The sequence below is a fragment of the Neolamprologus multifasciatus genome, chromosome 16, assembly GCF_963576455.1.
Source record: "Neolamprologus multifasciatus chromosome 16, fNeoMul1.2, whole genome shotgun sequence".
Lineage (NCBI taxonomy): Eukaryota > Metazoa > Chordata > Actinopteri > Cichliformes > Cichlidae > Neolamprologus > Neolamprologus multifasciatus.
In genome coordinates this window covers 24,995,216-25,278,682 of record NC_140454.1, presented here as the reverse complement: position 1 = coordinate 25,278,682, position 283,467 = coordinate 24,995,216, and the positions used below count along the sequence as shown (strand labels likewise).

Sequence of the window (283,467 nt, the reverse complement as noted above, 5' to 3'; positions counted from 1 at the left end):
ACTGGTTTGATGTTCTGGGATTGTTGTGTCCTACTTTGGAGCTGGACCGTTATTAGCACTTGTTGATTTAAAGTAATACGGAGGTGTTTTAAAATCCCTTACCACACTCATAGGTATCTTTTTTTGAGGGCCTTAAAGAGTTCTTTTTTTTTTTTTTTTTTTTTTTGCATATATTTCACATATTTCAGTGCCAAAGAGAACCCCACACTAAACGTTAGAGGTTTAAATGTGACAAATCTCTCCTGACACCCATTAAAGGGAATTAACTGGCTCCTAATGAGGAGTGGGAAAATCCTTACTTGGAACACTTTTTAAAAAACCTTTATTTTCTTTTTATCTTGCTTTTAAACTGAAACCATAAACTGTCTGTGGGCACAGTTTCAAACAGAATCAACTATTTGTTTGAAAACAGCAAAATAAATAAAACTAAGTAAAGAAATACAGAACAGGAGCTGCTCGGCCATGGAAAACGATGGCATGAAGCTTCCAGCACAGAGCTTTTGTGCTGATGTTAATGTCAGAGGAGATTTGGAGCTTTTGTACACGATGCACCTCAGCTGTAACTTTATGTGGTGTGACACTTACGGGCTGACTTGCTGTGGTTCCTAAACGCTCCCACTTTGCAAAAATACCACTAATACCTCAGCTGATCATGGTATACCTCGGAAGGAAGACTTTCCATGAACTGACTTGTTGCAGCGGCGGCATCCTGTTACAGTACCACACTCAAATTCAGTGAGCTTTTTACAACGGCCCATTCTTTCGCAACTATATGTAAAGACAGACTACATTACTAGGTGTTTGGTTTTATATCCTTGTGGCAGTGAGACCGAAAGCCCCTGAATTCACAGATTAAAAAGTGAGGCTCAATACCTTTGTCCATGTAGTGTATATCAATTACTTATGTTATATTTAGACAATTTAAAATCCAGCTTTAATTTACTTGCAGTAATTCTAATCACAAATCACATCTACGAAACATCTTGTAGAGATGGTGAGAAGTGGGTGGAGGTATGAGGAAGATAGTGATGATGCTTACAGTGCTCCCAGGGGCTCTTGGCTTGCTGTGGAAGCCCTGGTAAGGAGGTATGGATAAACAAAGGTTAATTCTCTTAGACAGGCCGAGGAGAACAGCTAGGTGTGACAGCCCTCCTGTTCATTCACCAATGCGTTTGCTACCTAGAGGCAAAATCTTGCCTGTCTCGTCATAAAGGCTACTTGCTTAAACCTGGATAGACACTTGCTGCCCTGGAGTGAATGGAAATGCAGTGTTGAATTTTGCTGTGGAATTCAAACATTATTCCTCTATTATAAAGTCACCCATGAATGTAGCACAGTTAAACTGGTAAAATCACATCTACGTGATTGATGTATATGTTTAAAATGTAAAAGAAATTAAATAAAAGGAAAAAAAAAATCTTTTTAAATCCGATATTTAGTTTGTGTTCTGCTTTTTCTGAAACGTTTCATTGCGACCGCTTTCTGGATGTGCTGGCTGAGAGATACGATCATACGTGTGTTCCCAAGCAACTGAGCATAAACATGTAAAATCAAAGGCACCAATGACGCACTCCATGGCGGGGGGTGGTGTTCGTGAGTCATATCATAGTTTCCCGGCTTGTATTAAACATGAAAAGGAGGGTGACCATAACAAACACATCAGAGGAAATGGAAAAACCAACAGCAAGCTTTGGGGTGAAGGAAAAAGAAGTAGTGAAAATCTGCAGAGGGTCAACAAGCCAAACAAGAAAGGGCGACAAACAGAGGGCCGAGTATAAATTAATCCAAAAATAGCATCACTGTTAAGGACAGTTGGTTCTTTTAAATTTGTGTGTGGATGTTTTTTCTAAAGCATTAAAGAAGAAGAAGTATGAACAGCTAAGAAGGATCAGAAACAAATTGTTCCCTTAATCATGTTTGAGCGATCAGCTTCTAAACCTGGTGACTTAAGTCAGATTTCGAGTCACATCACCAGGAGTGATCTCTGTGTTGATGGTGATGTGCAGCACCAGAGCAGCAAACTGAATGCACAAGCAAAAAATTCTGACCCATGAATTCTGCATGTGTGCAGATGATGGTGAAATAGTTCTTTTTAGAGCCTACTGTACTCCTCTGTATACAGTACTTATATTACAGCAAAAATGAAAATAAATAAATAAACGGATCTCACTAAAACATGTGTTTTAACTATTCATGTTCCTAAATTTTATGCATGAATTTATTTGCTCATCGACTGATTCTGAAAATGTCTTGATGCATGCTCAAATCATCATTTGCGGATTAATGATCAAGGAACTGACCTCACAGCCCATTGTTCATTCAGTGGGCTTTCAGTCATTGTGTAATGTATTGTTTATAAGATCGGGGAAACCTGCAGTCAGCTGAGACTGAAGAAGTCACTTTGATGAGTGACAAAACACTTCTCCCACTGAAAACGTTACATCTAGATGAAGAGTCCAGAGTCAACCTTTTGGGATTCTGAAAACGTGGTCACAATGGCCTGAACTGAACTTGCTCTGAAATTAGATATTAGTCTCGCTTTTGGAATTTGTTTTATCCTTGTGCTGCTTTTACTTTCTTTCTTTTACATGAAGATGGACCACGATATCTGAAATAAAGTTTCTTTGTCTGAAAAAAAAGTTTCCAAAGAGACTCAGATTAGTCCGATGCTGATTTGACATGGAGGTGTGGTGTATTTGCTGGTTTGCATTGATATGACGATTTTGTCTTTGAAGCATGAACAATATATTGACAGGATTCCACTAGCACTTGGAGTAATTGTGCACACAGATGGCAGAAATAGTTCTGTGTACTGAAGGGATTTTTTAAAGTGTACTTTAAAAACGTACACTCTATGGGACAGAATCCATGTGTCTATCCACTATCTGTAAATCACACACAGTGCTTAAATGTTATCTTTTGTGTGTGTGATTGTCCTACATTCTCATTTGTTCCTGGAACTGTGCTAGCATATTAATCCTCTATCTGAAATCTGTCAATCTAAGTCAAGTCATCGCTATCGATCGATCGCTTTAGTTCAACGCGACTGCCACAAGTAACTATTATAACTATTAAGTAATGATAATCATCAAAATATATTCCTGTAGCAAATTGGTAATGGGCATCAGAGAAATTGTTGCAGAGAAATTTAATCTAAATGTAAAGAACCTTGGAGCCAAACCCCTAAAAGGAGTGTTTAGGGGCATCAGGGTAATAGGGCCACTCCTCTCATTCAACCCTCCAGGGTGGCAGGGGCAGGTCAAGGGCTCTGATTGTCAGTGTTTATTAATGGGCCCTGCAGAAGGGAGTGACAGCAGGGTGATCTCTGTGATGATGATGTCTTATTGCTTTCCATGAGCACCTCAGGTACATACATATTTATGATGTGCTGCCACCTAAACGCCAGCTAGAAATATCTGTTTAACACCCGGCCTATTCAGGTGCTTACCAAAGTATAGCCGGAACAAAACAATCCATTGGCACTAATAGTGCCTGTGCCACGTTAACTTTAACAAACCACGGAATGACTTTGCCCTTTCGTTTATATCTAAGGTAGCACAGAAATGCAATACTTCATCATCATCATGGTGCAGTTTGGAAAGAAAAGTGGAAAAACTGCTTTTTGTTACAAAACGAGAAAAACTCGTCGGCACTTCGTATTAATCAGATGGCTTTTTGACCACCAATTGAATTAATTCGAACTAATTTGTATGACAGATTGATTTGTGACACTACACATGTATGTATTAAATATTAACAGCTAGCACTTCCCCAGGGACAGATGTGATTTTAAAGGGCAGCTCATACACAGTCATTTAGTTGATTAATATGGCCTACTCATTTACAGCATACAGATTTGTTTTACTTACTTATTCATGTCTTCACAGAGTGCTACTCTCCTTGATCTTATGCTCGTACTTCATTGTTATTCATTCAGAGCGGCACGTTCAATAGTTCAGTGCTTTTTACTGTCCGGACTGTGACATTCATTTTCATCCCAAATCAGTGGAATAATAGTGTAATCAAAGTACTTCTTTACACGAAAGACACAAAGATGAAGCAAGACAAAAGTGAATCTAAGAGGACAATAGCTTTCTGGGTTTGCACCACATATAACTGGAAGAAAGATAGTGCATTAGTGAGTACAACATGCATGTTTTGCTGCATGATTTAGAAGGATTCTTGTTTTTGAGGCCCTCTGCTATACTGGGGGAAAAAGCTTGCATTTACTTTTCATGCAAGACCCTGAAGCTGAAAGAAGTAGTTCATTTGATTAGTCAGCAACAATTTTGGTTCTTGAATATTTGCTAGAATCATCTATAAACTGAAGCATCCAACCACTACGTGTTAAGACATCACACTGAAAGCTTGGAAACTGGAATGAGCATTTTTTTTGGTGTCTTTAATAGACCAAACAATTACCTAATTGAGAACATAATCATTGTACTAAGCCATAATGAAAATAGTAATTACTTGCAGCCCAAAATGCGTTTCAGACAAGAAGTGCGCAACTATAATTTTCTCTTTCAACTTACTGTCTACGACAGAAGTGTAGAACGAGTATCTGACCAATCTTAAAATATAATCTAGACCTGACAAACTGACAGAGCTGGAAGATACGTTTCTACAGCAGCCTGACAAACATCAGCTGTAATTTGATGGTGCTAATTAGATCAGCTCTCCTGCAAAGCACTGAGATCAGCTGGCTGTCACTGTTATCATATTCATGCTGACTGGTCAGATTATATTGGTGTTTATTTTTGTGATGGATAACAATATGAAAACAGAAGTTGTGGATGTTCTAGGTACCTGCAAAACTCTTCATCCTGGTTTATTTTAGGTTTAAGCACAAGTTTTCTTGATTTTTTTTTATCATTTAAAGTTTGCAATTTGCAAGACTGCAAACTTCAGTATTAGTTAGACTACAAATGAAAAAGACAACAAAGGCCAGGGTAGAATAGCTTTACATACAAGTAGAAAAAAAGGAGCCTGGCATTAAAGATGCCATGATCTGTTTTGGGTCTGGCTAATAGTACAATCTTGATAATTACTGGGAAAGAAATACCAAAGTAATGATGAAAAATGTTTATAGTAATTGAGTCTGTCCTATTTTGGTCAGCCCTCATCTGCAGCCTAGTCAGTCTCTCAGGCTGCTGCAACAGGATTACATAACTGACATATGTAAGTCCAAAACAGGGAAAACACATATATTCCTGGGAAAATACAAAAAAGCAACTGCAAGCAGAGTCCGAGAACAGTCAACTCAAGAAATGAAAATCCCCCCCACACCCTCTAGCAGATCATTACATGAGGGAACCTTTTAAGAAAACAAGCGCGTCCATGCTCACAGGTGTACACACGGGTGATCACACACACAAACTACACCCTTTTTGGCTCCTACCTCAATGCACACTGTGCTGTCGATCTTACGTGCTGCACAATAATGTTTAATATTTAGTATTTACTGTCATATTCCCATATATCATTGTGATGTGGTTTATTGTATTACTCTCGTTTTCTTCTGCTTGTTTTCTTTTTTCTTTCTCAACAGGTGATCCAGGTGATCGATATATGTATTTTTTTTTTTTTTTTTTTTTTTTTTTCTTCTGCTTATTCTGTTGGTTTTTGTTTTTTGCCCTTCTCCCCCGTCCCTCTTCTCAACTGTTTTTCTTCCCCTCTTTCTTTCTCCCTTTTCTTTCCCCCAGTCAAGTCTGTCCCGTATTCAGCAAGTGAAAATAAAATAAAGAATAAAAGGTGAATCAAATGGACCATTACGGCAAAGCTGGGATGGTCAATTTGGTAAAGAAAATCCGTTGGGCATCTTTCTTCGCCTTTAGACAATAATTCTGATGGCAAAAGAACCAAACGGGACAGGCAAAAAAAAAAAAAAAAAAAAAAAAAAAAAAAAAAAAGAAATGAAAATCACAAAGAGCAGCATCATCATGTTTAATTATAAATCAGTAAATCTAAGGCTTTCCTACCCATAAGGTCCTTTAACTAAATATTCATATCAGTCATTTGTTCAGTAAGCATGTTTGTTGTATTTGTACTGCAATGATCCATTTAAGCGCTTCTGAAGACAAGAGCACTTTCAATGCCTCTCCAGCCATCCAGGAGACAGGGAGAGTGGAGGTGACCTTAAAAATTAAAAGCCACATTTTTTTTTTACATTTTGTCTAAAAAGCTGCTTGGTTTTCAGGTAAGATGGAGTTAAACTGTGCCACTGTATAGAGTTACACTACAGTTGTTGGCTACTAATCCAGAAGCATGAGCCTGCTATAGGAATTAGTCCTAAAGCTATTTTTTTTGTTAGTCATATGTTGTTGTTTTTTTTTTTTTTAATTGTGATCTATGTCACATAACCATTGTAAGGTCACCTGTATTTGGAGCCGAGCATCTCTTGACCATTTAAAAGCATTGTAGCTGTTGCGTTGAGCTGCAGATGACTGACCATGCTGACTGTGGAGAAAATAACATTTTTTCGACGCTATCTTTAAACAAGACCTTTATTTTTACTTTAAAAATCTTTTGATATTATTTTTCGCATTTTTTTACGCCCACTGTTTCAGTTAGCAGTTGATGTAGATAACTCTCAGGTCAAATTGTTGTTGAAGTAAGTTCAGATTCAGAGAGGTATCTGTGCCACGATGGCCCACATATCATTTGGCATGAGATTGCATACGCTGGCGTGATGTTTGTAGCACAAAATCAAATGGGCTTTATCTTTCCTACCTCTCCTTTTAAACCAACAGAAAATATCTCTTCTCTGCAAATAAGTTGTAGGTTTTATCTAGTGTGCTGTGCACTGTGATTTGTGATGACAGGAGTTGAATATTATGCTGATACTGTATGGCACTGTAAATCCACCGCCTCATCTCTGCTCCTGCTGTCAAATGTATTCTGAAGTTGTATTTCAGCCATGTCCCCTCAGCACTGGGCTCACTGAATAGAGAAATAATGAGTGCTGTCTAGAGACAATGTCACTATTATTTTAGATCTCCCAAATCTCTCTCTCTCTGTCCATGTCCATTTTCTTGGAGGCTTCTCTTGCACCTCGTGTCTTCCCCACATCCTCACTACATCTTCGGCTCTGTCTCCGCAAAGTAAAGTCATACCACCCACTCCGAGTTGATTTACTTGACTCCCCTCCCATTTTGTAAGCTGCACTGTTAAGAGGCTGTCATTAGTTAATATGTGTGAAATGTCTAAAGGCGGTGTGGAAGAGGGGTTGCAGTCAGTCCATGTGATTAGAAACTAGCTGGCTTAATGACAAAGCTAAGAACATGCCTCAAAGACTGGATGCATCATGCCATCTGTTTGGGTGTCGTCCACATGTCTTTGCCACTGTCACACAGGATGTCGCATATTGAAGAAATCACAGTCAAATTAAAAAATAAATAAAGGATACTGCATGTGTAGGGCAGGGTGATATATTAGATTTTTGATACACATATACTGATATGTTTGAAAATCATATAAAGGATCAGATTATATTGTTTAAAACTGCATAGTTTCATGTGATGATGTGTTGCAACGGCAAATCCAAAAAGTTGGTAGACTGTGGAAAAGTAAAAACACAATGCAATGATTAGCAAATGTCATAAAAAGATATTTTATTCACAATAGAACAAAGAATGCATTGAAGTTAAAGTGACAATTTGCTATTTGGTGAAAAACACGAGCTGATTTTGATGGGAACAACAGGTCTGAAAAAAATTAATGTGACATTTAGTATCCCCATGCATCAGTATCTTTCAGAGGACAAATGCAATATGATATTTCATATCTTTAAACGGCACTTTTTATACAGTGACAATAGACCCACACTTGTAAAAATCCTAGATTTTTTTTCAAGTTTTAAGTCTTTTTCTGAATTAATTAAGTTGACCTTGAAGATCGTGGTGGATGTATGCCAAATTTTATTGGATTGTTAATGTGACCCCACTCTACATCCTTACAAAGTCGAGCTATCGTGTTTAGAAATAGAACAACATTTATGGAAGAGGTAATAAAGTACAAACAGAGTACGGGGAAAAAGAAAAGTAATAATCGAAAGAACAGGGGAAGCAAGGCAAAACTGGAGATCACGGAGTATGTAACCGGTGAACAGAACAGATACTTTGACAAAAGCAAGACGGGACTATTTATACACTCAGGGCTGACTGGACAGCAGATGGTTGTACTGCAAAGACAGATTAGATGGGTTAGCAACCTACGTTGACCTTAAAGCCAGAGTTTTGTGTGTCACAAAGGTGACTCAGTTTACTACGCTTAACCACCTTAGGTCAAGTCAGGTTAAAAACAGGATTTGAGCTTATCCAAGTCCTGGATCAAAGGACATCTGATCACAGATACTAGGATCTGTTTTTAAATAGCATATAAAGTCTTTTCATGATCAGCATCAGTAATAAATACGGATTCTTAGATGCAAATCCCTTGATTGTTTTTTTTTTTAAATCTCTGCTATAAACAGCTTTACAGAAATGTTAGTGTTCTATAACTATTAATACGTGATAATAAAACAGGACATGATTTTTATGTTTATGCTTCGATTATATAAATTATATTACGATCTTACACGCATCTAAATATTAATTTAATGTAACCGTAATTGCAATCTGTCAGATTCTTCTCTGTCTTAATGATAGAGATGTGATATTCATAGCTTTGTTAACACAATCAGCATTTTTGCAAGCTGTTCTTTCTAGTATCAAGTAGGCTAAACTTTATTAATATTGGTAGCTTTCTTCCAGTATAACAGAGCTATTGTTGCTCTTAGGCTATGCTGTATCTATTTATTCTTGGTGTGTCAACTATGCTGTGAATTTCTAAGCTGTGGGGCTAATAATGAGCTTATCTTATCTTCTTCTCCTGCTATATTCACACATAGCACTAATTTCTCTGCAGTGTCCATGTTGCTTTTCAGGCTGTATTAAATTTAACTTCTTTCTATTTTTTCACTCTGCTGCTGAAGTAAACTTATCCATGGTTGTGATTGGTCAGATGTTACCAACACCACTTTACATGAGAACACACTCGTAGCTAGAGTGGGAAAACCTTGGTTATATTATTGAGTATATAACCACTGACGTGTGACCACTTAGCCTGATTGCTGATCGTAGCGCAAGTGAGGACAGATAAAGGAAACATCTCCTGAGCATTTTGGATTTGATTCATAGTACAGGGCCCATGTGCTTTTGTGAAGGTTTTATTTTGCAAGTGGTTATTATGATGCTATTCACATACCCTTGCTGCTTCCCATGACCATTCACAGTATCCGAACAAAAAACACTATGTTGAAAAAAAAAAGTTGTGTATACCTCAAACTGCAAACAAGGTCAGTTTGTAGTGTTTCTATTATGAATCTTTAATTCCTGAACATTTCATGTTTGTAAAACTTTCCCAGCACTTAGATAATAGATTCCAGTTTAAAGTTTGAGTGGAAACATTGAGGCAGGGTCATCGGGGGAAACACTAATGCTGTTGTGCAGTGGGCCACGCAATGTGGATGCAAACCCAGAGGCTAGATTTTTTTTTTGGCTCTTGTACCAGGTTTACAATTTTATATTGAAGTGAGTGGGCACCATATACGAGTGCAATATCCAGCTCTGCTTAACATATCCTTATTGGAGAGATTGGGTTTTTGCAAAGACTTGTGGGAGCTAACCAGTCAGGGCTGACTGGGCTTTCTGCACAGCTGGAATTTAAGGAGAGAGAGAGAGGAGAGAGAGAGAATAAACAGCACAGTCTCAGAAACTGTAAGAGTTTTTGCTGAAATAGGCAGTGAAAAATTCTGTTTAATGAACTTGTAAGTTCAATATTTTCTGGGAACATTTTCTAACATTTTTACTACTAACATTTTCCCATTACTTTATTTTTTGTCAAACCTTCCATGCTCCAGGGTAAACGTTGTTTAAAAGGATAATATTGTTGATAATATTGTTTTGTTTTAAAAAAAAATATTGGTAGATATCAATGCTGCAAAGGCGGTGATAAGCTCCTATACTTTTGCTAAGGCTCATCCAGATCTGAAAAGGTTTCTATCAAACTGCCATGAACTGTTTAAAAAGTATAGGCTGAGTAGTAGGGCTGTGCGATATGACCAGAATCTCATATCCCGATATTAAGACATCTATCATCCGATAACGATATAAATCACAAAAATTTAACATTTTCTATAAATTCTGTGAATCTCGGGCAGCTCGACTTGCTTGAAGTGTTTCCAGCTGGGCGTCGCGTACCTGGAGTCGAGTGTTAACTGATGCATGAAACTATACATTTTTAGACATAAGTTGTAACAGCCGCCGTTTTTTTATGAGTATTTATTACACAGCGTGCTGCGGGGAAAAGCCTGTTCTAACGTTTGAGTCTAAGGTTTATCATTTTTTAGCACCTGACGACTCTTTTTTGCTTCTCATCCGCAAACACTCTGCATCTTTCACGTGATTCAGTTTATTATGAAAAGTCTCAAAAGGATCTTGAGCTTTATTGTGAAAGGTTAATGTGGAACAAGTGGACACGCGGTGGTTTTACCGTCGTTGTTGCTAACGACAACGCATAAAAACAAACGCTTGTCTGTCTGTAGTGTGGTTATATTAAATATAAGAGAAAGTGAGAACTTTAAGAAATTAATATAGCCACTACCAGTGTTGGGTAAGTTACTTTAAATTAGTAACTTAGTTACATTACTAGTTACTTCTATCAAAAGTAACTCAGTTACTTCAAGTTACTCGTTACTTTCAGAGTAACTAGTTACTAGGGAAAGTAACTTTGGTTTTACTCAGAATTCTCTTGTTAATGTGTTGCTTCCGTAACTGGATACCCAGCAAGATTGCCAGTCTTCTAGCTTGCTTACTTGCCACAAGTGCACTGTGCCACCTACCAATAGAAAGGAAAAAATAATGTGCACATTTCCACGAGAGAAATCCCACGCCTGATTCTATCCTAGCCTGCTTTTTACATCCAACACAAAAACTGCAGTCGTGGTGTTTTCAATTGTACTCAGAACTCGGAAATTCTGCCTTCTGAATAGGAAGATGTAGGTAACACCAGACTGCAGATGAGCTGCATACAGGGCTGGACTGGGACAAAAAAAATCGTCCCGGGCATTTTGACAAGAGACCGGCCCACCATTATAGGAAAAATCATAAAGCCTTTGAATGAAAATAAACACTGTTGTGACAGTGATGTACACTGTTCTGATGGTATATATGTATCAATCTATCAATCGTTTGTTGTAAGACTCAGATAATTATTTTTTTAAAAGTGAGACATTTTAAATGAGAATAAGAAAAGTATTTCCTTGTGCCCCCCTTTCCCTTTTAATGCCCTACATGGAACCCTGGCAACACTTTGCTAAACCCGCCCCTGCACAGTTACCAGCTGTCATCTCCTGGTTTCATCTTCATGTTTCCCTCTCACCACATATTCAAACCGATATCATGACCAGCAGGTTTACAGCTGTGGCTCCAGCAAACTTCAGCTGATACTTAATTAATATTAAATAAATTCTAACAACAGCTGATCAAGCTTAAACATGCTGCTGTTGTTTACCGTGACATCCGCTGGTTTCCTCTTTCTGGTGCAAAGTGGGCGATAAATAAACAAGAGAGAAAAGCCGATCAGCTGATCATTGATCAGTTTCATGATTGAAGTAGAAACAGGAGAGAGAGGGTGAGAGGATGAGAGAAGAAGAGGCAGCTGTGCAGCGTAAACACAGAATAACTCCAGCTTTGTGTCTTTTTCATTGTAGCTGAAGTCCGGGACAAACTGTGTTCCTTTTCAGCTCAATACAAAACGCGTGATATTTTCTCTGAATAAGAGACGATTCCGTTTTTTACAGGACGGTTGGCAACTCTAATAATTAACCTTATGAACAAAATAAAGTTCAACATCAGTAACATAGCACCCACCCAGCTGTATAGAAACTCCGTCATGCTAGCTAGCACGCAGTACGAAAAAGTCAGCATAATGAAAATAAACTCCACCTAAACTTGGTTCATATCTGACCCAGATGGACTGCAGGTTATAACTTCTTACCTGAAGTTCAGTTCACCTGACACTCTCGGACCAGCGGCCGCTTCGGGTCTCTCCTTTTGCCTCCCTTTTCCTTCATCCACCTGCTGGCCTCCACCACTTGCTAATGTTACAGAATCTGTGGAAGCTCCGCGATAGCCACCACACGAAGTAACGAATAACGAGCCTATCTAAATCCCAGTAACGAGTAACGCGTTCCTGGTTTTGGCATAATAACTAGTTACCGTGCACGTTACCACAATAATAACGTAGTTACTGTAACGCGTTACTTAATAACGCGTTAGTCCCAACACTGGCCACTACAGTGACCATCAAAATAATGAAAAAATATTGCCGTAAACAGTTTATTTTGCGACACCACGAAACAAACGATAGCGTAAAATGAAACGATAGATGTTTTTATATCGTCATCGGATATATATCGTTATATGAAAAGCCCTACTGAGTAGTACCACAATACTGCTTTGATTTAATCCATAAACCCTTTTAAATATACTATGGTTTATTGTGTGATTATGACTCTATCTATAGAGATTGTGTGAGTTTCCTGATATGGGATTTATCTCTTGAAACTGCATTTGTAACAGGGTCATAAATTACATTGTTATAATTACACAAAATGTGTTCTAAACCCCCAAACCGTTCCTTTTATACCTGACTTTTAGGACCTCCAAGCCTGTAGTTATGTTCATTATCAGTTAGAGCCCCTCCTCATTCTTTTCTTCTTCTTCTTTGGTGCAATTCTATAAATACAGTGTACCCCTTTTGTCTCTCCCCTTTTCTACAATTCCCCTGTGGGAGAGGTGGGTGTCATTTCTTTCCAACACCTTAAAACACACATATAATTCATATTTAGCCACCCTGATGTTTCTGATTGTGATTTTAGTTCAATTATTGTCATTATTAAGCCTGTTTTTGTTAGATGTTATAAGTGTGTAGTATGTGTGTATCATAAATGTGTTTTAGGCGCCATAAATGCTAGCATGAATATATACTCCTTGCTAGCTTGGAAGTTGTGGTGGGTTGAACTAACCCTCTTCCCCACTGTTTGTATTTGGTCGTAAGTGCTGGAGTGGGCAAATTATTTACTTGGAGGTCTTTCTTTCTTTTACCTTTTTTATCAGACACAACGCAGAATCACACCGGTTACACATTTGCATGTTAAAAAAAATAAATATATCAGGTCATATTTTTTATATGTCTTGCTGTTGGCTTAATAGCAACAGAAATGAGAAAGAATTGAAAAAAAGTAGCTCAAAGGCCACAACACAACTACCCAGCTGCCACCCCTTCCCCACAGTGTCTCTGTGATAGAATGCAATTTGTTAAATACGTTAACACTTCACTGAAGGATCCGATGAGGGAATTCATCATTCTGCCAGATGCTGAAGGAGCACCTGATTACTTCTCTGTGACTTGGAAAGGAGATATTATTTAGTCATGCATCCAGAAAATACTGTCAAATATTCTTCCACATGAGTACCATTTATCTTTCTCTTGTATTTGTTCTCAAATTTTTGATGACCATAGTTTTCAAGCATCTGTTCTACAAAATATTACTATCACATTTTGAACACGTTTGCTCGCAGTCTGAAGTAAGTAAAACAGCACATTTTAATCCCAAAATTCTCGTGTGTTGCTGTGAGCTGCGTGTTGCAGCCTCAAATGTTTTACTTGGCAGTGATGAAACATTTGCAGTCACTGAAATATCAGCTTTAACTCGTTATCCTTTCTGCTAAAAAAGAAGATTAATAAACATTGATAAAAGAAGATGTTGGTGTAGTTCTCTGTGCTTTTTTAAAAATTGAAATTACTATGCAAGCGCAATTTAGGTCTCACGTGTGTATGTCATGGTTATGATTAGGTCTATGAAATTAGGTGTTTATGAAATCAAGTGAATAAGCCCCTTTTCAGCTTTTTATCCTTGGAGCATTACTCTAATAGAACCTAAAAAAGCTTTTGTATCTTATCCTTTTTTATTATATTTTTAGATACACACTTAAGGTTTGAATTCAGTGGATTCAGTCATTCCGATCAGGCTTAAAAAATTAAGCATCTATGCATACAGACTGCTTCTACAAATATTTGCGAAAAAATGGGTCGCTCTCAGGAGGTCAGTGAACTCCTGCGTGGTACTGTGATGGGATACCACCTGACCTGGTGGCCTGGCTAAGCCCCTTAGGTTCAGTGAAAAAATCTCTTAAAGCTTTACCATACCAAGACATTTAGGACAATTTGATGCTTCCAACTTTGTGAAAACTGTTTGGGGATGGCCCCTTCCTATTTCAGCATAACTCTGCACCAATGCACAAAGCGAGGGTCCATAAAGACATGGATAAGCTAGTGTGGTTTGGAAGAACTTAACTGGCCTGCACAGTGTCCTGGTTTTAACCTGACAGAACATCTCTGGGGGGAATTAGAGCCGAGACTGTGAGCCAGGCCTTCTAGTCCAACATCAGTGTCTTATCCTGAGCTTCTGGAAGAATGCTGTAAAATGACCATAAACACACTCTTAAACCTTGTGGAAAGCCTTCCACCACAGTTGAAGCTACTGTAGCTGCAAAGGATTGGCTGACATCATAAACCCAAATGATTAAGAATATAATCTGAAGAGTAGCAGCTGAAGACAGACAAGGAATGCTTTTGGAAGTACAGAGTAATTTGCAACCATCTTTCCAAAAGTTTCAGTTAAACAACAAGTGGACCTTTTTACACAGTAATGAGCCTAACTACACAAGCAAATGCACCAAAAACGATTAAAGAGAAGAAAATGGTCAAGTCAAAGGGGACGTTTGATTCCCACTTGTGGGGGAATTTGAAACATACAAGAAAACACTGAAGAAATTTTACACAGAAAAGTCAAAAAAATTCAACAAGCCAATGTGAACAATTTCTACGAAAAGCTTTTTCTCCTATAAGTGTTACATCCATTGATATATTGACAATGTATTGAAAATTGTTGAAAAGGCATTTTTTTGTACATTGTTTCTGTTCATCATTTGTAAACACTTTCTAACAAGAATAAAGGTTTGGTTGACTAAATGTGTCAAAGTTAACAATTTCCACTCACTTTGTTCACATGACTACACATGCTAATGGAAGGACAACATGGAAATGCAAATATATGTCTACTGCAGAGGAGAGGTTAAAGGAGGTAGCATAGATCGTGTCAAGTCTATTGCTACAGTCATTTAAATTTATTTAATAAAGGTTATAAAGGATTTAGAAGGTGGAGGAAACCAAAGATCAGATGTGCTGTGGGGAAAGGAATAACTTAGGAAGTTGGATAATAATTTGTATTGTGAGCTCCAGTAAATGTGTTTTCTTTGCATACAAGCTGTAATCAGCTGACCTGTGCCTCTGCTGCTGCTCTGAGATTTACTGTCTCTGTGGATTATCCAGCTGAATTTAGCTAAACATACGCAGATGCTACTTGAGCCATCATGGCTGAAGTCTAGGCAGTGTTAATATCATATAAATGGTAGAATTTGGAATGCTGTTCGGGATCATTCAGGCCCACTTTAATCCCTGGTTATAAATAAGTCGCTATAATGTTGAATTTAACTATATAAATTGCAGGTTTTAGTTGTAAACATCACTGTTGCCTGTTTATAACTGGTCGACAATAAACACAGCTTCTAGTAAAAATGCAGTTCCTCAAGTGGCCACTTCAGACTGGCTCTAACAGCTAATTAATCCCCACAGTCACACACCCTGAGCACAAACATACAGCTACTAAGTATATTCTTCAAATTTGTTAGGCAGTAATTAGCCAGTAGCAAAACTATAGTCTATAGTTGTGCTTTTTTCAATGGACTGGCTCTTATATAGTGCTAGTGGAGCACTCAAAGATGCCTCATGCTTATCCCATTCTTCCATTCACCCAAGCTGCAGTGCTTTCTGTCTAACATTCACAGACATACTCTGATGGATGCATCACAGAACACTTCTGGTTCAGTCTCCAGTCAGGGATTGAACCACTAACTTTCCAAGCTACACCCTGTAAGAAAGCACGCATTCTAGCTATGGTCGGTCATGGCTCCAAAAAAACCCACCAAAAACGCATTGGCCAAAATGCTAACAGTGACATTTCATACATGGCTTAAAAAAATGGAAGACGTCGCAGTGACTATGTCAATATTTCATATGCAGTCTATTGTGTTAGATATGCAGAAATGCATAAGTACTTCAGTCTCTGTTGACACACTGTAAACACGCTCAGTGTCACACATTAACTCTTTTATGTGTCTGTCTCATTACTTGGGTAGATTTTATGACTGAAAGCATAAAAACGCTACAGAAAACAACTGATATGCGATCTTTTTTTGTAGGTTGATCTACATTCAGAATCAACATGTAATAATTTTGCATCATAAAACACACCCTCAGTCACACAGCACAGTTCACGATACACTGTATTAAAGTGACTTTGAGTGATATCATTCACAGGCACAAACAAAGGTAATTTAGTTCCTGCGTTATTTTGCTTGTTTTAGTGTAACCCAAGGCTATTTAGAATGGATCTATCCAAGTCCCCTAACTTAATCTGCCATTTATAGGCTGACATGTAGGGAGGGGGCGAGGACAGGCTTTGTGCTTCGTGATTGGACCAAAAAGTAACCAAGGAAACCATACTGCTTTAAGTGTTGTAAATTGGTTAAAATTAGTTTATCTGTAATGCGAGTTGCAAGATGGTTGAAGTAAACATGATCAATCAGGACTTGTGTCACAACTCAAACTGTCGAGACGCTAAGCTGTTGTTCCTCCAGTTGCTGAGGTAGGTGTGTGTTTTGAGAACATTTTAAGTAGCTAGAACGCGCCTCTGACTCCTGTATGGAAATTTGGAACATAATTAAAGAAAGCATTTCAAAGGTAGCCTCATAAATAATGCAAATTCTTTGTTAAATGTCCCTGACAGCCAATGCTGGCGCTGCAGAACGTGAACCTCGAGAAAGGCTGAGCTGGTCTATCTGGTCATCAGGTGCCTCCCTCGGAGTGCTATAAATTGACAGAAATGGGAGACAGCCAGAATAGATGAGATAGCTTTAAATTAACACTCCTTATTAATAAGATTCTTAATCTGACACCATGAGGCTCCAAATTGGTACATAAATAGTACAACACAAAACATATGGGGCTTTGTCAGAATCCTGTACAGTGGTTTTGTTTACCTGAACCAAATCCAAGCACAAGTTTGTTGCATCAAGTCAAATTAATGATGGTTTTAAGTATAACACTTATTTCTGTGTTTTTATATATTAGAATTAAATACATTGTGTCTAAATGAACACCACTAGCATTCAGATGGCTCCGATTTGTATTTTCATTTTTCTTTTCCGAGCTTCCTTTTTTCCCGCCTCTAAAAGCATCTTTGAAGTGGTTTTTCACTCATAAAATGCATATTGTTAAGAGGCCCACTTACTGATTGCATAATTACCTTGTGCCTTTCTCAATCAGAGACAGAGACGGTGAGCACAAGTTGAATGAAAGGAGACAGCAAGGATTTTACTGTACTGTCATTAACATAAATCGTCCTTAATGTACTAGCATGGTATCTGCACAATGTAAGGAAGGTAATTAGTTATTCTTCCTGCCTCCATTAAAACTTGGGTGTAACATATAAATTTGGTTGTGCTTTTTTAGTTTCACAGAAGCAAAATTACACGAAGAGATCATATATCGCTCTTGTTTGCCTTTTCAGTCAGTGACTGCTTAATTTCCAAAGCATTGGTGACACTGTACAAGCAAACTTAAGTCTGATTGCCTGCACAGAACAAACTATATCCTGATTGGCTTCAGCTTGATTGGCTCAATGATTAAAAAAAGAAAAAAAAATACACTCAGAGAATCACATTAATTATAAACTTTTGATTAATATGAACTTCGTTAATCAAGGAAACAATTCAGTGGTGTATTTTTCAAATTATTTTATTGCCCAGCTTTATCCATTCATCTTATTTTTCATGGGCTCACTGCTGAAACACACACACACACGAAGCGCACACACTGCTTTGCTCTACCCAAATTTAACTAGTAGCTCAAGTTAGGAAGACCACTTAAAGCCTGATATTTTAACCAGAGTGTGGTTCAGCCTTTCCGAGTGTTGGTTTAGCCCAGAGGTCCGTGACAGATGTGGGTGATGTCTCTGCCCCAGATCTCGAGGACTTTGTCCCCTTTGATATTCCTTGACTCCGGGGCTTGCATAAGCATGTTGAGAGAGAGAGAAGTCAAGGTCACTCCCACTCTGACGCCGAAAGCCTCATGAATATTATGATTAATCACAGTCTTTTGGCTCAAATTAATAACAAACAAAATTGCTGTGCACAGCCCATAGATTCAAGGCTAGCTTTTGAGGAAATGTTTATGTTTCCCTCCTCAGTAACTCCCAATCCCTTTTTAACAGACGCCTACCCAGCACTCCCCGATCACACTTCCTATTCAAAGCAAAATAAATAAATAAGAATGCACAAACTGTAATTGTAGTACTTCCCTTTGGTTGGGAACAATGTTAAATCTGCCACAACCAGTGAGATCTTAAAAGTTTTAAATATCTTGGAGTTAGCTGGAAATAAACAAATCCCTTCTACATCAGCTTAATTCTAGTCTTCCAGTCAAATGGTTCGACATCCCTCTTGTGTAGTCCTTTATCACCGGTCGCTGGCGTCTTTTTTTTCACGTGCTCACAAGGAAAAATAAAAAATCTGCAGCCTGATTGTTTGTACTGAAAAGTGTAATTTTGAGGTTTTAGTAATTTAAAAGCATCCCAAATAGCACACAAACAAATAATTACACAAAGCATTTGGTTAAAAAGGTTTTCTGTCTTTTGCTGTTGGTAATAAATAAATACAATAAATGACAATGCACCCTTCAATTATATATTATTATATATTATTCAGAAGCCTGCTATTTGTTGTTGGAAGCCTCGGCGATTATTTGAAGATATGTGGGCCATAATTTTATTATTTTTTCTATAATTTGATTTGATGTGATGCCTGATGAAAATGCACAAATGGTCACTGGATGTCAGTTTTTACTTAGACTGCTTAGACATCATCTAACATGCATGTATGACTGTGAAACAGAAGACTCGTTTTATTTCTGTATATCTCAGTGTTAAAAGACAAAATAAATGAATAAATAAAGCTAAATCAAATCTTAAAAGCCACTTCTGCAGCTTATGCATGTGAGCTTGCTTTCTTTTTCTATTTGAAGGTAACATGTTGTTATGTGATCATCATGTGGCCCCCTGTGCCGTGGCAGGCCATCCCTTTTTACCTGTCACTGCATTACTAGGGTGGAAACAGGTGTCTCATTTGATGTTTTCCAGGCTTTTCTTTTTTATTTTTTTTATTTATTTAGTTATTTTTTTGCCTTGATACTGCACATGGCCCTCTCACGGATTGAGTCAGTCCTCCCACAAGTGCTCTCTCCTGAGTGGGTGACAGCGCCGGGCATGTCAAAAAGCTTGATGGGCAGCAGACAAACACACATACAGGAGATGACATTTACTCAGAAGGTCACCATCAGAAATTGTGCAGATACTTCACATAGAGGCTGTCACCATATATATTTAATCTTTTTTATTCTTAGTCACGACCTTCATTTGTGTTAATTTTAAATGCTTTGTGTAGTTGTTACAATTTGATATGTATTTTTTTTATGTCTAAAACCCTAAAATTATGCTTCCCAAGTCTTGCTTGAATGCAGACATTTAACTCTAATCTAAGATTGTTTTTACGCCTTTCCCATAGCGCGGCAGAAGAAAATGGAATAGTTTGAAAAAAACCAAAAAAAACCCCCAAAAAAAACAACTTTATCACAAATGCTGACCTTTAATTACAAAACCTTTGCAGTGGGAGACCTCAGCTTTCACTGAAGTTGACATTTATAAATACCGAAATGTCCCAGTGAATTGCTTTTTGTTGAAGTCAGAGTATTGTTGAGGTAGATAGCATCAGTCCATTCGTCAAATACTGTAACTGCCGGTTCAAGGTGCTGGCAGGGTGTGTGCAGAGGACAATGTATAGCTGATCTGAACTGTCCACGTATGTAGAGGACAGACCTGTTAGCAAAGGGCCTCTCCTATCAGTCGCGGTAGCGATGAAAAGTCGAGATAAAGGCGGTACTCTACCCTGCTACTGTGGTTGTGTGCCCAGGACAAGAAATCAATACAGCTGATTTCAGAGACTGTTTTACAGTCAGGGCAGCTCTCAGCTTAAATGTTTGTTTTATTCAATGACACTTCTCTGCAAACCATTACCCACAGGGAACAGAGAACAAACGTGAAACAAATAAACTGGCGACCCATCTCAGCATTGTTTGCACTTACAAATGGAAACTGGATAGTGTGGAAATTTTCTTTACCCAATGTCATGGCAAAATCTATCACAGCTAAGATCCAAGCCATTACATTACAGCCTCTGAGGAAATATTACTTCTCGGACTGGCTTGTTTTATCCCCGATCTTTCTGTCCACCCATCATCGCAGGGATATGGCGGCATCTGTGGGGACATGCGCCTTCCAACACCTCTATCCTGGTGAAAGAGGATTTCCTGTCTGATACGTACCAAAGGTTATCTGGATCCCAGTCATGTTTCTGTATAACATGCACTGCCAAGCAAAAACAGGAAAGCATTTCTCCCCCCAAAACTCATTTCAGCTTTGCTTTTCATTATGACCACCATGAACATGCTGCACTTATGTGACCATAATTCTCTTTTCAGTGAGCACAACAAAACTCTGATGCATTTTGGTCTGAAATGAAAAAGAAACCTCTTGGTGATTCCAAGAAACCTTTAGGGTACCCTTTTAGCCACCCCTGCACAGCAAACACAGTATAGAGGAACATTAGCTGGAAAAAAAAAAGATAATAATTGCAAGCCTGCACAAACCGTCAGATTACTGCTTTCTCGCAACACACTACTTTCACAGATTTACTTCAGTGAAAGTGGAACGGGGATAAATACAAATTTGAATGGGATAATGTTTCCCTCTAAATACCAGTCTTATATTTTGCAGGACATCTGTGTGCTTTTGCACACAATACATATTATTTTGGGGAATTATTTGCTGCAATTTCTAAAGAAAAAGCTTTTGCTTCTAACAGTAGGCCTCAGTTGACAATTCAGTGTAAAAGAGGAAGAAAAAGAAAGAAAGAAAGGAGCGAATGGTGCCTGAGGCTGAGTAGAGCAGACAAGCAACAGCTTCACATCACTCACCTGGATTCAAAAAGGACAGAAATAGCACTAAAAGCACCCACTCTCACTTTGTAACTGTTCTTTTGTTTCCCTGTCTCTCGCGTTAGGCTACCTTCATGGCAGCCGAGCACCCTGTGTCTCATTTCCCAAAAGGCTATTCACCATCACATTATAGCCAGGGGTCATTTAAACTTTGAGGTACTCAGTGGAAATTTACAAAAAATGTAATCTTGCAGGTTCGCAGTTCAGTGAATTTATTACATATGTTCATTACAATCCTGAGAAAAACAAGGTCTGATTTTATTTTAATACCCTTTTGCACCTTCTATTCCTTTCTTTTTCTAATTTTTTTTAAATATAAAAGCCAAGAGTGTATAGAAAATACGCCATGGCTGCTCAGTGATTCAGACTTTTTATACCTTATTTTAATCTGATTAATTCTGGGTGTGTGCATAACTGATACCCCCAAATTGCCATTTAAGGATTCACTTTTCTCTATTTTTATTCACAAAATAAATGAGGACTAAAGAGAAACACTTTAAACTTCCCAGCTTCAAGCACGTTGTTGAAAATCATCTGGGAAAAACACAGCAAATTAATTGTGTCAGATGTTGTATTCATAGTCCCAATAGTGACCTTGAAACAGAAAATATTACTGATGCTGCCATAAATGTTTCTCCAGGCCTAGCAATTCTTATTCTTATCTAATAATATAAGGCCTGGATGGCTTGTACCAACATCTATATACCATAATCCTGCAGATGGCCACAAGACACCTCTTGGGACACGATGATAATCCCTTTCCAAGTCTACAAAAGCTTTAGAGTGAATGGGCCAACTCCTCTTGTAACCTTGCGAGGGGAAAGAGCAAGTCAACTGTTTTGCAGCCACTCGACAGTCTACATTTTTATTCTTGGATCTAACACCGAGCAGTTCATTGGATGACGTTTCTTGCCGAAGAGGACCATTTGAAGCCAAGGTCGACCTGTTTTGTTGTGCAGCTCCCACAAGTCTCTATGAAAACTCACAAAACCACCACACGTGTGGAGTCAGCGCACCTGTTTGTTGCTGTCTGAGCTTTCCACTTGGCTAACATCGTACTCCAGTGGCATTCGAATGTCTTTTCCTGCCAGACGTGCAACTACAGGTTGACTGCTTTGTGTTACTCGTTTGATCTGGATGTGTCTGCTGTTATGGGCACCAGGCAGTGTCTGGCATGTTGTTGCTTCTTGAGCGAGCTGTGCAGTCCATGGTTTGAGTAAGAGCTTTATGCAAAATACTAGAACTACTAAAGGCACTATCTACAAGTCTTGCAGTGATATGAAATCTGAAAAAAACATAAAAGGTAAATTAAAGTAAAAAATATCATCTGTACACATTGCTCGCTGCGGTACTTTATGTCTCACCCAAGTTTCAAGTTTCCCTGATTTGATCTGGATTCTGTGCTGCATCTTTTGCATTTCTAAAACCTGAAAAATAATCAGCCTTCTGACACATAAGAATTCAACCAACATAGTCAAATATCTGGTAATAACTTTGTTTTCATTCAGCCCCATACCTTCATCCGCTGAGACCTGAGTTTTTGTCAGGTAAGGACGATTATGAGCTGCTGAGAGCTTGGCGTTCTGTTAGTAGTGCAGCCAAGGCAATCACTTGTTGTGACAGGGACAAGGAAGCTCCCTCTTCTCGCAAGAGGCTGATTGATTGGGCAGTCAGGGAGAGGGAAATGTCCTTCACAATGGGCAATGAAGGACAGCAGGCCTAGGATACTCACTCTCCTCCAAAAACTTTACGTTTTACTGAACTAATTCTCACTGTTGACATCAAAGAACTACAGCTGATGTAGGAATGAACTCTACTGGAAATGCCTCTGTCAAACAAGATGGATACAAGTGGTCCAAAATCATAAAGTTGTGCTTCCTGCTTTGACTGCGCTCTTTTCATATTCATCAGTACTGCCCAAAAGTAAGGCCTTAGCATTGAAGTGTCAATCAGACAGGGAGCTCCAGAGCACCATTCACTGGATCAGCAAGATTATGTCAGTTCATATATCTTCTCCTTTTTATAATTTGTCATCTTCCCATTTAGCAAAATACATCGCTTTATAGATTACAGCACTGCCCTTATTTCCATGAGAAGGAGATGAAAGTCAAACAAGAATTTATATTCCACAAGCAAAATACATTTGGAATTACTTCAGGTAATCATGACAGTGCCATTATTAATAAACACTATTAATAATACTACATATCCCATCTTTGGAGGTTATTGCAGTGCCACTGGTGCTGTTTGCTAACCTGACTGATGCAAAGCCCCACATCAACTCAGAATACCCGTGTAAATGGTTTTCACACTACATGCCCTGATTAATTATAAAATTGGAAGTACATTACTTTTCATATTGGCTGTGTGGTATTACAGTATATTGTCCTGGTTTGTTTCAAGATGGTGATCACGTCTGCAATCCTCGGATTTTTTGGTCCAGTACAGTTACTGCCCTTTAAGGGAAGGACAGCAAACACCGTGACATGGAAAGACGATGTGACACTTTATGTGATGCATTTAGTGCTATTACTCATATTAAAAGGATAATCTCCTGCTGTGAGCATAGTTACAGCTGCTGTTGCAGCTGTGACAGATGAAACTGTGGCTGGAAGTTCAAATTTCTCCTGCTGCTGTGCTTCAGCCATGTTGCTAAGGAAATGTCCACACTATTTGAACTTGCGGTGCTTCTGTGACAGATGTTTTCCTAAAACACAGTGTATTTAACCCTCTGGCTTTGTTAAAAATCACTACCCTTTCAGCTTGTTCGTGGCCAAAAGTGGCCACCTACAGATTAGGTCTGTAATTTTTATTATTTTTATGTTTTTTTGCCATTTTTTTTGCATAAAGCTTTTAAGTAACTTCAGTTCTTTTCATAAATATAAAATTATTATTACTTTTTACATTTTTAACCCTTTAAACACCAGTTTGTTTGTCCACTGCACTAGCTGGAAGACAACCTCAAATCTCGCAATTTTATATAATTGCATTGCTACTGAAATTTCTTGTATTATTAATAGTAGAGTCTGGGGCATGTAATTGATCCACATCAACATTGATTATAATGCATTGTTATTTTTGTGCAGGGAGAGCAAAAACATAAAAACTTCCTCTCAGCTTGTTCGTGGCCAAAAATGGCCACCCCTTGTTTACGTTTACAAAATGCTATAAAATTCATATATATTAAGAAAAATTCCCACTTTTTTTGACATGATTTTTTAGATTAGTACCAGTGCTGTTCATGGAAATCAAAATTTCATTCAAATTCATAATTTTAACCCTTTAAATACCAGTTAGATCACATAATCCTAGGAACTCATAAATGGAAAAAATCACAAAACCCCAATTTTTTTCCAAATAAAACATGCCATCTGATTTACTTTCTAACCATGATGGAGGTTAGATGCATAGCAATAATTAACAGTATCAATGACTTTTATACATCTTTGTTTTTTTGTGCAGTGACAGAAAAACATAAAAACTTCCTCTCAGCTTGTTTGTGGCCAAAAATGGCCACCCCCTGTTTACATTTACAAAATGCTATAAAATTCATATATATTAAGAAAAATTTCCACTTTTTTTGACATGATTCTTTAGATTAGTACCAGTGCTGTTCATCAAGACCAAAATTTCATTCAAATTCATAATTTTAACCCTTTAAATACCAGTTAAATCAAATAATCCTAGGAACTCATAAATGGAAAAAAATCACAAAACCCCAATTTTTTTCCAAATAAAACATGCCATCTGATTTACTTTCTAACCATGATGGAGGTTAGATGCATAGCAATAATTAACAGTATCAATGACTTTTATACATCTTTATTTTTTTGTGCAGTGACAGAAAAACATAAAAACTTCCTCTCAGCTTGTTTGTGGCCAAAAATGGCCACCCCCTGTTTACATTTACAAAATGCTATAAAATTCATATATATTAAGAAAGATTTCCACTTTTTTTGACATGATTCTTTAGATTAGTACCAGTGCTGTTCATCAAGACCAAAATTTCATTCAAATTCATAATTTTAACCCTTTAAATACCAGTTAAATCAAATAATCCTAGGAACTCATAAATGGAAAAAAATCACAAAACCCCAATTTTTTTTCCAAATAAAACATGCCATCTGATTTACTTTCTAACCATGGTGGAGGTTAGATGTATAACAATAATTAAAAGTATCAATGAGTTTTATGCATCTTTGTTTTTTTGTGCAGTGACAGAAAAACATAAAAACTTCCAAAAATGGCCACCCCCTGTTTACATTTACAAAATGCTATAAAATTCATATATATTAAGAAAAATTTCCACTTTTTTTGACATGATTTTTTTAGATTAGTATCAGCGCTGTTCATCAAGACCAAAATTTCATTCAAATCCAGACTTTTAACCCTTTAAATCACAGTTAAATTACATAATTTTAATGATTTACAAAGGGATAAAAGCATAAAATCCCCATTTTTTTTCTAAATAATACATGCAAACTGATTTATTTTCTAACCATGATGGAGGTTAGATGCATAGCAATAATTAAAAGTATCAATGAGTTTTATGTATCTTTGGTTTTTTGTGCAGTGACAGAAAAACAAAAAAAATCCCTCTAATTTTGTTCGTGGCCAAAAATGGCCACCCATGTTTACGTTTTCAAAATACTATAAAATTCATATATATTAAAACATTTTTCTACTTTCATTGACTTGATGTTTTAGATTAGTATCAGCGCTGTTCATCAAGACCAAAATTTAATTCAAATCCAGACTTTTAACCCTTTAAATACCAGTTAAATTACATAATTTTAATGATTTACAAAGGGATAAAGGGATAAAGGGATAAAAGCATAAAATCCCCATTTTTTTTCTAAATAATACATGCAAACTGATTTATTTTCTAACCATGATGGAGGTTAGATGCATAGCAATAATTAAAAGTATCAATGAGTTTTATGTATCTTTGGTTTTTTGTGCTGTGACAGAAAAACAAAAAAACCCTCTCATTTTGTTCGTGGCCAAAAATGGCCACCCATGTTTACGTTTTCAAAATACTATAAAATTCATATATATTAAAACATTTTTCTACTTTCATTGACTTGATGTTTTAGATTAGTATCAGCGCTGTTCATCAAGACCAAAATTTAATTCAAATCCAGACTTTTAACCCTTTAAATACCAGTTAAATTACATAATTTTAATGATTTACAAAGGGATAAAGGGATAAAGGGATAAAAGCATAAAATCCCCATTTTTTTTCTAAATAATACATGCAAACTGATTTATTTTCTAACCATGATGGAGGTTAGATGCATAGCAATAATTAAAAGTATCAATGAGTTTTATGTATCTTTGGTTTTTTGTGCTGTGACAGAAAAACAAAAAAACCCTCTCATTTTGTTCGTGGCCAAAAATGGCCACCCATGTTTACGTTTTCAAAATACTATAAAATTCATATATATTAAAACATTTTTCTACTTTCATTGACTTGATTTTTTAAATTAGCACCAGTCCTAGTCATGAAAACCAAAATATAATTCAAATTTAGATATTATACGCTTTGAACTGGGTGTGATTCCCAATCAGCCAGAGTTCACACCCAGTTTCACACCTTGGCTCAGGCGATTAGAGGATCATCAGGGGGTCCCTTTGTCCCTCTGGGGGGGGGGGGGGGGACACTCCCACCTTCTTGCCATATTGCCAGAATAAATGGTCTGGAAGCTGTTAGGTTTACTTACAGCAGTAGCAACGTCTGCACCTGCATAAACTCCAGGACACGTTTACAAACAGTGTTTGTTGTTGTTTGCGCTGCAGCTGCAGGTTTGAACTCTGCAAAATGTCCTGTGATTGGGGTTTTTTTTGTTTTTGTTTTTGTTTCTAGAGTTAATATTTTGGGTATGGTCTCTTTTTATGAAAAATACAAGAGTAAAAGTGCTTTTCACATGTGCTTCAAAGCTAAGTTTGACTGGGAACCTCAAAGCTCAATATCCTGCATCCACAGGAATTCACTGCAGCCTATGTAATGTTTGATGCGTCATTATTTATTCCAGTCTATCTTGCAAATACATGTTTGTGCTGCAATGTCATGCACAAACACAAACTATCAGATCCTTAAGACCAAACCTATGTCAAAATTGTTTCATTATATTGGTCCATTGGAGTGTGGTAACCCATCAAACGCCCCTAGTGGAAACCAAGAATATTACATGAAATTGCTTGCTTGGCACAAAATGGGCCAAGGATGTCATATGGTGAAAAACATTAAAAACTACAATTTTCATGTGTTGAGTTTAGAATGAAAGCAATTTTACCTAAATATAGTAATATAGTACTGCCAGTAACAAGGAATCAAAAAAGGTGGTTATAATGGGTTTCAATTGGCCACAAGTGGCCACATTCAGTAAAATAGGAACAATGTGGTGTATAGTGAATATTATTGACATTATTAAGGAGCTGATGTTGAAAATTAAAAAAATTTAATAAAATACACACCTTTGGAAAGTTTCATTCCATTTGCATTAACAGAACAAAAATGGTTGAAAACCGAAAAGTGAAGTGGCCACCAGTGGCCAGGTTAGAAACCAGAGGGTTAATACAACGCTCAGCCACCACACCCACCTCTGTCCACACAACTATATATATATATATATATATATATATACATATACACACACACACACACACACGTACAACTGTTGCTTGAAGTCAAAGTTACGCCCTTTTAAAAAACATGTCACAGCCGTAATCGTAACAAGCACCGCATGGCAGTGGCCACAATCACTGACAGCTGTGTCATCCCATGTTTCCAGTCTGCATCTGTAGTGGTCAGTGAGTATCTGTAACAGCTCCTCTTCTTTTTGAATGCAGTGGTACAGACTTGCGCCCAAGCATGCAACCACAGCTGAGCGTACACTGACTCTCTGTAGTTTATATGTTACATGGTACTATAGTACAGCTCAGCCTTTCTCTGTTGATCAAAGTGCAAAAGTGTTGTGAGCTAGCACAAATCTTAGCGCTTATCTCACTGTGATCTGTAGGGGGCTCCATACAGTCATCCTTTATGACCATTAGGAATTGTGTTGCTTTTCTGAAAGCTCCAGGAAGAAATCTGCTATACTGTCGCGTGTATCTTTGCTACCATTACAGGATCTCTTCAAATCTGCTCAAAATGTTTTCATTTTTCTTCTTAGTGAAGATCGATATTTTTAAACATCACCAATGAGCAAAATACATGCGGCGTGGCATGTCTTAAACATTCAATTCTACCTCCTCTTTACATTCATCAGTTTCAGATCTTGTTAAATATTTGCACTGTGCACGGGCATACAGAACCAAGGCGCCGCAGCCATTACCAATGAGGTACACGCCGCTTTTAAATGTTAATTGGAATTTCTCACAAGTTCTCATTACACTTATTCTAAACGATGGGCTGTGAGCGCCACAGAAAGGGTTCCTATTTATCCTCAGAGAGATTTCAAAGGGTGATGTACAAATTTGTGGTATGAAAAAAAAAAAACAGGTGCTTTATTTTTGTGTTGTTGTTGTTGGGTTTTTTTTTTTGGGGGGGGGGGGGTTGCTGTTCTTTTGTGTATAAGATGGAGCTCGGCGAGAATAGATTGTTTTTGAGAAAAATCTTTATTCCACTCAGTGGAGTGTAAGTGGATTTACTACTACTTTTGTTTGGTTAACCATCACTTTGTCACAGGTTTGCTTATGGCTGCTTTTTACCGGAGATTCGACATAGTTCTTTAAAATAAATAAATAAATAAATTCAGTGTACCTTTGGCAAACATTTTTTGCAGAGGACTTCAAGAAGTAGAGTAAAAGTCCTCATTCATGTCTCTGATTTACCATTAAATATTAATTATTTTTATTATTGTTATCACAATCCACTTTCAAGGTCACGGTGGGGTTGGAGTCTATCCCAGCTATCACTAGACAGGTCACCTGTCTGCCACAGGGTCAACGCCCAGATGCAGGCAACCATCCGTGCTTCTGTTCACACTAGTTACATGCATGCATATTTTTGCCTGAAATGCCTATCCCTAGTTTAAAGTCCAAAGACTGGATTGGTCATGTTTGCTGCATCTTCTCATTAATTACAAACCTACATAAAATAATCGAATGAAGCAGTTTATAAACACGCTTGCAGAGCCATCTAATTCTAATATGTTGGATATTAATCTGGATCACCACCAAACTCTCCAGCAGCATAAATACTCAAAAACTTCACCTGAAAGAACGTCATCAGAAATGTACAGTACACAGTGTAGACCTGAATCAAAGTCTAGAACCCAAATAAACAGTGTTGTGGAAATGGAAACCATATGCCTTTAAAACCATAACATTCTGATGTAGTCCTTTTTTGTGGGTCAGGCATTCAGTGTATGTGTTGCATCAGTCACCCCTATATCCATTACGGTATAGCTGTTAGAACAGTATGACCTCTCCCCTGGCTCTGTTAGTGCTGTCATTAACAATATAGGTACCCTCATTATTTCCTCCAACCCACAGCACTGTGTATCACAACCAAAACCATGTTTGTGGTCACTTCATGTCTTACATACATTCATGCTTCTAGTGCACTGAATTAAATGCATAATTTGCTACTTTATAATAAAAGTGAATAACAAAAAAAATGTACTCAAAATGTAGATTTTCTTACAATACTATATCCACTATTTGACGGTTGTCTTACATTTCCTGACCAAGTAAACTATGTGCAACATTATTGAACAGTATGACTGAAATTTCAGCTATCAAGTAACTTAAGCACATGGATGGCCAGACCAGGAAAATAATCTGTGTGCAAATCCTTCCGAGGGTTGCCTCGTATCAAAGTCTTTGCAGAGAAGGAGATTACTCTGCCAGCCACCAGAGAATGAGGCCATGCACCCTCGTCATACAGCATGTAGTGTAATACCAACCGGGACAAAGTTAATACCCACCTCATGTTCAATTTTAATATGCCGTCCGTAGTGATAATTTGGCCGTATGCAGTTTATTTTGTGGATACTGCTTTGCACTTTGTGTATTTAGTTCTCTCAAATCACATTTCACAAAGACTTTCAAAAGGAAGTTCAAGTTTTGAGTATAAGAGGACTTTTCAGCAAGGTGAGGTGCCGAATACAGTTTGCTTGTGTGACACTTAGCAAAACCAGTTTGCATCATCTCCAAGAGTCATATATCAGCTCTGAAGGAGCTAGCTGAAAATCCATTGCCTGGGGGAGATCACCACAGCATCACCAAAGTCGGCAGCACAGAAACTGTCATACACTGACACCTCCTGTGATCTTACAGATATGGAGTGGAGACAGCTTTGATTGGACGCAGTGCCTACCAGGTAGTACAGTCAAACGTTCAGAGCATGCATATTTATAGGGCGCATATTCACATGCTTCTTATCAGGGTGTGGAGCGCACGGTAAGAATAATGAGGTTCATTACAGGAATCCACCCACTTCTCACTGCATGTATTGACCATGTCAGTACGCACTTTTTAAATCTTTAATAAGTAATTAGCCTGGCTGAAGTGGTGGAGTTGAAAATGCCTGAAATGGCAAACCACCAGCATCTTGCTGATGCCTTGTTGCCTTGGAAACATTGGATTGGAAGCGCCAAGCAGATAATGTTGGAAGGAGCATCAGCTCAGTGAGGAGAGCAGAAAAAAGTTAATTGGTTTTGAGATTCAACCATAGCTGACCAATAGCAGCTTTTGTAAACATAGCACGGAAACAGAAATATTGAAAAAAAAAAGTTTTATAATCTGAACTCTCTGGTAATGCGGATTGGGTAATGCCACAAACAGGAATATGCTGCCCTAGCCTGTGAAGGCTATTTGGACTGGGAGCTTAAGCTTGACACAATGTGCCTGTACAATGGGTAGATCTGAGGTCTTGGGGATCTGCGGAGGGAAGCGCAGCCATAACAGAAATCCCCACTACAAAGAGAAGAGGTGAAAAGGTAGTTATTTAACCAGATGCCCCACTCAGCAGAGAGAGGATTAAAATGCACTACTGCTTATCTGGCATAAAGACTTTGACTTTAAAACTGCAGGTTCCCTCAAAAACATGGTGTGAAGGTCAGCCTTTTATTAGATGCCTTTTGTGTGCTAATGAGAATGCAGAGGGATTTATGTGTCATTCCTCTCTTCTTCTACCCACTTCAAGCTTTAATGTAGAAAAGAAAGAATTACAAGGCTATGAACAAGTGCTTTTTTGTTTTCAGATATTTTTTAAAGTGGCTACTGATTGCACAGGAAAACATGCTGAAAGCCTGGATAACTGTCCAAGGTTCAAGTGAGCAGTTAAAAGCGTGCTATATAAATGTTCCAACTCCAACAAAGAAAAAAATCAGATACCTTGTTTTTAAAATCATATTTGTTTTATTATTTTGTTTCACTCAGTCTGAAACAAAAAACCTCACCAAATTGATTTTCAGCTGTATTTATCAAAGGGCCGATGCTGCTTGGATTTTACCTTGAACAGTGGTTTACACTTGCATCTGATTGCAGTGATTTTACATCTTTGACCCAAATATATCGATTTAAATGTATAAATGTAATACCTAATCATTAAAATATTACTAATTTCACTTTTTATCTCCGTGATGTCGATAAAAGTATCATCTACACCTTTTATATTTTGTTTCAACATCCACAATGATTACACTTTTAGTAAAATATTGGCTTGAAGCATGAACCTTGACCTTTTTCTTTACCAAACTTTAACCAAAGTGCTTTTTGACTTCTGTCATACAGTTATTCTAGAAATTATTTGGATATTCTTTTTTGTGTGTGAAAAAATTAACCAGTAACAAACACAATGTATAGCCTCAGCAGGTAAGAAGGTGGGGTAGTCTGTTCACATGGAAAAACGGAGCTATATTGATTAGTCAATTAATTAAAACACAACAATTTATGACGTCACCTCAGGAAAACTGTGATGGACATTTTCACTCAGTCTTGTCGATGTCTTATAGACCAAACGATCATCTGGAAAAAGAAAGGGTGAATCAATGACGAAAATAATTTTCAGTTGCTAATACAGCTCATGCTTTGAACTAATAAAGCTACTAAAACCCTGGTTCAGATGCGTGGATTGTTGCCTTTGAATTTCCTATGCTTTGTCTTACATGCTATATATCCCATAAGAATGAGGCGGTGCTCACAAAGCAAATGAATTAAATTACTTTGTTTTACTTTGCACTCTGATGGCGGTGTAAATTAACAACGAAATCACCAACAAAAGCCTCCACTAATGGTGACACTACTTATCAAGTACCTGCTGAACACAATCACTTCTTCGCCACTGAAGCGGTATGTTTTACACACCCCCTGTGGTGCTTGTTTTACAAAATTTAGTAGTTTGATGTGAACAAACTGAAAACAAATGCAAATTTTTGGTTTCTAATTAGCAATATATATGAATTCTCACTGAGACTGATGCAAAGCAACCTTTCCTCCTCTATACTAGCAGCATGCTGTCCTCCAACAGAGAGTCTCGCATCAGCAGCAGAGGAAGGAGGACAGAGGACAGGAGGGTGCCACCAACTGTTAGCCTGTCATTTTTAAATTGAATTTTTCAAAATCATCGACTGGGGCTTTGTGCACTCCTAAACTTTCCCATTGTTGCGACGGTTCACGGGGATGAGAGGAACCAAATGAAGCACACCGGAGGCAGAGTAAAATCCAAATGTTTAATCACCAAGCAATGGTCATACACAAGCAATCAGTCAGTGTGGCTGAACAATCCCCGCAAGGGGCAGACAAAAAGGTTAAGTGCCAAAAAAAAGGCTAAAGTAAAAAAAATAAAAATACTACAAACACAAAGCCCTAAAATACATCAGGAAAAATAGGAGAACACGAGGAATAACGGCTTGAAAACAGAGCACGTATTTGTACTCATGTTGAAGGCTGAGTACAAATATGATCTGCCAAGTGCAATTTGAAAAATGGCTACAAAAGTATACTGCTTAATTTAACATATATGGTATAGAAACAACTCGGGAAGGAAGAAACTGACAGTTATAATGACAGGAATAGATGACAAACAGGGACTTAAAAAAAAGGAAATAACTGAGCTGATGAAATGGTAGCAGTGTTGATTACAAATGTTTTTATCCTTAAAGATGGCACTCCTGAAAATAAACCACTAAGAGGCGATAGAGATAGATGGGCGTTACCTTTCTCTTAGAGCGAGCAACAAGCTAAACACACATGGCTTATTTTGGTTGTACTGCAGAGCTGCCTTAAGGGGTGCACATTTAGGAACTGAGTAAACATCTGATCACTTATTTTACACCGTTTAAATATAGATTTAGATTTTACAAATCCATAACGCTCTACAGAATCTGTTTTTCACCTTTTTTCTTCTTGCTGTAACACGGTATAGCCATTATTGGATCCATTGAGAACCAGTGAGAACAATGCAATAAAAAAAGCAGCCTTCTGCCTTTATAGCCCCGAGCTCTCAGGTCGTTGAAGGTAGCAAGCTCTTCTTGTTGGAGTTAAGTTTGACACTCAGCCATCTCACGTATCACCTACATTAGATATTCTGACAGGATATCTTATTATATCTTGTCATAATTTCAAGCGGTTGGGATAATGGTACTTTAATTAGTTAATCTAACAATCCTGTCACAGCCACACAACATGCATCAGGTCTAGCAGTATTCCAAATTACTCACCAAAATGCGAGCAACCACTATTACAATAATTTATTAACTGGTGCCTATTCATTTTCCAGTGCAATAGCCTGAACAATGTTTGTTCCTTATGCTTTATTATGCACTAAGAAGCTCTGATCCTCAGATTCTCCTTAATGTCCCCTTTTATATGAGATGAAGTTGGTTAATAAAACTTTTGTGCTTCTTTTTTGTGTGGCTTCCTCTGACTGGAAGGAATTGCCTTCAGATATCACCTCCTTGTTATCATTGTACATTTTTAAAAAAGGTTTTGTTTTGTTTTTTAATTCAATAACAAATTGCTTTTGTTATTAGTAAAAGCAACATTGTTGCTATTGCTTTTTATTCACTATTTAATTGTTCTGTGTATTTATTGTTTTGTCTCTGTAATGCTGTTTTTGGTATGTGATGTGTCTTTGTGTCTAAAGTTACTTTGTTTTTTATTATTTATATCATTATTTATATTGGTTTTTTTTTAATGTTATTGTTTATTTTTCATTTGTGAATATTAGTTTGGACCTGCTTTAAATGCATGAGGATGGTCTTTAAGCAATTTATTCTGCTATAATTGTATTTTTTTAAATAATGGCATATTTTAGAGCTAAAGCATTTGCAGTCACTGAACCCAGTAAAACTCTGTCCATATAAGGCCATTCATTGGCTCCTGTTTGCCCCATAGATGATGTTACAGGCTAGGCTTGTGTGTATGTACTGTACAGTAAGTCTCTGTTGCATTACGTCACTAACACTTATTTTGCCTGTAGCTTCATCTCCACAAGACACTGAATTTCTTCGAGATTTCATGGTTTCTGGGTGCTGCCTCTTGTGGGTACTGTCTTTAACATAGTGTAAGAAAAAGGGCAGGGCCAGAGTAAAACACAGAAAATGCAACCAATAGTCAGAGTATGTACGAGAGTTGCATTTCATTAGATGAAAGCATTTTCCTAAAAATATATGATTTTTTTTTTTTATTCTTTTCAGCTTCTTAGGACACTTCAAAGCCATCAAGTCCTTGGAGTGACATTAGTATTCTGCTCACATGTACAATGGGCTGTAAGCAATGGACATTGGATTAGAGGAGAGGTTTATGCTGAAAGTATGGCCATAGAGCACATTAATCTTTTATTTTCTGTCAATAATGTGACACGGCTAATGATGAGGGAACAATTAAGCTACAGTGAACACAACATGTTACACAGCGTGTAATGGTCCAACCTTTATATATAAGACCACATTATGTTTTGTGTGTGTGCATGTTAGTGTAATTTACAGACAACTGGACAACAGGCTTAAGGCTCATGTATTGTTTTGTTAGGGGCCTACAGAAAGCTCTAAATGCAAGGTACAAATAATATAATGTTTGAATATATTTGATGTCCACAAAAGGTTGTATCCTTCATGTAGAGGGGGGATGTTGCAAAGCACAATGAAGGAATTCAGGCTTTGAACATTGTGATGATATGTTGGACACATATGTCACACAAAACAATAAAACAAGACGTCCTTCATTAACAGGAAAGCTTATTCTAAAGCCGAGCACTTCAACACACAGAGTGCAAAGGGAAGGAGCTCTTGCCCCAATGCCAGTGATGGCATAATTCTCTGAATGAAAATCGGTGGAGTCTTGGCACAAGGCGGCCTTTTGTTTAAGCGTAATGTAAGCCCTTGAGCATAATCAGAGTCCCGTGGAACATTTCTTGCAGAGGACTGTGCTGAGTGGAAATCCACTTAATGTCTTCTTGTTTGCTGCTAAATAGCAGATTAACCCCAGAGGCTTCAACTACCCCACAGCTGGTGCACAGTATTGGAAGAAGGTGTCTAGGGACCCCTCTATCGCTAATCTTGGGTTTTTTTGTTTTTTGGGGGGGTGGAATCTAAATTGCAAGAAGGAGATTTCTTGTCACAAAAGGTCAACAAATTTCAGGTTATCAGAGGAAAACAGACAAAAGGGGAAGAGGATCAAAAGAAAGAGGGTTTATACCAATGATGAGGTTAATTTTATCAGATAATTTTGATTTTTCACAGCTTCACACTGACTGATTAAGAGCTTCAGTGTTTAATTAAATCAGATCCCAGTCTCTCAAATGCATAGTTTGACAATTTTAGGACTTACATGTTTTTCTGTCTTCCAGTATTAGGTAGCACTAAATGCTCTGTTTTACAGATAGTTTCCCCTTTCTAATCTTTGTGCTAAACTGAGATAACAAGCTGCTGTGCTTCATTTTAACTGCACACAACTGGATTGGTGTCTCTCAAAATGTGCAAGTTTTGTTTTTTTTTAGCTAGCAGTAACTTGCTTACAATTATAAATATACACATTTTACTAATCAGTCCATACGTCCATTATATTCTTCTTATCTGAAGTTGGGTCATACAGGTACCCCAGATGTCACTTCCAAGTTTCTCCTGCAGGATCCCAAAATGTTCTCAGACCAGGTGAGCTACATAATGTCTGCAGTGAGTTCTGGGTCTACCTCCTCGTCTTCTCCTAGTTTTCCATGTCTGGGAAAGCCTACAAAGGGAGGTATTCTAGCCAGATGCCTGAACCACCAGAGCTGGCTCCTTTTGAGGTGATGGAACAAAGGATCTAGTTTGATATCATTCAGGATGTCTGAGCTCAAATCTCTATGGCGTAGCTTAGCCACCTCAAGTAAAAAGCACAGATGCTATTCTGAGGCTCCTCAAACCAACACCTTCCTCACCCTGACAATGCTTTGAGATGTTGGCCATGAAGATCACAGACAGGATAGTAAATAAGGGGTAAGCCTGGTGCAGCCCAGTCAGTTAGATAGCAACCAATGAGACACGTGAAACGTGTGCAGGCGTGTTAGCTTTATGCTTATGTATATGTTCCCGCTGTGGGTTTTAAAGCTTTGTTTATTTTCCCTCTTTAAGGTTCAGTTTGTAGAGTGTTTTCCTGCTTAAACCCCCAAAGACTTCTTAATGTCTGAGATTTTTTTCCCCCCCCTATACAGCGTGGCCCTAGCGAGATTATAAAGCCAATAACATATTCAAAACCGCAGAACTCATTCCTTCTGCTCAACAGTTTCCATCCCCTTTCAAGTCCTTGCCACAGAAGGGGAGCTCATGCAGAAAGGATTTGCCCTATCCAAGTATTGTACCTGCTGTAAATGATAGATTTAGAGAGAGGGAGAAAAACTGCACAAAAAATAAAATAAAATAAAATAAAATAATAATCTCTTTGACGCAGGACACGACAAGTGAACAGACATAAAAAAGAAACCAAGCACACAGAAAATTGGATTTTCAAGAGTGCCTTGTCTCGCAAAAAATGACCAGTCAGAGGGTGTTAGTGAGGCAGACTGGCTTTCATTAGTGTAGTCATTTGGCATCACTGAACCATGAAGATGGTTAAGTGATATTATGTTAACCTCCTGTTTTACATCTAGAGTAGAGATTAAATGTAATTAGGTGGCTTTTGTACTTCCCACATAGTCTTCTGGGTAATTGATGATTGACTGACTGAAGTCCTTTAGTGACCGTCTGTGCTTTTGTTCTGATCACAGTCCTGCTGTATGCCGTTTTCACAATGATTGGCCGAGACCACAGACATCAGCTAGCTGGCTACGGCTTTGACTTTCACTGTGGCCACATCAAAAGCAAAATGGTGTGCCCCGTTTAGCAATTTCTGCTGTCTACGCCTTATTTTTAGCACAGGGTTGGCTGAAAAGATGTGAATAATGTTGAATTTCTCTAATATGCTGAAAACTCTCAAACACATACAGAGAAAAGTGCAGCCAAACACTGAAGCATTGTCCCTAGTTCAAGGATATGTTTGACACACTATTTCTGTTTTGAATTAGAATTGATCGATCTAATTCAAGTGGGAGTTTTACTAGACACATCAACTCTTACAGCGAGGAAGCATTTTTTAAAGCTTTACTCGGTCTGCACTGCAGTATTAAAGTGGTAACCTGAGGAGAAAGGCTAAATTGTCAAAAGTCGTTTAGCTGCTAGTCCCAAAGGTCAGTCAGTCTCCTTGCTAAAATGCTCCATTTTACATTATTTAAAAACATGTTTATAGCCTTGATAAAAAGCTGCAAAACCATCATTTCTGTCTTCATAATAGCTCCAGGGGGGTGAAACTTTTATAACTCATCCACCTGGATAATGGGCTTAGGGGTGGAGCTTCAGGTAGTTGTAGCCTCACAGGCCACACCTCCTCATTGTGTTTGTTGGTAACATGATAACAAATATTAGGGCTTGCTTTGTGGAACAAGCTGTCCCATAATTTTTTGAGTCTGTTTTGGTGAGTAAACCTCGAATAATTTATCGGTCCGTTTCTTAGCAGTGTTGTGTTGCAACTACACAGTTTATGCATGCAGCTTGCAAGCCAAGTATGCTGGAGATAACCGATAACTTTGCACTCTGTCTTTTCATCTAATATAGGAATGTAAAAAAAGATTAGTGTCCAAAACCAGTAATGGGTGGCATCACATCCATATTTTATAGAGTCTACTCTTTGCAGTTATGCAGATTAAGTCTATTTTGAGTGACAGGTGGGTGTTGGCTAGGCCACTAGCTGTCTGCTAGGTCACCTCAGGTAATTGGAGTCACTGAACTGGAGCTCTGGACCATGTTGTTGTTGGTTAATTGTCCATACAAAAAGTCTGAGCTTCCATTTTGGTGTCTGAAATTGTAGTTTTGTTTTAGAATCCTACTTGACAAGCAGCCATATAACTTTGGGATAGAGCTTGATAACAAGACTTGCTTGCTATAGTTGATTTGGCATTCCTGTCTACATGCATAACTACATACCTGAATTAATGAAATCCAAATATGCCTGCACAAACCAGTGGGTGAGGTGATGGTGCCCACATTCATTTTTTTTCCGTCTTGAGGACTAATGGAGGAGGAAATATGCCACGTGCAGAGACAGCTAGAGTACCTAGTCAGTTGTGAGAGGAGTGACGTAAATAGGTTGGTGAATTATACAGTCCCTTAATTAAATCTTAATGCTATAAAGCAATAATTTGCACAAGAGACTTTTAATCACACTTACATAATATAATCAGAGGTTTCTGTGGCCCATTTAATCTACAGGTGTCAGACTGGGAGCAGCTGCTATTTTAGGAGGGCCAGTTGAATTAACCCTAGGAGCTCTCAATAAGCAGCAATAATGTAATCATATAGCTTCATTTATGTCTTCAGCTCTGTAGAACAATTACAGTATATAATAAAAACAATAGGAAGAAAGGGTGTAAAGATTCTTCAAACTTTTTGTGACATTTTCAAAGAAACTGTTTCATGGCACCAAATTTAAGTCTGAGTTTAATTAATTTTTAGCTTGCATTTACAGACATGACTTCTTATTAAAGGAACTGAATCGCCAGCAAGTATTGCACCTAGATATAAAGTTTATAAGAGAAAAGCTTAGAAATAATGCATTCAAGTCAATGCTAACTCAAAGACCTTATACTGACTTTGTATTGCAGTTGTCCATCCACTCTGTGTTTGTGTCAGCGCACATTCTCTTGAGTGTAATTGCCTCATGCTCAAGTGTCTTTCTGGCTTATTAGCGGTAGATTGTGTTTCTCCGTAGCCTCAATTTATTGTAAGGAAAGTTTCAATGTTGACTAGTTTTAAGTGAGTCAGATGGTTTCCTGTTTGTAAAATAATCACGCTGTTGCACATTGACCCAAAAAGAAATGAATCTCATCCCCTTTGTTCTTTTTGTTTTTTTTTAAAAACTGTCCACTTACTGTAGAGCTTTGGACCCTCTGGTAGCCCGGGTGCCAAAAGTAACGAGAAGTAAACTCAGTGTGAACCAGAAGGCGTGAACAAATCAGACAGTCAGTGACTGAGTGTGATTCATTAAATTGTACTCTACGTTTGCTGGACGAGCTTGGAAAATGCCATGGAGAAGATTGTGAAGTAACTGTTAGAGGTGATGTTAACTGGCAAGCTGAGACTAAATATTTAAAAGCCTCTGATGCTTGTTATTGCACATATGAATACAAACCTGCTGAGAGAATGTGTCAGTTTCCTGTCGCTATTATTTACGCAGGGCATGCGGGAATTTTCCGGTATTCCAGCAGAAGTTAGTTTTAAATCATACCAGAGAATATTTGCAGTGCTATAGCGTAAGAGATTAATAATTTGTCAGTTATTATTTTCAGTAAACATCACTGCTTACATTTAGTGGTTACTTTTAAATCTCATCAATGGCTGTTTTAGATGCTTGTTTACCTGAGTTTTATGAGAGTTGTGGCCTTAACATGCTCATTGGTTGACCGGACTTTGGTTTATCCCGTGCATTCAAATCGGTCATTTCTCTACAATCCCTTACTTCTCCTTTTACTCGCACCGAAGATTAATTTTCAACCCGCTTTGGTCCATTATCTTGATTACGACCTTAGTTTGCACAGTTTTCTGGAACAGATTTCATACAACATATTTCTGTGGCTGCTGGCTAATATTTCCTCCTACTTTTCTTCCCTGCTGAATGATAAAGATGATAATCAGAGGAGCCTTGGGGCTATAGAGGCAGATGGACCCTCATCCCTCCCTCCTGCCCGCAGCTGGTCTGACCTCACCATCCCTTGAAAGCATGATACCTGTGAATACCCTGATTATGGCCAGGCCAGACTGCACAGGCCCACGACCCCTCGCTGTGCAGGTGAGTGTTGAGGCAGTAGAGTGGGCATGATTGACTCTCACTGCAAACCCTGTTGGAGAGCTGCGTTCCAACAGACAGACAGAGCGAGTGGGAGACGAGGGGGCAAAAGAGAGAGCACGCCCTGCATTCTCCGGCTAATTAAGTGTTATTATCCTGCACAACAGGAGGTACCTGTGAAATAATTGGCCACAGCCACAGCTAAATGTTCCAATCTGGAGGTGAATCCAAAAGTACAGCAAAAGGTCACATGCCATTATGCATTGTGCTGATCTTATTAGTGCAGCAGTCCATCAAAAGACCTACCATTAATTCATAGCGAAAATACCTCCTGGATTAAACTGTAGCGTCTTTCCTTGATTTAAAGCCAGCCTTGTTTAGATGAGAAAATCTTTTTTTTTTCTGACCTGCTAGTCAAAGAGAGAGTCCCCTTGAATTTTGTCTTTTTATGCCCACTTATCTCCTAATAGTTGTCTCTTTTGTAGTGCTAATGTCAATTTGAGAAAGGAAAAAAAAATAAAATAAAAAAAAAAAAATATATATATATATATATATATATATATATATATATATATATATGAAACGCCTATATGAATAGGCGTTTCCTCAAATAAAGGCAGTAGTCAATTAAAAGCCGAGTCTCTAATAATGCCTGGGTCATGGCTGACACAAACAAACAGTCAATCTTCTAATACAGGCTGGGAAAAATGTTTTTACCAGCAAATGTCTCACAATAAAAGCCCATTTAAGAATTAACGTTTCTTCTACTGAAATGCCTTTGATTTAAAACTGAAGTGCTGAAATGCACGTCTTCATAGAAAGACGAAGTCGTTGTGTATGATAAATACGTCTGTGTTCATAAATGCGTACAATTTGTCATAAATCAGGGCAACTCGTGATAGATCGGCTGTAAAACAGCTCTGCAGGAACTCTTGGTTCACTGTCTTACCCTGTCAATAATTTCTTGTTATCATCAATCACTTGAAGATATTTTCAGTGACATTCAGACTGAAACTTTCTATTTCTTCTGTCAGACTCTGTTGTGAACTCATTCATCAGCTCCTTCAAATCTTTGTATGGACTGTCTTTGGCAGTATTGCTCATAGTGGCCATAGCCATGCCAACAAGCTGGGTCGTTGTTTACGTAGCTGGTCTGGTCTGACGCTCGGTGCTGCTGTGTGAATGGAGAGAGGAGTCCCAGCTGACGTGGATTTATTCTCCCAGGAGCTGTTTTACAGAAAAATAAATTCAGTACAGCTTCATTGGACTGGGCTCCTACATGCACACCTCTCGCAGGGCTTCTGACTGACTGAGGAGACAAAGGTCACAAAAAAAAAAGATTCCAAAAAAATATATACACAAAATTAAATGAGTATATGCAAAAAGATACATAAAATACTACTACTAATAATAATGACAAAAGCAGACAATTAATGAGGATGGATTTTCTGTGGCATATACATTTTATTTTAATATACCATTTACACTCAACCATGCACGTCACAATACTCTTGCAATAGCGTGGGTTACTCTGGTGAAACGAGTAACGCCACGCTCCTTAGCTTCTAACGCCATTTTCTCATTTCATTGTTCACTGGAAACACGAGTAAATGTTGCCAACCACTTACACAGTTCTCCATCAAACAAAGTGTTGTTACCTTCTGCAGTTTAATTAAAATAAATAGGCAAATCTACCAAATTAGTGATGTACTATTTGATCAATTTACTCCTATGTCCACACATCGTTCTTTATAAGAATTTTGTGGGAATTTTATCAGTAAAAGCAAACACTAAACCAAGTAGCTGTACTTGTGCAGTATAGTCTTCTTTCATTATTAACATACAATCAAAATGCTGATTAATGACTTCTTTAAAGTGTACATTAAACATTCAAATGTAAATTATCTTGATTATCAGCCATAAAAGGCTGGATTTCAGTGCTGCTAAATTGAATATTAAGCTGAGCCTATCGGCCTGCAGCTGTTTATTTATCATGCTGGAATGACGACTTTCAGTCCGACTGCGTGGCTAAATCCTGTTGGAGTAAATGTCAGCAAGGCAGAACACACAAACTGAGCCAAACAGCTGAGCAAAATATTGAAATAAAATCCCTCCAGCTACTTTGCTTACTAATTATCCCAGATCAGCATCCATCACTATGCATCATTAGGTGGATACTACAAAAAAGAAATAAATAGAAATCACAGAGAATCTTCGGTTTGTCAGACTGTGTCAGTTTTTGCAGAATACATGAGCCGGAAGAAGCGACGTGACACCCGAGACTGAACTTAGCAGGGATTCCAGCTGTTTGTTTGTTTTTTTTTAATCGAGTGCTGTTTTTTTTCTTTTTTCTCCCCTGCATTTAGAAACTGCATGTGCTTCCGGGATATGTGCTAAGTTTCTTCCGTTCACATTAAATCTAATATGTTTTTGCTCATTTCACAATATAATTGTGCACCTTTTTAAAACTTCTGCTTTACTTTTGTCTGAACACGTTATCCTAGTGCAGCAAAAAGTACATTGTGTTTAGGTTCAGGGTGATAGACTGGACGGAGTCCTTGTATGAGCTGTAACTAGGGATGGGTATCATTAGGTTTTATCCGATACCGTACCAAACCGGTACTTTTGAAACGGGGGCCGGTGCTTAAACGGTGCTCAAAACCGGTGCTTAAAGAATGGAGAACACAAAATGGTCCAAAAACTCTCATGTTCAGCTGTTTTGTTTTTTTTGTAAAAAGATAACAATGTTAGCCTTTTCTGCAGCTATGGGGCATATATGGTATCACTCTTGGCTGGAAGCAGTGTTTTAAACAATGGAAAAAGACACAAACTTTGTCCAAAAACCTCTCATGTTTAACTGTTTTCCACTTTTTCTTTGGTCATTTTAGCCTTTTTGGCAGGGTGAAGGGAGTATCTGCCATCAAACAAGAAGGACAGCCGCATGTAACTACGACGGTGTTTGCTAGGTTCACCTTACATGCATTAATGTAATAACGTGGTTAGCCTACTCAACGTAATTACACACCGAACAACATTAAGCTACTCACTCAGAGAAGAACAGCTGCTGCTGCCATCATCATCCGTCATCATTTCTGCTACACTGGCAGGGCTAGGGGCAGGGACTTACTCTTCAGGTTCTTGGGGGATGTGCTAACTCCGGGTCCGATAACAGGCACCACACCCGCAGTAGATGTGCTCGGTGTGAGCTCTTGCAGCAAGCTATCAAATACGGCGCATTTCTCGGCTTTTTAAGAAAAACGCTATGCATCGCCAGGGTTTCATCGGATTTGAGGTGTACCTCCTTTGACAGTATCACAGTATCAGCTTAAAGCACTTGTTGCAGGCTGCTGAGTTTGCATATTTTGCTGTGAAGTACAGCCAGACGTTTTACCGCTTCGCCTTGGGCATTTTTAATCTTTAGCTCTGCTCTAAAAGAACGTACGTACCTGGGCCCGCCTACTATCCTCGGAAACGTAAAATGATTGGCTAGAATCTAAAGTGTATCACAGCTCAGGAAATAAAGCACCGAAATGTGCGCTGCTTTTCGGTCTGGTTACTACCGTTTATGTCAGATACCGGTACCCATCCCTAGCTGTAACTCTGAAAAAATGTCTGCCAACTGATGATTAAACTAGATACTACAGTGTCAACTCTTAATCTATTGCAGGAATACTTACTATTAATTATAATTTATAAGTTCAGGGTTATGGGAGGCGAATAAAGCGAATGCTATAACCATAATAAGGGTTTCAATTCATGAGGGGAAATGTGTCTTTTAAGAAAACAAGTAAGGCCCTTTCAATAAGAAACACTCCTATTTTACTGAAGTAACAATATAATTACACTGTCAGCAATGTTGCTAAGGTCTTTGAATGCATGAACATTGTGTTTTTGTCCACCCATTTGTTCTTACTGTGTGCTTTTGTTCTTTCTTTTTCAATTCTTTATTGGAAATCAATCTTTTATTCTTGGCAACAAGGCCGTACTTGTAATTTGTGTATACTGCATTCACTCCTTTACTGAGCTACACAGATGTATCTTCTTAAAGTAGGAATTTAAACTGGATTTGTTTAAAAAGAAATAATAACCCTAATGTGAGCTCTTAGAGGCATACTCTTTGATGGAGAAGTTCGATGGTCAGTGGGCTGCTGTGGTTATGTAACATGGCCTCAGTTTCTGATATAGCTCTATTTAACTACTTTGGGCTGTTGTGTGGGCGTGTGTGGTTCTTCTATCTCTCCTGTGTTTTCTCAGGTACTACTCTTCTTCCTGTGGGGTTGGTGGTTTGACCAAATCTGACTCGACTCAGTCAATAGCCTGGGGGGTACATATAGTTGAGGCACATGAGATGGCTAGGGCCAGTGTAGTACAGGGCAGCATGTTTGGGGCAAAGCATGACCCTCGTTTGACCAGCATTTTTAAAACTCTGCTGTCTTCTTTCATTTTCCGGAGTACTTTTAGATTTCTTTCCCTCATCCCACAGACTTTACGGGGGGTTTAACCCTCTCTAATGACCTTTAAGAGCAAAGGCCTTTGGTCAACACTTACGGACACTCTGTCAGGACATCTTGGCGTCAAGTTTTAGCTTAACCTTTAGCAAAAATTTTCAACATTGTGATGCCCCCCCCCCCCCCCCCCCCAAAAAAAAAAAAAAAAACAAACAAAAAACAAGAACAACAACAAAAAAAAAAAACTTAACAAAGTAGCTTTGGTTGTCTGATCTAACCAAATGGTTGGTAGACATACAGTCATGTCAATAAGCTAGCACACACTCATTCAGTTCTAAGGTTGTACATATACAGGACATAATACATTCTTAGATGAACAACACATGACATATTACAAATAGCTATTATTTAACAAAATCTTGGCCAAAATGTAGAAATGTGTGTAGAAGGAAAAGTTTTAAAGTCCACACCATGATTTAGGAGCTGACAGAACCACCTTTAGCAGCAATAACTTGAAGTACTTGTTTTCTGTATGACTTTATAATTGTTGGGGGAATGGGTTTGGCCCACAACAACATTGCTTCAGTGCGTTGAGGTTTGCAGGCATTTGTAAGGTCCCACCACAGAATTTCTACTGGGTTGAGATGTGGACTTTGACTGGCAAAATTTGGTTTTTGGTGAAAACCAAAATGTGCTACTGCGTATTTTAGGAAAACGTATCCACTCTGGTCTCATCTGTCCAAAGGACATTGTTCCAGAGGTCTTGTGGTTTGTTGAGATGCAACTTTGCAAACCTAAGCTGTGCTGCTGCTTTTAGAGAGAAGAGGTTGTCTCCTAGCAACCTATATATGTTCAGTCTTTTTATATTATTTTGTAATTGTACTGTCATGAGATTTTACATGAATATGCTAACTGAGTGTGTAGAGTCTGCGTCCCTTCATAGTTGCTTTTAGGGTTTCAGGCTCTGTAAACAACACTTCCATGGATAACGGAAACCTTTACTCAAGAATACATATTTTATGCCATTTTCCATAGTCATGTATCGGGATTCGCTCCTCCATGCCTGTAGTCCGTTATGCATGTCAGTTCAACAGTGGCTAAAATATAATCCATCCATGCTCAAAGTAAAAGTTTGCCTTTACAAAACAGAAAGTTCTTGCTCTGTAAACAACCAAGTATTGTTGAACTTTTACTTTTTGGAACAAAAAGGTCATAGGCCACTTTCACAGTTGTAAACACTCATGGGTGTTACTAATTTGATCAGTGATGGCTCTGTTCTGCCCAAGTATGCCAGTGACCTTGCATTAACAATAACAGAATCTAAAACTGGAGTAGCTAAATGGAATTCTTCCCACAATGATGTTATTAAAAGGGGATTTTTCTACTGTGACTTGTCAAAATAGCAATAGGAACAAATTACTGATGACAATTTAAGATGTCATTGGGGGAAAAAAACAAACAAACAAAGTAAACCCTCTTAGAGTATTGCCTTTTAAAAAGTATAAAGCCCCTGAATTGAGCAGTGTGCCAATGTATTCAGTTAAAAGCAAAACGATTCACCGTTAAGTTAAAATGTTCCCTAATGAGGAAAATAAGGAAATAAGATTTCAGAGTGAGACTCTTTGTTCCTGCTGTGAGCAAGTGTGACATGAATTAATGGGCAACTAGTAGCACAGTGTGTTGTTATTTCACAGAGTGCTTTGATGAACTGAAGGAGCCACGGCAATACTTTTAATACACAGGATTATTGCTTTCTTTATCTTTGCTCCGCAGAACAAAATAAGAATCGACTCACATTCATAACCTGCCCGAACAATATGGGGTGTTGTCAGATAGCTGAACATCATGCTGTGAATGGCCACATTTTGTTATTAACAAGCGACCTCGAGTAGTGTATTATTCAAACAAATAATACACAGTAACCTTCTCTAAAGTTAACACAGGGCTGATGCACAGACCAAATGGAGTAAAATGACCCATCTGTATTTGTAACAGCAAGTTTTGTTATTAGTGTGTTTTGCTTTTCGCCCCTTGTTGCCCTTGATATAACAGCGTCACCCCCACCAAGCTTTTTGTCAGCCAATTATTCACCTGATGCTAATGACCAGTTGCCGGCTGTACTGTCGCTCAGATATTGTGCCTGAAGACTGATATATTGATCAGGTGAGATTGATCAAGAGAGGGATGATACAGCAACATTACATGATTTATTTGGGTTCTAATGTCTTGCGTCAGAACTGCCCTCTGGGAATCGGCTGTCTAAGCCCAGTGTGCTTTCATCTTCTGTCTAAGTATCACACCCTCTTTATAGCCTACAGCTTCACCTTTTCCAAAAGCAAGAGGCAGACAAGGTAGTAGAGAGAAGAACTATTTGAATAAATCCCGGCACAGCTTGAAAGTTAACATATTATATTGTTGATGGAGGAATGTTTTTGCTTTCTGTCTCTCGTTTTATTGGAATAATTTGCATTCTGTGGATGGAAAAATTTAAAGCATTCAGATAAGCAGTTTTCCATTTCACAAAAACAGGCCTTAACCAAAACATGACAATCTAACCTGTCAAAATAACATTAGTATTCATCACTTGGGGAAACTAATTTGTGTTGGATTAGACATTCTGACTACATGCGGATGTTTTACTTAGTGTACTTATTCCATTTGTTTAGAAAATCTCAGAAACGTAATGAACACAAAATCAAACCGTCTCCAAGTGGCGAGCGATGGATTTGTTCAGGTTTCAGCGGGGCAGTGAATGAGGCTGCTCTGCAGAGCTGACAGTAAACAATTTCAGGTTTTCGCTCTGAAAAATATATAAACAAATAATTAGAAATGACCATATGATGCCTAAGGCTGTTTGAAGAGCAGCTGAAGCATTTTAGTCTGCGAGAGCTCCATCGGGGTACCACTAAAACCTCGCGCGGCTCGTTCACGACAGCGAGCGCGCTGTATGTACAAATTAGATATGCAATGATGCAACATTTATTTCCGAGATGGAAATATGACCAGTTTGATTTAACTTTGAATATTATTTCTTTTCAAAATACTTTGTGAGTTACTCAGTAGACCTATGACCTAAACAGCACTGAAATAGCATTTGGGAAAATGCACAGACTGTCCCTAAACCCACAAGCGCACAACATTTAATGAACATGAACAAATGTGTTAAATGCTAATACAAAAGGATGCAGAGGAAGTGGAGGGAAAGAGAGAAAGAGGTCACGGACATGCATGACTGGAAAGTGTAACGTGATTATAAAACAACTTCTGTGCCTGCCTGAACTACCAAAAGCTCTGTTATGCTTCCTTCAGTGGACAAACACCAGTTTATCACTATTATTCAATCAAATATATCATTAAATGAGCTTATTTTAAATATATATGATACTACTTTGCACCATCTGCCCTTTTTCCACTTGCAGTCTTTTTCCAATAATAGATATTTATGCCCTGGTTAATAAAATGTCAGATCCCTAATGAACGGGAAGTCTCCCAGTGGCGAGCAGAGAATTTGTTCAGGCTTCAGCGACCCAGTAGCTCAGGCTGTTCAACACAGGTGGCAGGCAAGCTCACGCTGTTGTTCTGAGGGGCTGGAGGGCAGGTGAGCTTCTGTCAGAGGAGAGGATGGGTCGGACCCGTGAAGCATGTGGCATGTTGTTGGTGCAGCTGATGGGAAGGGGAAAGGGTCGGTGGTACCTCCCAGGCTACCCATCCTGTCCCCCCATCCCATCTGTGCTGCGCTGACAAGATGTGCATAGAATAACAAGTCAGCATCTGGCCAGTAATGAGGTTCCCAGCTCAGCATCAAGATATCAGATGCTAACAGGTAGATGATTATAATTATTTAGACTCACTCAGTTTAGTCAAGACCATGTACTAATAAGCACACTTAAAGGCTGATCAAAGTGTGGTACAACCAAAAAGAAAAGGGAAGAAGCCACCGTTATCTTTTATTATAGTTATTCCTAAGCACTAGAAAAAGAAGCCATAATGTTTCATAATCCTACATGTGTTAATTAAAAAAGACAAAAAAACTTAAAGTACAAGATAAACATTCAAAGTCAGCCTGATTTAAAGACCAAATTAAAATCAAATGAGTTTTCAAATACGTTTTCTTTTTTTTTTAAAGTGCAGTGTTGGTGAGGCACTGATCTGTGCCGTAGTTGCTTTACACCAGTGTTTCCATGTCTGAGTGTACGGGCATGACCTCTTGGGCACGAGTGATGCAAATTTTATCCTCAGAGGGCAAACATGAGGCACCATGTTGTGGACTTGTCCATGAGAAACAATGCACCAGCTCCCCATGCGTCCTACAGACACATTCTAATTGAACTTGAAAATAATACAGCAGGAACAGCTACTCATCCACGGCAGCTGTCCGCGTCTGTGTTTGTAAGCGAGCATAATTCCAGCCTTGGCCTGGACCTTAGAACGGCGAGGGGCATCTGGTCGACAGACCTCAGTGATCTTATGGAAGTGTGCAAAGTTAAAAGATCAAAGAGGTGTGGGAGTGGGTGCTATCCCATTCAGTGACTTAAAAAATAAAACCAGTGAGCCAATGTGGAGAAGCTCATGTGAAATGAGCCTGTTAGGCACTGAGCGACAGCATTTTAGATCACTTATGGGTGAGAAAGCAGACTGACTGTGTAAAGCCTGTAGTGTCTGTGTTGGGGTAGTCAAGCTAAGATAGAATAAAAGGCTCAAGAACACTAAAAGCTTAACCTTTAAAAAAGATACGTTAAAAGAAACTGGCGCTTTCAAATGCAGTTATTTGTTTATCAAGTATCAGTGTTTTCACAAATCTCCTACAGTTTGTTTTTCTTTGTAAAACCAAGGCTTTTCAGAACCCTAGGGGTCAATGTCATCAGTTAGGATGGCGTAGAGGTTAGGGGGTCAAAACAACACATCTGTTAATTGAGATTAGGCATGTTTTGTACCATCCAGGTTGTGATGTCCTCCAGGCAGTCCAATAAGGCCTTCAGATAGGTCATGGCTTTACCTTCTCCAAAGCATATTAAAATGTGAGTCATCTGCACAGCAGTGGAACAAAATATTATATCGCTTAAAGACTATAACTGTAGGCAAGCACATATACAGCTTGTATTTGGACAATAACACATTTTATTTTGTAGTTTTGCCTCTGAAAGCTACAAACAATATAATTAAAGTTCTCAGAGGCTCAAAAGCAGACAAACCATCCATTCACACAGCAGTCTGTTTGAGAAACTAATATCATTTTAAATAGAATTATTGTTGTACACTGATGAAACTTATTTGCAGTCATTGACTGTCTAAAGAACCAGTGGATCTCATCTTACATGTCCTCCCTTCAGATGCTCTGCAAGACCCTTACTGCAGCCACCTTCAATTGCTGTTTGTTTGTTGGCTTGTTTTATCTTTAATACCTAAAAAGCATCCTCCTTTGGGTTGCGATCAGGTAACTCAATTGGTCATCAAACAATATCCAATGTTTTATGCCTTGAGAAGCTCTTAGGTTCCCTTGCGGTATGCTTTTGGGTCATTTGTAATGTGAAATGCCATCTGACCAGTTTTGCAGCATTTGGCTGTATCTGAGCAGAGAGTATAACCCTGTACAGAACACATCCTGATACTTCTATCAGCAGTCACGTCATCAATAAACACTACTGACCAAAGAATGTATTTTTTCAGAACTGTGCCGACTCAGAACAAGTAGTTTAGTATTCTTAGATATACACTGGTTATTTGTTGAGACGATTGATAAGGCTACACAGTCACTGTGGCCACCTGCTGCCTTTTTGCATTTCTGTTAGTGGATGCATTAAACACATGGGACATGGTAATTAGGAAGTTTGATAGCTGCTATGTAATTATGGTTCTAGTTTGGATAGAACCAGCGAGAGCTATACTTGGTATACATAAATTACTCAGATAAAATCTCCTGTTATTTTTTTAAGTTTCAAAAAGAATAGTAAAGTAAAAAACAAGCAAGCTCTATCTCCTCATTTTGCCACTGTGACTCAAGAAATCTGACACCATGAACTTTGAAAAGTGTGTGTTAGTGTGCTTTTCTTAACAGGCTGTTGGGAAGTAAGTTCATTTATTATTTACGATAAACTTCATATATTGTAGATGTTTCGCATCGCTGGTTTGTCAGTCAGAAAAGATTCAGCGGTGACATTTAGCTTTTGTTCCACTTGCTTATAGGAAAGAGGATTTCTTTCATTTTTTATGCTGGGGTCAGTCTAGAGAACTAACAAATGCACTTTAGAAGCAGGAGGCGGAGACTCGCCTCAGTTACCTGTTTTGCTGCCATGACCTTCAGTTATGAAGGTAGCTCCCTGCTATTTTGCAAGTCGATTACTTGGTGCCCTTTGACAAAGGCTGTCTTTTTTTTGTATGTACTGTTGAAATAAACTAATTTTACTTGTGTATTTACTGTTCTCCTGGGAACAGTTGTCAATCATTTAGAAGAAAGCTCTGTTGTATATTTAGTGCCAGGAATATGACAAGTTGGTACATTCAACTCAGTGGAAACACTATTTCAAATGACACTGTGGTTGAACTGAATGTTTAACTTCTTTCCCTTTTTGTGGGCACATAACTATTGAGGGTGTCTTTGAGCATTGTGTTGCATTGCCGCATAGAACAGCAATCTGTTTGTAGTTGAAGAGAAGTGATCCTCAGGGCTATAAAAAAATCACTGAACCCTGCTCCTTGCACTCATGTGCAAAGCATGGCAATTCCTCAGTCCACTGCACAAGCTTCCCATATTTTCCCTTCCCTTTGGGCAGTGTGTTCTTACATATACAGAAATATGAGTACCCATAAGGTCCTTCAGTAGATAGTACAACCTTAATAATGAGAGCTCTCATTAGGCAGTGAAACCTCTGACTTTCATCTACTATTATTACATGGTAGCAGAATTTGTGCTCGCAAAGGCTGAACTAAGCTACTGAACCACACCATGTCCAATCTCAGCATTAATGCAAGCTGATATGTTACCTAGCAAGCTAGACCAGTCATTTCAGCATTTTCAGAGATGAAAGGTACAGTAAAACTCAAGTGTTCTGAATTTGTAATGAAGTGGTGAGTAAATGGCTCCAAATTTTCTTTTGCAGATGCACAGAGAAATCAGCCTAAACCAAAATGAACAAATGAACAGAATTTCGAAGGATCACAATATGCTTTGCTCAGATAATTTTGCATCACTGTGCAAGCAGTCATGGCAAACCTAATCCTGCAATTTAAACAAAATCCACGGCCTTCCTCTTTTACGTTCTCTTAACTGGGAGGATGTTTTGCTTGATCTGCTTTGGGACTTTTGCTCAGTGTAAATATCAGTGGCTTGCAAAGCTGCTTGTGTTAACCACCTTAACTTTTTATAATAAAACAAGCATACAGACAGCAAGTTAAGCTAACACAGCCGTTATCTTGACCTGGAATTTATAGAAAATAATCAGTTGCAAAATGAATTAACCAAAGCAAAATTGGTGGTGGCACATTCTGGTAAGACTGTTTATGGCATGAAGCAAAACAAAAGCAACGTAAGAAAATCCTAATAAACGAAACACAACTATATACAGTTGTGGTCAAAAGTGTACATACACTTGTAAAGAATATAATATAATGGCTCTACCGAGCGTCCCGTTATTTCTAAAACTCTGATTTTTCCCTGATAGAGTGATTGGAACAAATACTACTTTGTCACAAAAAACATTCATGAAGTTTGGTTCTTTAATGACTTTATTATGGGTCAACAGAAAAAAGTGATCACATCTGCTGGGTCAGAAATATACATACAGCAGTGCTAATATTTGGTTACATGTCCCTTAGCCATTTCCACTGCAATTAGGCGCTTTTGGTAGCCATCCACAAGCTTCTGGCAAGCTTCTGGTTGAATCTTTGACCACTCCTCTTGACAGAATTGGTGCAGTTCAGTTAAATTTGATGGCTTTCTGACATGGACTTGTTTCTTCAGCATTGTCCACATGTTTTCAATGGGGTTTAAGTCAGGACTTTGGGAAGGCCATTCTAAAACCTTTATTCTAGCCTGATTTAGCCATTTCTTTACCACTTTTGATGTGTGTTTGGGGTCATTGTCCTGTTGGAACACCCAACTGCGCCCAAGACCCAACCTGTGTGCTGATGATTTTAGGTTATGTTGAAGAATGTGAAGGTAATCCTCCTTCTTCATTATCCCATTTACTCTCTGTAAAGCACCAGTTCCATTGGCAGCAAAACAGCCCCACAGCATAATACTCCCACCACCATGCTTGATTGTAGGCATGGTGTTCTTGGGGTCAAAGGCCTCACCTTTTCTCCTCCAAACATATTGCTGGGCATTGTGGCCAAAAAGCTCGATTTTTGTTTCGTCTGACCACAGAACTTTCCTCCAGAAGGTCTTATCTTTGTCCATGTGATCAGCAGCAAACTTCAGTCGAGCCTTAAGGTGCCGCTTTTGGAGCAGGGGCTTCCTTCTTGCACGGCAGCCTCTCAGTCCATGGAGATGCAAAACACGTTTGACTGTGGACAATGACACCTGTGTTCCAGCAGCTTCAAATTCTTGGCAGATCTGCTTTTTGGTGATTCTTGGTTGCCTCTTCACCCTCCTGACCAATTTTCTCTCAGCAGCAGGTGATAGCTTGCGTTTTCTTCCTGATCTTGGCAGTGACGAAACAGTGCCATGCACTTTATACTTACAAACAATTGTTTGCACTGTTGCTCTTGGGACATGCAGCTGCTTTGAAATGGCCCCAAGTGACTTTCCTGACTTGTTCAAGTCAATAATTCGCTTTTTCAGATCCATGCTGAGCTCCTTTGACTTTCCCATTGTGGCGTTTGTGGGCGTTTGTATCCAATGAGCCCTATTTAACTGGCCTGAGAGAAGTCACCAGCTGTCGTCACTCATAATCACTCACAAGCAGTTAAGAGGCCATGCTATGAAGCTCAGTTCACTGACAACTTTCTAAGTCACCAAAATTGCTAATTCATGTTGCTGTATGTATATTTCTGACCCAGCAGATGTGATCACTTTTTTCTGTTGACCCATAATAAAGTCATTAAAGAACCAAACTTCATGAATGTTTTTTGTGACAAAGTAGTATTTGTTCCAATCACTCTATCAGGGAAAAATCAGAGTTTTAGAAATAACGGGACGCTCGGTAGAGCCATTATATTATATTCTTTACAAGTGTATGTACACTTTTGACCACAACTGTATATATCTGTCCATATAAAGGACAAGTCATAGAATAAGATTAAATACTCTTTAATGCCTTCAGGGAAATTTATTCTCTGCTTTTACCTGTGTGAAGTAGGACTAATGGACAGCCACTGTGCGACACCTGGAGACCCAGGACTTTCTTTCTGTGAAGCATCAGTGCTGCTACAGCTGTCTAGAAGGCGGATGCAAAACAGAAGCACAACTCATGAGTCATAGTTATATTAGTAGGTCATGTCAAGCGGTGTCAAAAATAGTCTTCACACCGTCTGGAGATTGACTGAACTCTGTTTGCTATAATGGATCTGTCCTACCTCTTAAAAACACGGAGGGGCAATGATGGAAAAAAAATTTTTTTATTAGCTGCAACATGCCTCTTGTTCTATGAAGTATCATAACTGTTTAAAAAACACCTGTATAAATCTTTATATAAAAAAGTACAGCTGAACTTGTCTGCAGTACATACAGTTACTAATGTTAATTGTAATCCAGAGGCATTTTTTAATTTTCTGCACATTTCCAGTTTTCCACACCAGCATCACCACTGCAAAGCTCAGCATCTGTGTGCACTCCCTACACTGCAGCGGCATAGTTTTGAATTGAACCAACCCATCAAATAAACATTTCTAAGGCTCAAAACCTGACCAGTTGGCTAAATAAATATTACCAGTGCAGTGATGTGCAAACTATGTGAGGCACAAACATTTTCAGTATGATTTACGTTCAAACCAAGTTGATGGCACAAACCTTAAAACTATGGTTAAAAAAAACTTCCAAAATTTGTTTAATAAGTAGAGGAGGAGTAGATCTGCAGAGCTGATTTTGTGTTCTTGTCAATTAATTGTACTGTTTGCAGAGTTGCAGCTGGTGCTGCCTGTGTAATCAGCTGCATGATTGCTGTCAGTGGCATTTACCGTTGCTTCTCAACTTTCAGTATTTACACATAAAAATAAATAAATAGACATGACATCCATGACTTACCACATGAACATGACATTCCCGGGAAAACATAAAGAACCATTGTACCAGGAAGTCTACCAATGCACCGATGCATGATCAAATAGTGAGATTTGCTACAGCAGCAAGAAAAAAAAAAAAAACACTCCTCCATTTCCCCTCCATCTGCAAACATCATTACATTCATGTATAGAAGAAAAGCACACTCATTATTATTTATATTCCGTTTTCCACACAAACTGTTAAATGCTGATAACTGCTACCTTATTTTAAGTAGTTTTATGTATATATATTTTAAAAAATCCAGTTTAGTGCAGGTATGGGAAAGGGGGCAGAGCTTCTTTTTGTTTCTAGAGTAATGCAGCTCTACAGTGGTCACAGTCCTTTACTGCTGTGATGCTCTACATGCTTTCATTTTAGCAGTGCATGGGAAATTCATGATAAACCTGAAGAAAAATATTAATGTAACACAACAGATGCTGCAGATGTTGCAGCTTCCTTGAAATGGCTGTTGCTAGTCCCCCATTTTCAATGTTGTTATCCAGTTAAATGGCTGTTACCTCATTTTAAGGTGGCCATGTTGCACCCAGAGTTTTAAGGGGACAGGAGGAATAGCAATTTTATCAGTTTTACCTGCTAAACGTGAGCGTAAGATCTATTACAAATAGGATGGAAGGTCTTTACTTTGATATTACTGTATTCTGCCACGCATCGTGTAATAGCACTGTTTAATTTTTTTTAATATATACATCTATGCCTATTTTTTTTCCTATATCCAACGACTCTGCAGCCAAAAACTGAAAAACATGTTACAGAAAAATGAACTAGCAGACACATTTTTGAATCCAAGTTTTGTTTTGACCCACTGTTTGCTCAGTTATTTTCAGGCACCGCAAATAGGGCTGGGTATCGTCACTGATTTCTAGAATCGATTCAATTCCGATTCACAAGGTCCAGAATCGATTCGATCCACGATTCGATTTAATTCGATTCGATTCGATTCACTTCGATTTGAATATGGGAAATTTTGACAGTCAGAAATATTATAATTCAGATCAGTACATTTACATATTTTTGTATCTATAAAAAGGAAGCTGACACACGCAAGACTTTATCAAAGGTGTGAGCGTCACAGCAGATGCCTTTGTGCCAAAGTAGCTGAAGATAAAACACAGAAACACATGAAGGTGATTTTTCCTGGCCTGGGATTTTATAAAAATATTCTGCAGTACATCAAAAACGAAAGAAAACCATTAATCAACATATGAACATTACCTCTGAAGTTACAGCTGTTTTATTAGAGACATGGCTAAGCATTTTGCATTTTGCATAATTTTAAAAAGTTTAAATTTGTTCAGCATTGAACGGCAGAAATTAGGTTTTCTTTTCGAAAGTATATAAAACGGAAAGAAAAAAAAGTCGGCCGATAGCGCTGTAAACAACGGTAGACTTGTGCGTAACAAGCAAGCGAATAATGCAGAAAACCATACAGAGGGAGAGAGAGAGAGAGAGAGAGAGAGAGAGAGAGAGCTGTGCATCATGGTAGAAGCAAAACAGTAAAAGTAAGAGTGAATACATGACGATGTTTATGTGAAGTGTAATTTGGATCTTCTTTTGCTGCTGGTTCGGTCAATATTGTTTGGAGAGACATCAAACTAACAGCTTTACAATCAGCGCATAAAGGGCGTGAACACAAAGCGCGGACCAGATCAGAATCAGCGGGCTGTCGGCTTTCAGCCCCGACTGTGAGAAATTCGACATCTGATTCTGATCCGCGGGCTGCGCTGTGTGTTTAAGTCTTTGTGCAGAATCCGTGTTCCTGCTCTCATTTACTGTTTTAGCTGTTTGGTGGTTGTTGAAGTTTTGTGAGATTTCACCTGAGATTCTGGCATTTCGGGCAAAATAAATTTATATTAAAAAATCGATTCAGGATTTTAATGAATCGATTTTACGTAATCCAAGCCAGAATCGATTTTAATCGATAAATCGATTATAAAAACCCACCCCTAACCGCAAATATTTGGTTATGGCAGTAACATTATATCAGGAATAGACATAGGCACTGCCCCCAAAGAGCCAATCATCAGTCAAAACAGGAAATTTTAACCAGTCATGCTGCATTGACAACTACACTGAACAATAGAGGTTCATACCTGCATGCATAGTAGAAGTATTAGGGAGAAAAAGGTGGTTTATATGGGATTTTTCTAATGTTTGAGTAGATGTGGTTTTTATAGCACTACAACTAAAATAATGTCTCTCTCCCTATTCATTTACATTAAGGCTTCAAAGTAACCAGCTATTGTTGTGAGACTTGCTTGTGAAAGCGTTTTGTTAGGGTTTGTAAAAGATTGTGCTTTGGGTTAAGAGCCAGCCTTTGACAACATAACACGTTACGAAGCTCAGGTTTTTATACGTTTCTAGGATAATTCCAGCAACTTCTAGCAGCCCCCTACATAATCTCTGTTTCTTTCTGTTTATCAGTGATTAGAGTGAATGATAACACGTCTTTAGGGAGGTAGGTGCAGGAGGGCACCTAGTAGCCACTATCTATGTGAGTGATTACAAATGATGCGAGTCACTCAAAAGGATGATAACATCCAAAGCAGGTGGACTTGTCAAACTGTCTATATAACATCCTTTGAAATATAATTGTGCAGGTCTGCATTGACAATGGCTGTCATCACCACTGATCTTTTTGTGATTTTGCATGGGTCAGATATAAATGGGTTTTCAGGATGCACTTCTCTCATATTTTTATTTTTTTTGCTCACACAGTGATGAAGATGGCTCTTTGCACGAGCAGTGCTGTTTATCATAGCTTGTTTATGCACGTTGTGTTGAAAATACATTTTTTGTGAACAAGACTGAAACCGGTTGCTTTTAGTTGAAGCCCCCAAGGCTCAGAAACAGCGGAAATTTCCATCACAACATAATTATACTGAATAGAGTTCAATGTATAAAGCTCTACCCACAAAATAGACTGAAGAGGTAAAACTACAAAAACTATGACATTGATTTTTAATGAAAATGTTACATCAGTTCTAGAGATGAAAGACGTTGCGCATAATACAGAATATCCTTAAAACAGAGGCTTTAAAAAAGGTGAGTCCAGGTTAAAACCAGATGTCAGGTGGAAATGTAGTAAAAAAAAAAAAATCACAATGAGATGCTTTGGGAAGACAGACTTCAGTAACTTAACTCAAGTACCCTTCAGTGTATTTCCTCCCTAGATTGTAACAGTTCAATCTAAATTTCACCCTCATTGAGCAGAGATCTCTGATGTTTGCTCAAGAAAAACAGAACAAATATCAACCCGCTGTCTGCAGCCTCTACAATTCTACATCTTCAAATATGAATGATATAAAAAAAGAAGAAATACAATATTTTGTGGCATTTATGCAAATATGAAATTTCCCCTGCTGGCTCCACAGAGCAGGGTTTTCTGTTGACCACAGATACCTGGCCGTTTTGGTACTGAGGTAGGAGCATCCTCTGCTGCACCGGGTCTTCATTATTTGTTATCAACACATTAATATGTGTCAAATACAAATCACACACATGCAAGTCTAAGAGCTAGGCTGTTTGTGCTCTTCATCTGAATAGAAAATACATTACATGTCAAAAAAGTGCACAGGCATATCTTTTGGCTCCACATTGCAGTGCATAAAATGATTTTTATTTCATTCAGTTTTAGTGAGAGAAAAAATACTTGTGCCATAGGCATAAGCAGAATAGATCTATAATAACAATCGGCACCTGTGCTTTGTCTTCATTTCCTGACGAAAAGTAAATACAGGCGATTCACAATATCCATGATGCATCGACATTTAAAGAAACGACTGTATTATTAGGCGATCCAGTCAATGTAAGTCTTTTTAGCAGACAGTGCTTTTAACAAAGGTAATCAAGAGTAAAAAAAATACACTTTGCATTAACTGTCTGTCAGCTTAATGGAAAATCTAATGTTTTGTTCTTAAACCCTTTAAGACTAAACATTTTATAAGTGCTCTTGAAATTGTTACCACATGCTAGAGACAAACTACAGTTTCATGTATCCCAGTAGCAGAAGGCATAAAGTACTGCAATGTGAACACAGGCAGAAAGAGTAAGGTCCGCCTATATTTTACCATGTGCACTTCAGGTGACCTTACTCCTCAACCATTTTGGGCGAAGTAAAAAATGTCACGTGGTTGAAAAATGACAAAATAGGTTTATTAGGTCTGTATGAATCTTAATCTCGAATCTTGAGAAATAACATTTCCTTCCACTTGTATGCTGATGACACGCAGCTCTAGCTCCCATTAAAATTGACAGATGCATAAAACCCCTCCCATCTTACAATATTTCTACCCAATATTAAGAAATAGTTGTGCTATTTTTATCACCTGGCCTTCCTTGTAACAGGTATCAATAAATAGATCCATCCCATCCATCATTTTCTACCTATCCTTAGCAGGATCGTGGGAGGGCTGCAGCCTACCCCCCCCCCCCCCCCCCCCCCCCCCCCCCCCCCCCCCCCAGCTATAGGGGACATAAATCGATAAATAGACTTCTTAAAAAAGTGAACACATTAGACCAGTTTCATTGACTCAACGCTGGCTGGCCATTACTTTTGAAATTGATTTTAAGATTTTATTCATTACTTTTAAAGCCATTCACAGTCTGGCTCTGGCATCCATATTGGAACTGAAGTCCATTATTATTGTGCAGCCTGCGATCCTCAGAAACGTGTTAACTGTTCCCATTGCACACCTTAAAACAAAAGGTGACTGAATATTTCCTGTTAGGACTTCTTGTTTGTGGAATACTCCACCTTAATTCCAGCTCACACTCACTGTCATCTTGTAAATCGATGTTAAAGACTGATTTACATCGTAGGACTTTCTTATAAATGTTAATATAGACCCTATATCGTTTAGATTCTTAGCTTATGTCAATTTTGTTTTTTTGACTTTTAAATTTTAGGTCAATTTCAATTTACTCTTCACCTTTTTATACCTTTTTATACTTTACCTCTTCTAAGCCTATTGTTTATGTGTTTTTGAGAAACATGCTGGTTTTTTTAATAAGTCGTATTTAAATAAACTCAAATTATTATTATTAAAATCATTATTAAAATAATGAGAAAAGAAGAAGAATGCCCCGTCTATTAATACCCATTTAATATGTTGTTTGTCTTACACCACCAACAATGCCATATTCACAGCAACTTTTCTTACCTTTCTGATACTTGGTTTGAACTTCAGCAGATCCTCTTCACCATAGTTACGATCAAACAGTCATTTATGAGTCTGAACTTTCCCAAATGAATGAACTGAGTGAAATTTGCTGAAAACGTTCATGCTCTCAAGGAGATAAATACATCTGATTTGAAAGATCCCTTTAAAGTTTAATGAACACTGCAACCTCATGGGAAAGCTAGTGAGGCTTTAGAGTTTAGGTCTTGAAAAAGTACAGTACATCAGTGCGGTCACTCGCAGGGTGAAAGCTGTGTCTTTTTAACTTGAAAAGAACTGAACAGTCCCGCAGGTTTCACATTCAGCAGTCTAGATCAAAATAATGCAAATGTCTTCACTTTTCTTTTAGTTTCTCCCTTAATTTACACACCGTGTGTGCATTTTATGCATCCTCATATTTGGATACTTTCAATTTAAAAATTCTTTTCAGTCCATCATTGACTAAACTTTTAATTTTCTGCTTTTCCCCCACAGCTTTCTGGGAATACAAGACCATCAGCTCACACAGATGGGTACTGTTTGGTTTAGTTTAACCAAGTCTTTAAGTCTTATCCAGTGTAAATTTTGAGCTTGTAGATTGCCTGTAGTTTAGCTTTAACCTCCTAAGACCCAAACTCTTTCATGACCTGCATTTTCAATTTCTCTTTGCTATTTGGGCTGATTGGGACCTGATGAATGTAAAAACAAAGAATTACCAGATTATTTTTTTCTCCTAATTTTTGTTTCTGAGAAAAATGAGAGCCACATATGAGTATTTTGGTCTAGACATCCTAAAATGTGATGTCCACATATGTGGATGCCAGGTCCTAGGAGGTTAAGGCGGTGAAAGTTGAGGTTCAAACCACAATTTAGCAATAATCGATCTTGAATGGTAAAAAAAAACTTTACAACGACCATAGCTTCACATTTGGCGCAGGTTTAGGCTTTGCAGATGTGTCAAGGAGAATTTTCCATAGGTAAATGTTACTTGATTTCTCAACCAAACCTTACAGCTCCTACAGTGTATCTACACATTTGTAGTGTAAGCAAAGTGCTACTTGTGTGGTGAAATCTACAACCAGACATTAATTAAAACCTAAAGCAAAAGCAGTCTTTTGTTGTGCATCTCAAACAGTATTTTGTCATAAACCGTTTAGCTTGTTTGCATCCATCTATTAAATTACTGCCATCTAGTAGGAAGTGTTGGCTGTTCTCCCTGGAAGCAAGATGAATTCTCTTTGACTCTGACCATGACCATGTCCCGTTTACACAGGCTTGAGCTTTTCAAGCAAAGTAGCATAGACAGCATAAAAGTGAGCATAGCTACCGCGAAAAAAAAATGATGTGATGAGAAGAGTTCAGTGTGAATGTGAAACCACTTGTGCATTGGCTTGTCAATGAGCATACCAGAGATAATTATTCTGTATGACCAGGGTTTACCAAATTGACCACTTTTCCCCTCATTAGTCAGAATCCTTTTTCTGCAGAATAAATGCTTTCATCATTTATGTAAAGTTTGCCAGTAATATACTTTAACGTCGAGTGAAATGCTCTAAACGGTTCTAAAGACATTCGTCCATCACTCGTCAGTGTCAGTTAATAGTAAGCACTTTGATGATACACACAAAGAAGGCTTTCCATGAGGTTTAGGAGAATGTTGATGGGAATTTTTGTCCATTCCTTCAGAATGGTCAGACACTGATGATAGGTGAGAAGGCCTGACTTGCAGTTGTGGTTCTAACTTATCCCACATATTGTATCAGTTTGGGTTGAGGTCAGGACTCTGTGCAGGCCAGTCAAGTTCTTCCACACTAAACATGCTTGTTGGAGATGGAGAAATGTTTTTTGTCACTCCAGGGAACACATTTCCATTGCTCTGGAGTCCAGTAGTGGCATGCTTTATACCATTGCATTTTACGCTTTGCATTGTGCTTGGTGATGTAAGACTTGGATGCAGTTGCTCGGCCATGGAAACCCATTCCACGAAGCTTCCTATGCTCTGTTCTCTGCTTGTCTTTATATAAAACTCAGCCCATTTTACTTCATGTTGATATACATAATACACAAAGAATGGAAGCCATGGTTTTTCCTGAGTGGACCTGAGATACACAGGGTGAGTATAGACAAGAAAAGGATGTAGCCATGTAGCACACAAGTGAGTCAGGAATAAGAAAACTTTGTCATTTCATCTGTTGTGGATTTGTTCTGTTCATTTGCAAAAGTGAACCGCACGACAGGAAATTGCAAAGAACAACTCTGTAATACCGTTTTGATGATTGTGAAAATTGCGTATCAAACAATGCAGTCGTTTTTGAGTCCATCACTGATTGTTGCGGTAAATGCTCTCCAACACCTAATTCGTTGTATTCCTGATTTGGATCCTTAGCTGGCCACCTACCACGGTACTTGGAATAGAGAGTCTGAAGCAAATATAAAAACATATTTTAAGTGCAAAAGTTTTCAGTGTAATGCCAGATGTTGTTTCTTTAAACATTTGTAGTTTTCATATACAAATACAATCAGTTAATTGGTTTTTTTTTCTTTGGTTATCATTGGAATGACTGCCCAAAACCATCTTCTTAAAACTGTAGTTGATGATTTGGACATTTCTCACTCTGTTACTCAGTTGACATCAAAGCAAACACTGAGTACAGAGACATCCAATAGATGGAGCTTTTTGGACAAAATGATAAAGCTGTCAGCCTTTTCTCTAAGGGAAGGCATCGTGTATCCACATCTTACAGCTCTGCAAACTGCTTTCATTTCTCAATAAACAGACCAAAAAGAGTGATTTTCAACAACCATTTTGAAGCATTTTCTGTCTCAACTGTACCTTGTATTTGAAAAAAGAGAAAAAGCACTTTGTGTATGACTTGACCATGATGCCCTACAAAAAGCCCCCGCTGATGTTGTTGCAAAATGAGACATTATTCATAGTGTCAAAAATAGCTTGAAGGTCAGTGACATTTAATCCATTGTATCTCATTTTTAGGGCATCAGACACAAAGCAGGCCTGGGGTTTGGAGTGTAATTGACTCTGACAAACATCACGACAAATGTAATGCCATCTACTCCTTGAATGGCTTTCATGTGCCAGATGTGTCTGCATGTTTTTTATTCACATTTGGTATTTAGTCATGGCGTGGACTGTGAGCCTTCATTCCCTCTGTGAGACAGTAAATAACCCCAGCATCCTCTGGGAGTGACTACATAAAACACTCTGTGGTTAGAAGGGCTCTGTGCCTGCCAGAGGCATAGCTAAACCGTGGATGCTTAACTTGTATCAAGTAAAAGCAATATCCTACATATATCTGTTTATCTAGCCAAAAAACACAACACCAATAAACAGTTGCAATAAAAACAGATGTCTAAAGATCTGAAATGACAAAACAAGACACAGAGAGAGAAAATGGCAAAATTGGGAAATTCTTCTCTTTTTTTCAGTGTCTTAAGAGGAACATTGTTTTTATAAGCAGCCAAACAGATCAGACAATTTTACTTTGATTATTTCTAGAATCTTATGTCAAAAATGATTCTTCTGTTGGTTTTCGCATTTTATGTGAATCACAAGACATCTTTAAGCTGATTAAGAAAATGCAGAGCATTTTTCTTTTTTTTTAAGTCCCCTTATTTGCTCCTTTTGGTCTCTGGTGCTCTTTCAGACTTGACTTGGCACGTGTGTTTAGAGCGGTTGAATTCACTTTTAAATATGCCTTTTCTCTAGAGGTCCCAGCCCCTTGTGATGTGACCCGCATGACTAATTCCATTTAAAGGGGAATAACATGCATTAGGGCTCTCACTTTTCTGCCTTCCATTTGCATAATTTTGTTTGGCAACTTGGAAAAGGGCCATTAACAGCACTGAGACACACACTGTAAAGGGTAGGGACGGAGGCAGATCGATACTCGATTTCAACGTCTTATGCAGCATCGGGGTCCCGATCAGGATGCATTCACTAATTCAAATTCGTGCTGGAGTCTTGTGATGCTACTATTAGTTCCTGATAAGGAAACACCGTTGTACTGCCTCGCTTAATCTCTGACAGACACATTCGCTCGATCGATAGTCTTTTACTTTTTTGTTGCAAAGACAAGATTGATTGCCAGGGGTTAGCTCGTGCTCAATTCCACTGCTTGCACCGCTCATTATTGTTTCAATTAGGCATTCTCTAGAGACCTTATTCAGTGTGGCATGAAAATGTCGTGACCCTCTGCAATTCACATCAAACACCAGATGTTTGCCAGGAGAACCTCTGACACCAACTTTATTCAGGTTGAGAAGTGAAAGCACCATCCAAGCAAGTGGATTAAGCAGGAGGTGGTCTGTCAGTGGGGAAGCATGGGGATGACCGGGGGAAGTTGCGACTCGCGCCAGTGAGGAGGAAATAATGACAATGTTACCTCCTCGTGAATTATTAAGTGCCCTGTTCTTATTTTAGCCCGACTCAAAATGCTGCATTTTCATCTGTGGGTCTGAGGCTGTGTGCAGGGGTATTTTTTTTATTTATTTATTTATTTTGACAGCTGTATTACTGCTGATAAGCGAGACTGTGTGAGCTGATCAAGTAGTGAGACAAGCGTTCAGAGCAGTAGCAGCACAGCAGCAGCAGCGCTGTAGTCACTAGGAGCCGTGGCAGCAGAAGCAGCAGCAGCACTATCAGTCACAGCACAGGCAGCAGCGACAGCAGCAGCAACAAACTCTCTCCCGTCTTTTTCTTTTTGGAGTTGTTTCCTGCACAGACGACAAAAGGCGAGGAAGTGGGAGAGAAGTGATCCAGGGCTTATAGCTGTCATCAAAAACAAAACCAAAACGCAGACCTGGCTGCCCCCATGCCTATCGAATTTGTTTGCAAAATCAAATTTGCAGAGGAGGATGAGAAGCAGAAAAGCAAGCAGGATGGGGACAAGGAGAGCCTGATCGAGGAGAGCTGCGCGCCTCCGGCCAAGGACCTGGCCGGGTTTGCTAACTCCTGCTCCCTTCATGGGATTAACCACATCTTTGTCTCTGGTCGCCTGGGCATCCGGCAGACTCTCTGGGCTCTTGCCTTTTTGACTTCACTGGCACTCTTTCTGTACCAAGCAGCTAAGTGTGCCATCTCTTACCTGGAGCACCCTCACGTCACAGCTCTGAATGAAGAGGCGACCCCCGAGATGGTTTTCCCCGCTGTGACCATCTGCAACATAAACCGCTTTCGCTTCTCAGCGCTCACCGATGCTGACATCTACCACCTGGCTAACTTGACAGGTCTGCCCCCCAAAAACAGGGACGGGCACAAACCCACTGATTTAATGTATCCTGCTCCTGACATGCAGGACATTTTCAACAGGACAGGACATCAGTTAGAAGAGATGCTCATGAGCTGCAATTTTAGTGGACAGAACTGCTCAGCCGAGGACTTCACTGTGGTGAGTGTAAAAGTTTCTCAAAGTTTTGTGTTTTGCTCGCTCTTACAAAGTGACACCACTCAGTTGTGATTTATTGGCTTCAGAAAAAACTTTTATTGTTGTTGTTGTTGTTCCTGCAAAAACAACCTTGTTAAACAAGTATTTGAAACATTAAAGGGGCCACAAGTGTGTAAGTGAACAATATCCTTGTTCACACAAAACTACCTGTAAGGATGAAAGCGGTAGGATCACGTTAAGACGAGCGGTTTAAATTCTCTTTGTGTTTCTACTCATCTCCTGGGGCCATGTGGTTCCCACGGTACAGTTCTGCATGCAAGATTCATGTCTTTTGTTCAGTCATCGAGCTGTATCTCTTCTCACTAAGTTCTAAGCAGCAACAGTGTTTCTCTTCAGCCGTGCCTCCACTAGAATCTATTATGTCAAAGAACAAAGGCTGCTCCCAAAGAAGAAAAACAGAGAGCTGTTGTATGTGGTTGTGTACTTTTCCAAGGCAAACTGTGCTTTAGTGCTGCCTCCAACCCTACTAGCTGAGAGTGCATGGCAACAAAATTGCCATCAAAAATAGCCGAGTCTCTTCTTCCTCTTTTCCATCCCTCCCTGTCGCTTCCACTCTCTCTTCCTGACATTGCAGAGCAGCTGCCTGCCTCTCTCTCGCTCTCCCTCTCGCTGGGCTCTTGTACCTTTCAGGAGGGAAGGAAGGAGTAATGCTTCTTCAACGTTGTATTTCAATCTCGCTGCTGTTAAGATTAAATATTTAAAGACTGACATACATGATTTTTGCATTAGCCAGATTGACTAAAAGGAATGAAACAATTTCCATGAGAGGGAAAGTGTGTGTGTGTCTGTGTGTGTGTGTGTGTGTGTGTGTGTGAGAGAGAGAGAGAGAGAGAGAGATGGAAAGAGAGAAAGGATCAGGTGAAAGAGGGAGAGTTTGTGCCTGTGTTCTGTGCACTATTTATTAAAGGCACTGTCCTTGCAGGAGATGGATTTCCCCATCTCTCCTGCAGGAATAGGAATATGCAATTGCTTTAGTGATGATAAAGTGGGGGTGTCAAGTCTTAATAGGGTATGTTGAACATTGATATGCTCACCTTTCTGAGACCTGAAGATTCTGTCTTATCACAGAGATGGCACTACATTATGTCTGATGTGCCAAATTACGCTGAAGAAATAATGACGTCTCTCTGCTTCTCATTTGATTTCTCCGACACTCTAGCACGGTATTTATTTTTTCTTTATTTTGTTGGTAAGGCAGCCTCTTACATATACACATAAAATTACCTGTGACATGAGTGTGGATTCCCCTCCAGAAAATGTTCTCAGTTGTTCTGTCAAGCAAAAGAAAATGTTGTGCTCCTCAGGGTACCCAAAAAGTTTTGCAGTATTCAGTCTGAAGCAGCATCGCGACTCTAAAAGTTTGTAACGTGCTTCTGGCACGTTTGACGGCAATATCCTCTGACACTTTGACACTCACTCCTCTCCGAGTACATTAATTAGCAGACAATTCTGACATCCAGGAAATGTCTGTTCCATGTCGATGAAACGTCCTGTAGCTCTCTTTGGACACTGGGTGACTTCATCACAGATTAGGATCCTGTTGGAAGTTCCCTAAGCTGCTGTTTCCTCTCTGTCAACTATGTGATCTGCATTTTCAGGGGCTGTCAGTTAGATTTGTTACAGACTACTTGCTGCCGCCACGCATGAAAAATCACTTACTTTGAGTCCTGGTGGGAATCTGCACTGGGAGTTGTGGGATCAGACTGGTGAGCAGAACGCAAAACAGGACAATGCCAGTGGAGCTCATTTACATGCATGGGTGCCTCTGTTTTTGTATGTGCATGTGTATATTTCTAACTAGAAATTGCGTGCAGCAAGAAGCCCATTATTACAGGTGATGTGCTATTAATCACATGCAAGCATGTTCAAAAAAAAACAAGAGTCCTGCACAAACCGGTCATTATTCTTCCTCTCTTAGGGCCCTGCTTCAGGATCAAAATGTATTTTCTTTTGATTGATCATTCTGGGAGCTCCAGATGTTATATTTTGATAAAAGCGTCATGGATGCGGGACTCTTGGGAAAATTGTATGATGAAATATAATTGTGACATTTTCTGACATTTGAGCTTTTCTATAACCAGACCGTGTTCTGTGTACTAGACCTCCGGTTTCCAGTTTTCCTTTTATTTTTCTTTCAGAATCGTTACTATATCTTTTAAGTTTTTTTTAATTTAAATTACTATAAAATCCCAAATCTAAATAGCCATGCATGGTAAATTTAGTGACTGAAATGGTTTCTGCAAAAACACTAAAATCTCAAAAATATATCAATATTTTTCTCTCTTTTTTTAAGTTTGTTTTTTTCAGAAATCATGACTTGCCCTCTGTGCATTCACTGATGAAAGAGTCAAATAAATATGAGTCTCAAGGCCAGGAAAAAAAAAAGGTCTGGCTGCTCTAATTCATGGCAGAAAAATACATAACCACGTAGCAGAGAAATTTGTTTTCCTCTTTCCAGCATCGTGGACCGGAGTGATTATTTGACGTAGGTAATAAGGCCATTCTTTATAATTAAAGATTACATTATTGACTTGGATTAATCACAGAAGATAAAGCTGATTCAACAAGCCATGAATAAATAGATTAATATTTTTCTTCCAGTCTAACTCTGAATAATTGTTCATCTATTGTGTGGTGCTGTCGCACAGATGAGCAGCGAGCCCTTTGGCTTTTTTTAAACAGAGCTCTGAATTGGTTTGCTCTGACTCTCAGCTGTGTTTGCTGCTGCATTATCAGATTTTGCTCTCAGCAAGGACAGATCCCTTCTGCATATATTCATGGAGATAACTAAACAGCTATAGGGTGGCATGCGAGGTGATCTATAAAAACCTGGGTTAACGGGGACAACACTGAAGAGCTCTCCGCCTGCAATTTGTCATTTCACTGACTGAAGCCTCCATTGTGTGTTTTATAGATAATTGAATGTGTAATGGTGTAAGCCACAGATGATTTTCACCCCCTTCCCCCGTCATATCCTTCATAGTAGAGCAAAATCCGAAGCCGCATTAATGTAAATCAATATAATGTAGAAAATGGCACAAATGAGACATAATTGGGAGTTGATCTCAATAACTGTACTGCTCCTGTGTTGGTCATGAGAGAAAGGGGGGAGGCAATGAAAAATTATAGTGAGAGCGTAAATAGGGAAGCGAATTTAAGTCTCGATGGTAACAAGCTACAGAACTGGCATACACCTAGACTTAGAGTTTTATATGTAGCTGGCGTGGATTCACATAGAGCCGACTTTCAAAACAAGTTTTTACATTTTTCTGATATGCTGAAGCCATGCACAGTTTCCACAATCTCCTACTTGGGCCTGATGTGTAAAATGTGTCTCCTGGGCCCTTGCATGAGTGTGACATTCCATGTTACAACAAGAAATACATCCCCGACCTTTGGCGTTGTCTTTGAGCCCCGCAAAAACTCAGTTACAGGATTTCATTCTCACTTATATATACATGTGTGTTCCTGTCTAGCTATCTTTGTGAGGACCGAAATCTCCATTCTACTATACTTGTGAGAACCAACAGTCACTTGTGAGGACGCACTCACCGGTCCTCACAAATTTGAAGCCATTTAAAGGCCTTTTTTAGGCTCAAAATGTGGTTTTAGTGTCAGGGTTACAATTAGGTTATGGTTAGGTTTAGGGTAAGGGGCTAGGGAAACCATTATGTCAATGAAGGTCCTCACTAAGATAGCTGAACGGGCTTGTGTGTGTGTGTTTGCGCGTGTGTGAAAATCTGTGTATATGTGCAGATAACTGTGGGAGTGACATCCGCTTTCCTAGTGGCTCCAAAGTGTAACCACACACACACACACACACACACACACACACACACACACACACACACACACACACACACTCTTCTCCCCCAGCCTGCCGCCTTCCCTCCTGGTGGAGAGCGAGGAGTGTGGGAGCGTGAAAGTGACTGGCTATCTGGACTGGCTTCGTCTTCAACAGCCTGTCAATTAGCCATCTACAGTTCCACTGCTGTGGGAGTCCCTGCAGCTTAACATGCTGTCTGATATCGGATTCAGCCCTAGAGGCCAGCGGTGAGCGTTATTACATCCTCCACCACCCATAAACAAACAACTCTTTTCTTGTCTTTTTTAAATCATCTTTTACTCTTCTTGCAACAAAAAACTGATTGCATATCTTTTCGAGGCTAAAGGGAGGACTGCTGCTTTTGCAACCCAATTCAGTGCCACTGCACTCCTTTCCCACCTTCTCCTCCTCTTCCTCCTCCACCTCCTCCGGTGTATCAGAGGAAGATGAATTACAGTGCATTTGGTCTGTTGCTCCTCCTGATATGCATCACCACTGTCTAATCAGATTAAACCCACCTGTGACCAGCCAATGGATAACACCAATATGCAAACTGTTTATATTTGGGAAGATTTACCTTTTCCATCGCTCCTTGAGCTGGTTTTAAAACCTCTAACTGTGCCTGTTTAGAGCGCTCGGCGTGATGAGGAGAATCGGCTCAGGGATGGCGGTGGCTTTTAACTCGACGATAAAGGCTTCCGATGTTGTGGTACAGCTAAACCCCCTTTCTCTAACCCCTGGGAGTCTTTTACTCACACAGACATTTGTCTCTTTCTGACAAGTCATAACACTGAGCTGTTGGTAGTGTTAATGTGGCTGCACACAACACACACGTGCATACAAGCACCCACACACAAACATGTGTACCAAAGGGTGTATAGTGTAGATGGAATACTTCCCCACACAAACACACACAGGTCTCATCACAGATTGAGAGAGTTGGCTTGCAAGATTGATCATGACTCCTGACTGGGTGCCCCTCCCTCTCTAGAGGATCAATACATCCTTCAGTCAGATTGCTTCCCTGCCCTTCCTACTCCAAGCCTGGTGTGACTAATTATCTTGTGCTTGTGTTTTGGGCCCAGTCTCAGCTGCATTTGTTAATGCTGCCAGAGTTAGTGAAGAATCTGATCTTTGGAACAAGATATCTGTTTGTTTTAGCAAATATCCAACCCAAATCAATCAATATACACTGTCTACCTTTCCCCTAAAGGGCGCTGAAATTATCGAGCAATATAAGATGACTCACGGCTAGAGCTGAGCTGAGATGAGGAGGAAAGAGCATTTTGATAAAGCAATATAAAATTTACAGACATCTCTAAAAGCCAAAATGCATATTTTTCATACAGCTATAGGACTTTTTTCCCCCCTACAAACAGGTCTTAAAACGGGTATCGCTCCTCAGGCTCCACCAGATTAAATGGAAGTCTTTTTCTTGAAAAATAAACCATGTGTTTACACGTTGTGCAGGTGATGGAGCATCTAAGCAACATCTTTTTCTGTCCACCCAATTTCCATATCGCAGATGTTCTCCATAATAGCAGGTGTGATATTTTCAAGTTGGGTATGTCCACATGACCAATTTAAAAAGTTTCTCTTGCAGCTCCTCTGCAATATGAACACGGTTTGCACCATAGATTTTTGAAAAAATGCCACAATTTGTGTAGTTTTTCCTCAGTACAGTGGTTTTAAATCAGTTATTTAAGATGTGATTCAAATGCAGACTTTCACTCTTGGGTTGATTTTGTGGTATGCTTTGGGTCTGTCAGATTAGTTTTATAGAATTTGGCTGAACATGACAAGAGAGTATGCTGCTTCTGTCAGCAGTCAATAAACACTAGTGGCCCAATTAAACTGGAAGCCATACATACTGACGCCATAACACAACCTCTACCATGTTTGACAGTGAGGTATGCGTTAGACCATAACACTGCCTTTCCTTCTCCATACTTTTTAAATTTATTTATTTATTTGATTGATTGATTGATTGAATCTTTATTTTGAACATGTTAAAAAGTACAACAACATAGAATTAAAAGAGACAAATAAACAAAGCAAAACAAAAAGAAAACGAGCAACCACAACTACAAATAACTTTCATGTTCAAAAAGGAGCAGGAAGAAGCATAAGCTTATTTAATCCCACCCCTTTTCCACAATCTAGTAATCAATAGACTACAGAAATACCTCCTTGCAATTACATTATATGTCATGTGTATGACATATAATGTATGTGTATGTCATGTGTATTTTTTTATTCTTTTATGTATGTATGTATGTATGTATGTGTATATATATCTATATATATATATGTGTGTATGTGTGTATGTATATGTATGTGTGTATGTGTGTATGTATGTGTGTATGTGTGTATGTATATGTATGTGTGTATGTGTGTATGTATATGTATGTATATGTATATATGTATGTGTATATGTATATATATATGTATATATATGTATATGTATATATATGTATATGTATATGCATGTATATGTATATGCATGTATATGTATATGCATATATATGTATGTATATGTATATATGTATATATATGTGTATATGTATATATATGTATATATGTATATATGTATATGCATATATATGTATGTATATGTATATATGTGTATATGTATATATGTATATATGTATGTATACACATTTTCAATAACCCCATTAACACCTCAAAGGATACACAACCTACAAATATATATATGCCCATACCAACATACCCGTGCACCCGCACACACATGAAAATATTAGACAAGAACACCCTATCAAATCTCTACCTCTTCCCTGTACCCTGTAAAAACCATCTCCTTAAACCGCTTTTTAAACTGCGCCATGCTCGGACATTGCTTTATATCTTTACTTAGTCTGTTCCACAGCTTCACTCCACACACAGAGATGCAAAAACTTTTTAATGTTACGAGGATGTTTTAAATTTAATTCCCCCCTCATATTGTATCCCCGTTCCCTTTTAGAAAACATTTTTAGAATATTGTCAGGAAGCAGGTTATTTATTGCTTTATATATAATTTGTGCAGTGAGAAAATGAACCAAATCTGTGAATTTAATTTTAAATCGGCTAGAAGTTGATTCTGATTTCACCCGCTCAAAGAATTTTTCCCCTGAAATGTCCAGGCTGTTTTTAGATGTTTTCTGACATCATCTATTCTGGTCTTTGTGTTCTTCAGCGTAACTAGTAGTTTGCACCTTGTTGTAAACCTGCTGTATTTAAATCATGTAGACCTTGACACCTACCTCCTTAAGAGTGTCCTGGACTTGACTAGATGTTGTAGTAAAGGTTTTTTTTCTTAACCTTGGAAACAATTCTGTGATCATTCACTTTAGTTGCAGTATATGGTCCTTCAGGTTTGGTTTTGCAGACCTAGTTAGTGCATTACTTGCTTTAAGAATTTACAGACTGCTGATCTGAACAAGGTTTGTTTTTGGGGTTTTTTTTGTTTTTTGGTTTTTTTTAGGTCATTTTAACGTCATTCTCATTAAAATGACTTTAACGCCATAACCGCATTAACACGGCAAATCTCTGTTAGCCAGTTAGCATGGATTGCCCAGTGGGGCTGCACGGTGTCAACGTGTTAGCGCAATTAGCTCGTTAATGGATTAGCGCCGTGTGTTCTGTGCTAACTCGCTAACTGGGGTTTTCCCCGTTAATGGGGGTATGGCATTAACGTAATTTTAACGAGATTAACGCTGACAGCACTAGTTGTTTGTTTGTTTGGTTTTTTTTTTTCCAGCCTAATAATGCTTCCTTTATTTGCATCAACATCGCTTTTTGGAGATTCAGCTACCAAAAGTTCAACACTTAAACTCCCGCTCTTTGTATACTTATTCTTGTTGTGGGATAATGTGAGTACAGGCCTCGCCAAAAATTTCCAATTACTTTAGAGACTCTGAAAATGTTGACTGTGTATAAAAGTAGCTCTAATTCCTAAACAGTTGACGCAATACTTTTGTTGAAGCCCTCGAATTAAATCTGGGAGTCTGCACTTGAATTGCATCTTGACTGATTGTTGTAGTGTACAGAGGTAAAATTACAAACATTGTGTCACTGTCCATACCCATAGACTTACCCGTACAGCTTAACCACAGCACTACCCTCAGTACTGCTGCTGCTGTTCCTCTGGGTCCCTCATTAAGCAGTGATTTTGGAAAAAGTTAATCAGTTATTTAAGTATGCATTTTCTTCACGAAAGTTTAATGAAGTATTTTTGCATGTGTCATAATAAGGCTTTTTAAAATACTTTGCAGTAATGATGAATGACATTCACTGTGAAGATAAGTATGATTATAAAAGTCTTTGGCCGAGACACTTTAAATCTACACTTGTCTTCCTAGCTGCCAATGTGAGCCTTTTATTTTGTCATGTTTCCTGGGCTCTGAATACATTAGTGGAAATTCCTCTGAAAAATTAACCAAGCTTGCTTTTAGGCCACCACATAATGGGTTGGTGCTTCTTCATCCCCTCCTAAGATTTAATTACTTTGAGAGAGATAGCACATGCAGGTAGACAAAAAAACAGAGACACCTTACAAAGTAATTCTGTTTTATACACTGGCGTTATTTTAATCAGTAGAAAGTAACGTAGAGTTTTGAAAAAGAAAACATTGGTTTTATGAAAACTGCAATGCTACAGTGGTGGTAAAATAAACAAGACAAAAGTGTATTGGTTATCTCTATGTTCTTTTAAAGCCTCATCCTAACAACATTGGGAAAAAAATGTTTCATAGGACTGATATTACTTGAGATCATGGGCTTGAGCTACCAAATTAAAGGTTTCAAAGAATTTATTTTTGTGGGATAATTTTAGTATGGACCAAAATTTGTATTTAACATAAGACCATGCCTTCTGGCAGCCATTTGTGGATTGTAATTTAAACTGAAAGACTAACATAACATCTTTTAAATGCATCCCCACTCCCCTAGTAATGAGGTCATAAAAGATTTTAGGAGGGGAAATACAAGACAGAAAACAGCTGTAGTGATTTTCTGTATAGTATACCATTGATGTCTAGCAGAATGCAATTCAGTTTTTACTGAAAACTATTCAAAGTTTCCATTTCACTGTCAAATGATTGTGCATAGATATGGCAAACCTACTTTTTAATATAATTTAATAACTGTTTTACTATTTGAAGCCATCCTGACTTCAAAATGAAGTAAAATGGATGTATTTTCAAAATAAAACTTCATTGAAACAAGGGAGGAAAACTAAAAAGTGAATTAGATGAAATCTTTGAATACTAAATGAAAACTGCGGCTGTTTATGAGGCTGTCGTTGCATTGCTACTTCTACTGTTAGGTGGTCTCGATGTGTGCAGTCCCATTCCGTCTGATATTTTAAGTAGACAGAAGTGCAGAAATCGTGGCCAGCGTTACTTGGATGAAAATGTCAGTCGGCTACAATTCAGCTGATGGAAATCGCACGCAGCACAAATGTCATACCGAATATTTACCCCTGGCACAGTCTGAACATGAGGGCCTTGTCTGTCCGCTTGGCTGGACACTTGGCCCTTATTCTGAATTATGTCTAATGTCACACACTTGGCTTTGTCCCTTGCTGCTTTTTAGAGTTTACGTCCACATATGCAATGTTTTCTCAACAAGCATGCTTATTAATATCCTTTTGCTTTCTTTTTTATTCTACACTCAGTTTCCCTCATTACTGTTTCCTACAGTTAATGCAAACAAGGTTAGAAGTCTAGTACATAAACGCTAAGGTGTTATGAAAGGTGTGATATTTTGTCAGAATCTGTGAGTTTGTTTAGTGCACCACCTGAGCAGCCCTTCCTGTATAATGGTTTTTGGCATACCTTGTTGTTTCCTCTCAGGAGACACGAGCAATGATTAGTCAAACGGCTTCAGGACCGGCTTTCCAGCAAAAGCATTAAATGCATTTTTTAACCTCAGTTTAATATCGGTTCCTTACATTGTATATTGCTTAATAATGTACGCCCTGTCTATAGAACAGTATGCTCTGATAGAAAATGCTGAATTATTCAAGCTAATGCTTTCCTAATGTCAATAGCTCCTGGTGGCCATCTTTGAGGCCATTTGCTGTGGAGGGACCCTTGTTAAGTCTTTATGCAGTTTTATAGGCTACAGCTTGGAGGGAAGGATTAAAAAATTTCCACCAATATCACCTTGTTCAAGAGCAACTGCACTGCTGTAGACACAGCTTAGACAGCTAGAACAGAGCCACTCAATTCATAATATCCAGAAATGAGAAGAATTCATCTGTACCCTCGTTGTCCAGTCGGCTACAGAGCCGAGTGGGAATTATATGACTGCAAATATGTTCTATGAAGTGAACCAATGCACAGTATGTATAAACAACACATTTAAACCAACTAAATTTATTTCTGGATGAATATGATCAAATAAAACACCATAATTGCTCTTCAGATCCTCACAAGCTCATCTTTTATGAACCAATCAGTCAACTTCTGTGCTCACAACCTTCGGATGTAGCACTATAGAACCATATTTGCTGAATATCATAAAGGAAAAGCTGTTGGTTTTGCTGACAACTCACTGTTGACAGGTCTGCACTGTAGCCGGCTGAGCTGGCGTTACCTTCACACACTGACAGGAGAAGCTTTTTCACAGTTCCTGGAAGTCCTTATTCAAAACTTTTAAGAGGAGATGAAAGAAGGATATGTTTTTAAAAATTTAACTGTGAGATTTTCAACACAGTTCAGCTGTCACTAACACTTGGGAACTCAAGCTGGTTCCTAGCTGCTCAACCGTAATATATGTAAGGCCATGATCGATGTTGTTTACATTGTTTATGTATGCTGTAACAGAAAAGATACATCTTTTATCACTTTGTTTTCTTTGCCTTTATCCAGTTGTTTATAATGCATGCACCAGCATACTGACAGTATCTTAATCAAACAACACCCAAGATTTCTATGGTTTTAAAGGAATTGGCTTCAGCTAATTAGAGCAGTACAGTGTTTGTATTTTCATTGGGTACATTTTGTAAAGATAGTTATGTGTCCTTATTTATATATAAAATTACAGTTACTGTTGCAGTGGTTGATGCCTGTTTTAAACATGGAAGAAGTTTCAAATAATGAGGGCTGGTAGTCAAAAACCATTCTCTAAAAACACTTCTTTTATATCTATTAGCAGTTATATATGTGTATGAAATCAAAGCAAGGGGACGTCCTTAATATGGTCAATTCAGGCACCGGCTATTAACTTGTAATGACACTTAAATTACAATTAAATTGCAAGTTTCAATGTAAAAACAAGGCATTGGCCAAAGGCCAATTTAATGTAAAAGAAATTGTGAATGCAAAGGGCAAAAATACAGTCATTCAAACATTTTCTCCACTTGTAGTACATGCTGCACATTAGTATGTACCTTGAGCATCCCCTTCTTTTTCCCTCAGTGCAGAAAAAGCAGCCGTCACCCAGCCAGGATTTCTTCTTAAACACAATACTTTCACGCCCCTGTTTTGGTAATATGACGACATCAAATCTTTCACCTGATGTTGGCAGGTTTATCATCTGGGTCTGTCCTCTGCTGACAAAACACTTGACCTTCAGGTGTGGCGAAATGTCATCTGATTTAGCACGGCCAGTTTGAATGGCCACCACTCGTTTTGTCATCCAAGCGTTGCTTTTTGGATTGCAAGTGTTAGAGCAAATGCATTACGGTGAAATAAGCCTGTTTAAAAAGGAGAGAGTCACGCCAATGGGGATTTCTAGCATCATTTCAACGTAGCATTTAAAAAGCTGTTACTGTATATTTATGCATCTGCTTCCATGTAATTTTAAAGAAGGTGATAATGGATATTCAATTCACATTGTCTGGTAGCTTTGATGATTTGTAAGTCAAGTAAATGTTGAAACATCTCGACCTCTTTTTTTTTTTTTTTTCTTTCCCCCAGCACGACAGAGATACTAGATTTATGCACTACAAATCTTTGAAGTGGCGTTCAGGCGGAAACTCGTGATTTTATCCAAAATGACAGAGGGGGAAGCCATGATGCACTCAGGTCTTGAAACATTGAAGATGATATTGTGGATGGCGTGTTTTCTAAATATAAATGAAACATCGCTGCCTGTGCTCGTCCCTTTTTTCTTAATTTATGCTTCTCCTTCAGTTGGCACAGTAGTAGCTTTTTGTCCAGTATAATGTCTGTCAAGCTGCTTTTACCGACATTTTCATCTCGCCATCACCAAGTCACTCTTAGGCGTGTTTGCTTAAACAAGCATATAACTGTCGTCATGTTATCCGATGGTGTTGTCAAGATTAATTCTCTGTTTTCTTAATGCATGCTAATGAGAAAGTTGTGTGCATTTGATTGTCAATAAAGTGAAATACGGCTCTGCTCCCTAAATGCTGGCTCCGTTCAATATCCTATTAAAGTTGAATCACAGATAACTTGGCGCGCATCAGGAAAGCAATCTGAAATTTGTGCTGACATTGATCCAGCAGGAAGGAGACCTATTGCTCCGATTAACACTGCTGCCCCAGGAGAGGAGTCCCTTGGCCATTAATAGCCCTCTGTCCTAGATTTTACTTAGACCATATAAAATGCTTTTATTTATGAGACAAATACTGCAAAGCATTATGGATGTAGAAGACGAGTACCAACCTTTTTGGCTATCCCTGGGAGCTCTGCGTTTCATTTCCAGGTAATACTTTAGCCCATATTATTTTTCTCATCTGTTAGCATGACATCTTTGCTGATTGTACAATGTTTTAAAGATTACTCTGGAACACACATATAAATCTTAACCATGCTGTTATTGTAGCATTGGGAGTCATGTGTATTCTGAAAAATCTGTTGTGCTACCATGCGTGTCTGGTGTCGGTATGTTGCTGTTGTTCCTACAAAATCATATTAATGTTGCTTCAGCACCTGACCAGCTTCAAAACTTGGGTGTGTGTCCCATTTGAAACCAAAATCAGAGATGGAATTCATGTTTTAGACTTGGTGAACTTCTTATTTTCTGTTTAAAAAAATATTTTCATTTTTCAGACGCATGTTAGTTATGCATAGCTACAAAAAACTACTTAACTTTTTATGAAATGGTTTGTGTTTAGAGAGATCCACAGTGTTTTTGACTTGGCCTTCTGGCACAAAGCCCTGAAGGCTTTGCGTGTGTAGTCTTTTTTTTCTACCAGGTTTCAAAGCTACAACAAAAGCATGGCTGATCAGTTGTAGTGATGATACTGGGGCAGCACTGATTACAACATTGCAGGGAGAACACCAACGCAGGGATGAGCTGACATTTGGTGTAGCCTTATCCTCATAGTCAGAGTACGAGGCTGACCTCAACATAAAGGAAAAACAGAATAGCAACCATCGTGGGACTAGGAAAAGAGTTGATTGGGGGGTTTTGCATGTAGTGACCAATTCCAGGGAGTTTTTGCAACCAACTGGTAGACAATAGGCAAAGAGACAACTCTAGGGGAACATTTGCTCAAGTTGCCTGATGGGAGGCAATGTGTCACCAGACGATCACGACCCAAATCAAAGTCACTCTCAAACAGACTGGTGAAGGTATGCAAATAACAGCAATCTGTCAGTGTTTATAAATGAGATGACAAATGTGTTTTCGTAGGTGTGAATCATTCTGTGCTGACGAGCATCACTCATCTGTGATGCGCCTCTTTGTAATACGGGACTACACTCAGCTGCTTGCCAACTTGTTGTAGTTTGGTTATATGGAAAAGGGATACTGCCTTAATGTGACTTTCTGTGTAGACAACAACATATTTGTTTTATTTATCACAAATAATGACCATATTACCAAAAATAGATTGTATGTAGTTGTCTAATTGACTCAGTCACTCACCATCGTGACAGATCAGAGTTGCTTTAAAGAAATCATCTGAATAGTTGGAGACCCGGTCCCCGTGTTCAACGCAACCATTTCAAAGACAACAAGAGTGCAGGTTTATTGCACACGGTTGCAGAACATGTAGCAATACCATTTTGCAGTTTGCTAACATTCATATAAAGGAAAAAAAGGGGAAATCTGTGTCCAGAAGGGAAAAAAAGGAAAAATTCATACATGGAGTAATAGATTAAACTGAGTGAATACTGCTCAGTAATGAGTCCTGTGGACGGTGAGGTCATTTTATACCCTCATGGTCGAAAGCCCATCTACTGTACATATGAAAATAATATAATCAGCAGAAACAAAACCTTGGAAGGAAAAAAAACAAACATTGTAGCTCTATTTTGGGTTTGACAAAACACAGCTAGTTTTTTCCTTTTGGTCAAAAACAGAAAAAGTAATTCATTTTTGGGAACTTTTATTTGTGTGTTTTGAAATTGATTACATTATAAACAAATCTGATAATGCATAAACTCTTTTTTTGTCTCTATTTTTTATTATGCTTCAGAAATGTGGAATTGAAGGTGTGGTTAAAAAGGAGGCTGAGCATTTGCAGACCAGGATTTCTTTAATTCTCAAGTAGATTTATTTTTCACGTTTAATCATCTCAGATCCAACTAATGGATGTCTCGACAAATTTTAAATGGTTCACGAGAACATCTGTAAAATGCCACGCACCCTTTCTAAGTGTGCCAATTATTTGAATACCAGATGTCTGCGTGCGGCTGTAGTCTAATGCCAACTCAGGGGAGACTGCGATAATTACACCCACTCATAATGTGATTGTCTGATCTTACGACGCGACGAAATACATGTAACATGCATCATGGCAGAAAAAGACAAATGGCTTATTCATTAGGCAAACCCCAGGAGCTTGGAGAAAGAAAATGACACATCTTTGTTGTCTTTCTTCTTTCTTTAACTGTGATCTCATCTGTTTAATTATAAACACTGTGATAAGGGCAGCATCTTGGAATAAATATGACCAGTAATGAACTATGGCATCGCTGTTTATGCATGTCCTTGACATTCACTTGGAGAGGGGTAGGAGGGGGTAACAGCATCCTTCTAAACAAATCTTAAAAGTCCACTGGAAGGGATAAATGTCAGTGGACCTCACTGAGAAATCGCCGTGCTTTTTTCTTCTTGTTTGACCTTCACTTTGTCTACTCTAAAGAGAATTAGCAGGATATTAATAAATAATTGGTATGTGGTATATGAAAGTGATCCCCAGAGACAGATTGAATATGTCTTCCATAAAAGCATGCCCTTAAACTGACAATTAATTAGTGCGTTTAGGTAATGATAAATAATTAATTAGTATGACATTGAGGGACTTCTGGGACAGCGCGACAACTAGATAAATTACCAAGCTCCAAGATCGGCTAAATAAGCCTAAGACGTGAGCCCACACCACATCCATTGTGTATTTGAATATCAGTGTAATCTAATTGGTGTCATCATATCTCTCTTGGCAAGTGTTTCGCCTAAGGATACTATTTGGCTGCTTCAGTGGAAGTGTGCTGTGAACAGATCAATAGATGTAGTGGGCATGATTATGTTACGATTATACACTGGAGAGAGTGAGAGAGAGAGAGAGGTGATTTGAAGAGAGGTACCACACCTCTTGGCACAGTTCCTTCCGCTGAAAAAGCTCAGTGGGAAACAGAGTGGTCAGCGAGCTTGGCTGCAGCCCTGCTTTAGGACCAGCTGGCTGGAGAGCAGAATTAGAGCCTCCCCCCTTGTTTCCACCTGCCGTATGCTGCTCAAGTGTTCCAAATCAAGCCATTATTTGCTTCATTTCCTTGCTGTCTGACTCAGCTTGCAAGTAAGTCAGCTGCCCACCCCGTGGCATGACATGTGACTATTCTGAAAGATAAGTCTAAAAGAAATCTAAAGGCAACACAGAGCACACTTATTTAACTACAAACAACAGGAAAAACAGCAGGATGACGTGTGTTCTTTAAAGTCTGGGTAATAAATGTAATTCATGGTTGTCATGCCTCGAAAAAAGTATCTCAGCCTAATTCTAATGATTTAAAAAACTGCTATAAACTAGTTGGTGTTCAAAATGCTGCTTTGAGGCCACTGATCGACAGGTTGCAATCAGCCCAAATGAACAGCACTAACCTGTAAACCTGGGCTTATTTAAACCAGACGTACACTATAAATGTACACTGTACAATATTTGCAAATGTTTTCGAGTGTGGGACATGCAGAACCCTGTATAATTAACTGCTGATGATGTCACTGGAAGATTTCTTTATATTTAACATTAAATGCATGAATTCTTATCAAAACACAGTTACTGAACCTAAAGAGCCACCGTGGACCTTGTTCCCTATGATACTAACTTCATGACTCCATAATGTAGTGGTTTACAGATTCATCTAGCTAGATAAAAAAAACAAACAAACAAACAAAAAAACCCTGGTCGATCTTGGAAAGAGACACAAATTGGAGTTCCATCAGGAAGTTCAGCTGACACAAAAATCTGCCAAATTAAAGCTGTGGAACATTGTTATGACCTCTTGTGGATAAGGGAGCAGCTAAAAGTAGCTTTTAACCCATATGTAACAATAAGGCGTCTTAGACTCATTAGCAGATGTGTAGTTTGGATGACAGCAGATGATGGCGGGATATCAGGATGTCGTTCAGTTTGTCCTGTTATCAAGCAGCAGTGGATTATTGGTGTATTATTAAATGGTGATGCTGGTGGAGATTTTTAACTCTCCATTAATGGAGATTTTCACAAAATCAGTGATTCTTTGTCTCATTTTTGGGAAATTCAATTCAGTACATTAAGTTGATGAAAATTCTAGCATCATGAGAAAATGCATTTGCAGTAAGAAGGCAAAGCTAGCAAGCGAAACTATGTGTTACTGTATAGCACCAGTAGGTGTAGTAAGCAAGGACCAACCTCCAGAGCTGCAAAAACAAAGTCAATGTGAAAGTAGCAAAAACTGCAGTGGCTAGGTGCCAGATGAAGCTACGCAAAAAGGAAAGTCAGCTCCGTAGACTTCTATGTAAATATGTGCAACTTTATAGCTTAATGCATTTTTACAGCCTGGTAAAAATATAGTTTTAGCCTCTGTTGATAGTTTTCCCCTTTTATAACATCTCTACTTGGGCTATTTCTTTTTAAATAAATCATCCACCTAATGGATTTATTTAATTGACTAGTCACTGGAGCAGGTTTCATTTTTATGTTCAATTTTGAAGCATTTTTAATTGATTTCCAGACTATGTGGCTTTCTGTGTGGTACAGCCCACCCAGGTTTGTGCTGCAGATTTGATTCAGTTCAGTTTTATTTATGCAGCGCCAAATCACAACAACAGCTGACTCAAGGTGCATTATATTGTAAGGTAAAGACCCTAAAATAATGCAATTAAAACAGAGAAAACCCCAACAATCAAATGGCAAGTGCACTGGCAACAGTGGGAAGGAAAAACTCCCTTTTAACAGGAAGAAACCTCCAGCAGAACCAGTCTCAGGGAGGGGCAGCCGTCTGTCCAACTGGTTGTGAGTGAGGGGAGGGAGACGGAAGAAAGACAATCTGTGAAAGAGAACTAAATGGAGAACTTATTATTGTTATTTTTGTTGTTATTATTATTGTATTATTATGGTTTGATGCTACAGTTCAGTAAAGTTGAAAGCCCATCAATTCCTTTCACACAAACCTTAAAGTTCTTTTTTTAATGGGACCACAACAGAGTCTGTTTTCACTCCTACGTCTCTGAATAATTGAAATCAGCACTCCTAAAAGCTACGGTGTAGAAAAATAAACCAGACCTGATCCTCACAGAGGTTGTGATGATCCTCGGAAGAGGTCACCTTTAACTGTGGCTCTTTCTCATGGCCAAACTCTGTTCTGATCTCACCAGACATCGCCTTTGTACAGAGTAGATGCCACTGAATAAATAAAACCCTCACTCTTTGAAACGAGAGTGTAAGATTCCCGGATTAGCATCTCATTAGACGGAACTTGCACTTGCACTACGTGGACAAAGAAGTGAGAAAAAGAGACTGTTTGTGCCAGTGTCTTTGCAAAAGATCAAATTTTTATGTCGAGCTTGTTAGAGGCTTGATCTCCTGTTCTGTTATACTAGGTGCATTATTTCAAAAATGCTCTGGGAGAGTTGTTGGCTCGGGGTACGAACAATTTCACAAAAGGAAAATTCACCCTTGTCATTCTTTAAAAGTGCAAGATTATTGCTTAAACCCAATCAGCTAAGAAGACAGTGCAATCTAGTTGATACTTGCGCTGAAAAACTTAGTGACAGTTTGCTTCTGAGATAAATTGGCCCCGGCAAAAGTGTCTCCTGCTGGTGGCCAGTCTGTGTTATCTGTGCCATGAACATGCAATTTCTCCTTGATTGTACTCCCCACGGATAAGTAAACACATTCAGCAGAGCAGTAAACTACAAAGGACAAGCATTCAAAAGACAGTAGTAATAATCTGGCTGAAGAGACAAATTCAAACCCTAATTCACAGAGATTCAGAAGATTTCAGGTACTCGGATTGTCAGCCGGCAGTAAACGCAGTTTTTGGGACGAATCATTTATTAAGATAAAACTTGCTGTCAGTTTGTTCTTCCTGCGTGGCTGCAGATTATGAAGCAAAGAACTTTTATATCGTTCTGATTTCCTAGATGTCTCTGAGAGATGTACTATACCTGACAGATATGAATGAAATATGAAATGCCTTGGCAGCCCCGACTATCCCAAACAGCACCTCAGTTTTGCAGTACAAACAGCACTTTGCAGTTTTACATGGCCGGGCTAATGTTGCAGACTTGCATGGAACAAAGTGCAAGAAGAAGGTTAATGCTAGCATATAAGTCCCAGGTGTGCCGTGCAGCAGATTTAACTGGAGGGGTTTTGTCACATATGGATTGTGAAACATGTATTTTCATATCAGAGGGGAAACGATTGCTACGGCTCTCTGTGCTGCAGCGCGTATTTAGATTGAAATGGCAACGGCATGTTTACCTCTGGCTGTTGATAGAGCCATAATCTCTTTCAAACTGTGAGGACTGTTCCTCGTTAGTGTGCAACAGTATCATAAAAATCTTTATGTCACCACGAGCAGCACAAGAATCATACTTTGAATTTCACTGAAGTTAAACTGCCTTCTCTTGTCATCCTGTAGGCAGTCTGAAATTAACTTTTTTGCTCACTTCCAAAGGCTGTAAACTAAAAGAATTACCTGCCAAGAATACCACCTCTTATCAGGCAAAATAATTATATTTTTTTTTCATCAAAGTACATCACCCTGTAACTTCTTTGCCTTTTTGAAGCGCAGATTTAATACACACTCACATAATCACTTGTTTCCTCACTTATTTTCCCATAATAATTTAATGTGTCAGACCTGCCACAAACGGTAATCAGTGGGATAGTGTTGAGCGAGAGATGACATTAATTTAATAATATGACATTTGTACTCGATGGTTCACTGAACAGTAGGCTTTCAGTTGTTTTGATTTACTAAAATATGCCACGAGTTGATTTCGCAGAGAGAAATATTAAACCTCCCCTCCTGCTGACGGGTTGGAAAGGGTTTTGTTTGAGCACACAGTGAACAGTCCATTAAAGATTTTTGAAGCTGATACAAAAGGGCAAATGTGGCAAGGAAAAAAAAAAACCCAGAATTACACAAAACACTGGAACAGCAGTGTGCACACTACTGTGTCTACCATGCAAAAGACATATGTGGTGTTTTAAAAATCTGTGCCATTTCATTTGCCTTGTAGATGTTCAGGATACGTTGGCTATTACTTTGTCTCTTCTGTTTGGTTTCTTTGGGCTGGAACAAAGGTTCAAAATAAGTTGTTTTTCACCAAAGACAGTTTTAGCAAATTTCCCTGCATCATGGTTAGTGCTGTGATGCAGGGACTGTTCCTAGGAGCCCGTTCAAGGTTGTTTTCAGGGGAGAAAAAAGTACCTACAGCAGCGTAAGTGCTCCTAAACAGCCCTGAAATTTTTCTGAGCAGGACTTTGTGCTGTATTGTTTTTTTAAAAAATACAACCCAAAAAACAGTAGCATAACAGAAACAAGATGAAAAACAGCAGACTGCTGGTCTCTCAAATGACTGCCATCAAAAACACAAAATTTGTCATGCACACGGATGCCAAGGTTTTATTTCATTCATTGTATCAAAGCAGGAGCAATTCAGAAGCTGAGAGTTTAGTCCGGAAAGGGTCTTTTATTTAGAAAATTGACCACATTCTCCATGCCTCCTCTCGACTTCCTCCTCTCCTCGTCTGCTTTGTACAGTCTGACCCATCTCCTATCAAAAATAGATTAATAGACTCGCCGTGTACTTTTAGCGACACAGAGCAGAGAGCTCCTTCTGAGGCACTTCCAGGACACGCTGTGGCACTTCTGGTGGAAAAGTATTGTCTTGAGTGGGAGCAGTAAGCCGTGTAGCAGTAGTTTTACGTCCCCCCCATTTTCACAATTATTTTGGTCTCAAATTAGAAATCCTGCACTGTTTTGGGATGTCCTAACTTGGTGTCATGGCAGAACCTATTCGAATTATTCCACCTCACCTCTGGAACGCAGTGGATTCTTCATTGCCATGGAAACAGAAAGCCTGAAAGGTCCGTAAATGTTCTGGCCACTGTCGTCCTTGAGTTGTGTCCATTTTTTGGGGTCATAGCGACATATTACAGACCACATGAGCTAGACAGGAAGATACGCAGACTGCAGGTAACTCTTTTATTTGATAGTTTTGGTCACTAATCACCTCGCTTTGTTAGGACCTGCAGGAAAAGCAGAAAACACAGTTTGTTCTGGTGACTGACAGCGAGCCTGCACTCTATGGCTTCATTAATCTTCTGTGGTATTCGAGGAAGAATGGCAAACATACTAGAGCTTACATCAGTGACATGAAAACCACAACTTGCATCCTGTGTCATGTCAGCTTATTTGTAACTGGGGCGTCTTGACATCAGCCAAATTATTTTTGTGCTTTAAAGTTGAACATTAGCAGCGTCAGGTCGGAATAATTTCATCTGAATCATTGTCTATAACAATTGTTTTTTTAAGCATTTTAAAATAATCAGTTGTCTTTCTAAAAATTTGTCTTTTATCTTTTTGATCAATATAGCTGAATGTTGCCTTTTCATGTCCTCTTTCACTAGCAGCAAGCAACCAGTTACCAATTTTAGTTTAATCTTTTTTGTTTTTGTTTTCATATCTGATAAATACTGCAGGATCATCATGGAAATACTGGAGATTATACTTGGAATAAGCATCTCTTAATAACTGCTCTATTTTTCTGCTGTTTTGTATCCTTACCTAGAACTGTCTATAATGCTACTAAGTCTTCATTTAAAGCCTCTTGAGATGCACTTATTTTATGAAAAAAACAAAAACATAGTTGCGTAAAGGCGTCATTGAAATTGTGCATCTGTAAGATTTCCTGAAAATGCAAGAAAGCTCTGAAGAAGAAGAATTACAGTGTAAAACTAGTAATAATTATCATCTCAGGTAGGAATCAAGAACGCTTTCAGCCTCTTACTTGTAACTATTTCACCCATTTTATCAGCTAATATTTGTGCCATCAGAGATGTAGAGATGATAATGAAGTTCTCCGCTTGTTTATGTGGTTAGTATTACTCGGGATCATGCTAGCTGGAAAATGTATTATTGTCATAATTCAAAAGGAAAGAGAAGGGCCATGATCATATGATGGAAAAGTGGTGGGAGGCGCTATCATCCTCTCTCGAGGCCAGTCATGTAATTTCTTTTTTAGATTCACAGGCACAGTGAAACATTATCAAAGGGGACGGAACTGAAACCAAAAGGCTCCAGTTGCCGAGCAAAACCAGGCGGTGGAAAAGCAGAAGTTTAAACGTTGCGGTTTTGTATGGACTGAATAATAGAAAGCCACTCGGAGTCATTGCTTTGCTTTGATGTAACTAGCAGACAGTGCATGGAGGCAACGAAGAACAAAGAGTGAGAACAGAGACATTCAAATGCTGCTGTTCTTTTTACCAAGCGGTAATAGATACACCAGTTAGAGCTTTTAGGGTCATGATTAGCCATAATTGGCTACAAAAAAAAATTTAGACATTTTTGAATTTGTGTTTCCAAAAAGATAAAGGAAAAAAAAAACAGTGCAACAGCATGGAGGTTTTAAATGAGCTGAAAGAAATGTCGCTGTCTGTGTTTCTGATATTGCTTTCTTTTATGCAGGAGTTGCACATGAACACAAGCTTTAAACATTTATTATTATATAGTAGAATTGTGTAAAGAGTCCGTGTGTGTGTGTGTGTGTGTGTGTGTGTGTGTATATATATATATATATATATATATATATATATATAAAATATAATCTTCAAACCTCACTTTAGTGGGATCAATGTAGCAGGTGAGATTTAAACAATCTTAAAGCTGCTACATCCGCCTGTGAAATATTGATAAGTGTGTCTGGGAACTGCTACTCCAACAGTCTCCCCATGCTGGAAAGTTAAGATCATTTGATCACCCACCTCAGAGACATCCCCGGCAGTGATTTACTCCCTGTATTTTATTTTATATTTTATCCGGCCGATCATCTATCTTGGCCTGGCACACGGAGCTCGGATTTGCCCTCTGTATTCTGTCTTCCAGATTACACCAGGTTCAGCAGCCTGTCTGCCGCCCACTGCTCAGCTGAAGCCTTCTGTGGGACTTGTGGCACATGGCTTGGTGCCGATGATCCTGAGATGTTGCTTGAGGTTTAATCCCCGGCACTGTGAGAAATGAGGTTCTCTCGCCTCTCCTCCTTGCTCCTGCAACTTTGATCAAGCTCTAATGTGATTAGGCAGTGACCCTGACATGACTGGCCCAGCAACTTGTAAAAGAAGTGTGGAGAGAAGGGGAGAGGGGGCTGGGAGAGCATATGATATGACCAGTAAACCAGGAGAAGAAAGGAATTATTCTGAAGGTGTCTTTTCTCTGTTGCTGCTCTGCCTTGTGGGTAATAAAGGTTTCATGTATTCATTTTACCCCGGCAAAAATTGCGATCTATAATGACCTGACATTTCTTTTTTAAAACTAGCCAAGAGGCTCATGATTTGAATGTTAACAGGGCTTTACTTGACGTAAGGTGCAGTCTACTGGGAGGAAGCTTCTTTTGAATTCTACACAATCCGGCCCCCTGTCAGACGAGTCGTCATGGACACTGATGTAAATCTCCCGCTTTCTGTATGACAGAGCAAAACATTTGCGTTCACTTCTTGTCACGAAGCGTAAATAACACACTATAACATATTTCAGCTACTCGCATAAGATTGGCCTTCGCTACACCCCTTACAGACATGTCTTGTTCCGAATCATGCACTGAGCCTGTTTACTGTGTCGTGTACTGGACTGCTCCCATATGTGCCGAACATTATTCTTGCCGTCAACTCGCTGATGATGTGTGGGGTGAAATGCAGTGCCTTAACTTCAGAGGCCAAATGTGTCAAGTCTCGATATATTAACTTCACTCTAATGGACTTTATCAGCCATAGTGCAGAAAGTCATGGAGATTAGAGTGAGAGGGAGTGGATGCTTGATTATTTTTGCATTCTGTTTGGTTCCCTGCACCATGTCAGCAGCTGCATGCGGATAGTTAAAATGCCTCTTGGAAACAGTTGAATGCAGCATTACCTGCAATTCATCTGCTGATACAGAGCTGGGCCACAACCCAGATTGACTAAAACTGAGTTTGAAACCTGATACAATTTTGTGTATATTTTATTACAACTATGGGAAATATGTCAAGCAATTTATTGCAATGTGAGTTTCTAGAGTTCTTATGAGCTTAAAAGTCAACATTTGGTATGATTACCTTTATTCTTCAACAAAGCCTGAACTCTCTGAGCAGCTTTCTTGTAATTTCTTTTAATGGTCTTCAGGAATAGTTCTCTGGGCTTCTTGAAGGACATTCAAAAAGCTCTTCTTTCGATGTTTGCTGCCTTTTGTTCTGATGCTCCCGCACTGCTTGAATAACGTCGCGATCCGAGCTCTGGGGAGGCCAATCCAGGACTAATAGTGTTCCTCTGTGTGTTTTTTCTGTTCAGGTATGCTTTTACTGCATTGGCTTGTGTTTGTAATCATTGCCATGCTGAAAGATGAAGCCACTCAGATGTTTTCTAGATGATATTGCTTAGTGGATCAAAATCTGCCGCATTCGTAATTTCTTAAATTTTGGAAACTAAACTGAACTAAAACAAAACTATTTAAATATACAAAACTATAAGAACTCGACACCCCCTCAACCTTTACATGCAATGGGATCACTGTGTTTTTCACTCTCAGTGTGCGTATACAAATGACTGTGTTCGAGAACTGTATTAATATTAAAGTCAAGGTAATATATTCTACATGTACACTTTTCCTCAATATGTATTTCAGTCAGACAGCCTAGCTTGCACCTATGTATTGTGCATTTCTTGCTTTCTTTGGCAACTCCAAAGGGACAATGTCAAAGAAGAGACCGAATGTGAAAGATGTCCTGTACAATTGGCAGTGAGATGGAAAAAGATGCAGCACCACCAGGGATCCTTCGCCATTAGTCTAGAATGAGAGAGCTGGTGTAGAATGGAAATAGGCTGATTTACAGCCACGATGGTGCTTTAGATCAAGAAAAAATGTGTCAGATAACTCCCACTGGTGATTGCATTCAGTGTCTAATTTTGACCAGGCATAAAACAGTAAACAGTATTTGTTCAACAATTAAATATGGACGCAAACCTGGCAAAGACCCATTTACTGAAATACATAATGTGGCATGTTTGGATTTAGTGCATTTATAATCTAACAGTGGTGTCTAAATTAATGCACAAATATAAATTATAATCATAATGTGATGTGTATTTGTGTGTGCATGTGTAAACAGAAAGAGTAACAGGTGACTTGTAGGACTCTGTTTCCTATGCATCAAACTAACTGTAATAGTTTTATTTTGACAACGGTACATTTTCATGTTATGTATGTTATTGAACCTGTGACTATAATAAACAAGAGCAGTCAGAGAGCACAAGTCCTCCCGAAGGGCAATGACTTTACTAAAACTTTGATGTTTTAAGCTGGTTTTTATTAAAACATGCTGACTTCAGCCTCTTTTTATTATAGTATGATGACATAGATATTGTGGCATCATTGTGAGATTGTTTGGCATTATATTGAATATATATATACAGTGGGGCAAAAAAGTATTTAGTCAGCCACCGATTGTGCAAGTTCCCCCACTTAAAATGATGACAGAGGTCAGTAATTTGCACCAGAGGTACACTTCAACTGTGAGAGACAGAATGTTAAAAAAAAAATCCATGAATTCACATGGTAGGATTTGTAAAGAATTTATTCGTAAATCAGGGTGGAAAATAAGTATTTGGTCAATAACAAAAATACAACTCAATACTTTGTAACATAACCTTTGTTGGCAATAACAGAGGTCAAACGTTTACTATAGGTCTTTACCAGGTTTGCACACACAGTAGCTGGTATTTTGGCCCATTCCTCCATGCAGATCTTCTCAAGAGCAGTGATGTTTTGGGGCTGTCGCCGAGCAACACGGACTTTCAACTCCCGCCACAGATTTTCTATGGGGTTGAGGTCTGGAGACTGGCTAGGCCACTCCAGGACTTTCAAATGCTTCTTACGGAGCCACTCCTTTGTTGCCCGGGCGGTGTGTTTTGGATCATTGTCATGTTGGAAGACCCAGCCTCGTTTCATCTTCAAAGTTCTCACTGATGGAAGGAGGTTTTGGCTCAAAATCTCACGATACTTGGCCCCATTCATTCTGTCCTTAACACGGATCAGTCGTCCTGTCCCCTTGGCAGAAAAACAGCCCCATAGCATGATGTTTCCACCCCCATGCTTCACAGTAGGTATGGTGTTCTTGGGATGCAACTCAGTATTCTTCTTCCTCCAAACACGACGAGTTGAGTTTATACCAAAAAGTTCTACTTTGGTTTCATCTGACCACATGACATTCTCCCAATCCTCTGCTGTATCATCCATGTGCTCTCTGGCAAACTTCAGACGGGCCTGGACATGCACTGGCTTCAGCAGCGGAACACGTCTGGCACTGCGGGATTTGATTCCCTGCCGTTGTAGTGTGTTACTGATGGTGACCTTTGTTACTTTGGTCCCAGCTCTCTGCAGGTCATTCACCAGGTCCCCCCGTGTGGTTCTGGGATCTTTGCTCACCGTTCTCATGATCATTTTGACCCCACGGGATGAGATCTTGCGTGGAGCCCCAGATCGAGGGAGATTATCAGTGGTCTTGTATGTCTTCCATTTTCTGATGATTGCTCCCACAGTTGATTTTTTCACACCAAGCTGCTTGCCTATTGTAGATTCACTCTTCCCAGTCTGGTGCAGGTCTACAATTCTTTTCCTGGTGTCCTTCGAAAGCTCTTTGGTCTTGGCCATGGCGGAGTTTGGAGTCTGACTGGTTGAGGCTGTGGACAGGTGTCTTTTATACAGATGATGAGGTCAAACAGGTGCCATTCATACAGGTAACGAGTGGGGGACAGAAAAGCTTCTTACAGAAGACGTTACAGGTCTGTGAGAGCCAGGGATTTTCCTTGTTTGAGGTGACCAAATACTTATTTTCCACCCTGATTTACGAATAAATTCTTTACAAATCCTACCATGTGAATTCATGGATTTTTTTTTCACATTCTGTCTCTCACAGTTGAAGTGTACCTCTGGTGCAAATTACTGACCTCTGTCATCATTTTAAGTGGGGGAACTTGCACAATCGGTGGCTGACTAAATACTTTTTTGCCCCACTGTATATAGAAAAAAATAGAAAAAATAAAAAAGGTGTATATCTTATACATCTGCATGTCTTTTTATACTAAATGGTTTCTTCGTATTTATTTTTCAAGGCCAACTTTTGACCTTGTGGGCTGACGATGAAGGTCAAAGTCAAACACTTAGTCACCTTAGGTACTCGTGTCTCCCAAGTCCTAGTAATATTGCTGTGGAGTTTGATGACTTTCCATAAAAATTGTGGGTAATATAAGGGCTTTACTGATTTTCACATTTGTGTGACCTTGACTTTGACCCAATTTTCAACTAAATTAAATCAGCTGAAGCTGTTATTGGTATCTTCAATCACACAAAATTAGAAAACGATATCCTGAAAATTCTGGATGCTAGACTGCTAACAAACAGACTGACAAACAACAAATTGAAATGATTATATACTCCCTTCAGGGGGAGAATAAAAGCATGAGAGAATGAATAGACCTGCAAATTTACATATGCAGACACATATAGATACGTACGTTAAGAGATCAAGAGTTTTCCTTTTGGGACTGAAAACAGATCAGGAAGGGAAAATTAGTCACAAACATCAACATTGCGAATTTTCAACTGAGCGACTTTTGTGCCCGTGCAGATTAAAAGAACCAAAACAATACATATAAAAGTGGTATTTGAATGTTTAGCTGGCACCGGGAAAGTTATTTGCTTTATAAATGTCATTATAAACCAAAGGTTGATTGGCTAGCGAATAATGACACATCTGCATTTAGACTGGTTCCCGTTTCTCTTTACCTCTCAGTATGAAATCTGTGGAAATGAAGGCTCGACTGTGCCACTGAATCAGGAAGATGGTGGTATTTTTGTGTTCTGTTTTAGCTCATGGCAGCTTTCTAGAAGCTCGCAAAAGAAATGAGTCCCTTAGGGAGAGGGGATAAAAACCAAAAATTAAAAAGGATCACCATTCAGTTGATAAATGGAGCTTAAAGCCATTATTCTATCAGATCAAACCTATTGATAACAGCAGAAGGTGGAAGGGACCTGGTCTTTGTAACACAGGTTGTGTGATCCTCATGTAAGTTGGGATCAAATGTAAGTTTAAAAAACGTTGATTTTATGCACACATCTGGGGTGAAGTGGACAGTTTAGCATAATATTGATTTTAGCTGGCATCATGTCAATCTAACCTTACCACATTTTTTTTTTTACATTTTATATATATATATGTGTGTGATTTATGTGCAGAACCTTTTACTCCACTTTGGCATCCAGCAAAACGACATGCATCAGTAGAGCAAAAATCTTCCTGAAAAACGAGTTTCGATTTTGACAAAAGCCTGGAAAACGCTCTTCTCTGCTTCATTAGGACTTATCATGCTTCCACATAGCACTCGTCAGGCACTGGGAGTCCAAAATCACTGTGTGCCTCACTGCATCCCAAGTCCCACCTCGTTCAGAGGCGTAATTTGATACTCTGTGGAGCTAGACAGGAACATAAACTAACAGAGATGCCAATGTGATGGCCTTTCCTAGATAAAGTGACAAATGCATCATTTGAGCGAGGTTCATTAATTTGGCTGGTCTATCTTAAGATTGTTTCTGCTCAGTAAATGCAAGATCATGGCTCGAGTCATTTATAATGAATTAAGCGCATCCTGCTCCAGCGTTTCGGTTGTGCACTTTGCACAGTTTACTTGTCAATTGTTGGATTAATCAAGCTGTTTTGAATGGATGAATGCTTATGTGGCTTATAGAGAGTGAAACTTTTCCAGAAGGAGAGAGAGATACTTTTGCTAAAATACAGGTTGAATAATGTGTCATCTATCTTTCTTTTTTTTTTAAGTTTAGAAAGTAGAGCTAAAAATTTGGGACATTTCTTTAGGTGAGAAATTCAGTGTTCATGACAATCGACAAGTATGCTGTTTAAAATCTCTGCAGGCCTGAGTGAATAGATGTGGACAGGAACAATTATGGTGATACTTGTGCTGTTCTGCTAGTAGATGCTAAGCGAAACTTCAGGTAAACACAAAATATTCATACATCATCTCCTCTAAAGCAATTCTAGCAAATGAATGTGGACCTGTCTGTGGAAGGTAATCTTCAGGAACATGCTCCACTTTTTAAGACTACTGAAACCACTGATTCTAGCCTGGGTGTGACATCATAACTCAAGCTTCCTAAACCTGTTTTCACACATGAACTCCTGGCAGTGTTGGGAGAATCAGGAAGTGTAGAGAGACTCATTCTCACTACTGGAAATACATTGTTGGGTTTTGGAGGGAGAGCTACCTGGAGACCAGAGGCGGCATTCCCACAAGCCCTCTGTGAACACACCACACTATTGTTGCATGAGCACAAATCTGGCATCACACAGATTTTGGACTTAGAAAGCTGCCAGGTTAAACATCCATTAATGTCAATCTAACTGCATTAGATTTCATATGCACCTACAGTGGGTAATGTTTAGAGTAATTCAGGGCGGTGTGCATGCGTGAAAATGGGAGTCAAAAGTTAATGATAGACAGGAGCTAAAGTGAGCAACAGCTAATTGCTGGTCTGGTGCTTAAAGAACCGCTGGAATTTAATTTCAAAGACAAGTGCATCACTTTGCCTTCAGCTAGGCCAGACACCGTGTGTAAAACTTTAAAACCAGATAATTCTCAGAGGGACTGAATGTTTTTCAATCGAATGATTCTCAGAACAGTATCCTTGGAAAGTAAAACAATGTGTATCGTGTTTGAGTGTTCAGAGCAGACTGAGTTTCTGAGGCAAACTGTGGCATTTGGGCAGACCGGCAGGCTTCTGTTCTTTTTCCTTCGCTCAATATCTTTGTCTCATGTCTTGTTGCCCTTGCTGAAACTCACTGTGCAACCATATGGCAGTCTGAAAACTTAATTGTGGTATCACTGCATGTTATTAAAAAACAAAGTTGTGGTGCATTTGTTTGAGTAAAGAACATTGTGGATTTTGGCTTCTCAAATGAATTTGCAGTCCTGATATGTAAGCCTTGGATTGCATTGGCTCTTACACTTTGTTCACGTTGTGTTGTTCATTTCTTTACACTGCACACACTTTATTTTCCATGTTGGAGCTCTGAGCTGAAAAATGATATACATGGCAGCTTTCCTTTTCTACCCAGAATAGAAAACTCGTTTACATCCCACACAGAGTGGGCCAGACATTTCACCTTCTCCTGTGTTGGCCTTTTGTTACTCCTATTCTCCAGCATTACACGCGCACACACAAAAAAAATATATACCTGCTTTAGCTGCATCGTGGGCCAGTATATAAACAGAGACCTCAAAGTAGTCCTAAGTCAGTGTCCTCCCCAAGGGAAGTCAATCAAAGCCTCCCAGCAGTGAGCCATTTCTCCAAGCCTAGCTGATCATTTTCCCTCTAATATCCTCGATCCCAGCAGCTCAGAGGCTGATCAGTGTTGTTGAAAACAGAAAACTGTCCATTCTGTCTGGGAGCAGGGGGTGAAGTGAAAAACACACTGAATTGATGACTTTGTAAATGGAAGCTGGGGTAGACTTTGTGAGACCCATATGCCCCCCCCGCACCTCAAAACACGTCTCCCGTCGCCCTCATCACAAACAAATTAGCAATTCAGAGCGTGGCCCTGGGGTTGCCAAGTGTTTATGTGGATGCCTAGTGTGATGAAGCCTCACATTTGTTTTCTGTCACTGACCTGTCACTCACTTGGCTATTAGACCCAAAAGCTACACTGATTTTAACCTTAAATAGTTAGAAAGACATTGGTAGTGACCAAAGAGGGGAGGACGGAAAGATAGAAGTGAGAGGAGAAATGTTTACCAACCCACTCCACTCCCCCTAATCATCCCGTCACACACAAACAAAGCAGGCGTTATATCATCAAGGCTTTCAGGGAGAAAATGCCCTTCACAAACTGGTGAGCTGGCACACTTTCACACTAAATTATATGGTGTGAGACTTGCAGCCTGTTTTGTTTTTGTCTTATTATTATTATTATTATTGTTATATGGGATCAATATTTCTAATTAACACATCTAAAGAAGACTGAAGTACTTGTCAGGGTCTTTTTTAGATTATGGTTTCCAGTGAGTGGATCAGTTAGCTCTTTGAAGTGCCATTTCACCTTGTGCATCGTAGTCTTTTAAAAGGCTGCTTAACTTTGCATTAACTTTACCGTAGTCGAATATGTGGCCCAGCCCCGACGCACGCACCTCACATTGTGTAGTGTTGATTAGCTACATGAAAGTGGAATTTAATGCTGTACATCAATCTGATGCAAATACCACCTACAGGTGTTAAATGAGATTCAGTGTGAGGAATGCTATCAAGGTATCGGCTTGTGTTATGCAGGAGGTTATTTTATGCATGCCATACCGTCGGTTTACAGTGTCTGCTCAATGTATGTTGGTTTTTAGCCAGTAGTATAAATTCAAATGAGAGGTTTAAGCTTACGTGACAGTTGCCTCCTTCCTCTTTAATTTTTGTCTGTCCACACACAGATTTTTATTAGTGCGCTTTTTCGACCTGATGGAAAGGCATCCGTGTGTACAATTAAAACAGGACAGCTACAGCGACAATTATACAAAATTATACACAAACAACATTATTTTGCCTGCACAGAGAAGATGAAATACAACAAAATAGCCTATAAAAGATGGAGAAAATACATGAAGACCATAACTAATTAATAATTGTTCTAGGTCCTGACATGGGAGGAGACATATAATTAAAGCAGGAAAATAAAATCAAATTTTGTAACATCGGTCTTAAAAAGAGGCTTTATGGCATATTATTAGTATTTAAACAGTGTGGCCTCACTGTGTGTGACTTGTATGAATCCAAAAAAAAGTTTCTTTTCCTAGATTACAATCTTTAGGAGACTTTTTTCAAAAGCTAGTATAACTCTGGCTGCTGATTGCCGGGCCCACCTACTTGAACTGAGCTGTTTCTGATGACGGCAGCACAGCTGCAGCTCTGTATGCCCTGAAGTTTTTTTTTTGCACACATAATACAATGTACTATCCAAACAATATTGTAAGCGCCTGGTTACTACTCCCAGCACAACAGTGTAGTAATATCGTCCAACAAGGAAAAAAATAAATAAATGGGAAATGTGTTTTCACAAGTATTTTGTATTAATGTTATGAAAAGAGCCAACAAACCAAACTCAAACACATAAACCTGCAAGGCTGTGTGTTATTTACTTATTTATTTTTCAGCTCAGTTTCTTGAGATGTTTTTAAATGCATGCATAGAATGAATATGTAGTGTAAGTGCCAGTAAGAGAGGGGGAGTGCAATTTATTTAAAAAAGAAAATTCAACATTTTGCTGCGGCGTCGCTAGTAATGACACTAAAAATGGCGGTTTCGGTCTCTTTTAAGACCTCTGCAAAGGGTGGTCTCCTGTATTCTCACTCACGCCTCCACTCGAGCAGCCAACCTCTCACAGGACTGGAAATGGAGACATCCCTCATTGTAGCAGACCATATTGATTTCCAGGCCACCCGAGGAGCAAGGAAACGTGAAATAAAGCAAATTAGGAGAAGTGATTGTTTACATCCATGATTTCTTGCTAGCGGTTTTCTTCATCCTCGCCCTTCTTCCATGTTTTGCCATTTGTCATGTATTACTTACACATTTCCATCTCCACCTTGCAGTGGAAATGCGTCAAACGAACGACGGGCCTGCATACTCTGCCGAGCGAGAGAAAATGCGTGTGTGCACGAGATATAAGAAAACGATTGCTCCACAGGGCTTTTGACCTGCATTAACAGCATATTTAGGCAGGATATGTGTGCAGCATCCGAGGCTTTAAACACGTTTTATCACATGATAAAATCTGCTGATGTGCTGAATTAGTTCTCAGAACTCTTACTCATTCAGCATATGACATTAGCAGATATTTACATTTCTTTTATTTCATTTATTTATTTTGTGTTTATTTGATTTTTGTCTCATGTCCTCTAACACTTTTTCCCCCAAAAAATGCTGAAAACAGGAGAAAAAAAATGAAAACACATAAATGGGCTTTTTAAAAACACAACTTTTTAATTGTGCAGCTTAGTTATTAAATGTTTCACCAGCTGGCCAACTGTTTTCAGCTTCCAGAAACATCACACGAGAGAGCAGTAAGAATTAACCAAAGCCGTTAAGTTAAAGCAATAAAGCCAAAATAATTAGCTGAAAGAAGCTAAAGCTCTGTAGGAACGCCTGTAGAAATAATAGGTGGGCAAACAGGGAGACAGATGCGTGATTTCTCATGAACAGTGGGACCTTGAGCTGTGTGTGCTGCTTAAACAAACTCTGGGGGAAGAAGGGGTGAACAGTGGGTAGCTCAGAGGCGGCTGTAGGCTGCACAATTAGAAACAGTGCTGGTGGGTTTTTTCTGCAGTTTTTTTTTTCTATTGGCTTAAATCGATCTTTTTAAATTTTGTCACCGAGACTCGTAGGTGGGCCCAGCTTGCTTGTAGCAATCTCTGGCTTAGCTTACGCATTAATTTGATCAGTTTACAAAACATTGATTATATTTTTCGCCTTTCTTTGACCACTTTAGTTGCTGTTTTCTTAAATCATTACCTGCTGTCTACCACGCTTGCATCACCAGTTGTTAGTTAAAGGTTTGCACTCATTTATTCACATTATAATAACAGAGCAATCCTTTTGCTTGTGTTCTGCTGCTAAGTTATTGTCTGATAAATAGAAGGCATTGCTGCTGAATTATTATCATATTAGACACCTTTAAGATTGTGTTCCTTTTAACATTCACTTGTATATTAATGGGATTCAGTATTTGTGGATCGTGATAAAACGGAGTGCTGCTTGCTGCAGAAAGAGCCTAATCAACATGTTGTTTCCTACCTCATTTTTATCCACCAGCTCCATATAGGATGACAGCTCATTGTGGCTGCACAGTCTTATTAAATTCAATAGCAGTCATATCAGCTCAGGGTTTATATATGTGGTGTTTGTCCATCGCTGACCCTAATTATTTAAATGTAGCATTAATCCTCAGAATCCGGGGGATTGTGAAGCTGAAATGGGGTCAGCCAGAGGTTAATGATGGTCAGAATTACCTGGGTGGTTCTCTGCACAGTCTTCTAAAAATCCTGAATTTAATGTGGCTGCTGTGTGATTACACCCCGCAGACTCGCTTTTGACCGCTTTGTGTATGTCTCGTTTGTGTCCCTATTGTGTTTGTGTGGCCATTTTTAACCTTTACTTTGTTTAAATATCAGTTGTATTTTTAGGCCCACTTCCAGATTGTTCTTTCTGTGTTTGCCAGATGTTGTCAGCCAAACAAATAGCCCGTTTAATAGTATAGATCTCTGTGGGCAAAGTGTCAAGGTTTGACTGTTTTTGATTTCTTTGAAAGCGTTGTGAGTGTCTGGTGTTTCAGTACGCTATTGCCTAATCAATAAGAACTTGGGTGGCCACTTACATGTTCTACATGAAGCCATTCACTCGGCTACAGTTCTTTGAAAACAAAGCACCAAACGAATTGAATGAATTTTGGTAGGAAGAAAAAAACAGCTGCGATCCTGCAGGTGAAAAACTGTGAATATTAATTCAATATGCCTTGAAAGCCCTTTGATGTGATTTTGATGTGAGTTTTTCTTCAGGCCGTACTTCACTCTGCACGATTAGCAAGTGTTACTGGAAGGTGAGCAAGTCTATCAAGTGCTCCTTATGCAAGGTTTTTATAAATAATACAAATAACGGTATAAAAGACCTTCCAGGTGTTTTTCCATAGTCTGCTATCAGATAAAGTGGTTGTTTGCCTTTTGTTCATTCAGTATTAGTCTCTCGGTGGTGGCGAGATGTGCCTGTGTGTTGGTCAGATTACCACGAGACATAATGATGATGATAATAGGGAAGTTTTTATTACTTTGTGATGCATTTTAATATTCCCAGGCCGTGCTGGCTTAAAAGACTCCGCTAATTAATATAGACCAGATCGAGACTGCAGTGCAGCCATTTCTTACTGAAAGCAGCAATTTCCTGGACTTGATGTGTGCAGCACACTTCACTATAACCTATGGAAATGTAACCTGCAGTAGTTAGTTAGTAGTTTAGTGAAAGACTGCATCCTGCATTCATTTCTTCATCCCGTGTATATTTGCCAGAATCAAGCTTTGGCTCGTCTTTTAAACTCTCAGTCTAAAGTCGTACCGCGGCTTGGATGCTATCAGGTGCTGCGTGAAACCAAATTTCAATTGGAATATCATTACCCTTCATGTTTGTTTTTCTACTCATCTTGCATGTTCTTTTTGGCAGTTTCACCTGCACTCCTGAGTGTTGACCTGATTTAAAACACTGTACAAAAACAATAATTACGTGGCTCAAATATGCAAACAGAAGTCTGGATTCTGGGCTCATTATGGCAATACTTTAAAAAAAAAAGTCCCAAAATTGCTGCATTTTGAATTAAATTAATTTAATTCATTTTTTAATCTCCTACATAGTGACATTTTCATAAAGCTCAATACATTAGCTCACTGCACTCACCACTCCATGCTCAGAATGGCTGAAGCAGCCCGAAGCCTCACCTGTTTGTGATCCTAATAAGGCGATCTGGCAGCCTGACAAAAAAGGGCTCTAACTTAATTAATAACATGTCATAGCGTAGCTGGCATACATGTTGTATTAAGCACCCTACAGCTCCAATCAAGTCTAACATGACAGCGCTGGTTACCCGTGACTTGGCATAAGCAGTATCTAAGGAAGAGTGCATGGGACCCAGGGGTGCACTTGATTTGGTCATCAACATAATGAGGTAATTTTAAACAGATTGCCGCTGAGACAGATAATAGGCACATCATCAATGTGCCAGCCTGACCTTTGCTAACAAACCATAAAACTGTCTTACTCTGGCTTAATATTCATGTTCTCAGTTAAGCCTTCAGACCAAGTGATGAAGCTTCAACGCGGCTTTTCCTTCTTTGATCTCTACCTAACGAATATGGTGATACTAATTAGTATGTTCTACCCAGCGATCGTACTTTATTATTTTGCTTTTTTTCCACAGTGAATTACGTTAAAAGTGTAATCTTTGATTTTTATGGAAACTCATAAAACTGAAATGAAACGCTGACATTCCCAAATTGCTTTTCACGATCCAATGCCAAAACAAGCTTGTGTTTTTAGGACTTTTTTAGCAGCTGAACTTATGTTTCCAATCTGCATTCTGGAAGTTTTTCTTTTTCTTTTTTTAAAGTTGCACAAACCTATTGATGCTTTAAATAATAACTGCACACTGTGCAAATTTTTGATGATAACAGCCTTGCAATTGAGTTATGTTTGTGTTCTTCAATGATAGTGGCTGTTAAAATAATATGTTAAAGACCTTTTATTACCATATTATCCCAATCTGGTCGTTAAGTCTGACGTCACTAACCGTGTCTGGGCCTAAACTCCGCTGTAGGTCCATATATCAAACAATCACTATGGCATTACTGAGAGTTGAAAAACTGTCTAAAGTCTTTCATCTTTAATAAAATGATCAGCGTTCTGCTCTACCAGGTGTAGGGTTGCCAACCGTCCCTTAAAAAACGGAATCGTCCCGTATTTAGAAACAAAAGTACACGTCCCGTATTGAGCTAATAAGGGACGCACTTTGTCCCGTAATACAGTGAGAATCAAAAGTAGTCTATAAGTTTTAATGTAATTAACGCTTTGTTTGAAACCATAATTCCCAGCCCCGCCCCTGCTTTGTGACCAATGAGCTGACAGCACACTTATGACAATTCGAGTATGACAATTCAGATTACCGCTCATCTCATTGGTTGAGGAAAGGTCGCTTGCGGAGAAAATACCGGAAGACAACAGATGACCACAACAAAAAGCATGGCCAACAGGGAAATAAACGCCGACACTGCGGTGCAAGTCTCAGACGACAGTACACCTGAAGCTGGGCAAACACTGCGATTTTCAAACTGCACGATTGGCTCGCATGGGTTATAAGTTCGTAGGTCACGATGCAGGTCTCACACTATACCGCCCGATGCTCTGATGCGACCTGAGTCACACTGTGCCTCCATAAAATGAAGGTTATAACAGAAAATCTGTCGCTCGCTCTCCCTCTCTGTCTTTCACTCACACAGACACACACCGCCATCAACATTGCTAAATTACTAATGACAAACATGATCAGGCAGCTGTGATTGAGCAGCAATGTAAATCCAACTATTTTCACGGTTGTTGTGGTCGTGATAATTTGGTGATGCCACATCGAAAAGGCTCGGATGAGCTTTCCAAAGTTCTACAAGTTGTGCCTCCATCGCTTGTGTCCAGATCACACGCTGCACAGCCGTGCTCCGTCTTTTTCACCGACGTTTACGTGTTTGCGCGTGAGCAGTGTGAGCGGCTGCGGTGACACCCTCACGAGCGATTGATGATCGGGAGCTGGTCGTGAGGTGTTAATCGCTTCTCGTTACCCCACGTATACTACACTATGCACGATGAAGGCCAAAATCGGGCCGATCACGACTCAAAAATCGGCTCAAAATGGGCCAAAAATCGCACAGTGTGAGCCAGGCATTAGACCAGCAATGTTTGTGCCTCTCAGAGAAAGAAAAAAAGACTGCAAAAGTGCAGGGAAGAATGGGAAAAGGAAAACACCTGGCTGGAAAAGTTCACGATAACACCTATAAAGCGCACTGCACTGTGTGCGGGCGCACTTTTTCCATAGGCATGCTTCTAATGGTGGGCACATGAAGAACATGAGGGGCGTGAAAGCTCGGGGAACCCTTAACCAATTTTTGTCTACCAGGCCACGGCAGAACCAGATATGGTAAACACTGGTTTGTTTGTTTTTAAACCCTCTGGTTAAGGTTAAAATGAGCATGTGCAGTGAATATCAGCGCTACGTGGCCAGAAGTGTGATAATATAATTTATTTTGTGTAATAAACAACTGCAAGGATAGATGATTACAACAAATAGATGAGTAATACATAAAAGTAATACATAGATGAATAATGATGATGAGTTATGATGCGTAATCATGGGAACAAGTGGGTTTACAAACGGGAGCAAAAGCTGAAATAATGCCTCTGCTGAAGCCAATTGCACTAAATGCACTAAATGTGCACTGTTACAAGAATATTTTTCTTTCTATTATTTTCTATTAATTTATATAATTTTAAGTTAAGCAGGACAGAGTTCTTTTAAAGAAAGATTTACTTTTATTATCAAAAGTTAAGCATGACAGGCTTCTGTTTAAGAAAGAGACCTGTTTTATTGTGTTAATGTTGTCATTTTGAGCTAAAAATAAATGGCTAAATGATTTTTGTTTCCCATGTGTTGATATCACAAAGGATACGCATCTACTTAAATCAAATTCAAGTCAAATGGTTAAAAAAAATAATTTCACACACAAAAAAAGAGCTAAAAAATTCACCACACTGGGAAGGGTGAAGACAACTGGGTCGCCCGGCCCTGGCCACGAGGTGTCCCTTATTTATTTCTCAGGGAGTTGGCAACCCTAACCAGGTGTAACAATTGAGTTTAACATCCAGGCATCCATGAAAATGGAATTTATGACATTTAACGGAGTTAGAAGTTAGCAGGAAGTTAGCTCGCTAGCTTCTATCTAAATACAATATAGCATGTCCTGACTGCGGGGTTTTGGAAACAAATTAAAACGTACAGCTCTGTTATCACTTCCAACATAAATGAAGACAGAAAACTAAACAGCAGTGACGTTTGTAGGGTTACTGAAGTTTGGCTAGCTGGTATATAATGATGTGCTACGTGACCACTAGCGACACAGCTATGTTAGCATAATATAAACAAGCTAACTTTTTTCCACTCGATAAAAGTTAACGTGAGTATTCTTGGTGGTCAGGAACAAATGTAATCGCATGGCAGGATGCTGTAAAAGGACCAAACTTCAGCCAGGAGAACAACTGAGATAATCCAGCCACAATACGAGGTTAGTCATTCATATACTGCTGCACTGGCTGGGCTGTAGTTACATCCTAAGGTTTTAAAAACTGAGCTTAAATAAATGATTAGCGGTAATAAAAATAAAAGCCGAGGGAGGTCAACAGTGATCACTGACTGTTTTAGGAGCTTTTTGAGATTAAATAGAAGAGAATATGAAACATTAAACATGTTAACAACACAAAAGCCATATTAAACGCAGACTACTTTAGGCCCGGAAGTAGGATTCATCACATCATCACTTAACGACCGGATTGATGCTTTAAATAACAACTGCACACTGTGCAGATTTTTTTTCAGAGATCAACTCCAGCTACTGAGAAGGAGAACAGGCTCATACAGCCTTCCATGTGAGTAAAACTTTGTTTTTCAACACAAATTGAATGCAGCGCAGAAAGCTGAAGGAAAATTTCATTGAAATCTGTCCAATATGTGACAAAGGTATTTGAGTCCACAGAGAATTCCTGGTTCAATACACCATATGAATTTCAAAATACCATTTTTTTTTTTTAAAGGTTCGTTTTATCCGACAATAAAATGTGTTTGTGAGTCTTTTAATAAAGGTCACTGTTTCGTGATTGTTTGAAATGATTACATGTTCAGCGGCGGGAAGGATCCGGCTTCAGTCGAAGCCGCAGCACATTAAACGCTGGAGCTAGCGGTGTGTGAGCCTGTTATTTACTTTGTACAAATTGACAACCTCAAATAGAAACTCTGCTCTGACTGATGTTCTCATCTCACCGTCCTGCTCAGTGAAAGATGCACATTCTATCTCTGGTCAGTGAAAAATTGTGAGTGTTTTTGCGTAGATATGTTAACTCTCAGCAGGGCTCCGACTGATCTGGTGCAGCTGGAGACTTTCATTTTGAGCACACATGCGATTCTGTGTGTTTTATTTTTTACCTGCTGCTGCCTGGTTTTCTGTTTTAGGAAGCAAAATGTCACACAGAGACAACGTGGCACTATTTGGGACGGACGAAGCGCAGGTTGAAACCACTCTGCCAATGAAGCAGCTCTTTGTGGCATTTTGACTGTGTGCGTAATTGCAGCTTTGACTTGAGACTTTTGAGAACAATAATCAGCCCATCATCTTGTAAGAAAATGTCAAATGCAGAGCAAAAGAAATACAAATGGACTAAAGAACAAATGTAATAATAGAGCATAATAGTCCCCATGCATCATGGCTTGTTATGATGCCTGTTATCAACATCCATGGCATTAGTCATCATAGACAAATGCTCACAATAGCTGGCAACAGACATTACAGAGATGGAAGCCGCCAGTGTGATGAAGAATGTGTTGTCCATATTTCTCTTGCATCCAGAGCCTTGAATGATTTGTTACACTTTCTGTGACCAATTAAATCCGTTTGCATGTAAAAGCTGTGACATGTTTATGGCTTCCTCTTTATAAATCTATTGTGGCGTGTGTTTGACATGCTAAAATCTCATTCGATTGGCATGTTTTTCATAGAAGCAGTGAATTATCTTGTGTTTTTTTGTTTTTTTTATCACTTACATATATTGGACAAAGAAAAAAAGTTTTATGACGGGAACTAAATGTGTTTTCTTTAGATTAATGTCTCCCCTACCTCTCAGTTATTGTCGACAGTACAGTAGATCACATCACTGGGAGAGGCACTGCAGATTAAAAATGTCAATTTCAGACGTCACCCTCTGCTCTGTGATATACAGCCCAGGATTGGAAACGCACACAGGAATTTGAGCAAGGATTCTTCACTCGGGTGTCACGGAGAAAACACCTGCTGGAGCCACATTCACTTGAGCACACATAGGACGTGACTGTCTTGACTCCTCGTGACACGACTATACACTCTAATCTCCGTCAGGGTTCACCCGGCGTGCTACGCGCTTCAGCCTGAATAATGTTTCTCCATCCTCTGCCTCCTAAGCCACGCTGGCCTTTGACTTGTTTACACAGATTAAAGATGTGATGTTGAAACATGTGCTGGCTCAAACAGCGGCTCTGCCGAGGCGTAACAAATGTCAGCATGATGAAGGTGAGGACTCTAATGCTGTATTATCTCTGCTGCATTGGGAAGCAGGTGTGATGAATGTCCAGCAGAGACAGACGCACATTTCTACCTGTCTCCACCTGTCTGCCGAGGGGGAGGGGGGGAAATCTATTTAGCCGTTGGGGGAGGGGGTGTCAGGCAATCCAATCTGAAGATGTTTGCTGGTTGACGGGGTGGAAGTGGTGAGCGGACATGGCACGGTTTGGCCCTGGGAGATTTCTGTCTGACACGGCCAGGGAGGATGGACAGGAGAGGGTCGAGAACAAAATAGGAAGGTCAGCACAGGACAGGCAGGTGTCACCTGATGTATTGTGGGTTAACAGCTTCCGAGTAATGTTGCCATCGGCTCAGACCACAACAGAGACATCAGTGAAACAAAGCTGAATTCCTCTGAATGCCTCTGATGTTACGGGACTGATTCTAGGAAATCCTGTCGTACTAATTTTCTGTTCGGCCGATCGATGTCCAGGCTGCAACGCAAGAAAACAACACAACAAATGATGGCAGTAATTTACCGATTCATCTGGCTATTATTAAATAATCTTTTTTAAGCCATATGGATAGACATTTAAAAAAACAACCCTTTGCTTCTGAGAGTAAATGTTTCTGTTTCTGTCACTTGTCAGTCTCAATGTAGCATCAGTTTTGTGAGCTTGTATTTAAGGTTTGATTACATTTATTGGGTCATTGGCGCAATGCTTAACAGTGAAAACGACATCTTGCCGGGACTGAAAACAGCCGATGTTTATTATGTCCATGCTGGTATGGTGGGAGGGGCTTATATAGGGATTGAGGAGCTGCAAGAAGACTCTGAGCTTGTTTTTAGCTAGGGGCCACCAAAGAGGCATCTTGCTCACCCAATAAAGGAAGTGACCACCAGCAATGTGGCAACCAGAGACCACTGAAAGTTAATGACATTTGGTGACCTCAAGCGACTTTGGGTGAAATATCCACTGGCAGCACAAAGCGCGCAGGTCCCGAGTTAAACTTTTCACAGCTTTGAAACGGGCGATAGCAGCAGCCGAACACAGCGCAGGATGCATCTGATATATGACTGTTGGTTTTCAACCCGAGTAACCATAAAATATAGAACAGGAGAAACACTTAACCCCTTAATGCCTAGCGTGTCATAGTTTTTGAAACATTATCAGTGTGATTTTTTTTTTTTTTTTTAATTATTTTTTATTTTAGCAATACATAGTAAAAAATGTTGGACTTGGCAAATATGATAGAAACTAAAAAGCCATAAATGTATTTTTAATTATTAATTACTATTATATATGTTAACATTTTACATGTTTTGGTAATTGTTTCATGGTTCAGGGTTAACAGTAACACTGAGTCATGTTATTTATTGCTGATTTATACTGATGATAGTTTAGGATCATTCACAAAAGCAGTGATCTCAGATAGAGGAGATGAACCTGCCGGTTCTCAGCCTGCCGCTAATCACAGGGCTTCATCTTGTTTAAGTTCCCCACCTGTTATTTCCAGGTGGTCTTTACTTTCAGTTCTGATGTTTTTTTACGTTGTATGTTGCTTATATTGCTTCTCTCTGCACCTTTAAGTGTAGCATTTGCAGCTGATATTTTCTGACCACTAAAGTCGTAGTGGTCTAACATAAGGAACATGGTGGGCAAGTTTGGTTTATGGCTTCAGCTGATGACAAGAAACTTTAAGCACTTGCTAATAGCATGCTGTAAAACCACAACTTGCCATGTTTACACTTAGATGAAGTGGGGTGAGTTTGCTATTTTGGGATAGAGCTGTTCACAGGGTTTGCTTAGAGCAACAAAAGTGGTAGATTACCACTTTTGTCTACTATCTTTGATCTTCTCTCTGGGTTTTACCCTCCTGACCTCTACAAGTATTTGTGACGCTTTGAAAATGCCTTTGGTCCAAACTGCCAAGGGTCATGCTTCAAATGGCAGCTGGAGGCAGGTTATATCGGGGCTTCTGAACGAGTGATAAATGCTGTTGTTTTTCTCTTAAGGATAATAAAATGAATAATAACTTTCCATCAGTGGAATAATAAATGATGAATCCCATCGTGTATCGGTATACAGCTAATGTTTTACTCTCACTGAAAAGACATCAATCACTATGGCTGCATGAGTCAAGTCAGTCAACAACATTTTCTCAGCCTCTTCAGATTCAGATAATGAATCGCGGAGCTTTATCAGCAGTCAGTGGTGGTGAAGCTTCTGTTGTATCAGATCATACTGGTGTCTTATTCCTGTGGGGGAAAAAAAACAAGCTCTGGTTTCAACATGTTAAATAATTATAAAGTTGCACACTGACCTTTTCTCTGACCCTTTCTTTAAAGGCTGTTCTGCTGACAGGCTCTAATTAACATTAGCCTCCAGAATCTGACTGATGTCTTCTGGGAAGCGGAGAACAATCCTGGCCAGGCTGTAGTCCTGTAAAACACAGCAAAAGGCCATCAGTTCATCTGTTCATCCCCCACCACTCCTCCTCATCGCTTCCCACTCCCCCTCCTCCTTCTCATCTCCCACTCAAGTGAAAGAAACAGCTGGAAAGATGCTCGTAGACGCTGCCATTAGAGACGCTTTCTATGTGTTGCGTTGCATTTAATCTTTTCACTCAGTTATGTAGCTGACTGGCAGCTCAAAACATGCTGATCATTTTGATGATTTTACAGCCTGACAAGCAGTAAATGTGTAAAATGTGACATGATGCTCACTGGGACTTACGACCTTTTGGACACTGGACGTCTTAGAAATGTCTTGTCAGTTTGGAAAGTAGATTTTGGCACCTGTTGCTCTCTTAAAGCCCCAGGCTGCCAACAGTCTGAGAGCCCAAATGTTCCAGACACTTCAGTCTTTTAAAGATGTTTATTTAACTCACCACAAGCAGTACAAGTCAGCTTGTGAAAACAGTGCTATGACATATTTTATGGAAGCTTGTTTCTGCCACTGAAGAGAAAAAAATGCCATCCATAACTTGAAATTTCAAGTTAATAAGTCAGAATTTCGAGTTAACTCTGCCAATTAGGAATCTCTGTGAAGGTACTTTATTTCCTTGTTACCCGAAAGCAGAAGGCAGAAGACATCAGCTCCCAGTGCGACAGCTGCCGGCCATGATTTAAAACTGCTGAGCACGTTCAGCGTGGTTTTACAAATGATGGCATCCTTGTAACTAGGTGGATCGTGTGGCATTATCTGGACAACAGCAATTTGTTCATGTTCACTGTACATTGGTATCTCACTGATGCCATCTCTACCTGATTTTGCGTGCTCCTGTTCCTGTGCAGTCTGCTTCTGGGTAACAAGGATGACGTCATTCACGTTGATTCCTGATTGTAGTTAGAAAGTAACTAAAATTTCAAGATATGCATGGCAATTTTATTATTGTTTTTTTCCAATGGCAGAAAAAAGCTTCCATCCTTTCCTGAATCTAAAGGTTGAAAACATGACTATTGTATAATGACGTAATAGTGATGTCATCAGGGTCCATTGAGGCTTGGATTTGAATTTGTCAACAGAAATCTTCTCTTACCTTGAGGCGTAGGAACAAAATGGAGATGCGTTAAGGCAATGATTTTAAAATCTGCATTCCACTTTCTGGCGGAGGAATTCCAAATAGCTTAATGCACCTTTTTTATGTCTTGTATCGAGAGTTGTGTGTAGTGTGCTGATGGGAAATGAAGCAGTATTACGCAACACACTCAGTATTTGTCCCTCTCCGGGCCCTGCTGCTAGCAGAGCAGGAGCTCAATTAAAGCTCAAACAGTGAGAAATTGTTTAAAGTTAATGTTTTCTTTATACATTTTTTTTTTAGCATTTTGTGTATAATGAATACCCAGAAGTGTAGCCAAAACTAGCAGAACCAGAAATCAATGAATGCCCTCCACTCCTTATTCTCCCTGTGAAGTTTTTTATCCTTCCTCTCAGAAGCACCTGAATCAGCGGCACATTGCTGGAACGTGGCCCCTTTCAACTTTTCGTCCTGATATTACCAGTCTTATGACAGTTGAGGCAGACATCACATAAGTGCTGTTTGTGTGCTGTATTTACTCGGGCATCAGTTAACCCTTGCTCGTGCCGCACTCTCTATATCGATTTGTTTTTTCTTCTCAGCTCTGAAGCTGTCGGCTAAATCATCGTCTCACTTTAAACACATTTACCTCTCCAAAAATGATTTTCTGGCTTTTTCCCTTTTTTTGCGTTCTATTTATCCAGCAAGAATTGCCTCTCTGAGTGTGTTTTCTAATCTGTGACTGGTTCAGATTTTTCAGTCAAGGTCAAACCACTTCTGCTCCTGAAATCTCAAAGCTTACAGTTTCCCCTCATTCTCCATGATAAATTCAGGTAGCATGAGAATACGTAGTGAAAACGATTCCCCATTCCTTCTGCGATTCGTGTAGTGCCGACAAGTACTCCCCACGCACCTCCCATTTTTCACTGAAAAAAATCAATCGGCTGCATCTAGGGGCTCGTTTTCATCATCACTTCATTGACTTTCTCCCCAGCTAAATTTTCTTTACAACTACCTAGTGATACTGCTGGAGGCCAGGGAGATCATAGCACGTCTTAATGAGCTTGTGTGTGCAAGCATTGCTTTTTCCTTTAGCCTTGTTAGCTGACATTTAGTGAAGGTGCTCATGTTGCTGACAAAAGCATTCCCAGTAATGCTCTTGGAAAGTGAGGCACGTATAGCTCTTTGTTTGATCTTGACAGCTCAGAGCCATGATCATCACACAAGCGGTCAGAGGAGCAAACCAGGTGAGACGAAAGCACCATGCTAGGATTTTTTGTTGATTTAGCAGTTTTGTGGTTTACATTAACAGGACATATTTCTGCTGAAAAAGATAAAGCTGCAAAAAGTGTTGTATTTAAAACTTTCACGAAAAAGCTACAGAAAGTGTTGATTTTCCCCATGCCGTGCCCCAGCATGATCTGGTATTGATCGTACGCATCTCTGAAGCTCTACTTAAGTCTCACAGGTGTTTAGTAGACTGAGATCTGGTGACTGTGAAGGCCACAGCATATGACTAACACCATTATCATCCTCATCAAATCTTTCAGCGACCTGTGTGCCCCGTGGATGGGGGCACTGACATCCTAGACGAGGCCCCTGCTATCAGAATAGAAATTTTTTCATCATAGAGTAAAGGTGATCACTCAGAACAACTCTGTATTGATTTGCAGTGACCCTTTCACTCGAAGGGGACGAATGCCAGCAAAATGTCTCCCCACAGCATAAAAGCGCCACAGGACTTCTTAATGTAGGGGTCAAGGGTCAAGGTTTTTCTTGGGTTATAATTGATGTAGTTGGGCCAATAAATATTTGGCACATTTACATTTAATCGTTATTATTTTGCATCCTGTTTAGTTTGTTCGGGGACGTTTCAGGCCTGAAAATCATTAGAAATGTTTCCTGAAATCTTTTCAAAGGCCTCATATACCTCATGTACAGTACTGTAAAAACTGTTTGAGTTGCCCCTCATTTCTTTATATGAAACTGTAAAAAATCAGAAACACGTGCAGCAAGTTATGGTTTATAAGGTAAAAACTGTTTGCTTGAATGTATTGAATGTTAAGCTTGAAAGTTAGTTTTTAGTAGGGTCTCCTTTAGGCTCCACACAGCCTGAACTCTCTTCTCCAGGCTTCCTGAAGGACATTTAAAGCTCTTCTTTGGATATTGGCTGCCTTTATACTAAAAGGCTGGCATAGTAATAAAATATTACTATGCCAGTCAAACTGTGTTATCCTTTGCATGTTTCTTTTCTTTTATTTCTTCTTTTTTTTGTATATTTAAGTAAAGAAATTGGGGGGAGGGGGGTGACAGGGTACTTGTAACGAATTACCAAAAATTTGTTGTGCTTATTTTTTTTGTATTTTTAACCAAAAATTACAAATTTGGATTACTAATACCCAGTAATGAGTCAGTCCTATACTACTAAAATAATTTTATAACCTTTGGTCCAGAATAGCCCTGTTTTGTCTTGCAATCACGATAATTGCGAGAAATAGCAATGTTTGACTGTATTTTTTGTATTTGCAAAATTTGTGTATTGTTAACTGAGCCGTGAAAGTGAAGAATTTCCCTTTTTGAGTACATATATATATTATTTTGGGAAGCTGCTGTGGTTTTCTAACAATCCCCCATTTCAAGTCAGCTCCATCCTTATAGCTGTGCAGTTCTTCCGTGCTTTTCAGTGCTGACCTTACTCCCAGCATGTGTGATGTGATCCAACATGACATCGAGTATGTCTCCTCGACCATCGAACGGCTCTTAGTGCTGTGTGCCAGAAGAGGCCCAGCTCTCCGGTTCCCTCCGCTGTCCTACAGGGAACCAACCGATCGTCTCTTCTTTTCAAATGGAGCTTAGGTTTTTCACTGTCGCAGCAAGAGTGTCCCTACAGAGCTGCTACTCAGCTACTCAGGTATGTGGAAAGGTGTGAATGAATGTCACTGTGGGAAACAAACACATGTTTCACCCCTCCACCCCCACCGCCCCTCCCAAAAGCACTCAAATGACTGTGCACAGTTGCTTATGCAGCTTTACCTGTCAGGTTTAGTAGTGGAGCTTATGTTCAGTTTCTTTCTCTGTTGTTTCTACAGCATTATTTCACCACACCCCACACATTTCAGTGGAATTATTTACCTGAAACCTGATTTGTTCTAGACATACATACAAAATATAGTTCTTCTTGGTCTTACCTTTCACAATAAAAGCCCCAGAATTTTACTGTGTGAATGTCATACTTTTGGGGTTCTAAAGAGAACTCTTACTAATATATTTAGAAGTATGTCAAAACAATTTAGGATTTATCTATATTTTTATCATTGTTTATAGTAGTTTTATAGCTAGTAGTTGCTGTGACTGTGACTGTAATTTTTAAAAATATATTAATTATATGATTATTTAAATTATTTCAAAAACATAATGTAGAAATGTATACAATAGGATTTTTCTGACCTTTTGCTTCATGACAGAAATTCCAGCCTCTTCTGAACAAATGAATGTATATTGATATAGTCCTTTTCTACTCTGACTCAAAGCACTTTTCACAAGAATCAGTCACACATTCAATCAGATCTTTATTCAACACCTTTTAGCGATTTCTAACTTTGATGCACACACTTCTGGATGCATTTAGGAGTTCAGTATCTTTCCCAAGGACATGCAGACTGGAAGAGTCAGAGATTGAGCCGACCTTCCCATGGGTGGGTGACCCAGTCTGCCTCTGGAGTCACAGCCATCCCCTAAAAATGGCCCTGATGCATTTATCAACATAAAGTCTGGCTTTGATTCACAAAAACAAATACATACACCAACACAAAGAGAGATAGGTCTGCTGCAACAGCAGAAAACAACTATAGTAGAGGATGATGGGGGAAAAAACACATATAAACAAATGAGCAAAAATATATAGCCTACATGTCTATAGACCACCACTTATCTAGCTGAGGGGTGCAGCTGCCACAGAGGCATTGTACACCATGGACAGGTCATTGGTCTATTGCAATTTAAGTGTCACTAATTAACATATCAATATTAAATTATTACAGGTTTGCAGTATTTGATTTAACAGTGACAGTAACGGGCTCTTCTTCTTTTTTGTTCTTAATCGAGATGGAACAACAGGTTAAAGGTGCATTAATGGCACCTACTGTAGCATTTGTAGTGCCTAATATACTACAAGATATGGGTAAAAACAAGGGGAAATATTTTTTCAAAGAAATAAATTACATTTATTGGCTTTTTTGTAATGTGTAGTATGACTCCTATAAGAAGGGAGCACTGAAGGTCACCATGACACAGTATGCTTACTCATGTCTAAAAGCACTGGTATCTATCCTAAGCAGACTGATTATTGCCTCACCCACGGGATGTGAACTGTGTTAATGGAAATCAATGATATCAGTGGCATTTCAAATGTGACTTGATGAGATGTCGGAAGTTACTGGGAGAAACCCATTGATCACGTGAATATTGCTGGCACTGTATAATGTTTTGCAAAGGCAGGAGCTTGGTGACCTTTAGGCCACCTTCATCCAAACACCATTAAAGTCAAGTCCCAGCTTTAAATATTACCATAGGGAATTCCAACCAAGAGACATGGAGGACCAGTGCCCCGGGTTAATAACAGGTAAATAACCATCGGGAAGGAGGAAAAACATTAGGCGAGAATCCCTAAAATGTTAGTCTATGATAGTACTAGTTAAAATACAGATCCCAAATTGACGTTATGTGGGTGTTGGATGTGTTTTAGATGGTCCCCCATGAGATTCACTGTGAGAAATGTTCTTTGCCGAAGGAAAGGTAGAGAGAAAATGCATTTCTGCTTCTTTGCTCCATGATACACAGTTCAAAGGTGAGCTGCCAGCCTCCTCATCCCACTTTCTCATTATTTTAGAACAAACAACATTCTTGCTATGTCAAAACACAAAAATAAAACATCTTATCTCTTGCTTCCTTCACGTTTGTGCCATATAAAATCAATAATCTGCATGCATGCGATGCAAACACTCGTTTGGTCTTTCTTGACAAATAAATGACACAGAATCAGCCGAGACCAAGCTCAGGCTTAATGCCTATTTCCACCTATTTATTTTTCAAATATACATTTCCTAAAGGCACCATTTCTATTTGTATTCTCAAGCAGAAGTATTATAAGAGGATGCAGCGAGTCTCATACATATAACCGCAATGTTTTGCTTTGCTTAGATAAAACCTTAAGTTATTTAAATGTAAATACAGTGATGTCTTGTTATATTTGCAGTCATTCATAATTATTGAATACAGCTCTTATCAGTAGATTACTGTGAAGGAGATAACTCCTGATAAGAACAAAAAACAAAAAGGGGCATTAATGCATTTCATTAGCTTAATGTGCGTTTTGCTTGACCGCATGCTGAAAGCATGTCAGTGTGACTCTTCAGTCCTCTCTCATTGACAGGCCATGAAAGAGTGAACGTCAGGCTTCTTGAGACCACTTTGATAGAAAAAATTATGTAGTGGCTTCATGTTCTTTAGATATTCTTTGTCATTAAATGAGGACATTGTTCCACTGGACAAAGAGAATGAAGTCAAACAGAAACAGCGGAAAGAACAGAAAGCCACCCATTTGCAAGACAGACAGTTTCTGCAGCTCCCAGCAACTCTCTGTGGACTCTGCCTCTGACAGTCAGGGATAAGTGGCCATTAAAATCCCATGATCACTTAATACACCTGTCATTAGCCATCAACTGTGCATTAACACTGCAAGCCGGGACTTACTACAGAGGAAGAAATAGTCTTGCCTCAATTAAAAAAAAAAAAATCATCCCAAATTTGTCGGCATGTCTGTATAATAGTGTGCACTGTTAAGTGCGCTCAGTAAAGTTAATTGATTTATCTGCAAAGTGACTATAGAAGTGATTATGTAATTCAACTTAGATTATTTAATTCAAGTTATTTTTTTATTTTTACTTTATAATATGCGAACACAAAACAGTTTTTATTACAAAGAGGGTGCTGAAAAATGGTTTAGCACTCTAAAAGCAAATCTCTTCACTGCTACATCATGCATTTCTTTAGATTGCACTGCTGGTTGTTAGTGGTCATTTTGAATTCATCTAATCTGCACTTTACCAAGAAAGACATTAAGAATTTTGGGTTGCAGGAGATGCACTTCATTAATGAAACAGAAAGGATGAAGGGGAAATGGCTTGCTGCCTAACAAAATAAGGTCCAACAACTCATCCTCCACAAATTGCTAAAATTACTACTTTTGTTCTTGTTCTCCTACTATTGCTCCTTTTAAGGCAGACCTTCCCAAAGTGTGGGGCCCACCCCCTAGGGGGGGCGCAGAGACATTGCAGGGGGGGCGCGATGTGAAAAGGGAAAAAAACAAACAAGGCTTGGACACTGCTAGCACGGGGCGCCCACACAAACACAAAGCAGGAGATGAAGCATGGCTGAATATGTTTCCAAACCAACTTCATTCTAAGCCAAAGACTAGAAAATATGGTGAAGCATATCTTCCCTTTGCTTTCACCTGCACAAGTGCCAAGGTAGGTCTCCCCTGCATAATTGCTTTTCCCTTCGTGGGGAACATGTGCTGGGCTCTCCAAATCACGGACAAACAACATCCCACATTCTTGATTTTTAGTTCACAAACACTTGTTGTAATGACTAACTACTCCTGACATTTTGGAGATGTTAGCTCTTTATACAGTAAAGTTACAGCGGAATACAAATAACATCAGGCTGATCCTGCCACGATTTGTTCCCCGGTTCAAATCACGGACAAACAGGATCCCACAGCTGTTTATGTTTTTAAACCCATTTTGCACAGAGAGGCATTTTTGAAAAATGTATTGATAGCAATGTTGAATATTATTACACAGGAAAAAAACAACTACATGTAAAATAATCACACCGTGATGCCTCTGCCTTTCTAAATGGAGGGACAGTAACTGCGTGTGTATATGTAAGCGTGTAAAACCTGAAGATAGTCAGATTAACAGTATTTTGTCTCTATCTGCCATTCTGCAATTCATCTCACGTAAACAATAACGTGGCGCAAAGCGTGACGTGAAAAAAGTCACATACCGTTGACGTTGTGTGACGAACTCTGTATTCCTCGTCCACACGTAAAAAATGAGTTTTAAAAGAAATCTCAGTTTTCGGGGATTCGAAACACCATTTACGTGTGGACGAAACAGCTGCGTTTTCAAAAATACCCGTGTAGGTGCGGACGTAGCGTAATAGTAGTTTATTTCATTGCTACCTGTAATTTATTGCAGATTACTTGTATTTGCTTAATTGTTTACAAAATGTTTGAGGTGTGAAATAAACCGCAATGGAGCAAAATATGGGTGTGTGGGGTTGGAGGATGTGTTTGTGTGTGCATGCGTGTGCGCCCGGGGGGGGGGGCGAACATTTTTCATGTAAAACAAAGTGGGGCCCAGCAAAAAAAGTTTGGGAACCACTGTTTTAAGGCAACCGATCATGCAGTGGGGATGTGCAGGGTAACCAAGAACAGGCAGACGGTTGTAATGTTCTGTATTAATGTCAATTAATACCCATCTAATACCCATCACAGAGGACTTCTTGTCTTTTGTGCAGCCACCATGACATTTTTTCTCCCTATGCAGATTTCAGCAGAATGAGGAGCTCTTTGGAGTTGAATTTCACATGAAATGTAATTCAGAATAAAGTTCAGTTGTATGCAAATGCAATCTTTTGGAGACAAGTTTGAATAAACATTAAGAAATAGAATTGGGCGATCGAACTGGTAGAATATCAGACACAAGCTACCACTGGTTTCAATGTCCCATGATGTGAACACCCTATTCGTCCTTCTCAGTTTCCCTCCTATGATGCATCGCAGCTGTGTAAATACTTTTATCTCTGTTGCATTAGAGTATCTGAATGGCCTGTGTTTTAATTTTTCTGCAGTCTTTGCCTTAAAGTGTTTTTAATCTTTCCAGCTTTCTTCTTCTTGTTTTTGGAGATGACTCTGTGCTCAGAACTCAGTTCTCTTGATTCTGGCATTTAGATAACACAGACAAGTCATCAGTGTAAACAAAACCGGTACCGGCTTCAGCTTTCCCAAATCCCAGACATTTTGATGCACAACTTCTGTTTTAATTGCAGTTTCGTCTGTAAGCACAGTTTCTGCCAAAACAATGTTTTCTACCATTTTACAGGGGGAAAAAAAACAGCAACAAAGCCGGGACCAAGGCCAGTCAATGAAATGTTATCATTAATAGAGTCATTAAAAGAATAGCAAGCTGTCTACGTATTAATGGATTTTCTGGTAATTGTTTTTGTTGCCTGAGGCCTTGGACGTAGATTTGTTTTGTTGGTCTGTTTGTTTCTTTCAGTATCATAGCTAAGGGTCGCCCATTTTCTGCATGGATATACCATTTGAAAAGGGTAAGTGCCAGGCCATTTTAATTAGGTCCAAATGTCCAAAACAGGACTTTTTTTCTGCCAATATTTCCTGCAGATAGAAGAAGATAGAAGTCACAAATTGAGTCTCAAAATTGGACTGTGTCAGAAGCTGCCCATTTAACCACCTTCTCTACCTTCTATTAAGTCATATCACTGGTAACAAGAAAAATGATTGCAGAAATGAGTTGTACAATATCATAATATTCACCTTAAATTGACAAGAAAAAAACAGAAAATACTTTTCTCAATCACAACAAATGGCATGACAGAAATATTCTGGCATTAGTCTTGCAATGCTCATACAAGCATCAGAAAATTGTGAAGAAATTTTAATGGTTAGTGCTAAGAAGTCTTTGAAGCCCTGTTGGCAAAGGATTCGCATCACCAGGAGACTTGAAGTGATTTGGAAACCGTCACAGTTTGTGTCCTGCACTCACAAGCGAGAACCCAGTTGAATTTATTTACATCTACGGTCGCCTGCCACAGACCTAAAATCATTATAAATAGACCGCAAGATAATAAGTTGAGCCAGTTGAAACACCCTGTGCTACAATGGATCTTATCCATCTCATCATCTTTTGAGATTTGAGATTCTGAGATGGATCTGCACACTCCTGAATTTGCACCCAAAATGCTGTCCAAACTTTCATTTATAAATGCCAACGCAGCCCCCATAGCTCATGTTGGAAAGACACAGGAAAAAAGCTGTTGTGGGATTTTTACTAACAAGTTGCGTAGATGGCAGAGTCACACGAGATTACAGACGACATGCACATTTATTACTAATTGCCAGAGATCCCAATCGAGTAGGTCTTTGGAATGCAAAAGAAAAAACAAAGAAAGAAACTCAACAGTTTAGTTTTCCCACAAATTAATTATCTATGAGCTGAATGTAAAGAGCTGCAGGGTTACTTGTTGGTAATTTTTTCCAAACAGGCAAACAATATAAGGTCACTCTCAATTTGCAGCCATCCAGGATCCTGTTATTATTTGGAGCCCTCCAGAAAAGTCTGCTGAAGCCGAAATGGTGGTTTTTAGGTCAAGTGGAAACTATCGTCAAAAGATTTTGAGATCTGAGTTCCTTTCACTCTTCCTGAAGGCAGGTCAGTTGTTTCGTGATGTTTTGTTGTGGAGATGAGCTTGCGGCAGACCTGAAGTAGTAGCTGAGATTAATTGTGGTGAGATGCTTTTGGTCAAACATGAATATCCATGTTTGAGTTAGCTAAAATACAAGCCCATGTGGGATATTTTTGGTTGCTTTGCTGCCTGAGGGTAGCTGACAGCTGTTTGGTTTGCCAGCAGTGCTGTCAGATAACAGGCCAGCGAGTTCCAATGTTTCTTCGACGACTTTTCCCCTTATTGCAGTTTCACCAAATAAATGTGAAAACGAGGCTTGTCGGCGCTCAGTCCCACAGGAGCAGAACTGGCGGCATCGGGCTCTCTGTGGTCGTCATAAAGCCGCACGACAGGGAGGGTGGGAGGTACGGCGTGTGCTTGTGGTAGCGCTGGCTCTTAATGTTGCTGCAGTTAGCTCGTGCTCCCTCTCCCCCTTCACCCCAGCAAATCCCCACCACCTAGCACTGAGTGATGTCAGACAGTCAGGAATGCTGGATGCTGAAGGAGAGCGCAACGGCAGCAGGCAGCAGAGATAAGGTCCCCCATACCTTCACAGATTAAACAGCAGGATTAACCTCTCTACTCCACCACTGCCACCACGGTGTCTTTCACCCCCTTATCTACCCCCCACCTCCTCCTTTTCTCCTCCAACATTTGCCACCATACATTTGTACAGTTGTCATGATGTGGGAAATTGCTTTTTAACCCTATGTGGCTTCGCTCTGTCCTTGCCAATTGAAACATAAGAAAACGGAGCAGACCTTGCCAGGGAAAAAAAACATTACTGTTTTGCCCCAAAAAGGCTTTCTGGTCTCGTCCCAAGCCAGACATGAAATAGTATGTCTGCAGGAATATGGAGAAAAGGAAGAATCTGCTGAAAATGTCGAATATTACAGCAATTTTGTCAATTCCTGTCAGCGTCTTTTCTTTGAGCCAGACTTAACAACTTGAAGATTCAATTGCTTTTGAGTTATCATGTTCAAAGGAGTAAGGAAAGCACCAATAAATAGTCCAACAGATAATGTCCTCAGCAGTGGCACCCTGAAGCCACACTACAGAAACGATTTGCAGATATGTATTTCATGCTCCAGTGTTCAGGGCTCCAGCCACACTTCTCACAAAACATGTCCAGTTCTCAAACTTTACGGTTATTGGATAGCAATCAGAAAGTGTATATGTTTAACGAGTCCACTAAAATGGAATGGTGTATATTTACATAAAGTGTACGGCGCAGTATTGCTTCACCCAATATCAATTCAGAAGACAGTGCATCTCAACTATCCTTGCCCACGGCTTTTTCTCCAGTTATATAAAAACTACATTTGAAATACTAATAGTTTTGTTATTCTTACACAAGAGTTATTGTGTTTTCTAATCTAATCCATTTTCTTTGTTTGTCCCAGGTTAGCCTGTGGGTTCCAAGTTGAGCTATTCAAAGGGAAATGAGATAGTTGGTATGCTCTGCGTTTTTCCTGGACATTTTGTCATGATAATGAATGCATGTTTACTCAAAATATAAAAGAATGCTCATAACTCGATATGTTAACAGTTTTTGTGCCTTTAGCCTTTTGTTCGGCTGCCAATGACTATCATCGGTCATATCAGATCTTCTTTTTGGTTTGGGCTCAGAACGATGGAGGAAATGTAGATCCCCAGCTCTCCAAACCAGGCAATTAGCATAGCATCCCCCTGTGTTAGGTACCTGCGATAAGAGGGCTAGTGACCAAGTGAGCTATGACATTCCATTGATCCAGAAAATTGCTGCGGAGCCAGCCTTGAAATTAGTTTAAATTGCTGAATCAAAAAATGTTATCCTGGGTTCTGGCAAGGCCAGCGTAAACCTCATGCCTCTAATCCCCAGACTGATGTGAAAAGTTGTCAGGGATCGTGTCACCCACCACCACGATTGATGGGGGACTTTGGATTACGCATGACAGAGAGAGACACATGCAAGCAACTGGGATTTGACTTGGATGGCACTTATGGCTACCAGGGTCGTGACTTGGTTCCAAATCTGCAGGCTTTGGGAATTTCCAGTGTGATCCAACACTGGCTTTGTGCTTTTCAATTCAATTACACGCCATCTCTTTACTCTGTGACAATGTCAGATTGCAAGCTCTCTTAAATGCAAGTTGAGTCATAAATCTAAGCTTTGACGCTTGGTTCAAGGATTGGTGGGGGGATAATTTACCATCAGTCAGGTGCCTCATTTTATCCTCTTCGGATACTCTTAAAATAGCAACAAACAGCCACATTGGAGTTGCAGACTGATGGAAGGAGGGCGCAGGCAGGAATATGTCAACTCTAAACAGCTTTAATGTGGAATAACTTCTGGTAAGAGGATCACTGAAGCAAACACAGAAGTGGATTAAAGTCAAATATATTCTGTAAGTATAATCACAAGTCAGTTAAAAGCAGGGTGTTACCCAGAATAGTAGCGTTGTGAATTGTAGGTGACACTTAAAGTAAATAGACAATGATTGCTCACAATGGCAAACACAGCAGCATGTTAAACTTAGAGCGAAGTAGTGATTTGAACTTTAAGAACTCACTTGCGCTCCGGTTAGCGTATCATATGTTTTACGCAGTAATTAAACAGGGAGTAGACAGTCTTCTAAAACAATCTGAGCTCACTGCTTGGCTGCAGTGTGCTGCTGCCGCCGCTCAGGTGTGCTTCAACTGCTCACTAATAAACGGCTGAAATGTGATTTTAACACCACTGCACAGCAGCCTGCCACAGTCAGATGCAGCAGATGCTGTTTTAATCAGTTCGTACAGGGAAAAACGTGGAGCTGTACAGTCGGCGCTTCCTCCACCTGACATCGCTACACTTGGCGTGTCTTCTTCCCTTCTTTGCCACAATTGGCTTGTTGTGTATTGACTTTCACTGTTAAAGAAATTCACCCATCTTCACCACTTAGTTTTGAAAATGTCAACCACCAAAGAAGAAGGCATTTTTATGTGCCAGTTTGACAGGGCAATCTTTGCACCACCCGTGTTTGTTTGTTTTTAGGTTTGTTTATCACATACCACAATGTCAGCAAATATAAAACTGGTCTCTGTTTCACTTTCTCTTTTTGACTTATGTGAAAAAAAGTTCTGCTCTAAGTGGGTGAAGCCTTAAGTATCGTACATAATCCCTTTTGCTTCTGACAGGAATAAGAAACTTGCTCTAAAGACCACTCAACAGAGTTTTAAGTTAGTGTGTGAAAATCCAGCAGGATAAGAGAATGCCCCACTGGATACTCCCGGATTAGTATATCTATTGATTTGTGTCATCATGAGGAACACAGAGTATATTACAAGCACATTAGAAGACAGTATCTCCCCACATTAAAATGTGAAGCAAAGGGAACGAGGCAGGGGCACTTCAAACGGCTGCTTAGAAGCTTACTGATTTGCTGAGTGTTTCTTCCCAACAGGTATGTATTAATGTGCTCTCATTAGAACTCAAAGCCACAAAAGAAAAGAAAAGCTATTCTTTACTTGGAACAGCTGGGGACTTCTTTGCTTTCATTATAAAGCTCTAGATAAAAAAAAAAAAAAAAACTCTTCTAAGTTAAAAAAAATAAAATAAAAAAGAATGTAGGATGATGAAGAAAGTGCTATTGCAGCAGCCATTGCTCTACCTGAGCAATCGTCAGTGATTTGTGTGCTTACAATCTCCCACTGAGCAGTGAAAAACTATAAGGCCTGACAGTGTGTTGACTCTGCAATGTGTTAAACCCGTCATGCATGTCACATCAGTACAGAGGCTGATGTGGTGCAAATATAGCCAACTATAGCAAAGTCAGTATGTGATGGTTGGCTATAAAGCTAAACAATGTGTGTGCTTATCCAAGCTGCAGCTTAAAACTTTTTATTTTCATTCAGTTTAAGCCACTTTTATTCAAATGGCTCCAGTTGACAACAATAGCTCACTGTAAGGAAGCACTTGGCAACAGTGGGAAGGAAGAACTCCCTGTTAACAGGAAGAAACCTGTGTGCTCAGCGAGGGGTAGACATCTGCCGCAGCTACTTCCGGGCCTAAAGTAGTCTGCGTTTAATATGGCTTTTGTGTTGTTAACATGTTTAATGTTATGTATTTTCTTCTATTTAATCTCAAAAAGCTCCTAAAACCGTCAGTGATCACTGTTGACCTCCCTCAGCTTTTATTACCTCTAATCATTTATTTAAGCTCAGTTTTTAAAACCTTAGGATGTAACTACAGCCCAGCCCATGCAGCAGTATATGAATGACTAACCTCGTATTGTGGATGGATTATCTCAGTTGTTCTCCTGGCTGAAGTTTGGTCCTTTTACAGCATCCTGCCATGCGATTACATTTGTTCCTGACCACCGAGAACACTCACGTTAACTTTTATCAAGTGGGAAAAAAGTTAGCTTGTTTATATTATGCTAACATAGCTGTGTCGCTAGCGGTCATGTAGCACATCATTATTAGGGCTGGGTATCGTCACTGATTTCTAGAATCGATTCAATTCCGATTCACAAGGTCCCGAATCAATTCGATCCACAATTCGATTTGATTCGATTTGAATCTGGGAAATTTTGACAGTCAGATATATTATAATTCAGATCAGTACATTTACATATTTTTGTATCTATAAAAAGGAAGCTGACACATGCAAGATTTTATCAAAGGTGTGAGCGTCACAGCAGATGCCTTTGCGTCAAAGTAGCTGAAGATAAAACACAGAAAAACATGAAGGCGATTTTCCTGGCCTGGGATTTTATAAAAATATTCTGCAGTACATCAAAAACAAAAGAAAACCATTAATGAACACATGAACATCACTTCTGAAGTTACTGCGGTTTTATTAGAGACAGGGCTAAGCGTTTTGCCTTTTGCATAATTTTAAAAAGTTTAAATTTGTTCAGTATTGAACGGCAGAAATTAGGTTTTCTTTTCGGAAGTATATAAAACGAAAAAGAAAAAAAACGTCGGCCGACAGCGCTGTAAACAACGATAGACTTGTGCGTAACAAGCAAGCATGTAGAAAACAGTACAGAGAGAGAGAGAGCTGTGCATCATGGTCGAAGCAAAACAGTAAAAGTAAGAGTGAATACGTGACGATGTTTATGTGAAGCGTAGTTTGGATCTTCTTTTGCTGCTGGTTCGGTCAATATTATTTGGAGAGACATCAAACTAACAGCTTTAGAATCGGCGCATAAAGGGCGTGAACACAAAGCGCGGACTCGCCGACAGATCAGAATCAGCGAGCTGTCGGCTTTCAGCCCCGACTGTGAGAAAGGCGACATCTAACTGATTCTGATCCGCGGGTCGCGCTGTGTGTTTAAGTCTTTGTGCAGAATCCGTGTTCCTGCTCTCATTTACTGTCTTAGCTGTTTGGTGGTTGTTGAAATTTTGTGAGATTTCACCTGAGATTCTGGCATTTCAGGCAAAATAAATTAATATTAAAAAATCGATTCAGGAATTTAATGAATCGATTTTACGTAATCCAAGCCAGAATCGATTTTAATCGATAAATCGATTATAATCGATAAATCGATTATAAAAACCCACCCCTAATCATTATATACCAGCTAGCCAAACTTCAGTAACCCTACAAAGGTCACTGCTGTTTAGTTTTTTGTCTTCATTTATGTTGGAAGTGATAACAGAGCTGTACATTTTAATTTGTTTCCAAAACCCTGCAGTCAGGACATGCTATATTGTGTTTAGATAGAAGCTAGCGAGCTAACTTCCTGCTAACTTCTAACTCCGTTAAATGTCATAAATTCCATTTTCATGGATGCCTGGATGTTAAACTCAATTGTTACACCTGGTAGAGCAGAACGCTGATCATTTTGTTAAAGATGAAAGACTAGACAGTTTTTCAACTCTCAGCAATGCCATAGTGATCGTTTGATATATGGACCTGCAGCGGAGGTTAGGCCCAGACACGGCTAGTGACATCAGACTTAACGACCGGATTGGGATAATATGGTAATAAAAGGTCTTTAACATATTATTTTAACAGCCACTATCATTGAAGAACACAAACATAACTCAATTGCAAGGCTGTTATCATAATGCATATTGTGCACTAATACATACCGCAGGGAGTATCCCGCTGGGTTGTTGTATTTGTATGTAATTTGTAACATGAAAATTGCTAACCATAAATAAACATCATTCAAGCAGACCAGCCCAGATGCTAATGTAGATTAATGCAAGAGTTTTGGCTGAGGTAGTGGATGCAAACACTAAATTGTTTTTGCACAGTCCTGCATTTTTTGTTCTGGAGGAAAAGGTTTAAAAGTGCAGTTTAGAGTCTCAGTCGTTTGAAGAACAGCGTCTTTGACTAGAAATCTAAAAGGCTGAATAGTCATAATGACGAGAAGAGTACATGACCTTCTGGGTTATTTTCAGAGGATGGAGAACGGATGCAGTGCATCGCTCACCTCCGTCATGACGGACATCATCTAGTTAAAGCCTGTGAATCACAGACTAATTTAAAGTCTTTGTCAAGACACTTGATCAGAGCTACTCATCAGCTGCTGCTTTGTCAGGCGGATTTTGGCCTTAGCACTGACGTGTACACTTTTCTAAATGAGCACCTGAACCTTCTTGCATGACAGTGTTGTTGATGTGATTGAACGACAAGGACAATAAATCCTTTTAGGTCAATGGTTTTACAAGCAAAGGTCAGACACTGAAGAGGAGATGTAAGGACGTAAATTTTAGGTGGTTCTTATTGGTTGCTGCTGTCATGAAGATGTAAGAGCTGAACTCATATTTGAGTGACATTGAGGAGACGTGTATTATGGACAGGGTGAGGAGGACTGAGAGCAGCAGCTGCAGGCTTCCCATCACACTGCAGTAACAGATTATGGATGTGTCCTCAGACTGTGAGCTGAAAATGAAACAGAAAAGATACTGTAACAGCGTGAGGACCCTAATGAACCCTTATCCTTTGGATCTAACTTGACGTGTGAACGAACGGCAGAGCAACTGACTCTGTATCGAAGCATCAGTGTTAAAGCTTTTAAGGAAAAATAATCTAAGATGTCTTATCAGAAAAGGAAAAAAATGTCTGCGGATTTTTTTTCTTGTTGCTTATTATATTGATTGCAGCTTTACTGACATTATCAGCAATGTAAAATGAAAGCGATATTAAAGTAAGCACCTTGGAAGGCCCAAAACAAAGCTTCCACAGGACACCAGTATGAATACCAGATTAACCGGAGAGCACTTATGTGACTAACCTTGAATGTCTTTGAGCTGGTTTTCTTATTGGCTTGAAAAGATTTTAACAAATTCTCAAAGTGAAACCTTGAAGGGGAAAATAAAAGCTCCACCCTTTTCTGTTTTGTTTTGTGTTTTTTACTTTCAGCTGTCTGTTCATAGCCTGACCCTCTGGGAAATAGACTCATAATACACATCCATCTCCACATATTGATCAGGATTATAATACTCTGAACATTCAACTATGAAAATCTTAACAATACCACTGCTCACTATAACCAAGTTGAGGGAACTCAAGGCCACCAGACTAAGGCTACTTATTACTTTAAAGTTCATTATGAAAATACACACCTGTTCCTTCAGCTTTACATTATTAGCACTTGGAAAATGTGCTTGAAAACATTGTAACTAGTACAATTTCAACAAGAAAACAGCACATTGAACACTGGAAATTTGAAACTAGTCATGAAACTTGTTTTTTGTTTGTTTGTTTGTTTGTTTTAATTGCATTTCTTTAGTTGATCTAACTCAGACTTAATGGATTGGATTGCATTTATATAGCGCTTTTCGAGACCCTCAAAGCGCTTTACAATTCCACCATTCATTCACTCTCACATTCACACAATTGGATGTTAATTCAGTATAACTATTTATGGGTTTGCGTAAATAGAGGTTTATAAATCATTTTCGTTAACCTTCCACACACACACATTAACACGTAGGAGAAAACAATTGAATTATCTCACAAAACGAGGCCTGTTTATACTACATAGTATATAACTAATATGGAATGCCTCCGAGTTAACACATTTGACCTGGCAGTTGATCAGAAAGTTGTGTGAATAATGAAGTGAGCTGGGAATATTTGCTTTCTGCAGCCAAAACAGAATAAACTGTAAATTACAAAACATTATGCAAATAAATGAGATAATTTTTCTATGCTTGGATATTTCGGCATGAAAATGCATGAAAACCGCTACTGAAACAATACTTGTGAATTTTCAATGAATACATACATCAGCCACAACATTAAAACTGCTGACACATGAAATGAACAGGCTTGATTATATAGTTACAAAGAAGTATTCTGGTGGGAAACTTCGTGTCCTGTCATCCATTTGGATGTTACTTTAACTTAATATTTAATTTAATACCATCTCAAACCAAATGCAGAGCCGCATGGAGCGACATCCCCCGCAGAACGCTCCACAATGTCCCAGAGAACATGACAAAGAGTCAATCTGATTGAGCATCTTCAGGATTTAATGGAAGAAACCTGATGCTGCACACGCAGGGGATCCCAATAGAACATTCCCAGAGGTCTCATATCCATAATTTGAAGGGATCAGTCCTCTTTTGGTGGTTTTGAAGGAATTATTAAGGGTGATTGGTGGACTGCAGGTAAGATTTCCAAAAGACATTATTAAGAATGTAGCTGATCATTATGAAACTATTGTTTACAAATAACACAAAGACTTAATAAACAAAGTGAATAATAGTATATTTGATTTATTTTGTGGGATTTAAGGCGGTTATTTTTTTTTTTTCATATCACCTCTGTTTTAAAAAATGAAACCTACTTTTTGCATGAATAAAAGACTAAAAGAGTTCAGAAATTGCACTCCGGTGCTTGTCCCATGCAGAGCTTAGAAGAAGACCAAGTGAGGACTGTGCATATAGGCAGATTATTTCATGCTAAGGTCAGTCATAATGACAATAGGAAAAAAAGCATACCTTTTAGTTTCATTCAGCCAAGCTGCTCCATCGTTAAATAGTTGCTGTGCGAGGACCTCCTGGGAAATTAAAAACATATTGTGCCACAATTTCCCTGTGACTCAGAACATCCCTCGGGAGAGAACTTTTAAAATTTCTAATAAAGGAGACTTCAAATTACAGAGAGGGGACCTGGCATTAATTAAACTGGGGATTTCAGTAGGGTCAACCTCTCATATTTATCTGTTTATATCCATGGTTTGGTGCTCTGTGAAGACTGTTTGGTGTATTGAGGTCACAGCTCATGGGTAAAACAAACATGTGGATGTTGTCACATGTGATACAGGGATTATTTATGTGTTACAATAAGCTAAGACCACGAGGTTGTAAAAATAAACTGTGCGTCGAACAGAAACATGTGATGAAGTTTGCTTTTCTGTGAGCCACGCTCCATTCGCTTTGTAAAATTTCTGCTGTGTGGGCCATAATTGTCAGACTGTAATGTCATCAACTCATCTGTCCAGGTAACCTTTTAGGAAGGTGTGCAGTGAGAGTCGTTTTGATTAGGCTTGCAGCATGCATCGCTCTGAATCTGTCTTTATTTCTGCTGCATCGATGATCCCTCATCAGCTACCTGCGCTTTCACAAAACTAAAAGCAACATTTCTTTGTGTCCTTCTGCGGAATATTTGCAGACTAAACTTGTGGCTGTTGTTGTTTCCAGCCTTGACCTAACTGGTTGAATTTCTGGCTGTCTGGCAATATGCGAGGAATATAAGATGTTGTTTTTCTCTGTGTGTTGTGGGTCCGTCTGAAGCAGAGCTGTGGTCGTGCATGAATGATATTCTACTTAAGTGTTTTAAGAATGCCTTCAGGTTTTTTGTCCCATAGCCGTTTAAACACAGCCATGTCAGACAGATTGCTCAAGTCTGATGATGTAAAATGAAGTAAAGCCAAACTGATGGAGATGGGTGGTGACGTTTATGGTTCCACATGATTTAGGTGATTTACTTTCCCGAGGACTAAATTTCTTCGAAAGCACTAAAACTAAAGGCCGAGGCTGAGAAATTATTTGTCAGTAATTATGACCTTCAGAGGTTAAATCCTAGCACGTAGCAAATCCCTGACCTTTCCTGTAACAATGAACATCTCTCAACTTAAGAGTTTCAGTGCTCCCTGAATGAAGTGTTTATATTCAACATTGATGCCAGAGAGAGCATTGATACTGGGCGTTTCAGGGGAGGAAAAAGCCTGATTTACATTCAGTGACATTTTTAGAGCATTTCTAATCAGTATTTTCATATTTACAATGGAACAAATAAATGTCTGTAAAGTGAAAGATGGCATTTGTGGTGACAAATCCTGGGAGCATTACAGGCGGACTCTGTCGGCTCCGTTTGGTTCTTTTATCTCTCTATTTTTATTTAATTCCCAACAACTTGACTTTTGGTTCATTCTCATCGCTCCCATCAGTGCCTCCTTGTTTTCAGCCACAGCAGGCAACAGAAAATGATATAATATGATCTATAATAACAAGTGACCTGCTAAAGGGACGGATACTTCCCTCGGGAGCTAGCAAATAGCAAAGCTGAGCTGAATGAGGGTTAATATTGCCCTTAATTAAACAAAACAATATCAAAAAGTGCTCCATTTCTGCAAATCCAGTTGCTGTTCTTTCAGTTTTCTGAACCCTTTCATCCAGCTACAATCTGACCACAACCCACTGCCTACACTGTTACCACTGCTCTCACATTACATTGCAAATAGATTCATAATAGAAAGAGAAAAGAGCTTTTAGTGCAGCAGCTCAGTGCATGAATGTAAACACACTTGACAGACGCATCAATAGCTGTATCAGAAGCTACTAGCTATCGGCCTCAGCCTTTGTAAAGAACCGTACAGCTTACTCAGGATCTTTTAAGAACTGTTTTTGAAACAAGAACACCTTTTATGTTGCTGTAAAGAGTGTGCTGCATCAAAATCCTCCTTGTGATTTCTTTGGCTGCTCAACGATTGTTATTGTCAGCCATAGTTTGTATGTTAAACACCGATTTGTGTTCAAATACTCACCAAGTTTAGTGAAATTTAAGAGTGCAATGCAAATTGGAAACCCTGAATACTCGCCTTCAATTAAAAGTTGTGCCTTTTGAAACATGTTACCTGCTAAAGATTTATTTTGAAGGCGAATGGTCTCCCTTTTCTGTCTGTACTACAGTTTCATTATTACTCTGAGAATAGTTGGCAAGTGTTTGCGGACAAGTCGGCATCTTCCATGTAAACTACAGGCAATCACAGCCATCTGCTAACAACCAAAGCAATTGCAAGGCGGTTTTCGGTGCTGTATAAAGAGTATATCTTTATGACCAGTTTTACCTTACGACTTGCAGAAAATCCAGCAAATGGGAAATACACATCTTTCCCTAGAAATTCCCTCTGAATTTCAAAATAAGAAATAAGAAATTAAAGCTTGTTGTGGTGCCCCCAAGTGACCAAAGCAATAATCTTTTTTTTTTTTTTTTTTTTACTGTTGCTGCTATTATTGCTACTTGTATTTGTCTGTGATTAAATACATACATTTGTTAATAATGTTGTTAACTAGGTAATTTAATCTGTTCTTTAACTAGTGCCTCCAGTCTTTTATTTCCTGTATTAGCTTCGTAATGTTGCTGTTTATACTGAGTCTGGTTTTACTGATGTTCTAGTGTACTGGAAACAAACTATGTACTATGAATTCTAAAACTCTTTAATTAGTGCACCTTAAACTTCACATTAGCTGACTGGCTAAATAATCGATGGATACAAACTGACTCAAAACACTGTCTCCTGGGGGGTAATTAGCTGTAAATGTTGAGATTACACAAGCATGTATTTGCAGACACACTAAAAACAAAACTATGTTAGAAGTCTGTGTCAGCACAGAACCTGAGAAGAAGGATGTGGCTACACGTGCTTCAGTTCTGGTACAAACCATGGTTGCATGACTTTAATTACATTGTCTGTTTGGCAGAGCTGTGGCACATCAATCTTATCTGCTCAGCTGCAAGCAACAATCCCAGATCTCAACAAAAACCTCTCAGCTGACACAGGGCCTGAAGAAGTACAGCAAACATTGTAATCCTCCTTAGTTTGAATGATTTTAGCATCTCACCTTGCCTTAAGATCTGTCATATTAGGCATGCTGAAACAACAACAAATGTTGGAAACCGTCCCCCCCCCCCCCCCCCCCCCCCCGTCTAATCATAAATCATAGAGTAGTAAGGAAAACTGGAACAAGCTGATGATCGATAGTAGCACTAACACGATGACTGATGCAGAGGACATGAATGAATCTTAACAGCCTTACTGTGTACAGTTGTTATCATTTCATTATTTGATTTTTGAATTCTATGGGCATCGTGTTCATCACTGCAGAATAATAAAGTGGCAATTGTCTGTTAATCAATATTGCAATGAAAATGTCTTGTATCCCTTGTGAGCCTATTTGTTGTGTTTAGCATTTCAGATTAGGTTTTAACAATGTTTGATCAAGCTTAATTGAAGATAAGGCCAACTTTATCTCCCCTTCAACAAACAGCAGGGTAGAGCCAAGTAGGAGTGATGGATGGCTCCTCCTACCTTCTCTTGTTGTTTGTTTCATCCCTCGCTGTGTTTAAAAATGACCCTTCAAAATGGTACCAAGGGTGGAAACTAGTGTTCTCGGCTGCACCGAAGGAGGACATGCTTGCTTGGGTAATCCTTAACCATGGCTTTTACAAGGGCCTTTCTTGGCACCACGGCGCACTCCTTCAAACATCAATATCAGCTGCGCGCTATCCCCTTTGGGTAGGTTCAGTTGATGGCTTTCCGTCTTTGTATGACGGCTTTCTGGCAGAGATGGAAGCGCCATGGGAGTGGACTGACATTGATTTCTTCATCCCAATGCACACGCTGATGTATTGACTGCCATGCTGATCAGTTAGAGACATTCTGTTTCTGTTTGGCGGAGCTGAAAGATGAGAACAGAATTGTATCAAACTATGCCACCATTCGAAGGCCATATTAATTTCTTTTTTACTGTAGCACTCTGATCTTTTCTGTTTCTTTCATGAGGAAAAATTCGACTTTATTCTGTGTTTGTCTGTGAAATGCTGTCGGAGTCGGTTTAGAAAAGAAGCTTTGACTTACTCTTCGAGCTATGGCACCCAGTGTGATTATGTTGAGGGTGTCAGGCGCAAACAGTAAGGCCCGATTCTCTCTGTTGCACTTTCTGTCATTCAATTAAAATCTGCTGCTCGTGTTTAAAATTTCTATAGAGTCTCTGAAGAGGGAAAAAAGGTATCTAGAGAGGGGTGGGCCTTCCCTCTTTTGTCACAGTGAAGAGCCTGTGATTCATTTCAATTTGTAATCATAATTTAGTCATCTCACTGGAGCAGTTTCTCACTAATGATGTAGTCATGCACAACACAGAATTCACAGAATTCAAGATGTTAAGGCTTCTGATGTGTTCAGAGGTATATTTTGCAGCCTGTTGTCACAGTGCAGCTAAAATAAACATGCTCCGTTTCTGACATCTGTCAGAGTGAATTATAGATCTCCAGAAGAGTTGCAAAAGTCACAATTCTTCTTCTTGGTGTACGGCTTTGTTGTTTGTTATAAAAAAAGAGGTTTTCAGTGTGCCTGACTTGCATCAAACTGATAACACATACTCTGGAGGCAGAATACGAGAGCAAAGCGCACTGCAGCTGCTTCCCCACCTTCAGGTAATGAAGCTGATTGTGTGCATGTGTGTTTGGTGGAAGAGTGCAAATGACCTTCTAGCAAGATAAATAATTCTGCACGCTTGTTGACCTAATATAAAAATGTAAAAGCTGAATTAATTGCATCTTAAATTCAAATAGCTGGTAATTTTCCAAATCCATCGCTTGCTAGATATGATGGATATGTAAAATGCTTACAGTGCGTCACCTCAGTCCTGCCACTGAAAGTGATTGTCACTGGAAGCATTCGGGATGGCTTTGTGTCTGTTAAGTCCAATGAAATTGCTCTGAGTTGTATTAATGGAACTCAGTCACAATTTGAGCAGCTAGGGACAAGGTCAAAGTCGAGCCCACCACCTTTGAAATTGATTTGACACCGATTCATCCGTGTGGAGCAAATGTGTGTTAAAAAATGCATGCCTCTTGATATTTTTGTATTATAAATGTTGAAGCCACATTCACCTGTGACATAGGGGAAAAATATATCAGTCTCCTCTCTCTGAGTTTGCAATTTAGCAGGCATACCTCAATTTTCACTGGAAATGATAAATGTTTTTCATGACTAATATACAGGTTTTCATTACGGATGAAAAGTAATTTTCAGTCTTTCACCCAGCACAGTCCAAGTGACTAAATAAATAAGTATAAACACCAAAAGGATTGTTTGGGGCGATCGTGGCTCAAGAGTTGGGAGTTCGCCTTGTAATCGGAAGGTTGCCGGTTCGAGCCCCGGCTCGGACAGTCTCGGTCGTTGTGTCCTTGGGCAAGACACTTCACCCGTTGCCTACTGGTGGTGGTCAGAGGGCCCGGTGGCGCCAGTGTCCGGCAGCCTCGCCTCTGTCAGTGCGCCCCAGGGTGGCTGTGGCTACAATGTAGCTTGCCAGTGTGTGAATGGGTGGATGACTGGATATGTAAAGCGCTTTGGGGTCCTTAGGGACTAGTAAAGCGCTATATAAATACAGGCCATTTACCTGAACAATGAAATGGATCGTTTCGGATCTTCGGCCGCGTAGTGAAGCCAGCGTAACAAATGGCCAAAGGTCAGTGTGATTTTTCTTTTTTGTCTCTGAGTGTCTGAATCACAAGAGTCTTTCAAAACATTCTTTGCCCTCCATAAACATGAAACAATAAATCTGAGTAAAAAGCAACTGAGATATATATTATCAGAGTTTTAGATTGCATTACATTTAGAGTTTTACATTGTACTCATGTAACAACATTACATGTAAAAATTTACATGTAATGTTCAATTTCCTTTTAGTGTGTATCGTGTGTGTTTTCTGTGTGTGCTGGCTGATTAAACGTGTGAAGAATTGTGCAGGTCATAATAAATTGCATATCCGTAGCTGTCATATATGCACAAATAGACTAATCATGTTTTCACTGTTTATGAGTGTTAGGGGTTTTGTTTACCAAGCTATAGAATGAATCACTGAGATTCATTGAGCAACAAGAATGTCAAAATCAAATTTCATAGCCATCCATCTCTTAGCTGAAAAAGAACTCCTAACTAAAAGTTGAAAATGCCAGGGGATCCCTTTAGAAACTTTGGTTAAACTTTGTTCTGTTGTTATTCTAGTGAATTATGTTGTTTATGATCATTATTATTCTTATTATTATCATCCTATTCAAAGGCACAGAAGCTTGCTAACAACGTTTAGCCTGTTGGTGACTTTAACAAAATTCCACTGCAGATAAATACTTGGATAACTATTAAATTATGTAAACTGAGAACGTAACATTGCATTTACAGGTCACTAGGCAACGTGATGACATCATGCATATAATGCATAAGTCAGCTTTTGTGGATATAAATAGGACGTTACTATCATGAAATTAAAACGATATGATGCTTCCACAAAGATGGTCTAGATGCATAAAGGCAAGAAGTAGGTGGTTGCTCAGCAACCTGATGATGTCATAACATCTGATGTAGATAGGTACCCCCAGGGGTCAATGATATATCTGTGTGCCAAGTTTTGTTGCTCAACCTCTGACAGTGTAGGAGGAGTTGGCGGACAAAGAAACAAACACACGGAGAGAGATTTGGTGTTTTATAGTGAGATTATAGTGATTATTATTAATGGTATTTCTAGTAGTAGTAGTAAGTGTAGTAGTAGTGATGATGGTGGCAGTGGTAGTAATATAGTTGTATGTCTTGTGGATGCGTTTATTTGGTTTTAATTGTACTCTCAGCAATATTTAAAATGGGAGAATACTCTCATCCCTTTGTTTTTAAGTTCTAAAATGCTAAATAAAACATTGAGTGTATGAATGCATAAAATCTGCCTCTGGGGACCAAAACTCAGGGAAAGAGTTTGGGTTTGGAATGGCTCATTCATAGGTGCGAGCTGGAAACATTCATTTTTATTTCTTAATGCATGCAGTGCAGATATTACAACATATTTAAGTCATATTTAATTCCTGTTTTTACGCTTAGTAAGAGGAATTTGCTTTCTTCGTAAAAACATTTGCACTTGTTTGACTCATTGTGAACTCCTAAACAGGGGGTTTCGATTTTCCCACCCAATGCTGTGGTATAAAAACTAGAAACACTTTAATGGAAGACTCAGTGGATCTGATCTAGGAGATTCTCTGAGAGTCGTAATTATCTATAGACACCTAATTGATATTCCAGCACGGATGAAACTTTTACTGACATGACTGGGTTAATTTCATCTTTTAAATGCATGGGATGTTTTAAAAAAATTTAACCGGAAAGTTGAACATTTTCAGTAATTGTTTGATGTTACAGTCAGAGTAAGAGTAGGAGTGTCTTTGTCTTTCTCCCAGACTTGGTCAAGTTGTGGCTTTCCTGGTTCCAAATGTTTACTGTCAGAAAAGTCTGTTTATGTGCACATATTTAAACTCCAAGAATAGAAATCTTAAAATGTTTTGGCAGCTCACTGGTTGTTATTTTTTAGCTATAACATGCTCATAGCCAGTCCAGTCTGTGCATTTTAATCAGCGTTCCGACATGGTGGGAAACTAAACTTCCCTGCTCACACTGTACAAGTCAAGACACCATGTGGAGCTCCTTCCGAACATAATCAGAAACTGTAGCCTTCTGAACCTTGACTCTAAAACTGAATTACATACAGAACTGAGAATTCCCGTTCGAGACCGCGGCCATCTGTCCACTTTGTGTGTCGAATGTTGCATATCTGTTGGTCTTTGTTCTAATTTAAAAACTGAGTAATGTGTTTCAGTAATGCACCACATAATTGCAGCGATCACCTCAACCTCCACCGTTGCTTGGCCGGGTGGCACAGACTTACTCTGAGGCTTTGGCTGTAAATAACAACAAACAACTTCAGTGTGAATAAACTCCCTGGAAATCAAATGCACATTGACAGTCAGGGCTTTAACCACAGGAAGCCTTCCAATATTCTGAGGCCCTATCACAAGCAAGTTCTTTAACTGACAGTCAGAGCCCAGGCAGCAGGCCTGGGATTGTCACGACTGTGGGATATACAGAGCCCAACATCAGCTCTTTCTAATCCACGCTGAGCTTGGTGGTCCCTTAAGCAGGATATCAGGAGAGCCTGTTAAGTTCACAGAAAATTAAAAACGCAAACGTGAGGCAGCCGTGGCATCAACCTTTTAAAGGTGTCAGGAGCAAAGTAAATTAGCCTGTTAGCAAGATGTGAAATTGATTTTATGAAAAAAAAAAAGATCCATTTCAAAGTGATTAGTGTATAAAAAAAGTGGAAAGTTTATGGAATATTCCATAAAATTGCAACTATTTGCATTTTTTTAAAAAACCCAAAAAACTGTGACTACAGGTTTGTCCTTGACGTTTGGGAACCTCAGATGCTTCCTGGAAGGCATCCTGTGGTCCCTTGATTCCCATTTGGCATAACTGGACTCCCCATGCCAAACATCTGGGCAGGTGGCAGCCAGCCACTCTGCTAATAGCAAGCCAGATATCTTGCCTGTCTTTGATGTGCAGACAGGGATTACTGTGGTTCTCAGCACTCACATTTAATAACCTGGTTTAAAAAAAAAACATCAAATCATCTGTAATCTTTATCGACCTCCATTGACAAACAAAACGTGTCACAGCAGCAATGATAAATCAGCCCGAGGCACGGACGTGATAGTGAGGCAAGCGAACTAACCGATCAAAGATCGAACACAAATGTCAAAACAGAAGCGATGGAAACTGAAATAATCACACTGCGGAGTAATGTTATTTCTGAACGTGTTTAATATTCAGGAGTGAAATGTGTCGTTGGTGCTCATTTGTACTTCAGTGCTGCTCTGTGTGTGCATGTGGGTGGGTGGGTGGTTAAATGTGCCTGTGGAGTTTTTATTCCAGAACAGAATAAGTAGCAGAAAGTGAGTTTATAATGCCAAAATTGTCACCACCTCAATTGTAATCATTAATTCGCTGAAATTAATCATCAACTCTAGCAGTGCCCTGCAGGTCCACTGTGCAGAAATATGGTCCTTTTGTCATGTAAAAAAAAAAAGAAAAGGAAAGGAAAAAAATTTGACTTTTACTTTGATCAGATGCAGTCAAGGACAGAATCCATGGTCCAAGGTTTTCAATTCCTCTTTGATCTGCCTGCCCTTTGTTCCATTGCTGCATTATCTCCTTCCTTAACTCAGCCATTTGAGAGGCCAAATTAAACCGGGTGTGTTTAGGTGTGCAGTTTAAAACTCTGTGTCTGCCAAACTTCCTTGGGCTCCGGCTTTAGAGCCAGCTTAGTCTAATGGACTGTGAGATCTGCTTTTGACTCAGAACAAGCTCTTTCGCCCGAGCGAAAACACTAATCAGACTTGTTTACTTGAATGATTTATGTAGCATGAAAAACTTGAATTCCCATGCTCATAAATGTTACACGGTTGAAAAGGCAAATATTGTTTCACTGTTGCGCACACAAAAGGAGAAGGTTTAGATAAGTGAGGCAGTAAGTAGTAGAAGTGACTAAGTGCACTTATTGCACCATCTTGTGAATGAAGCAAGTGTTGCATGTCATTAAAGGTTCGACAATAATAGGCTTGTCACACTGGTGGAGGGAAAAAAGATCTCATGCATAAGCCACGTTTCATAAAACATGTGCAATCACAAATATTTGTATATGCTCATATAGTTGCTCAGTTATGAATAACTTGTCACAAACTGACAAGAGCTAGCAGCTGATATTTATTTGCATTGGCATCACTCTCGTATCCCCAAAGGGACACCGTATATTAAATTGATGATTCACGTCAAGAGATAGTAGATCCTGCTTCTCCTTTCCGGAAGTTTCATCAACCCCAACATGTGGCTTCAATCCAGTAGATATCATTTCCCCCGAGTCGCCGGGAAAGAAAAACAACCAAGCAGGTGTCTTGGTTATGATGAATACTAAATAAAAGGTAGGCCAGGGAACTGTGCTGGCGTTTCTTCAGTGGCAATTGGGTGGGAGTGTTTGTGCTCTGGAGTGGGTGCCAGAGTCTGAGAGAAGCAGAGTGGCGTGAGATTGAGCGCTTCGGAAATTAAATCATGTGTTAATGACAGAGTTACCTAATTAAACCTGAATATTGAAATGACTGCAGAAAAACAAAGTCGACAGTTAGACAAATGCCTAAGGCGGGACTCTGTGTCGGTGCAGTGCTCAGGGCAGGCTTCTCCTCGGCTTTATCAATTTATAACACACAGGAACGACTGATCCGAGCTGTGGGCAATATGAGGTGAAGTGGAAAAGTAAAGCACACTCGGCTCATGTATAGTGGGCAGTATGGTCCTTTTCCATCTCGAGAGCACCATTACACTTCACGTTCAGTATGACTATGCTCTACTCTATTCTGAGCTGTGCCCTCGAGCTTTGCTGTGAAATATAAAGCCTAGAATTTGTAATTCTCCAGAGATCAAAAAATAAACACATTGCTTAAGCAGAGGTGCGGTTAAGGTGTGACGAGGAAGACACTAGGTGACTCGGACGACTTTTGCAGGATACCTCGAACTTGCCAAGTTCCTAGGAGCTTAAACATGTTGTGACTTAAATGGCATCAATTAGGCTGACTCATTTTAACGTTGATACATTTCAAATGGTGATAATTATTCCCAGGACAGTACAATTAATAGGTCCTATTTGACTTTTAAGGACAAGAATTACCTGTTTTTGTAGGACCCAGGCACAAACTCTAGCTGCAGGAAATGATTCATAATTACGTGTAAAGACTGATTAGGGACCTGCCTCACTGTGGTGATCCAGATGAATTATCTCCCATTATGACAGTACTTTCTAATCACATTTATAAAACAAGGTCTTTATGGGTCCATGGCTGTGATGTTAGGGCAGACTGTACTCACAGGAAGCTTTCATGTCTCTGAGTGCTGGATGTTGTGGACTGCTCTGTTTGCGAGTTGCTGTATTGTGCTGGAGAGCCTGTCCATTTTCAACCGCTTTTTCAAGAGCATCCCTCACCGCTCCATTAGCTGAGTATGCTTGGATATGTGGAGAATTGCAGAGTGGGGTGAGTGGAGGGGTGGGGGGGGGGGGGGAGGTGGCTGAATGCATAGCTCCGGCTTAGGTGCTCAACTAATTTTTGATGCTCTCTCAGAGGCAACCAGAAAGAGGAGGGCAGCAAAGAAAGAGAAGAGATTAGTCAGAACTCCTACACTAATAACTGAAACAAGCCCCGCAGGTTTGCATCACAGTTCATCATTTTAATCTATGTTCTTTAGTCAGAGTGAAGGGCAAAAGATGCAGGCAAACTACTTAAAATGATCAAGTAAGATCATTAGTTTATAACGTAAACCTGCCTCGGTGTTTGCGAACACAGCGTGTAATCTGAAATCCCGCAAATTCCTTTTATCAAACATTCATTTGCATTTCTTTACAGAACTTGTCACATTTATAAAACATGCTATTCTACCCAACCACGGAGTAAGCCCAACCATGATGACTGAGCAGTGTTTACCTCACTTGAATGGCTGTATTAAACTACCATTGAGATCTCAGCACTCAGTTGTGTAATGAAGGTTGGAATTGATACACAATAACTGTAATGTGTTGAATTGCAAGCGAGCGCGGTGTCTCTGGTGGCGCGTTTACAGACCGACATTGAGATGGAGGTTAATGATGCAAAACTTGTGCGTTTCACATACCACAGCACTGTTTGGGCTTCATGTCTGAGCTCTGCCTGTGTGTAGTCAAGCTGTGATTCCCTCATATATAACTGAAAGGGGGGTTATGATGGGGCCAGATTTGTATTTACCCCCAATGGTTGAATGTAGAGATCTTAAAGCGCTGACCCTCGATAAAAGTAATCCGTCTGACATTTGATTGAGGATTATATATGAATTATACAGCTTAACCACGGCGCATGAGAAGAAGAAAGGTCTAGCAGTGAGTTCTTATCACTCCATGTCAGTTTTTCCACAAATCACTATCATTTTTCTTTCCTAATCTTGAGCTAAAATATGTTTACAATTTCTGCAACCTTGATGTTAGCTTTGCTCGCGGCTTCTGAAGTCTCTTTTAGGCTTTGCCGCAGTCATGAGAAGGTACTCCCATCACATGGGCTGCATTTCTAAAGGAAATTGTTTGTTGGGTTTTGGATTAATTAGAAAATACAGTGAGATAAAACTTGATGTCCATGTCAGTGCCATGTGTTGAAATTGCAATAACTGACAAGGAATCATATTAAAACATGTTTTTCCTTAACATATACAGTATTGTGCATGTGTGTTTCTTTATATGTTTCCAGGAAACTAAGAAAATAGGTGCTGCAAATTACTGAGAAAAACATGTGGAAATGCAGTTTATAATGTTTCTGCAATTCTAGCAAGCTTGAAAGTGAGTATTGGTATGATCATCTTTATTCATCAACACATCATTAACTCTCTTTGCTTTTCCTGTAATTTCTTTAAGTAGTTCTCAGGAATAGTTCTCCAGGCTTGTTGAAGGACATTCAAAGCTCTCGGTAGCCTTTTGTTTTGTTTTCTTTCCCACAGTGATCAATAATGCTGAGGTCCAAGCTCTGTGGAGGCCAGTCCACGACTGACAGTGCTCCATTGTGGGGTTTTTTTTTATCCTGGTATCTTTTTGTATGGTAGGGTCTTTAATACCTTGCAATATAAAGTGCATTTAACCCTTTAAAGCCGGTCGGAGCAGGCACACTCTGTTTTGCTAACTATTTTAAAATCCCGGTAGCACTGCAACCACGTGAGCTAGCGCAATAATTTTTTTTGCATATGAAACCGGAGGAGTTGTACTTACATCTTATGCCATCAGCTTGTCCTAGGTCACGGTTTCCTTCCACATATAGCTTTGCAAAAACTGCATAAAAAGCACTTGCAGCAACAAAAACATAATATTCCAGAAACACGCTTTGCCGATCCGATCAGTTGTTCATAACACTTCCTAGTCCATCAGTGTGAACTATCGCATGTCCGCCATGACCTGTCCGAAACCGGAAGTGACGTCATTTTCGCAGAAATGTAGTTTTTTACCATCAAGGCCTCATGAGCCTATACTGGTGTTTTTAAAAGTTATGTTTGACTTTATGACTTTCTGTGTCGTTTCTGGGATGCTTAGGACTCATATTGCACTGCTGGAAATAGTTTATTTTGATGCATATGCTGCTTTTTTGCAAATTTGCACAATAATATCTATTTTCTTTTTTCCTGCAGTGTATAAAAATTGGTGTATTTCAAAAATAAAACTATGAAGACTCTCAAAATAAATTTCCTGTGGTGGGAAACTGTTTTGTGCAACTTTTTTGTATTTACAGTTTTGAGGGATAAGCCTCTTAAATTTCTCTAACTCGAAATATATGTTAAAAAACAAAAACGATTTAAAAAAATTTTGTAGTTTATTGCACTTTTTTGCAATTTATGTAATTACTATGCACTTAATGCATGCATATTATTAAAATTTAGGCTGTAATGGTTGTATTGATGTATAGCAACTTGAAATGCTCCCAAAAATGACACTACAACATGTAAAAATATAATATAAGCTCTGTCGAACTTGGTTCTATGGTAGGTCTTAAAGGGTTAAGCAACTGCTGTAGTGATTTGGTGCTATAGAGATAAAAATTGAATTGAATTATTGCTTATGCAGTGCATTTGAACCTGTGCCAATCCAGATGCTATTGGGTGGTGGATTAAAATCTGTCTGTTGACTCTTATTGTTGTACGTCTGTCTTAACCTCATCTGTAGATCCTAATGATGATGATGAAACATTTCTAATTGTCAGTCCAGTTCTTGTGTAACTCAGTCTTTTCTCCCCGTTTCCCTTCCTTAAGTTTGCATTCATGACAGTCACCCTTCCACTGCGATCATTTCAGGCTTTGGTGAACAATAGATGGATCAACTGAAGGGCCAGATGTGTTTCTCGGGTCCTGTGTCAGGTCTTCTGCATTTTATGTCTGTTTCTTAAGGACGTGGCTTTCAGATAGTGTTCATGTGTTGTGGACAGTATTTAGGCCTGCTACTTGTTCCATTGTCTTGTTCAGTTTCCTGTTTTTGTGATATTTTTTTTTAACTATTTATTTGTTTTTATGGCAGGGTCTTAGTAACAACGTACCTAAAGATAAGAAAGAACCGATTTTTAAATTCTAAGTTGTTTGTTGTCTGTTGACAAAATACTGGTTTATCCATTGGCAGAGCTGCCTTTTTTATATTTGAATGATTCACACGTCCGTGTTGAGTGACTTAACGAAAAAATAAAAAGATTCCTTTGAAAATAGTCACAGAGGAGGACCTGGGTGAAAATGAGCGAAAAAGCAAACAATTTCCAAAGAAAAACTTTGAAAGATCTTTGGAGAGCCTCAAAAGCTATTGCTCAAGAGCAGTTAAAAATGACAAGTCTGCCTCTTTGGAAGCAAACTACACTTTTGCACGGTATTGTTATTGCTCTCGTAACTGGCTGAACTATAGTGAAAAGTCTTTTGGGGCAATCATGCTGAACTCAGGGAAATTGTACAACTGCATCAAGAAGTATTTGGAAGAGCAAACCAGTGCTCCAGAGCATCTCGTTGCATTTTAGTGTGGTGACGAATTTCAGCGGGCTGTAGTTTTGTCTGTTATTGAATTAACCCAACACCAGAAAAGATCAAGACAACAGATTTTTCTTCCACTTTTCTTACCTGTGAATTGCTTCCCTTTTCTCCCTTTTGGGGGGAAAAATACAGAAAGCATACCAAAAAAAATCTTTTGTGTCACATAAGTGTTTTTTTTCCCGAGCAGTGAAAGACGGCAGGTGAAGGGTAGAGCTGAAAACTGCTTATACAAGTGATAAAGCTGTGGAGATAATCTCTTTTTCTCTACCTCTGAGTCGTTTAAAAGTAGATCACATACAATTTAAAGATATGTCACTACCCTTTACTGTTCTTTTCCATGCAGTCTGGTGGTGAGGGCTCCGTCTGTAGTGAGAGTGGGAGACGAAAGCAGTTACTTCATAGAGAAAAGTTTTGTGTAGGAAGTCCAAAAGGAACAAATGGGATGCTGCAAAAATGTGGTAGCTGGCTTTGTGCCCTGCACTTAAAGGCTATGTTCACTCTGTAAATTGTGTTTTATTTTTTTGAAGACTCATTCCTCACATTCTTCTTTGCTCTTCTGTGTTCAGGAGCCTTGAGAATAAGACATTGCATTTTTAGTCTGCCTTCTGAAGGCTGTTTACAACAACAGCTTTAAAAGAGCTGAGTGGTCGCCACAAAGGCTTTTTAAAATGGCTACGTGACTATAGCCTTTGACCATTAAAACACATCGCAGCGTTTGTGAGAAGGTGATAAAATGTGAACCGTTTGTTGTTGTTGTGCTGCACCAACATGTAACTTGTGTTGGTTGAAATAAATGTTGTTTTTCATCCTCTCATTTTGTAATTAGACTGAAAATCATTGAAATAGGATTTCATATTCAGCTTAAACTGAAATTATTCTTGATCCCTTAGTCCCTTCTGTTTTACAGGTTGACAAACAGATTAAACATATAACATTTTAAGCTGTAGATAGAAGTTTACATACACTCATTATATAGAAAGAAGCTCAGATTTATACATAGAAACCCCACTAAACCTTGGTTGAATGTCTTTTAGCAAGTTGCATCTCAACCAGAGACTTTTCGTAGCCATTAACAACCTTCTAGTATTTTTCTGGTTGGATATTAGAATGCTTTTTCAGTATAATCCATTCAAATTGGTTGATTTTTGTGGCACAGATCCAGTTTTTAAGTGTAGTCCACAAGTTTTCAGTATTTCAATATGGACCAGTACCAATGAGAACCAGAGCATGATGCTATCACCGCAATGCTTGACTATTTGGTTTCAAAGCCTGAACTTTACTCCTCCAAAAACACCTCTTGTCATTGTGGCCAAATAGCTCAGTTTCTTTCTCATCTGACCATAAAATCTTTCTTCAGAGGTAATTTGGTTTGTCCATGTTGGCAAACGTGGACAAATCTGAGTCAGTCTCGAAGGTTTTGGAGCTGGTGGCTTTTTCTTGGTTGACACTTCCTCAGCTCGATGTAAAACTCTGTTCTCTGTGGACAGTGACACTGGTGTTCCAACAGTTTCCACTTCATGGCAGGCTTGAGCCTTGGTTGTTACGGAATATCATAATCAATTTCCTCTCATCTGAGGGTGACACTTAGGGTCTTGACAAAGTGATGACACAGCTGAATAACTTATACTTACATCTAACAGACCTTCTCAACTTCTCCTTGGATTTTTACAGAGTTCCTTAGACTCGCATTGTTCTGAGAATTGATCAATCAAATGAGTGCAGTCAAACAAATCCTTTGATGCCAAATACTTGCCAAATACTGGCAAAGAGAAACTCCTAATTGTAGTGAATCGTGATAACTAATGAGAATTTAACGTTTAATTGAGTGTACGTGTATATTTGAGCCTATATGGATTTTAAAAAATCCTATTTTTTTCCATTATAGATGTATTCTGTATAATTATTCCACCCTAGAAAAACAACAGTTCAAAGAAATCCTTAGCCCCAAATTACTGTGATGTTCATACACACGATATATTTAAATGTCTGATCACAATTTTATAACTATAGATGAAAATACATGAAAATAGACACTGAATATACACTAAATAGCTGGATGAAAGAGAGGGACTTTTGCAGTGAACTGGCATATACCATTTTTCCTGAAAAAACATTTTGAAATATCATGTAAATATTCAGTTTATGCCACACTGTGATCCAAGTCTTTCTGCTGCGAAGTTGTAATGGTGCCATTAAATCAAGGATCGCTCTGTCTCAACCTTAAGCCTTCATGTGCCAGCCTTAATGGTTTTCAACTGCCAATCAGCGCTCTGGCATATTCTACCACCCTGCGTAAATGAATTCAAATCCTCCTTCCTCGTACTCAGAGAGCCACCCGATGACACGCAGCCTGCCTGGAAATGGATGTCCTCTGGAGAAGCACTGAAGTGACTCCTGTGGGTTATTTAAAAGGAAAAGTTGGGACTGTCAGATCACAGTCATAAAGAGGGCGTTTAAGGGTTTAGCCCACCAGGGCTTATGAATTACATGGTAAGGGGTTGGTCTCTTAATGCATTTAGCATGGAGAGACGGACACAGAAACAAGGCACTCTAGGCGGAAGAAAAACACTTGCAAAAGACACATAATGAATTGACATTTAAAGCAGATGCATTATAATTGGTGAGATACAGAATAAGCAAATGACATGATGATGGGAATCTTTCCAAACTATGTTGCAACTTCATCTTAATGCATTTGTACTTTTAGTGCTTAATCTATTCAAGTTGAGACAACTTTTTTTATTTAAGTTGCCAAGAGAAACAGATTTGTGTCAAAGCCTTTATGGTGTGAACATAAGACAAACTATCCTAGAGAGAAAAGAAAACACAAAATCCACCTTTAACAGAAAACATCCCTCCTGTACTGGATGGACAATAGATGTTACATATATAGCCAGAGATAGTCAATTCAGAGAGTAAATATAGGGATAGGACGCCTTATTCTTCCTGCTGTCTTTGTACTATGGATGTGTTCTCGTGCACACAGCAGGCTCCACTTAATAGCTTTATTAAATTTTGCACAGAGACCCAGAAATGAGCCATTACTAATGTTCTGTGATGCTTTTCATGTCCAGGTTTGTGACCTCAATAAACACACTGCAACATGTATGGATAATTTCATTTATTTACTTTTGATCACAAACGTGGGATGAAGTCATTAAAACATGTATTTTTCAAGTACATTAGGTGGCTCCACTAAATGTCTTAACTTTATGCTTAAAGTTTGCTTAAGTATGAGGTTTTTGTGCCTCAAGGAAGAATAGAGCTCGCTTTACTCGGTTGGTAATTCATCTCTGAATAGTCCAACTACTATACAAAGAAACAAGTTTAGGTTTCTCACAGACATAACTGACAGGATAATGCAGAAACTGAGCACATGTTTTGATCAATTTTTCATTACCATCTAAAACACTGTCACATAAGGTGATGTTGTTTTAGATATTTTGAACAATGCTGCATTGAGTGCTGCAAAATTTAGCTCTTGAGCTACTCAGAGGAATACAACGCTTCTTTTCATCTGGTTTGTAACTACAATGCCGCTGCACTGTTTCAGCTTGTCAACAGCAGTGCCAGGTCCCCACTTGGGATTTGCCCAAGTCAGTCCTGTTACCTTTACTAAATTTGGTGCAAGATTTAACAAGAGAAAAATGCTCCATCAATCACGTTGTGGATGTAGGAAGAGGAGATAGAGAAGGGAGGGAGAGGGGATAGGTGGAAACTGAGAAATAAACCAGTGGAAGCTCTGCCAACATCCATTTCCTGGGTGAGATGATGGGAAAACTTTCTCATATTCTCTGGGGGATATCATTTGTGAACACACGGCGTACTCCAGAGCCTGAAGTTTTAGAGCGTAACCCAGGCACTTGGTCTGGGTGTTTTGAGCATTTCTGAAGTGAAATCCTCCTTTGCCTCTGTTGCTTGCTCCATCAGATAAAGACTGCCAGTCGAGGCTTAAGTGTGTCAATGAACCCAGGTGGGGGCGGGGAATCAATGATAAGTGCAGCTTACCTCCTCAGCCGCACCACACCAGCCAAACAGAGATTAAACCATTTCAGCCTAATAGCACATGTCAGTCAAAAGTCACACTTGAATACTTGAACCGTCTCTCCCACGGGCCTCCGCCCACACTTTGCCACGTCCCATTATCTAATCGCACCAGCTGAGAAGATGCTGCAATTTACAAAATGCATATTGGCTGTTAGAACTAACAGAAAAACCGTTTATACCACAACAGAGCGCGAGCTGAGATCTGTAATTGTCCAAAAATTGTCTGACTCCTCAACCAAGATGCACTTTGAAGGTAACTATTTGAAATTCATTCAAAAAAGCACACACACAGACACTCAGTGCAAACTAGCATGTACAAAGAGCCAGATCAAAGGCCCCGAGGCCTATTACTGCATAAAATATAGCTGTCCGTCTAAACAGCTTTTGTAAACAGTACTCATTTCTTGCTCTAATCACTGTTGTGGACATTGCAAAATTGCCAACTGTTCCAGCGAATTACTTGACTGAACCCCACAACCATGGCTTTGATTTGTTGTTCAACCATCTCAAATGTGGGTACACCCTGTGGTCTGTAAATGAGAGCTTGTGTTGTTCCGCCAGTGTCCCTTATTTAGACATCACAGCACTCATTAGGTGGATCAAGCTGATATCAAAGTCAGATCACAGGCATTCGATGTTTTTGTGCATGCAGGGACCGTCACTGTCTCTTTAATGATATGTCTGCTGTCTGCTCAGCTCAATTGTTATTTCACTGTCATTTCTCCAGTGACTTGTCTGTTGACCTCTCCTGCCATGTGATTTCCTAAGCTTGAATACTTTCATCACTGTCCTCTTTTATTTGATGTTTGGACAAAACGAATCCAACAGATTATTTTTCGGCACTCTGAGTGAGGAAAAAATGGGTGTTTTTCAGCGGGGAAAGCTGTAGTCTGAGAATTTTTTTTAGGGATCTGCATACGCAGCAAAGCTCATATTACAAGTGCTGTTTGAATCCGTCATTATTTCTTCATGAAACATTGAGTTCACACAAGTAGACAGAGACAGACCTCTCATTTTTAGCTTGTGGTCTCCAGTTTTACTGGATGAAATGACAGCTGTGGTGAACATTTTCATCAGCTGCAGCGAGCTGGTTAATTTAAGAGCAGCTGCATGAGTTGGTAGGAAATACTGCTTTTAAATATTTCTAGCTGGCTTATTTAGAAAAAAAAGGTCACTCTAAAGGATTCTCCCGTTATTTGTTGCATACACGAATAACAGGTTTAGTGCAAACCAACCAAAGACTGTATATAAAGATGGATGTAGCCAAACTTTATGTTAGCGAGTGGTTTGAAGCCTTGAGTTTCCATCTGAATCTTTTAAAACCAAAAGATGTCATTAACGGAAAAACTGAAATACCAGTTGAATGTATTTTTGTACAACTGAGTGCTGAACAAGTGAGGCGTAGATCTAAATGAGAACCCAAAGACACTGAATGCTCGTAAGGTAACGGTTTATATGCCACAAGGTTGCCAAATCCTTAAGCATACCTTTCTTTACTCTAAATGAGACTTAAAAGTATATAATGATGAACCAAATTAAATTTAAAAAAAAAAGATGTATTAAAGTCATAAATGAAAATCTGATGAGTCCACCTCCTTCTAGCTATTAAAAAATGCAACTTTGAGCTACTTCTACACTGGCTTCAGTTGTAATAAGTAGCTTATTAACCCTTTATATGTCATGCTTTCACTGTATGGTAATTCTTAAAGAGCACTTTATATAGCATGTCTCAGTCACCCATTCATACAAGCTCTCTTTTTACACCTAAGAACTTCACATACATTCACACTCAGATGAGCACATTTGAAGCACCTCAAAGTTCAGTATCTTGCCCAAGGATACTTTGGCATGCGGAGCAGTAAAGTCAATTTTTCATTTTTGACTCAGGCCAGGAGTTAATATCTATATTAAATTTTCAACCACAGATCTATTTAGACTGTGGTTCAGATTTTTGAAGAAAAACTTTTACGAACACACATTCTCATTATGCCTAACATATGAAAATATAACATTTAAATATATTTTATTGCAAGTGAAACTGGGAGGAACTGTTGGGATTTATTATATAACTTTTAAAACCATTTAACACTGTCCTCACTGCTATACTTAAAAATCTGTATACCTACCATCTATAATTATCAATATTAATTCAACATTTATTAACACATAGAACACGTAGAACACACTATCCCATGTAGTTTAATCTCCCTTAACTCAGAATAAATTGATTATTATTGTTGTATTATTTATAGTTTTCTGTTGCATTGTGGGTGCTTCTGCTTGCACATGTAGGTGAAAATGTTATGTCATGTTCTTGTATTTCTATAGCACTTTTCTAGCCTTACTAACCACTCAAAGCACTTTTAAATAGAAGTCACACTTTAACCATACATTCATACAGCTATACACTTGAAGCACTTTATCTGCCTCACATCCACGGTCAATTTGGAAGCACCAGTTAACCTAACATGCATGTCTATGGACTGTGTGAGTAAGCCAGACTGCCCAGCAGACATCTACACACACACGCAGGCATGACATGTACAATTTCACAGTTTCAAAATTCCCTAAAACTAATCGTTTTCCTTGATTTGACCTACACTGGTGGATCTAAAATCCCTCTGAATGGATACAACATCAGTTTAAAAAGATCAGTGTGAAGTTTTACAATATTTAATTTTGTGTATTTTGGGCCACTTGATGAAATGCCATTGAGATTTGACATTCAGAATACAGTTGGGCAAAAAAGTATTTAGTCAGCCACCGATTGTGCAAGTTCCCCCACTTAAAATGATGACAGAGGGGCGGTCTGCTTCTCCCCACCGCAGGGAAAAGGGTAACACAACCTGGGTCTGGGTGCAGTTCCCCCCTCCAGGGGCAAGGGTACCTAGACCCGGTTCGTAGAGTACGCTTGGGGAGTGTGATTGTGTGTACAGCGTCTCTTTATGTCTGTCTCCACGTTGGTTGAGTGTGGAGTAAGTGCATATGAGAGCATGAGGGTGGGAATGGATGTTTGTATCTGTGTGTGCCTGTATGTCTGTGTCTATATGTCAGGTTGGGTATCAGATGCCACCTCTCTGAGGACAGCTCAGGCCCTCCAAGGTTTGGAGGCCTATCTCCCCCCACCACTTCCCCTGCCGGGGGCGGACTCCCTCAGACATCGGTGCGTTGGTGGTTCTTTGTGTCCGGGGGTGGGCGTCCGGGTACACACCGGCTCACTCCTTGGCGGCTGCTTATCGGGGCCTGGAGCCTGGGGCTCGCTTGGGCCACTTCGGAGGTGGGGTGCCCCCGGCCTCTCGGCCTGGGGCTCGGTCACTCAGGCACAGCTGGCTGCCGGCGGAGCTCACGGGCACGTCACTGCAGCCCCCCCTGGCTTCTGCTCCGTGGCTGCTGGGTGACCCCTCATCTGGGACTCTCCTCAGCTCTTTCTGGGACGGTGGCACGGCTGCCCCTCTGTTGGTCTTCCTTGGTCTCTTGTGTTCTGGGGGCCTCTGGATGTCTGGAGTTTTGATCTCCTCCATACCTGCTTCATGCCCTGGAGGATGGGGCAGTGGCCCCCCACACCCTCTAGCAGATCATTACATGAGGGAACCTTTTAAGAAAACAAGCGCGTCCATGCTCACAGGTGTACACACGGGTGATCACACACACAAACTACACCCTTTTTGACTCCTACCTCAATGCACACTGTGCTGTCGATCTTACGTGCTGCACAATAATGTTTAATATTTAGTATTTACTGTCATATTCCCATATATCATTGTGATGTGGTTTATTGTATTACTCTCGTTTTCTTCTGCTTGTTTTCTTTTTTCTTTCTCAACAGGTGATCCAGGTGATCGATATATGTATTTTTTTTTTTTTTTTTTTTCTGCTTATTCTGTTGGTTTTTGTTTTTTGCCCTTCTCCCCCGTCCCTCTTCTCAACTGTTTTTCTTTCCCTCTTTCTTTCTCCCTTTTCTTTCCCCCAGTCAAGTCTGTCCCGTATTCAGCAAGTGAAAATAAAATAAAGAATAAAAGGTGAATCAAATGGACCATTACGGCAAAGCTGGGATGGTCAATTTGGTAAAGAAAATCCGTTGGGCATCTTTCTTCGCCTTTAGACAATAATTCTGATGGCAAAAGAGCCAAACGGGACAGGCAAAAAAAAAAAAAAAAAAAAGAAAAAAAGAAAATGATGACAGAGGTCAGTAATTTGCACCAGAGGTACACTTCAACTGTGAGAGACAGAATGTGAAAAAAAATCTATGAATTCACATGGTAGGATTTGTAAAGAATTTATTCGTAAATCAGTGTGGAAAATAAGTATTTGGTCACCTCAAACAAGGAAAATCCCTGGCTCTCACAGACCTGTAACGTCTTCTGTAAGAAGCTTTTCTGTCCCCCACTCATTACCTGTATGAATGGCACCTGTTTGACCTCATCATCTGTATAAAAGACACCTGTCCACAGCCTCAACCAGTCAGACTCCAAACTCCGCCATGGCCAAGACCAAAGAGCTTTTGAAGGACACCAGGAAAAGAATTGTAGACCTGCACCAGACTGGGAAGAGTGAATCTACAATAGGCAAGCAGCTTGGTGTGAAAAAATCAACTGTGGGAGCAATCATCAGAAAATGGAAGACATACAAGACCACTGATAATCTCCCTCGATCTGGGGCTCCACGCAAGATCTCATCCCGTGGGGTCAAAATGATCATGAGAACGGTGAGCAAAGATCCCAGAACCACACGGGGGGACCTGGTGAATGACCTGCAGAGAGCTGGGACCAAAGTAACAAAGGTCACCATCAGTAACACACTACAACGGCAGGGAATCAAATCCCGCAGTGCCAGACGTGTTCCGCTGCTGAAGCCAGTGCATGTCCAGGCCCGTCTGAAGTTTGCCAGAGAGCACATGGATGATACAGCAGAGGATTGGGAGAATGTCATGTGGTCAGATGAAACCAAAGTAGAACTTTTTGGTATAAACTCAACTCGTCGTGTTTGGAGGAAGAAGAATACTGAGTTGCATCCCAAGAACACCATACCTACTGTGAAGCATGGGGGTGGAAACATCATGCTATGGGGCTGTTTTTCTGCCAAGGGGACAGGACGACTGATCCGTGTTAAGGACAGAGTGAATGGGGCCAAGTATCGTGAGATTTTGAGCCAAAACCTCCTTCCATCAGTGAGAACTTTGAAGATGAAACGAGGCTGGGTCTTCCAACATGACAGTGATCCAAAACACACCGCCCGGGCAACAAAGGAGTGGCTCCGTAAGAAGCATTTGAAAGTCCTGGAGTGGCCTAGCCAGTCTCCAGACCTCAACCCCATAGAAAATCTGTGGCGGGAGTTGAAAGTCCATGTTGCTCGGCGACAGCCCCAAAACATCACTGCTCTTGAGAAGATCTGCATGGAGGAATGGGCCAAAATACCAGCTACTGTGTGTGCAAACCTGGTAAAGACCTATAGTAAACGTTTGACCTCTGTTATTGCCAACAAAGGTTATGTTACAAAGTATTGAGTTGTATTTTTGTTATTGACCAAATACTTATTTTCCACCCTGATTTACGAATAAATTCTTTACAAATCCTACCATGTGAATTCATGGATTTTTTTTTCACATTCTGTCTCTCACAGTTGAAGTGTACCTCTGGTGCAAATTACTGACCTCTGTCATCATTTTAAGTGGGGGAACTTGCACAATCGGTGGCTGACTAAATACTTTTTTGCCCCACTGTATATGTACGTATGGTTGAGTGAAAAGGTGCGATCAGACTGAATGTACCAAATATCACAAGTATCACTACCTTGGGTAGGATTTGTCTTGGTTTTACCATTTTTTATTTATACAGATAAATGTTCTGTATCTTTTTTTTTTTCTTTTTTTTTTGCCTTGGAAACAGCAATAATTAGCCATCCTCAGCTCTCTTGACAGTTTCTCTCTGGCTATCGAACTAGAGCTTGACATCCTCTAGTTGAACGTGTGAAGAAATCCAAAGCTGGACACCTGCCATACCTGGTGATAGGGTTTAATTGTATCATCATTGTTCAGATGAAGGACTCAGCTTTTCAAGCAATAAACTGCCTTTAGAATCAAACCTTGTGTCTGTGAAAGACTTACAATCCTGGATATTGGGGGAGCTGCTACGGGACCATTTTCTTTGCATATGGATCACGGATTGTGCCTTTAAAACTGGCTTCAGATGACAGTTAAATGACTGGTAAGAATGATATTTTCCACAGTGCAGCAGTTTAGATGAGAGGTATAAACAAAGAGATGATGTGTTCCCTACTGAGACAGCTCCCCTGATAGGTGGTGGTGTGATATCTTACTTAAAGCAGTCTCTCTCTTATTGTCTTTTGTTTTCTTTTGAAGAGAGATTAAAGAATCTCTTATGCCATTTGATATTTCAGTGGGATGGTGCTACTACTGAGCAGCATTGTGCAGGCTTCGTGTGGTGGGTGTTGGAAATTGATTCAAATACTGCTTATCAAAATCCGCGAGGGACTGAGCCGTTCAATGCATCCAGAGGTTTGTGGGTAATATACAGCGACTTGTCCAGGCAGAGATGCGGCTTGTTTATTTTTTGCTCCATATCTATGATTTCATTTCAGTGCGCTTGTATGAGCGCGTCACATGCGGCATCTGGACTTTGTCACGCTTATGGTGATGTTCATGATATCAATCTGTCCTCTCCCAGGTGTACACCAGATATGGGAAATGCTACACTTTTAATGGCAACAAGACTACATCCAGGAAAACCAAGCAGGGTGGAATGGGAAATGGGCTGGAGATCATGTTGGATATTCAGCAGGATGAGTATCTGCCAATCTGGAGAGAGACAAGTAAGCTTCAGAACTATTTGTCTATTGTAATCCTATCCTGTGCAATGCTGTGACATACCCTCTGCTGCAGTTTAAATCAATAACCGCCTGCATCTATTTGTCTTGGTCATGTACTGTAAATAATGCATTTCCTGATTGTTTTGCTCCACCTGCAAATGTGATTTGTAAAAGGGACTTCCTAAACACAGTACACTTCCTTTGATTTGTGTATGCATTGTACTTGTCACATAAAATTAATCCCTACGGGCCTATTTTTTAAACATGACTGATAAATGATTTGCGGTTAACATCAAACTGAGCCCTAGCTGTCAGATGAGGCAGCCATCTGAAATTCCCTTGTATTTTCTCTTTGCAACGATCCGTGCTCCGTTTCATCCTGATGAGAAGATGAGACATCCCTGGAGGCCGGCATCCGTGTTCAGATCCACAGTCAGGACGAGCCTCCTTACATCCACCAGCTGGGCTTCGGTGTCTCTCCGGGCTTCCAGACCTTTGTTTCCTGTCAGGAGCAGAGGGTAGGTCATCTTCATCTTAGCGCACCATCCCTGCCCCCGCTGACCCGCTACCACCACCCACCACCAGATTACTGTTCTCCCAGCAACCCCGGTGGCTCAGACTGAGTCTAATAAATCTTTGTGTGCTTAGCTGACCTACCTGCCCCAGCCCTGGGGGAACTGCCGCTCCACCAGCAAAGAGAAGTTCCCAGGATACGACACATACAGCATCAGTGCCTGTCGCCTGCTCTGCGAGACCAACGAGGTCCTACGAGTGTGCAACTGCAGAATGGTGCACATGCCCGGTAAGATCAGCCCCTACATTATCTTTACACAGAGCGGCACATGTTTCAGGGGGAAAGAGGATTGTGTGCATCATTTCAAATGGACACACAATAGTAATTCATTCCCTGACATGTTGTATAAGGTGCCAAACTGTGAACCGTAATGACTAAATGTATGATTGCAACTTAAAATAGTAATTCAAGGTCGTGAAATGGCAAACAACAACAATATGCGGAGGAAAAAATACTAATCAGAGTTGGTATTTTCAAGTATTTCCTTTTGTTTTTAAAATTGTTCGCCTTGTTGACCTGCTGTAATTGAAAAGCCAGTCTGCCCAGTATTTGCCTGAGATTTGATGAACCATTGTGCAAAATAAGTCATAATTTTTGGCCCACTTGAATCACTCCAGCATAGATATAATTTGGACTGCCACATGCCTGACCTTGATGCTTGATATCTGGAGTGGTATGCTCTTCTCTGCTGCCAGCACTTTGGCTACAGGCACATCAGACTAAATTCTCAATGAGGTTTGGATACTTTTGCTCATCCATCTCCATCTGTCCTGGAATTGTTCTGTTGTCCTCCCACAGACATTATTAATTATTATGATTGATTATTATTACTGGTATTGGTCCTGTTTGGTTTCTACTGGTAGGTTGCTTACAAACTGCCCTTAGTACTGCTGCTTGTATTGAATTATTTGGTTATTTACTTACATCATGACATATTGCCTAAGGAGCACATATCTAATATTAAACTCGGTCTTGACTTTAATGAAGCACAAATTAAAATAAAGCTCTGTTATTTTTGTGTATAATTTTGTCTCTCTTTTTTTTTAGCAACATTAAAGAAAAGAGAAAAAGTTCCTGAATGTGTATGTCACTCAGAAATAGCTGAAATTAGAACTACTGTTAGTGTTTTAAGCCAATAACAAGAGTCTAAAGCCAAGTTAAGTTATCTGCATAACTACATAGTTCCATAGTGCAATTTTCTTTGCTTCTTTGCAATTTTCTTTTCTCTGTTAAGCACCCCTATACATCAATTGCAGACAGCTTCTGATGAATGGGATTGATAGGAAGTGGCCAAAGTTAGCAGTTCACCTTGTAAGTAGTTGTTTCACACAACACTTTGGCACTGGAGGGAAAGCAGACCATGAATGGATGTACAAAACCTACAAATTTTTGAGACATAATGTAAAAATAGGTCTATCAGAAAAACGAGAACACTGGTTAGTAATATGTCACCATTTGAGCAGTTTTCCCCCCAGTGTGAGGATATGTCATAGAGTTGAGTACCAGAAACACAAAATGAGCTCTCTGGACTTCTTCAGAGTGTGCGTCATCATGGCTAAAGAGCAGGAAGTCACAGAGCTGAGTCACTGGATGCTGGCTGTTTGATGTGTCTAGCAAGTAGGCCTGCTGGGAGTGGTCACATTTAAAGTTAAGACAAGAAACTTATCATGTATTCTTTTTCATTTCCACTTTTGCATTGAGTGCAGCTGACATTCAGAAACCGATTAAATAAACAAGTATGAGACAGCTGATTTGAGGCCGATCTGATTCATCACATTTTTTGACAGAGCGATGCTGTGGTTATCAGCCTACACATTTACATAGCAGTCACACATTTTAATCTTGGATTTGCAGACTGAAATGGCAAGACCAAAGCGGTGGTCTGATCTCGGAGAGATTGCGTGCCTTAAAGGAACTTGCTATGTCATGATTTGGGAGGAACCCGGTTATAATTGTTCCAGAAACATTTGCATTTGCATTTGCATACACTCTGTACTCTGAAAACCCAGCAGATGAGAAATCCACAGAAAAAAAAAAAGTGCCTACAGAAAACTGTAATATACTTGGATAAGACTGTCAGGAAACAGCTTTTTCAATTATTTATTGGATGCAATATTCTCCTGTTGGAATAGTAAGCATAGAGGCTGTGTTAGGACACTTGCAGGGTCTTTTTTTCATTTGTTTTTTGGGTTTTTTTCTATTCAGAATTTTCAGTAGGATTTCAATCAGGTCTTTTTAAAACTTTAAACCTTAAACACTATGAGTTTCCCAGCTCCCGAGGCATTAAAATAACCCCCAAATCAAAACATTTCCACTACCATGCTTCACAGCTGGTATGAGGTTCTGACCTCTTTTGGTCTGTGCTAAAAACGTCTGCTGTCTCTGCGGCCAAGCAGCTCTATCTTTGAATCGTTTCTCTGCCACACAGGCCTGTTATTTGCTTATATGTTCATTGACAAAAGCCTTTTCCTGGCAGGTTTAATTTGTGGAATATGCGGTTGTAGACGCATGCACTGACACTAGCAGCTGCAAGAGCTCCCTTTAATGAGGTTTTGCAGTTCTTAGACAGTCCTGGATAAATCGTTTGAAATCTCCACAGTTTGGTGCACATTGGAATTTCAAATGCTGCACTCAGCAGCATTTTTTTTCCAAAGGCCTCGGAGAGCTCTTTAGATCTTGGCATGATGACACTACACACATCATTGGCAAAGACAACACCAGGCTGCCAGTGTCAGAGGTTTAAATAAGACAGGTTGTACCTGTCACTCTCTGAGGTGTATCTAATCTTTGGCACCAAATCTGGAGCCCCTAATTTCTGCTGTAATAAATGCAGTATGTGCTTAATTTTCTCACGTGGCTATTTTATTAATTTTAATAAATAATTAAAATGGGAATTAATATGCATTATATCGCCCTTTGTAATGTTAAATGTTTGGCCATCCAAATATGTAAAAAAGCAAAGAATATCCACATGAAGTCTACTTTTTTTTAACTGCCAGAATAGCCCATATATGCAATTTAATGAATGACAACAGCAAAAGGGGAGCCAGAAAAGGGAAATCTTTAAATCAGTGAACAGGAAGGACAGAGCAGAGGTGGTTAGAAAAACCAGCAGAATCACATTGCTTTCTGTGGTGATGTATCACATCAGATATGATATTTATTATGTCAGAAATAATAAATGTGGAAGCTTTTCCAGGCCGTTTGCTCTCAGAAGAGGCAGATGAGAGCTTTGCAAAGGTAGCGGCTAGCTCGCATTAGTTCACTGCACTTATCAATAATGTATAACATTTATTGTTGCATATTAAATTTAATTCTGGGGTTGCTGGTTCAAAACTCATAAGGGAAGCTGAGGCGGTCCAGTGAACACACCCTGCTGTATCACTGGAAAAAATAAACAAACATGGCCACCACCTGTTGCATTTTGAGGTGGTCAAGTCGTGGCCAATTTTAAACCTCACGACTTTTGAACTGTGAACCGTAGAAGCAAAATTGTGTTTTGCTTGGATCTGTGTTAATATTTTAGTCTTTCAGTCTACTTCTATATTTAGAGGACCTCCCAAAAACGCTATTAAGTTGTTCTTGATGTGACGACAGGACTGCTTTTGCTTTCAAAGTCAGAACGTCTGAAAAAATAAAATACACAAGGCAGTTAAAAGGATAATGTTTAATAATGAATAATATTTAATGACGTTTTTTGATATTTCTGCTCCTGGAAAAGAGAGGCATACCTGTGAAAGTGTGTAAAAACACACTCCTCAGATCATCAGATGTAATTTTGCTTCCTGTTAATGAACATTTCTTAGCGTCTGGGAAGGAGAATTCCACAAAACATTAACCCCATGAACATTTCACAGACAGACACAAACACCTCTGCTAATTAATTGTGCTGCTGATGAATACCTGTCATTAATGGCCTGGGCAGCATGTTTTTCTGCCAGGAAGTGACTCATTGATTGGTTTTTAAAGACTTTCTAAATATGCCTCGCGGGTGGAGCCAGCATGCTCCATTTCTCAGTGCAATCAAGGACAGACTTCCAAGATGGCCCAGACTCCGTGGATGGAAGTCATCCTTTGTGTGCCTGCCTTCATTTGGAGATGAATGATAAGCTGTGGAGTGTTGTTTACAGCCACGCTTCCTCATTGCAGCAGACACGGGTCACTGATCATTTTGTTTCTGATTGATCAGACTCATTTTCTGTTCTCCTTTGCAGGAACCGCAGATATCTGCCCTCCCAGTAAAATCAACTGTGTTGACAAAGCGCTTGGTAAGAAACAATCTCCCTTCATTTCTTTTCTTATTATAATAGACTCCCCCGAAGGGAAATGGAAACACAATCACTAAATATGATAAGGATTTTTTCCCCTGTATTACAAATACCTGGAGGTAGACTGGGTTTTAAAATGACTTTTCCTCATTGTGATTTAGTCACTTTAGAGCTTGATGACTGTTCTGCTTCCATTGTTGAACTCTTAATATGAAAACCCCTTCATTCCTGCATATCTGGACCCCTCAGCCTTGCCCCTGCAGCAGATACTGAACCTTGATTTCAAAGTAAAAGAGTATTCCAGTAAAAGAAAGACTTTTTTTTTTATTGCCATAGTGGACATAAGTACAATTATCATGTATCAGCCAAATAAGCCAGAAATTTAATTAAGTCTCTCTCACCGAACTCATACCCAGCTTAAAACATGGCTGAATGAAATTGTAGATATAGCTCGCAAGAATGGACCATATTCATGGGGGTCATATTCCTGAATCAGACAGTACTAATAGATTCAGCCCCCATGAAAGGTAATACATTAAGATGTCATTTATATATTTATATTATAAAGATGTTTTGTTCCCACATCAGACAAATGATGTATGCCACCATGCTCCTGCATACAAATAACCTAATTGTTTGAGTTATAAAATTCATAAATCATCAAATTATAATTACCGCTTTCAGTGCCTCCCGTACCCGTTTTTGTCTGGACTGAATGCATTTACAATTTAAAGAGACAGGCTGGGAAAAGCTATTTACTCTCCTGCATGCACTGTGATGCTTTAAAGTCAGGACTATAAAAACATATTTGCCAGTGTGTGAGCATTTCATACCTGCATGTTAATTAGGCCTAATGTAGCCCTTCTTCACCATTTATTCTCTAAGTGGATATTTCCACAGGATTACTGGAACACCATTACTATAGTCATGTCTCTTAGGTAATTTGATTAGACTAACAGATAGTTTTGTTAAGATGTTTAGACAATGAGTCATGTGAAAATGGCCAGCTGCCATCTTCTCTTGGCAAAATTAATTTTAAGTGGACTGAGGTGATTATAAGAATCAAAACTTGAAATTCTGTTTCGGTAAACATGGACACTGCATCCTGCTTAGCTTTAAACATGTAGCTCTGATAGCACGGGGGTGCTTTAGCGCCTGTGGAGTTGGCAGCTTAAGCATTTGGAAAGGTACCGTCAATACTGAAAGGTAAATAAGACTTTAAAGCAACATGTGCTCCCAATCAGATGATTTCTTGCACCTTTCAGCGAGACAATGTTAAACTGGATACAGCATTTATTATAATAGGATGGTAAACGTGACTTTGTGTCAACTTTATAGAGACATGTTGCTTCAATCAAATTTAGAACGAGCTAATATTTCATTTGAAATGGTCCATTTTCTCTATTTAAACATCTCAAATGTCTTCTGTGTTCTACTGTGAATAAAATATAGGTTTATGAGATTTTCAAATCATTGTGTTCTGTTTTTATTTACATTTTATGCAGTGTCCCAACTTTTGGGGGGTTATGTTGTAAAAGCTATGATGTCTTTTGTCTGTCTTCCCACAAACAAAAGACATCTGTGTTAGGATAAATGATTATAAAATAAATCACACCGTGCTTTGTTTTATTCACATGTTAAAACGCAGCTTCTAAATTTCTCTGACTGGTCAGTAAGACTAATAAAGTGCAATGTTATTGCGAGTCTGAGCAGTCTGACAACACGCCTAAAATTCAGAGTGTGACTAAAACAGTGTGTAAACACAATGGCAGAATCGTGCTAATATTTTTTTTCCATCAGATTTAGAAATCCATGCATATGCAGCATCCACATTTAATAATCTCGGCTATTGTGGATTTTTATGCACATGCACGAGCCTCATTTCCACTCCTATCTTTATCCATGGAGAGGGTGTGGGCACGCCCTTATTTCCTCATTGTATACAAATTTGCACCTGAAATTATTAGATGTTTGAATTAAGCCAGCAGCTAATAGGGAGCTCACATGTACCAGCGTGAAACTGAGGCGCTCACCGGAGGAGAGGAAATGGAAATCTCAGTTCTGGAATCACAGACACACGACCAGGGAAAGGGACAAAAAAGGAAGGAAAAAAGCGAGCAAGAACAAATGTATGGATGCTCTTAGCTCTGTAAATTCAGAGTAAAAGGACCCTGGCAGAGGGCGAGGAGAAGGACGTGCACACTTGTAGCTGTTATATATAATAATATCTATAAAATACTAGATCCATTTATAATAATAATGAAACAAAATACATTTGATTTTTTTTTTTTAAAAAGAACGCTAGATAAAATCTGTGGGTTTTTTATACTACAGTGTGAGCTTTTTATGCACATTCTTCCAGTTTACACATCAGCACTTCAATGGATGCCTTTTGTACATGCATCTTTTTTACATCCAGCCTCAATAAAACATTATGTACGATCTGGGCTTTTCACAGTGACATCACTGGAATGAATTGTACTAATGGATTTTTTTTTCTCCCACATAGCTGGTAGTTTTCAGTATTTACTTACACAAAAAGGCAAAAAGTTAATTGAATTAACTGTAACTTTGTATCAGTGTTTACAAACCACCAACAAGCTTCCTTCTGTCACACCAACTGTCTGCAGCTTCTCTGTTGTCTTCCTCTTTTCCTCCTCCTCTTGCTCCATCTTCAGCATCCTTTGTCCATTATATCCACTAGCTCTCCTCTGCACATGCTCAAACCATCTCAGCCTTGCCTCTCTAACAGTGTCTCCAAAGTTTTCAACCTGAGTTGTCCCTCTGATTTACTTATTGCTAGTTCTGTCTCTACTGGAAATGTAAAACATTAGAATTCAACAAACTACTGAAAACAATGCTGTAGTTAAACTACTAATTTAATTATATGTAGCTTCTAGCACGTCCTGTACAGTTGGGAGAAATATTAGCAAAGAGAAGTTTGCATGGCACGAGATTAATATGATTAAACGATGCTTAGTGGTGGCACAATGTGTTGCTCTACCCAGTAAAGCATAAAAACAAGCCTATTCATCCATATCAGCCAGTATATACAAGTATATGTTGTACTGCATTAGCACACAAGTGCGCTTAGTCTTACTGAGTGTAACAATTTGACTCTGGCAAAACAAAACTGCACAAATGAAGCAAATAGTGATTTATAAAGCAAGAACAAAGCTGTACATAATGATAGTTACCACCTGGTATCTGTGTTGCGGATCTCTTTTCTGAGGTGAAGTGAAACTGACCCAGTCTGTGTCTATTAAACAGCACCGCTGCCATTTTGTGTTGCAGCACAGCTACAGAAGAATAGCGGGGACATCTGTCCATGTGAGACGCCCTGTAATCTCACCCGCTACGGTAAAGAGCTCTCCATGGTCAAAATCCCCAGCAAGGGCTCAGCTCGCTATCTCTCCAGGAAATACGACAAGTCGGAGGACTACATCAGGTACGGCAGGGAACCTTCAGCAGGACCTAACACACTTATGAGCAGTGATGTGGTGCTCAGTGCTACTGCCATAAACAATGACCTCCAGGCTGCAATCACTGACAGACCCACGCCCATAAAAATAAACAAAACCCAATTATATTTTGTACAGTATTAGAAAACTGCTCGTCATGCAGTGGTGTGTAGATGTAGGAGCGTCTTCCTTTTTATTTAATCTGACAATGTGAAATATTGATTGTAGTATAAGATTCTAGGTTTGTTGCTGGTATTGCTGCTGTCTGTATGTTAAAGACTAAAGGTGACCTCGGCTGCTTTTTGGTTTTTCTCTCATGTACAGCTATGATTTTAAAAGAAAGAAAGAAGGAAAGAAGACCCTCTGTCAGTTCTTTTACATATCAGGACATAATAAAAATCATCTGGTTCTTAACTGGCCTTAAAATTAGATAAATAACACTCATATGAACAACATCATATGAACAACATCACTTTGGATATCTGGATATTATATTATTATTATTATTATTATTTTGATAATATCCTGATGTATAAAATCTTTGAATTGACAAATCTTAAATATATACATTTTCCAAAAATGTATGTATTGTTACAAATGTTACAGTTTTTTTAAACATGGCTAGAGTTTGAAGCAATGACGTCAGTGCATTTGCCTGTAATCACTCACATTCAGACAGTTACTTTGGAGTCTTTATGATGTCAATAAGAGCCAATGTCCATAAAACAGACATCCCAGGCCCTCTGCTCTGCCTGTGAGACCAGCCGCTGTCCCAGCCTTTAGTTTTGGAAGGGCAGCCAATCGATCAAATCAAAACACGGAGCTGTGAATAAACATGTTTAGTCTCTGTTCTGCAGTATCTTATATAGATCATTTTCTAATATTTAAATTATAAGTAATTCATTGCAGTTCCTCTCAGTGCCTAATTGTTGGGGATGTGTAGAAAGTAAACATGGCTAAACGAATGCGCGTATGATGCCTCACTACATTTAATATTACCAGCTTTTCTAAATCCGCAGACATCGGGGACGTGGCAGTGACTAAGCATGCCGTCAGCGCACGTTCAGCTCGTCTCAGTTAAACCCTGTAACACCTCATTATCTCGCAAGCGCTGGTTAGATCTGCGTAAAGCGCTGAAGGCCTGGCAGTTAACAGTGAGCATAAAGATGACTTGATTTTTTTCTTCTTTTTCTTAAACGATGTTATATTTCTACCAGTGAATTTCACTGTTCTCTATGGTATTCACACTGTTTTTCCAGAGACAACTTCCTGGTCTTGGATATCTTCTTCGAAGCTCTGAACTATGAAACGATTGAGCAGAAGAAGGCATACGATGTTGCAGGTTTATTGGGTAAGTAATTTCTGTCTCTTTTTTCCTCTATTTTCAGAATATGAAATGCTCTCGCTGGAGCCGAGTGAAAGCTGTTTTTATTGCAGCGCTGCTTAGTTTTCATTATCATTAGCAGAAAATGGGAGCAGATTGGGTATTGTGTCCGCTGGGCCTCTCCTTCACTACTTAAGTCCTTTCTTTTCAGGTGACATTGGTGGACAGATGGGTTTATTCATCGGAGCCAGCATCCTGACAGTCTTAGAAATACTGGATTATATCTATGAGGTACAATGTGCATGCAAGTCCGCACATATCAGCCAATCACAATATGAAACCAGACCTGCGCTAGCTGCGGTATAATTAGCGATAATTAACAGTTATTGTCCCGCTGGTTTTCAGAAACCAACCAACAGTCACTATTTATAAAACACATTAGTGCTTCATTGTTGCCTCTAATTGTCATCCTTTGTTTTAATTTCCAAATGTAACCACTGAGCATGTCAGTATGTTCTTCTGAGACAAAATCACCTGAAATTTTAAGGAGAGGCCTTGCAGTGCGAATCTTATCACTTATTATGCATGTGAGAAGTTTTATTTGATTCCCAGGCAGGAGAAACTAATATCCGCTCAGGTCGGTGCTGAGGACATGGTACTAACGCTGATCATGAAATGAACTCCTGCCTCATCTGTATCCCCTTTAAGCTTCACACCCAGCTGCCTGCTGACTGCCAAACATGTATGAATAAAGCAAAATCAGAGGCAGGGATTGTAATGCAGACGTCATGTCAGATGAACCCTTCACACCGCTGCGTGTCTTGTCTCATTCCTTCATCTCTTCACTTTCACCCTGCCTGCCGCTGTGGTCTCGGCGAAACCAGGTGATCAAGCACCGGCTACAGCGTCTGCTGAGGCCGCAGAAAGAGGAGAAGAAGAACAAGCAGCAGGCCAGCACTGTTGCAACAGTGGGTCTAGAGGAAATGAAAGCAAAGGTACAGCACATGGTGCAATGTAACAAATGATGCTTACAGTGGTTTCATGCCGAGTGTACAACTTCCCCTGCAGCACTGTAACTGCATTAGAAAACAACAAAAGAGTGAGTAAAGGAGAAGCAAATTAATATTTTTCCCCCCCACTCCTAAAACAATAAAGAGTGTAATGTTCCTAATTAGTCCTAACCACTGCGCAAAGCACATCCTCCCCCAGAGTTCATATTAGCTCTTGCACAACTTTATTTGGAAGTTGCTAATTTCTGTGTGAACAATGGGCTTCTTATCCGACTATGACTGTGTCTTACGTCCACGCTGAATGCCATGACAAACTGTGTCAGACGTTGACTAATATCGTATTTCGTTGTTGAGGTCAGTGGTACAAGCGGTTGTGAAACGGTTATAAATACAAGCAAAAATGCCACCGCATTAAAATCCATTAACAACTTACAGAAAATGAATCAACGCTGGCCTGGTGGAGATATTAGCCATCTATCTTACATACAGCTCTGAAAGTACTTTAAATTGGAGCTATTATGTTTTCCTTTCCTTTTTCAGTAATATTTATACTGTTACAGCAAGAGATGCTGATGTTAATCATGCACCACTAATCCCTGTGATCCATAACCTTAGGCTTCAGTCGGCTCTTAACACCCAGTTCCTGACAGATTTTACTCCTCAGCTGTAAAAGGATGATGGGGTATTGTCAGCACCATGCCAGGCGGACAGGCGGTAGGGCAGCCTGGACTCCCACGTTTGTGAATGTGATAACTCCAGAACGAGGCAACGTATGATTTTGATACCATACGTGCATCTACTATAAATCTCGGGCGAGTGCAAGTTTCAGTAACTTTGAAATTAAGATCAAGGTCAGAGATCAACTTTTCTGAAAATCAACCAGGATTTACACCATAGATGCATCTACTAGGAGGCTGAGAGTAGCACTGGCAACCACCTGTACTTTTTTACCCTACTTTTAGAGCTTTATCACTTCAGTGAGAGGGGATATTCCTAATATGGTCATCTCAGGGACACAGCTCTGGCTGTTCAAACCTCATGGTTGCGATGGGCAGCACATAAGAAGAAAGTTGGGTTAAAGAGAAGGTGGCCTTTAAAGAAAGAAGAGGTAAAACAGCTTGTTTCAGGCAGAGGATGATGTGAATGACTGCATCAAGGCCCCAGTATAAAGTATAGCAAAAAAAATTATGGAGGTGGAAATGAGCATAATAAAACCCCCTTAACCTAAAGCTTTCCTTATGTGATGAGAAAGGCTAATCGCAGGAGACAAAAAAATATACCCAAAGCAGGAAGAAGTTCAAGGACATTTTTGACAACATCAGGCAGGTATGCTACAGTGACTGACATGTGCAGCTAAAACAAAACGACTAAGAAAAACTAACAAGAATGAAACAAGAAGGTGGGTAAGCATGGCACCGTACATCAGACACAAGAGAATCTTATGATCTGACTAGCAGCAAGTATTTCCCAGGGATAAGGGGCTTTTCCTTTAAATCAAAATGACTTATATTTAATGATAAATATACTTACTTTGCTTTGCTTTCAACAGGAGCCCAATGACATGCCACGGAGTCACCCAGAGGGGGCCTATGCTAACACGATTCTCCCCAACCACCACGTCCCTCATCCTCACCCTCACCCCCATCCTCATCCTCACCACCACCATGCCGGACACCACGGGGTGTTTGAGGACTTCGCTTGCTAAAGCCAACCATTGTTTCCTGTCTTGGTGACAACAGAAGATAAGAGCTGTCTGTGTTGAGACCAATAACAGACCCTTGGCATTTCCGTCACTCCTTTGCTGTCACCAGTGAAAAGCTACAGCCAAAGTCAAACACCAAACTTGTGCTGCTAACAAACCACTTGTACGTACAGTATGTAGGCACAAAACGGACACGGCTTTTTCTCCTTTCTTTTTTTTTTTTGCTCTATCTCTCTGTCTCTGGATGGGATCCCACTCAACATCGCCCCGCTTCATGTTGTGATTCAAGACACTTTGTGATTTCAGGACCAATTTTTTGGTACATGATCACTACGAGGGAACAAGAGGAGGACTGCATGTCACCTTGATCCAGTTTATATTCCAAAAAAAAGAAAGAAATAAGAAAAAAAAAAAGATTTATTTATTCAGCTAACATCTCAGATTTTTTTTCCCGTCTGTATCCTTCCATGTATGTCTCTTGAAACTGTTTCTCTTACTTCGAGGAGAACACAGTGTACCATATCAAGTCATCTACACAATATATTATGTAATTATTTAAAGAGATACTATTATATGTTCTATATTGTATACAAGATGACAATAATTCAGTAAGCATACCTTATTCACCATCCAAAGTATGAAGGGAACTATTTAGGCTGAAATATATGACCTTGGCTTAGAAGATCTAGCAGCATCTTTCCACATGATACACTTTGTCTGGTTTGTGGTTAAGGTGTTAGAGAGTAGCATTGTACCTGTACATAAAGTCCAACGTAAAAATGAGAAAGTTCTAAAGGTTCTGTTTCGATGGTTGTTGTTTATTTTTAGTTAATATATATCTTATGTACTATTAATTTTAGTTATTTATACATTTTAGAGACAATTTTTATAAGAAAATATAGCGATCACGATTGTAGCAATTACTGTACACTTACAATCTGCAGATACGATAGACTGCCAGACATCGATACTTTCGTCCAGGTAACAAGAATGGACTGAATGCATTGTGACTATTATATCCATCATTTCCTTTAAGATGTCTGAGACAACAAACATGCTTTGCTTACGGATGAGGATTGGGTTATGTTTTCACATATGACATGGTTGCGCTTTAAGTATTCCTCCTATTTGACTCATTTCTGCCCACCATCCACTCTTCATCTTGGTTAGCATCCTTACTTAAAGCTGACATAAGCAATAAGAGAATTTTTTACACATTTTTTTTTGCAAACTCATCTCCTTCAGAACTACTGTAAAAGTACAGCAGCTATTTACAGTGGGGACCCAGCGTTTCTGTGTGTGTGTTTGTTTATGTGTTTGCATGCGCACTTTAACATTTTGCACACATGACTGAGCACATTAGACTGACACAGCTCAGATGAGCTGATCCATGAAAAAAGGAGGGATTACAATCAAAGAGCTGGAAGAGTATTACTGCAGCGGGAAGGTTTTATCAGCTGAAGCCACCTCTGGAGATGCAGATGTGGCAGCAACGTAAACAGGTACTGTGGCAGAGCCGGATATATATTCTTATTGGTTTATGTAAAAAAAGGACAGAGGACAACACAAATTTTTAAGAGCACAAGTAAGCAAAGGGAAATATAAACTGATTCACTGATTCACAACTAGTTTTTTTTTTTTTCCACTGCAGGAACTTACCAGACTTCCCTTAGCCACTTAGAAATGCATATTTGATTTAAGGCTCTTTCTTGCACCATTCTTTTCAAATAAGAAACTGGAACTTACAACAGCATAGTCTATGTTTTATCGTATAACCTAAAGTAGATTATTGTTTATGATAGCAGAGATGGGATGGACAACCTTTGAAACATTGCCGATATGGATTTTTGTTTCAGGGAACTAGTAGGACCAACTCAACCAGAATGGGGTCCTGTGCTGTCATCCACATCATAGTCAGTCGTTTCATCTGTTTGGCCATGTGTCTGTGCTCGAGTGTGATTTTGAACAGAAATATCCAGTTCTTTCTTGAAATATTTGTAGTAGTAAGATGGCAGATGCTGCTCACACTTTTTTATCTTGTGACAAAGAAATCTGTGTTTCGTTTACTTTAGCAAATCCTGAAGGCTGGAATTTGCTTTTAGTTCATTATAATAAGAGAAGAAAACAACCGGGGGGATTAGATTGTTGTTTTGCTTAAGTTCCTGCAGTAGAGTAGTGGGGGCTGTACATGAGGTTACCCAAGTAGCCGGTAAAGACTAGCTGTGAGCTCCTCATTATTTTCTTTTTCAAATTACTTGCATTCTGTTACACCCAAAAGAGAGAATTATTCAGGACTGATACAAGGTTTTGTATGCTTTGCTAGTACAAACCTCTAAGAAATTTTAGAAAGGTCAGCGTATATGCTAATCCAGATCAGTGACATGGGACTGCATGTTTTATATCACAAGCACCTTTAATCTTGAGTGAGGTTTTTGCAGATGTGTGCTCTCAAGCTGTAGTTTGGACTTACATGTGTCAAAATAGGTATCATGCAGTGTGCTGGTGCAGAGTGTGAACCAAATTCGTTCCTGCACAGAAGGTGGCAGACACTCCAGTGTCTGAGAAATGCAGGAATACCTTACACGATACAGAATTTCATGTTAACAAATGACAACATCATTTTTTCCCGTTAATTTGATAGGTGTATTCTGTTGCTGCAATATTACCATACATCACTTTGGCTCACAGTGAGATTCCAGTCTCCATCTGCCAAATTCCCTCCTCCTTTCAAGTAATCATGGGCTATACATGGCTGTTTAATATTCATAATCATGTGTCACTTTGACATTTTCAAAAGGTTCCCAATCTGAGTCTCTGATGGCATCCTGTACAGGCTATGCATAACAATCTTCTCCTCTGTCATCAATAATTGTAGCTATCCTCAGAGAAGTCACACAGGGGTTGGTGTGTTGAGATGAATACAGGGCTGCTTTATTGCTGTAGAATTTTATTTAAACGGAAAAGCTTAAAGTGGATGTGGAAAGGCTTTTTTAATCCTGAAGACGGTGTGGTTAGGTTCACTGCAAAACACAACTTCAGATAATTCTGCATTCATCGACAAACACAGATAACTTTACAGCAGCAGCAGCCTGTGTGAAGTGCCACATGACCACACGGTGGGCGGCAGGTCTGTGCTGTAGCAGACGGGACAACTTCCCTTCTTAACAACATGTAGCTCACATTCCTGGGATTCCTACTCCGAGCTCCCTTTACATAGGGGACCTACCTATGTTTTTAAAAGCTTAAACTACCAATCAGCCTGTATGTGCTTGCTACATTACCCATAAAAATTAATGTAATCTCACTAGCCACAGATGTTAGGTTTTGAATATCTGCCATTCTCCTGCTCGTTTTATTTTATTTTTTTCAGCTGAGGCCTCGGAGAAAAATATAAGTGCAGGGTGATGCAAGGAGCTGGCAGGAATTCAAAAGGAGAAATTTCATCCTATATCTGACAGAAATGGAAATGGACTATCCCTGCAGTGACAAGGAACGCTTACATTTTGTATATAAGTGTGATCTTGTGATTATTTCTTCTGTTAGAACACATTTTATAAATGTTAAATATGGTAAATACAATGACTATTAAAGTTTAGATAAAAACCAGTGCCTCTTAAATCCCATTTCACTGTGTGCCATCTTTTTATTCCCCTACAAACCACACCGTTGAATAGCAATTCAGACTCTGGTCATTTTTATTTCCTTTTGAATGACCTTTAAGGTTGCATAAAGACATCTCGAAGGCTAGCTCCTAGAAGATGAGAGTAGGATTAATGATAGAGATGGTAAAAAATGTGTAATTCTGCTTGTTAAAAGGTAAATTGTTTTGTTTTTTGTTTTTGATGGTTTAATTTTTAAATTTTTTTTACTGCTTTCTGGAGGACTTAAAACAACCTTGTCCTCACACGACAGGAGAAAGTCCTGGGATTGAACATAAAATAAAGTACAAAATAATGGCTTACAATTAACTCACAGCTGCTCTGTAGTTATGCGGTTTTACAGCATGCCTCGGGGCAGTACATATAGACCCTTGAAATAACTAAAGCTGTAATTAAGGTTGCGACGTTTTCCCTGTTTTTACCCAACCCAGACATCAGGAATACCCAAGGTCTAACGTGGGCAGCAATGTTGCTGAGAAAACGCCGCTTATTTCTGTGAGATTAAAACCATCTTCTTCGTATTAGAAATGTGATTTCTACACGTTCAATCCTCTGCTTGTAGCGGCCAGTAGCCATTACTGGTCTGGGACCTGCGCTGCTGACAGCAAACGCGTTCTTCTGCTGACACCTAAAGGACAAAAAGGATTCTGTTCCTGCATTGCCAACAATGTTATATCACAGCAATCCAGACAACAAAAGGACAAAATGTCATATTTAAACATCCTTTATTTAAAAAACAAAAAACAAAATTACAATTCACAGCTTATTGATAATTACAGCACATATTTGGATGTGATGAACTTTTTAAATTGAAACGTATTGCTTTGGTTTTACAAGTACCCACGTGCACTGAACACTGTAAACCAACAGGTTCAATCAGCAATGGAAAATTTTAAAGAAAAAAAAATGTTTTATTTTAAATAATTTGCTTGATCCAAAGTGAATTTAGTTTCTGTTTGAAAGCACAAGGACAAAGCAGATACTTGATTCTGTCACAAAATAATAAAATAGAAACTGCAGTGTAGATAAAGCTTAAAAAAAAAAAAAAAAGTTTAAAAATAGAGTGTCTATAAAATATTTATAGATGCACAGAAAATGTCATGGAAGCCTCTGTTAGTGCTGAAGTGTTTAGAAGATGCATAATTTGGGAGATATGACAGATTGAATAAATTATGAACAAAATACTTAAGAGACTGCGCTCGGCAATGACGGATGCGATAATTAATCTGCCCGCTCCTTTAGTTTTGGGCTTCTCGCATCTGCAGAAGGCAAAGACGACGCAGATCACCACAATAACTTCATATTGTAATCTCAGCACTTTCAGCAATCTTTCACAGTGTTTTTTTTTTGGGGGAAGATTATATTTTCAATTATGCACATTATTAGCATCGTACTCTTCAAAGGATTAAGACAAACATTCATACAAGCTGGTGCACCGTAATGGTAAAAAGAAAGACTCATCTTGAAAAAAGACGCGTCAGGGAAAAGAAAAAAAAATGTTCACATGGCAGACAATACAGAAAACACCTTTCAGGACCACCAAAGTGGATGTAGTGTTTCCAACATATACATCAAATCCAATTACAGTTAAATAACAGGACTTGCCTTGATTTTATGTATTTCCAAGTAAACCGGATGATGAAAAGTGTCTAGTGTCAGAGAAAATACATTAAAAGGTCTTGTCATAAGAAATTACAGTGTATTTACTTCGTATCAAACAGAAAGAATGAGTCACGTACAGTATTTTGATATACACACTGCTTTCAAATGAAAAGTCCTCCATCAGACATATTCAGCTGTGTTATCTGTAATATTGCACATTATAATATACTCAACGACATTATGGTGTCCAGTACCGCTACCTCCACCAGAAAAGACCCCCATTGGGCAGCGTTACAACTGGGAGAAAGCAGCCATTTGTGTAACTGAGCACACCGCATGGGAGGACAATGATACCAACCAGTGACTTACAATATCTTAACAACACAGTTGAAATTCTTTTAAAAAAAGCAAAACAAAAACAGTTTCTTTTGGAGTTCTCAGACTGCCTACACCTGGTGAAATGTCTTCATACATTCTTTATTTCAGCTGTTACTAAACTAATTCGATTCTAATTTAAAAAGTACCGTACATTTCAAAAGGGACTCGCTACAAGCATTTAATAATGAGCCCTCGCCCTCATCTACTGCCTCATGCAAGCAAGTTTTCTTGGAAAACTTACAAGTAGACAACCTCTGAATAACTTAAAAACACAATGCTGGCCTACATAAAAATAAAGGTTTGTATCTATTATATAAAAGTTCCAGCAGCAATTTCTCAGAAGCTCCATTCCCTGCTTTGAGGCACATGTACAGCCTGTGGATAGCTGGTGGTCTGACATTTCTGCGATAACCACCGCTGTATCAGGCTTCATGCACAGTGAAAGGTAACACCTCCCATTTATCCAAAGCGTTATTGATTTTATTCATAAATCTAAAAAAATATATAGATGTACAATACCTCGTGGAGTCATTTTTGTCAAGGCACATATGCAAAGATGCACTTTTGATATTTACTGATTTGAGTATTTACCAAAGAGCAACACTTCAGTGCCCCCTTGTGAAGGGACACATAGGTTACCAGTAAAAAAAAATTATAAACAGCTCCGCTTTAAAATACCTTTGATATCGACATTAAATTAAAGGACATTCCCACTGAAAAAGCAACAACATACTAAAAGTTTTTGCAACTTGTTTTGGTTCGTTTAGTCGAGCAGCTGCAGCCAGTACATCAGCTCAATCATGCCTGTTGTATTCAAAATAGTCAAAAGCACAAGTGTTACATCCAAGTGTTGTGAACCAAAATCAAGGTTATAAATCCCACTGAATGCATTGGACGTCTGAATCATAACAATCAAGTCAATACTGCAAAGTTTCTGCCCCCTAGTGGTCAAAGCCTGCTTGACGCAATCATTAAAACTATATGAAAAGGTTTCATTGGGAGTGTACTGCATTTATATATCCAAACTGCCCTTAATGCACACAGGAAGACAGAGACAATCACTTGTGTTACCTGACCTGGTGACTAAAAGTCACCTACACCCCTAAGCAGGAGTTGTACTTGGTAAAAAGTTTAAGCGATGGGTGGTGGCACAACGGTTGCCCTCTTCACCCTAAATTCAAGCCTCAAGACTTTTTTAGCGAACGTGCAGGAGCACAGGTTTCACTGCTATTTTTAAGTGCTGTTTCCGTGCTCTTGCTCAAAAAGCAGCATGGCAAGTTGGGAGCGAGAACCGATGCTCTCCAAGTTGCTCTGAACACATCTGTGATAGATGTCCTCACTGAGTCTTGGGTTGCAGACTTCATAACGGTATTGCTGGCGTAACGCTGGCTCTATTGCCCTGAATACGTGCAGACCTGAATACTTTACGAACATTTCGTAGATATCCATGTTCTCTAGAATCTCCTCATTTTCTTGGACGTCCGCCACCATCCGACTGCGCGTCGTCATGTAGTCCGAGTTGTAGAAGCACGTTTCATCAAACGACCTGCGGTCAAAAAGGCCCGCGTCCTTGACCAGATCAAGTGTGTCTGGATGTGGCTGGTTGTGATAAGCCACGTCGGGGTTGTACTCCTGAAAATGAATGGGGAAGAATACTTGCCAATTGTTTATGGCATTCATGCGACAGCGATTCAGAAACTCCGAATTGATGTTTGTGTTGACTTCAGCCAGGAAGAAGAGCGTGTCGACGGGGTGCTTCTTTGAGATGATGTCCATGAATTTGATCTGGGATGGCGTTTCCGTCTTAACACTGATCCACGGGATTTTCACTGCAGGATATTTGCGTTCATAAACGGTTATCTGAGATTTCACGCTGGCAAATATATCATTCTGGCTAACTTGTTGGGCCTCCACTGGGTCATAAATAAACAAGAAGGTTAGGATTGCATTTTCGCTGGTCTCAAAGGCATTCGAGGCAAAGACTTCAAGAAAGTGATCGACGTAGCTCCGGTCCTGCAGAGTAAGCGGTATAATAATGTGGACCCTTGTAGCTTCAGTGACATATGGCATGGGAATGATCTCTATCTGGCTCAAAGGTCGCACCAGATGAACCCTCTTTGTGATGGAGCGGCTGTGACCTTTCTGATTAACAGCCTCCAGCTGAAGGTCTAAGGTGTACTCCATCCCCCTAATGGGGTCAAAGCGTCTGTAGCCATTAATCAGTTGCTGCTTCTTTAAGTGTATAGTGGGCATGTACTTCTTGTTCAGCTCTCCTATGGCGGTGTCAATGACATCCGCCACGTCCATGCGGTCAATGCCGCGCAACTCGCACTTGGGTGAGTCATCGATGCACGAATAAATCTCCTCCTCTGTGAAGTATTCCCATTTCAGAACTTCAAACCGAGACTTTGGTTCAAAAGGAGGATTGATCCCCACTGGCCACTGGGCGCTTCGGTTCCCCTCAAAAGCAACAACACTCACATTCTTTATTTCTGCCTGTGGAAACACAATAAGTGTTAAAATAGACACATTTAACCCAGCTCGTACTACACTGAAATTGTGGTATTTTGTGCCAACAATAGAGGCGAGCAGGCAGGTTTTTATTTGTGACTGATCCATGGGTGATTTGCGACACTTGAAAATCAGCTTACCTGCATCTTAGCAATCTCATCATAAGTCTTCTGGAGTTCAATCTCAGTGAAGAATCTGTGCAGGCGGTACATCTGCTCCGGGTCAGACACTGGATGGACGGTCAGGGCTTTCTTAAACTCTTCACTCTGTTCTTTGCTTGGATCTGAGTTTTTTGCCAACTCGTAATGGTGGTAGTGAAGTCCCTGAAAGGAATCACACAGGTCCTTTCATGAGGTGCGACGACACAAACACGCCTATTGTTATTCCAAGCTGTCAGCTGTTATGCAGCGCTGCTTTCATTCAAACAAACATTACATGCCATCCAGGCAGCATCTTGTTCTCGTCTCTGCTGCAAGGCTGACCATAATTGCACAGTGAACTGTAGACAGATTCTTCTTTTTTTTTTTTTGTTTAAATAAAACAAGACGGTTTATAACTGGAGATATTTACAGTTAGACTTTTGGTCATTTTTAGGGATGTGTTTATTTTGGGCACTCTTAACAGTGTCTCTCACTTTAGTAACAGGCTTGAAGGGAAAAAAAAAAAAGGAGGAAACTAACAGAAGTGACTGACACAGGCGGCAGAATCCCACTTACAGACATGGTCACTTAAGCCGAAAACAAAGTAACCACCTAAGGAGCTTGAGTGATTAAAAAAAGTGAACCCAATCTGATCAAGCTATTAAAAGAACAAAGAACAGAGACAATGCTTAACTGAGCAGTGAAGCAATTCTGTTGGAAATGTTTTCCAACTTACGCCCTGTAGTTGAAGACTTAGTGAAGCCTAATTGTCATCAGTGTTCTCTTTCTTAACAGAAAACAAAAAAATGCCTGGGTCTGTGTTCAAGCTATTTTCTTCAGCCATTTGAGGCCTTTTAGCTTGCCTCCGTTTCTCCCCCTTATCTTGGGGGTGTGGGAGTGTGAAGGGACTCTGGTGGAGCTATTCTGGCTCGGGGCACTTAAGATAGCCAAGTTACTCACTCTCAGCTATGGTACAAGATGGTTTCCTGCTTTGGGGGAAGGCCAAGTAAGGGTAAATAGAAGCTAAAAAGATTTTTACATGTATGGAAAATAATACAAACAAAACATAAACTTTAGTATGGGTGAAGCAGACTGCCTGAATGACACAACCAATTGCCTAAAGGGTGGAGACAGAGCTTGTTTGACCTTAAATGTTAATGACATTACAGGAGCAGAGCATGTTGACCCACAGGGGATTTTCACGCCATTGAATCTAAGCTGAACTGTGAGCTGTGCTTTCTTTGCCTGTTTGCTTATTCCACAGTGCTGCTGGAGATGCAAAAAATGCAAGGCTAAAGGGTATTAGCAAACCACTCTGTAACACAAATACCATCTCTGTACTTGCATGGTAATTACAGTTTTATATAGCTGGCTGTCCGTCAGCTTTAAGTGCTTTCCCAGAGGCAAAGCATGATTTGTACTGTGAGGGCTAAACTAAAAAAAAACTAAAAAGTTTTTTAAAATAACTGCTATGACCGATCACATGGCTGTTCTGAATGAAAGACTTTGTGCAAGTCTTCTTTGTGGTTTGATACACAAAAAAAATCACTATTAAAAAAAAGGTGTTTGGTCTTTCAAAGACTGTATAAAAGTTTCTGTGTCCCAAACGTAGATTTAAGTGCTTTAAACCTGCATTACTTCTGAAAGCCAGCAGGCAGCGACTTTTCTGGCTGTCAGTATGTCCTATTGCATAGAAGTCTATGGGGTCATAGGATTCTAAATCCACTTCTCAACCTACCTCATATTCGCCAACGCAGTTTATGCTGGTGTAATCAATGATGCATCGTCCAAGCCACTCATCAGGCCGGGCGCTCAGGATGTCGTTCCTACAATTTTCCAGGAAGGGCTGGAGTCGTAGCAGCAAGCTACGTGACAGGAGGTACCCAAACCCTCCATAGCAGTACCTCCCTTCCATCGCCCCACCTATGAACTCCTCAGGCCTGCCCATGTAAAGTTCTCGATCCATACTCAAGTGCTCCACCAGGGCTTTGATCCGGTCGGCTTCAGTGTAGGCGTCATCTTGGACAAAGTAGAACCAGTTGTATTCATTGATGTAATGGTCGAAAATGTATTTGATGGTCTGGAACATGTTCCATATCAGCCTCTCGTCTCCATGAGAAACCACAAACATGCCGTGAGGGATTTTGCGGCTGCGCGAGCCAGTAAAGAAGATCACAGCGTCCAGATGATGGCTGATGGTTCGATTCACAGCTACACCTAAGGTGTTAATGGTGTTTTTGGAGGTCATGACCCCGACGAACAGACGCTCCCGCATCCCCAACTCCGTGCTGATATACTTGGCCCTGAAAGAGATGTCAAACAGTGACTGAGTGGATGCTGCTTTGAATGAAAACTGCCAACAAAAGAACTAATGATCTAAATAGATCTTATATCATAATATATTATTTCGCATATGTAAAGTACTGTGTAAGGTGTGTAATGACTCTTTGGGAATCACCTTGTTGTTCTTTTTTTAAATAAATTCAACTAAACAGATTTGGTGTCTAAAGATATAATTTAAAATTGGTTATGCGCCAAGTTGTCTGTTATGTGCAGGCACAAGACTGGTTTTGGTGTCTTTTATTCTTGAATGAATGAATGAATGCCATAGGTCAGGGTCAAGTGGCTTAACAAACAAAAATAACATTGCTCTGAAAAAAGCTCAAGTACAAAGATCAGATTGAATGTGAATTAACGAGCAGTCAATGTTCAAATGAAACATTTGAAAGACCTTCAGAACGCCTGGAGAACTATTGCTCAAAATCACTTTAAAAAAAATGTCAAGAATGTCGGACTTCTTTGAAGTAAAGCAAACTATTGAGGTGTGGCTCAAAAACTGTTGTAGAGTCTTGTAATTTATTGTTCAGCTCATTAAACATCTAGAAATTATTAAATCATTACAGAAAACAAGGACTAAACAGACATGATGTAGTGACCTATAGTGGTGGCTTGTAAGTCTCACACTGGACTCCCCGATGACTTTACAACATTTCTGACTAATTTTTTTTTTTTTTGCTTCCCCTTTCAAATCTGCAAGAAGATACTCTAAACATCAGTGTCCATTCAGGCTTTCGCAATATTTCCATCTTAACATAAAACACCAAAACAGAGTTTGTCGATTAGATGATTTAAATATCTTGACACACAAGTAACAACTAATGTTCTTCGGAAAAGTAAACATGTAAGAACTTGCATTGTGTTTCATCATTTTACCACAACGCCAAACTGATTTTCATTTCCTTGTTATGCTCCACATAGCATTAATAATGGCCTGTTATTAGAGTTGCAACTGTTGGTCAATAGATCACTCAAGACAGTGGAACAAATTTTAAACAACATTTTTCCCCCAAGAGAATTCGCAGCTGTTCTCTTCACATGTGTGGTCCCACATTAAATATTTGCATTTTGAACTCTCGGTTGGACAAACAGTATATGTGAGAACATCTACATGAGCTCTGGATATCTGTAGAGTGACCTGGGTCTGTACCGTAAAGCGAGTTCAAAATCCCCAGGGTATCTTTCTGTTATCTGGACTAATTTAACATAACACTGGTGATTGAGACAAGCAGTCACACAAAGCTGGTTATCAACTCACTAAGTTAACCCAGAGTTTCCTAATCTAGATATCAGCGTGTTCACATGAAAAAGGGGGTTTTGGCAACATCTGACCTGTCACACTGATTATTTTACAGGAAGCTGATTTCGCAAAGAAAGAGTAAACTATGATATTAGGAAAATATGAATAGCTTACACAGATATAATGGAATGAACAGCTGCTGCAGTGTGAGAGGAAAAGGACCGTGCAGTAGTTTAGTGTTATAAGTGATACATGATTTCTTTAAATGTTTTGGTCCGTGAGACTGGAAGAGAGATACTATATTAACAAAGTTAAGCCTGTTTAAAGACAGAAAGAAAAGCTGGCAAAAATACAAGTTGTGTGAGTTAACAGACTATATCATTAAGGATGAGGTATAAATGAGTATTCCATTAAATTAATGTTTAAATTTGCATAGAACAGTTTTGGTTTTTATTCTTTCAGCTCCAGCTTGATGATGGATAACAGTAAAGAATTGATACAAAAAAACTAATTTCAAATGTAGGTTTTGTCTAAATGCAATTGATAGAGAGTCCACAAGTACAAACAGGTTTCCTGATTTTTATATTCATGTTTGCAGAACAACAAAACTGTTGTAAAATCGTTTGCACCCAACAGAGAAAACATAACAAGGACAACTAGACGTAGATGTTTTCTTACTGACTCTTCGGGAAAACAAAGTCAAACTGAAGCCATTAAAAAAAACTTTATGACTTTATACCCTCCTGCTATCAAGGTTAGATATCTTCCAAGAAGGCTGGCACTATTTTCAGAAAACCTGATTGGTCAGGAGGTGGCGACTTTGTACTTGCTGATCTTTAATGTGCAAGGTTCACAGCTTAAGTTACCATAGCGATGAACCTTGGTAAAAAGTGAACCAACTTAATAGTACAGAAAAACCTGGGTTAACACCAAAGTTACCTTGATAAGTCAAAATCCTGCTTGGTAGTACAGTCCTCAGGAGTCTCACACCCGACTCTACATTATAAGACAGTGGTTCACATCTTAATTGGCTCAAGTTTACAAAAGTTAGGATGCAACTGAAAACTGAGGATTACCAGACGGAACAGAGTCTGTAATAACAATGGCTATAAAAGACAGTATCAACCTGATCTGGGAAAGCCTACTTCCTTTAGCCCCACATTTAGCTTCATTGGGATTAGGGTTAGGCATAATTCATAAGAACAATTATAAGATGCACCACCCTTTACTGAACAAACCAACGTTTGGCATAAGCTGCCTCAGAAACCTCGGCAATTGCACGTTTGCATCTGTAGCCTCAGCAGAACTTCTTCATGAGGAAAGACCCTTTCTTGGAATTGGACTGAAATTCAGCCACTGTGGATGCAGAGGCCAGCACTTAAATAAGGTCTTTACTCAGAGAGGGAAAAAATGCAAGTTTGGAGGCATACTGTAGCACAGAAAAAAAAACTAGCTCTACTCTGGTCAGGGTTCCACTGGAAAACAGCAGAGGAAGTGGTGCAGACTTCACGTTGTGTCCAAATTTCTGTGGATATGTGATCTGGTAGAAGGAAACAGGCTCTGAATCAGCTGTGACTACCACTATTAGCTTTAATGATGAGGATACTCAATTATAATCGTATAGCTACATGAGAATTAGTGACTGAATGTGTCTTTGAATGCAATTTTCTCAACTCCCTCACTAATTAACACTCTTTGCAAACTCCTGTAATCACATTTCTCCATTGAAGTAACTGTTAAACCTGCAATTTCAGCAGCTTTTCTGCCTCTTAATCATGTTTGGCTGCATCTACAGATGTGCACGTCTCTTGTGAGGCATCTTGTCCTCACTTTACTTGAGCCTGTAAACTTGCGCCAACCAAACCTAGATCTTTGTCTTCACTTATGGGACACAGGAACAATGGTGTACACAGAAAGTAGGACACCTGGCCACACTACCCGCGCAGGCGTTATGATGTGAAGTCACACAATGAGTGATTTCAACACCATCATCATAATCATGACCATCAGAGACCAGTCATCATTTAGAGGGGATGCTCTACACAGCGGCCTGCTGTGCTGTAGTGTATAGCAACGTGACCTGGATTGAGTATCAGCCACATGCTGTCAGGCTGTGCTCTCCAGTCAAAGCGAACCAACAAACACAAGTTACCTGAAAACTTTCTTTGGGGCGCTCGGCTGGATCTGTTTGTACGGGACTATTCTTGGTTGAAAATCCTCTTCGGACGTCACCTCGTTGACAGCAGAAATAGAGTTGGGCTTTCGGGCTCCTTTGAGCAGTCCATCCTTACCTAAAGACACAGCCTCTCCTTCCTTACTGTCCGGAGAACACGCGTCTTCCGACCAGCTCACGCTCAGTAAACTCAGCGTGAAGCCTAAAGAAATACCGATCACCACCGGGCCGAGCGACCGCAGCACAGAAATTAACAACGAAAATCTCATCTTGAGTGTCGGATCTCTCTGTCCGGCAGTCCCGCTTCGGTCGCTTTCAAGGCGTCCAAACAGGCCTCTGGACTGGGACAGCTCGACTCTACATCGAAGTGGAGCATCCAGAGACAACTTGAGGAAAAGATGCAGCTTCTTCCTTTAATTTTACGCAGGACTCTTACGTGTCAGTCTAGCTCATGCTTGGCTCCGCCCCCTCCTGCTTGGCGTGTCACAGGCGGGACTACTTGCACATTTATGTGTGTGTGGGTGCTGAGCGGGGCGGAGGGATATTGGCCAATCGTATTTATCGAATCGTGTTTTGGGACACGGATTTCCCCCGCTTGTTTTAGTGTCTCTGAACACAGTTTTAATCTCCGTGCCCATGAGTGCCAAATAGATATTTTCCACTTCTAAATAATGACACCCACTCCTGATATCCGATTACGAGTTCGCCTTGGGAAGGTGGGAACGACGCCTCCTCATTGGCTACATATTAAACACCAAATAAACTAAATTAAATTAAAGTTTAGGATTAAAGCTACTATTTTTATTTTTAAGAACTGGGTATCCTTTTAGTGGTTGCCAGGGTGACCCTTCTCCAGGTAAAGACTCTAGATAACCTGCTACAGGGGCTGCAGACAGGAAACATGCTGAAATAGGGCCATTTGTGTTCAGGTGCACGTACAGATTTTATTTTTTGGGGGGGGAGGCTAGATCACCTTTCATGGCCTTACACATCCAGCATGACATGATGAGTTACGACTGACGACAGGTAAGACACAGGTGAGGGAGAGCTGAAACACAGCCAGGGTCCTGTCTACCTGGACCAGGTGATGGCCTCTTTTCACAAGCTCAAATTAAAGAACTTCAGCAGCTGCTGTCATCGTTTCACTGTCCCCCTCCCTTCCCTTCCTTTTTCAAATTTAGCTTACACCGAAGTAACAAACAGGTAAACTTAATAGCTGAAATTAAGGGCATAAGAATGAGAAAACAATGATTGTTATTATTTTATTCAATCTGATTAATGATTAGATATTATTACAATAAAGAACAGTTAACCTTGCTGTGTTAATAGATACAGTTTTACAGTTTTCTGACCTTTTTACTTTTTCAGCATAACTTTGCTAATGTAATTCATATAGTGTTCCAATTTTATATCTGAAAACGCCTTAAGTATTTGTGGCACATATCCTGGAAAGATTTCTCTGAGATTTTGGTTCATGTTGACACGATAGCATCAGCTGCACGATGATGCCAATCTTTACCACATTCCAGTGGTGCTCTGCTGGATTGTGATCTGGTGACTGTGGAGGCCATTTGAGCACAGCAAAACTCATTGTCATGTTCAAGAAACCAGCGTGAGCTTTCTCCTTCTGGATGGCAATGCTCGGTTGGTGACACTGGGTGGAAAGTGTGACAAAATATATATTAATTATTATTATTATTATTAACGTTAATAAAAACAACATGGTTGTTTCAGGTTGTTTACGCAGAGTTACTACCTAACTATCTGAATGCTTTAGCAGAAATCAAGACTCATCAAATAAACAAACAACATGTTTCCAGTCTTATTTTGTCCAATTTTGTTGAAACCGTGTGAACTGTAGCTTCACTTTCCTGTTCTTATCAGACAGGAGTGTCACCCGATGTGGTCTTCTGCTGCTGGAGCCCATCTGCTTCAAGGTTTGACCTGTTATAGTTTCAGAGATGAGTGATTATTCACGTTGCTGTTGCCATCCTGTCAGCTCAAAGCAGTTTGTACATTCTCTCCTGATGTCTGGAATCAACAGGTATTCTCACACATTGGACTGGCGCTCACTGGATATTTTCTCTTCCTTTGGACCATTCTCTGTAACCTCTGGAGATGTTTGTGTTTGAAAATCCCTGCAGATCAACAGCTTCTGTTATAATCAGACCAGCTTGTCTGACTCCAACAACAAGTCTGCATCCAAAGTCACTTGAATTGCCTTTTGTTCCTCATTCTGATGCTCAGTTTGAGCTTCAGCAGGTCCACAAAATGCATGTAATTGGCTGATTAGATATTTGAGTAAAGCAGAAAGTAACCTTAGAATATATATAATAAGCTAAAATGTAACACTTACAAGAGGCATTTTTTTGCATCTAATAATAATATAATAATATGATAATAATACTGAAGTATACCTTTATTATACTGATGTACCTTTATTTTCTAGAAGTCGTCATGCAAAACTTAGTTGTATAGAGAATTTTTGCAATGTAATATTTTTCCACTTCAAAGGACATAAACTTCCTCCACCGCTGTTTACACGACATGCAACTTCATGCCTTTCCCTCCAAACACAGGAACACCTTCATTAGCACACTGATACCACCCAGGTGTATCACTACATGCCACTGCAGGCCCTTTTTTCTTCTCAATACAAGCTGCACACTAACCACTCATTAACTGTTGGACACCAACAAGGATTTTCAACCTCAAAATCAGGCGTTAAATCCTCATTTTATATCAGATGCTACAGATATGGGCTCACCTTTAAAGCTGTAACAGTGAAAAACATTACCAGCTGTATCTTAAGTTTCTCTCTGCCGCTGCCCCATGTGCATTTTATTAACAATTTCCGCTCATCCACCTGGTTCTGCTATTCTCTGTTGGCTTCTGTGCTCCTCGTCCAGATGTCGGACGCTCCGTGCTTTGTGGTCTGTGCAGTCCACCCTTCAGCTGCCTCCTGATTTCACCCTCCTCACTGAGACTTCCATTCTCTCCTCCTCTGACATCTGCTGATCAATTTTTAATGGGGGAGTTTAAAAGAGATTAAAAGCCTGACATGATTCAATATGGTCTGTGTATCACTGCTTGCACAGAAGCATGCAATGCTTTCTTTGTGTGTTATCATCTCTTGGAGTCATAGCTGTGGGCATGCGTTGTTTGAACAGACATTAGTAGGTAAAGACAGACCAAAAACCCAGGTATTCCTTTAAAAAGTGAGACTTGTTTGATTATATAAGGCCTGATTTCAGTGACTGAATCTTGTGTCTTTACCTCGTGTCATTACTCTTTTTTTCTGTCGTCACAGCTGTTTGTATCTTTTCTGATCCACACATTTGATTTGGCAAAGATTTTACGCTGCATACTGTTCTTTTTCTTTATCTGGGCTTGGGACCAGAACTAGGAAAACATTCACTCATGAGTCCCGCGTGGGTGTGTTGATAATCTACTCAAAGTAAAATACATAAATTTAAAGTCTCCTCTTTCAGTGTACTACATGCTTTACATCTTCTGTGATTTTTCAGGTTACATCTCCTGTTCATTCATTTAAATACCAAACAGAGCTCTGCTGATTTGGGCCCCCTGGTGGTAGCAAATATTCTCATCACTTCAGTTATATGGAATCTACTGTAGATCATAAGAGTAAATCAGTGGTTATAGAAGACATTATATCACAGCATTTAGCCATTGGTACTAGTCTGATTCTTTTTAGACAATCATTGTAGCCCACCGAGTAAATGAAGGGTGATAGGAGCATTTTTTTGTGTTAGATTTCTTGGCATAAAGTTAAGAAAAAACATTACACAATACTGATGATGTTAACTACTGTCTGGTTAAGTGAAAGTTACATCATATTCTAGGGAGGAATGGCATATTGTTTGGCATCAGCAGTGACTGGAACAGAACATTTGATCACTGATGTAAGCACGTATATCATACTTTTTTTTCCATGCTCAAACTGAAGTGCTTTGTCGTTGAGAATTAAGATTGTGTGCTCATTCCTGAGAATCTTCATTACTCAAGGTTTTAATAATCAGTTCACAGTCCGTACACAATAACGCTGACCTTCCTCACCGTCACAATAACTCCCTCAGCTGTGGAAGTAGCAGATATTGTCATGGCACAGCTGCCCGTGTTTAAAGTACCCAGCTTTATTAGATGAGTCATCTCATGGCCCAGAATGGAGGCTACATGATTACATTAGTTACAACTACATTGGAAAGTGAGCCAGTCTGAAATATAGAAGCGCCAGGTTTGAGGTTATTGTGTCACCAGTCAAAACTGAGTCTCCAAAGCAGTATCTCACTCACAAATCCAGCTTGTCCTTGAACATTTTTGTTATTAATTTCAAATCTGCGTATATGAAGAGCTTAGAAATCACTGATATAGAGTATAAAGAACACACTGAATACTTTCGGCTGCAAGATTGAGATTTTTTTATGGTTAGCAAAGCCTTTCACACAGACGATATTGTCTCATTTACTCAAACACAGTTTAGGTGAATGGTACAGAATATTAAATGATAAAAATCTATCCATCCGTCCATCGCACGATCTGATATCATCGTGTTGGTGTTGTTTCTGGATTAACAAAACTAATGTTAGTCCAGGTTTAACATTGCAAGTGACCTATCACATAGTAGTTATGTCATAGTTTTTCAACGTAGAAACACCATCATACGACACACCCAATTATATGTTGGATATCACTCTATCCATTTTCTTCTGCTTGTCTGTGTCCAGGTTAGGAGGCTGCAATTTAACCAGAGATGCCCAGACTGCCCTCTCCCTGTCCACCTCCCCAATCTCCTTTGGGGTGAAACTGAGGTGTTTCCAAGCAGCTGAAGGATATAATCTCCCCTACATGTATGCCCCGGGGTCTCCTCTTGGTAGGACATGCCTGGAACACCTCACTTAGGAGGTAATTGAATCCCATCAACTGGTTCTTTTGATGTGGAGGAGTAGCAGGTCTGTTCTTAATCCCTCCTGAGTAACCAAATTCCTCACGCTTTCTTTAAGGGAGAGGCCAGGTACGATTTAGAAGAAGCTCATTTCTGCGGTTTGTGTCTCTGATCCCTCTGTTAGTACCCAGAGTTTAGCATCATAATCCTCCACCTGTCTGTTTGCTGTTTTGTGTTTTTCCCTTTGTCCAAAGTCTACATAGGGCTGGGCAGGTGAAGGTCTGCTTACAGGTGGAGTCCTTGTTTCCCACGCTTGGTCATCACACATGCTGCTCATCAAGGCTCATTTTCACCCAGTATTTAAATCAGCTCTAACATCCACTCTCATCCAGCTTGTCTTTTATGTCAGTGCGGTAATCAGGCCCTTAACTTCCTCATGTTCATTTAAGCGTTCCTGTTTCTACATTTCTCTGTTTTCCAGTGTTCCCCATCACACTGAAGGGTGGTTCCTTCTCCAGAATAACCCACCTGAGCTGGTCAAGCTGGTTTTCCCCTTCATCTGAGATCTCATCAACTCACCTGCCCATCCTCCTACAACTGTTCTTAGGATTCAATCAGACCAGTAGTCTCCCATTAAAAATCCTCCTCCGATTAACCAAGTTAGCAATCATTCTAATCAACACACCTTTAAAACAATTCTCTGGAACATTTCTGTGGAGCCTGTGTCTGGTTTAACTCGCTTCTTTTCTCTCAGTGATACCTGTCCCCGCAAACCGAACTGTCCCCTGGAATCCACCTCCCTTCATAATTGCTTCAAATTCAAATTTTATTTATCACAGACACAGTGATACACAGTACGACATGCATTGAAATGCTTATTGCTGTGCAATTCCCGACCAGACACAAGAATAAAACTAAAATTTAGAATAAAGTATGAAATTCAAGTTAAAAATCAAAATGAAAAAAAATTTAAAGTCAGGATGATTGTTGAAGATGTTGGAGCTCAGGGTTGCTTTCCCACAAGGCTTTTTTTTTTTTCATCCAGAAGAGTCAACTCCTGCTGGCCATTTAAATAAATGCTACATTGGCTTAACTTTACAGACCCTGAAGCTATGTCCAACTTTTATACTCTCTGTAAGGACTTAAAAAAAATAAAAAAAAAAATTAAAAATTCACTTAACAGGTGACAGAATAATGTCTACATATTTACAGTGTCTGGTTACAGCAAAAAGCACTGGCTATTCATTTTTCTCATATATGCCCCACTCAACCATGTGTTTAACATATATGTTACATATGTTAAACAAGATTTTTCTGGGCTCTTTTTGTATTCTCGAAAGTTTTGAACAAAATTATAGGCTTTCAACCAGCAGTATATATTAAAATAATTAATGTTCTCTGGAGATTGTGAAATACATTTATTGTTTTGCCTGTATGTGGCTGTTTCAGTTGTCTTAAAATATATCTATGTCAATCGTTTATTTTGTGGAAAAGATGTTTTCCTATATCACATACAAAAAAATAATCACTGATAAACTTCAATCAACAACGGGAACCCCCTTTGTGTTTGCAACCCAGTTTTCCCACATTCCTGATGAGTCTGTGAACGCTCCACTTAGGAGTCCTCCTAGCTGCCTGAAGAAAAAAAAGCCGTAAATGTGACTCGGCAGCACAGCTGCTGTCCTTCAAAGCTGGACTTATTCCCCACATGCTAAGTTTCTGCTTGCTTCGGTCTGCCCTGATCTTTAATACTGCTTTAGGGTAAAGTGAATCAGTCAGGTGTTTTTTTTAAACGCAGGTCGACTATAATGGAGTGTCGCGTGTTGTCCATTCAGAGTCACGTTGTCAGGGGATACGTTGGGAACAAGTCGGCAACATTCCCGCTGCAGGTAAGAAGAACCGGATCTAACGTTCAGGTGGTAGTTTCAAACAACCCTCTGTAGTCCAAAGAGAGAGAGACTGGGAGGGAAACAGCATCTAACTTGTAACGAAAACGTAGAAAATCTAGCACCGGTCCACAGCGACACTTCCTGATTTATGAGATTTTGTAACATTTTCTGAGAAACATCAAAGGCCCTTTTCCCATTTCCACCCTTTAATCCCACTAAACGAATCTAAACCTAAAAATACAACAACAAATGCTGTTTAATATTAGTTAAACTGGAGCTGAAATATTCCAGCATGATTCTCATTGTTACTAATATACCACTCATTGTCAGTGATTACATCACATTATAGCGTCCCAATTTTCATTGATATTTGAAAATAAATAATTTTTTGTTATTTAATAGAAAAATGAATACATAGGAATTATTTGAAATCAAAGTCTTTCTTAACAAAACTGATCAGAAGAAACAGATAATCTTCTTCACGTTCACTGGTTAATGTCTGTGTTTGCCACTTACAATGGTGCATCATTAAAATGATCAGAATTCCCTGGTAACTTATTTAATTGTGGTTGCGTGGTATCATCTTTCATTATAATCCACTTTATTGTTCTTCTTATCAAACAAGTTTGATAACTGGAGTCGACAGTCCACAGAAGGAGCTATTTAGAAACTAAATTATGCAAAAGTTCTTGTCAAACATGCGGTTTTGTGAAATGGAAAAACTGTTGAAGCTGTCAGAAAGGGGGGGGGGGGGGGGGGGGGGGGGGGGGCTGAAACTTTGAAACTCTGAATGTTGACTAGTTCTCACAGTGGTTCACCTTCAGCGTGCTGTTCCCGCAGTGCAGTGTGATTCATTTAGACAGAGTGCAATAAGGAGCCCATTGTTCTCTGTTTTAACAGCTGCTTCATGTCTCTCTTCCCAGGTGCTGGGCTTTGAAGTGGACTCCATCAACTCGGTGCAGTTCTCCAATCACACAGGTTGGCTGAGTGATTTTAATGGAACAGCAAAGTGCTTTTCATTCATTATCATAAAGTCGATTGACTCCCTTTTCTACTTGTGTAACAACTCAGCCTTTTTATGCTGGTTGGTTGGACCATTAACTTTTGTCACTGCTGCTATATTACATGGATCGGATATGGAAATCATTTATTGAAAGCTTTTGTAAGGACGGAAAAACAATCGTCCGTTCTCATCCAGTTAGGTCGCTTGCATCCAGTTTGCCATAGTTGGTTAAAATATAACGGCTTAAGTTTAACAGAGTAGATGGATTTAAGCACATTTTAGGGGCATTTAAGGATACATGCAACTTTTTTTGGTTGGTCAAAAGATTAAAAGAAGACTTCTTTGCATGCATGCATTGGGACTATTTTGCTAGCTGTACAGGGGAGTTATCTCTGCCTGTGTACTTTGGCTTGTTAGTATTGCTATATGCGACTCAGTGAAAGATAGTCACTGTGACCATCAGCCACATTTAGAGGGGGAGAACTAGAGAAGAACATTTGGCAAGTAAACGTCCGTTAAATCATCTCAACCGAAAAACCATCCAAAGCGCTATCTTCGCAAAGCTACCTCCTAATTCCAAACAAGGGAATGGCTCAGTCACACGAGTGAAAATAGAACAGCAACTTCCTTGCATCCAGTTTTAATTTTGTTCACCAGTAGTTTTAGCCAGCAAGCTTTTTTTTTTCCTTAAAAAAACAAGACGATGTATAAGTAAAAACTAAGGCACGAGGACAAAAGCACGTATTTTTTGGCTAAGTCCACACACAAATCTTTTTTACACACACACAAATTCTTTTTACACATACAGATCCTGATTTACAAGTACAAAATATTTATGACCACAATTTGAGCCCATACTATGGGCTCAAATACAAGGACATCCACAATTTGATCTGCTCCCGACAAACAGCATTGCAAGGGGGGGGGGGTTCAACTACCGTATTTACCACACTAAATGGCGCACTTAAAATCCTTTAATTTTTTTCAAAAATTGACAGTGCGCTTTATAATCCAGTGTGCCTAATGTATGAATTCTGGTTGTGCTTACTGATCTAGAACCAATTTTGTGGTACACGGTGCTCAAAAATCTGTCAAAAAATGTTTTAGTACGATTTTGGTAAGCTATGAAGCCGCACCGCTTGATGGATTGGCGGAGCATTGCGGCTACCATAGTCAGGAGCCTCGTGGAGTAATCTGGGTCCAAAACTCTGTCATCTTTAGGTCCCAAAGTCAAACGAATACTGCGGCATCACTGAGAATTAAAAACTGTCAAAATTATTTCATCTTTAATAAAATGATCAGCATTGCTGCTTTACCAGGTGTAACAATTGAGTTTAACATCCAGGCACCCATGAAAACAGAATTTATTAAATTTAACGGAGTTAGAAGTTAGCAGGAAGTTAGCTCGCTAGTTTCCACCTAAACATGATATACCATGTTCTGACTGAGGGATTTCTGGAAAAATTAAAACGTACAGCTCGGCTATCACTTCCAACTTAAATGATGACAGAAAACTAAACAGCAGTGACATTTGTAGGGTTACTGAAGTTGAACTAGCTGGTATACTATGATATGCAACGTGATTGCTAGCAACACAGCTATGTTAGCATAACATAAAGAAAAGAATGAGTTGAGTAAAGTTTGACTTATCTGACTGTTTTGTTTTGCTTTTTGCACCTTATGGTCCGAAAAATACGGTAACCTTCATGCTTCCTGGTCGTCATAAAGTGCCACAAAACATCAACGCTTAGGAGGAAGAGAAGTGCTGACATGTGGGATTAGATTTAGGATACTGTAAGTTTATACTTTTTAGGTGACTAAGAAACTAAACTAAAAGAATTTAGATAAATTGCCAAACCTAATCGATGTTTTAGTCTAAAGATTAACTAAAACAAAACCAAAATTTGCTGATAAAACGAACACTCCTTGCATCTGCAAAAGTAAAATCTGTGTCTGCCCCTTGATTGTAATGAATTTTTATACATTATGTAACTGATTGTAACTTTGGGTGACTAAGTGGGAATTGCACAGGTTTCCTGACGGGAGGCAACCTTTCTGCAAACAGTTGAAGTCTGACTTGGAGTGACTGCAGTCACTCTCAGAGAGATTGTTGAAGGGCTGCAAATATTTGCTGTAACATTTATAAATGCCGATAAATTGTCAGCATGTTGCCAGCAGTCTGAATAACTCTTTGTCAATGACCACAACTTTAGGGGACTCGATTCAACTGGCTGTCAACTATTTGTATTCTGGTTAAATTACTATAGGACAGGAATTTTATGTCCATGCAGTCCAGACAGTGGACACAGGGTATCGCTATACAAACTTTAAAGATGTTATATTTAGATGGCAGAAATAGATTTAGGGTAGAAGGGGATTAAAGTACCTGCAGACTGTTTAGCATTATCTAGAAGATCATTGTAAAGATGACCATATCGATGTTGATTATCATACAGATATCTCCAGTCCAGAGACCAAATGGACACTGTTCAATGCCCTAAAAGGATCCCCAAAGTAACAGCTAAGAGCTTAAAGGAATCACGGCGGCTGGTTAGCACAGCAGGCATTACAAAGGAGAGACACAGCACTCTGAGTCCTGAATAGACGTTTGTGGAGAATTTCACAAAGGCAAAGACGACGGTTGCTTCACTCCTCTCGCCAAAGAGGCTTGATTGACAGTCCTAACAGGGAACATGTTGGTGAATGCAGACTGTAGAGATTCACAGCAGTTTTAACGGCTGGCATATCTTTTACTTATTGTTTTTCTTGGATTACTGTATCCATCATGTAAATAAACATGGTGCTTCTCAGTCTGGTTTTGCACTCAACAACAAGCCGTTTGTGAAGCTATAATGTTGTGCAACTTACAGTGTGCACAGGTGAAACTTTTCAACCTTATTTTGGGACAAAAACAGAAAACCTTTAAAATGTCTTCTGTCTCTCCCACTGTTCAGTTAGAGAGCAGGTTCAAAATAACTGCCCACAGGCCTCACTTCTACCAGGACTCTCCCAGAAAGCTAATCATTGTATTGGCTTAATATCTGGTAGCCCCAGTCTGTATCCCTTATATATTAAATGAGAAATATGTTCTGCTAATATCATTTGCAGTATTGTGGAAATGTCTTGAGGCATACTCTCTTTTCTTTATATTTTGCTTCGAAGGAGCCGGACTTTCTTGTCATTTTTTGACAAATAGGTTTGAGCAGCAGTTCTTTAAAGTTTCTTAAGATTTTTTAAAAAAGTTTTTCAAAGGGCACTGGCTGTTTTTTCACTTATGTTCATTCTTTGTACCTGACCATTTTCAGACCGTTTTGTCTGTTCAGCCATTTAATAAACAGATAAAGAGATGAACATATTAATTCAATTTTTTTAGCGCTAATTCACATCAACAGTCTCATCAAGTCACTTTATATCGTAACACCAACAATCAGACAACCCCGTATGAGCAAGCACTTGGTGACAGTGGGAAGGAAAAACTCCTTTTCAACAGGAAAAGTATGTCCTTAAAAATCTGAGAACTTGCAGGTCTTGGAAAAACAAAAAAGCTGAACAGTATCTGAAAGCCGTGGCCTTAAAAAATAAAAAAAAATCCCAGCAAAAACCTGACACAGGACCCGAGAGATTCATCTGGACCTTTAGTTGATCCGTGTACTCTTCACCGAAGCCTCGCCAGAAATGGTCTCAATGGAATGGTCGCTTGCCAAATTACCCAATAACTAGACTGAAGATCAGTGGCAATGAGTCTTATGGTGTGATGAATGAAAATTCAAAACAAAAGGCAGTAAACATCCAAAGAAGAGCTTTGAATGTCCTTCAAGACACTTGGAAGTCTATTCCTGAAGACTACTTAAATTACAAAAAAGTTGCCTAAGAGCGTTCAAACTGTGATTGACTGATTTTCAAGCTCGTTAGAATTGTACAGACTCTGTTTTTTGCCTTCTATATTGTATTTCCATGGATGTTTGCACATTTTAATACCCACTTCTCATTTTCCTTACCCCTAATTTCTTTATATTTTGTATCTCGAGATACTGTCTAAAGATCAGGATGTATTGTTGTTCAAATAGTATCTGTGGAGTCTTCAAAGACTCCTCTAAGCAGCTGGATGAAATAAAAAATCAATTTGGAAAAAAAAAAAAAAAATTTGATTGACAGATTATAATGTTTTTTACTTGTTTGACCCCAAAGCAAAAATGTGAGCATTCCTGCTGCTATGGTAGAAATCTCAGCAATGGAAAGTAAATGGACTGATTCTTATTGAGCACTTTTCTACCGGAGCACTCAAAGCACTTTATATGACATGGCTGACTCATACACTTAAGTGTTTTTTGTGAAACACTGGCACTCTGGTGGATGCATCAGACCAACTTGGGGTTCGGTATCTTGCCCAAGGACACTTTGGCATGCAGACTGAAGCAGCCAATGATCAAACCTTTAACCCTCCAATTAGTGGATGACCCACTTTTACTCCTGAGCCACAGGCTTCCCAAGTCAATGTTTACTTGCTTGCAATCGCTACTGATCTTGGAGATTACTTCAAGTGAGTGATTCTCAAGCAACTGGTGTGGGTTTGTTTTTTTTCCAACCACTGTCTTTTCATTTACCTTTTAAAAAAATCTATTTGTGAATACATGCATGTTCTCACAAGTATATTGTGCAATAGTCACACAATTAGACAGTGAAAATGTCATTAAGAAAAAAATACGGCAGTTACACTAGTGGGCTCAAGGCTAGAGTTGCCACATTATTTTTTTAAGTCAGCACTGCAGGACAAACACTTAGCTGTTAAGAAAGCAACAAAACCTGTCACAATTTTTTGCTGCCTAAGATGTACTGAACCAGGAGTAGCCATAAAGTCACAAGCGGTGCAGACTTCAGCAGATTACAATGAAAGCTATCACAAAGAAAAGCAAATGCTGGAAAAGGGCAGGAAACCAGCTACTTGTAACACAAGTGGTGGAAGCCGATGCTCAGAGAGGTTATGCAAGTTAATTTTCAATTATGCATGAAGGGAAAACGATGAGGGATAAAGCAAGTTAAACAGGGCACATGTGACTTTCCACATGAATCATGTGGCTCAGGAGGAGACGGAAGACAGTTTGGACAGATATTAGACGTGTTACATGATACATGAGTCTATGATGACAGTTGCATCGTATCGCAACAAGCCAGGGTAGTTGCAAAACCTGTAACCTACATGACTTTTATTTTTTTGGGGTTTTTGTTGTTTTTTTTGTTGTTGAAATTTCTCAAGGTTTCAGTTTACACCTCAGCATTAGTAAATTACCCCATACAGATATAACCTTTGCCCCACATTTAGTTTGTTGGCATTTCTCCCCCCTAATCAACACACCTGCTGAGATGATGGGATTATTAGTTGGGGGTTCATGTGTTGAAGTATGCAAAGAATGCGCTTTTCTCTGCAGGAGCAGGAGACCTACACAGAAATCACTTGAACCAATACAAATGGGAAGCTGATGAGTTTTGAACATTCATCTTATTTCCGGTATGTTCAAAGATTAAAATTCTGAAATGTTCCACTTTCAGTGGAAGCGCCCCCAACCACAGCACAAGCTGCTGCTTTGCTGTGAGCTTTCTGTTAAGTCCTCTCTGCAGTAGGCTAACTCGCTGGCTCGTGTTCAAGTTTGGGCTCTGTGTGAGCTCTTATATTTTTTCCTCTGGTATACAGGAGTGTTTGTGTGTCCATTCTGTGTGCAGTCATTTGTAGTCAGAACAGCTTTTTTGGGTTTATTCTAGTTTAATGGTGAAAGAGGGACAAAGAAAGGCGAGCTGGCAGCCAGGATACAAGCTTTCCATTCAGTAGCTGCGGAGGCCCTGCTAAGTACAAAGGGGAGAGGGACCTCAGCAGAGGGAATTAGGTCGATGGAAAAACAGAGAAAGGATGGCAATGTCTGCTAAGTTGATTTATACACAGTAGGGCTAATGCAATATATGAGCCCTTCTGTTAGGTTAAGTAGTGCAAATGTGTGTCCTTCCTCATTTATCCTCAAAAGGTCTAAAATCATGGTTTTAGACTTTGACACAAAACATCCTTGAAATAAGAGAGTTAACCAAATCAGATCAGATTTAGCAATGGAAAAATTTCATCAGTTTTATTTATTTATTTTTATCTCTTCCCAGGCTATGGCCACTGGAAGGGGCAAGTACTGACAGCAGAAGAACTGAATGTGCTCTATGAGGGTATTAAGCTCAACAATGTGAACCATTATGACTACATCCTCACAGGTGAGTTTAAGGAGTGTCTCCTTTCAGTATTATTCATACAAAAATCTTAAGTTTATTGTGGGCGGCATTGATCTGATAAGGCTGGGTGGGACATTAGGTTACAGCACACCTGATGGAGGTAGGCTTTATCACTGAGGGGTCAGAGAGGGTGCTGTACCAGGAGCCTCCTTGTGATCGCTTTGGTTGCTAGAAGATTGCCATGGTCACTCACTGTTTGCATGGACAAATGCTGTCTTGTCTGCAAATACTTCCCATTTGCACTCAGTCATAGTGAAAACTACAGACAAGTAGTGACATCCAAGCAAGCTATTAGCAACTACAGCAGTCTACTAGCGATCAAAGCAATCAAAGTACCTTTTTGGTGCAACAGCACATACCTTTTTGTGACCAATTTTGCACGAGCAACCTCCAGCAATCACTTGTCCCTAGTGCCTGGCAGTCACCAGGAAGAGGTAGATTCTGTTGAGGTGAATATCAGGAAAAATTTGTTGTTGTCTGTGTGACCGAGGAAGCTCAGAAACGTGTGTGTGCGTGCGTGCGTGCGTGCGTGCGTGCGTGCGTGCGTGCGTGCGTGCGTGTGTGTGTCAGTGTGTGTGTGTGTGTCAATGCTGCAGTTGAGGTTAACCCAAAATTTCTTCCCAAAGGATACAGCAGGGACATCTCCTTCCTGGAGACGGTGGTTGATATCATTAAGGAGCTGAAGAAGGCCAATCCCAGCTTGGTGTACGGTGAGTGTCAGATTGGATTTTCCATTTTAAAAAGTGAACTTTTTTTTAAGCCTCATTTTTTAAATTTCTTCTTTCCAGTTTGTGATCCTGTTATGGGAGACCAGGGTGCTATGGTAAGCAGTTATCCACACACATCCAGCTGCTGATAGTTTAACGAACAGTGTCATGTTCTTTTTGTGCTCTTGAATTACAGTGTAGGATTTGTTTAGTCATTTTGGACTGTATAACAATTTCCATTTGTTACTCGTAAACAGGTTGGGAAATCAGATTTATGTATTCTGTTGTTGTTGTTGCTTCAGTATGTTCCAGAGAACTTGCTGCCAGTCTACAAGAACAAAGTAGTGCCTTTGGCTGACATCCTGACTCCCAACCAATTTGAAGCAGAGTTAGTGCATTTTAAACAATTTTTACATCAAAGAATAAAACAATAATGATCTTTTTTTTTTTCTTTTTTTTTTTTACAGCTTAAAAACACACTGTAAAAACAAATTAAAAGATGCAAAATGGCAAGCATTGTTGCTTTTTTGTGACTTTTTTTTTCATAGGCTCTTAACTGGGAGGAAGATTAACACTGAGGAAGATGCTATTGAGGTGAATATCAGAAACATTTTGTTTGGCTGTGTTGAGATTTAATTTGTGGCATCACGAATGACAAAGTTTGAGAAAATGGGATTTTTATCTGTTCTGCAGGTGATGGACCTGCTTCATAAAATGGGTCCAGAGACCGTGGTCCTCACTAGTACAGACCTTCCATCGAAACAAGGGGACCAGTTCCTGGTGGCTCTTGGAAGCCAAAAAATAAGTAAAGCATCAGGCTGACTTTGTCAAAATGGCTATAAACTGTGGGGATGCAGTCCTCGTGTAGGATCAACAGAGTAACCTATAAAATTAGGATAACGGCTCTGTTTGTCCTCGTCACTGCAGAGAAACCAGATGGGACCAACACAGATCAGAAAATCTGCATGGACATCCCCAAAGTCGATGCTGTATTTGTGGGAACAGGAGACCTTTTTGCTGCCATGATGTTAGCCTGGACTCATCAACACCCCAATGACCTGAAGGTCAGCAACACATAAGTGTTTTCAGTCAAATGCAGATAATATATGAATCATAGCTAAACTAATCTTCCTTTTTAACAGACTGCCTGTGAGAAGACTGTTTCTGTCATGCACCATGTCATTAAGAGGACCATTACTTATGCCAATGGTAGGGTTTGTGCGTGTATCCAGTGATTTCAGTGTGTCATCAGGTTTTTTGACTTTGTCTTCAAGTTGTTTACTGGGGCACTTTTTGCTTGTGTTGTTTATATTTAGTAAAAGCTTTTTATATTTTGAAACAAATAGCTTTGTGACTGTGTATAACCTATCCTTTGAGTTCTTGGTTGTTTAGTTCACCACAGGGCAAAAACCTGTTTGTTTGTTTGTTTCCCTTTAACGTCTCTCTCGTTTTCAGAAATGGTTGGCCCCGGGAAAAGGCCTACCCCTGCACAACTGGAGCTGAGGATGGTTCAGAGCAAAGCAGACATCGAGAATCCTGCCATTGTAGTGGAAGCCAAGGTTTTACAAAAGTCTTCACAGTGAAGACTGTAATGTTCTCTGTGAACTTTTCACTTTAAGCTGGTAGAAATCTGGGCAGTCCGCCAGACAAACATAGGATTTTCACATCAAAGACTGTCACGTGTCTCTGCCTTACAGAATCATTGGGGGGGGGGGGGGGGGGGGGCTTACTACTGTTTTTAATTTGTTCGTGAGCGGTCAGCAGGATTTCTGTTTGTGATCTGCTCACAGACACTGAAATAACTGCCATAAGTGTCTGTTCTGTGGCTAGCGAAGGCAACATCTGCCATTGATTCAGAACAAAAACAACACAGCCGGTTATGAACCCTTTTCAGACACGGGATGCGAAACATTACTGGCTTCATCAGCCTCTCGGCTGATTGCATTGTGGCATTCTGGCATGGGTTAATTTTAAGTTAATGTCACTAACAATTGAATTCAGACATACTCGGGACTGTGACAGACACAGCTACGCTACAAACACGATATTTGTGGGTCTGGTGAGAAGGCTTCACGCTGCCCCTCTTAGACATGAAAGAGATCTCTCTTCTGGCATAGCAAAAATGCATCGTGTGGGAATGTTTTAATCTCATTGCAAATTTAAAATGGTTGATTAAAATGGCTGCTTTTTATGTCGTCCTCTGGTGAGTTGAGAGACCCACTGAGATGCACGAGAGGCATGCACAGTTCTGGTCTAACAGACCTGTCCATTAATGTGACTGCAAACATTCATAACTATGCCAAGTTCAAAGCAATTTGTAAAGGTAACTGCTGCAAAGCACTCTGTATTGTACTGATTAGACCTTCAGAATTATACAGAGAAACCCAATGACTTTCTTTGATCAACTGGCAATATTGAGGAGAAAAAGTCTGTTTTAATAGCTTTGCCCTCACCCCAAATTTCTTCATATAAGTAAAAAGTGCAACAAGTGACAACAACCAATATTAAAATAGGCAAAATGCAGGAAGCTGTAGAAATGGAATGGATAATGGGATACAGATTTGTGTTTAGCCATGAAGCGATTGCAGCAGATTAATCGAAAGTCGTGCATGTCTGAAAGGGGCTCGTGTTTATATTAAAGAATCATTTCAAGATAGTGAAAATAATTTATTAAGCTGAACAGAAAACGCACAAAACCAGTGTTACATGCATGGCCATTCGTCTACTTGTTTTGAGACTAGAACATCAGTAGACTATCTGTGATAACATTAAAACACGCTGGGTTAATCCACTATAAAATTATTTTTAACTGTTAAGAATGCATGCAATGTGCTCAAGACAAGTGTTGCCACCTTATAGATCGAGTGGATAAGTGCTGAAATGTGTTTCAGTAGGTTGTAGTCTTGTTCTCATTTTATTCCAACTCTGCTATTTTAGAAAACTTGCGACTTTAACGATAATCGTAATAGCTGATGTCAAAAATGTTCTTTTAATCAATTTTCCTAAAAATGACATTTGTCACGTCCTTTTTTTAAATTACGCAATGCTTTCTTGCAGGTGTGTAACATGGTAGATTCATGTCTTAAGCATCTCAAATTGAGGTATTTGCACAGATGATCTTTAATATATTTACTAATGGTCACTGTTTTCTTTTATGACTGTTGTCATATCTCTAGAGGAGTGTCTATGAGAGACCACGTTATACTGTAGCCTTAACAAGGTTAGGAAAGCAAAACAGTGGTTGTGAATGTTTTTGTGTGCTTATATCTGATTCTCGCACATAATGTTAGAAAGTCAAGTGCCAAACCTTGAGCTGCTGCTCTGTTATAGAGCAATGCATAAACAATTAAAATAATAATAATCTTTTTATTGAAATTGTGCCTCATTTGTGTTCATTTATTTTTTTGTCTGTTGGGTTTCAAGATAAGTGTTCTAAGAGAACTGAGATCTGGTTACTGTAAAGTGAGCTCCATGTCGTGTTCAAGAAACCAGTTTGAAATTATTTGATTTGTAACATGCAGCCAGAAGATGGTCACAAAGGACTGGACATGCTCAGCAACAACACTCAGGTAGGCTGTGGTGTTTAAACGATGCTGAAGTACACCACCACCCTCAGACTAAGCAGTTGATAGAATCTGTGTTCCAGGATGCCAGGATCTGTGCCAGGATCTGTGTTTTCATCTTGTTTTTGACAAATTTTGACCATCTGAATGTTGAAAATCAAGACTTGTCGTAACAGGCAACTTTTTTTCTAGTCTCGTCCAGTTTTAATGAGCCTGTGTGAACTGGCTGACAGGAGAGGTGTGGTCTTCTGCTGCTGTAGCCCTTCTGCTTTAAAGTTTGACATGTTCTACATTATTTTGTTGTAGTGAGTAGTTATTTGACTTACTGTTGACTTCCTATCAGCTCGAAGCAGTCTGGCCATTCTCCTTATCAACAAAGCATTGTAGTATAGCTCAGGGAACAACCACTCATTTTTCAGACCATTCTCTATGAACTCTGGAGATGGTTGTTTCGGTAAATCTCAGCAGATCGGTGTATTCTGAAACACTTAGACCAGCCCATCCGGAACCAACAACTGTGCTATGCTCAAAATCACTTAAAACACCTTTCTTCCCCTTCTGATGCCGAGTTTGAACTTCAGCAGGTCGTCTTGATCATTTCAACATGGCTAAATGCATTAAGCAGGTGGCATTTGAATGGCCGATTTCTTATTAATGTTAATGACCAATTAAACAGACGTACCCGATGAAGTGTCCAGTGAGTGTAGTTTTTCTCTGTTAAGTCTAAGTAAAGGAGGATACTGGAGCCATTGTGGAGAGGTAATTGCTCACCAGCTTAAATCAGGTACCACAGTTGAACTGGATCTTATCCATGTGCTCCAATGAGAACACATTTTAATATGAAAAGAAATAAGGGAATATGAAAGGAAGAACAAAGACAAAGACGTCAGCACGTCCTGGCAGGTGCTTACTATATTGTGTGATTAGGGCTGGGTGACAGGGCTGTGTTTTGTCACTAATCCACAGTATGAATAGCCAGCATTAGCCCAGATAACCAGACAGGCCAACATGTCTGTAACCCGATCACAGCAACAAAGAAAACGAGTTCTTATTCGGGGCCAGTATACACTAGAGAAATGAGAAAGTACAGACTAAAGCTGGCTAAAATAAGCTGTGATAACCATATTTGGGAAGCTGGCATAAATGCAACAGAAGGCAGCTTGTAGATGAATTTGATTCATTTTATCAATGCAACAAGGACTCTGGTGCATGTGTTTATTAAGCTTGTCCTGACAAAGGCCCCACAGTTAAAACTAATGCTGAAGCTATGACTGTAAAATACTTAACAGCTATGAGCACACTTACACTGAAATTAATCTGAAAAATTAAAAATAAGAAAATAATATTGACTATTCCAGATATGACTGTGAGACCGAAGGTTTAGATTCCCACAGAAGTGCGGAGTAGCTGCAGGTATGGGTATGCACCAGCAGAGGGCTAAAGAGGCTTAAAGTTAATCGAGCATGCACACTTGCTGAGGAAATGAAAAAAGACAGTGACATGACACTGCAAAGCGGGAATCTGTACGTGAATAAAATTGCTGAAATAGAAGCTTCATGTAGTATTTTGCATGCAAGGCCAAGAAAATGGTAGAATTTTAGATAAAAGAAGGCGTAGAAAAGCTTGATATGGGACAAAATTGTAAAGTCGACTAAAATGTACTGAGAGTATATGGCTAATATGTAATAATGTAGACAGTTAGTAATAGTAGTCATGTTAAAAAAATCCAACTAGTTTAAAAACAGTGACTTTCTTTTATTTTCGATGTTACAGTATGATATCATTTTTTTTAAACTGAAGATTCAGATTTTCTTCCTGAAACAGAGAATTTAAGGGGGTAAAAACCTAAATTTGATTGGACAAGAAATCGCTGCACTAGTCTGCTGCGCTGTATGGAGTAAACATATCTTTGCAAATGGTAGCAGAAAAATCAATAAAAACAGACATTATAGGCCTTTATCTGCTCTTACCTGTAATTAAACTTGCAGCAGCGGCGGGAGTGCGCTGCTGTACGTCTGTGCATGTTTTTATGTATTTTTGTGCATCTCTGTGAAAATGAATGAGGGGCTGGACCGGATGTAGGACAGGCCACCTTCAGATGGGTTTGGAGGAAATGTGGGGCTTTAACCGACAAACAATAGAGCTCCTGCAAATCCTATTGCCTCAGGTCATTTTTATTGCGTCTCTGGAAACCGACGGAGTAGGGCAACGTTTGTTGACAGGCTCATTTTACGCCCCCAGAAGGCCACAAAGCGGCGAAAAAGTGTAACTAAACCCACCGAGTCCCCAGCGAATAATCTTCAGGTAAGGCTGACACTGACATTGGCTGCTAACGGGAATTGGCTAACTAGCTTAAGATAATAACGGGTACCTATTAACAAAGGATGGGGAAAAAGTTGGCAGTGATTAGCAGCTAAAGAGTCAATCTAATAGACGCCATCCTGTCGCCAGAAAACATTTTTAAGCCTCGCTGTGTGGATGTTGCTTATATAGCATGCTAGCTTGTACCGTTAGCACCTGTCTTCCCTGGGCTGCTTGGCTCATTTAGTCGAACCAGTGTTCACACATTTACTATCTCTATTGGCAGTAGCTAAGACGGTTGGGGTGGCTTTTTCTTTAATGTCTTCTTCTGAGGGAATTGTGTGTGTGTGTGCCTGCAACTTTGACTTCACAGAGCAGTTAGCTTAACGGCCGCAGCCGAGCCATGTGTGACAAAAGATAACCCGTGTCAGTGGTGGGATTGAAGGGACCTGCTGGCTAGTCTCTCAGCATCTATCAGCCCAGGCATGCCCCATCTGGTGCATACAGACATCTTAAGCATTTGCATTCAGATACAGTAGGTAGGGCTGCAACACTTTGACACTAAGGTATGATACGCTAGAGTTCATGGTAAACTATGACTGGGTTCATTTTTCGTAGTTAAATGTTGCTGTACTGCACCCCCGCTCTGTCACGCTTTACGTCGTATGCGCCAGCTGGCTCCGAGTTGACCTGCGTACAGATCTCGTACGACTCTTGAGGTTACTAAAGTTCATTGAAGTCTGCGGCTGTTTTAACCCGTGCTAACTTTATTCTTGAACCTCACTTTTAACCAGCTGGACGAGCAGTGCGTGACAGGCAAGTAACTCCCAGCATTTTTATACCAGAACGGGGATTTTTTTTTTTTTTTTTTTTTTTTTTTAAATTAAACCAGTGTTGATAATGTGACTGTTTGTGCAAGAGACAGCTTGGTCTCATACTACTAAGAGTAAAACCAGAAGGGAAAAAGGGAAGTCCGTTAATAAAGCTTCACTTTTTTATATTAAATATTGAATGGTAAAGTGTGCACGCACTGCTTCACACTGCCATATAGGGCCACTTGTTGGTGTTTATGCATGCCTTTAATTGACCTTGAGAGGGGGATATGTAGACTGGATCACTGCTGCTATTCATTATTTAGTAATTTTACAAGGTCAATGAATCCTGTATAAGTCTTGAGCTGCCATTTATGTTTTTAAAGAGCAATAGTGCTCCAGGTCTTCAAGTTTTTCTTTGGACATTGACTGCTCCCCCCCCCCCCCCCCACACACACACACACACACACTCACACTCACACTCATTCTCAGTCCAGTCCTTGTACCTGATGATTTTCAGAAGAATGATATTTTTTGTTTTTGCTTTATAAGTCCTTTAACACTGACACAAATCATTTACAAATTAAAAAAAAAAAAAAAAGGAACCTAAGGCTGGGGAAGAACCAGTGTTGTTTATTCTACTAAGTTGTTTTGTATAACAATTTTAAGTAGTATCTTTAGGCACTTTGTTACTAGAACAAGTTACACTTGTTTAGTTGATTCTACAAAAAGTGTCAAAAATAATTGTTTGACAGGCTTACATGGACCTACAACTTTCAACCAACAAGTGGATTCCAAAACGGCTATTAACTGAAAACATTCATAAAGAAGTTTACAGAAGATGTGTCAGGATAAAAAAAAAACAGACAGCAGATGAATAGGTCTGAAGGTCATGTCGTTAAAAAAAAAAGAAAAAAAAGAGACAAACAAAACAGGGACATGAGCTGAGCCATCTACTTTTCATTGAAGCTTTATCCTGAAATGATTTTAGGGAAAGGGTGTTGTCAATATGTAAAGAGGAGTTAATGAGAGAGATGCAACAATAAGTGTCTGTAGACATGTGTAAAACACAGCGGAGGCTCTGTCGTGGTTTAGGGCTCCATGTCAGCCAGTTGTGTTGGAAATCTTGCCAAAATAGATGGCGTTATGAATGCAGAGAAGTCCCATCAGGTCTTTGATCCACCATGCAGTATCACATGGAAAGCATTTGATAATCCACAATTTAATTTGTCAGCATGACCAATGATCCCAAACACGCTGACAATGCAGTAAAAGTGTATCTTCTACAAGCACCAGTGTCGTGTTATAGAAATTTTAAAAGAATCACTAGTTCTGCACTAAAATGTAATGGATTTTCTTCCTTTTTAATGGAGGCAATGGTGCTTTTTGTTTAGATGGTGCAGGAGGTGAATGCCAGACTCAATTTGATTTCAGTGGGGAAAAAGGTGGATTTTAAAAAAGGGTAAAAACACTAGTTCCTAGGATTTAAGACAATGGTACAAAGAAACAAAAGGGAGAAATTCATGAATCCTACCAAAGATAACGACAGTCAGTCAATAAAAGAAGGCTGGGGTAGCTAGGTAAAATATAGCTCTGCCCACTGCTACAGTCAATGCTCAAAAAAACCCAGCACGATATCTCCACATCAGAGCTGTTGGACATCAGATCGGACTTTGTGCTAGCGAGCACAATCGTTATCGTTATCGGACGATAGATGTCTTATATCGGGATATGAGATTTTGGTCATATCGCACAGCCCTATACCTAAAGGCATCGTTGACGTATATATGCTATTAATAATTGAACCAGCTGTTGGTCCAAAGTGCTGTGATTTGCTCGTTTACAAGTCGTAACCTATTGATCTCCTTTATCTAGTAATCAAGCATAGTATTGTCCTATTGGACTTTGAGACATGTGTTAAGACTTTATCTAAGCAGTGTCATCGGGGTGAACAATGTCAAACTTTTGTAGCATTCATTACCTGCATTCAGATTCAGCCTAGTGCATTCATACTCAAACTGTCTAAGAATTTCACATAACTCTCCCTGCTCTTACTAGTTGACCCTCTTTTTGTTAACCTTTGTAGTTTTATACAGAACAGTGAGGGGAGTAGCAGCATAATATTCCCACCTTTAAACAGTCTTGTGTTGAAGGACCTAATGTTTAAATGATCCAAGGCTCTTTACATCAGCCAGCTTTTCACCTAACCTCAGTGATAAACCTTTATCTAGAAGCTTTGCATAAAATGGTTGACTAGATTTCCATAATGCTTGCTGTGATTATTGTAATACTGACACCATGCAAAGGTGAGATTGCTTTATTTTCATAGTTTTAAATGGTCCCAGATGGCTACACAGCCAATACACGTTAGTAGGATCATAGTTTTTCTTTTTTATTTCTTTTTTCCACACATAAACAAACCAGTATAAATATGCTAATATGATCATGAGCTCAGCCGGCAGGTTCACATTTGGAGCCACATTTTTGGCAAATACAGCAGGTTGAGTTCACCTTTAAATCTTCCTTGCTGTATTATTTTTATCATTATTCGAGCATATGCTCTTTCCTGTGCGTGCATGATCATAATTAAAGAAACGAAATGCACTTTAAGTGTTCTTTTAGCTGCCAAGAATTACATTTGTCACTTGTGTAGTAAGTGTTGTGGCTTTAAAACACACTCAGTAGTGCTGTGCAGGGATTTAGAGCTCTTCATGCTTTGAAATATGAATGACCTTCATTGTCCAGCTATCAACATGTATTTTTATCTCCGTTGGTATTTGGCTTTAACACCCGGTGGTAAGACCCTAGAACTGTACTGTAACGTCAACCTACTCGCTTCAGCTATCACTTGACAGCTTATTTATGCCTCTGTCTGCTAGTTTGTCCGGTCCACATTAACATTAACTGTGTGCAAGTATCCGAAGCCTTTGGTTACTTGCCCGCTAGCCCTGTGTGCTATCTTTGTGTGGGTGAGTAATGGCGATCTCTAGTAAATCCTTTCCTTACCCAAGGTACTGTCAAGGAAAGAGGATGCCCACATGGCATATACTATCTCTATATTCAGGTTAGAGTTGCATATGAAATTAATGGGCAACCAGCTTTGACAGGTGGACAGACTTGCCATTGTGTAGACAGAATTGACTAAATGTTTTATTTTATATGAGTGCAGTTTACAGAGGTGTTTCATGCTAAGTCTCAGAAAGGATTGTCCATGATATCATTATTTTCACATGACTTGTGATCAACAGGTTTTTAGCTATTAAGCATGTCGCGATGTTAACTGCATCCATCTTTGAAAACTGTCTGTTGTCACTACCAGCTTGTTACTGTTAACCGATTCAATAGCCTGAGATTGGTTGTTAAGTTATTGCTGATGTTTCACTGTTTGAAACAACATAAGCAATAGGTGATTATGTGCATTTGTTTGGGGGGGGGGGGGGGGGGGTTAATTTCAGTTAATTTCAGTTAATCAAGCTTAAATATATATTGATTTGTTTTAACAAAATCACCAAAAAATACCAGAAAATTCATAGACGTCTGTTAAGTAAGGTAAATCAGACTCGTTGACAAATTGTGGTAACACATATAGCCATCCTCTAAAGGGTCCATCTTTTGCCAGTAAAAAAACAATAAGAAAACACGACTAGATATCACATGAAGAGATTTTTCAAGGATATTGCTGATCATTTCTTTGAACCCATCACTTTCATGATGCAAGATGTTAGTAACAAGCAGTTTATGGCAAGGTGAATCACAATACAGTAAATTATGATTTGTTACTTTAGCGTAACAATGCTATTCTCTTTACTTCACTATGGTTGGGCAGAGGCTACGCCTCCTCTTTGTTAATGTTAATTGAATGTGACATATCCAGGGTACCCATAGCCTGCTAATCAGCACTAATCTGATACACTGGATTAGAGGATGGGAATGCTTGTAAGACACTGCAAACAGTATGTGTGACTCCTTCCTTTCTGAAGTGAGCTGTCTGTCTTCCTAGACCTCCTTCTGATATTATTTAGCCGAATCTGATAACAATTCATTGAGGTGTTTACTTTATGCTGATTTAAATGAAGATTTATGCTTTTTAATAACTCTTGAGTTCATGGGCGAGTTCATTGGTCCCTGGTAAACTCTTGTGCTGATTAGGTAGTTCCTCCTACAGGTTCTTGGGATCTGACTGTGTTCTCGCTGTCATCATCATAATCTCCCTCTTCCCTTCTGTGGGATTATTATGGCGACAAAGCAGGGCAGCTTGTGACTATCCTCTGCTATCTGCAGGCCTTTTCTTTGTTTTGTTTTTAGTATATATTTTTTCTGGCTGTGAACTGGTGGAATACCAGAAGCCAAAATGCTGAACCAGAGTGCTGTCATGATCTTCACTGGGATCTGTGGGGCAATGGTGTTCATGGCAATGGCCTACTATGTCTACTGGTAAGTTGAATGTGAGACAAGTGTTATGTCCTGTTTTCTCAGCATATTAAGACGTTAATATGCTGCAATGGTACAACTTAATATGCATCCTACCATTTTTAGGTATATTTTCATGACCGCCAAAAAGGTTTTGGCCTTCCACCAAAGGAATATTGTTAGCAAATGTGGGGCTTTTTTTCCCTTAAGCTTAAAATGTTTATCAGATAGCCAAAAAATAACAGGCTGTGCACAGACGTCTGTCAGGTCAGATCACTTGTGGTTACTTCACCCACCAAATGCAAATTTAGTGCCAGGAAAAACCCAGGTGTTTGCTAGAGACTAGTAGCTGTTGAAGTCCAGCCTAGGCATCATTCGGCTGTTCCCTGCTGTAAGTGGAGCACATACATTTGAAAGCCAAAGTAAGTTTTTATAATTAAAATGCTTTGATAGAGGAGCAGTTCCTGCCAAGATGTGGTTGAACTTTTCCATAATTTAACTAGTGTCTCTAAATGCACATTTCTCATTTTAAAGACTTATAGCAAGCAGCTGGTATTTGCTGGTATAGAAGTTATATTCAGGTAATGTAGAGCAGCAGCAGCTGTCCAGCCTTAAGCAGCTTTAACACAGTCAGCAGTACTAATCTTTCCTCCAGGTTGTGTGGGCTTACAGGTGGGCCCATCACCTTCAGGGAGCTGGACATCCACCAGCTGTTTTTCCTCTGTTTTTCTGGATGTCTTGTATGACAGACCAACTTCAATTTCCAGAGTATTTCTATGTTAGTATGTTTGGTTTTTGCACAAAAATGTTTTGTTTGACTTAAATCTATGTTGGTGTTTTAAGCTCAGTATTGTTGAGATTCTCATCCTATTGAGGGAAAGGGTGAATGTGAGCATTAACCCTTTAAGACCTACCATAGAACCAAGGCCACCAGAGCTTGCTTTATATTTTTACATGTTGTAGTGCCATTTTTGGGAGCATTTCAAGTTGCTATACATCAGTACAACTGCTATAGCCCAAATTTTAATAATTTTTATGCATTAAGTCCATATTAACTACATAAATTGCAAAAAAGTGCAATAAACAACAAAAAAATTGAAAATCGTTTTAGTTTTTTTTTTTTTTTTTTTTTTTTTACATATATTTCTACTTGAAGAAATTTAAGAGGGTTGTCCCTCAAACCTTTAAATACAAAAAAGTTGCAAGAAATAGTTTACAACAACAGGAAATTTATTTTGAGTGTCTTCATAGTTAAATTTTTGAGATACACCAATTGTCAGAAATTGGCACCAATTTATATACTACAGAAAAAACAAAAAACAATCCTATAATGCAAATTTGAAAAAGAAAACGGCATGTGGATCAAAATAAACTATTTCCAGCAGTGCAATTTGAGTTCTAAGCATCCTAGCAACTATTCAGAAAAGCATAAGTCAAACATGACTTATAAAAACACCAGTATAGGCTTTTAAGGCCTACAAGTAAAAAGCTACATATTCCACGAAAATGACATCACTTCCGGTTTCGGGTAATGGCGGACATGCGCTCATTCGCGCTGACGTCTATTTCAATGTGGGAAGTGTTACGAACAGCTGATCGGATCAGCAAAGTGTGTCTCTGGAATATTATGTTTTTGTTACTGCAAGCGCTTTTTATGCAATTTTTGCAAAGCTATATGTGGAAGGAAACCGTGACCTAGGACAAGCTGATGGCATAAGATGTAAGTACAACTCCTCCGGTTTCATATGCAAAAAAAAATTATTGCGCTAGCTTACGTGGTTCCGGTTCTACAGGGATTTAAAAATAGTTACGCAAAACGGAGCGTGCCGGCTCCGACTGGCTTTAAAGAGTTAAAGCAGTAGTCTTAACACTGAGCTACTTACCTAAATAGCTGACATCGAACACTGATCCAATCAGGCACTTGGCCGGTTCACCTGACAGAATGAGTTGCCTTGCCATGGTTTTATTGCAGTACCAATACATTACAGTAGCCTACAGAAAAAAGTCCAAATGGAGTGAACATGTATGTTGTAGAGGACTCGTAGTCATCCTGTCTGTAATGCCTGATTTAGACTTCAGGCCTTTATAGAACCTACGATGTAACCTATGTGGCTGATGTTAATTACCTTGTGGCGGTGTCTCGGTGTTTAATATCCAGTGCTAGCTATGATAGATAAATAAATAAATGTGACTTTCTCTCTTTCAAATGTATTTGTCTCAAATCATTCCATTTCTTTATACATTGTTTCACATCCGTTCCAGTACTTTTAGCAATCTCCCTCCAAGAATCATGCTGGACTTTGTGGTCTTATATTGATGCTATGATTATTATACTGTATATAGAGACATTTTCACTGATTAATGTAAATCTGCAGTGCAAAAATAGCTAGAAATGTACAGAATGAATTGGTGGTTCCGCTCACAATAGTGAGCTGTGTTGATCTAACTTGTAGTTACATTTCCAGTGAGGTGCATGTCATCTGTAGATTTCTCACTGAATACAGCCTTAGAAGACCAGGTTTCTTACCACAGAACACTGTATGATCATGGTGTTGTTTGAAAAAGAACTTTCACTGCACAAAGATGTTTGAAAAAAATGTAGAAACCATTTACTGTGTCAACAGTACATGTCTTGTTTACTGGCATGTTTCAAGTCATCTCCTTAACATATTTGTAGAAGGTAAGTAAGATTTTTAGTGATGATCAAGGCTATACAAGTTTATAATAGTTAATGCAGTTTAAAAAAGTCTCCCTTAAACCATCTTTGAACATTTAACTGGAACAAAATTAAAATAACACAATAGAAAAACACTTAGTGGCTACCAATGTTAAAACCAATTAATTGGCTCCATAAAAATGTTAAATAAAAACTGTATGCAAGTGAATTCTCAAGTAAATGTGTAAATTATACAGTTTCACATGTTTAGCTTTAAAAAGATCTGCTTATGAGAAAAAGTTAGGAAGTTTCCTTTTCTTTTTTTCGTTTTTTTGGCCAGTTAATTCTTAAATGTGCTGTGTGCCTTTTGATTGCTGGTGTGTAAAATTGAGTTTGTCCTGTGAATCATGGCCGAGAGTTGGAGTTGAGTGAAAGTTTGAGGTGACTCAGTTTGATTCCAGCGCTGCACGGGGAACATCTGCTGTGTGTGGAGTAAAACTGGGACAAAGTTCACGATGTGTGTAGAAGTAACTCGCCTGAGCTAACGTGCATACACACTCATAGTCGCTGCAGGTTGCCAATGCAAATTAAGGTTGGGGAACTTCTCCATCGGCAGCTTGTGGCCAAACATTACAACCAGCTGCTATCAGTGTGCAAAGTTAAATCTTCCAAGAAAAGGTTAAGGCGTTTAGCTGTAAAAACATTAACAAAAGTCTCACTGATTTGGCTTGTAAACTTTTTTTTTTTTTTTAAAACATGGACTCACTATTTTACATAAACACTGTGCTTTCATTTGTTCAGTTATAAAATTAGCAGTTAGAAGGCAAGGCAAGGCAAGTTTATTTGTATAGCACAATTCAACAACAAGGTGATTCAAAGTGCTTTACAGAGACATTAGAAACAAAAACAAATAAAAAGCATGATTTAAAATTGATTAAAACAAGCAAACTAACTAATTAACAAACAAACAAACAAACAAACAAAACAGTATATAAAATCAAAACAGATAAAATCAGAACAGTAGATAAAATCAGTAATTAAAATGTGAGTTTTGAAATTTAAGCCTAAGTGTGGATTTGGTGCTTTATTCAAATGCAGCTGAGAACAGGTGAGTCTTCAACCTGGATTTAAATAAACTGAGTGTTTCAGCTGATCGGAGGCTTTCTGGGAGTTTGTTCCAGATATAAGGAGCATAAAAGCTGAATGCGGCTTCTCCGTGTCTGGTTCTGACTCTGGGAACTGATAAAAGACCGGATCCAGATGACCTGAGGGATCTGGAAGGATCATACTGGGTCAGGAGGTCACTGATGTATTTTGGTCCTAAACCATTCAGAGCTTTATAGACCAGCATCAGAACTTTAAAGTCTATCCTCTGACGGACAGGCAGCCAGTGTAAAGACCTCAGAGCTGGACTGATGTGGTCCACTTTTTTGGTCTTAGTGAGGACTCGAGCAGCAGAGTTCTGAATGAGCTGTAGTTGTCTGACTGATTTTTTTTAGGTAGACCTGTAAAGATGCTGTTACAGTAATCAAGCCTACTAAAGATGAATGCATGGACTAGTTTTTCCAGGTCCTGTTGGGACATCAGATCTTTTATCCTTGATATATTCTTGAGGTGATAGTAAGCTGATTTTGTTATTGTCTTGATGTGTTTTTCTAAGTTTAGGTCTGCATCCATCACTACACCCAAATTTCTCGCCTGGTAGAAGTTAAAACAGAGAAATAAAAATAATCGTATAAAAATCCTCTTTTGTGCTTTTAATTTGACTGACAGTCACAGGTAAGGTATAAACTTAAAGCTTGAATTGCAGTTTATCAGTAAGCCTATTATAGACTACTTGTGTAGTTGCTATTAATGCTTCGTGGCGACTTATTCTGGACTTCCTCATTAACCACAGTGTTTCTTAACCCATCTCAGCCATAAGACAAATATGCAGTATTTAACTTCACCCTCCCTATCATGCTGTATGCATGACCAAAGATCACATCTGTAACATAATGCAGAGTTAGTGCATGCTTGGTCCAGAGATTTGTAAACACGTTTATGTTGATGGTCTGACGGGACTGAACCAAACTTCTGCAGGTGTGCATTTAAGATTTAATTTTCTTTACACCCAGACTGCTAAATTGATATATATGGTTGCAGTGTGTGAGAGAGTGAGTGCACCAGATAAGACTTGTTGCCTATACACTGTAATCTAGGTTTGTGTCCGCACACATACACACTAGGTGTGTATGAAAAACTGTTTGGATTGCTCTTCACTGTGATGGTCGTTGAAGAAGTCTGTTGCAGTCTTGGAAAAGGGCTAATGCAGTAGATTGGGTTACTTCATAATTTTGCCTCTTTTATTACAGTTGTATAATTTGTTGTAATTGATAAAGTACTCAATTTAGAAGTTTGTTAGCCCTCTTAACTGATTCACACGTTGTCTTCAGTCTACGTTATTTGTGAAGGATGGGTACTGGATCCGATATTACGTATCGGTATCGGTCCGATAAAATGTAAATTACTGGATCGGATATCGGAGAGAAATAAAAAATATAATCCAATCCACTAAATATCAAAAAAGCACCTCACAAAACTTGCGACATGGCGTAACTCAGCTCATAACCATAGCACATAGGAGCAGTGTATTTGGAGCCTCGCTACCAAACCAGCATTTAATCTCTGAGGAAGTTATCCCAGAGAGAAGTAAAGCAAGTGTGTAAGTTCATCTCTGAATGTTTGTAAAGCATTCCCACGTTAAGCTTAACAACCGATATATGGAGCGACTGCCTCTCTCTCTCTCTCTCTCTCTCTCTCTCTCCTGCTGCTACTTCAATCATGAAACTGCTTAATGATCAGCTGATCGGCTTTTCTGTTGCGAGTCCGTCTGTCTTCTTTGTTTTTGGCCCACTTTGCACCAGAAAGAGGAAACCAGCGGCTGAATAACAGCAGCACATTTAAGCTTGATAAGCTGTTGTTAGAATTTATTTAATATTACTTTCTACACCAGGATCTTTTTCTATGTAGCTGACGGCTGGTAACTGTGCAGGGACGGATCTAGCAAAGTTTAGCCAGGGAGGCCAACAGGGCATTAACAGGGAAAAGGGGGGCACAAAGACATACTTTTCTTTCTTATTCTCATTTAAAATGTCGAGCTTTTAATAAATAATTATCTGAATCTTACACCCAAAGTTTTAATCTTATGTAAAATATATAGAAGTCCATTAGTGTATATAGTAATTGTTAAGTCTAATATACCCTATAAGCTATACTACTTTTTCCTTTGGGTAAGATACCATCTATTTAATTATTCTTGAAAAATAATTTATTTCTGTGCATTTTTTTATTTTTTTTATTTTTTTTTTACGCTGCATCAAAGGAAAGTTGATTAAGTCGATTAAGCATCATGAGGTGGAGGGTGGTTCCCTATTTATTTATTTTTTGCTGGGAGTTTGCAACCCTATTAGTTAGGTTTCTTAATATTTCTGCTAAGTACTCTTTAAAATACCAGAATAGGTAGGATGGAGTAGGTTTAACTTTATTAGATTGATCAGTATTGCTGAACTATGAAATATTTTGGGTGCAGTGTATTTTTTACATACAGGTATAACAAAATAGCTTTAGTGTTGTTGTTTATTTAAACTTGAGTATGAACTTATACAAAATGCAGCAAGATATTAAAAATAAACAGTTTTATTGATTAAAGAAACACTATATCGGATTCATATCGGTATCAGCAGATATCCAAATTTATGATATTGGTATCGGACATAAAAAAGTGGTATTGTGCCATCTCTACTGGTTACACATGCTGTGTATATTTGATGGGAACAAGAAACAAGTCGTTTCGGATAACATGTTGAAGATTGTGGTTGAAGCCTGTTGTCATTTGGACGCTCACCAAGCACACAGTGTTTGCTTGTCCCTTGTTCAGCAGGCAGGCAGACAGTACACAGCTTCCCTTTTTGCTTGTTTTCTGACACAGTTATGTTAGTTTATGCAACTGAATACTCATGTGGATGTTGCTGGCACAAATAGTTATGTTTGTGAAAAAAAAAACAACTTTAGTTTTCATAATGAGAAGAGTTTTACTTTTACTTCTGCTGAATTAATTCCTTCAAGTTCACTACTTGATTCCTGATTAACTTCAGTTATACACTGGAATTATTTATTCAATTATTTTCCATTGTATCTTTAGAAAGTTTTGTTAGTTTTATTTGGTTCTATATGTTTACATTTAATTTAACTTGCCTTATATGAGGTAGCACTGGAGGTAGAGGATTGCAAGGTTGGTAGTTTGATCCCTGCTCCAGTCTGCATGCCAAATATCCTTGTGCAAGATACTAACCCGAAGTTGCTCTCAGAGTGTGACTGTGTGAATGTTAGAAAGCACAAAAGTGCTTGTGTGACTAGGTGAATGAGGCAAGTGCTCAGAGTAGAAAAGCGTTATTTAAGAGAACAACATCTGGTAGCACACAGATTAATGTATTTACATCTTCTGTGAATAATACTGAGTTCAATTCATTTTCATCAACTGGTTATCTGTATTCATAAAGACTTGCATACAGCAGCTCAGAGCTAACTATCGTGCCCTAACCTCTGGGCAATCAGATGTTCCCACTTCATCTACTGGAGGAAAATGGAGAAGCTACAAGAAAATCACAAGCCCAGACAGGACTCAGTAACCCGGGCCTCTGTGCGGGCTTCTGGCTCGTAAACTTAAATTATGTTCAGGTTGATGATGTCTTCAAAGCGCTGACTACTTTATCATTTTTATTTGATTCACCATAGAAGAAGAGATTTGAAGCTGTCAGTTCAGTTTTATTTGGTTAAAACATTTTTTTAAGATGTTCTCTGTGGAAATATTTGTTTTGCATTTAAGGTTCCTGTCTAAAATTTTGAAATTTGAGGGCTATGCAGCTTTGTACTCATGTGACTGTTGCTGAAAATTCATCCATGATGATGATGATATCAGCTCATCTTTGACATCAATTATGTATGAATAGTGACACGTTACTTTGCAAGACTTGTCCTGAAGCGGTTCACATGCATATTGGCATACTGCACAAGCTCTGTGATACATACATTCACGTAGATGCAATTTTTGAAGCTATATCCAGTGTCGAAACTTGGCTGTAAAGGCTATGAAACCTTGGTCAGTCGGGTTTCATAGCCTTCTCCTTTTGATTCGCCTTTCACCCACACTGAAGAACAATATCTGTCTCTGGCCTCCTTATGTTATTAGCTCAAATAATTCATCCTGTTTGAAACGGGCACTATACATTTATTAAATTCTGCTGTAATGGCTCTGCAGTCTAGCCTGACTCCCATCACTGTTGCCTGAGCCTATCCTCTGCTGTTGTTCACAGGTCTGTGGTGCTGGCAGAAGGGCCGTGTAAACGGGGCTTGTAAAAGGACTCCACCGTGGTAAGAGTCATTATTGCCCTTTTGACCATCTTAAAGCATGTTTGCCTGAGGATCACCTGACACAAACACCTGATAACCTTGTGTTTACACTGATCTGTTCCTTATTTAGTACCCTGCATATCTTTTTTCCTTTTGCACTCACTGTGCTCACCTTCTTTTTCTGCTCCCTCCTCAGGTTGGTCGTAGTGTATAGAGAGGAGCCCACTCAGCCCTCCAGGCTCCTCAGCCATGGCTCTGCTGGCCTACCTGAAGAGCCTGTTCATCTTGCAGTTGCTGATGGGCTTTGTGTTTGTGGTGAGCGGCCTCATTATAAACTTCATTCAGCTGTGCACCTGCATCCTCTGGCCGATCAACAGGCAGCTCTATCGCAGAATCAACTGCCGGCTCTCCTACTCCCTCTGGAGCCGTGAGTATAGATGATTCTCGTGTGTTGCTGCAGGTTTATGTAGAAATGCTAATTGTCTTTTAAATATGTAAACAAGAAAAGGTGTCATGTGTTGATTCTGAAATTCACAGATTGCAAATAATTACAAATCTGGCAATAGTGTCACATACAATGAGCTGTGTTTGGGCCATCTGTTGGATATTATGCTGTGTCTACATAGAAAGGGTTTCAGCTGCATTTTCCACTTGAATGTTTGAAACACTTTCTGTGTAGAAGGGCTTTATATTCAGTCTCCTTTTAGCTAAATTAAATGAGTCCTTAGCAGCTACAGCCTCCACAATTTTCACCAGTTACTCATTAAAATTGTCTGTCAGCTGCTTACTAAAGTGAGCTTTTTGCTGTTAATGACTTCAGCTGCTTTTATTAACCCTATGACAGACATTAAATGTGCTCCAGAGTAATTATCTAAAATTACACGAATCCTAAACACGCAAAGATTTGCTGATAATTCTCTGCAGGGTTGGTAGAGACTGTTTTGAGGGATTAATATAAATATAATGTAACACAAATATACTTCCATGTAGTACATTGTGTTGTTTACACTGAAAATGCTCCAAGTGATGAATTTTCTCTAACTTTTTAATGTTCCTGCTGCGTCATCGTCACTGTGCAGAGCTGGTGATGCTGCTGGAGTGGTGGTCGGGCACAGAATGCACCCTATACACCGATCAGGCTACGGTGGACAAGTTTGGCAAGGAGCATGTCATCATCATCCTCAACCACAACTTTGAGATTGACTTTCTGTGTGGATGGACTATGTGTGAAAGATATGGCGTTTTAGGGGTCAGTTGAGCACCACACTTTAAATGATTAACATTTATCAACATTATTTGCTTTTGTCTTAAGAGAGAAGTCAGAGTTGTATAAAAATGTCTCTCCTCCTTCTTTAGAGTTCAAAAGTGCTAGCCAAACATGAGCTCCTGAAGGTCCCTCTAATTGGCTGGACGTGGTACTTTCTAGAAATTGTTTTCTGCAAAAGAAAGTGGGAAGAGGACCGAAACACTGTCTTCAAAGGCCTAGACAGGCTCAAAGACTATCCTGAATATATGTGGGTAGGTACAGTCACAGTTTGTCCGTCGCCTGGACTGTGGTTTAGGTGTAAAAGTTCATCTTACAGACAAATACTTGTCTCAATTGCAACCCAGTTGCTCAATCAAGATTGTGAAATATCCTCTTCGAGTTGCAGTGGATTGTTGCTGATTTCAAGTTACATGGGTGTTGTGATTCTAACAGTTCAGACAAGGTTGTAAATTCTTTTAAGTTAAACTAGTCGTAGCATCAACTGTCACCTGCAAATTGAGTAATCACTGCACAGCCAAACTAAGATAAGATGGAACATACATAACAAAATATTTTTAGACTTTTAAAGAGAATGATCTATAATCTATCTGATGCTGTAGTTTCTGCCCTTTGCCCCAGTTTCTCTTTCTACTGAATTTATCTTGGCAGTGATACACGAATAGTTCTGAGTACAGCAGCGTTATTTGAAGGGCCTCAACATGAGCTTGTATGTTTGTTTGTTTTCTGTCAGACATCATGAACACAAGTATCCACTGTGCGTGAACAGACTGAATAGACATTCATTATGCTTCAGACCACAAATGCCTCTTTTGTCTTTAAAATAAATAAATAAATAAAACGTACATTTTCTCTACATCCATCATGTTTTACCTGGTGACAGCTTAGGCCTAGAGTAAATAGCAGGATTTGAGTTTAGCAAGGAATTCCACCTTTTTTTTGTTTTCTTCTGTATTTCCATGGTTTGGGTGGTTTTGGTAAATGCAGAAGGTCCTGCTTGTGCAGAGCCACTCTGTGGCTTCCCTAACAACCACGAATTAGCGATACAGTTGAGGAAACAAATGCCTTCCTTGTTTCATCTTCAAATTACTTTTGTTGTTCGATATGGCTTTGTATAGCTACAGCTTGGTGATGTGAAATAAGATTTGCAAATCAGCCAATAAGTATTAATTATCTTTGTTTTTTACCTGGCTCTTCACACTGTTTAACACTGTCAGGGTTGCAGCTGAAAGAAAATTGTCTTACACAATGTAGTAATTCCAGTCAGATCTGCGCCTGCCTTCATTAAGGAGGAATGCTATTGACAAGTCTATAAACTTGTAAAGATCTAATGTTTTCAACTGCATCTACTGTAATACTGGCTGCAGTAACATAGCTGATCCTTCAAGATTATAGTTTGTTGTTAGCTATGATGATTATCTTGTGCCAAAAACGGCACCTTTTTAATGGACAGATTCAGAAAACCCAGACTGACACAACAAGTTGATGGCACAAACGGGTATCCTGAGTTGACTGTATTTTAGCGTACTGTTAAATTGAGTTGACCTTGATTTGTACTTCAGCTAACAGAAGTAGGGTAGTGGATGGGTCAGGATAAAAGAGGTCACCTTAAGCTGGAGATTTTTTTTTTCATTTTGTTAAGTGTGCGTGTGTGTGTGTGTGTGTGTGTTAACACAACTCTTCCTCCTTTCTCTCTACAGTTTCTGCTGTACTGCGAGGGCACCCGCTTTACAGAGAAAAAGCACCAAATCAGTATGCAGGTTGCAGAAAGTAAAGGCCTGCCCATACTCAAATATCACCTATTACCCCGAACCAAAGGATTCACCACCACACTGCAGTGTCTTAAGGGCACAGGTGGCATTCACGCGCAAGTCACACAAAAACAATATTCAGAGCATTTCTTTTATTTTGTATTTTGCTTACAGCCTGCTCTTCTTTCTCTCAACAGTGACTGCTGTGTATGATGTGACTCTGAATTTCAAAGACAACCAGACTCCCACCCTCCTGGGCATTGTCAATGGCAAGAAATACAAAGCTGATATGTCTGTAAGGTAAGCACCGCTGATGCCCGCTCTCTACTTTTGAACAATCACTTTTTGTAATAAGGCACTGCACTCTCAGCGGTTTCTTCAAGTAAACTAGAATAAATGAGTTTTAAGCATTTTGGCCTCCTCCCAACTGCATCTTGTCCTGTAATAATCAAAGAGGCATTGAGACTGGCTAGACTCCAGGACATTAGCTTTAATGGCCAGGGTGCTCCCCTGAGCTCGGAGCTTGTTAAAGACAGACAGATTGGAGCACTAGTGTGATTTTACTTAAATAAAGCTAAAAGCAGGAGGGTGGTGGACACTTTGTTTTTAGTTTCAAGGTCAGGTTGACTCAAGACGGGTAAAAATACTATTTTAGTGACGTGAAATCACTTAGTATGATAATGTTCATGTATCAGAGGGAATTGTGTTTGGGAAGAGGGAGGCACCTGGTGGCAAGAAGCTGCTACTACAGACTGTGTGTGTGTGTGTGTGTGTGTGTGTGTGTGTGTGTGTGTGTGCGCGCGCAAACTGCTCAGCAGATATGTTTAAGTTTTTGAATTAACCTGATAGGGTTGTTTAAAAAGTGCCGTAGTGCTGTGTATGTGAATTTATCTCGACAGTGATTATTTTGGTGTGGCTATGATTGTGGTTTGCTTTTTGTTGTGCTGAATGTGTAGTGGCCTTCAGACACACATTAGCTGCCTGTCATTCCATCAACCAGAATCATGAGCAAAATAATTAACAGCTGGAAAAGGAACAAAACTGGAAAACAAACACATTTTTTGTGTTTCTTTCCAATGAAACCTGATGAACTATAAAGGCCACAGCACTCTACATATTTTTATCTCCTGCTTCTCTATTTCAGTTCAATTTAATACTTTTTGCTTTGTCCATTCCTCCGCAAAATGCTGCATAAATTAGCAAGGTCTTTTTGAAGTGGTCGACTCTAGCTGCAGGATATCCTCTCATTCATAACTTTATTCATTATGTGCCTGTTTCCAAATATTGAGACACTGAAGGTAAACTGTATCTGCTTCCAATGGTTATTTGCTGTTTTACATCCAGGCGGTTTTCTGTGGAGGATATACCAGACGATGAGCAGGAGTGTGCCAACTGGTTACACAAGCTGTACCAGGAGAAGGTAATCTCACATTAAAGACTCCTAAAATGCCAGATCACTGTTAATTTGGGTAACAGCTTTGTTGTTTTGGGGATATGGGGGAAGGGGGGGGGGGTTAGTACCCAGTGTCATGGAAATTTTCCTTTCACTTCCCATTGTTGCTGAAAGAATTCACTGACAAGTCCAATCTAACCATCCCCCCCAACATTAACAACTCTTGAACTTGTTAACGTCATTAAGCTACAGGAGGTACACTCAGACACCATAACCTGTGGATACTGAGCAGGTGACAAATTAAAGGATAAACTAAAGTATCTTAATTAGGTGTTGGGTCATGAGAACTCGTCTCAGACTAAAGTGTGGTAAATTCCATCCTTCCAAGAGACATTACGTCAGTAGGTGTTTTGAAGGTTGTGGTGAAAAACTGCTCTCTTACTTTGTATGTCAAAAACACAGTTTGTGACTCTGAAGGCCACATAACTGAAGCCATGTTTACACTCATAAAACCATTCATTATCCCATAATTTTGCCTGTTGATAGTATTGATATCCTGAAAAGGACGTTTCTTATGCAGGATGTGAAAATAAAGGTGGTGACGACCCTTAGAACTATGTATCATATCAACACACTGCCCCCCACAGCATGACTAGGGTCCATTTATTTTTTTATTTTCTCCTAGAATTCGTATCCTGATTTTTATTTTATTTTTAATCAGATGTCGAATTAAGCACAAAGGTAACCACTATCTTTCCCAACTCCCAGGATGCTTTACAGGAAATGTACAATAAGGAAGGCAAGTTCCCGGGACCAACAATTATCCCACCGCGCAGGCTGTGGACGCTGCTCAACTTCCTGTTTTGGGCAACACTGCTGCTTTCACCACTCATCAATTTTGCCTGCGGAGTGGTCGTCAGTGGCTCACCTCTCCTCATTATTGGCTTTATACTCTTCCTCATCGTAGGTAGGTCAAACCTTACCTTTTAGACAGTTTGCCGCTCATGTCCTGTTAGTATTTTGCACTTCTCAAGGTTCTTTTTTGGCACTAATTGTACTTGCAAAAAGAGTAAAGTGTAAGTTCTTTAGCTCCTGTGGTTTTGGGTACTTGACTGTTCTGATGTTGGTCAGTCATGGATGTATAATTCAACCAGTCACCTGCCCAGAATGAAAACTGATGTAGCTTGTTTCATTTAAAGCTCGTGAGGTTTTTTTCCTGACCTGTTGTGTGTGTCGTGTCCCCCCCCCCCCCCCCTTCTCCTTTGTTCTCTCTACAGCCTCTATAGCGATCCGCCGCCTCATAGGGGTCACTGAGGTGAAGAAAACAGGTTCCAGTTACGGCAACCAAGAGGCCAAGAAACAAAACTAAAGTGTCGCTCCCTCCTGTGAATGGCCGTTTCTGTTGGCCACCCTGCGGTGTCTCACCCCATCCCAACTCCATTCTCCTCCTACTGTCGAGTCAGTTGGTAGGCTGGGGAGGAGTCCCAGCTGTGAAAACATTATAGAAGCCAGACCTAACATTTCTAGTGGCACTAGGGTGAGGGAGTATAGAGGGTCTGGGGTCCAAGTTCTCTGGTGTATCACAGATTATAACGAGGGGGAGATGCAGCACTGTATTCTCCTGCATCTTTCTAAATCCAGTTAGCCACCACCTCCCCCTCAATCCAGATCCCATTAAATCTCAGTAACACCCAACATTAAGCTTCTAACATGTCTGAGCTCACATGGACTACCACTTCCTACCTCGTTTTCCTGTCACAGTCATCAGCCAATGTGTAGTGGGTGACACGCTGTTTCTTTTTTGTCCACAGAACACGAGCCGATACATATTTCTAATCTCTAACCTCCATCCCAGCTGAGGCGCATTTCCACAACAGCAGTGTGTAACATACAGGACATCTCCCTCCCTTTTCTCACTGAGTGGGACTTGTAATGGGAATCGGTGCCTTGAGGCCCAGCCTGGTTTTCCTTAACAGGGTCAACTTCACCCAAAATCATGCAGAATTTACCAGTTTTAGCTGTATATAGCCAGCCACATACTTAAGGTTCTTATATGCCTTTGAGCACAACTATACCAATACAGTGAAGGTGAAAAGGTTCCCCCCCACCCCCCTTGTAATTTGTAATTATTTTGACACAAACAATCCGATACAGTTCACCTTGATTGTACTGGGATAGCAACAGACGTGCATGGGCGGAGAATCAAAATTCCACATCATTTTTAGTGGTGTACATGTGGTAAAATCACTGTTTCATCTTACTGCTGTGATCATGATGTTCTGACCCCTTTTACATCTTGGTTAGGAAAGGCTGGTGTCAAACTTACATCAAGGGCTCTGAATGTGAAAACTGTCCTTATCAAGGATACCTACCATCTGTTACAGGTCTCATTTGTACCCCTCAGAACCCAAACCCACAGACACGTTTCAGTTTTTGTTTTCTGTCTTTTTACATTTACTAGCTTGCATACATGTTCTCATTCATTTTCAATTGACCTCCTAAATGTGATGTGAATTGAACCAAACACTGGCAAGGTTCAACATGCCACCCACGCCGATTACCAGTCATGACTCACCTGTCATTGGAGCCAGAATCCAGGAAAAGGTCACCAACATGTAGCCACACATCTGAAAGCATATTGATTTGCTCTCCTGATATTTAGACTGTAGTATTGATATTTTAACCTTTGCCTTAAGTCAGGCTTGCTCAGGCAAGGGATTGCTTATCCGCCACCCCTTTAAAACAAGCACCAACATCTCACTTGCCTCTCCACCCTCTCTCCCTCCCTCCCATTACAGTGATGCATGGTGGAGCAGCATGCATTTGTTTGGTTTGATCCCCCAAACTGAGTAAACAACTTAAAGTCCAGTTTTCATTTTTTTTTGTTTGTTTGGTTGGTTGGTTGTTTTTTTTAAAGGCATCCTGTGTACATCAGTTAAAGACAGCTGCTTAAGCACATACAGTTCTGGATTTTAGCATCCCAAACATGACTGCTTGTAGTTATATCTCAGATTATCTGTTGGCTGCTACAGTACAGTACAGTTTTTGAGCCATGTTTCGAGGTCCAACATAAAAGCTAATGGTAGAAAAAGATGGGGAGGGGGTATTTTTATGTTGTGCGCTCTCCTTACCTTCCCGTGCCACATGTAGTGTTTATCCTACTTTTTTTTTTTTAATAATCATAATGTCTCAGCAGCTAAATGTCCTATACCTCCCTTTTTCTTTAGTTAACTACAGATTTCATGCAAGCCTTAATTAGTGCTGCTTATGTTTTTGTGTGAAAACATAGACGCTAACCGCTGTGGTAGTGAAGGACTGAAAGTTTTTGTTTAAGTACATAAACATATGTACTAGTAGAGCTGGGTGGTTGGTATGGATGTAGTCAGCTCTTGTGAGGAAACCTGTTTTTAATTAATCCACATTTTTACACAGATACTTTGAGATTACTTTAAATATTTGTAAAAGCTTTATGATCCTCACTTGTCTCTTCTATTTTCCATCAAATCAAAACCAACAACCAGATAGAAATTCAGCCCATCAAATCCTCTTATTTAGTATGAATCAGGTTCTTAAGCAGAAGATGCTGCTGAGAAGTGCAAACCAGTATTTGCAAAAATGTTTAACACTGGATGCTTTTTTTTATTATTCAGTAAAGAAATATTACAAATGTCTTTTTTTCCCTCCCCATTTTCTTAATTCCTAAATACGATCAAATGTGACGTTAACATTTACAACACTAGATTAGCTGCACGATTTTCTGAAATCTCAAAGATAATCCAGTTAGTGGAACCTCTCGCCTCAGCTTTTGTTTTGTTTTCTACAGCTGTTTTTATGTTTTCTTCAATTTTAAACACTTGAGAATATTAAAGGATTTAATCACAAAGCAACTCCTACTCCTTTGACTTATTTGGATTTGTGTGAGTTTCTCTGTGCATGCAGCACTTCAGGTGAAAGGAACTCAGTTTTGACACCATAGACGACGGGAGGGGTCCACTAGAGTCAACACAGGGATCTGATTTAACCATTTCCACCTTCCATCACTTCTCCATAAGAACTTTCACACAGGCATCCATCCACCGTAGTTCATCATAACACATCCACAATTTTCATTTGACATGCAGTATTAAGTCACACAAGTGTGACATAATGTGAGGACTGTGTAAACTGAACATATGTATATAACACAAATGATGAATGTCATGCTCACCTTTAGATATTGTAGAGATGTATTTAGCTGCTCTTTAGACCTTTTGAATGACACATTAACAATCGGATGTCCAAGGTGTGACGGGATATCAAGTCTGTATAAATATGTACATAATGTAAATGATGACTATGAGATGCTCAGCTTTAGAAAAGGTATAGATGCACCACAAGTTTATCTTACTAAACTGTGAAGAAAATGCTACAGCAGATGAAGATTCAAACCCAGCTGTCCTGGGTGCAGTTTACAAAATTATCTGCAAAGGTCACACTCAACACTCTGGAGCTGTAAATAGCATCAGCGATGCCTCACTTCTAATTAAACCACAGATGGAACGCTGTACTCACAGTGGATGCTTACAAAGCATTTTTCACAATTTGTAATTAATCATTGTTTCTTACTGTAGTCAGTTACTTTTTGCATGATGTGCGATATTGCACAGTCACTGAATCGAGTTAATTCTGACTCAGGGACTCTTACACACTGGCAATACAACACCTGTGGCATTAACTCTGCATCTGAATAATTAATAAAAATGGGTTTCTGAGGAAGCAAAGCTGAAAAGGTGTCATTTTTGCTTTTGTTAAAAGTTGTCTTGTTTTATCAAAAGCCCCTAAAACATTCCGAAGACAACTCGGAGAAGGCAAGACTAATAAATTGTTTTTACAATTTTACAAATCTGATAAAAAAAAAAAAATGTTTGACACCAGCAGCGACATGAAGATGCGTGTTAACATGAATGACATGTTGAACTCTGTGCTGGTAGAGAACAGTCTCCAGGAGCGTAGGATTGTCCTCTTAGGAAGTGACTGAACACCATCCTTGGCTGAAAGATGGTTGACACTAGTAGAGATGTGAAGAAACAAACTAGTCTTGATAACGGACTTGGTAAAGTGGTTGTGGTCAGTACCCCTGAAAGATGGGTTCACTATTCTGTTGTTCATGTATTCTGTTCAAGACTCCAGGCTGGTAAATATGAAAACACCATGTGCCCACTAGGACCTCATGGTTATACCGATCAGCTCACATAGAGGTCGGGAATGGAAGTAGAGGGACCTCTGGAGGAATTAAATGACACCCTGTGGAGGAAAACAATACTGTGGATATTGTGCAATATTGTGGAGAGGGTGATTTTAAGCCGAATGAATGTGCAAATGGTCAAAAGAACCCTCACATTTCTACTGGGTAAGAATCATTGAATGTACCTACCATTTTTTTTAACCCCCTAGAGATTATAATTGAACTTTCCTCCACCCACAGGACAGACGAAAACAAAATGTGAAAATCATTCCAAATGTAGGAAAAAAGGAAAAAATAAGAAGGATTAAAATTAGAACACCCCCAAGAACCATAACTGCCATTGTCACCAGCTGACAAGAGAATCATAATGAAATTAGTGTAAAGGAAATAATTTGCAATCATTAGCACTCTTCTGCCCTCAGCTGAACGTCTCTATCCAGCTTATGCAGAGAGCTAAACATTAAATGGCTTCAGTAAACACTCAGGAGACCGCGTGGCATTCTTCAGAGCTTTACTGATCCTTATTTTTCTTTTTGTAAAACTGTAATAACAGAAACAGAATACAGTGTATTCACTCTCCATACAAATACATAAAGATTACATTAAATATTGTTGACTTGTGTAAACAGTCACTACACAATCTCAGTATCAACACATGTCAAGAGATACAGCTAACACCACATGCTGGTATGCTTCATGCTAGCAGGCTAACGAAAGGGCTAACAGCTAGCTTATGCTAGTAATGTAACAAACTCACTAAACACACAAGAAACTCATTACTTTGCTGAACAAGGTACTAATAAGTGAGAACAATAAACCGTTTTGCCACACTTACAGATTATGCCTTTTCAAGGGCGCCAGATGCAGGAAATTACAGAGACACAGAGAAATGGACCTTCCCTGTCGAGCGCTGGGAGAAAACCACTGCTTGCGCTCTAACATGGCGCTACCCTGTCCACCCACTAGATGGCAGGCTTTGCCCAGACAAGATCAGGAATAAACATATTTTCTGACACGTTGCAACAGTTAATTACAGAACTAATGATTATGACCCGCCATATAACAAACTTATAAAAAACATGCCTTAGAAATAACAGGAGGGACAGAATAAGCACTCTGCACTACACATGTCTACATTTGCATGCACTAATCACCAGTGTTGGGACTAACGCGTTATTAAGTAACGCGTTACAGTAACTACGTTATTATTGTGGTAACGAGCACGGTAACTAGTTATTATGCCAAAATCAGGAACGCGTTAGTCGTTACTGGGATTTAGATAGGGTCGTTACTCGTTACTTCGTGTGGTGGCTATCGCGGAGCTTCCACAGATTCAGTAACATTAGCAAGTGGTGGAGGCAGCAGGTGGATGAGGGAAAGGGGACGCAGAAGGAAAAGAGACCCGAGGCGGCCGCCGGTCCAAGTGTGAACTGAACTTCAGGTAAGAAGTTATGACCTGCAGGCTATCCGAGTCAGATATAAACCAAGTTTAGGTGGAGTTTATTTTCGTTATTCTGACTTTTTCCGTACTGCGTACTAGCTAGCATGACGGAGTTTCTATACAGCTGGGTGGGTGCTATGAAGTTAATGATGTTGAACTTTATTTCGTTCATAAGTTATTAGAGTTGCCAACTGTCCCGTCTGGTATTCAGATAAAATATTACGCGTTTCTTATTGAGGTGAAAAAGAACAGTTTGTCCCGTAATTCAGCTACAATGAAAAAGACACAAAGCTGGAGTTATTCTGTGTCTTTGCTGCACAGCTGCCTCTTCTTCTTTCATTCTCCCCCCTCCCTCTCCCGTTTCTACTTCAATCATGAAAACTGATCAATGATTAGCTGATCGGCTCTCTTGTTTGTTTATCGCCCACTTTGCGCCAGAAAGAGGAAACCAGCCAATGTCACGTTAAACAACAGCAGCACGTTTAAGCTTGATCAGCTGTTGTTAGAATTTATTTAATATTAATTTCTAGTATCAGCTGATGTTTGCTGGAGCCACAGCTGCAAAAAAGCTGCTGGTCATGATGTCGGTTTGGTTATCTGGTGAGAGGGAAACATGAAGATGAAACCAGGAGATGTCCTTACTGAATCATCAGAGCTGAACAGGTGATGGAGAAACAGGTTTACCTTTTAGGTGACATGAATGAGTTGAAGGGAAGTTATGAACTGTTTCTGAGAGACAGATAACCCCAGGATCCTTTTTTATGAAGCTGACAGCTGGTAACTGTGCAGGTGCGGATCTAGCAAAGTTTTGCCAGGGGGGCCAGGTAGGGCATTAACAGGGAGAGGTGGGCACAAAGAAATACTTTTCTTTCTTATTCTCATTTAAAATGTCTAGCTTTTAAAAAATAATTATCTGAATCTTACAACAAACGATTGATAGATTGATGCATATATACCATCAAGACAGTGTACATCACTGTCACAACAGCGTTTGTTTTCATTCAAAGGCTTTATGAGTTTTCCTATAATGGCGGGCCGGTCTCTAGTCAAAACGCCCGGGCCGATTTTTTGTCCCAGTCCAGCCCTGTATGCAGCTCATCTACAGTCTGGTGTTACCTATATCTTCCTATTTAGAAGGCAGAATTTCCGAGTTCTGAGTACAATCAAAGCACCACGACTGCAGTTTTTGTGTTGGATGTAAAAGGCGCACATGACGCTGTGACGTAGGCTAGAATCATGGCAGCGGTCAATGATGGTCCAGGCGTGGGATTTCTCTCGTGGAAATATGCACATTATCTTTTCCTTTCTATTGGTAGGTGGCACAGTGCACTTGTGGCAAGTAAGCAAGCTAGAAGACTGGCAAAGTTATGGAAGCAACACATTAATAAGAGAATTCTGAGTAAAACCAAAGTTACTTTCCCTAGTAACTAGTTACTTTGAAAGTAACGAGTAACTTGAAGTAACTGAGTTACTTTTGATAGAAGTAACTAGTAATGTAACTAAGTTACTATTTTAAAGTAACTTACCCAACACTGCTAATCACACTAATCAACTACCTACCTCAAGATTAGAAATACGACTGTTTTTATTATTTAACTTGTCACTTTTAAAGATAAACCCTCAAATAACTTTGTAGGTCCTCTCAGATCAACTCATTTATTGATGCGTCAAGCATCTCAGTCAGATTCAGGTCAGGACTTAAAGTAGGCCACTCAAATTTCTTCATTTAGTTTATCTTAAGCCATTCGGGGGTAAAGTTGCTGGTGTGTTTTGGATTATTGTCTTGCTGCAGAACCCAACTGTGTTCCAGCTTAAGGTCACAAACAGACATTCTCCTTCAGAATATTTTGGTAGACGGCAGAATTCATTTTTCAGTTTACCTTCATTTAGGTCCCGAGGCAGCAAAACAGCCCCAGACCATCACACTACCACCACCACCATATTTTGGTGATGGTCTTTCTGAAATGCTGTGTGACTTTTACACTGAATGTTATCAGACACGCACACTCCAAAAAGTTCAGCTTCTGTCCCATCAGTCCACAGAGTTATTTTTCTAAAAGTCTTGGGGATCATCAAGATGTTTTCTGGCAAAACTGAGACAAACCTTCATTTTCCTTTTGCTCAGCAGTGGTTTTCATCTTGGAATACATTTTTGGCCAAACTCTTTCTTACTGACATTAACTGAAGCAATGAGGCCTGCAGTTCTTTGGATGTTGTTCTTGGGTCTTTTGCGGTCTTCGCTGCGTCCTTGGGGTAATTTTGGTCAACTGGGCACTCCTTGAAAGGTTCACGACCGTCTCAGGTTTTCGTCATTTGTGGACATTTTCGGCTTCTGGCAAAAGAGAAGGAAAACTTCCACTAGTAGCCAGTCATGTATCCCCCCAACCAACAGAGGTTGAATTCCCAGGTGTGTGTTTTTTGTTGTTGAGCCAAAGGCAGTAATTAACAGGAGGCGTAGAGGAAGAGCAGATATTGTTAGGGATGTAGATACAGCAGCTCTCTGCTCTGTACACTCACATGTTGTTACACTAAGACGGTAACTGTGTTCTCTGATCATGGATAATGTGTCTAATGTAAGAAGTTTCATTCTGTCAGGATTTAATGAGACGATGAATTTCAGAGTGCCTCTCTTCACATTCACTTTACTGTATTACTGCATGATTTTATTTTTCAATATCTCTCTTGTGCTGCTTATTTTCTTGGATGAAAATCTGCACGAACCTATGTACATTTTCCTGAGTAGCTTTTGCATTAACACAATTTATGGGACCACAGGTTTCTACCCAAAATTCCTTTCAGATTTACTAAGGTCTTCCCAAACAATCTCATATGAAGGGTGCCTTTTACAAGCTTTTGTCATATATTCATTTTTGCCATTAATGTCCTGCTAACATCAAGACTGAAGTTATGTGGTATAAACATTCAGAGAGTTTTATGTGTAAACTGGTTAATTGTTAAACTTGCTTGTCCTGAAGCTGAAACCTTTACAAACCACATTGCAGCATATGCAACAGTTATCATTTATGTGTCTCATGGCTTTTTTATAATGTGGACTTACACACATCTCATTAAAACATGTGCGAGGTCCAGAGAGGACAGAGAAAAGTTTATGCAGACCTGCCTGCCCCACCTGACCTCTTTGATCACATTTATAGTTGTGATTGGTTTTCAGTCGATATATGTGCAATTTGAGTACACAGGTTTTTCTGAAAGTCTCAAAAACTTCATTACAGTTGAAATTCTCATCATTCCACCTTTTATGAACCCTCTCATATATGGATTCAAACTCACCAAAATACAAAACAGAATCCTGACTTTACTTAAATCTTACAAGAAACTAACTTACATCAAGTTTAGTTTACTTATAAAAACAAGAGTAAAATGCAGCATTTTCCTTAGAGTAAAGAATTTACTATGTGAGCTATTCTGTTGTAGATGACTTATAGGCCATACTATGTTTTACTGTTTTTGACAAAGATCAATTGATAATGTTCCATGTTCTGTTTTCTCAGGAAATGTGACATCGAGTTTTGTATTTTTAGTTTTTATATTCTACCTTTTACTTCTTTTTTAATTTATGCACTTTGTAGATAAATGGTAATAGATATATAAAACAGTGTCTGTGGTTAATATTTCCTCCATGTTTCAGTCAGCAAAGCCTATTGCTCATCCCAGAGCAATAGTAAGCATTGACATGCTCTTATAGATTATAATCATGCTAAAAGATCATCTCTTGTTGCTTACATATCTTCTTTTGCAGAATTTTAAAAACTTGCATCCATAATTCTCTGCACATTTACAAATTAATTATGTTATTATTGAATATTGATCAATCATCCATTATACAGCATGGAATCCAATCCCTCGCAACCATGAACTAGCTAGGCCAGTGGACTGATAGATGAGCCTTCATTTATTTTTCATCTTTAATTCTTTAATCCTATCTGTCTTATTATTTGAACTTAAGGTGTTGTTGTGTCTGTCTCTAATCATCACATTCATTACGATGTAAATTTGTGTTGCTGTTTACAGTAGAGGGGTAGGAAGTACAATGCTATTCAAGTGAAAGCTATTTTAGCTACATTGTTACCTGCACATTGTTACATTGTACACTTATATCTGTTGCATAAACCTTACATTGGGTGGTTGTATAATCAAGTTGTTGTGCACTTTCAATTAAATATTTAAAACATAAACAATAAAAACAAATAAAAAATGCATAACTATGATAACACGTGGGTTTTTCTGGTTTACCAAAAAACAGAATATGGAGCATTGATTTTTATCAAAAACTTGAGAGTAAAACCAAAAGTATATTGAGGGTCCACATGTCAACTATGCATTTTCTGAACACTAATTTCATGAACTACAATAGCTAACTGTTGTTTAGTAGCTTATGTTAAAAATATTGTTGCAGCCTAATAATCATGTTTTTCGGGCTCCGTGGTCTCTCAGCCTCAGACACATCACATACCAATGAAACATCTCAGTAAGCCAAACTAGATAAAATGAACATTTTGGCTTTTACTTTTATCAAACAATGCTGCATTAAGTTTCAAGCTGCTACTGATGTGGTTGCTAGGCAGCTTTTTAACATTTGGCCTTAGCGGTCTTCTAGTGATCAGGTAGGCCAGACAGAGAGAGAGAGGATTGGCTAAGGCATAAGGTCTCAGAAGGTGAGGGAGAGGGAAAAAGTGAAGTACTCTTGTCTAATCTGCTCAGTGCAATATACAGCATACATAAATGGAAAGCAGTAAAGAGCAGAAGATGTAAGTAGATGACAAAATTCACGTTTCTTAGTTTAGAACAAAATCTTAATCTTAACTAGGGCCCCAAAACAATTCACCCTGGTCCTAACAGCATTGTTAATCTAATGTGAATATCAGGGTTCGGCTGTGTCAGAAGAGCTGATCCACTCAATCATCAGTAACGTACATGTAAGAAAACTAGGTTTATCTGGTGTTTAATCAGGGAGCAAGGGTGTTTAATGCATTTTAACAGTTTTAGATTTCAGATTTCTCAATGAAAATGAACTGACCCGAAAACATACAAGGAAACACTACAATACTGCACTTTACCAAGATTACAATTAAACGATCTATTTAATGTATTGATTTTGCTAAATTACGGAAATGATTATCTCACAGCAATCAATCAAATGCTAGAATATGTTTCAGTAAACTTTAGATTGCTGGAATTGCACACATATTGGCTTTTGCATGCAATATATTATGTATACAGGACCTTGGGGTTCTACACTCACAGATGTCTTAAAAGAGTTCCTCCCTCAGTAGTTTGGACCTTTTTTGGAGGACTGACAGCATGTTTAACTACTACGTAAGAACACAGAAAAGATCCTCAAATACACTCAGTGAACTTAGGCCTTGGCTTCCTTGGCTCCTTGATGTAATTATACGGTTACAGAAATGTTACCTGTGTGAGCTAATTAGATGATATCTTCCACTAGCAGAGTGGTACGGGCTGGACTTTGACCTTTCATCAGACAGAGAGCTGAGTCAAACATTAAAGCTCAGGCTGACACTGGGCTGGACGATGTTTTTCCACTTCACTTTGCTTTTGGGAAAACAGGGTTTTTAACTGTAGTGAATCATCTTTAAAGTGACATTTTAAAAGATGGCTGACAAAGTTTTAATGGCTCACAGACACCATAAAGGTATGTTCCTGACTTATACTTGTATATGTCTTAAATGTGTCCATACAACATTTGCAAGGCTAATTGATTTTAGTATATTAAATCCAATTTGTTCTATTTTCTTATTCTGTACATAATTCATTGCAGTTAAGAGAATTTCAGCATTTTGCATAGCTCAGAGGAAAGTTGTGAAACCACTGGGAGGGCTTTGTCTCACATCAGCTGCTTGCATGCCAGAGTTGTGGTAATTCAGTGACATGTTGTCCTCTCTGCTGGCAGAGAACAAACACATTCTCCAGGAGCTCAGGATTGTGCTCTTGGGACACGACTGGCTGGAGAAGAGTTTGACAGGAAACACTATCCTCGGCAGACAGATGTTTGACACCAGCAGAGACGTGAAGATGTGTGTTAAGAGACAAACTATTCTTGATGAAGGACTTAAAGTGGTTGTGGTCAGTACCCCTGAAAGATGGATTCACTATTCTGTCCAAGACCCCGGCCTGGTAAATATGAACACAGCAGCCTGTGTGGCCATGTGTCCACCGGGACCTCATGCTTTCCTCATGGTTATACCGATCAGCTCGCACAGAGGTCGGGAATGGACAGTAGAGGGACCTCTGGAGCAGTTAAATGACACCCTGTGGAGGAACACGATAGTAATATTCATGAGATATGAGCAGCTGAGAGGGATGTCTGTGGAGAGTTACATTGCAAAATACAAGTTTCTGAAAAGCCTTTTGGACAAATGCATGTATAGATACCACCTTTTAGATACAAGCACTTGGGGAGAAGATGATCCCACTCAGGTTAAAGAACTTTTGGAGAAGATTGATGCAGTGGTTGAAGAAAATATAAAAGCAGGAGGAGTTGGTTATGTGACTAGAAATGACGAACTGTCCAGGATAACAGAGAGCCAAAGGAAAAAGGTGGAGGAGAGGGCAACTTTAAGGCGAATGAATGTGCATATGGTTAAAAGAACCCTCACATTTCTACTGGGTAAGCGTCACTTCATGCACCTATCATATTTGTTTTTCCAAGACATAATAATAATTGAACCAAAACAAATTGTGAAAATAAAAAAAAAAAGTAGAAAAAAGAAAAATAAATCAAAATGATTAAAATAATCATTTTGCCCTCCCAGGCCAACTGCCATCTTCACCAATTGTGAGGCATAACGGCATTAGTGGGAAAAAAATACAATCATTAGCACTCAGAGATTCAGTGATATTTATTTACACATATCAACATTTGCATTCAGCAGACTAATTATCCATCCACCACGAACTGTGATGTTATTACTTATGTAGCTCAGAAAATTAGACCAGGTACAATCATTTTTATAATACTACAAACATTAATGTTTGTAATGTGATAAATTACCCGGACTAATTTCTCCTTAGCCCCAGTAAAACATTTTTGCTGTTGTCTCTGGTTCCAGGTGTTTCAGTGTGGTTGTACTTACTGTTTTATTTTGTTAGTCTTTTGTGTCATTTATATTATGTTCAGTTTTCTTTCCCCCCCTTTCTCCCTCTAGCTGTGTGTTTCTTCCTGCTCCTGTTTTCTCTCAGTTTGGATGTTTTAATCCTGATTCATGATTCACGGCAATAATGCTGTTTTTTGCGTGTTGAGACTCCTCTCAAGACTGCATTCATCAGTGTTGCTTGTGCACTTTTCTTACCATGCTTTTCCCTTCTGGTCAACTTTCCATTAATATGCTTTGATTCTGTGGTTGTCTTTTTGTTTGTTTTTAATAAGAACAATGCAAATACTGCTTTAAATATCAAGAATGATTTAAATGGTAAATGGTAAATGGCCTGTATTTGTATAGCACTTTTACTAGTCCCCCCTAGGGACCCCGAAGCGCTTTACACACCCAGTCATCCACCCATTCACGCACATTCACACACTGGTGGAGGCAAGCTACACTTGTAGCCACAGCTGCCCTGGGGCAAATACATAAAATGCCAAAATGTTTATATAAATGTATGACACTAAATTAGATCATTTGGATGACAAAATTGCTGTTTAATTGCTGGATGTGTTCATACACAACTTTATGCTAACAGTGTCATGATATCTAAATAAGTCAGGTATTCAAAGGTTTTCTTTGAATACCTGAAGCTGCTGAAAATCAGCTATTATGGTTCTACCAAGTACTAACAGTGGTAAAATCTCTAATGAAGGAAACTTCTCATTCAAGCCAGCATTGTGGAAACATCTAAAATTCATCATTCTCATTTACCTGAAACAACTGCAAGATGGAAATATACATTTGCAAAGCTAACATCATTACCTAAATCTTGCATTTCTGCAATACAGGAGAGTTTCCCCCAATATCAGCACTTCGAATTCTGGTGGTGGGACCGAAGCAGGCTGGGAAAAGCTCAGCTGGAAGCAATCTTCTTGGTGGTGAAGTCTTTGCTGTGGGACAGTCAACATCACAGGTCACTGAGAGGGAGGGTGGTGCTGGCAAACTGCAAATAACTGTTGTGGACACTCCAGGATGGCATGGACGATACTGTTTCGAGGACACTCCATGGGAAGTACAGGATCTAATTACTAGCAGTGCATCCCCGTGGGCTCCTACTCCTCATGCTGTCCTGGTGGTTGTACGTGCCGATGAGACCTTCACTGAAACCGACAGAATTAGAGTGGAGGAACACTTAAGCTTGTTCGGTCTCTGGGTGTGGATGCGAAGTATTGTGTTGCTCACCTGGGGAGACAAACTGGGAGTCACTCCCATTGAGGAGCACATTGAAAAATGGCCAGCACTGCAGAAGCTTGTGGACAAATGTGGAAACAGATATCATGTTTTTGATAACTTAAACAGGGTCGGAGACATCCAGGTTAGAGCACTACTGGAGAAGATTGAGGAGACGGTGGTGGAGAACGATGCCAGATACTTGGTACAGAGTTTCATGAATCTCCAGGAAAGCAACAAAAAGCTGGAAAAGAGCTCCAAAAAGACTGTGAGGCAACTGAAGAAGGTTAAAGCAGAGAATAATGTCCTGAGAAAGACAGTGGAGGAGAGGGAAAGGACAGTAGAAGATATGATCAAGATAGCTAAAGAGGAAGATGGACAGGTTCAGGCTTTGAAGGTGACAACAGAAGATGAGAAGGAGTGGTTAAAGAAAGATTATGAAGAAAAGATGAGCATTCTAAACACTGAAAACACTCACCTCAAGAAGGACATTATGGAAAAAGACAGGGTGATAAAAGAGCTGTGTGCAGTGAAAAGACATTTCATAAAGTCTACAAAGCAAAGGAGTGAAGGGGACAAAGAAAAGCTTGAGGAAAAGATGAAGGCGCAAGAGCAAGAAATTGCAGGCTTGAAGAAATTGTGTGTAAAGAAAGAAAAAGACATGGAGAAAATGCTGATGGATCACAGGCAAGAAGTGATGAAGCTCAAAGAGATGACTGAACAGCTGAAAAAAGAAAATGAAGATGCAAAGAAAATGTTGAAAGTGACGATCAGTAGGATGCAGAGGCACTACAAAGAGACAGAAACTAACGGGACAAATAAGATGAACACCGTGCACTTTAATAAAGGTGATCATGGAAAAACTGTGACAGACCTAAAGTTGCTGGAGGAACTTAGCAGAAGACCAAAATGAGCATTCGCAATACCTTCAAATCATCATCGACATGTCATCAACCACTGTGAGTATGAGAAAGTGATCCTGAGTGTGGTTACACAATAATGAGTATACTCTGTAAGAACAATGTCAAAATGTCACTCATTAAGTTCCAGAAGCAGAGCAGAAGAGCCTGGTTGTGCCGGACAGTGGTGCCAATGTCCAGTACAAGGCGAGTAAAAATGGAGTTGAGAGGCCAGTCCGACCATGATGAACGCACAAAACGCTCTAGATAAGACTAAGTTTCTTTTATGTGAACACAAAGGTCTTTACAGCTTGTCTAAAATGCATTCCTAAAGTTTTTCATGCATCTCAGCCTCATTTACATCCATAACACATCAGTTTGATTTATTTATTTGTGCATCATTTGAAGCATCAGAGTGGAACATGTATGACAATTCATTCGAATTACGATAAGGATTAATTCACTGGGCCTCCCTAATTTAATGGCAATCAATCAGAAGTAAATTATGTAAATATTTTATGCTGGGTTGAGCTATTTGACTCCACAAATACAATTTATTTCACTAAATTCACATCACTTACCTGAAAAAGTTATTTTAAGTTTCAGGAATATTATACACATCCAAAATGTTTTGCAGATGCACTGTCATCAGGATTTTTTAGATTAGCTGTTTTCCTATTTTCCCAAACTACTGCCCAAATCCATTTAAGTGTGTTTACTCTAATGCTACTACGTCCTTTACTTATTCTTGCAAAAATCAAGTATGCTAACATATTGTACTAGAAGACAACACACAGTGTATTAAATAACTCAACGATGGCCTAGTACAGTCCCTTTTTTTTCCCCAACAGAAAGAAACTGCAAACCCAGCAAACAGACATGAAGCAGGCTTGACTTCATCATGGCTCAGAGCTGGAGGTGCAGCCCTTGGAGCAGCAGCTGGAGCCTTTGTGGCCTCATCCAGGGTGAGGTTCTGGGGGCGCTCTGTCTCTGGGCTGGGGCCCTGGCTGGGCCTCGGGGGCTTTGGTCCTGGTTGGTATGTTGCTGGGGTTGTGGGCGGGTGGGTGTATGGGGGCCCGGCCCTGGCGCAGGGTGCCGCCAGTGCATCGAGCCACCTGGGGGGCTCTTCAACTGGTGGGGGAGGTTGTTACACCTTGCAGGAGCTCTCCTCTCTTCAGAAACTCACTCTGCAGGAGGGGGAGATACAGGAGAGGTGGAGGAAGATCTCAGCCTGGGCGTCTATTGTCTTGTGTAGTCTGGAAGATGAGTGGTTGACGGGGTGGGTGCAGTTTTCTCTGTGGTGGGGTCGGGTGGGCTGTCCCGGGTTCTGTGGGGCCGGGCGGTGCTGCTGTTCTGGGCCCCGGTCCGGATGGGCCTGGGCCCCCTTTCCCTGTCGGGTTGCGGAGTATGGGGGTGCCTACTGGGGTCAGCGGGGAACCTGGCCCCAGGGAGGGGTCACTTGCCCCTCCCTTCCTTCCCTCCTCATCTCCAGCTGCCTCCCTCTTCCCGCTCCACCGTAATCACCCACACATGCACGGCCTTGGGGTAAAGGTGTGTCATCAGGGTGCAGGGGAGGCATCCCCTCCTCTGTCCCCTTCTGGCTTCTTGTGCCTCAATTTTATCCCACCACTTAGACATTCACATTACTCACACTCTCATAACATATACATATAGAATCTTGGGGGTAGGCACGCTACACGGACTCCAAAAGACCATCAGGGTGTACACCTTACCATGGCGTCATTGCCCACCTCTCAATTTTAAATACACGTAGACACTGAGGGCTATCAGGAGGGGCTATGTGCTTACCTGCTGCTCTCTGGCAGGTGGCTCCATACCCTCCTGGGTTTTAAATGCACCTTAGAACACACATGCATCAACACTACATATGAGCGGGGCGGAGGGAGGTTTTGGAGTCTTCTCACACCCCCGTTCTCTGCGACCTGCTGGAGCGGGGGGCCGGAAGGAGGAGTTGGCCGTCCACTGGGGTCTGGAATGTGGGGCCTCCCTGCTGCTGCAGAGTCGGGGCGGTCTGCATCTCCCCACCTCAGGGAAAAAAGGGTAACACCACCTGGGTCTGGGTGCAGTTTCCCCCTCCAGGGGCAAAGGTACCTAGACCCGGTTCTTGGAGTACGCTTGGGGAGTGTGATTGTGTGTACAGTGTCTCTCTATGTCTGTCTCCACGTTGGTTGAGTGTTGAGTAATTGCATATGAGAGCATAAGGGTGGGAATGGATGTTTGTATCTGTGTGTGCCTGTATGTCTGTGTCTATATGTCAGGTTGGGTATCAGACGCCACCTCTCTGAGGACATCTCAGGCCCTCTAAGGTATGGAGGCCTATCTCCCCCCACCACTTCCCCTGCCAGTGGCAGACGCCCTCAGACATCGGTGCATTGGTGGTTCTTTGTGTCCGGGGGTGGGCGTCCAGGTACACACCGGCCCACTCCTTGGTGGCTGCTTATCGGGGCCTGGAGCCTGGGGCTCGCTCGGGCCACTTCGGGGGTGGGGTGCCCTCGGCCTCTCGGCTTGGGGCTCGGTCACTCTGGCGCAGCTGGCTGCCGGCGGAGCTCACGGGCACGTCACTGCAACTCCCCCGGCTTCTGCTCCGTGGCTGCTGGGTGACCCCTCATCTGGGACTCTCCTCAGCTCTTTCTGGGACAGTGGCGCGGCTGCCCCTCTGTTGGTCTTCCTTGGTCTCTTGTGTTCTGGGGGCCTCTGGATGTCTGGAGTCTTGATCTCCTCCATACCTGCTTCATGCCCTGGAGGACGGGTCTGTGGCCCCCCACACCCTCTAGCAGATCATTACATGAAAGAACCTTTTAAAAACAAATGCGTCCATGCTCACAAGTGTATACACACGGGTGATCACACACACAAACTACACCCTTTTTGGCTCCTACCTCAAAGCACACTGTGTGCTGTCGATCTTACGTGCTGCACAATAATGTTTAATATTTAGTATTTACTGTTATATTTCCATATATCATCATGATGTTGTTTATTGTATTGCTCTCGTTTTCTTCTGCTTGTTTTCTTTTTTCTTTCTCAACAGGTGATCCAGGTGATTGATATATGTATTTTTTTTGTGTCTGCTTATTTAGTTGTTTTTTTTTTTGTTTTTTTGCCCTTTATCCCCGTCCCTCTTCTTCGCTGTTTTTTCCCCCTCTTCCTTTCTTCCTTTTCTTTTCCTCATTCAAGTCTGTCCTGTATCTAGCAAGTGAAAATAAAAAAAGTAAAATAAAATAAAATAAACAATAAAAGGTGAATCAAATAGACCATTATGGAAAGGCTGTGAGGGTCAATTTGGTAAAGAACCGTTGGGCATCTTTCCTCGCCTTTAGACAATAATTCTGATGGCAAAAGAACCAAACGGGACAGGCAAAAAAAAAAAAAAAAAAAAAAAAAAAAAGCTAATAATAAACTATTTTTCTAATATAATAGATAATTATTTAACTATAGCAGTAATAATATTCTACTGTAAGACCAGGAAGGAGTGCAGAAAGGTGAAGATGTCCATGTAAAGTACAGATAGGCAGCATAAATTTATGTTTTAATTTATGGAGGAATATGTCTTTTTGTGTGTTTGTATTGTCTCTTAATACATTTCTGCAAAAAATATGAGTTGAAAGTTGAATCCAAATAGAACAAAGAGTTTCCAGATGGCAGATTGGCATGTGGGAGGCTGATAATTCAGGGTATGTTTAAACCAGACCATCAAACCTATGAATTACTTGAAAAGACAGAAACAAAACAAAACAAAAAAATAGGTTACAGAAAAGTTAAAAAACAAAACAAAAACTAGAGAAGTATAATATACATACATCTTGTAAATAAGATCCACACAGGTTTTTTTTATGCCATCTAGACTATTATCTTTTCATTATTATTTTTGTTCTTATCTTTTTGTTGCTTACACAATCAGAGGTGTTGTCATAATAACATTATAATATTAGAAACTCGTTCAGGTGTTTATGAAGTTGTGTTTGGTATCATGTGGTGGTTCGTGCTTCTAATAAGGAAACCTGATCTCTGACACATGCCTGACAAAAATCCTAGTGATGGAAAAAATGTTTTTCCAAGAACATTTTAAAATAAAATAGTAAAATAGTTCCTCAAACCCTTTTCCTTTCTATTTATGCTATGACACAAAAAAGCTTCAGTTAAAGACAATTGTTATTTAATTCTCTTACATTCCACATGTGTATTTGTGTGTCTATTTTCAATTTGATTTGCATACAGCAGCAGAAAAACATCTTGTACTTCATATAACAACAAATAATTTCAATAAAAATGAAAAATGAGTTGAAGCAAACCCCCACTGTTTTCCTGGATAAATGATGGGGCTCAGGGATGTATCCCTGACAAAATACTGAAACATGAAGTTCCACCCTGTTTTGTCACTGTCTATGAACAAAGAAATAATGAGAAAAACATTAAGTGATTAAACTTTATTAAAGTGGTTATTTTTGTTTACGGTAAACAAAACTCAAAATTTTATTTCGTATTTTGGTAAGTTTAAATCCATAAATGAGGGGATTCATAACTGGAGGGATGACGAGAAATTCAATAGCAATGAAGTTTTGGAGGCTTTGGGGTAAATCTGCAGAGCCAAATCTCATATACATCAAATCAAAAAGTATTACAATCAAAAATGTGATTAAAGAAGTCAGATGGGGCACACAGGTCTGCATAAACTTCACCCTGTCCTCTTTGGACCTTACAGATTTTTTAATAAGATGCATGTACGTCCACATTATGAAAAACCCATGCGAAACATAAATGATAATTGTTGCATATGAAACAAGACTATTTAAAAGGGTGTCTGTGTCAGAGCAAGCAAGTTTAACAATTACCCAGTTCACACAGAAGACCTTCTCAATTTTTGATCTGCATAAGGTCAGTCTTGATGTTAGCAGAATACTGATGGAAAAAATGCATAAAGGAGTTAGCCAGGAGAAACACACCAGCTGAGAGAGCCTCCTCTTAGTCATGAAAGAGTGGTAGTGCAGAGGGCGACATATAGCCAGATACCTGTCAAAGGCCATAACAGCTAAAATGGACAAATCACAGCAAGCAAATGAGTACATGACAAAAGCTTGTAAAAGGCACCCTTCATAGGAGATTTCCTGAGAAGACGAAAGCAGATCTAACAGGAATTTTGGGTAGAAACCTGTGGTCCCATAAATTGCATTAATGCAGAAACTGCTCAGTAAAATGTACATAGGTTCATGCAAGTTTTCATCCAAGACAATGATCACAATCAGAGACACATTGATTAATATGATCATACAGTAATACATTAATGTGAGTGAGAAGATGGTAAGTCTGATATTCATTGTCTCATTAAATCCAGAGAGAGTGAACATTCTCACAACAGAAACATTATCCATAATCAAAGAGCAATACTCACAATTTCAAATTTTCAGATTATATCTGTCAAGTGTTCAAAATGCAGAGTGAGCAGCTACACTGTGCTGTGTATTCTCACTCCGCTTTCATTCAGCACCGTCTATTAATAAACGCTTTGATGATGACAGCACAACAGCTGGGAATTCAAACTCATATTACCGGTCCTCTAATAACTTGTTTCTGTACGTATAAAAAAATTGCATTCAGTTTCAGTAATTGAGTATGTTTGATTGTCTAAGGAGCTTGGAAAGAAAAGCTTCTGGACTTGTTGAAGTTGCTTGAAGACGTTGCACCTCTCATCCGAGAGCTTCTTAAGGTCTAGCCTAGAACTGAAGAAGCTTCTACGATGACCTGGATGACTGAGAACCTTCACAGATGAATGTTTTTGATATTAGAACACTTTAAGAATTTGTGAATTGTTAACTTATTAAGTAATATTTTTTCTAACTATGAATTATGTAAAAATTGCTGTAAAAATTAGATTATGTTAACTCTAGATGTCTGGCCAGCAGTATTTTATAAATTAGATTTTTGCAGTGTACAGTGGTTAAGGTGTTCTGGTCCTGGGTTCAGTGTATATAATTTTTTTTCTGTTATTATTAAATATTCTTTGTTTAATGCCTAGTGTGTTTGTTTACATTTTCATCTTCTATTTCTTGTATTAGTATTTTAAGTTAATTGAGTTAATTGTTCCAGTTACTGTTTAGATCAGTTTATTATTTATAGGTTATACTTTTACTTTGTGTTTCTCAGTTTAGTTATTATTGCCAACTTCCTATTTTACTTAGGCCCTGTCTTGTGTTTTGTGCTACTTTCTCTCCTATGATGTGGTGATTATCCGCACCTGCAACTTATTTTGCACTTCCACTACACATAACATCTGGACTAATGGCGAAACAACTGGTAGCTCAGTGTTTCAACATCTGGAAGAAAAAACTGCTATCACAACTAAACGAAACTAAACTACGCCAGGGGGGAACAAGGTCGTCAGGTCAGGGGGGGTGATATCATCTCGACCCTCCGAGATTGGGTATCAAGTGCCAAGGCCAACTGATGTGTTTGAGGTGTTTATTGTAAGAACACCTGACTTGACAGATATGATCATTGCTAAGCTGGAAACCTGGACCCTCTATGGCTGATTACAAAGCCTATATGAAGAACCATCTGATCGAAACCAACCAGCTGATCTACACTATGGCAGCAGTGATCAGTGAGGTGCTTGGCTACAAGATGAACAGCTACAAGGAGCAGTACCCTCCTCGTAGAAGGAGACTAGAAGCCAAGACAAGATGGAGGGAAGTGAGACAAACATCGGAGCTGCAAAAAGGTGTGATGAAGAAAGGAAATCATACTTGAGGCCTTGGAAATAGGGATGGGTATCGTTTAGGTTTTATCCAATACCGGAGCCAAATCGGTACTTTTGAAGCGGTGCCGGTGCTTAAACGGTGCTTTAAAGACTGGAGAACACAAACTTTGTCCAAAAACCTCTCATGTTTAGCTGTTTTTTGTGAAAAGATAACAATGTTAGCCTTTTCTGCAGCTATAGGGCATATATGGTATCACTCTTGGCTGGAAGCAGTGCTTAAACAATGGAAAAAACACAAACTTTGTCCAAAAACCTCTCATGTTTAGCTGTTTTCCACTTTTTCTTTGGTCATTTTAGCCTTTTTGGCCAGGGTGAAGGGAGTATCTGCCATCAAACAAGAAGACAGCTGCATGTAACTACGACGGTGTTTGCTAGTTCACCTTACATGCATTAATTTAATAACGTGGTTAGCCTACTCAACGTAAATTAAACACGAACAACATTAAGCTACTCACGCAGAGAAGAACGGCTGCTGCTGCCATCATCATCCGTCATCATTTCTGCTACACTGTCAGGGCTAGGGGCCAGGACTCTCCTCTGCGGGTTCTTGGGGGATGTTGCTAACCTCGGGTCCGAGGCACCATACCCGCAGTAGATGTGCTCGGTGTGAGGTCTCGCAGCAAGCTATCAAATACGGCGCATTTCTCGGCTTTTAACAAAACACTATACGTCGCCAGGTTCGTCGTCAGATTCAAGGTGTTACCTCCTTTGCACGGTATCACAGTATCACCTTAAAGTACTTGTTGCAGGCTGCTGAGTTGCATCTTTTGCTGTGAAGTACAGCCAGACTTTTGACCGCTTTGCCTTGGGCATTTTTAATCTGTAGCTCTGCTCTAAAAGAACGTACGTACCTGGGCCCGCCTACTTTCCTTGGAAAGGTAAAATGATTGGCTAGAATCCGAAGTGTCTCAGGAAAAAAAGCACTGAAATAAAGCACCGAAATGTGCTCTACTTTTCGGTCTGGTTACTACCGTTTATGTCAGAACCGGTGCCATCATGGCACTGGATACCAGTACCCATCCCTACTTGGAAACTGCCAAGCAAAGACTCACAACCTTGGCTTGCCGTTTGAAGAGGTATACTAGAGAGATCGAAGTGAAGACCACACCAGCTTCCCTGAACAGGCTCCAGTAACCATCACAGTGGCAGATATCCAAGGCAGAGTCTCAAGAATAAAGAGCTGGAAAGTAACAAGTCCCTGGGAGGCAGCAAACACCAAATATCTACAGAAAGTAAGCCTAGTCCTGAGGAGACAGCTGAATGGGAAGAATGCAAGATTCAGGCAATCAACATCTCATCAAATACCCTGTTGGGATGATCAGTGGGACAAAGGAGGAGATAGAAGCCACGGACCCCAAAACATTGAAGCTCCTAACAAGGCATGAATGGTTTCACCCCCAGGCCACCCCAACCCTGAGACTAAACTAAGTGAAAGGAAGTTGGCCAAGGATTAGAGAATTTCAGGACCACTATCCAGGATGAAACAACAAAGATCCAGGAGTACATCAGGAAAATGATCACGACCTATAGAGTGCTTAATGAATACTTCAGGCAGCAGAAACCCGAGATAAAAGAAAAGGAATCATCATGGAAGCAAAGGTCCCTGAATGGTATGTACCACTGGAAGATAGAAGAGGTGACTGGTATCAAGAAATCCTACAAAGCGATACTGAAAGACAGCACAAAGGTACTAATCATAGCAGCACAGGAACAAGCCCTAGGTACAAGATCCATAGAGGCTGAGGCGACCACACCAGCGAGTACCCTAAGACCAGGTTGTACACTCTTGGCTTCCTTCTCCCCTCAGGCCATTTAGTGCTCAATACTAGACTAAATACTAGTTCAGCAACACTAGTTAGCAGAGGTTAGCAGCTACTGTTGCTCAGTCACTCTCGGGCTCAGTTGTTAAACGGGATTGTTTATCAACTGGAAGATCGATGGATTGTTCCCTGATTCCTCCAGATTCCTCCCGAGTTGCCCCCAATGCATCCATCAGAGTGTGTAATATTAAAAAGGTAAAAACACTCTGTGTGTACGAGTGAGTGAATGAGATGAGTACAAAGTGTTTTGAGTGCTCAAATTGAGTAGAAAGTCACTATGTAAGTACCAGTCCATTTAAAAGTATCAGTCTGGCATTTTTGTTAGTGGGTCTGAGGCGAGGCCCACTAACAAAATTGTGAAGAATGCTGATAGAATAGAATAGAATAGAATAGAATAATCATTTATTGTGAGTCTCATCCAGGACATCAATGAATAAGTGAGCAGGTGAACCAACTGCAGAACTGTAATAACACCTTAACTAAATACTGAATAAAAAAAGGAGATCAGCATGAGCCAGCACAGTCACATATCACTTCTTATCAGCAACACCACAGTGAAGATGGCCAGCAGCACGAAACTCCTGGGTGTACAGATAGACCTGTCCTGTTCACTGCACAGTGGAGCTCTTGTAAAAGAGAGCCTTTTGCCCCAATTAAGAAAAGGTCACCTTCCCTTTCCCATCTCTACTACTCTCTTTCGAACGAGTATAGAGATGATTTTGACCACATGCATCTCTGATTGGTCAAGAGCCCGCTTTGCTTTAGACTGGCAATCCCTGAATATAGTGGTGGGGACAGCAGAGAATACTGTTGGGACCCCACTTCCCCACATCTGGGATGATGCCTGACCACAGCAAACAAACACATACGTGACCTCTCCCACCCCTACCACACACTGTTCTGCCTACTGGCTTCATGTTTAACCTTTGGACTTTCAGGCCATACTCAGTGCAGATGTTCCTGTATACTATACTGGCTACTTGGTTATAGGATTTCGTGCTATACGTCTATATCCTTCTGCAACAGCAGGGAGGCAGCTTTTAAAGCAGCAGCCACCCACTGTGTGGATTCCAAATTCATAGAAAATATTGTTCTATCTTTGGTTCTATTATCTATATCTATTTTGTGAACTGTAATGTTACGTAGGGCACAAAATGGCTTCCGTACACGAAAGTAGTAGCTCTAATATTGACCAGTAACGAACCACCACACGCACACTGCAATGGGGTACACAAGATTTATTTGTTCTTTCTCCAGATAAAACTACTGGCTGAAGACACAACTCTAGCCAGGAATCCAAGGCCCAAAGCCACTGCCGTCAGGGTTGTTAGCCTGGTTACAAACAGGGGAAAGGTGGTCACTTGGAAGAACAATCAGCCAAAACGTATCAATCCTGCATCTTCCTCAAAAAGGCTTGCCACCCACCTTTTCAGGCCTGACTTCATTCGAGGCTGGGTCTCCACATCACATCCTGGGGGCTGGAACTTCCCCAAAACTGGTCCAGTTTCCTTGTCAGGGGCACAGAGAGTCTCCAGTCCAGTGTTTTTTTTCCTGCCTCCCAGCACATCCACTCACATTCCAATGAAAATGAGTCCTCCCTCCAATATCCTCAGATTATTTTAAAAGCAAAACCAGGCCAGGTTAAAAAATCTTTTAAGCTTTCAAAAAACAACGACAACGACTACTTCCTGTTTCCTCTCCCCTTTATAGAGAAGGGCTCCAATCCTCCCCAATCAGCTGTTCCCTGTACTCAACTCCAAATAGCTGGCAGCTGGGCTAGAGTAGAATCTCCACTCCCACATGGGTGTGGCCCACACCTCACATCAAACACAAAGAAACACCAAAGCATGCAATTAATACAAAACAAAATCTAAAGTAATGCCAACCCAAAAGCTTAGTGGGGGATTCTCTCCATACTTTTCCACCATGCTATACTCTGTAACAGTTATATATAGTCAGGTATTCTATATTTATCTAAACTAGCTTTTTAATATCAGTGTGAGCAAGGTTACAGAAGTACATAAAAAGCTCACACAGCATACAGCAGTCATTCATACAAGTTGCCTTTTTTGAGATTTTAGCTTTTCAAATCAACCCTTATCCTACTTACATTTTATGGTTTCATGTTTGTGACGATAGGAAGCACAGAAATGAATCGGTCACGATGTAGCTCGGAGTCTCTTATGATGTTAAAAGTGAATTTTAACAATATAGTTACAATATTCAGTAAGAATGTCATGAAGTTTTAAATGCACAGCGAAAATTTTCAATGCCAGTTTAATGTTATATGCATATATGTTAATACAGAAGTTATAAAGGAAAGTGTAAAATCTTCGGTAGAAACCTGTGGTCCCATAAAGTGCATTAATGCAGAACACGCCTTTGGAGCAGAGGATCGCAAGTTCGATTCCTGCCTGGGGCGTCTGTATCCAGCAAGGGTCCTAAGGCTAGACCCCCTATGCTAAGCGAGCCTACCGCAGACATGAGCGAGACAGATAAATATGAAGGCATGCCGGCTCGGACGTCGCCCGGATCAACAAGGTCCGCGTCAGGTGTTGAGGAACCAGGGCACTCTGACGAGAAGTGGGCTACTGGAACAAGAAGGCATCGGTGGGCAAGAGACGAAAACAGGGCGTTGTTGGAATGCTACTACGCAAGTAACCCCGGCGGAAGGGGTTACATGAATAGGATAAGGGACCTATGGATTCTTCGATATCCAACATCCACAATGACGGCGAAACAACTAGTAGCTCAGTGTTCCAACATTCGAAAGAAGGGACTGCTTTCACAGCTAGAGATTGACGAGGTACAACATAAATGCTACGGCAAGGAGGAGTCAGGACGCCAGGTCAGGGGGGAGATATCATCACCCCCACCCGAGATTGGGTACATAGCCCCAAGTGCGATAGGAGAAGGATCGTTGAGTGCGAGAGGAACTGACCTGAAATATAGGATCATGGCCAAGCTTGAAACCTGGATCCCCCGAAGCCGGTTACCAAGATTACGTGAAGTACCCTCAGAAGGTCTGCTAGAGGATGTTAATGCAGCACTACGGACAATACCTACAACCACGATTACCGACACTAACAAGCTGATCTACAATACGGCAGCAGTGATCAGTGAGATGCTTGGCTACAAGTTGAACAGCCACAAGGGGCAGTACCCTCCATGGAGAAGGAGGCTAGAGGGAAAGATCAAAGTAGCACGGAGGGAGGTTAGCCAACTAACGGAGTTGCAGAAAGGTAAATACAGCAAGCTGTCCATACCTGAGGCCTTGGAAACTGCCAAGCAAAGACTCACAGCCTTGGCCAGCCGCTTGAGGAGGTACACCAGAGAGATAGAAGGCAGGAGAATAAACCAATAAACCAGCTGGGAAGGGAAGGTAGTCAGAACTGAGGGGATTGAACTACCAGAAGGCAGCATTGCAGACATAGAGGACAGTTACAAGTACCTGGGGATCCCGCAGGCGAATGGGGACCATGAAGAGGCCGCTAGGAAAGCTGCAACCACCAAGTACCTGCAGAGGGTCAGGCAAGTCCTGAGGAGTCAGTTGAACGGTAAGAACAAGATCCGGGCCATCAACACGTACGCCCTGCCCGTGATCAGGTACCCTGCTGGGGTAATAGGCTGGCCAAAGGAGGAGATAGAAGCCACTGACATAAAGACAAGAAAGCTCCTTACCATGCATGGAGGGTTTCACCCCAAGTCCAGCACCCTGAGGCTGTACGCTAAGCGGAAGGAAGGGGGCCGGGGACTGGTGAGTGTCAGCACCACAGTCCAGGATGAGACAACGAACATCCAAGAATACATCACGAAGATGGCCCCAACTGACAGCATGCTCAGTGAATACCTCAGGCAGCAGAAACCCAAGAAAGAGGAGGGAGACGAGGAACCATCATGGAAGGACAGGCCCCTGCACGGTATGTACCACCGGCAGATAGAGGAGGTGGCTGATATCCAGAAATCCTACCAGTGGCTGGACAAAGCTGGACTGAAAGATAGCACAGAGGCACTGATCATGGCAGCACAAGAACAAGCTCTGAGTACAAGATCCATAGAGGCTGGGGTCTATCACACCAGGCAAGACCAGGTGCAGGCTGTGTAAAGATGCCCCAGAGACAATCCAGCACATAACAGCAGGGTGCAAGATGCTAGCAGGCAAGGCATACATGGAACGCCATAACCAAGTGGCCAGCATAGTGTACAGGAACATCTGTGCCGAGTATAACCTGGAAGTCCCGAGGTCAAAATGGGAAATGCCCCCAAGGGTGGTGGAGAATGACCGAGCTAAGATCCTGTGGGACTTCCAAATACAGACGGACAAAATGGTGGTGGCTAACCAACCGGACATAGTGGTGGTAGACAAACAGAAGAAGATGGCCGTAGTGATCGATGTAGCAGTTCCGAATGACAGCAATATCAGGAAGAAGGAACACGAGAAGCTGGAGAAATACCAAGGGCTCAGAGAAGAGCTCGAGAGGATGTGGAGGGTGAAGGTAACGGTGGTCCCCGTGGTAATCGGAGCACTAGGTGCGGTGACTCCCAAGCTAGGCGAGTGGCTCCAGCAGATCCCGGGAATAACATCGGAGATCTCTGTCCAGAAGAGCGCAGTCCTGGGAACAGCTAAGATACTGCGCAGGACCCTCAAGCTCCCAGGCCTCTGGTAGAGGACCCGAGCTTGAAGGATAAACCGCCCGCAGGGGCGTGCTGGGTGTTTGTTTTATATATGAAACTGACCTGTGACTGACCAGCATGTCATGGAGTGGGTGGGAGGTGTTATCCAACATTGTCTTTATCTTGGACAACATCCGCCTCTCCGACACCACCTTGAGGGAGTCCAGCTCCATCCCCACAACATTACTGGCCTTACGGATAAGAAGAGGGGTATTATAATCTCACTGTTTCATTAAATCCTGACAGAATGAAACTGCTTAGATTAGACACATTATCCCTGACCAGAGAACACATCTATCTTCTTAGTTGAATAAAAATGTGAGTGTACAGAGCACACATCTGCTGGATCTACATCCCTAGCAATGTTTGCACACCCTCTACATCTCCTGTTAATTACTGCTTTAGGCTCAACAATAAAACAAACACCTGGGAATTCGTAAACTGTTCCTTTGATTTTCCTCTCATAAGGTTTCATCTGAATCATTCTTTGCCTGGCCCTTCCAACAGAACCAATTTCCTTCGAGATAACTTACCAGCAGGCAAAAACACAGCCAGGCACATAGCCCCTGAAATCAATGGGACACACAAACCCCTTCACCATAGTAAGGTGGAAATTCTTAAAGAGGATAGATTTTTTATTTTCAAATTTGAAAAAAATAATAAGGTTCAATGTCAAAAATGTACATTACTCTGTTGCATGAGTGATAAGAGCAGGCCTCATAAGATACACTAAAATGCAGCATCTTATAGCTTTTTATTAGCATGTTGTATGTGTAAATTTACCACCTACCTAATGTATGCTATATGCTTTGTATTTTTCATTCATTTTATTTTTAATTTTTTTACTTTTTAAAATACCATTTTTTGGTTCATTTCAAGTTTGCTTTCTCCAGTTTTATTATTATCTAATTAAAAGCTTGGGTCTATTATTATTAGTGGTGGTGTTTTTCAAGGGGAAAATGTTTAAACTACATGCAACAATACAAATATAACTCTTTCCGAAGACACGGAATCTCAGTCAACATTACTGTTCAATTAATTTTGACTAAATTGTCAATTATCTCAGTTTATAGTTTTTTTGTTTTTTTTTTGCCTGTCCCATTTGGTTCTTTAGCCGTCAGAATTGTTGTCTGAAGACCAACAAGGACAACAACCATTTGGTGATCATCATGGCATTGCCGTATTGGTCCATTTGATCGACCTTTGTTTTTATTATTTATTTTATTTTATTTTCAGTTGTTACAGACGGGACAGACATGAGTGAGGGATAGGAAAGGGAGAAAGAAAGAGAAAGGAAAAGAAAAACAGAAGGGGAGAGGGACAGTGAGAAAGGGGGGAAATATCTCCGGGATCACCTGTTGAGAGAAAAAGAATAGAAAACAAGCAAAAAAAACCCAAAACAAAGCAACATACTAAAAACAACACCATCACATTAATCTAGCTAAGTGTAAACAGCAGTAAATACTAAATATTGAATGTTGTTGTGCAGCACGCAGGACAGAAAGCGCACAATGTGCTTTGAAGTAGCAGCCAAGAAAGGTGTGATTTAAGTCTACGAACAGTGAACACCCGTGTGCACACCTGTGTGGATCGGCGCGCTTGTATTCAAATGGTTTCCCCATGTAATGGTCTGCAAGAGGATGTAGAGAGCCATAGCCCTGTCCCCCAGGGCATGAAGCAGGCATGGAGGAGATCCAGGCCCCAGACATCCAGAGGCCCCAGAGTGCAAGAGCCCAAGGAGGACCACCGGAGGGGCATCCGTGCCACCTTCATGGGAAGGGCTGAGGATCCCCAGACGAGGGGTCACCCAGTAGCCACCGGGCAGAAGCTAGAGGGGGCTGCACCAGCGTGCCCGCCGGCTCCGCCGGCAGCCAGCTGTGCCAGAGTGAACCGAGCCACAGGCACAGAGGCCGGAGGCCCGAGGGCCCTCCACGCCCCGGAAGAGGTCTGACCGAGCAACAGGCGCCAGGCCCTGCCAAGTAGCCACCGGGAGTGAGCTGGTACATACCTGAGCGCCCAGCCCCGGACACCAAGAACCAACCATGCACCGACCCCTGAGGGCATCAGTCACCGGCAGGGAGTGTGGTGAGGGGAGATAGGCCTCCACACTTGGAGGGCCTGGGAGTTCCCAGAGAGGTGGAGTCTAAGACCCGACCTGACATATACACACAGACAAACAGGCACACACAGACACAGACATGCATTCCCACTCTCATGCACACATATACAAACACTCAGCACTCACCCAACGTAGGAATAAACGTAAATGGACATGTACACACAATCACACTCCCCAAACATACTCTATACCCCGGGTCCAGGTATCCTCGCCCCCAGAGGGGGAAACGGCACCCAGACCCAAGAGATGTTACCCTTTCCTCCGGGGTGGAGGCAAGCAGACCACCCCAGGCTCCGCAGCAGCAGGGAGGCCAATCGGACAGCCAGCATCTCTTCCCAGCACCCCCGCCCCGATGGCTAGTAGAGAACGGGGATGTGTTAAGACCCCATACCTCCCTCCTCCCGCTCAAGTGTAGTGTTGCTGCGTGTTGCTCTAAAGTGCATTTAAAACAAGGGAGAGCATGGTGCTGCTGCCAGAGAGCAGCAGGTGTTAGCACGGCCCCTCCCGAGAACCCTCAATGTCTACTTGGATTTAAAATTGAGAGGTGGGCACCGGCGCCAGAGGTAGGTTTGAATACACAGACCGTCTACTGGACGCCGTTAATGTGCCCACCCTCAAGGCCCTATATATATGTGTGTGTGTTATGAGAGTGTAAGTAATGTGGATGTCTAAGTTGTGAGATAAAATTGAGGCACAGGTGGCCAGAAGAGGACAGGGGGGGGGGGGGGATGTCTCCCCTGCACCCTGGTGACACACCCGCACCGCAAGGCCCTACCTGTGTGGGTGGGTGTGGTGGAGCGGGAAGAGGGAGGTAGCCGGGGATGGGGACCGGGGCCTACGGCAGCAGCACCGCCAAGCCCCACAGGACCCGGGGTAGCCCACCCTACCCCACCGCAGAGGAAACTGTACCCACCCCAACATTCAATCATCTCCCAGACTACACAAGACAACAGACACCCAGGTTAAGTTTATTCTCCACCTCTCCTATGTCTCTCCCCCACCTGCAGAGTGGACTCCTCAAGGATGGAACAACCTCCCTGCCAGTTGAAGAGCCCCCCGGTTAGGCCGATGCACAAAAGGCCCCCGGTGCCAGGGCTGAGTCCCCGTGCACCCACCCACAACCTCGGCGACACACCGACGAGGACCGAAGCCCCCAAGGCCCAGCCAGAGCCCCAGCACGGAGGCGAAGCACCCGAACCCCAAACCCCCATGCCTGCCCCGGATCCACTCAGGGGCAGCCAGACCACCAGGCCAGTAACCTACGTCCGCCAGCACAGACCATCCTCCAGCCCCGCTGCACGCAGCCACGAGGAGAACAACCTCTAAGAGCGACCAGAGCCACTAACCAGGTTATGAACACAACCCCCAGTTTATAGTTTATTTTTAAACTACCTACAGTAAACAAATATGAACATGAACCCTTTCTGTGTCTAATACACCACATCACCATTTTATATAAAATGAGAGCAATAAAACACACACAGACACTTTTTAAAAATAAGGGAATATATAGATAAACCCTAGTGTTACCCTATAAACCCTGGTTTGTAAGTAATGTCTGTAAAGGTTCTCAGTCATCCAGGTCATTGTAGTCTAAGGAGCTTGGAAGGAAAAGCGTCTGGACTTCTTTAAGTTTTTTGAAGACGTTTCACCTCTCATCCAAAAAGCTTCTTCAGTTCTAAAGGTCAAATGATGTTGCATTTCTCTTCTTGATAAAAAACCTTTATCAAGGTTTATATTAATACAAAAGCTAACACTGAAAGAATTGACCACACTAAGCCTAAGCTTTTAATATACATAACAAGTAAATTTAAACAAGCAAACTAGAAATGCACCAACATTTCAAATGTGAAATATTTGAATTTGAAAAAGCAAAAAGTAAAAAAACATGTCTATTGTATTCACACATATAACATGTAAAAAAATTCTATAAGATGTTGCATTGTTAGCTGGTTTTGCTAGGCCCGCTCTTATCAGTCATATTCAACAAAATAATGTACATTTTTGTGATTTTATTTTTAAAACTCTTAACTCTGAAGGTGTTTCATTTTCTTTTAAAACAAACTAAACCCAAAATCCTGTTTCGTATTTTGGTGAGTTTGAATCCATATATGAGAGGATTCATAATTGGAGGGATGATCACAAATTCAGTAGCAATGAAGTTTTGGAGGCTTTGAGGCAAATCTGTGGAGTCGAATCGCATGTACACAAACTGAAAAACAACTACAGACAGGAATGTGATCAAAGAGGTCAGATGTGGCACACAGGTCTGCATAAACTTTGCCCTGTCCTCTCTGGACTTCCCGCATGTTTTAATAAGATGCATGTAAGTCCAAATGATAAAAAAGCCATGAGACACATAAATGATAACTGTTGCATATGCTGTGATGTTGTTTGAAAAGGTGTCAGCTTCAGGACAAGCAAGTTTAACAATTAACCAGTTTAGACATAAGACTCTCTGAATCTTTGTACCACATAACTTGAGTCTTGCTGTAAGCACAACATTGATGGCAAAAATGCATAAAGGTGTTAGCCAGGAGAAACACACCAGCTGAGAGAGCCTCCTCTTACTCATGAAAGAGTGGTAGTGCAGAGGTCGACATATAGCCAGATACCTGTCAAAGGCCATGACAGCTAAAATGGATGAATTGCAGCAGACAGATGAGTACATGATAAAAGCTTGTAAAAGGCATCCTTCATGGGAGATTGTCTGAGAAGACGACAGTAAATCTGAAAGGAATTTTGGGTAGAAACCTGTGGACCCATAAAGTGCATTAATGCAAAAGCTACTCAGGAAAATGTACATAGGTTCATGCAGGTTTACATCCAAGACAATGAGCAGCACAAGAGAGACATTGAAAAACAAAATCACACAGTAATACAGTAAAGTCACCGAGAAGAGGGGTACTGTGAAATTCATTGTCTCATTAAATCCTAATAGAATGAAACTTCTTACATTATGCACATTATCCATGATCAGAAAAAACATGTACTTTCTGATGTAGACTTTCTGATGTACACCCACAAGTAACAACTTGTGAGTGTACAGAGGAAAGAGCTGCTGTAGCTACATCCCTAACATTATCTGCTCTTCCTCTACACCTCCTGTTAATTACTGCCTTTGGCTCAACAACAAAACACACTCCTGGGAATTCAGCCTCTGTTGGTCTATGGAACAAGAAAGAAAATGACCAAAGGACAAGCGAAGATGGATTTAAGTTCAATTTTGTAGTTGTTCATGGTGCCATGGTGATGACAGCAGCACACGTCTTACTCTACAGACTTTACTTACTGGTTAGATTGAATAATACGCAGTTGCTTTTCACCATGTGAAATGCTTAAAGTGCTGCATTTTACTTCAATCATAAGTATTACGTATTCTCTCATTTTCCTGGGTCTTGTACCCAGCGCTTTCTGTTTTGGAAAACACTGTTTTACTGTTTGATTAATTTCCAGTTCATTCCAGTTTATTTTTTGTATTTCTTAAGTCCAGCAATGAAGACGCTTTTTAATTTATTTTTCGTATGAGAGTCTGCACTTTAGATCCTCCATCCTGCCCACTTCATCCAGCCTTATGAGAGAACCACAGACTGTTATTAATAAATTATTTTATATGACATAGAAGAATGAAGTCCCTGTAAAGGTAGGGAGTAGGACACCCTTAAAGGGAACCCTATTAACACATGTTTGCGCTAAAATATGCACTGTGCTTTCAACAACATATATGTGGCATTAAAATACGCCAAATGTTTTCCTTTTACGCACATTTAATATAAAACCGATTTACCAGTAAGCCGCCATTGTTATTTACTTCTCTATGCATTCTGGGTAGTGACGTCACACGGTTGTACCGCATTGAGTTCACAGTTAGCATGGCTTCTGTTCAACCTTTCCAGTTTGAACCAGAGCAAGCCGAGAGAGCGGATGAAAATAGTCAACCAGTATGTAGTTTAGATGAGGATGATAACAATCCGTCACACGAGAACGTGAGAGTGAGGGAAAGCTACTGGTGGCTATGTGGCTACTCAGTCCAAATTCCATTGACTCTTAGAAATGACTCTAGACTCGTACCAACAGTAACACCATTAGTTATAAAATGTTTTAATAAATGTTTTTTAGGTGTCTTAAAGGAAAATGTAAACAGAAGGCAAGATCCATTATAGTTTACAAGGATAGGGTACAGCTGATGTTATAAATAGCATGACATTTTTATTTTTAAATTACCTTGAAGACCCACAAGTTATGCTTGGCTGCTTTTTGTTGATTTTTGCTATGTGGTTAGGACGTTCCAGTCTTTATTTATTTTTATTCAAAAGCAAATGAAATTGAGTGGAGACATTTCAAATAAATGGTATCATTTTTACAAACAGAACTCATTGCTATCAGCTGGAACAGTATTATTAATTTTAATTGATTAAGTACCAGTGCTCCTTAAGGTCGTGCCAGGCACAGGTCAGGTTACTCCTTTTTACAATTTGCTTCACAAGGAAGAGGACATAACCATTTACTTTTTTGATAAACAGTGTTTTTTTTTTAGCCTGGTGTGATGACAGCCACTTAATTTAGGATGTAAAGAAAACCCAAAAGACTGTTTTCAAAGTAAAGGTGTACAGAGGCCTATGTCAGAGAGTTTTTCAACTCCCACCTCTGGCAGAGCGTTAGTAGCATTTTGATAATTACCTCAGAATAAAATTTTAGACCCAAGGATACTATAGTTAAGTGTAACAAAACTAGGTGAGTAAAAACATTGTAGTCAACCAGAAAAAGAAGCTAAACATTAGAAAAAGATGTAACTACATGAAACCTTTTTTGGGCATACAAGACAGAAACTAATAATGTACAAGAAATGTGTTTAATTTCAATGTGTGTTGTTTTCTTTTTTAAATTTCAACATGTACAAACCAAAAGGAAATTCTACTTATATTTCAATTAATGAAAACAGTCTGGAAATATGTATCTGTCATAGTATCTATTCATTTACACCAGCGGTCCCCAACCCCCCGGGCCTCGGACCAGTACCGGTCCGTGAGTTGTTTGGTACCGGGCCGCGAGAGTTGAGGCTCAGGTGTGAAACGTATGGTTTTCAGGGTTTCTATCGGTTTTCAGCGTTATTTTGTTATCGTTTTTATCGTTAACTCAGATTTCCTGGGTCTTTTCACGTGTGTTATGGATAAATCCTCTTTTTTTTGGTACCAGTACTAGTTTTATTTTGTTGTATTTATCCGCAACACCTTAAAGCCCGGTCCGTGAAAATATTGTCGGGCATAAACCGATCCGTGGCGCAAAAAAGGTTGGGGACCACTGATTTACACTACAGATCACATTTCGCTTAAATCACATATGTACATATATCAACAGATTTCTTTGCCCCTCTTTGCAGAAACACTCATGACTTTAATCTCAAAGCTGAACTTTTACCACGCATAAAATTCAAAACTCTGTTTCTTATTTTTGTCAATTTAAATCCATACATGAGGGGATTAATAATTGGTGGGATGAGGAGAATTTCCATTGCCATAAAATTCTCAAAACTTTGTGGTATTTCCTTTGAGCCAAATCGCATGTATAACAAATCAAAAAGCAAAGACAGAACAACAACGGTTAAAGAGAATAAATGTGGTACACATGTCTGCATGAATTTGTTCCAGTTTTCTTTGGATGACTGACATGTTTTGATCAAATGTACATAAGACCAGAAAACAAAAAGGACGTGGCCGATATAAAAGGTGTAATTAAAAGCAGGAATAACAATTCTTGCTACAGAGGCAGAGCAAGCTAGATTATTAATTAACCAGTTTACACAGTAGATTCTTGGTATGTGTGAGCCACATAACCTCAACACTGCTGTTGTTATCGTGCTCAAGAAGAGAAGGTAAAAGGGAGTAAGCCAAGCAAAAAATACAAAAATACAAATTTTTTGTTTAGTCATCAGAGAGTGGTACATAAGAGGTCGACATATAGCCACGTATCTGTCATAGGCCATGAGAACTAGAAGAGAGAAGTCAGCACAAACTGAAGAGTGCACTACAAAACCCTGCAAAAGGCATCCTGCATAAGAGATGACATGAGTGGTGGACAGAAGATCGTGGAGAAACTTGGGATAAAATGCAGCTGTCCCATAGAGTCCATTGACACACAGATTGCAGAGGAAGATGTACATGGGTTCATGAAGTTTTTTATCCACAATGACTGTGAGAATTATCGTCAAATTTACCAGCCAAATCACACAGTAACACAGTAAAGTGAGAACAAAGAGAATGAACCTGTAGTTTGCAATATCACGTAAACCTGAGAGAGTAAAAACAGTAATTACTGAAACATTACCCATAATAACATTTGTAGTTTACCTTACTAGGTGTCATTCCAAACTGAGAGCTAATGACATTTTTACAAGTTAAAGTCAGGGTGAAATGAAGTCTCTCTGTGTACTGTCTAACTGACAAAGTATGTCACCAGAGGTTTATATACTCTTTGTGTCAGCCACAATTACGTGGTCAGCATGAGGTAAGTGGTGCTTTCACTTGTTGAGCTGAATAATTAAAAAAAAAAATTACATTTACTTTTAAGAATAAAGTTATTTGTGTCTTATGTAACTGCTCTCTATAGAGCTTGAATAGACTGTCTATTAAGACCCTTGTTTTGAGTGTAAAACATCAGCACGGTGACTAAGGTTATTATATGTTTGATAAGCAACATACTTTTCCCTTCCTTCAAAAATACATAATATAGCTGTGTTATAATGAGTCTTCCTTTACTTTTTAGATGGTAAAAGATAAGAATATTTAAATATTTTGTAAATGAGAATGTATTTCACACTAACAACCTGGCCTCTGTATAATGTTTAACCCTAAAAGAAGCAGAAAAAATGACTTACTCCCTGAAATTTTCAACAATAACCTTAAAAAAAATGTGCAGGATATGTGCTTAGTTTCACTCTTTTTTTATTTTAATGTGTAAAAACCAGAAGAACGCACTGATGCATATGCTTATTGAGACTGATGTCGCTATGATTTTTAAGTGTTTATAGTTTAACATATGTAACTGCCTGACTGATTAATCAGTTGTCATCTGTATTCATTCGCTGATCCCTCTTGGTTGGCACAGAGACTCGCTCTGCATTCGCTTAGTTGGAGCTTGGCACGCCCTTGTTGGAGGAGGGCGCTCTTTTCACCCCTCACTCTCTCGTTCCAACACAGCTTTATGATTATTGCTGTGGTTCCTGAATCTTCTCATGATGACTAGTAGGACTCCAAACCGCACGACCTTTGACCTCAACCACTGCTTGGGCTGTCTGCTATACCATGAATATTTCCTACTTCTCGCTGGGTCTCTGAAGACTTCTGATCAGCACCCAGTCTCAATCTCAGTCTGGAGATTCCACCCATGGGATGATTTTTTTCCAGCAATACTCTGGCCACTGCACTTGTTATTGTCATGGTCTGGGTGGGTACCTGCAGGTCTCCAACAGCGGCTCCTCCTCCTTTAGGCGGAGATCGGTTGCTCCTCCCTGGCTGACCACCTGTGGGCAATTATTCCGGCAGCATATAAGACCTGCGCACTCAACCGTTCATCGCCTGAGTATCTGCTATCCCATGTTAGTCAAGTGGTGTGTGATTTCTTTGTCCAGAACCCGTGTGAAGACTTACTTGTTTTTCTTGCACTCATCCCCGCTTTCCTGGACCTGGGCCACCTGCTACTGGTACGACGTTGCCATCTGGCCCGCCACTCACTTGCCTGCCTCCCCACACCTCGACTGCATCCGGGCCTTCCGCCCCACCTGTCCCCTTCACCTAAAACCAAGTAAGGCAACTCAGTTTAACTGTGGAGGATCACTGATTATCTGCTATCCCATTGACTGTGCTCTCCTCTCATTACAGTGCCCCGGCCACTTCATAGTCCAGTTTACACCTCCCCACTGCCTCAGCTGTTCAGCTGCATCCTAGAGTTGTCTAGGTCACTCTTAGTTGACTTAGTTTTTACCAATCATTGCTGATAGTGGAAAACCGCGCACTAATTTAAGTATCCACTGACAGCAATATTACGTCATTCCAAAAATAAAATCAATTCTTTTTGCTTTTGAAATGGATTGAATCGTTACAATTCTTTTAAACACAGGTCTTACCATATAATATGGTCAGCGCCCCTTTAGGTGAATTTCCTCAGAAGCCCATTGTAATCTAGAGAAGCTCACCTTATATTTGCTCTCAATGAAAGTATTTTATAGCGCTTTTATTCCTAAGCCTGCTTTTAAATCATCAGCACACAAAATATCACCACCAGAGGGATAATACCTGGCAGGATTTTTCCTAAGTGCACTGTTACAAAAAAAACAAACATATTAGGCCCAGTTCCAGACATGTCTGAGTGTAAAAAAACAAAACAAAACAGTCTCTCTCTTAGAAAAAGAAAACAACCCAAATCCAACTGGCAGAATCAGCCTGGTACTAAAACAAAACCCTAAAATCAGCCAGAAACATCACAGGAAAAGTTTTGCTTTTAGGTGAAACAACATGCTATAGGGATTAGAACCTGCCACGCAGTGCTGCAGTCACTGCTTCTGGCTTTAATTAATAACTGATGCTTACTGTAAATGGCCTCGCTAGAAGTCTGACTAGCTATCCAAACAGCTAAACATGAACCCAGGAACTCCAGACAATAGATGAGATCTTATGAAGTTTAATGGTTCTTTCATTTTGTGAAACTGTAACAATAAAGCATATGTGGAAATGTACATTACTCATCTGTACTGTTAACAACAACATGTGCCTTAAACCAATGACCTAACTGCATTTGAGAAGCTAGCATGACGATTAGCACCGCTAATTAGCATATGAACTGGCAATCTCATTTATATATGAATAGCACATTGAAAACTTGTTAACTGTGGTCCATCACACATAAAGACAGCACTTGGAGTGTCTCATTGCTTTTTAGCATTAAATACTTACAGACAATGCTTTAACAAACACCCAAAAGAAGGACATGAATGTGGCGCAGCCATCTTGAAACAGCATAGCAAGAAAACACCCACTTCCTGTTTAACTCTTCTTCTACTGTCATAAAATATCAACTTAAAGGGGCCACAGAGTGGCACATTTTACTAACATCTGAAACATGAAATTAACTAAATAGTAACATAACACATACATCTATGGGTGGGTATCGAAACCCTGTTCTTGTTGAGAACCGGTTCCCACTGTTTCAATTCCATGGAATTGTTTGCAATTTTTGCAAACGATTACCTTATCGATTCCAGTCACCCCGAATGATGTCACCACATTGCGGAGCTTCATTTACCTGGCAGGAAACACGGTGCCTAAGTGGCTCAAACGCTCAAAAGTTTACGAGAACGGATGACAACAGGGAAACTTGCAATACTTGCAAAGTAGATATTTCATTTAAGGGAGGAAACACTATGAATATGCAAAAGCATTTGCTCACAAAACACACGATGACCTTAAATGAATGTCATGTTTTTAATTCTGCTCCGGACTCGTGAATCTCAACCCAGCAGCAGCGGTAACGTTTGCATGTCCTCTCCCGTTAATGCAGCAGGTAAATAATCAACTAACAGTGCATATTATGTTAGCACGATCTGCCTTATTAAAAAACCTGCCATTACTGTGCGTTTAGGTGACCATGATGAGAGAAAGACAGAGTCTGGTTGGCTCAGATGCTGGCAGTTCTCGCTGCAGTTCTACTAGTAGCGTCTCCTTTTGGGCCAGGATAGACGAATGTCACCGAGCTGTGAGTAAGTTTGTGGTAAAAGGCTTGCACCCATTTGCCAGAGCAGATGCCCCGATTTTCAGTAAGTGAATGTGTTTAATTGTAGGCAGGGACATTATTGGATATTCTTGTGTAATTGCTACTGAATAATTTATGTTAAACTTTGTTCTTGCTACAGAAGAATATTTATTTTATTATTTTACATTTACAATTTATTTTCCTGGGACCCCTGTGACACCCCATTGAAGAGCCGTAGGCTGTGGATCTCTTAAGATGTCACTGTTGGGTTTGTAAGGCCGTGTTACTCCTAAATTTCTATCTTGTTCAACCTTAGGTCTTGTTCGACCTTAGTGTTCTCTTTTTAAAAAAATAAGAATCGATAAGAGAATCGATAAAGAATCGAATCGTTAAACAGAATCGAAAATGGAATCGGAATCATGAAAATCTTATCAATTCCCATCCCTACTTACATGGTCTGAAATCAGACTTAAGAGTCACTACCTTTGTTCATTTTCACCACATCATATTTACTGGTTGCCCACAAGTGCTCCAGAATATCACACAATTCTGGAAAGTCTGGGGCCAACCGACATAGTTCCACCTGCTAAATACACAGAGAAATCCCGCCCCCCTTTTAATTAGCAGCTGCACAGTTCACACAAAACTAATGTTCACCATTAAATGCTTCCTAAACACTTGATGGCAATGTTTTATCACTGGAATGTGAATTTCTTCCCCAGGTCTGTGCTTTTTTTTTCAATTATTTTTTAATCTTCACAGTACCAATCATTTTATTTAACTTCCCTCCCCCCCCCCCAACATAAAACATGTAACATGTTGTCATGTATGTCACAAAAAAGTTTGTTCTCATGTAATCAGAGTCTGTATCTGCTACATCTTGTTCACTTGTTTTATAATCCAGTCATTTTCCCTTGATCTATTAACAATCAACTAATTTGCATATCAGCTAATAACCCACTAAGTTAACAGGAAATGCATGTACAAAATTTTAATCTCACAAAAGAGAATCTCCTTCATACAGTAAATTACTTGCGTTGCACCAATCAAGCAGAAAGCATCCCACAATTCACTATATTAACTAAAATTTATTTATTGTCTGATCACTGGCTGGTCATACCAGAATCTCTCCTTTTTTTCCCTTTCTCAAAAGTTAAACTGTTGTCCTGCAATCTGGAGAGTTAATTGTCAGCAGTCGATACACTCAGCATTTGATAACAAGTGTCTGTTAAATTTACACTATTTTAACACTGATGAGAGATAACGGGCCTTTCTCAATATGCGTACTTGTGCGTACTTGCGTTCTCGTGTACTCGTGATACATCGTCAGTCGGAGACCAAGTACTGTTCCAATTCGAAGTACGCATCAAGCCGAGAACGCGAAAAAGTCCCGGATGTGTTCTCGCTCTGCCCGTTTTATCGAGCATGCATCGGTGGTGACTTGTGTGGACTTGGTACAGCTAAATATCCCAGAATGCATTTCGTCCAAAACTCAAACGCAGCAATGGCGGACGAGCGGGGCTAAAAACTTTTAAATATTACTCTTTCTGGGTCACAAAATAAACTTTTAAGTTCGTTTCAAGCGAGAATGTAGTTGTGTAAACTTCAAATATCTGCTCGATTTATCAAGATATCATATATTTCCAAACGAGCTCCGACGTTTTCGGAGACGTCTGTGACCCGCCAGCTCCATAGCAGACAGCAAGGTCGAGGATTATTACAGCCGGCGAGAACAGCGGACTCCCGGCACATCGTTTTCAATCCCCCCGGGGGGGGGAGGGGTTGAGTAGTCTTTTCGCTACTCAGGTTAAACAAACCCCAAACCCCAGTAGCTGTCTATTGTATTGAGTGTCCACTGAAATAAAAATAAAAGCGTTCTAACATCTCACCTGCTTGTTTTTATTAAGGTATGTACACGTATGTACATGTACACTATTTTTATTAATAGAGATTTCACTACTGAGGTTAAACATGATATATAAGTCACTTAGATCACTTCTAAATCTTAATGTTTGGTTTATTTCAGTGTTTTATTTGATCCTGAGTAAACCGGTTTGGCTGTGATTAAAGTTAAGCTTCATAACATATTACTCACAGTTAAATTAAGAGGGGAGTAAAAACTCCGGACCTGTGACATCATCAAGTACGCTGGTGTTCCAATTGTACAAATCGTGAGTCCGTGCTTGCGTTCTCGGCGAGTCCGTACTCCCGTGTGAGTACGTACTCGCCGAGAACGCGAGTACGTACTCGCGTACTTGAGAATTGAGAAAGGGCCAACAAGTTGATCTTTATTGCATGTGTGTGTGTTAGTAGGCAGGTTTAATGGATGTGTGTGCAGTGGAGCTGCAGATTCAGCAGGGCATGTCCTTAAAGCTGCCTTTCCTTCACATTTCTCTGTTTATGTGTGTTTGTGTGCATTTTATTTTTACCTTTCTTGCGATCCTATGGACTCTTTCTCAACCTCCACAAGACAGCCGGCCACAGTTTTCCGACCCAAATTTCATGTGCTTTCACATTAACAACAACAGCCTTCATTTTTTCTCCATGCTCTCTTCTCCCCACTTCTCACAGCTTCTGTCTCTCTCCCACATCTGCAGCAGTTCACGGTTGTGGCGTGTCAGGGGCCCAGGGGCCGTTCTTCTTCAGCTTTGCCTTATGCCTTTCACTCTTTTCAGCCTCTTCCTTTGCCATTTCAACACCCAGTAAATGTGAAACTCAGACAGTCTTCTCAAATCCATTCACACGCAGTGATGTCGCTGGTGAACCTCTCAGCTGTGATTGGGAGCACATGCTTCCATCCACAATAGCATTTGTACATGCTGCTGAACCCTTTAGGGTTCAGGGTTTATGGCAGCGTTGCTGTCTGTTCACTATTAAATCTGATTCTTTTCTGGCAGAGAAAAACCCGACTCAGGAGTGGTCAAAACATTTATAATTTTTTATTCAATCATCTTCCAGAAGAGAGAGACCCGCACAGCGCAAAGCCAGTTGCAAAATCTCTAGCATTAGAAACCAAAAATGTGTATCATACAGGTGTTATTTTGGTCCTTTACACGTCACACATAGTTTCGATAAAAAGAACTTCTTCTGGCCTGAGTTGATGTGTGTGTGTTACTTAGTTCTGCTTTTTTCTCCCTGTACTGGTTTCCTGTATTTTATCAATATAAGTTTTTTAAACTTCCACTAACTTGAGCCTCTGTTGCTAAGGCGACCTGTCACCCTCTGACCTAGTTCTCTCTCACAGCTGGCCTTGCTTTATACAGGCCTTTATTATTAAAATACATAAAACAATACAATCAGAAAAAAGCGCTAAGAACATATATTTATTCTTTAACATCACCTTGTTGATTCTTGAAGTCGACACCGTTGCTCTCAAACTGCATTTTGTCTTCAGGAAGAGATTGATTGTCCTCAAAGCATGTTCTTCAGTGTAAGGTGTACATGGAGTGAAGCTGTGAAATATTCAGCCAAAACTGGGTGCGGTTCCATACCTTACCTTACCATACCTTCTTCCTCACAGAGAGAATTATGACCTTGTTTTCTACTTGGCCGTCACCTAAGGATTTACATCCCTGATACTCTAGTTATAGAGTCCCTCTATATATTATACGTCTCCCATTACAATGGCCTCATTGTGCTAACATTCCACATGCACCTGGTGACAGGAGTGCTCTTACTATAATAAAGTGAGAAAGTGATATTACTGTAACTAATGTGATATGATTAAATATGTGATTAATACATGAGAAAAGAAATCTGCCACCACAAACCTAAAAAAAAATGTGCAGGAAATGTGCTTAGTTTCACTCATTTTTTATTTTAATGTGTAAAAACCAGAAGAACGCGCTGATGCATATGCTTATTGAGACTGATCTCTATATGATTTTAAGTGTTTATAGTTTAACATATGTAATGAATTTATGCAAACTAATGAAAGGTAACACATTATAACACAACCTGCCACAAAGGTGAAAGTACCCTGTATTTAAGTGCAATTTGAGGACATCAAGTCAGGCTTTTGCAAGAAACAATGAAACAAGTACACTGTAAGTAGCCTGTACTTTTCTGGGGTGCGGGTCTTGTGACTAAGGTGCAGTACCCTGTACTTACTTGCATTTTGCAGGCAACAAGTCAGGTTTTTGCAATAAACAATAAAACAGGTGCACTGTAAAGATTGTGTTGAGAAGGTGGAAGAGTGACGTGTGAGCAGCAGTATGACTTCAGTATGGCTTCATGACAAGAAAGAGCACTTTAGATGCGATGTATAGTATGCATATGTATAGCATGTATAGAATAGATGTGTGTGAAGGAGCAGGAGATAGATATGACTGTGAAGATGCAAGGAGTAGCGGTAGTGATGGTTTCATTCTTTTTGAGGGAAGTCTTACATTTTAAGTGTTTTAATTGTTCAAAATGATTAAAATTATTACATTTTTAAAATGAAACTATATTTACAATTAATAGATCCTTGATGATCTGGTTTGAACTCTGATTTATCTCTGTACCAAACAGTTTGGAAATAGTATAATACAGCACGTGAGATGAATGGATCATATCAGATCTTTATCCTTGTAGAAGCTTTATTTAGCTTATTAATTGTTTCTAAGGTATGTCATGGATTATCGCCCTTTCGTACCTTTCTGATATTTTTTAATTTGTACAATTCTTCAAGATCACTGAGGTGTGCAGACCACATGCTCCTACATTTCCTGAGGTCCAGATTAAGGCACAGAGGAGATCGGGCCTTTGCTGTGGCTGCTCTTAAACTGTGGAACAAAATGCCCTTTCACATCAGGATCACCCCAACATTAGACATTTTTAAACCCATTTGAAAACCCATTTTTATTTTTTGTCTTTTAAATCAGAAGATTTGATTACTTTTTTTTGTGGTATTTCTTATTCATGTTTTCTCTTTTTATTTTTCCTTTCTTAAATTATGTCATTTTGTCCTGTGTTTTTTTTTTTTTTGTCATTTGATTATTATTACATGACAGCACTTTAGTCAACAGCTATTGTTTTAAAAGTGTTATAGGAATATATTTTACTTTAAATTTAGAGGATCTGCTATTAGAAAGAAGATATGAGAGAGCTGAGGGTTAGTTGGAAGGATAAGGCGAGGAAGGAGTAGAAGAGAAGGGAGTTACTGTTAAAATACTATTATTGCATTGTTTTTTGTTGGGGTTTTTTAATTTTATGCTATGGGATTGAAAAACTTCAAAAAACAACAACGGCACAATTTTATGCTTGATATGCTAAACAAAACTTTAATTTTTATAGTAAATATTACAGTATGTCAAGCAATGGGGATATATGATCAGATTTCAAAAAGTACAGAATTATGGTGTCATTAATTAATGTACAGAGAGACCTTTACATATAAATGTAAAAACAAAAAAAGCCAAATAAAAGTAGGTAACAGTTCAATTACTATTACTATTTTTCCAAAATAAAAAAACCCTATATAAATAAATAAATACTACTGAAAAAATACAACCTAATAACACTGATCCTTCTATTTATACTGTACGTGTAACGTGTTTATTGAAAAAAAAAAAACATTGTTAACTGATCTTTGTCATAAACTGAGATGTAACACACAATGATGCCTGCACTAACCAGCCATTTACAACAGAATATTTCATACAATATTTTGTTTACTTTAAACCTAAAACACTTTGAAATAAACCTGTTTAATCAACTTGCACATATATCAGCTAATATACCTTGAACATCAAGACACAGCAAGGCAAAGAAATGAAATGTCAATTTGTGATGATTTCTGAATGGTATATAGATGAATTTTACAACAGTACTTAAAAAATCATGCAGAATCCTTTTTAAAATGAAATTCTTAGTCAAAAACATGAAAAAAAAAATGTTGTTTTCATTTAACATTCGTGCTGGATTGAGCAAATGTGACATATATGACAAATATATGTCATACTATGACAAATATAACAAAGAATATTAGTAAAATTAGTCTAGTCCAAATATATGTTTGCCTTAGACAAGGCAAACATGACTAAATGTTTCTGAATCCAGTGCCTTCAGAAAGAGTTGTATTTATATTGCTGCATCTGTTTTGAATATTTTTGAATTATTTTAAATAAGGAAATCTAACCTTAATGGAAATCATTTCCCTTTCAAATAAATTAAACTCAAGATTCTGTTTCGTATTTTGGTGAGTTTAAATCCATACATGAGAGGATTCATAACTGGACGGATGATGACAAATTCAAGAGTGATGAAGTTTTGGAGGCTTTGGGGTAAATCTCTTGAGCCAAAGCGCAAGTACATCGAATCAAAAGCCATTACAGTGAAATTTATGATCACAGAAGTCAGATGGGGCACACAGGTCTGCGTAAACTTTACTCTGCTATCGCTGGACCTCGCACATGTTTTAATAAGATATATGTAAGTCCAAATGATGAAAAACCATTGAGACAGATAAACGCCAAGTATCACATATGCACTGATGTTATTTGAAAAAGTGTCAGCTTCAGGACAAGCAAGTTTAACAATTAACCAGTTTAGACATAACACTCTCTGTATGTTTATACCACATAACTTGAGTCTTGCTGTAAGCACGACATTGACAGCAAAAACACATAAAGGTGTTAGCCAGGAGAAACTCATCAACTGTGAAAGCCTCCTCTTAGTCATGAAAGAGTGGTAGTGCAGAGGTCGACATATAGCCAGATACCTGTCAAAGGCCATGACAGTTAAAATAGAAAAATTACAGCACATAAATGAATACATGATAAAAGCTTGTAAAAGGCACCCTTCATAGGAGATTCTGTGAGAAGACGACAGTAAATCTGAAAGGAATTTTGGGTAGAAACCTGTGGCTCCATAAATGGCATTAATGCAGAAGCTGCAAAGTAAAATGTACATAGGTTCATGCAGGCTTTCATCCAAGACAATGAGCAGCACAAGAGAAATATTGAAGAACAAAATCAGACAGTAATACAGTAAAGTAACTGAGAAGACGGGTACTGTGAAATTCATTGTCTCATTAAATCCTGACAGAATAAAACTTCTTTCATTAGACTGATTATCCATGATCAGAGGGCACATCTACCTTTTTAAAATAACAACATAACAGAGCACTGAGCTGCTGCGTCTGTACCTGACTAATGTCTGCTGTCCCTCTTCACCTCCCATTAATTGCAGAATAAAATAAAATACTATATACAGTACAATAAATAGAATAAAATATACAATAGGATAGAAATAGAATGCAAATGCTTTATACAACTGAGTAAAAATACAACTTTGTCGGAAAAAGAGTATTGCACTCAGTGTGTGTGGATATGTGTGTTTGATCAGTTAGAGTCTTTGTTGTGGAGTCTGACAGCAGTGGGGAGGAAAGACCTGCAAAATCTCTCCGTCCCACACCGTGTGTGCCACAGCCTGCCACTGAAGGAGCTGCTCATTGCTGTCACAGTGTCCTGCATGGGGTGGGAGATGTTGTCCAACAGGGATGAGTGTATGTTTCTGTTCTGTGTCCTGTTTGTTTCTATATGTGTCTTTCTGGCTGCTGTTACAACCAAATTTCCCCCTGTGGGACAATTAAAGGATTATTCTATTCTATTCTAATGCTGTTTCTATCAAACTATTTTTCTCCTACAGTTACACAGAGGCCTGACAACAATATTATACATTCACATTATAATGCAGCAACCTAATGTTATCACATCATATCACAACTCCACACTGTGTATTTAAGCCCTCAGTTCCCAGTCTTGTCATTCTGCCCATTCCTCATGTGTGTTTTCAGTTCAGTCCATTCAGACAGCCAGCCAACCATTAATTTATTAATTCACTCACTCCCTCACTCATTCATTCATTTATTCAATTGGTATCAGTCCATCTTCTCATGTTCTGTTCATCCTGGCTTCACAACAAACATCATCCACATCCTTCACCAGCCTGCGAGTCCTGTGTTTGAGTCCTGTCTTCCTTCCACACATCACATTGTGTCACATATATAGAGACTGTTCATACATAGGGCCCAGAATTCTGTGCTAACATCCCTGAACCTTGTACAATCTGTGGTGTCAACTCATAAACAAAAACACACTTGCTGTGTATATAGTACTGTCAGGCCTTTATTTTTTAACAGCAGCTCTGTGGAAAGAAGGTAGTTTTAAAGCAGCATAAAACTATAACCTACTAAGCAATCACTTCTTTCTCCCCCTGTCTTTAAATTAATTTGCAAACTGTGGAACTGATATTCTGTTACATATAGACATCATGTCAGTTATATTTTCTGAATTAGCTTTGTGATATAAGTGTACAATGAGCAAGACTACAGAGGCACCCGAAAAACTGGCTAAACGTTGAGCCACAGTAAACACGTCACTCATGAGACTCAAACATTTTATGCTTGAAAAAAGGATATAAATCTGAGTCTGTTACTTGAGAAACATAAACCTATTTACCGTAAATGACAATAAATTTACCAATTTACATCTTAATGGAACGTGTTAGAGATATGGCATTATGACACCTTAAGTTCAAACAATAAGATGACCTGGATTAAACCTACAACCAGAAGTGGAAATGCATTTTAGTTTACATCTGAAAAAATGTAAAAAACAAAAAACAATAATAATACATTTTTAAAAGGTAAAATATGTGTTAGTTGTCTTTAGATCTTTGATAGTCTGGTCAAATTTAAGTAAACAATAATGCTTTTTACTGAGATTTGGTTGTCTTGGTGCATTTATAGTTATTGTTAAGAGGCCTTCATTTGCTGTCATGTACAAGAAAATAATGTACATTTTTGAAATTTTATTTCGCTCTAATTTTATTTGGTGAACAAGAAACTCTTAATTTTGAAGTTCTTTTAAAGTAAATAAACCCAATATCCTGTTTCGTATTTTGGTGACTTTAAATCCATATATGAGAGGATTCATAACTGGAGAGATGATGAGAAATTCAAGAGTGATGAAGTTTTGGAGGCTTTGAGGTAAACGTGTAGAGTCAGATATCATGTACACTGGATCAAGAAAAAACAGGAAAGTCATCAAAGAGATCAGGTGGGGCACACAGGTCTGCATAAACTTTAACCTGTCCTCTCTGGACCTCGCACACGTTTTAATAAGATATATGTAAATCCAAATTATAAAAAGCCAATGACACAGATAAACAATAAGTGTTACATTTGCGCTGATGTTTTTTCTAAAGGTGTCAACATCAGGACAAGCGAGTTTAATTATTAACCAGTTTAGACATAAGACTCTCTGAATCTTTATACCACATAACTTGAGTCTTGCTTACAGCAAAGCCCACAGGTTTAAAACATCTTGGAACACCTATGTTCTCTAGCTGGTGGAGCTGGGTCTTCCACTTGAGCCACTGGTGAGCTAGGTCAGCAGGTATGATAACATCCCAGCCAATCTTTCTCCTGCAAAGCTCTTGCAGAATCTTCTTCGCTTGAAGCGTGACTGGTGACAAGATACCCAGTGGATTGTAGACAGAGCTCACAGTGGACAGGAGGTTCCTCCGAGTGGGTGCCTTGTCCGGCATTACAATCTTGAACCTGAAGCTGTCAGATTGAATATACCAATGGACTCCCAGCGCTCTCTCAATGGGAAGTGTGTCCTGATCCAGATCGAGATCTTTAACCTCTGATGCCCTTTCTTCTTCTGGAATAGCAGACATAACTGTTCTGCTATTGCTTATCCATTTTGTGAGCCTGAATCCACCCCTCTGACATACAGCTCTAAGAGTGTGGTATAACTGTATGGCTTCCTCTTCTGAGCTCACAGCCTTCAAACAGTCGTCCACATAGAATTGTGCAGCACTGTGACTGTGGGCTGGATCTCGGTTGTCCTCAGCACATTTGCTCAGAGCAAAGCTGGCGCAGCTTGGTGCCGAAAGTGCACCGAAAATGTGAACCACCATCTTGTACTCCACCATTTTCTGAGTAATGTCACCAGATGTCCACCACAGGAACCGAAGAAGGTCAGAATCTTCATCAGGCACCTTTACTTGGTGGAACATTGCTTCCACATCTGCCATGATGGCCACTTCTTGTCTGAATCGGGTTATTTACCCCAAGAAGGGTACTGGTAAGATTTGGTCCTTGTAACAACTGATCATTTAAGGTGGTGCCTTTGTACGATGCTCCACAGTCAAAGACCACTCGAAGCTTGTGTTTCTTGGGATGGTAAACTCCGTGGTGCGGTCCTCCAGCAATGAAGCCGCTTTTTGAATTTAGTTTTTGTCTGAGAGCCTGCATTTTAGATCCTCCATCCTGCCCACTTCATCAGGCCTTATGACAGAACCACAGAGTGTTATTAATAATTAATTTTATATGACGCTACATAGAAGAGTGGAGTCCCTTTAAAGGTAGGGAGTAGGACAGAATCCCTTAGAGTAATCGTGATGTAATGGTGCTAGTCCGCTAGCTAATACAAAGCAGGATGGAGCTTGCCTTTCATGTTGTTTTCACCAACTTCTGATCCTGAGACTCATCATACCAGGAAACATTTTTCCAATCTTCTATTCTGCAATTCTGCCTGTGAGAATTACAACCTAAGTCTCCTGAGAAAGAGGTCCTGGGTAAGTGGCAGAAATAAATGGATAATGGCTAGGTAGCTTTGTTAGCCAGCTGCAATCATAAACTGTATGGGTACATTGCACAGATACTTGCTGATTTGTGCTAAATAATAAACTATTAATATAGGCACACTGAAGGACTTGGAAGGTCTGTACCTCACCTCAAGCCATATTATTTGACACATATTTAAATAAAAGTGTTCCAAAAGTTACCAGCAGCACACAAACAGTTCAGGCACCCAGTCAGTGATACCAGGTAACAGTGGTCAGGCCTCGCAGATGCTGACCACCTCCAGCTGCTGGGTCACGGCACCTGTTAGTCCAAGTGGCTGTACCTATAACTAGTCTTCTACAGCATGATGCCTGAAAAATCATGTTACCCACGCTCCACTTGAACTGTTTCCTCACAGTTTCACTAGCTAAATTGTACTACCACTACCTCATCGTTACCAATTCCAGTGATTATAAGACAGAAAAAATCTTACATTGGTCACATTTGTACACCAAAGCTCAATAATCTAAGCACTGTGGCCATATTACCTTTATTTAACAGTAGTTCTTTCTTAATAAATCATTTATTGTTTATAATTATGTCAGAAAAAAGTGGACAATTTCTGTATCACCGACACCTGTCTCAAACCAGAGGAACCCCTTGCTGAACTTGTCCACCCAATTATAAATTATCCAATGTCTCAAGATCCTCAGGCCACATTTTAAGATGCATGAGTATCCTAAACAGTGTTTAATTTACTCCTATATCATTTTCTTAAATTCTGCAACTTTTTTTGAATGAATTCTCTAACCTGCTTTTTTCTGTTTGTAAAATTTGACAGGATCATTTTGGTAGGAGATTTTAATCTAAATATTGATGTCTCTATTGCATGGATACAACTTAGCATTGCAAAATCAATTAATTTGGTGCAACATGTTAGAAGTTCCACACATAAAAATTGGCAAATTGGATCTGGTTTTTAATCTTGGCCTATTTTGAAGATATGTCTGTATGCTAGAAAGTGTGTCCCTTTTTATATGCGGCTTTTATTGGGAATGTTACGCACTTTGTAAGTCTTTGTTCTGAAAAGTTATTATTGTTAATATTAGTAGTAGCAGTAGTTGCAGTATCCAGAAAGACAAGTTGTCAAACAGTTCACTCCCAATAGAGATGTTATGATATGTTATACTATTCATAGAAACTCAATTTTTTTTTGCACCAATCTCTTAGGATTTACATACTTTTTGAATCAGTGGCTATCAACTAAAATCAAAAATAATATTTTTGTGTAATATCTCACAATAGTGCCCTTTGTGTTGAAATTTAAATTTCTCTTACTACAATAATACAATAAAATCCACACATCAGAATTGTGGCTCTTTAATTATATGGCAGTAGAAAATATTTTCAGTCATTTCAGGATAAATCACACGTATAAGCCAACAGCGTATACAGTACACATCATTAGTTACTAAGCAGCGTGCAAATTATGTGTTATATATTTCTATATAGACATCTTTCAATGAACTGTTGATTTTATTCTAATTGCATTACACCTAGAAACAAAGGAGGGGTGGAGGAGTCCATATCAAAGTTATTACATCTTACTAAAACTGTAAATATGGAAATGCTTTGCAGATAAACACAATGATAAATAAAAATAACTGAAACAATACTTGTGTAAATAAAGCAAACTAAAATAAAATTTTAAAAATTACAGAAAATATATTCAGTAAGTTAGACTTTAAAGTTTGTTTTAAATGTAAATAAACATTTCTGCATGCACTTATTTAATCTGGTAGTCTACATCCCTCTGAGTCTATTTCATGCACAAAGTGTTGGGTTTCGATTGTTACATCCATTTTAATTTACTAAAGTTCCTTGCCGATAAACAGCATCTTATAATAGTATGAAACAAAAAATTTAATAAAACCAATCCTGGAAATAACAAACAGGCTAAAGTTAAGCATTTTATAAGCATATAAATGAAACTTAAGCAAGTATAGCCTTTTGTGGAAGTATTGAATTAAAAACGATGTAAAATAAATAAATAAATAAATAAATAAATAAAAACCCATAAAAATGCAATTTACAATAAATCTGATCAATATATCCACAAAAGTAAATTTATTCACTTAAAAATAAGATAACATGATACATTGTAGTTGGTCTTTGACAAAACTGAAGAGAACACACAGTAAGGCGTGCTCTTATCAGCTATGTTCATATCTCTCACTATATATTCTTTACAGTAAGCAAAACCTACATTTTCATTATTGAAGAAACTCTAAATTTCATGTTAGTTATTTTCTGTAGATAGATAGATAGATATAATTTATTTCGGATATGCAAATATAATTGAAATAACAACAGAAAAAACAAAAACAAAAACAAACTTCAGAATCATCAAGTTTTCATGTATATATATCTATGTCTACAGAATGCGTGTGCTCGAAAAGGAGTAGGATGAAGTTTACACTTCACTTGTTCCTACACCCTTATTTCAAATTTCATCGCTTACAAATCCATATCCAGGATTAAACATTATTTGATCATATATGGTTAACTATGTACAAGTCTAACACATTGAACATACACAAATACAACCATTTTCAGCATGTAAACCAGAACAACAACAAACTACATTTTTACATAAACTAATCACCCTGTCTATAACACCCGCTTAATCTCTGAGCTTATTTTATATCTATGTGAAAAGCGCTATATAAATGCAATCCATTATTATTATTATTATTATTGACAAACACCTTAATGAACACTTAAGTTTGGGGTACTAAGGCCTTGATCTATAAAAAAAATGAGGACACAATGAGACAACTCAGTCACTGAGAGGAAGATTTCCTATATTCATGCAATTTATTATTTTTGAATAATCGTGTGAATTTTTGCATTGATGCACTTGTCTTGATTTCATCTGTACAGGTGTTCCACACACTAACTCTGACTGTAATGCTCTGATATTTTACATTTGTCCTTACTACTGGCTTGCTGAACATAAGGATTTCTCTCAGGTCATGAGTATTTGCTCTTATTTGGAACAAGTTCTGAATGTTGTGGGGCAAAGATTTATTCGCTGCTTTGTACATTGTTTGCGCATTTCTGAGGTCAACCAAATCTTTAAATTTGAGAATATTGGATGGGTGTGTTGTTATTTTCTGTTAAGATAAACTGAAGTCAGGATTCTGTTTCGTATTTTGGTGAGTTTGAATCCATATATGAGAGGATTCATAACTGGAAGGATAGTGAGAAACTCAATAGCAATCAAATTTTGGAAGATTCGAGATGAATCTGTGGAGTCAAATCGCCCATATATCGACTGAAAAACCATTACAAAGAGAAATATGATCAAAGAGGTCAGATGGGGCACACATGTCTGCATAAACTTTACCCTGTCTTCACTGGACCTTATGCATGTTTTAATAAGATGCGTGTAAGTCCAAATTATGAAAAAGCCATGAAATATATAAACAATAAGTGTTGCATATAGACCAGTATTTTTTTAAAAGGTGTTGACTTCAGGACAAGCAAGTTTCACAATTAAGTAGTTTAGACATAAGACTCTCTGAATCTTTATACCACATGACTTGACTCTTGATGTTATCAGGATATTGATGGAGAAAATGCAGAAAGGTGTTAGCCAGGAGAAACACACCAGCTGAGAGAACCTCCTCTTAGTCATGAAAGAGTGGTAGTGCAGAGATCGACATATAGCCAGATACCTGTCAAAGGCCATGACAGCTAAAATGGACAAATCACAGGAGGCAAATGAGTACATGATAAAAGCTTGTAGCATGCATCCTTCATATGTGATGAAAAGATGACAGTAAGTCTGAAAGGAATTTTGGGTGGAAACCTGTGGACCCATAAAGTGCATTAATGCAAAAGCTACTAAGAAAAATGTACATAGGTTCATGGAGGTTTTCATCCAAGAAAATAAGCAGCACAAGAGAGATATTGAAAAACAGAATCACACAATAATGCAGTAAAGTATGCAGTATGAAGAGGGGTACTCTGAAATTCATCGTGTCATTAAATCCTAATAGAATGAAACTTTCTACATTAGACACATTATCCATGATCCGAGAACTCAAATGCCTTATTATTTAAATATGTGTGTTTGAGTATATGTGAGTGTACAGAAGACAGAGCTACTGCATCTACATCTCTATCATTGTCTGCTGTCAATGCTCTACACCTCCTCTTAATTATTGCCTTTTGTTTAACAACAAAACACACCTGGGAATTCAACCTCTCTTGATGTATTTAAAAAAAATCCCCTGAAAATCAACAATATTCTGGTAAGTGACTATAATAAAAGTACCTTTTTAATTTACAGAAATAAATAATAATAAATGTGTTTTGGGTGTCTTAAAGGAAAATGTAAACAGAAGGCAAGACCCATTACAGTTTGCAACGATAGGCTACAGCTGATGTTATAAATAGCATGACATTTTTGTTTTTAAATTGCACTGAAGACCCACAACTTATGCTTGGCTATTTTTTTTTTTTTTGCTCTGCGTTTGGGACTATCCAGCTTTTATTTTTTCATTTATTTGTTTAATTTTATTCAAAAGCAAATGAAATTGAGTGGAGACATTTCAAATAAATGGTATCATTTGTACAAACAGAACTCATTGCTATTAGCTGGAACAGTATAGTAATTTTAATTAAGTACCAGTGCTCCTTAAGATGACCTGTCCCAGGCACAGGTCAGGTTACTCATTTTAACAATTTGCTTCACAAGGAAGAGAACATAAGCATTTACTTTTTTGATATACAGTGGTTTGTAGCCTGGTGTGATGACAGCCACTTAATTTGGGATGTAAAGAAAACCCAAAAGACTGTTTTCAAAGTAAAGGTGTGCAGAGGCCTATGTCAGAGAGTTTTTCAACTGGCAGAGCTTTAGTAGCATTTCGATAATTACCTGAGAATAAAATTTTAGACTCAAGGATACTATAGTTAAGTGTAACAAAACTAGGTGAGTAAAAACATTGTAGTCAACCAGAAAAAGAAGCTAAACATCAGAAAAAGATGTAACGAATTTAAACCCTTTTTAAAAATACAAGACAGAAACTAATAATGTACAGGAAATGTGTTTAATTTCAATGTGTGTGTGTGTGTGTGTGTGTTTTAAATTTAGACATGTACAAACCAAAAGAAAATTCTACTTATATTTCAATTAATGAAGACAGTCTGGTAATATGTATATTGATTCACACTATACTGTACATATGTAAACAGATTTTTTTGCCCCTCTCTGCAGAAACACTCATGACTTTAATCTCAAAGCTGAACTTTTACCACGCATAAAATTCAAAACTCTGTTTCTTATTTGTGTCAATTTAAATCCATACATGAGGGGATTAATAATTGGTGGGATGAGGAGAATTTCCATTGCCATGAAATTCTCAAAACTTTGTGGTATTTCCTTTAAGCCAAATCGCATGTATAACATACCAAACAGAAAAGACAGAACAACAACAGTTAAAGAGAATAAATGTGGTACACATGTCTGCATGAATTTGTTCCAGTTTTCTTTGGATGACTGACATGTTTTGATCAGATATACATAAGACCAGAAGATAAAAACGGCATGACCAAAATAAAAGGGGTAATTAAAAGCAGGAATAATAACTTTAGCTACAGAGGCAGAGCAAGCTAGATTAGAAATTAACCAGTTTATACAGTAGATCCTTTGTATGTGTGAGCCACATAACCTTGATGTTGCTGTTGTTATCGTGCTCATTAAGAGAAGGTAAAAAGGGAATAAGCCAAGCAAAAAATACAAAGATACAAACTCTTTGTTTACTATATAAACGTTATTTATATAGCACCTTTCAAGATAAAAATCACAAAGTGCTTCACAGAAGCTAAAACCCAAAAATAAAAATAAATAAAAATAAATTCAAGAATTCAATGCCAGAAACCTTTATTACAAAGGTAATAAAGGTAATAAAGGGCAACTTGCTTCAGGCAAGTTGCCCTGAAGCGAAATTGGACGCGCCGATATGGTAGCCACATGAAATAATGGTGGTGTTCTTTCTTTAGTGCGAACCACTGCATGTCAATTTTACAGTCGTCTAATGTCCATCACTGGTCTCTCATCATTCCCGTTGGAGAGCTGTGAGCCTCTCCACGATGTTATCCATCTATACTGAGATGTTATCCAGCTTGCTCATAGAGCATGAGGGTCCACAACAGCTGTGAGCTTGTCCAAGATGTTGTCAGATGTTATCAGATGTTGTCAGAGTCTCAGTACTCACAGCAGCCGCAAGCCCCTCCAAGATGTCATCCGTGCTGCGTCTAATGAGCCCACTCTGTTTGGCCTTTTCGAGTTTTTCCACATGCCTTTCAGCCTGAAAGGTGGGAGCGGTTCCATTGCCAGACAAAGTCCGGGCTGTTTCAGATTTTCTGCGTATGACATCTGTTAAGGCACTGCAGGAATTTTGGGGGATACAGGGTACATATTTTAAATTTTGTCTGAATTTACATAAATTGTGCTGATACAGTATGTCAAAATGAGAAAATAACAGATTGGCAAGATAAACCGTTTTTAAAAGCTTGAAAAGGGACCTTGAAAGTGCTTAAAAAGTGCTTGAATTTGACACTGAAAAAGGCGTATGAACCCTGGGGATAGTGAACTTACAATTTACAACCGCTTTCTCCCCAGAGCAGCGCACCTGCTGCAGCCACTGTACAGCATGTTGAAGGGTAAAAAGGCTAATGACTCTGTTGACTGGCTCCTGGAACGTGTCCAGGCATTTTCCGATGCTAAGTATGCATTAGCTAATGCTGCCCTACTGACCCACCCATCCCCATCGGCGCAGATTGTGTTGACCACCGATGCGTCGGACATAGTGGTGGGTGCTGTGCTAGATCAGCGAATGTCAGGTTGCTGGCAGCCGCTTGCCTTTTTCAGCCGCACGCTACGTGACAACAAGCACAAATACAGCGTTTTTGACAGGGAGCTACTGGCTCTCCACCTGGCGATGCGTCATTTTTGTTTTTTTCTCTAGGGTCATAACTTTACCACACACGTGGAGTGCACCATTTGGCAGCCATTTCTGAGTTTACCACAGACATTCAGCATGTGGCTGGTAAGTCCAACCACGTGGTTCACTGTCCCATGCACTGGTTTCTCCAGTTTATGCATAGACTACTCCGCCATGGCTGCTGATCAGAGTGGTGACTCAGACATCCTTGCACTTAAATCTGTGCAGACAGGCCTCACGCTGGAGGACAGACCCGTGCAGGATGGCGGTCCTCTCCTGGTCTGTGACGTTTCCACCGGCCACCCACGCCCGGTGTTTCCCTTTTCATGGCGTTGTCGCGTTTTTGACTCGATGCATGCTCTGTCTCATCCAGGGATCTGGGCCTCTGTTAAACTGGTCAGGTCCAACTTTGTTTGGCCAGGCCATCATGAATCTGTGAAGGAATGGGCAGCAGCGCGTGTTCCATGCCAGCATGCGAAGGTCCATAAACACACTAAGGCGCCCCTTGAGCAGTTCCTCATCCCCGGCAAATGTTTTGATCATGTGCATGTATATCTGGTGGGTCCCCCTGCTGCAGTCACAAGGTTTCACGCACCTTTTGACCATCGTTGACTGCACCACCCAGTGGCCAGAGGCGACACCTCTGGTGTCCACGACCGTAGCAGTGGTGGCCAGAGCATTTTTGTCAACTTGGGTTTCGCATTTCGGTCCCCTGAGTTCGTTTCGGAGCTTTGGTCGGCCATAGCCGATGGACTGGGGATCAGGGTCCATTGCACCGCTGCATACAAACTGCAAGCCAACGGGATGTGTGAGCAGTTCCACAGGTCACTTAAAGCTGCGCTTCATGCTTCCTTAAAGGATGACAACTGGGTTGACTGCCTCCCGTGGGTTTTGCTTGGGCTGCGCTCTACAGTTAAGAAGGATCGCCGTGTCTCCAGCTGAAGTGGTTCTTGATCAGCTCCTCCACGTTCCCAGTGAATTCTTGCTAGAGAGCCCCTCCCCCGTGCTTTGATCCATCTGTGCTGTCTCTTAACCCTCAATTGCGCTCGCTTCGCATTCCTGGTCATGTGCACCATTGCCTGCCTGACACCTTTGTCCCAAAGACCTTAGAGATTGCTAAGTTTGTTTTTGTCAGGCACAATGCCCACAGGACACCACTGCATCCAGTGTATGACAGCCCGTTTAGGGTTATCGAACTGGGCCGGAAGCATTTTGTTTTGGACTTTGGGGGTCTTAGGGAGACTGTGTGTGTTGACAGACTTAAATACATAAAAAGTGTGTAGAAAATGTGCGTAGTTTCACTCCTTTATTGTTATTAAATGTTTAAAGTCCAGAAGAACAATCTGATGCAGACGCTTATGGACACTGCAATGTCTATATGGTCTTAAGTGGTTGCAGTTTATTATATGTTAATAATTCATGCAATATATGCAAGCTAATGAAAAAGAAACCAAAAACCATAAATCCACTGGTAAAACAGTTTTGACACTGCTGTGACAGTTGGTGGGCATCTAGCTATCAGGCTTCTAGCCTTGTGTGCTCATGGTCTTCTTTATAACTCACGGAGATTCAGATGTTAAAAGATGATAAGAAATATACTTTTGATAAATATAAGACACCAAATATAATGCATAGCATAGATGTGTGAATGGCTACAGGTATGAAAGTAGTTGTCTGATTTTAACTAAGAAACTTAGTTAAAGTTAGACTTTAATTTAAACTAAGAAACAAACATATTATTTTTGTGAATTTTATTTTATTGTGTTCCAAGTTACATAACACATCTTCTATCTTGAGCGTAGAAATATAAACATTTCTCTTAAATTACATATGTACATAGATATAAAAACGTTTTCTCTGTGCAGAAACACTTATGATTTTAGTCTCAAAGCTGAACTTTTACCACATATAAAATTCAAAACTCTGTTTCTTATTTTTGTTAATTTAAATCCATACATGAGGGGATTAATAATTGGTGGGATGAGGAGAATTTCCATTGCCATGAAATTCTCAAAACTTTGTGGAAATTCTTTTGAGCCAAATCGCACATATAACATATCAAACAGAAAAGACACAGCAACAACTATTAAAGAGAATAAATGTGGTACACATGTCTGCATGAATTTGTTCCAGTTTTCTTTGGATGACTGACATGTTTTGACCAGATGTACATAAGACCAGAAAACAAAAAGGATATGGCCGATATAAAAGGTGTAATTAAAAGCAGGAATAACAATTCTTGCTACAGAGGCAGAGCAAGCTAGATTATTAATTAACCAGTTTATACAGTAGATTCTTGGTATGTGTGAGCCACATAACCTCAACACTGCTGTTGTTATCGTGCTCAAGAAGAGAAGATAAATGGGAAAAAACCAAGCAAAAAATACAAAGATACAAACTTTTTGTTTAGTCATTATAGAGTGGTACATAATAGGTCGACATATAGCCACGTATCTGTCATAGGCCATGAGAGCTAGGAGAGAGAAGTCAGCACAAATTGTGGAGTGCAATGCAAAACCCTGTAAAAGGCATCCTGCATAAGAGATGACATGAGTGGTGGACAGAAGATCGTAGAGAAACTTGGGATAAAATGCAGCAGTCCCATAGAGTCCATTGACACACAGATTGCAGAGGAAGATGTACATGGGTTCATGAAGGCTTTTATCCACAATCACTGTGACAATTATTGTCAAATTTACCAGCCAAATCACACAGTAACACAGTAAAGTGAGAACAAAGAGAATGGCCCTGTAGTTTGCAATATCACTTAAACCTGCAAGAGTAAAAACAGTAATTACTGAAACATTATCCATAATAACATTTGTAGTTTACCTTACTAGATGTCATTCCAAACTGAGAGCAAATGACATTTTTACAAGTTAAAGTCAGGGTGAAATGAAGTCTGTCTGTGTACTGTCTAACTGACAAAGTATGTCAGCAGAGGTTTATATACACTTCTTGTCAGCAACAATTACGTAGTTAGTATGATGTAAGTGGTGCTTTCACTCCTCGAGTTGAGTTAACTTAAAAAAATAAATAAATTAAAATACCAGTTCTACAAACAAGTCTGAGAAAATGATGAGGAGTAAGATAAATTAATGCCTTTAGTTTAAGAAGAAGAGATTGCACTGTTAGACATTTTATTGTATTTTTACATTAACTTACTGGCAACACTATTGCCAGTAAGTTACTGTAATTACTGATCTACAGTATCTTTACTGTTGTGATGTTTTACAGTTCAACCACTTTACTTTAAACATATATTACAGTATAACAGCTTTACTGTAAATGTTGTTTGTGGTAATGCAGCTTTACTGTAAACGTGGTTTACAGTTAGAAAGACTTACCGTGATTAAGTTTTATAGTATCACTGTACTGCAAATGTGGTTTATGGTATAACACTGTAATTGTGTACAGTATAATTTGTGTAGACTGTAATTGTGTTTTACAGCATATAAAATAATATTAACATTCATATTCAATATAAGAACATTTACAAAAAACAATAAAATTCAATAAAGTAGTCTCAGAATAGTGAATTAAACCAACATTTATTGTTGATAATTTTTTTTTAACAAGAAAAACATTTTTCAACTGAATAAAAACAATGTCAATAACCAAAATAAATAGAAGCGTACATGAAAACTACACAGTCCTTCACCTTTCTGTGTCTGATTTTTTTAAGGAAAACAGTTTTTCATTCCACTAAAAACAGGACAAACCCACCAGCATGAACATTAAATGAACTATTACAATTGTAAAACAAAAATCATTTACAAAATGTAATAATTATCAGTGGGTCCCAGGAAATAGAATGTGACATGGGATTTAGATTTCCGTTACCAGGATGGTCAGGTTCAGCGTAGTCTTTATCACCACCTGTCAAAGACACATCATCAATATTCATGTTTGCTCAAGTTATTCACTTGTTCACATCTGTCTGAGATCATTCATACTGTTGTATGGATGTGTGTACAGTATGTATATAATTATCAGCTATGTAAAAAATATTATCATCTCTGTATTCTTACCTAGTTGGAAGTCCTCCATTCAAACTCAGAGAGCCGCTGGAGGAAGGTGGTGATCCGAGGGCTGATGCTTGTAACCTTCCTCTTTACGACACGACCTGTCTTGCAGCTTGTACCAAGTTTTGTAGGGCATTTTGTTCCCATGTCTGGATTGATCCTCACAAAGAACCTTTTAACGGAAAAAAGGCTGCTTTAATTTCAAAATTAAAACATACATTACAGCAATCACCTATATGTTTCTGCAACTGTAGTCAAGCTATCACATATATTTCATTCTTAAATGGTGTAAGCTTTAATGGTGTAAAGTATTTACCTCTGTATCATCTCCAGTGTGATGGACGCTGACTCCTGATACTCAAGGTTGAAAACGTAGTATGACGCAAAGAAGACAGCAAGGGTGCTGGCAAAGTCATGCATCTGCTCAGGCTCATAAAATACCTTGCCCTCCAAACTGATCATCCAGCGGCTTGCAGACATGAAATTATTCCCTAAAAACAGACAAGAGTCCAATAAGACAATGTGCTCACCCTTACAAATAAGGTTTCCACAAGAATGCTGGATAGCAGGCCTCACACTGTACAAAAATAGAATCCACACGGTTTGCTGCTATTTCTCTTATTATTTATTATGTAATGAAAATTATGATCAATTACAGGAAAAAACTGCCTAATGTTTTGGCATTTTGGCCTGTGCTGAAATGTTAGGCTGTTTTCTCCTGTTGGTCATTGTGTATAACAAATAATAAGAGAAACAGCAGCAAACTGTGTGTATTCTATTTTTATACAATATAAAACAGACAAACCCCTGTTAAGTAAGTTGTTGTGGGTACAAATACCACAATAATTACATAGATTTTTTACAAAAATATTACAAGAGGATTGAAACTATTTACTTACCAAGCGCTATTACCCTTGGTGTGATGGGTAAGGTCATCTCTCTCTCAACAGACATCTTGGTGGAAAAAGCCTTTAAAACACAAAAGGAACTGATTTGAATGATGATACCCAAAATCATTGAAATATTTTTCCTTTGTTTATGTTGACAGTATTGAGAGTGCATGTGTAAAATTTTAAATATAATTACGTCAGCCAAGATGAAGATTGAGTCCTCTTTTTCTTGGAAGTACTTCATCAGAAGAAGGATGGCTGCTGTGGCGATCTGGTTGTGGTTCAGCTTTGCACTGTCGCACTCACGTAGCAGATGTTCAATCTTCTTGTTCCACTGAAGTCTCTGGCTTTGAAAGAAGTTCAAAATTCTCCTTCCTTTCATAAGACGGGCTTCACTGAGACGTGTCTCTACCTCAATATCTGTGAGTGTGTGGAAGTGAGTGCAGAGGCCTCTTTTAGTAAAAAGAAATGGCCAATGCTCTTGAACCTCACATAAGGTGGGGGCAGACCAAGAATTAAGCATGTGCCTCTGGTAAATATAAGTCAAAGACATATAAGTATTTACATCTGTTGTTTCAATTGCTTGAGGACCTGCTGATCTGAAGACAGTTGACATAGTCTGTCTTTTTGTCTCCAAAGTTTCAGTCGTTTCTCCTTCTGGTAGGGTTGTGCGTTGCCAGTTGATGCAACCATAGCTATCAAGTTCAGATCTCCCCCTTTTGATGGCAACATCACCCTCATTGTTTTCCCTGGTAGACCTTTTCCTTGGCTGCCGGATTCTGCTGCTGACATTGTCTCTATTTACATGTTCAACTCTTGTTTTAAGCTGTTTGAGTAGGGAATAATAACCACAGCCTAATTGCTCACCTTCTGCAGTCTTATCTGCAAAGGTAGCGGGATACTTAGATACAATAGCTCTAGCTACCTCCCCACAAGCAGCTCTGTTAGGGTTGGGGCAGTGTACTCGCATTCCTTCTACAACAGTCCTAATCATTATTCTCCTATCTTCTGGGTGAGCCATTCCACCAGATGCCAAGGCCTGTGAAAGTCTTGTTGGCATCTTCTCCCAGGGAACTGAAAAATTGCTGATCCAGGAGGTGTTGCTTACATTTGGTTGTGCGGAAGGGAGTTGACCTGATGCTTGTGCAGAACAGAGTGAATTACCCTGTAGTGGCACTTGCACAGTTGTTGAGCAGGTGGTTTCAGGTTCCTCTGGGTTGTTTGAAGAGCCAGACTCCACTTGGTCGTCGATCTTCACACACACACATAAACACAGCAGAACAATTCCACATTAACTATGTACAGATGGGTTTTTTGGAGTATTTATTGAGTAATACTCTTATATGAGACACAAAAGCAAGAGTGTTGGAGAAATAATACCAATGGCAA

At 39.6% G+C, this 283,467-nt stretch overlaps 13 protein-coding genes, 1 long non-coding RNA gene and 1 pseudogene across 17 annotated transcripts; 6 read left to right on the top strand and 9 right to left on the bottom strand.

Moving 5' to 3' along the window:
• The first annotated feature begins 64,634 nt into the window (after positions 1 to 64,634).
• asic4a (acid-sensing (proton-gated) ion channel family member 4a) lies at positions 64,635 to 179,711 on the top strand. Its single transcript, XM_085134551.1, has 10 exons — positions 64,635 to 65,809; positions 153,712 to 153,856; positions 154,244 to 154,371; positions 154,502 to 154,655; positions 158,642 to 158,695; positions 161,990 to 162,143; positions 163,416 to 163,507; positions 163,692 to 163,771; positions 164,365 to 164,475; positions 166,040 to 179,711. The coding sequence occupies exons 1-10, from the start codon at positions 65,234 to 65,236 to the stop codon at positions 166,193 to 166,195; spliced, it is 1,650 nt and encodes a 549-aa protein (XP_084990677.1). The 5' UTR covers positions 64,635 to 65,233; the 3' UTR covers positions 166,196 to 179,711.
• LOC146500919 (uncharacterized) lies at positions 96,823 to 150,066 on the top strand. Its single transcript, XR_014869698.1, has 2 exons — positions 96,823 to 101,853; positions 103,823 to 150,066. It is a non-coding gene; the product is annotated as an uncharacterized LOC146500919 (long non-coding RNA).
• On the bottom strand, positions 170,590 to 180,702 carry chpfa (chondroitin polymerizing factor a). The gene is made up of 4 exons (XM_085134549.1): positions 180,212 to 180,702; positions 176,221 to 176,785; positions 174,483 to 174,665; positions 170,590 to 174,327 (listed from the first exon to the last, which is right to left on the bottom strand). Exons 1-4 carry the CDS (start codon positions 180,499 to 180,501, stop codon positions 173,065 to 173,067), a joined length of 2,301 nt encoding a protein of 766 aa, XP_084990675.1. The 5' UTR covers positions 180,502 to 180,702; the 3' UTR covers positions 170,590 to 173,064.
• A 6,045-nt stretch (positions 180,703 to 186,747) lies between these two features.
• LOC146500916 (pyridoxal kinase-like) lies at positions 186,748 to 198,373 on the top strand. The gene is made up of 11 exons (XM_085134555.1): positions 186,748 to 187,024; positions 187,948 to 188,002; positions 194,169 to 194,273; positions 194,918 to 195,001; positions 195,080 to 195,114; positions 195,301 to 195,386; positions 195,547 to 195,592; positions 195,692 to 195,803; positions 195,926 to 196,062; positions 196,141 to 196,207; positions 196,454 to 198,373. The coding sequence occupies exons 1-11, from the start codon at positions 186,944 to 186,946 to the stop codon at positions 196,579 to 196,581; spliced, it is 936 nt and encodes a 311-aa protein (XP_084990681.1). The 5' UTR covers positions 186,748 to 186,943; the 3' UTR covers positions 196,582 to 198,373.
• A 2,258-nt stretch (positions 198,374 to 200,631) lies between these two features.
• Positions 200,632 to 222,426, top strand: agpat3 (1-acylglycerol-3-phosphate O-acyltransferase 3). 3 transcript variants are annotated; one of them, XM_085134553.1, is made up of 10 exons: positions 200,632 to 200,865; positions 214,095 to 214,152; positions 214,328 to 214,558; positions 215,211 to 215,380; positions 215,488 to 215,649; positions 217,096 to 217,249; positions 217,344 to 217,446; positions 218,491 to 218,566; positions 219,308 to 219,506; positions 219,817 to 222,426. In XM_085134553.1, exons 3-10 carry the CDS (start codon positions 214,381 to 214,383, stop codon positions 219,906 to 219,908), a joined length of 1,134 nt encoding a protein of 377 aa, XP_084990679.1. In that variant the 5' UTR covers positions 200,632 to 200,865; positions 214,095 to 214,152; positions 214,328 to 214,380; the 3' UTR covers positions 219,909 to 222,426. The 3 variants fall into 3 exon arrangements, with proteins under 3 accessions (XP_084990679.1, XP_084990680.1, XP_084990678.1); XM_085134554.1 differs by lacking the exon at positions 200,632 to 200,865 and adding an exon at positions 200,904 to 201,678; XM_085134552.1 differs by lacking the exon at positions 200,632 to 200,865 and adding an exon at positions 205,166 to 206,108.
• Positions 222,427 to 222,565: 139 nt separating this feature from the next.
• LOC146500914 (olfactory receptor 6N1-like) lies at positions 222,566 to 228,643 on the top strand. Its single transcript, XM_085134557.1, is given in 2 exon segments — positions 222,566 to 228,066; positions 228,069 to 228,643. Coding segments are annotated over 2 exon segments (882 nt in total). The 5' UTR covers positions 222,566 to 227,759.
• A 2,452-nt stretch (positions 228,644 to 231,095) lies between these two features.
• On the top strand, positions 231,096 to 235,968 carry LOC146500913 (GTPase IMAP family member 8-like). The gene is made up of 2 exons (XM_085134558.1): positions 231,096 to 231,853; positions 233,177 to 235,968. The coding sequence occupies exons 1-2, from the start codon at positions 231,115 to 231,117 to the stop codon at positions 234,469 to 234,471; spliced, it is 2,034 nt and encodes a 677-aa protein (XP_084990684.1). The 5' UTR covers positions 231,096 to 231,114; the 3' UTR covers positions 234,472 to 235,968.
• A 543-nt stretch (positions 235,969 to 236,511) lies between these two features.
• On the bottom strand, positions 236,512 to 240,439 carry LOC146500912 (olfactory receptor 4B13-like). The gene has a single exon (XM_085134556.1). It carries the CDS (start codon positions 239,845 to 239,847, stop codon positions 238,918 to 238,920), a length of 930 nt encoding a protein of 309 aa, XP_084990682.1. The 5' UTR covers positions 239,848 to 240,439; the 3' UTR covers positions 236,512 to 238,917.
• Positions 240,440 to 251,686: 11,247 nt separating this feature from the next.
• Positions 251,687 to 253,712, bottom strand: LOC146500911 (olfactory receptor 4B13-like). The gene has a single exon (XM_085136241.1). It carries the CDS (start codon positions 252,832 to 252,834, stop codon positions 251,890 to 251,892), a length of 945 nt encoding a protein of 314 aa, XP_084992367.1. The 5' UTR covers positions 252,835 to 253,712; the 3' UTR covers positions 251,687 to 251,889.
• Positions 253,713 to 253,746: 34 nt separating this feature from the next.
• On the bottom strand, positions 253,747 to 260,377 carry LOC146500910 (olfactory receptor 6C1-like). Its single transcript, XM_085136242.1, has 2 exons — positions 257,492 to 260,377; positions 253,747 to 257,364 (listed from the first exon to the last, which is right to left on the bottom strand). The coding sequence occupies exon 2, from the start codon at positions 256,171 to 256,173 to the stop codon at positions 255,232 to 255,234; it is 942 nt and encodes a 313-aa protein (XP_084992368.1). The 5' UTR covers positions 256,174 to 257,364; positions 257,492 to 260,377; the 3' UTR covers positions 253,747 to 255,231.
• Positions 260,378 to 264,531: 4,154 nt separating this feature from the next.
• On the bottom strand, positions 264,532 to 268,154 carry LOC146500909 (olfactory receptor 4B13-like). Its single transcript, XM_085136239.1, has one exon. It carries the CDS (start codon positions 266,664 to 266,666, stop codon positions 265,722 to 265,724), a length of 945 nt encoding a protein of 314 aa, XP_084992365.1. The 5' UTR covers positions 266,667 to 268,154; the 3' UTR covers positions 264,532 to 265,721.
• A 4,796-nt stretch (positions 268,155 to 272,950) lies between these two features.
• Positions 272,951 to 275,239, bottom strand: LOC146500908 (olfactory receptor 5B21-like). The gene is given in 2 exon segments (XM_085136698.1): positions 272,951 to 273,986; positions 273,988 to 275,239. Coding segments are annotated over 2 exon segments (927 nt in total). The 5' UTR covers positions 274,248 to 275,239; the 3' UTR covers positions 272,951 to 273,319.
• A 50-nt stretch (positions 275,240 to 275,289) lies between these two features.
• LOC146500907 (olfactory receptor 51G1-like) lies at positions 275,290 to 277,934 on the bottom strand (annotated as a pseudogene).
• LOC146500906 (olfactory receptor 5F1-like) lies at positions 276,178 to 280,236 on the bottom strand. The gene has a single exon (XM_085136349.1). The coding sequence runs from the start codon at positions 279,974 to 279,976 to the stop codon at positions 279,035 to 279,037; it is 942 nt and encodes a 313-aa protein (XP_084992475.1). The 5' UTR covers positions 279,977 to 280,236; the 3' UTR covers positions 276,178 to 279,034.
• Positions 280,237 to 280,695: 459 nt separating this feature from the next.
• On the bottom strand, positions 280,696 to 283,214 carry LOC146500905 (uncharacterized). Of its 2 annotated transcripts, XM_085136348.1 has the most exons (5): positions 282,275 to 283,214; positions 282,088 to 282,157; positions 281,505 to 281,679; positions 281,195 to 281,360; positions 280,696 to 281,042 (listed from the first exon to the last, which is right to left on the bottom strand). In XM_085136348.1, the coding sequence occupies exons 1-4, from the start codon at positions 283,136 to 283,138 to the stop codon at positions 281,195 to 281,197; spliced, it is 1,275 nt and encodes a 424-aa protein (XP_084992474.1). In that variant the 5' UTR covers positions 283,139 to 283,214; the 3' UTR covers positions 280,696 to 281,042. The 2 variants fall into 2 exon arrangements, with proteins under 2 accessions (XP_084992474.1, XP_084992473.1); XM_085136347.1 differs by having other exon boundaries at positions 282,088 to 283,205.
• Between the last annotated feature and the right edge of the window lie 253 nt (positions 283,215 to 283,467).

Bases quoted from the DNA above. Each gene is read 5' to 3' on its own strand.
- asic4a (XM_085134551.1), top strand. From the start codon at position 65,234: ATGCCTATCGAATTTGTTTGCAAAATCAAATTTGCAGAGGAGGATGAG. The intron at 158,696-161,989 runs GTAAGAAACAAT...TTTGTGTTGCAG, and splicing joins CTGTGTTGACAAAGCGCTTG to CACAGCTACAGAAGAATAGC. The intron at 163,508-163,691 runs GTAAGTAATTTC...CTTTCTTTTCAG, and splicing joins CGATGTTGCAGGTTTATTGG to GTGACATTGGTGGACAGATG.
- chpfa (XM_085134549.1), bottom strand. From the start codon at position 180,501: ATGAGATTTTCGTTGTTAATTTCTGTGCTGCGGTCGCTCGGCCCGGTG. The intron at 174,666-176,220 runs GTAGGTTGAGAA...GATTCCTTTCAG, and splicing joins ACTGCGTTGGCGAATATGAG to GGACTTCACTACCACCATTA. The intron at 174,328-174,482 runs GTAAGCTGATTT...GTGTTTCCACAG, and splicing joins ATGAGATTGCTAAGATGCAG to GCAGAAATAAAGAATGTGAG.
- LOC146500916 (XM_085134555.1), top strand. From the start codon at position 186,944: ATGGAGTGTCGCGTGTTGTCCATTCAGAGTCACGTTGTCAGGGGATAC. The intron at 195,593-195,691 runs GTGAATATCAGA...TCTGTTCTGCAG, and splicing joins CTGAGGAAGATGCTATTGAG to GTGATGGACCTGCTTCATAA. The intron at 196,063-196,140 runs GTCAGCAACACA...CCTTTTTAACAG, and splicing joins AACACCCCAATGACCTGAAG to ACTGCCTGTGAGAAGACTGT.
- agpat3 (XM_085134553.1), top strand. From the start codon at position 214,381: ATGGCTCTGCTGGCCTACCTGAAGAGCCTGTTCATCTTGCAGTTGCTG. The intron at 214,559-215,210 runs GTGAGTATAGAT...GTCACTGTGCAG, and splicing joins CTCCTACTCCCTCTGGAGCC to AGCTGGTGATGCTGCTGGAG. The intron at 217,250-217,343 runs GTGGCATTCACG...TTCTCTCAACAG, and splicing joins GCAGTGTCTTAAGGGCACAG to TGACTGCTGTGTATGATGTG.
- LOC146500913 (XM_085134558.1), top strand. From the start codon at position 231,115: ATGTTGTCCTCTCTGCTGGCAGAGAACAAACACATTCTCCAGGAGCTC. The intron at 231,854-233,176 runs GTAAGCGTCACT...TCTGCAATACAG, and splicing joins AACCCTCACATTTCTACTGG to GAGAGTTTCCCCCAATATCA.
- LOC146500912 (XM_085134556.1), bottom strand. From the start codon at position 239,847: ATGGATAATGTTTCTGTTGTGAGAATGTTCACTCTCTCTGGATTTAAT.
- LOC146500911 (XM_085136241.1), bottom strand. From the start codon at position 252,834: ATGTTTTTTCTGATCATGGATAATGTGCATAATGTAAGAAGTTTCATT.
- LOC146500910 (XM_085136242.1), bottom strand. From the start codon at position 256,173: ATGGGTAATGTTTCAGTAATTACTGTTTTTACTCTCTCAGGTTTACGT.
- LOC146500909 (XM_085136239.1), bottom strand. From the start codon at position 266,666: ATGTGCCCTCTGATCATGGATAATCAGTCTAATGAAAGAAGTTTTATT.
- LOC146500906 (XM_085136349.1), bottom strand. From the start codon at position 279,976: ATGGATAATGTTTCAGTAATTACTGTTTTTACTCTTGCAGGTTTAAGT.
- LOC146500905 (XM_085136347.1), bottom strand. From the start codon at position 283,138: ATGCCAACAAGACTTTCACAGGCCTTGGCATCTGGTGGAATGGCTCAC. The intron at 281,680-282,087 runs GTAAGTAAATAG...GTCTGTTTTTAG, and splicing joins ACCAAGGGTAATAGCGCTTG to GGAATAATTTCATGTCTGCA. The intron at 281,361-281,504 runs GTAAATACTTTA...TTCCGTTAAAAG, and splicing joins ACACTGGAGATGATACAGAG to GTTCTTTGTGAGGATCAATC.